The sequence below is a fragment of the Schistocerca gregaria genome, chromosome 3, assembly GCF_023897955.1.
Source record: "Schistocerca gregaria isolate iqSchGreg1 chromosome 3, iqSchGreg1.2, whole genome shotgun sequence".
In the NCBI taxonomy this organism is placed as follows: Eukaryota; Metazoa; Arthropoda; class Insecta; order Orthoptera; family Acrididae; genus Schistocerca; species Schistocerca gregaria.
Window position 1 is genome coordinate 382,495,717 of NC_064922.1, and position 265,345 is coordinate 382,761,061.

The following is a 265,345-nucleotide window of genomic DNA, read 5'->3' on the forward strand; positions in this document are numbered from 1 at the left end:
TCAGTACTTCTACTCCCGAGGCCATGTTTTGACTTAGGTCTTTCAGTGCTCTGTCAAACTCTCCACACAGTATCATATCTCCCATTTCATCTTGATCTACATCCTCTTCCATTTCCGTAATATTGCCCTCAGGTACATCGCCATTGTATAGACCCTCTATATACCCCATCCACCTTTCTGCTTCCCTTCTTTGCTTGGCACTGGGTTTCCATCTGAGCTCTTCATATTCATGGATGTGGTTCTCTTTTCTCCAAAGGTCTCTTTAATTTTCCTGTAGGCAGTATCTATCTTACCCCTAGTGAGATAAGTCTCTGCATCGTTACTTTTGTCCTGTAGCCATCCCTGCTTAGCCATTTTGCACTTCCTGTCGATCTCATTTTTGAGACGTTTGTATTCGTTTTTTGCGGCTTCGTTTACTGCATTTTTATATTTTCTCCTTTCATCAATTAAATTCAGTATCTATTCTGTTACCCAAGGATTTCTACTAGCCCTCGTCTTTTTACCTACTTGATCCTCTGCAGTCTTCACTACTTCATCCCTCAAAGCTACTCCTTCTACTACTACTACTACTACTACTACTACTACTACTACATTTCTTTCCCCCATTCCTGTCAATTGTTCCCTTATGCTCTCCCTGAAACTCTGTACAACCTCTGGTTCTGTCAGTTTATCTAGGTCCTATCTCCTTAAATTCCTACCTTTTTACCGTTTCTTCAGTTTTAATCTACAGTTCATAACCAGTAGATTGTGGTCCGAGTCCATATCTGCCCCTGGAAATGTCATACAATTTAAAACCTGATTCCTAAATCTCTGTCTTACCATTATACAAACTATCTGAAACCTGTCAGTATCTCCACGCTTCTTCCGTGTAGACAACCTTCTTTTATGATTCTTGAACCAAGTGTTAGCTATGATTGTTATGCTCTGTGCAAAATTCTAGTAGGCGGCTTCCTCTTTCATTTCTTACCCCCAATCCATATTCACCCACTACGTTTCCTTCTCTTCCTTTTCCTACTATCGAACTCCAGTCTCCCATGAATATTAAATTTTCGTCTCCCTTCGCTATCTGAATAATTTCTTTTATCTCATCACACATTTCTGCAATTCCTGGAGGTTGCATGGGTGGAAGGGAGAGTGCACAGCAATGTGATAATTGATTATGGATTTGTTGGTTGTGCCAGCTTTCTAATTAAAAAATCACATTAACAGATGCATTGCAAAACAAACATTACATTTGACAAGCAGTTTAGTTTAATTCATTGCGCTTTAAAGGCAGTGCTGACTTCCCTTAAAGAAGAAGACACTGTTACACCGAATATCAGTGATATTACCAGCACATAAATCCCTCTAGCAGCAGTGAGAATTCTGCAATCATATATAATGGAGCTTGTTAAGTTAAAAGTTTGTGGATAGAGTATCATAATATTCCATTCTTTTAGCACAACATGTAATCAATGAAATATGTTAAATACTTTTAAGGAAGTGGTAATTGAAATGCAGATAACTTTTGCAAAATCATATGAAGTTAAAGGTAGGATGTGTGAAATATAACTGAAGATTTCATTTAGCTGTCAGCATTGTTGTATTTAGAATTCATACAGAAGTGATAATCTCATTCATCCGATTTAAAACTGACCGCAACATTGAATTCAGAATTCATAGAAAATTAATGTTATTCGCTGCATCGAAGTGCTAATCTGTACTACACTAAATTATCTTTCATTAAAATTCACACCATATAAACATCCTGTTATTACATTCGATTTATATTACACTACACAGAGATGCTAACGCACATAAAGAAAGAATTCCTGTTCGCCAACTCATTGCTCAATAGCCACATAAAAATATAATTGAAATGCATATCCATAGATCCATTTACTGCTGTTTACAGAGATTTGATAACTATGTTGAAAAGGAGTGTTATGTACCTGTGTCGCTGTAAGTGTAGTGCTGCATTCAATAAAAGCCACTTGACCTGCCATAATAATGTGTAACTTGCCTTCTCAGATCTCCTTGTAAAAGTAAAATGGCTATACTTCCTAGCTTTAAGAAGTAAAATTTCCTTCCTCAGGGACAGAGGGATGGAGTGGGAAGGTTGAAAGTAGGTTGTATGATTGTTACTTTATTATTATTGTTCGTTATTAAACTTATTTATACTCACTGAGCGATCCAGAGAAATGTGTACATAAAAGATGAACCATAACTCCCACAACAAAATTGTGGAGGTTGTTCAGGGGCATTTTCAGAGTATTTTGATGTAAGGGATGTATGGTCTCTAGTAGCTCATTACAGAGTAATTACATTGTCTTTGATTTCTTACACCCCCCCTCCCCTGGTATCCTTATCACATTGGAAATATCTGTACAACAGTGCAAATGTCAACAGTGTGTGCTGTGTGTCTCTTTGGAAACGAACTTTTTCCATTCTCTCCTGGTAGTTGCTATTGACAACAATAAGACCCACTTTACCCTTGGCCCTCACACTTGCATTCAATACTGCTTGGTCCTGCCCCAGATTTCTATTTTTGGCGGTATTGTATGTTATCAGAGAGACAAAGCTGTATGGATATGTTTACTGTTGAAGAATTGACCAATATGCATCTTCTCTATGGGCCCACTGAATGCAGTAGAAAAGCAGCACAATGACACTGGTCAACTGTTCCTGCTGCAATGGCAACCACACAACAGCAGTTTCACATCTGAACAGAAATCTCTAGAAACAAAGATAATGCCGGCAACCGAGCTGAATAAATCGTAATTAATTAGTACGCTGTAATAAACCACTGGAACCTTACATCAAAATACTCAAATTCCTTGAACAACCTTCAAAATTTTCTCAGAGTTCTGGTCCGCCCTATACACAATTTTTACTCCTGTCTGACAATAAAACTGCTCATGCTCGATAGATAATTCTAATGCATTCTATGAACTGTGCACTGTACTGAGCTACCAGTGCTTGCCACTGTTAAAGTATTTAGCCACGTGGATGGGAAGTGTCAAATCAAAATGACAAGAGTTCCTTAATAAAAAAAATTAAAAAATCAATTCAAGCATTTATTCTATAGATACACAAATACTAACAGCACAGTTAGAAGCTTCTATGCATGGAGGGGAAGGCAGTGGAACAACATACTTTCGCGGCGGCATCGGGGCAGGCGCGCAACTCTCCAGTGCGACCCGGCAACGTGCGAGTGCAGGCCGGCACACTCTGGAACGGCAGGTATGGTTCGGGGCCGACACTCCTAAATGTTAAAAGAAAAGAAAAAAATTCTTTAGGTCTATGTTTATGTGTCGCTCCATGACTCTGCTGTCAATATCTTTATTTTTTGCTTTTGTGTAACTTCCGTGTTTTTTCAGTAAATGTTTTTTCGTATCCAGGGTGTAATCATAGAGGTAATAAAATGTTTTCTTGCCTTTAAAATGATATTTTTCATCAGCTTATGGGTCCAGTACACGTGTAATGGCAAACAACATAGTTTAATTAAAACAATATTTGAAATGAGCCTAGCATTGATAAGCTTGAAGGACCTGAGGACTAGGCCAAATGGAAATGGCATTTCTATGGTGCTGCGTTCATATGGACAAGAAGATATTATTAACGGTACGCGTGAACGTGTAGAGTTGCCGCAAGATGCGACAAGTGCACAAATAGAAGCGTATGTGGAATGGCACAAGGACGATGCAAAGGCAGCAAGACTAATAGCAAGTGCGCCAAGTAAACCCGTTGCAGAACTCGTCTTAACGTGCAAGAATCCTAAAGAAATCTGGGACAAATTACGTGCCCGATTTGAACGTAGCAGTATTCAGCGTTTGAATATGTTGATTGAAACATTTTTCCGTGTTAAACGTGATGAAACGGAAGATATTAGTGCACATGTGGCCAAACTGCAAAAGTTATTTGTGGACCTGAACGATGAATTAGCAAAACATGAAGAAAGTACGCTATCTGAAAGAATTTTAAAATTGTCGTGGTCTTTTCCCAGTGTAGACAAAATTCGACCATTTAAGGATCTCGGGGATACAGCTGCTTGGTACGTTCATGCACGCCCATGCGTTGTCAGTATTGGAAGTAGTGGAACAGAAACAACAAAATATTCCGTATCCCACATCCTGTACCTCGCAGGAGCTGATCTAAGTAGCCCTCTACCTTGAGGTTATTAAAGCTTTCGTCGTTTCTAAAACAAGAAAACGACAAACAACTAATCAGCAAGCAAAGATGACGAAGTCACAATTAAAACAGAAGTTTCCGTGTAATATATGCAAACAGTTAGGTCACTGGGCAGCAGAGTGTCCACAGAACACTCGTGACAGCAATAAAAGAGAAGAAAGTGAACACGCTGCATTTTCTTCATACGCTGTGGGTGTGTGTACCAGTAATCACGGTGACACAAATGCTATTGTGACAGTGGCGCTGCAAATCATATCACTTCCAACGAACAGTATTTTGTTTCTTATAGTGAATTTGATGCTTCTCAAGTAATTTCATTGGGAAAAACAATAAGTCAAAATGTGTGCGTACGGTCAAGGAACTGTTTACATCCAAATTCGGCGAAACAATAAATGGTACAATGCTAGAATGGACAATGTTTTGTACGTCCCTTATGCAAGTGCTAATCTGTTCTCTGTGAGAGCCATTGCCGGCAGAGGCTACAGTATTAATTTCAGTTATAATGACGTCTGTGTTCGAAAACAAGTCGATGACAATATTGTTATGATAGGTTACGTGAAAAATGGACTTCATATGTTGAACACGTGTGTTGTTAGAAATGCAAAAATGAATCCTGTGAACTTGATGACTTCATCAGAAACAATGAAAGTGTACCATGAAAGGTTTGGTCGAATCAAAATAAGCAACATGTGGAGAATATTTTAAAAGGAATGAACATTAAAGTGGAAGATGCCAAGAGTGAATTTTGTGACGGCTGTGCGGTTGAAAGATGCATAGGCAGCAATTCAAAACATGAACAATACGCTCTACCAGTACTGGTGAATTAATCCACGCCGATGTCAATGCACCAATGAGCACGAAATCTTTTGGAGGTAAACATTATTATGTATGTTTCAAAGACGATTTTAGTAAATTTCGTCGAATTTTGTTTTTAAGTCACAGAAGTGAAGTGTGTACTGTGCTTAAGCAATTTTTAAATGAAGCACGAACTAATGGACAAGTTGTCAAACAATTTAGATGTGATGGTGGCAAAGAATTTAACAATAAGAATGTCAGTGAACTGCTTGCAGACGGGGGAATAGAGCTTCTGATTCCTCCTCCTCACACTCTGAACAAAATGGTGTGACTGAACGGGAAAATAGGACCATTGTTGAAGCGGCCCGCTCAATGCTAAATCCGAGTATATTACCTAAAGGGTTGTGGGCAGAGGCATGTAACACAGCAGTCTACCTAATAAATCGTACAGGAAAATCTTCAGGTTGAAAATAAAACCCCTTATGCACTATAGTTTAACCAACCAGTAGGACGACTTGACCATCTCAGAATTTTTGGCACAGGCTGCTTTGTTCACATTAACAAACAATTCCGTTCCAAGTTTGATGATAATGCAGTTTTTAGACGACGTGTTGGATAAGTTAATGACAAGGATGGGTTTAGAGTTTTGATTCCATCTAAAAGAAAAGTGGTCTTGAGTCACAATGTGAAATTTAAGCCAGAAATTGTTTGTGATTTACATAGTGATCATGTTGAATTTGAAGTCCATCAGGAAGAATTTAATGATCTGAATTCATCTAAAGATGACCAACGTAAATCTCCTAGGCTGTACACTTCTGGAGGAAGTCAAACTCAAGAAAAAATTGGCACAATCGATTCTAGAGAAAGTCAAGTGTCGAGTGAATCTGATGACAATAAAGAATTAACAATTTCTAAAAGTAGAAGCTGCTGAATCTTCTAATGAAGAGAAACAGAAGAATAAAAGACAACGAAGAAAACCAACCTGGATGGAAAGTGGTGAATTTTGTATGGCAACAAAAGTTGATGCACTTGCATACAAAGATCCAAACTGTTTTTCAGAAATATTGCAGTCAAACGACAAGGAAGAATGGATGCAAGCTATCAGTGAAGAACTTCAATCACTAAAGAAAAACAATACCTGGGTGCTGGTTGACCGTCTGAACAATGCCTAAGTATTGCAAAACCGCTGGGTTCTACGGAAAGGTAGCAGTCAATGGAGGTACTCGCTTTAAAGCCAGATTGGTTTCAAAAGGCTGTATTCAGAAAGCAGGAATTGATTATGACGACGCCTTCAGTCCTGCGGCACGTTAAGACACCATACGAACTCTGTTGGCTGTAGCTACTTCAAAGAAAATGCTGCTAGAACAATCGATGTAAAGACAGATTTTTTTGAATGGAATACTTGAAGATGAAGTATATGTGGAACAACCAGAAGGTTTCGAAGATGGTACAGGTCGAGTGTGTTTCTTAAAAAAAAGTCTTTAAGGGGTTGAAGCAAGCACCACGTTGCTGGAACAAACGTTTTGCTGAGTTCATGAAGAAAGCTGGTTTTTTTTAAACAGTGATGCAGATCCATGCCTATTTTATCGGAGACAAAATGGAAATAGCCTTTATGTGGCAATCTATGTTGATGATGGCCTGATTGTCGGCAGTAACAAGAAAGAAATCGCTGTTTTTATAGATGTTTTACAACATGAATTCGGAATAACAACTGGCAGTCTTGACAATTTTCTTGGCATAAAAATAAAGCAATATGAAGCTGGAGCAATAATGATTAGTCAAGAGAAATACACAGAAGAAATTCTGCAAAGATTTCGAATGGCAGAATGCAATAGTCTCAACTCCTATTGGACGTGAGGGCAATAATCAAAACGAAGTTTCGTCATCTGTACCCTACCGTGAAGCAGTTGGCTGTCTCATGTACCTTTCAACAGTAACTCGTCCAGACATCATTTTTGCAGTCAATAAAGCTGCTCGAGTTATAGAGAAACCAACCACTGAAGACTGGAATAGAGTCAAGCGCTTTTTCTGGTGTTTGAAAGGGACCTTAAATTTTGGAATTGTATATAATAAAAAAGAAAAGTTAAACATTTACGCTGATGCAGATTTCGCAGGTGATAACCGGACAAGGCGCTCAACAACTGGAATTCTTGCAAAGTACTCAGGTGGTGCAGTGTCATGGACAAGTCAGTTTCAGAAAGTAGTGGCCACATCCACAACCGAGGAAATAATTGCAGCTAGTGAAGGAGCGAAAGAGTTAGTTTGGTTACGTCGTCTGCAATCAGAATTAGTGGAAATGCCGGGCAGCCTCCAGTTCTCTACATTGACAATGCTAGTGCATTGAAGTTAACAGAAAATCCGGAATATCATAGACGTTTTAAACATAAGGAGGTCCTATATTTCTATGTTCGTGAAAGATATCTGGATGGTGAGATTTTCTTGGAACACATTGATGGACACAACCAGTTGGCAGATTTTTGACGAAACCCGTTGAACGAGTTCGATTTAATTTTCTATATTCAGAAATTGGCATGCAAGAGACAAAGCAATAATTTCATGATTTTTTTTCTTTTGGAGGAAGTGTTAAAAGAAAAGAAAAGAAAAAATATCCTTGAGGTCTATGTTTATGTGCTGCTCCATGACTCTGCTCTCAATACCTTTATTTTTTTGCTTTCGTGTAACTTGTGTTTTTTTCAGTAAACGTGTGTTTTTCGTATCCAGGGTGTAATTATAAAGTTGATAAAATGTTTTCTTGCCTTTAAAATAATATTTTCATCACTACGCTCACCTCAGCTACAGGCTGACGTCAACACCTTGTAAGATCTGTAGGATCATTTTCTATACTGACTTAATGATGGCACCTTAAATGCATTACTTCAAATAATCTTCGACTGTATTGTGGCCATGTTTTAAAGTCTGTTTGCTGTCTGACACCTATAGAGGTCACAGGCGTCATTCAAATGTTCGTGATTTGTTGACAATGTAACAAAAAATTCAATTCAGACAAACAAATCCACTGCATTCAGGAAAAATTTGGATTCCAAAACGCAAATTCTTAAGAAGGAAATAAAAAAAGGAAACTGGATTCATTTGAAATTATATTTACTTCAAATGCGCATTTTTAAGACCGACTCTGAATGAGGTCGTCAATTTAGTAGCATGTTTGCTCCTGGTGTGAGAGAATTAGCCGTCTACATTTATCGTAGACGCCCAGGGGACACCCGATGTGTAGAAATTAGTAAGCGCAACATACCCTACGTGGAGGCTTCTTTCGTATCCCCCATCACTTCAATTGCGATGCTATTAAAACAAATTTAGCACAACAAATTCTTTCGTAAAAAAACTGAAGTGGAACCCTTTACAACGCAATAAGAAACAAGTCGACTTACCACAAAAGAAAACCTCATTTTCTGAGTAGGGCCTACTCGCGAAAAAAAAAAAAAAAAAAAAAAAAATCTAACGATTCACGTCATAGAAAGAAACCATGCAACGTGAAAAATAAATAAGTTGTCTCTGACAATCGGAATTTCCCCGCTGTTATCGCGTTTTTGCTACTTGGGAAATTATAATCGATAAATCTCTTCCCGGGTAATACACTTGAGACGTTCTCGTGTTAAAATAATCCAATACATGTATCTTATAGAAACGGTCGTCTGGTTCCGGGTTTCCTGGAAGTGGATACTTTGCAAAATGAAGAGAGCGTGATATGATCAAATACAGGTCTCTGAGAATAGAATGGCGATGAGTATAAGCAAACAGCGGTTATTTCTTCCAGTAGTCTTGTAATCTCCGAAATTTAACGTTACCCATATGCAATGAAACACCCAGTAAGACTAGTAATTCGCCTATACTTAAAGGTTTCCATTTATAGATCCTAGATCCCTCTTTTCTATTTTCGTTCAGCAATATGTTGACTGCGTTATCGTTCGTTTCGTCAACTACAAGTTGTAACAATTCGTCTGTTACAAATAATATGAAGAAATCCACAGGAGAATTGCCAGCAGGATGAATTTGCAAAACTTCTTCCTTCGTAAATGGGTGATACTGCATATTATGTGGTTCTTTATGCCAGGAATAACTTGGGATTATCTTCGTGTGATAGGTCTGGATCTTTTTCGTCGTCGATTTCCACACAATCGTCATGATCCGTATCGTCAGATACGGAACTGTCACGAAACAGATTCGAAAGCTGTGCTTCCACGCCAAAATCACTCTGCAATTCTCCTGCAGCCTCTAAATGACAATCTCCGTGGTATGCCTCGTCCTCACTACACAGAAAATCGCTGTCCTCTAGTACACTAAGAAAACGTTCCTCTGTCAATTTAACAGTTTTCCTGCTCCTTTTCACACTGGAAGGTCCAGGTGTCGGTTCATTACCCGCCATTACGAACAATATACGTTCGATAACTGACCACACAAAACAAAAGTTTACACGCTTTGATGCTAGGTTTTTTTTAAAATTTATTTATGAACATAACATTGTTAAAACAATACATGAACAGAAAAATGTAGGCTTAGACGCTGCAACTAGACTGAGTAATCCGACACAGCGCGGGCGCATACAAGCGTCAGCCGCATTGGCTCGTCGCTTGTTTTGACGCTTATAAGCGTCAGGCGCAGAGAAAGTGTTAAGGAATAAATACACTCCTGGAAATGGAAAAAAGAACACATTGACACCGGTGTGTCACACCCACCATACTTGCTCCGGACACTGCGAGAGGGCTGTATAAGCAATGATCACACACACGGCACAGCGGACACACCAGGAACCGCGGTGTTGGCCGTCGAATGGCGCTAGCTGCGCAGCATTTGTGCACCGCCGCCGTCAGTGTCAGCCAGTTTGCCGTGGCATACGGAGCTCCATCGCAGTCTTCAATACTGGTAGCATGCCGCAACAGCGTGGACGTGAACCGTATGTGCAGTTGACGGACTTTGAGCGAGGGCGTATAGTGGGCATGCGGGAGGCCGGGTGGACGTAGCGCCGAATTGCTCAACACGTGGGACGTGTGGTCTCCACAGTACATCGATGTTGTCGCCAGTGGTCGGCGGAAGGTACACGTGCCCGTCGACCTGGGACCGGACCGCAGCGACGCACGGATGCACGCCAAGACCGTAGGATCCTACGCAGTGCCGTAGGGGACCGCACCGCCACTTCCCAGCAAATTAGGGACACTGTTGCTCCTGGGGTATCGGCGAGGACCATTCGCAACCGTTTCCATGAAGCTGGGCTATGGTCCCGCACACCGTTAGGCCGTCTTCCGCTCACGCCCCAACATCGTGCAGCCCGCCTCCAGTGGTGTCGCGACAGGCGTGAATGGAGGGACGAATGGAGACGTGTCGTCTTCAGCGATGAGAGTCGCTTCTGCCTTGGTGCCAATGATGGTCGTATGCGTGTTTGGCGCCGTGCAGGTGAGCGCCACAATCAGGACTGCATATGACCGAGGCACACAGGGCCAACACCCGGCATCATGGTGTGGGGAGCGATCTCCTACACTGGCCGTACACTTCTGGTGATCGTCGAGGGGACACTGAATAGTGCACGGTACATCCAAACCGTCATAGAACCCATCGTTCTACCATTCCTAGACCGGCATGGGAACTTGCTGTTCCAACAGGACAATGCACGTCCGCATGTATCCCGTGCCACCCAACGTGCTCTAGAAGGTGTAAGTCAACTACCCTGGCCAGCAAGATCTCCGGATCTGTCCCCCATTGAGCATGTTTGGGACTGGATGAAGTGTCGTCTCACGCGGTCTGCACGTCCAGCACGAACGCTGGTCCAACTGAGGCGCCAGGTGGAAATGGCATGGCAAGTCGTTCCACAGGACTTCCTCCAGCACCTCTACGATCGTCTCCATGGGAGAATAGCAGCCTGCATTGCTGCGAAAGGTGGATATACACTGTGCTAGTGCCGACATTGTGCATGCTCTGTTGCCTGTGTCTATGTGCCTGTGGTTCAGTCAGTGTGATCATGTGATGTATCTGACCCCAGGAATGTGTCAATAAAGTTTCCCCTTCCTGGGACAATGAATTCACGGTGTTCGTATTTCAATTTCCAGGAGTGTACATTGCCTGATAAAAAGAAGACTTATTTAGAAGACGTGGTTGGCTGCCAAGGTAACTTTGTACATTTATACCCAGTCGGTGGATATGTGAATGATTTAGAGTTGCAATTCTCAGTGACTAGTAGAAAGGCCACCATAGTTTATAAAGATTGTTCCAGACCAGTGGCGTATCTAAGGGGCACGAACAGGATCAGATGTTGAGTAATAACTGGGGGAGACTGTGTATTCATGAGACAGCAGTGTCAGAACCTGACAGTCTGAAACTGGCTCATTGTGGGTTTACATTTGGCCATATGGTAGAATTGTGCAGTATCCAGATTTGTGGAGCATTTGTGTGTCACAGCGTCCCGATGTTGGACCGCATGGAATATAAAGACAGGTATACTCATCGCCAAGTTTCTGGTTGACAACATCTGGTCGCTAGAAGGGAGGATCGCCAGACTGTGCGCCAGACACATTGTAATTCCTTCACATCTGCACTTGGCATCTGAGACCGAGTGAGAGATCCTTGCACCTCTGGTCAGAGACTAGCAGCAGCCAGACTAGGGAATTACTGTTCCATGCACAGGCTGCCATTAACAGCACAACACACATGGCTGTATGTGGAGTGGTGCCAAGACCCGGAAGAAAGCACTGCTAACGAATGGTGTCACATTGTCTTCTGCTCTACCCAAGATGACCATTGTTGTCAAGTTTGGCGGTGTCCTGGGCAGAGATCCTATTCTTCCAATGTTTTGGAGAGGCACAGCAGTGTTAAGCCGGGTTCACACACACAACGAAAGTATCGCCACAAGTCAAGTCATTCTGGAGTGGAGCTGTGAGCTACCGTTCACACAGGACGCCACAAATTCTTCGTCATGCGCAGTTTGCAAAATGGCGTCACCTGTCTCAGCTGATTAAACGGCTGTACATATTACTAAATAAGATGTTTTGGAAACATAATAAATGTCTTGCCTCGACTACATGTTTTAAGAACCGGTCTGCAGCTTCAAACCAAGCAAGGCTGGGTTTATAAATACCGTCTGCAGAGGCACCACCCTTAACTGAGTTCAGTACTTTTTTATGTTCATTCATGCAAGCATTTCAAATGCTTCGAATTTTTAATTTTGTTGTAGCTACATCAATTCCAGGTTTATATTCAAGCATACTGTTTACTATTTCAATTAATGCAGCGTCTCTCAAATTTCTGTCTTTGTATTGTTCGCTTTTGAGGTTCCAGAGGCATTTTCGTTCTTGATACACCTCCAAGAATCTCATAATTGTCGCTGTTGACCACTTTTTCGACATATTAATAGCAAAAGCACAAACAAAAGTACTATCTGCGAACGAATACGCACTAGAAAGGTTTGAATCCAGCCGCGAGGTAGCAGCAATCGAATGACGTTTTTCGATTGTGGAGAAGGCAAAATGGCGCAACAAAGTAGAACCAAGTTCAACTTTTTGTGCGTGACAAAAGTTGCGCTTCTTAAATGGCGCCACAGAAAACTAGAAGTTCGCACATGCAACCACAAAGCAACTGCAATACGCCATTAGCAGTGGCGATACTTTCGTTGCCTGTGTGAACCCGGCTTTACTCCTGGTGTCATGGAGTGTGGCGCCATTGGGTAGAACTTCAGGTCATGGCCGTAGTGACAGGAAACTCTTGATGGCATGATGGTACTTCAAGGATGTCCTGTGTCCATGTCTTTACCTCTTGTGCAGCAGTATTGTGGCAAAATTTTTCAACTGGCAATGTTCGTCCACATGTGGTTTGTGTGACTATGAACTTCTAACTGATGTTGACATACTTCTGTGATCATCAAGATCCCTGTTCCGTTCCTGACAGAACACATGAAGGACCAGTTGAGACGTCAATTCCATCCTAGTGTCAGTATCTAGACTAGGATATCGAGGCCCAATCTCGATAGTTGTGGGCCAGATTGCCTCAGGAGATGGGAGCATGGGTTTTTGACATAGTTCCCAAACGAATCAGTGTACAAGGTGTGATAAAAAAAGTTATGAGAATTTTTTTAAATTTTACTGGGTTATACATGCAATTAACATCAAAAAAGTTATCTTGTTGCTACATATGCTCCCTTTCAGCTGTTCTGAATATTTAGTTTATTGTTGGTAGTCAAAGAGGTTATACAAATTTTCGAGAGCTTGGTGAAACTTTACTTTTGAAAATGATGAATCAAAAAATTTTCATTAAATTTGGCTTGGAAAAACGGATAAAATTGCAGCACTACTTCCAAAGTTGACTGTGGCTTTTGACAAATCTATTATGAGTAAGACAAGAGTTTATGAAGAGGATCAAGAAGACAAGGATGACAACTGCCTTGGACGCCCTAGCAGGCCAATTACTCATGACAACACGGAAGTAGTAAATAAAATGGTTTGGGAAAATCACCTAATCACCGTCCGAGAGGTTGCTGATGATGTTGGCATATCCTCTGGCTCATGCCAAGCAATTTTTTCACACGTTTTGGGGATGTAATATGTAGCACCGAAGTTTGTTCTGAAATTGTACAACCAAAATGACATTGCGTAGACATCACACAGGAATTGTTGAATGGAGCTGACTGACATTTTTGGAAGGTTATAAGAAGTGATAAATCATGGGTATACAGGTGTTACTTTGAAACAAAGGCTCAATCATCCTGATGGAAACTGCCCCGAAGAGCCAAGACAAAAAAAAAAAAAATTCAATCTGTTCAATCACACGTGAAGGTTCTTCTCACAGTTTTCTTTGGTTAAATGGGATAGTGCATCATAAGTTTCTGCCTTATGGATGTATGCTCAATAATGGGTACTGCCGGAAGTTATGCACCATTTGCATGAAGCAATCTGAAGAAAACGACCAGAATTGTAGCAGAACCACTTGTCGAAATAGCATCGTAATAATGCTCCTGCTCATATTGCAAGCTAGATCGTGACTTTTGGCAAAAAAACAAAACCGTTACATTGTCTCAACCGCCGTACTTGCTTACAAGATAGAAGAAAGCACTGGCACATGTGTATTATATCTGAGGGGGATTACATTGAAGAGAACAAAGTTGATGTTGAGCAATAAGTTAAAATACTTTAATAAAAACAACAATTCTTGTAACTTTGTTGTCACACCTCTTGCACATCCAGGCTAGAGCAGGTACATTATTATACTGATAAATGGGTTTATGATGCAAAGTTCTTTGTAAATTTGACTCAGTTTTGTAATCAACGAAATAACAACATGTACTTTTTTATCAGGCAATGTATACTGAAAATCATTAGTTAATACAGCAGACTATTCTTTTGTGTGTGTGTGTGTGTGTGTGTGTGTGTGTGTGTGTGTGTGTGTGTGTGTGTGTGTGTGAGAGAGAGAGAGAGAGAGAGAGAGAGAGAGAGAGAGAGGATACAATCTGTGTTGATCAAAGCCAATACACTATAGGATGCTGCTCTTCCCTTTTCCCCTTCTTACTGTTCGCTTAACACACAACACTGTTCTCATAAAAAGGCCTCTGTCCAGAAAGCTTGATTGTGGGGATATTACTCTGCAAGTTGTTGCCTCAGGGCCTCCCATGCTTGTGAGAAACATTCAGTAGGACAAGAGATACCACTTGGGTCTTTTATGTGGTGGTTTCCCTTTGCCTAATGCACCCTATGGCATTGATCTAGTAGGTTCTCTCAGCACTGGGAATGGTTTTTATTCTTGGGGCATAACAGTGCCCCACCTTTCTCCCACTCAGCCATTCTTGAAATAGGCTGTTCAGCAGCCGGACAGAAGAGATTACCTTACCCTGGGAGACACTTAGTCCCAGTGTTGTCGGCTGTTTGTACATCTGTACAAATGTTGACTCCTCTCTACCACAGAGCTACGACAAAACCTTCCTTTTTTCAAGTCTGTGACCATACTGGCATTTGCTACTACTTACACAGAGCCATAGCTATAGCACCCAAGTATTGTCAAAATAAAACAGTTTATAGTATTTACTCACAAAGAAGAATTACAGTGTTGCAGAAGTCAGATATCAAAAATGGTTCAAATGGCTTTAAGCACTATGGAACTTAAAATCAGTCCCCTAGACTTAGAACTACTTAAACCTAACTAACCTAAGGACATTACACACATCCATGCCTGACGCAGGATTCGAACCTGCGACCATAGTAGCAGTGTGGTTCCGGACTGAAGCACCTAGAACCGCTCAGCCACAGCGGCCGGCACCCAGATATCACATAGAACAAATCGTACAAGATATTGTTAACAATATATAAAGCACTTTGTTCTGCTTAGAAATTCATGAGCGAACTATGAGCTGATGGCTCTTAAGCTGTACTTTATTAGTCATTAACCTTTTTAAGACTACTTGGAAATTATTGAAAATGTATGTTCCTGAAAAACTGTCACCACCTTAAACCAAAGAAAGGGAGTTTAAGTCTTTATGAAGACTGTTCTTATTCCTAGCATTGATAATATGAATAGTACTGTTGGCTTCAAAGGAGTCGTTGTGGTGGTGGTGGTCTTCAGTCCAAAGACTGGTTTGATAGAGCTCTCCATGCTATTCTATCCTGTGTGAGCCTCTTTGTGTCTGAATAACTACTGCAACCGACATCTGAATCAGCTTAATGTAGTCTCTTTGTCTCCCTCCATGTTAAGTGACCGTGTACTATTCCTTGGCACTGTAAAACTCATCAATCCTTTAAATGTTTATGGTTTATGGTTTAATATACCTACCTAGAATTTCCCGCAACTTTAGAAAACGAAACTCAGGGGGGAAGAAATCACGTTTTGAAACACCTTTGATGTGCAGCAATATGTACGCTGCCTATTTTCGTACTATGAAGGTATAAATTTGAATTCCACCACAAACCGCATGTTACTTTCCGAAGCATTGAAATTGAGATTGCGATGCGATTTGTAAGCCACTCATAACTCATATCACGTGATCTCGCCAGCTGATGACAGGATAGGACACGTGATGTAGTCAGCCAATAGCAAGATCACTCTTAAGTAGTGCGAAAACACAAATAAGGAAATTAATACACATAGCATTCACATATAATATTGGTCTCCAAGATTAATAAGCTGGAAGAGAAGCTAAGCTTCCACATCTAATGTCGATCTTTTCTGCGCGTGATACACTTTAAGATACCATCACACAAATGTGCCAGTAAAATTTTTAATAACGACGTAAATGTGTTATCTTCTGAGCTCGAAATTCTTCTAAATGGCCGTCCTCAAAGAGTTGATTTTTAAAAGGGTCAAACGCTTTGTTATTTAAGAAATTCATCGTACATTCTCGCACATAGTTCATCTTGTGTAAATGGAAATTTGCTTTTAATTCATGTAACGCTTTTCAAACCATAATTCATGTAACGCTTTTCAAACCACGGTTCACAATATTTTTCCACTACCTGTTAGAAATGGTTCGTTTCAGCAGCTGCAAGAGAGCGCCAGATAACAGTCGTCACCGTGTGATGACGCAGGAAGGCCATATGTTCGTACGTCTAAAACATTAAAAGATCTTACATTATGTCATAAAAGAAACAAGACATTAAAGGATACTTCAAGAGCATCGGAATTTCGTGAACCACACTGAAATGCATAATTCGGCTTAAAGTGCACATTCGTATGTCCAGATTCGGATGTAAATTTTCTTGGAGTACCAGTATCATAGAGGTAAGAATAATTCTTACCTCCATGACTAGTACTGTATTATCACATCTTTCGTTCTTTATTATGGCATAATGTCATACGTACGCTTGAAATCCGTGAACAGTTGAAACCAGCCAACCGTGTTAAATTAAACAGTTCGTTTCAAATAAATTGACTGCCTCAGCAGAAAAGATTAATAAAAGCCAAATCTCTTTAGCAAACCGACAAAGATAACTTCATTGTTTGGCAAGGCGATTAATGCCTGACTGTTATTAAAATGGAAATAAACTCTGAAACTAATGACATATTTTAGAGATCCGTATTTATGCGAATGTATTTTAATTCATTTGATATCTCCCGTTCACAAAAATCCGTTTTATCATTTAACGCGAGAGCAATAAACGAAGAGGAAACAACAAAATCAATGAACGTAAACTCAGGTCACGTGGAGACGACTCACCTCCCCACAACAACTCGGACTGCTCTGTGCATCAGGCCCGGATTTACTACATTTCCGAACTGGGCCAATATTAGGTAGTGGGACCAAGCCACACTTCAGTAACAAGAAGCGGGAGAAGGTACTACTCATATGCGACTCAACTATGCATGCAAAAGAGCCCGCCCGCAACTGCTCAAAGGATTCTAATTTAAACAGTTGTCACGTCACGCTCATCGGAGGCAGTTTGTTGTTATGAAGCATTGCATAGTCTTCGTAAAGCCTTTGACACATTTTGCTGTTGGCAGACGCTTGTATGAGCACTGTTTTGTTGTTGTATATGGCGCATTTCCTTTGCAACTTAAGTTTATTTTAGGTCCCACAGATTTTTTGTCTCCCCATTTCTATTAAGTACCTCCCCATTGATTACGTGATCTACGCACGTAATCTTCCACATTCTTCCGTAGCGCCGTATTTCAATAGCTTTTTGTCTGAACTGTTTAATATCCATGTTTCACTTCCATAAATGGCTACAGTTCAGACTCCCTAATACATAAATCTGTATTTGATGTCAACAAATTTCTCTTCTTCAGAAATTCTTTTCTTGCCATTGCTGGTCTACATGTTATATCCTCTCTACTCTGGCCATCATCAGTTTTTTTACACAAATAGCTAAATTAATCTACTAGCTTAGGTGTCTCATTTCCTAATCTGATTCCGTTAACATTATATGATTTGACTACATTCCATTATCCTTGTTTTGCTTTTTTTGATGTTTTTCTTGTATCTTATTTCAAGACAATGTCCATTCTGTTTAGCTGCTCTTCCAATTACTTTGCTATCTCTGACAGAAATACCATGTCACCGGCAAACGTCAAAGTGTTTATTTCTTTTCCCCAAACTTTAATTCCTATTCCAGGTTTTTATTTGGTTTCCTTTACTGCTTGTTCAATGTACGGACTGAACAATATCGGGGGTAGGCTACAACCCTGTCTCACTCCCTTCTCAACCACTACTTTCTTTTCATGCCCCTCCACTCTTAATACTGCCATCTGGATCTGTTGAAGTTGTAAACAGTCTTTCACTCCATGTATTTTACGCTTGCTACTTTCAGAAGTTCAAAAAGAGTACTCCAGTCAACATTGTCAAAAGCTTTCTCTCAGTCTACAAATGCCATAAATGTGGATTTGCCTTTCATTAACCTATTTTCTAATAGAAGTCGTAGGGTCAGTATTGCCTGTCATGTTCCTACATTTCTCCAGAATCCTCGAGGTCGACTTCTACATTTTTCCATTCTTCTGTACAGAATTCTTGTTAATACTTTGCAACCATGACTTATTAAACTGACAGTTCGATAATTTTTACACCTGTCAGCAGCTGCTTTCTTTGGAATAGGAATTATTACATTTTTCTTACAGTCTTAGAATCTTGCACTCCAGATGGGGACATTTTGCTATGGCTGGCTCTCTCAACGCTATCAGAATTCTGATGGAATATTGTCTACTCCTGGGACCTTGTTTCTACTTAGCTCTTTCAGAGCTCTGTCAAATTCTTCTCACAGTATCATATAGACTATGTGAGGAACAGATAGCCCCTAATCAGTTTGGATGTCTTAATTCCGTGGGTACATGAAAAGCCTTGTTTAGTGTACAAGTATTGTTTCAGAGGGGTAGAGACGTAAATAAAAATGTATGTTTTTGCCTAATAGATTACCAGAAGGCTTTTGATAGAGTAAAACACAACGAATTGATGGAGATTTTGAGAAATACTGGAATAGAGGAAAGAGATGTGGGATTCATCAAGAACCTGTACTGGAATCAAACAGTGGTGTTGCTTACTGGAGAACACAATGAAGCAATCAAATTCTCAGGGGATCTAACTAATTAATGGAAAATCTCATATAAAGATGTGAAACAATTACTAACAAAAACCTTCCCTGTTTTCCTTTCCCTGTTGCTTCATAACCTGGGTTGTGAGTAACTAAATCCACTTTCCCTTCTTCCCTTTCTTTCCCCTCTCTCCTCCCTGATGAAGGAACATTTATTCCGAAAGCTAGGAGCTTAAATTTTCGGTTGTTTTTTGTGTTTCTATCGGCTGTACTGAGCTGAGGTAAGTACTGGCCAGCCCCTCTTTGTTAGAAATTCTCAGGGGAGTAAGACAGGGATGTATCTTGTCATCCAGACTATTTAATATGTACTCAGAATTCATATTCCTGTGTATAGACCCTCTGTATGGTCCTTTCACCTTCAGCTTTCCTCTCTTTGCTTAGGACTGGTTTACCTTACCATATGAGCTACTGAAACTCATACAGCTGCTTCTATTTTCCCCAAACGCCTCTTTTAATTTTCCAGTAGGTGGTATCTATCTTTCCCGTGGTGAAATATGTTTCTAGATTCTTGCATCTATCCTCTAGAAATTACTGCTTCGCAGTTTTGCACTTCCTGTCAGCCTCATTTTTTAGATGTTTGCATTCCCTTTTGCCTGCTTCATCTGCTGCATTTTTAAATTTTCTCCTTCCATCAATTGAATTCATTATCTCTTGTGTTGTCCAAGGATTCCTACTAGGCCCTGTCTTTTTACCTATCTGATCCTCTGCTGCCTTAATGATTTCATCTCTTACAGCTACCCATTTCTTATCTATTGTCTTCCTTTTCTCTATCCTAGTTAACTGCCTATTGCGCACAATTTGTCATAACATGATGTCCTCTGGCTGCACAAAAAGCATTATTCAACATGGTGGTGTTTGCTGTTGGGGTCCCTCCAAGCCATAATCCGTAGGTAGCAGTCATCCACTGCAGTAGTAGCCCTTGGGCGGCCTGAGTGAGGCATGTCATTGACAGTTCCTGTCTCTCTGTATCTCCTCCATGTCCGAGCAACATTGCTTTGGTTCACTTCGAGACGCCTGAACACTTTCCTTATGGAGAACCCTTCCTGGCACAAAGTAACAATGCAGACGTGATCAAACCATAGTACTGGACGTCTAGGCATGGTTGAACTAAAGGCAACACGAGCCATGTACCTACTTCCTAGTGGAATGACTGGAACTGATCGGCTGTCAGACCTCTCTGTCTAAAAGGTGCTGCTCATGCATGGTTGTTTTCACCTTTGGACGGGTTTAGTGAAATCTCTAAACAGTCAAAGGGATTGTGTCTGTGATACAATATCCACAGTCAACATCTATCTTCAGGAGTTCTGGGAACTGGGGTGATGCTAAACTTTTTTTGATATGTGTATCTACAGTAATGCTGAGAGGAAAGATTTTCCACCATGTGGGGAATATGAACTAGTGTTGGACTAAGAAAATAGTAACTCAAGCCTGAAGAATATTCAGTAATAAAGAGAGTAAACCATACATACTTGTTTCATTTCTAGACAATTATAGAAAAGATGTGGACACTGCTGAAGAAAATAAAGGTTAGAATTGTCTCGCCAAGTACAAGGTTACTGAAGGTAACATGTTAGTTCAGTTGGGGAGGGGGGGGGGGGGGGGGGGGGGAGCAGCATCCATTTCCTGCACAAGAAAACATCCAAACATTCACCTAATATCATTTAGGAAGACCACAGAGAATGTAAAGTTTTGTAGCCAGATGGGAATGTGAATCCCAGTTTTCCAGACTACAGATTTAATGTCTTTGTAATACAACCATCTCATTTGGCTGGAAAACTGCAGGAGACTCCAAAGGGAAGCAGTTATTCCTGCTTTCTGTCTATAGATACACATTTCTGTGCTAAGCCTAAATTTTTGGGTTTTCACACAACTTTAAATGGTCTTGAGACAGTAATGAGAAATGTTCAACATCAGGAATCAGAGTAAAAACACTAATATTGTAGCACTCATTAAGGACTTGCATTTCCACATACCATTTAAAGAGAAATATTCACAGAAGGAAGCTTTTTAAAAACAAGTTCTCACATAACTGAAATACTTAATTCACCTACATAAATTAAAAAATAATAATTCTTAACATTCAAAATATTTCAACATGTATATCTTTTTATTGTTTAGATATAATAATTGTTCGTATACTGACATGATTAATATTGGTTCAGGTAAAACCTGTAACATAGTAAGCAAACTAAAAATGCGTAACAGGGAAGCACATATGATCACATTTATTATACAAAGCTTTAATTAATCTGCAGATAACACCTGTAACATAATATTAACTTCCACTTCTTCACTATTACGTGGGATAAGGCCTTTGCTTCTTTTGGCAAGTTTTGTGGTTGTTTAATATTCTAGATGCTGGAGAACCACATTTCATTCTGGATCAATGAATTTTGCTAATTTCCTAACTGTCTCTCTATTAGAGTGCATATAGGCCTTTGCTTCCCATAACATATTCATCAACTTCTCATTACTTTTTTCATCCATTGATATATCTTCAGATAGCTGTGGACTGAATCTGAAGTATGGTACATCAATGCTGGAACACCAAGCCCTGGCTCTGTCGACAACGCGACCATCACTGGCTGTGGCCTGTGCAAACAAAAAGGCAAATTGCTATTAATAGATACTTGTCAAATGTCAACTCATTTTACATGTATTAACAAATTTGGACACAAGAGCCATTAATCTGCAAATTCTACTAAATATTTTTAAATTATGCTGCAAAAAGATGTACTTAGTTAGAAAGACCATGGAAGAAAGCAATTTTGACTCGTATATCACTTTCCTGTACATGTTTGAAATCACATGATTAATATCTATTCAGCTATGATTAAAAATAAAAAAAACTAAGCCATAATATATAATACATATCTTTATTTAAAATTAGGATCCAAACACACAATGACTCAAGCTTATCAACATAATTAGAAGATGCCTCATCACACACAAAATGAAATGTGCTACAAATATCCTTATAAAAAATTGTAAAAATAAAAATGAGAAAAATAATCAATTCATGATTTATTTATTGAGTGATTGGTTTCAGTGTGTACAACATAGACGTTATTACTAATCTTTATAGGATAAGTGAGCTTAAAAAAAAAAAAAAAAATCATTTGAAGTGGTAAATAATGACAATAACCGTGAGACAAAATTCCCATCATCTAAACATTCAATACTAATAACAGAGTTTCAAAATGTACATCAAACATGCGGGGCTGGCTGATCCGCATTTCAAATACATTGCAAAGGGCAAGCCACTCATGCACATTAAAATCTCAGGTGCCCTCCCTTGGAGAGAGTGGTAGAAACCCCATTCATGAATTAATTGCAAAACCATAAAACCAGGTCAGCCATGTGGACAACTGTCAAATGGGCACCACAACAACAGTGGGGCAGATCCTTGTGACAGACGTCATGATCATCAGTCAGTATGGTCAATGTGCAGCCAGCAAAGAACAATGAGAGTCCTTCCGATAGGTCCCTGTAGAAAACCTTCACAAATTCATGGTCTCTTTTATTGACCGTAGTATGCCACTCTGTATTCCAAATCCTTAGAATTTGATGGGATAATACCAATCAAAGATCTGGAGCTAGCACACCAATATTAAGAGGGGGCCTTGCTGTTAACCAATTTGGCAGCCTGTCAGCAAGTTCATTCCTTGGGATCCCAAAATTACCCAGGGTCCAGACAAAGACCACTGAGCATCCACACTGTTTGAGGGCAAAGAGGGAATCCTGGATATTCAGGATCAAGAGCCAGTAAACAGCTCAAGGAGTTGTCACATTGAAGAAGGACTCACCAGTGCAGGAACAGATACGCTCAAGGACATGTGTGATAGTGAACAACACCGCAGTGAAAACACCACAATCGTCTGGCAAGAAGTGTTAACATAAGCAAAGCCAGTGTGACCCGTAACATACACGCCATCAGTATAAACTACTTCAGAGCACCGAAACACACTGAGAAGGGAGAAGAATTGGCTGCTGGGGGGCCTCAGGCAGATATCGTGATAGGTCAAGACAGAGCCGTGGATGGGAGATGCACCTTGGAGGTGTACGTGACTGGGCCCAGAGAAGAGGTGGGAGAGAGGAGAGCTGGAGACCTGAAAAAAAGAGACAGGATGCAGACAGCGATCTTATCCCAGACCTGGGCTGCCACTGCAGGAAGCAGATCTCCATATATGAAAAGGGGAGATGGCAGTTTGGGTAATCTGGGGAGCAGCAGATGTGTAATACATGAGCAATCAACTGTTGTTGGCCCAGAACCCACAGCGGTGGAACCTCTGCCTCCACTAGGAGTCTGATCACAGGGCTACCTCAAAAGAAGTAATACCCCTAGTGGACAAACAATAATAAATGCAAGTTGTTAGAATACAAATACAAGGACACAGTAGGTCTCACAGCTGCCACCAGGCCACTGATAGCCACTAAAAATAAAAGGACACTCAAAACATGATGCTGCTGAAGAACCCCATCCTCCTGCTGATGGGAGGTGGTATGGGAGGCCCCAAACTGTACCTGAAAAGTGTGACAGGAGAGAAGGTTCTACATAAAATTGGAAAAGGGGGGGGGGGGGGCAGCAGGCCATAGAGGTCCCATTCAAGAAAGGTGGCAAGGATTTGGTGGCACCGTGTGGTATCATAAGCTTTATCCCGATCAAATGGCCCCAGTGAAAACCATATTGGGTCAAAGCCAAAATGCCCAAAGATCCAATACAGCGTTTGAATCACCATACATTCAAGTAACTTGGAGAGGGCATCGGTTAAAGTGATCGGGCAACAGCTCTTTATCTAAAGAGACTGTTTACGCAGTTTCGAAACTGCAGTAATGACACTTTCTCGCTGGTGGGAAGAGTATGTCCCATGTCTGGCTCAAAGTAAAAGGTTTCTTGTCCTGGAGACCCTGAAGATGTTGGCTCCTAGAGGGAGCCCTGTCCTGGCAGGTGCCAGAAAAGATGGTTTCTTCTCCAGCCAAGAAGAAGGAACAGGTCCGTGAACAGAGGGATAGGGAACTGCACGGAAGAAGAAAAGGATGCAACATAAGCAAAGGTAGAAGTTAGAGATACCGGTGGAGATGGTCAAATTTCTGTCAGACCTGAAAGTAGGACAGATGATCAAGAATTTTCAGAATTCCTGAATCTTCCTTTCCTTTTTATAGCTGGGACAATCTGGCAACCAAGGAGAATGTGGGCTAGACCAGTTCATGCACTTGGGCATGAACGCAGTGTGATGCAAGGACTCCCCACACGGGGAGGGTGGGCACAGTCACCACAAATAGGAGTCACATCACATCATGAAGAAATGAGAGCAAAATGGAGACAACAGAAACTGTGCAAGTGTGGTTGGATATTGGTCTTCACACTGCAATAGTAACACATTACTTAACTTTTTCCGGAAGGGCATCCCCTTCAAAAGCTAGGATGAAAGTATTGGTATCAACACAACTGTCCTTAGGATTAAATAAATGCTACGCCATGCCAGATTAGCCCCAAGTTCATCAGATTGAAGGAGGAGGTCGCTGTGGAAAATAACTCCCTGAGCCATATTTAAGGACTGGTGAGGAGTAATCCTCACTGGGATGTCACCTAAGCACTCACAAGCACAAAGGGAAGCTGTCTGATTGCCAGAAGAGGTTTTAATCAGTAGGAAACCAGATCCCATCTTGCTAAGGGAGTCAACTTCACCAAACTTATCTTCAATGTGTTTTAAAAAGAAAGAAAGAAAGGAAGGAAGAGTAGTTTGGTAACAGTGAAAATTTCCCTATCTGTCCGGGAACAAACCAAGTAATAGTGGGGCCTGGCCCTCCTCCCAGGAAGTGGCCAGGAAGTAGAAGGTCGAGGAAGCAAAAGTAGGAGCACAGAGAGAACCATTTCTATCTAAAGAGACGGCCACAGATGAGGGGTCAAAAGTGTGGAACTTAGCATGCATGACTTGCAGGTATCAGAAGTAGAGATTAATGCCCACAGGCTGGATGATGATCTGAGTGTGAAGATCCTAGGCATCTAGATGGATCATAAATGGAGATGGCACCAGCACATGGATAATTTAACCAAGAAGTTTAGTTATGCCTGTCTGCACTTCAAGTGTCTCTCTGTGTTGATCTCGAGATGGGATTTCTAGTATACTTTGCACACTTTCATCTAACACTAATAATCTTCCGCTGCAATGCAAAAAGGATATTTTGTAAAAATGATAACCAAGCAGCTTGTAGAAGTCTCTTAATGGACCTAACATTCATTGAATGCCAATACATATTCTCCTAAATGGCATTTGTTGTTAAACATGAAATGAACTAGTGAACTTAGGTTGAACTGTTTGACTTTCAACCACATTAAAGAAGCACAAACAATTTCCATAAAACTATGCATCACTCTCTAGAGATTATAGATCTAGTGCAAAAATGTAGAACAGATTACTGGCAGAAGTCAGCAGGAAATTATGTGGGTGCTAATGACCTCAGTAGTTGAGCGCCCTTAAACAAAAACAAAACAAAAACAGGAAATTATGAATCCCAGGTACTCGCAAGTAAAGTAGTAGCATAGCTTATTTGCCACTCATACAACTTAACAGAATATCTGGACTTGGGGATATAAATTCCCCATGTCTCTGATGTTTAAAATAAATTGATATGGACTTTTTCAGTATACAGACACTTTATTGTGGTCTGTGTTAAGTCACATAAATGCTTTGTCTGAAGTATTTGATAAAAACATTTTTTTAGAAGTTGGTGCTTTCTCCTAATATGCATAAATATGCATGAACCATGGACATGGTACATTCACTTGGCTTGCATGCCTGAACAATGCAGACTGGAAGGATGTGGGTAAAGAGACCAAGCTAATTTCTTGTAAATACCTCTTTGCCATCACTCGTCTTAGAGTAGCATGGAAAGTGGTGAGGTTTTCTGCTATAAAATATTTGATCATCTGCCCAGTGATACAAAGTATTTAATGGAAAATGAAATTCACTTGAAATGCTAAACAAAATCATATCTGCTTGACTACTCTTCCTACTCCATAGAAGAATGGAGATAGAGGGAGGTGGGGGGGGGGGGGGGGAGAGAGAGAGAGAGAGAGAGAGAGAGAGAGAGAGAGAGAGAGAGAGAGAGAGAGAGAGAGCATATTCAGGTATATGTAAAAAAAAAAAAAAAAAAAAAAAAAAAAAAACCATGGAAAATTAAAGAAAAGTTTAAGTAATCCTGAAAATGGCCAACACATTTGGATTCTGACTGTCTGTATCTTGTAACTTTTACTGTGAAAATTGTCAGCATGTTTGGATTACTGGCTGACAGTGCCTTTAACATTAGGCAAAACAACTAGCTATATAGTTAATGCATACATCTTAAAGCAAGGAAAAATTACAGCCACTACATTTTCCAAGGACCCGTGTTGCTACTGTGTGGCTTAATGATTATGGAATCCTCTTGGGTAAAATATTCTTGAGGTGAAATAATGCTCCATGCTACTGTGTGGCTTAATGATTATGGAATCCTCTTGGGTAAAATATTCTTGAGGTGAAATAATGCTCCATGCTACTGTGTGGCTTAATGATTATGGAATCCTCTTGGGTAAAATATTCTTGAGGTGAAATAATGCTCCATTTGGCTCTCCACGTGGATGTTGTGAGGAAAACACACCCTCTCAAGGGCACACTGGGATGCTCTCTGTGTGAGGCACCTCTGGGCGACTCAGTGGCTATAAATAGCTTGGCTGCTCGCAAGATGCTGACTGGCGTCACTCCTCAGTGCGATGCCGGGATAAGCGCACTGCCGCTGCTCAAAATTTTTCTAAGTCCGTGACCTTGGGCGATGTGTCGTCTATAAATAGCGTGTTTATGGTAGCTGACGCATAGTCGGCAGCATGCCTCATCGCAGGGTACATCGTGTATTCTGATGGAGGCCTACGATTTACAAGTCTATTTTGGACGTGGAGACTGAGTATAACATGAATGTCAGTTCATCCGTTTTGGTTGATGTGTTGAAAGGACTGTTTTTCGAGGAGGTCGTTTTGATTTTACTTTCTCTGTTACCGATAATCAAGTCGGTCAATGTTGGTTAACTGTTGCAATAATTCGTATTGATACTACTACAAAGTCTACTGCAATGTCTTTGGAGTAGATACCTCCTCATGATGTTATCAGTTATCGGACGTTCATGGTCACTATGTCTCACGTTCGTGGCGTTGGAGAAACATCGACAAATTTCTTTATTGATAAACCTTTGTGTGTTAGGACCCGTAGGTCTTGTAAACTTTCTCATGTGATAATATTTATGTGTTTGTGCGTGTTAGAGGGGTTGATATTAAATGTAAAATAGTTGGCGATATGACTGTATACAGGGTGTTACAAAAGGGTATGGCCCAACTTTCAGGAAACATTCCTCACCCACAAATAAAGAAAATATGTTATGTGGACATGTATCCGGAAACACTTACTTTCCATATTAAGAGCTCATTTTATTACGTCTCTTCAAATGACATTAATCATGGAATGGAAACACACAGCAACAGAACGTACCAGTGTGACTTCAAACACTTTGTTACAGGAAATGTTCAAAATGACCTCCGTTAGCGAGGATACATGCATCCACCCACCGTCGCATGGAATCCCTGATGTGCTGATGCAGCCCTGGAGAATGGCATATTGTATCACAGCCGTCCAAAATACGAGCACGAAGAGTCACTACATTTGGTACCGGGGTTGCATAGACAAGAGCTTTCAAATGCCCCCGTAAATGAAAGTCAAGAGGGTTGAGGTCAGGAGAGCGTGGAAGCCATGGAATTGGTCCGCCTCTACCAATCCATCGGTCACAAATCTCTTGTTGAGAAGCGTACGAACACTTCAACTGAAATGTGCAGAAGCTCCATCGTGCATGAACCACATGTTGTGTCGTACTTGTAAACGCACATGTTCTAGCAGCACTGGTAGAGTATCCCGTATGAAATCAAGATAACATGCTCCATTGAGTGTAGGTGGAAGAACATGGGGCCCAATCAAGACATCACCAACAGTGCCTGCCCAAACGTTCACAGAAAATCTGTGTTGATGACGTGACTGCACAACTGCGTGCGGATTCTCGTCAGCCCACACATGTTGATTGTGAAAATTTACAATTTGATCACGTTGGAATGAAGCCTCATCCGTAAAGAGAACATTTGCACTGAAATGAGGATTGACACATTGTTGGATGAACCATTTGCAGAAGTATACCCATGGAGGCCAATCAGCTGCTGATAGTGTCTGCACACACTGTCCATGGTACGGAAACAACTGGTTCTCCCGTAGCACTTTCCATACAGTGACGTGGTCAATGTTACCTTGTACAGCAGCAACTTCTCTGACGCTGACTTTAGGGTTATCGTCAACTGCACGAAGCATTGCCTCGTCCATTGCACGTGTCCTCGTCATTCTAGGTCTTTCCCAGTCGCGAGTCATAGGCTGGAATGTTCCGTGACCTCTAAGACACTGATCAATTGCTTCGAACGTCGTCCTGTCGGGACACCTTCGTTCTGGAAATCTGTCTCGATACAAATGTACCGTGCCACGGCTATTGCCCCATGCTAATCCATACATCAAATGGGCATCTGCCAACTCCGCATTTGTAAACATTGCATTGACTGCAAAACCACATTCGTTATGAACACTAACCAGTTGGTGCTACGTACTGATGTACTTGATGCTAGTACTGTAGAGCAATGAGTCACGTGTCAATACAAGCACCAAAGTCAACATTACCTTCCTTAAATTGGGCCAACTGGAGGTGAATCGAGGAAGAACAGTACATACTGATGAAACTAAAATGAGCACTAACATGGAAATTAAGTGTTTCCGGACACATGTCCACATTACATCTTTTCTTTATTTGTGTGTGAGGAAAGTTTGGCTGTAATTTTTTGTAACACTCTGTATAATAGTATGTAATAAAGTGGTGGTACATCCTCTGAACTGTTGACATAGAGCTGTATCCTTTTTTAAAAAAATAAAAAATTATAATCATCTACACATTGATCTTGCCAAAAGCCGAGAAGCAATTCTTCATAGCAACCAAATTTGGATGCACATGCTGGAAAAGCATATCAGCTTCCTATTTAAGAAATGGCAGCAGCACAGGGCTAACAGCCTGTGTAATGTAGTGGGCACTGGTTACTTTACTCTCCACAAACACCAAATGTGACTGCAATTTGTATCTAGCTGAAATGTAAGTCTAGGATGGCTTCCAATGAAGGGCAACAAAATGCGGCATAGGATATGGTCGACATACCACTGTGCTGCAAGGGTGTCACGGATGACAACCAAAGAGGTTCTGCTATGAAAAGAAATGGCACCCCAGACACGTCTTTGCTGGTCATTGGGGCTCAGTTCAAAGTGGGACTGATTACTGAAGACAATTCTACTCCATTCAATCAGATTCCAGGTCGAATGTGCCTAACACCATTGCAAACGGGCTTGTTGGAGCACAGAGGTCAACAGTGGCCGGCACAAGGGGTGCCTTGGGCTCAGCCCCCTTCAGTCCCTTGAGTTCACTGAAACACCAGCTGCATGTCTGATCAATGATAATGATGAATCCAAGGCTCTGGGTGCCTCTCTGATAATTGCTCAATCCTCATGTTCTGTCATCTGCAGGTACACTGCTTTGTTCCTGACACATTGTTCAGGCACCTGTCTTTGAGGCATAGTTACTGTCCAACTGCGCACATGAAATGAAATTTGCAAGCCTTTATGCCCTGGTGCTGACATGTCCCGTTTACTATTCTTGCCATTTGTATGGTGAAATTGCACTGTAGCATCACATGTTCATCAACCGGCTGCCACAGTTTACACTTTTGCGTTTTCTATTGATACCTGTAAGAATATAAATTTGTGACCAATTTTCCTAAACCTTTTGTGGAGTGTCATTTTACCAGTGAGCACAGTCCATTCTAAGTGTTACTCCCCCCCCCCCCCTCTCCCCCCAACAGTATCATCAGATGTCTTTTCTAATGGCACTTATATGGAGTGTAGACTTGTTCAGAAGTGAAATGTGGGTGATAACAGTCCAGACAAGAAGAGAAAGAAGAGAACAGAAGTTTTTGAAATGTGGGACTAAAGGGGAATGATAAAGATTAGATGGGTAGTTGGAGAATTAATGAAGAGGTTCTGAATCGAATCAGAGAGAAAAAAATCATGGCACTCGACTAAAAGAAGAGACTGTTTGATAGGGCACACCCCGACACACAAGGAATAATAATGAAAGGAAATAATAATGGCAGGAAATGTGAGGGGAGGGGCTAAAAACTGGAGATGGAGAGCAAGGCCTGACTACAGTAATCAGGATCAGATGGATGTAGGGTTAGATTAGTTATGCACACATGAAGAGGCTTACACAGGATAGACCAGCACAGAGAGCTGCACCACCCCCGTCTTTGAGCTGAAGACAATAACAATAAGATGGTGATCATTCTAATCTATCTTCCCAAACATTAAGAAATTATAGCTGTAACTGAACTGGTCTGTTGGACTACACTCACCTTAACTTTGTGAAAGAATCCAGGGGGTATGGCTGAAAGTAACTTGTGTCTGCTTGTAGAGAAAACAAAACACAAAATCTAGGTACCTCTGCATCCCTGTTATGGCCCAGATGACACAACTCTTTCACCAGGTGTGAGACAGACATGTCTGAACATTATTTTGAATTTTTCATAAGCAGCCTTCCCAGTTTATGAGCCATTCCTGAATATATTTCCAAACAGGTATACTGTGGGACCTTTACTATACTGCTTTTGCCTGTCAAATTTTGTTCCATGTATTGTAAACAAATTAAAACATCCTGTCAAAACTGAGGTGTGGAAATCCAGGCAAGCTGCATAGGGAAACAGGACACTATATAAAATTTGTGACTGTATCAACATAAATATATTTTCCAGTCATAACCATCACCTTGTAACGATTGATATTATACTGCTTGTCCCATAATTTTGTCTGAAACATATTCAGTTCAAACTCAGAAATAATTTTATATTCTACTGTCTTTTTGATGTTTCTTGGTGGCTCAGTGTTAAAGTGCCAGACTACAACTACAAAGGTTCTTGTTTTGACTCCTAGTCCTTCCTAGGATTTTAATCTGTCACTTATAACTTCATTCACCTCTGGCAATGTTTGTGATGTGAAAAATGCCAATTTGCACAATGATTTGGAGTCGACTTTAAACTGTACATCCTCCAACAGCTCGCTGGATATGTGGGCTTAAAGGCCTGAGAAAGACAACAGCACACCAGATCTGACAGGATCATGCCTAGTAAGCCACTGTGGTGTTCAAACCAACTTGTGGGTTGATGGCAGCTTTACTACCCTCCTTTTACTAACTACACATGCTCTTAAATCATTTACAAGTTCTACTCCCTTTTACAGTGCCTCACATGTACAATGATGTTTGAGTACTGCATTGAGAGTCCATTATTCATTTTGGTTTTGATACCAAAAGGGCAGACAAAATCTTTCAAGATATATGTTAACACAAGCTATAAAAACACAGCTTTAAATATTGCACTTTGTTAGCATACATCAAAACTTTCATACTCCAAAAAAGGGATATATATAGAGCAGACATAATGCAGGCAAAGTTGAACATTTAATTTCTGCACATGCACAGAAGTTTATCTATTTTCTCTCCATCTTGCCTGGTTTCAATGTCATCAAACCATATGCATCGGAACAGGGACCAGTACAAGGGTGAAATATTTCAATTTCAAAACCACTCGTGTCCTACAGACCTTTTAGCTTTATACGTCCAGAACAGTAAAAAACTAGTCAAAATCAGTAAAATAACAAAAGTTTTAATTTCAGCCACATGTGTCTCTTTGGTGTTTCATTTCCAGACAAAATTGCCCAACACTTCTTATGCACACATTAGTACAATCACATATTCTTTTGAACATACTTTCATCAAAACACAAAAGGAAGCACTCTAATACCGATTTCACAATTCTGGCTGCACCTCTTGCATGTGGTAATAAATGATAGAATTTTGAGGTTGTGTTCTTACATTTCTTCATGGAGAGTTCTTTGTTCATCTGTCTTTCCTAAGTAGAAATTGTTATTTTCAAAACTTATTTCATTGTCATCAACATCCATCTTTGTATCAGTTTCATGTTCCCATTTCGCACTCATCAGACAATTCTGAATCAGATTTATCATACAATTCTTCTGTTTTGACTTCTTCGAGTGAGCTCTGTATTCTCTCTCATTTTCTTCACAAGCACAAATACTGTAAAATGAGCTTGCATCATACAGTGATGAAAAGCAAAGTGACAACAAGATATTTATTTCACTTGGAAAGCAGTTAAAATTGCAGTATTAGACAACAATGGTCTCAAGTAAAATGACAACACTGAAATTGCTGTACAATTTAAAAAACTGTCACTGGGTATTATTTTGGTTTTTGTTACACTAGAACTGTCTCGGGGTGTTCTAAACATTGCACTGTATGTTTTCGAAGAACTATGATAACTGAAACTTAGTGTATCTAATTTAATTTTTTACATAATTGTTAGATAGAGAGCTAACAAGAGTTTCAGACAATTACGAAAATTTAAACTAAAAATATAAGTAATTTCTAAAGTGTGGAGTGTTCACAGCAGACTGTGTCAGAACTACAGGGTTAAGTACTTATAATTTAATGAGTGTACCCAAACTCTGTCCCTAAACACAAGGAGTTTGTAATGAAATACACAAAGTATGGTGTTCATTCAACATATTTTCCGTGATCACTGGCTACAGAATTAAGTGGTATAATTTAAGAGTTTCATCAGTAATTCTGTTCTTTAATATTGGGAGGACTTGAACCATTACACCTAAACCTACATAGTTTTCTTATTTTTTCTTTTCTTATTAAGATCATGAAGCCAATTCTCTCTGCAGATTTGGACTGTTGAAGCACTTCAAACTGTTAACACTCAGACTTTCCCGAGAAGTTGCTGATGTGTGTCCACGACACTTTGTCATTGTAATACTACTTATGAGGGTACATTTTATTCTATTCATTAAAGGCATATTTCATATTCATTTAGGGAAATGATAAGCACACTGTTGTGTCTCCAAAAGCCACCACCATCATCGTCGTCGAAGGAAAAAGGTCATGAATATAATTTTAACCCTCCTCCCTCCCCCCATATATTCTGATAAAAATAGATGTATATTTCTCTTGTTTAGGAAACATCATATTCTCATTATATAACCTAAATGATGCAAGTTAGTATGAAACTGCCAAGACAGCACAACATGTAAGCCTGGTGGCGATATCCTTCAAATGTACATCTTGACAAATAACATTAGTAAAGTAACGAAAGTTCATTGGTACAGTTATAACCACAGCCACGTGCCTCAACACACCCAATTTCCCATTATGGTTGAAAGAAAGATGATACCATTTCTGAGTAAAAGTGTGATCTTGGTCTTCAACTGTACTGAATTTTGGAGGTTGCAGTGTAATATAAATATGGAGCTGGAACTTTTATTGAAAAATATACTTCAAAATATTGGTAAAGTATGTTAATATCCAGAAAATTATCTTGAGGCAATTTTGTTCCTTTATCATATACATCATAATTAGCATACACCATTTCCAGTGCATGACATCTGCAGACTAGAAGCACTCTGACCATCTCTTCACGAGAGTGATACAATAAACAAAATGCTCATATATTTGTCATTAAATTGATAGTCTACATTTAAAAAATACATCACCTGATCAACAAGTAGCATTCCTAAAGCAGAAATACCACAGGCCAACTTTGCAGCATCCCAAAGACTCTCTGGACGAAATACATCTACTTCCTTAAGCTGCAAATAAAAAGAAAACTGACTATACAAATTTACCTTAAATAAGTGCATACTTATCAGAAGATGATTTTTATTAGTCACAATAAAATATTATCTCTCAGATGAGACTAATTTGGAGAAACACCGCACTCACTACATAAAATTTTATTAGATATTTAACCGTCACAGACTTTTTTTTACTCAAACAGTATCATTCTTTGAAAAACAATAATAGAGAAATTTTCTGGGGCATCAAAGAATTACATTAGTCAAAACGCTTAGAAGGTTGGTCAAATTATCCTGTCATATTATTACTTTTTTCGGGAAAAAGGGGGGGGGAGGTAGGGGTGGAGGAGGAGGAAGTCACCGCCTGATCCTTATTACTACGAGAAGAAAAAAAAAGACCATAATGCTCACTTCAACTTGCTAATTAGATGTCTGATGGATGAGTAAGATACTTCTCAAATATTTTAGCTCTTTGAGTCATTTTGTAGTGCTAATGTCTTTTTCAATGCAAGTAAACATTGTGCAGTGTCTCAGCAATGCAGATTACTAGTACCTGTTGCAACCAAGATACAGAATTGTCATGGATCACAAATCTATGACTGTTAGCTCACTTTCAGACAAGGAGAAAAATGGGAAAAGTTTAACCATAAGCAACAAAATTTCCATCACAGTATGCAGTAGAATGCTATAACTATTGTGGCCATCACAAACAAGAAGAAGATGCAGAGTAGTTTGGTTACTGTTTGGATTAGAACAAAAAGCATGTAAATTACAAGACAAATGCTTGGAAAACAAAAGTAACAAAACAACCAACAAATAAAAATGTTAAAGAAGGTATTCTAAAAAAAACTATACAAAAATGTATGAAGAGCAGAAAATAAAAAATATTTGTGGTCAGTTTGATAGAATTAGCATCAGGGATAAGTTATATGCTCTCTCCTAATAGTTTGGGCACGAACAGCGAACATAGAAAAAAAAGGAGAAGTTCAAATCAAACAACTGACTGTCTTCTCATAAGCAAACTAGGTACAATCCTCCACTAAAATGTGGTGCACATGAAGCTGTCACACACAGGTGAGTCCTCTCACTTGACAAGGAATCCATACATTAAAGGGCAGCACACAGTCCAAAATCACAATAACAGCACTTAATTTTACTTTTGTGTCTGAAAGGAGTTATGTAAGGGTTGGGTTGTTCGTTTCACATACTGTACCCCCAATTTCAGCCATTCTTCCTCCTACTGATACTTCATTGTGTCCATGACATACACACTCACTTGCTGTACCAGATACCTCATTTCCCTGAATGTGCAAATTATCCAGCAGAATGACACTTCAGTCTTCCACACACTCTATATTTGCTTCTCTGTGAATAGATACACTACATAGCTTGAACGTTATTCAGAGAATGGGAACTAATGAGAAATTTTTAGCTCAGTGACATCATAAGCTCCACTATCATTAAAATGTTTGGCATTATACATATTTATTTTTGTTGTTGTTGAGAGTCTTGAAGCTATGTTCAGATAATATAGCTGAGCAGTCAAGTAATAGAATCATTTCAATCCATCAGTGCATACTATCATATGGTTAAGTCACTTAAATAAAATTTGTCAGAACATAATCCTCCAACTCATGGGTGTATCAGTTAGAGGACTATGGAGTTGTGGGAGGACGAATGGCTGGCGGTGACGACCAATAAACTGCGGTTGATAAAGTCATCCACTCGGCCGTGGCGTTCCTCTTGCCAGTTGCTCAGGCAGGAGGAAGTGGCCCTCACACGTCTTCGGATCGAGCACTGTCCTCTCACACATAGCTTTTTATTACGGCGGGAGGATCCTCCGTTTTGTGATGTTTGTGGTGTGCACATCTATGTCCGGCACATTTTAACAGACTGCATTTTACACCGTGATGCACGGGCAGAAGCACAAGTTGATGGGGATCTGCCTTCTGTTTTAGCTAATGATGAGACGTGTGTGTCTAGGGTTTTTAAGTTTTATGATGTGTATGGACTCGGGCCTAAACTTTTAGGCTGGAGGTTTCAGTGTATTGCAGAGTGGCTGACTCCTCCCCTTTTTTCCTTGCGGTCAGCCAGCCACTTCCATCTGCTACATTGTTTTAGCTCCCTCTATCATTTTCTTCCTGTGTTGTCCATGTTTTACTGCTGAATCTCTGCTTCATCCCATGCTTTGGTGTGGGTGAGCATATGTTTTTCAACGATTGTTATCCATGTTTTCTGTTTCGTTTTATATTCCCGTTCTGGGATTTTTCTTGACACCCGTCTCACTATGTTACTGAACGGGTGCTGAAGACCTTGCTGTCGTGCGCCCTAAACCCCTCTACTACTACTACTATGTTGTGTCAAATTGTATGAATGATTTGTCGTCTCACTAATGAAGTAGTCTTTTGATACATTATGAGAATAAAGTAGCTAATCTCAATTATAAAATGTGTAACTGCAAATCATTCCCACATACTACATGCACGCAAACACCACCTTCTTCAGTTCACTTTGAAAGAAGCAGCTAGTGGCAAACAGGGCACGGAGTCAAAGACAGCTTTCATGGTTTTACAATATCAATGCATGAAAAAGAAGTCCTAAAAATACATTCCACTGCACAGTTCCTCATATACACTTCCAAATTCAAAATCTATTGAGCTCCCTCAATAAGAAGGATGGTGAACAGTTTCTCTTTCTCAAAGAACTGCCATTTACCAAAAACTTGCAGTGATATGGCATTGTTTGTATGACTATCATTCAAAGACAACCTATCAAAATTCATTCCCTGGAGAGCAATGTGTGATAAAAGAAATCGTTCACTAAGAAACTGACAACAAGCTGTATACTTCAAACACAATGCAGATACACTGCACGGAAGCAAGAGTGGCTCACCAGCCTTACCACAGAGCATCCCATGGAAAGTGTTCTCCCTTCAGAGTGAATAAAATCGGGGAAAAAAAAAAATGATAGGACTGCCACATGAAGCACATACTGGGCACCTATAATCCTGATGGTATGTCTTGGGCGCAGTAACAATATGTTTCTTAGCAAATGTGAGATCCAAAAATCTGACAGACTTTTCAAAACAGAATTGTTTGACTTCCGTGGTTCATGGGGCTTAAAAAAAGGAACCTTACTGTGTGAGACGCAGGGTACTCTGTGTACCACTGTCACTTCCCTCTTCCCTGTTCCAGTCGCAAATGGTTCATGGGAAGAATGATTGTTTGTAAGTCTCCATACGAGCTCTAATCTCTCTTATTTTAACTTCATGACCTATTCATAGGATATATGTAGGAGAAACTCAGCTTGCCCTTTTCTCACATGGTATCTGGCACACTATGGATGAAGGATTCCATATTCCTGAATATCTGAAAAGCGTTTGACACACTGCCAAACAGCAGACTTAACAAAGATATGAGCACACATAATAGGTTCCCAAATATATGAGTGGCTCAAAGACTTCTTAAGTAACAGAACCCAGAATGTTGTCCTCAATAGCGAGTGTTCATCAGAGCCAAGGGTACAGCCACGAGTGCTTAAGCGAAGTGTGATAGGACTGCTCTTATTCCCTATAAATCTAAATGATCTGATAGGCAGTGTGAGCAGTAATTTACAGCTGTTTGCTGATGATGCTGTGATGTACAGGAAGGTGTTGTCGAATGACTGCAGGATGATACAATATGACTTGGACAAAAATTTATTAATTCCTGTATCTTCACCAGTTTGTTTCTATAAGTGGTAGTGGGCAGACGTATGATTAGATCCGTCATACCAGTATTGTTTCAAAACATGTATTTAAACCATACATTAAAAAGTTATTAGGAAAGCAAAGTTTATCCATACATTCATGACGACCACACCTGGTTGTTCATCATTTCACTCACGCCGAGATCCTGCATCAGGAGGTTTGGAGCAGACAAGAAGAATTTGTGCGAGCAGAAAATCCCCATCAGCTTTGTTATAATCAGGACTACGCAGAATGGAATTAATGTGAAGCCGTATGTAATGCAAATTATGAATATTGACCATAAATGTATCGATACTGAAGGTCTTTGATACTGGTACCAGTTAAAGTTCACCCAGGATATGCGTACAGATTTATAAATTACCTTCCAATTTCTTTCAAGTGTTCTTTCCAATAAATTTTTTTCAACTATTCAAGCAGCAATTATTAATCAGTTTTCATTATTTGCCCACCTACATGTGCCACTATTCAAAAGCATCCCTTACTGTTCAAATAGAGCATTAGTGGTGTGCTGCCTGACTCAGTCACTTTGATTAAATATGTAGGCATAATGTTGTAAAGCGATACAAAATGGAATTAGCATGTAAACATTATAGTAGGGAAGGCAAATTAATTTGGAGAATTTTATGAAAATGTAGTTGATCTGTAAATATGATTGCCTATATGACTAGTGTGACCCACTAGAGTACAGGTTGAGTGGTAGGGATGCCCATCAGGCCAGACCGTTGGAAGACATCAAAGCAGTTCAGAGGTGAGCTGCTAGATTTGTTACTGTTAGGTTCAAACAACAAGCAAATATTGTGGAGATGCTTCGGGAACTCAAATTGGAATCCCTGGAGGAAAGGTGACATTCTTTTTAAGGAACACTATTGAGAAAATTTAAAGAACAGGCATTTGAAGCTGACTGCAGAACGATTCTGCTGCCGCCAATATACGTTTTGTGTAAGGACCATGAAGATATGAGAAATTAGGGCTCATGTGGATGCATATGGACAGGTGCTTTTCCCTCACTCTATTTGCGTGTAGAACAAGAAAGGAAATGACTAGTAGTGGTACAAGATACCCTCCACCATGTATCATATGGGGAATTACAGAGGATGTACATAGACATAGAGGCAGAAAGCAATACTGGTTGATTCTTCTAGGAATATACACTCTTGGAATTTTAACATTAAATCACACCAGGACGCAGAACACCTTTATTGCAGTGTCTGTCACTGGTGTTGGTCGACCATCTTAAATGAACCTGTTACGAAACATGCTGCTCTTTTTTTAATCTTCTCTGTTTCCTCTAACAATCCTACCTGGCATGGATTCCAGACTGATATGCAATATTCAAGTATTGGTTGAGTACTTTATAAGCTACTTCCTTTGTTGATGGACTACATTTGCTGAGGATTCTTGCAATGAATCTCAGTTTGGCACCCGCCTCACCCGTGATTTGTTTTATGTGGTTGTTCCATTTATAATGACTATGTACCAGATATTTTATCAATGTAACTGCTTCATGTAATTGTTCTGCCATCTTCTAATAGTACAGTAATACACCTTTATACCTATTTATGTGCAATATGTTACATTTGTATAACAATGGAAACTCCTGGTTGGATAATACATAAAACAAAGGAAAGGCATGCATTCACCTATAGCTGACTGGTGTGTGGCACACAGAAATATGTAACAGAAACATTATTTTATTAACTTATGAGCTCTTGCTCTTTCTCAAGTAGAAGTACGCAAAAATTAAACAGACACCCAAATTCAAATGCCTGTGGCCACACCACATACGTATGGGTGTTTGTGTGAGCCAGTGTGTGTAATTCTACTAAACAAAGAGCAAGAGTTTGAATGCTAGTAAAATACTGTTTCTGCTGTATATTTCTATATGCCACACATCAGCCAGCTATAGGTGAGTGGTTGCCTTGTTTTATTTATTATGCACTACATTTCCTTAGTGGGGCTCAACTGCCAGTTCTGGCACCAAGCTTTGATCCTCTGCAGCCTTTCTACAATTCGCTACAGTTTTCTAGAACTGTGACTTTTCTGCACACAATATCATCATCCACAAAAAGTCTCATGGAACACAACATTATCAACTGGGTCGTTTATAGTTATTTCAAAAAATAATGGTCCTGTAACATTCCCTTGGCATATGCCCAAAATTACTTTTATGTCTGACAATTTCTCTGCTGAAAATGATACGCTGTGTTCAGTTTCCTATAATCTCTTCAGTGGAATCATACAGCTAGTATGATGTTTAACAGGATAATTCTTAGCCAGGGCACAGCATACACCAGGACTTTCCTACTGTAATGTACTGTTACAGGAACTGCCTGTAGTGAAATAGATAGTCCAGATTGTCCATATCTGTATTCTTGAACATCAGTGCACTAATTAATGAAGCTGAGACTGATTTTTTTCACAGATGTTTATTATACCACTTCAATGTTTAGATGATCTTTTTTGAAATACCCCCCCCCCTCCCCCCTGCCCTACTTGAACATACTTTTTATGTCACCTCTGTCTGTCTTCAAGCTCATGGTGCAAGGCATTAGGTCCTTGACAATAGTCTCACTTTCCTTGAGCACTGCTTCACAATTCACAAATAAAACACCCAAAAGCCTTGCCTTTAGTGATAGGAATAAAAAATCACAGTGCTGAAGATTGGGGCTATAAGGTAGATGTGGTACACAGGTAATGTCAAATTGAGCCAGAAACTGCATTACTTGATTTGCAATGTGAGGCCGCACATTGTCAGAATGTAGCTGCACCCTACTAATTATTCTTTTTCAGTGAATGTTGAGATGATGTGAAAAGAAACACTTAAGATATAATTTTTAAATTTTTTTTTTTCATATGAGTTAATCAATTGATTTTAAGCATACAGTGTCGGTATATATAGACACACACACACACACACACACACACACACACACACACACACACACACACACACACACACGAGAAATGCAATATGCTTCCTAAGTTTAGCCTACACTGATGTCTAATACGCTGCTGTATACTTTAACAGTAGTGCGAGGGGCAGCTGCATGCTGGTAGGCCATTCCATGTCAGTCAAAAATGAGGTCACCATCACTTTCCCTGCAGATGGAACAACTTCTGCCTTTTTTGGTGTTGTATAACGTGCCGATTTCCACACTCTGCTGGCTTCTTTTCCTTTATGGTCATTATGATGCAGCCCATGACTCAGCACTGGTGATAATCAACTCCAGAAATGCATCGTCTCCATCATCAAAGAGACGCAGCACATCACAGTTTGTCTCCTTTCACAGAGCCTTTTTCTCAGGAGTTAACATGTATGTTACCCAATGGGCACAAACACGTGTCATACGGAGATGATCATGCACAATTGTGAAGACACTGACGTTACGTAATGCTATCCACCGATCCTCATGGACAATCACTGCATCGAGCGAGGTGGCGCACACTGGACTCGCATTTGGGAGGCTGACGGTTCAACACCACGTCTGGCCATCCTGATTTAGGTTTTCCGTGATTTCCCTAAATCGATCCAGGCAAATGCCGGAATGGTTCCTTTAAAAGGGCACAGCCATCTCCCCTCCCGGTCATTCCCTAATCTGATGAGACCAATAACAATGCTCTTTGGTCTCTTCCCCCAAACAACCCAATCCAATCACAGCAGCTGTTTGATGTTGACTTCAGTCACAGCAGAAGCCAAAACACAAGGCCCACCTTGCTTAAAACAGACATGTCAGCTTTCTTTGAAGTCCTTGAACCACCAGAACACCTAAACAAAAGGTAGCGCATCTTCATCATACACTTGCTGCAGGTGTTCGTAAATTTCAGTGGCTGCATATTTAAATGAACACAGAAATTTATTGCACCATACTGCTCCTCTAGTGCCACCTTCGTTGTCTGTGCAAAATCCAAAGAGCATCTACCAAAGCATTACTACCAACCTACCAATATGAGAATGCTGCCACCTATGGAGGTTAACACATAAAAACCTTTTCTTTTCAGACAGACAGGAAACTGTCACTGCAGATACAAGGGAAAAAAACAGTCTCAGTCTTTGTTGATCACCCCTTCTTACTTTTATGTATCTATATCCACAGACTTAGGACACTAACAATACAATACGTCACAACACAACACACTAGTCAAGGCCATGGATGATAGTACACCAATAGTACCTCTACATCTACATCTACATCAACATCGTATTCTGCAAATCACATTTAAGTGCCTGGCAGAGGGTTCATCGAACCACCTTCACAATAATTATCTATTATTCCAATCTTGTAAAGTGCGCAGAAAAAATGAACACCTATATCTTTCCGTGTGAGGTTTGATTTCTCTTATTTTATTATTGTAATCGTTTCTCTCTATGTAGGTCAGTGTCAACAAAGCATTTTCACATTCAGAGGAGAAAGTTGGTGACTGAAATTTTGTGATAAGATTGGTATCACAAGGAGCCTTTAGCCAAAAGTTCATGGGTTTTTAACTACCTGTTGTGACTGGAAGCTGGAGAGATTTTTATCAGTATATTTCGCCATGAAAGCATGCATGCATACTCAATGCGTTTATAGCTAAGAGAAGAGACTGAAACATAAAATGACACTACATCTGAGTGTAACACATCCTAATATCACTGTCATGAACAGATTGACAGAACAAGAACAGTATTGTGTACAATATTTATATGGAAAGTGTCTTTTGGTTTCAAGAAACAACAATCACTATTTTCTCCTGTCTGGTTTTAGTCTAGTCTTCTCTACTTACACTTCAACCTCATCCTCCTCTTCTTCTTTCTTCTCCTACTCCTTCAACTACTATTACTGTCTTAATCTCAGTCCAATTTCATGCCCTGCATTTCTCTACCGCCATATTACGTGTCTGCCATGAGTGTATTGACATACTTAACTTATTAACCGTGATATTTTATGAATACAGGCAAAACATGCTATACTGTGCAACTGATAAAATTGTGCAAAAAATTGCTCAGAAATTTTGTCTAAAATTCATGGTTTGAAAGTCACCTGTGTAACTGGGACAACACCTGTGCCCACAGATACAACAACAGAGAGTGTTTTCACTTCTTTTTCACGCCCGACTGCTCTTAGTGCCAAATTGTATTCATGTATTTCAGTCATGGCATCCAGAGTAGGATTATTAGCTATTAACCCTCCATCCAAGAACCTTCCAAATGACCTGAAAACAAAAACAATGTGTGTAAAATATTCAGTAGTACTTATATAAGCACAGTATAACTGGTTTTTAAACTTATAAGGAATAAACAGTAAATCTCTCTGTAAACAAATCAGACAGAATAGAAAATTTAAACCCAAGTTTGTGTCAGAAATGCCATAGCCCATACTGATAAAACTGAAGATATGCTGGTCGCACCATTTCTAAATTACACTTAAGGCCAAACTTAGCTTTCGTATGACGTGTCACTGCCAAGTAACATAGCTCGATGAAACTTGGACCATACATAGGAAGAAATGCTACAATATAGCTCAGAAAGTAACTGAAAGAAGTACACAATGAGATGAACAGAAATGATACTTTTATTCAAAATACTAATTACGTTGCAGTCACCACAATTTATGATGATCCCCTAACATTACAAACAACAGAACACAGTCCTTAAATGGGTGTGTGATCCCCACAGACAGCAATGCATGCTTGCGATGTGCTTCCATGCTAGCCTCAAGATTGGTGAGGAGTCCTCGTAGTGAGTGTCCCATTCCTACATCAGCACTGTTGGCAACTGTTGGATGGTCATTGGTACATGTGGACATGCTGCAGCACATCTTGCCACCATATCCCACACAAGCTCGGTGGCTTTTAAGTCAGGGAATGGGCAGCCCAGTCCATTTGCCAAATATCCTCTCATTGCAAGAGCTCCTCTACCTGAGCTGTCTGATGCATTCACATATTGTCACCCATAAAAGTGAAGTCAACAATGTTTCCACTTCTCATTACAGAGAGTTCATCCAGCTTGGTTGATCGTAATCATTTTGGTGATGCAGGTGTTACGGTGTGGAGAGGTATAATGTTGCATGGGCAACTGACCTCCAAATTTTTGAACACGGTACACTCACCTACCAACATTACTGTGCCACTTTACTCATACCCTATATGCATCTTATTTGGGAGATGTTCGACCTCGTCATCACTTTTATGGAGGGTAGTGCACAATCACATCGAACAGCACAAGTGGACAAGCTCTAAGAACAAGAGGATATCCAGCGAATTGACTGGCCTGCCCTTTTGCTCGACTTAGATCACATCGAGCATGTGTGGGATGCAATGGGTAGGCACACTGGAGTACAACCACGTGCACCAATGACCATCCAGCAGTTGTAAATCATGCTGGTGGAGGCATGGCAAAATCCTACCACAAAAACTGCTTACCAACCTTGTGGCCAGCCTGGGAGCACATTGCACAGTATGTTTGCCACTTGTAGTGACCACACATATTCTTAAGAGCCATATTCCACATTTTTTAATGTCCAGAGGCCCATTGTGGAAAACAATTAGAGAAATATTGGAGTCAGGTGATAGAGAAAACGAGCAGAAAATCACCAGGATTTGGCTGTGATCATGAGAGAGGCCAAATCCCTACATGGGCTGTAGTGCCAAGGAGTGAGTAAGTAATTACGTAAGTAAGTAAGTCCCATTGTAAATCACAGTCACTTCAGTGTAATTACTATTTTTGAATGAAAGTGTCATTTCTGTTAGCTTCCTTGCCTATTTTTTTCAGTTACCTTCTGTACTCTACTGCAACAGTTCTTTCTATGTATGGCCCAAGTTTCATAGAGCAATTTTGATTGGAAGTGATACATCATGCAAAAACTAATTTTTTCCATAAGTTTTGCACACCAGTGTGGTATCATTTGACATCCTTCACTCACTCATAAACATTCCAACTGATGATATTAACAAATCTCTTGCATACATCTAATCTTGTAGAATTACATGCCAATCATCGCTGCTTAAATATGTGCTATACATAATTATTTCCAGTTCGAGGACACTTTTTACAGAGCAAGCTTTTCCAACACTCCCCCATACAGCATGTAGCACACATCGTTTTTCAGCCTACTTGGTTATAGATGAACCACAAAATAGGGTCACAAACATTTTTTAGAGACTAATAACATATCTTATTTCAAGGACAGGTGAATAAAACATATATTTCTGAAAATGAATTGTTCTCAAAATTTATACAATATTATTTACATAAACATGAACTTTTTGTACCACTGGCATGAAGAACGGCTTTTTGGTTGGTTTTAAAAGATTAATAACTGGCACTACAATATATGTTTATGTCAAAAAAATAAATAAATAAATAAATCATTAGATTTTTATTTAAATTTATTGGAGCTCTCTCTCTCTCTCTCTCTCTCTCTCTCTCTCTCTCTCTCTCTCTCTCTCTGCCCCCCCCCCCCCCACCACCACCACCACCACCACCACCACCACCACCACCACCACCACCACCACCATACTGGTGATCGATGATTCTCTTTTGGTAAATGCCAAGCTGATGTGAACAGAAATAATATAAGATACATTTTTTAAAAAATTGGTTCATGCATTAATCACTTGCGTTTTAAGCATACACAATCAGTTGCCAGAGGTATTTTTTTTTTTCAGGAATAATATTTTCTTTAATTAAAATACATTAAGAATATGAATCATCTTCACCGAAATTGTATATCACATTGAATTTATCTTGAAGATCATTTTTTATCCAGACATATGAGGAGGAATGCAGTTGGTATGCGAAGACAAAACCTGTGACTACACTCACAGCCCTTCTCCATACATACTAATTTTCCACTGATTGTATACATGCTGGGACTGGCAAACACGACATCATCAATCACAACTGGTGTTTTGTACTGGCGTAGCTTGGCAGAGGGGGTTTCGGACTGATGTCAGGCAGCAGAGTGCATTTTGTACCGACGTCTGAGGGTAGAGCATGTTTTGTACCAATATCAGAGGGCAGAATGTGTCTCGTGCCAATGTCAGAAGGCAGAGCGTGTTTCATACAGACGTCAGAGGACAGAGCTGGGTGCCACCGGGGACCCCATGCCGTAGGGGTGCCCTGTGCCAATTCTACGTGACGCCAGGGGGTCCCATGCTGACACTGTGCGCCAGAGGTGGCCCCGTCCCGATGCTGTGCACCAGAGGCAGCCCCATGGCAATGTTGTGTGGCAGATGGGGCTCTGAACTGACGGTGTGTGGCAGGTCGGGCTCTCAACTGACGGTGTGTGGCAGGTCGGGCTCTCAACTGACGGTGTGTGGCAGGTGGGGCTCTCAACTGACGGTGTGTGTCAGGTGGGGCTCTCAACTGACGGTGTGTGGCAGGTGGGGCTCTCAACTGACGGTGTGTGGCAGGTGGGGCTCTCAACTGACGGTGTGTGGCAGGTGGGGCTCTCAACTGACGGTGTGTGGCAGGTGGGGCTCTCAACTGACGGTGTGTGGCAGGTGGGGCTCTCAACTGACGGTGTGTGGCAGGTGGGGCTCTCAACCGACACAGTGTGGCAGGTGGGGCTCTCAACCGACACAGTGTGGCAGGTGGGGCTCTCAACCGACACAGTGTGGCAGGTGGGGCTCAGAACCGACACAGTGTGGCAGGTGGGGATCAGAACGGACGTTGTGTGGCAGGTGGGGATCAGAACCGACGTTTTGTGGCAGGTGGGGATCAGAACCGACGTTTTGTGGCAGGTGGGGCTCAGAACCGACGTTTTGTGGCAGGTGGGGCTCAGAACCGACGCTGTGTGGCAGGTGGGGCTCAGAACCGACGCTGTGTGGCAGGTGGGGCTCAGAACCGACGTTGTGTGGCAGGTGGGGCTCAGAACCGACGTTGTGTGGCAGGTGGGGCTCAGAACCGACACAGTGTGGCAGGTGGGGCTCAGAACCGACACAGTGTGGCAGGTGGGGCTCAGAACCGACGTTGTGTGGCAGGTGGGGCTCAGAACCGACATTGTGTGGCAGGTGGGGCTCAGAACCGACGTTGTGTGGCAGGTGGGGCTCAGAACCGACGTTGTGTGGCAGGTGGGGCTCAGAACCGACGTTGTGTGGCAGGTGGGGCTCAGAACCGACGTTGTGTGGCAGGTGGGGCTCAGAACCGACGTTGTGTGGCAGGTGGGGCTCAGAACCGACGTTGTGTGGCAGGTGGGGCTCAGAACCGACGTTGTGTGACAGGTGGCGCTCAGAACTGACGTTGTGTGACAGGTGGGGCTCATAACAGACATTATGTGGCAGATGGGGCTTTGTACCGATGTTGGTTGGCAGAGGATGATTCGTACAGACATTGGATGGCACAGCATGCTTTGTATCGATGTAGCATATCTAAGGATGCTTGGTACCGATGTCGCATATCGGAGGACGCCTCCTAGTGATGTCACGTAGAGATGGCTGTTTTGCAGCGATGTAGCATAGCAGAGGATGCCCTGTACTGATGTCGCGTAGCACAGGATGCTCCGTACTGATGTCACGTAGCAGAGGGTGCTCTGTACTGATGTCACGTAGCAGAGGATGCTCTGTACTGATGTCACGTAGGAGAGGATGCTCCCGTACTGATGTCATATAGCAGAGGATGCTCCCGTACTGATGTCACGTAGCAGAGGATGCTCCTGTACTGATGTCGTGTAGCACAGGATGTTTTGTACTGATGTCATGTACCACAGGATGCTTCGTACCAATGTTGCATAGCAGAGAGGACTTCATACTTACATTGTGAGGCATTTCTACTGTAAGGTGCACTTGGCATTGGCAATGGGTCAATCTTTGTAGTACACTTTAAACAAACCAAAAATGTTTTGATGAACTATGTAAAGATTTCTGATTGGCCCCAGTTATGCAATTTAAAGGTTAAGATAGGCTTGACAATGACTGACTGACTGACTTATGCTGTTACCAGGGGGAAATTACATGATACCTCTCCTGTTCTCTCTTCAACACATGCGTGCATTTTTGGAGGAGACTGCCGAGATGTGTACATAAACTTAGTCAGCAATCTCTCAGATGAATTTAGTCTTGGTCTAAATTTAAGAGGCATCGGAAATGATGTCATGATTAGACTTGCTGACGTCTGTGCATGCACTGACCCAATCTCCAAGAATGACATCTTTCGCCAAACGAACACAAAATACATATGTACTATTTCAGACAAATAGAGACTTGTTGATACTGTACATGCACATTCAAGGAATCAATGATGTGATCTCAAAACATCTAATATTTTACTCAGTTGATGTAATGTTATCAGTAGAAATGGCAAACGTTTTGCACTGCAAGATAAGGCAATACCCAATCTTGGCCACTATAATGTTTGGCTAACTTTGAAAAGAAGCTGAAAGTACTGCAAACTTCTTTTCTTATCTACATGTACATGTATTAAATTCAGAAACTGAAATTTCTGTTCAGTACCATGACAATGATGATGTTTATACTGTTCAACAGTGTAAGTCAGTCAGTCACTGCCATGTGTATCCTAACGTGTAAGCTGGATCAGTAGAACCAATACACAATTTTTTGTTCCTTTAAAGTACTGTTTTAACTTTAGTACAAAGATTAAACTATAATCGTCAAAAAGTACGCTTTAACCTGTACATTACATCAGTATTACCAAAAAGCGAGCCACTCCAGTTTTGTACTACTGCTGAAAGATAACTCACAGACAATATTTAGTTTCTTTAAAATGATATGTTAGTGGTGGAACAATGATTGAAATATTGTCACATCAAATGCATTTTAACCTCTGACTTAGATCAGTAGCACCAATAAGCTAGTCATGTTTGGTTTTGTAATGTTGTAGCACTGAATCTTAAGAGTCTATTGTACTCTGCAATGAGTGGGGTACGAAGATCAAGTTTTACTTTTGCCAGCAACAACACTGTTAAGCAACCCTCTCAGACACACAACACTGGTATGAAGCACGCACTTCATGCAACATCTGTATGAAGCACCTGCTGCCACATAACATTTGTGTATACTATATCTGCTACATTTCAAAGGCTGTAAAACATAAACACATCTGTGCGTTTGGATATGATTTGTACAGATGTAAGCGGTATCACAATTTTCAGCACAATATATTTATCTTCCACATAAATAAATGGCCGAATAAGTATTCTAGAGTTGGCTTCAAATTATATTAATTGATACACATCGTCACACCTTTTCATTAAAGCAGAAAGCTATCAGGCGCTACAATCTGATGATATTCCTTTTTTCTTCATGGACGCCTAAGGCAACTTTATGATCAAGTTTGTACCCACAATGACACACCAGCTTAGATACTTATGCATCAATTGGATCTGGAAGGGCTCAAATCACAGCAATACACTAATCAATTTTTAAATGGTGAAAAGAAGAATTAGTCCATTCAGTACATAATTAAATAAGAAGGAACACTTATTTTAACTCTGGAGTATGCACAATACATCTCCACATATCCAGAGGGGATAGGGCTTACCCTCTGGGGAAGTGTACCTCAGTTGTATACTACTGCTTTAGTTTAACTAATGAAAGTACTATAGATTGGTTTTACTCTGAGGAATGGGTGGTTAGATCAGTCAACTGAAAAACTAAAGGGTGGTTCCAGGTGAAGAATGAACACATGGTTCAACCAACAGTGAAACTGTGGACTGCTTTGACTTTGAAATAATGGATGAATAATTCTGTCAATATGAAAAACTAATACAGTCTGTGTTGAATGTTTCTATTTGGCTGCTCAGCAGACTTGTTTCACTCTAAAGAAGTGAATAAACAATAATTCACCAATACATACAACTACAACCTACTGAATCAATTTTTTTCACTTCTTCCCAGACTGGTTTCACTCAAAAGAATGAATCAATAATTCAACCAATACAAAGAACTACAAATGAATAAGTCAACAGTTTTCCAACAATAGACTGAATCGATTGTTTTCATTTGGTTATTCCCATCACTACAGGCTACCAGACAAGCACCCCTATTGTATGGCATCCATGCACAAGCTCTGCACATGCATGAGCCACGTGCCCACCCCTGCACATGGGAGCTCAGCTGAGGCATATGCGCATGTATGCTGCTGTCTCCCAGCTGCCTGAAAGCTGGCACTCGAGCTGAAAAGACTTGCAATAGACAGTCTGATGGCGTAGCTATGGGTTTCCCGTCTTGTTTAAATACTGCCTGAAATTTTTATGGAATACTTTACACATGTTTTCTTACAGAAAGAACCACTGAGTTGCAAAATGAACTACAGGATCATGAATGTAAATTATGTGTTATGTTTATAGACTGGTACAACTAGACAAAATTTATTCTTACAACATTTGAAGTCCCAACATAAAATAATTCAATTCACTATGGAGCTGGGACATCGTTCTATAAACGTCTTGAGCCGTAATACAGATATTAGCATAAAAAAACATTTATTTGAAATTTTCCGAAAAACAACAGCTACCCATACTGTAATATCTACACACTACTACCGGCATACAAAATACTTGTAAATATGTCACTTTCAATTCTACGGTACAGTTCTGTTATCTGAATCTGCCTTTCAAACTCAATTATAGATTATCAAACTTGTCACTTTCAGTAATGACTGTAGCTTTGGCTTGATTGATAATATTCTATGAACAAGGAAAATATATAAAATCACACCACTTCTGTGAATTGGCCAACAGGAACCAGTCAGTAGTTACAAAAACTGGTGCACTATTGAATTTGTTAGTAAAATATATGAGCCTTGCAAAAAGTTGAAGTCTCGCAACTAAAGACCTATGTTTTAAAGTACAGCTTAGCTAAATTATTACTCAATAGTTAAGACAAAATGGACCTCTAGCACACAGTGGCATTTATAAATGCGCAGTGGAAAAGTAAACATTTACCAGTAGTCATAGCTGTGGTAATTATTAGAATATGAGAGAAGCTGGAGACTAGAAGAGAAAGATTCTACCTTGCAGAAAATGTTTTAATAGAAAACCACTCATACAATGTGGATTGTGATATTTTATATACTGTTAAGAAAAAGTGATATTACTGGAAACACTTGAAATCAATGAACACATGACACACAATGCCAGCTTAGTTTTAATCACTAAACACAATTTCATTTTCCCATGTTAAATTAAGTTCAGGTATGCAACTGTTACATTACAATAATAATTCTGACTTTCTTTTTCAATTTGTGTTAAATCTGATTATTTCTACACAACATAAAAACTTAAGCTTTCACTTTTTTAAAAATATAATATTTCTGTGGAAAAGAGGAGGAGGCATCCTTTCCCTTGTAAACACATTGTAGCTCATCATTTTATGCTATATTTTGAAAGCTCCAGAGGAATACTTCTATGATTCTGAATTGGGGGGAGTAATACTGAGTGGGAACAGTTTGAAGAAGATTCATATTCAAGTAAGCTGCTGTCTGCTACAATTTCTCATCACCGATATTGCTGCTAGAAATACTGCTGCTGCAATTACAATTTAGTTCTGATTAATTGTCTTCATCTTGTTTTTTAACAGGTGAATCTCATGGCAAACCAGTACAAAGACAGGTTTCCAAGATTTGTTCAGAGAAGACAAAACAATCTACTGACAAAGCAAGCAGGAAAGAAACAAGCTGGTATTGTCCTGACTGCAACATATACCTCTCTGCATGCCACAGTACTTCAAACTTTTCTGTGCATAGGGCAGTTACATGTGAAGTTGCTCTAGAACTCGTCTTGTAATAAGTGTAATTATACCCCAGATCATGTGAGAAACAGATCAACTGAGTGTTTGCTCTGGCAGGCAACCCTCGACATGAAACAGCACCAACGACTAGATATTGTTTTATTCAGTGAAGTGAGTGACACCCTTCTGTGAAGACGAGGATCCCCAAGTGCTGCCCACAGACTAGTGGCTGCAAAGTACGGCTGTTTACCTCTTTTCTGAGAAAGCATCACTAGTGGATCAGGTCATCATGCTGAGTGCCTGTATGTATATTAACTGTGGAAGGAGCAGACATACAAGCCCTGAACTAAGTGTTCAGATTTCCCATAAAATACGAAAAAAGTTTATGAAAGTGGATTTTAAATTCAGGTGAATTATATATCACTTATGAGGAAAAAATAAAAACATATAGATAACAAAGATTATCACATAATGTGATAACATATAGGAGCAGTACCTGAATTGCCATCTTGCAATTGAAAATAGCTGTATTGACAAAATTGCTATAGTGCAATAAATGAATAATATAACTTACAGTCAAATGGCGGCAATGAGTTTCTTTACAAAGTATACAACAACTGTGGTTTTCAGCCACGGAAAAATTTGCATATGATATTTCCACGTTCTAAAGCCTCGTGCATACTGGAACAAATGGAAGACAACATGACTGAACTTGTGTAAAGCCTCATCCAGACACCAGTGAAGGGAAGTGAACACAAATGAATGAGCATTCACAGACAATTCTCTGGAGTTCACTAGCATTTGTTTGTACCTGTGGACAAGTGTCCACACTAGATGGATGGAAGGAGAACATGAGAGATTGAGCACAGGTGCCAAACCTACTGATGTTGCATATTTTTTCCTTCAGTAATAATCCTCACACAGGATTCACATGATAACAGCACTAGTTATAGTTACAATGTAAATCTTTGATGCTGAGATAGGATTATTCTGCCTGGCATTTTTGATGAAGAAATCTAAATGGAGTAGGACAATAGGTATGCAAGTGTCTTGATGTCTTTCATTGTCTCCTCATTATAGTTGAGGAGGAAATTTAAAAGCAGAGCATTAATTACCAACAATGAACTTCAAGTACTTAAGAACAGAAGACTACTTTTTGTGATGCTAGTGCTGGAGTGGAGAGAACACCAGATTTCTTCCACCAGAAACTAAGCACTGAAGGGAAAACAGCATTACAAACAGGATATGTTTCACTTATGAAGCAAGTAGTGTGACGCAGAAGGAGGTATGTGTTTCTGAACTTTTTGAAAAACGTCAGCTGCATGGTGGATAGTGGGTGAACTCCAAATCAAACTCGACAAAGTCATTTGCTCACACCCACGTATCTGTTACACACGACAGAATGGAGCCAGCACTGATTTTCATTCACTTAGTATTAACCAGGCTCAAAATATTCTTGCGGTAGAGACAACATTCCCAGAACTGAAAAACTGAAATGTAATCTAGAACAGTCTTTTGAAAGTGGTACTAACATATGTAAAGATCTGAAAATCAAAGTATTTAAATTAGTCCAACAAAGCTTGAAAATAAAAAACTCCATTAGCAAATGCCTGATAAAAAAAATCCTTTTTTGAAGCTAATGCTGCTTGAGCTACTATTGTTATTAATGAAATATAAACATGTATTTCACATTTTTCTGTTAGACAGTTATTGTTGCAGGCAATGTCAAATTGCTGGATACGGATCCAGGAAAGCTGCACAATAGACACCTATATTATGCTCATATTGAAGAGCAATCATTCATGAACAGCAGGAAAGAACAGCTTGCACACACAGCAGTTTCCCTAAAATTTACTTCTGATGCTGGTTCTTCAGCAGTGTGTGAGGGATCAAGTGATATGACTAATCTGCCATCACCTGAACTGAAAGTGAGTACACCAAGAGAAGTATAGAGTGCAGCTAGTTGCCTTTTGGCAGAAACGAATGTAACACCACAAAAGTGAAGCATTTCCAGACGTGAAAGAAATCACAGAAATGCCTGAGAGACAAGTAAAATAAAACTCTGTGTTGGGCATGATGATAATATTCCAAAGAAGCAAAAATTGAAACAGGAAAATTCATAACATGAACAGATCTTTATAAAACAAATCTTCCTACTTGTCAAAAATTAAGGGTAGATTACTGCATGGTAGCAGCTCACATAATAATGACCATGTGTTCAGCAGTTGCTGTTTCCCTTCTCTTTATTCCAGGGCACTGGCTGCAATGCAATGCACTTATATTTATGGTTAAAGGTATCTACAGTAACTGGAAACTGCCTATTTCACACTCTTTGTCTAATTCTGGCATGAAACAGGCAGACTTATTGGGTGTTACTGGAACTAATTATTTTATTACAAAATGCAAACTTTGAACAGAAATTAGTTGGTTGTGATCAGGGAGTAATCAAAGCGTTCTCAAACATTTACAGAAAGATCTTACTTCAGTGCAAAGGGACAGTAAATGTTTGCTATTTATGATGTTCCAGATTTATTTGAAAGCATAAAATGATCTTCTTAGTGGCAACTTCACTTTCAACAATTCTGTTGTTTCATTTGATGACAGAATGTCGCTAAAACTCACTGACAGTAAATTACAACCTGATACATTAAAGAAAATGAATGTGAAAATGGCAGTACTAGTTCTCAGCCACTCTGTTGCTGCTGATATGAGAACATGTATAGCAACTAAGGAATTGCACAACAATTCAAAACACAGCTTGCTTTATAGGCTTTATGAACAATCTGTTTGACATGTTTGCTAGCATTATGGAGTTTTCCCCAAATCCACATAGATGTGCAGTATCATAACAATGTTCAGTAGTAATACCAACTATAGAAAGGGCAAAAGAAGTTTTAAATACTGCGCACAAAATTGACAGACAGGCAAAATAACAATGCCGCCATGCATTATGGGCTTGATACAGATTGTTAATGCTGTTGTCAAGTTTTTTTTAAAGAGGAACAAACTGTTGTCATTAAATTTTTACTGACTGGGAGGTTGAATCAAGATGCTTTAGAGAATTTATTTTCAGTGTACCATCAGAAAGGTAGTTACAACCAGATCCCAACAGTGAGAACACTATGGTGCTCATTCTGAACCAGCATTATTAATTCACCAATGAAACCTCACACTTCAAACTGTGAGAGTAACGCTGACTAGATGCTGTTACTGAACAACGGTGATTTGGAAATGTGAAAATCCCTAACACTTCTGGTTCCTCTATGGATGGAGGAGACAAAAAAAAAAAAAAAAAAAAAAAAAAAAAAAAAAAAAAAAAAAAAAAAAAAAAAGATCATTTATAAATTCTGTAAAACAAGTTGCGTTTTGAGCTGAATTGTTCTGCAATTCTTTAGTTGCTATACATGTTCCCAGCGGCATGAACGGTGAAGAATATCTGTCTTCCTCTTAGAAAGATCTTTCTTCTGAACAGAGTTCAGTTGCATATTTTTCTGGCTACTTAGCACATAAATACATCCAAAAGTATGGTTGCTTGAGACAGAGAGAGACAATTATTGGTAGCAATGAGCTTTAAGAGGAGAGAACATTATGTATTCTAAATAAATGTTACATAACTGGCAATTATAAAAATGAAAAAATTTTTTGACAATATAATGTAATTATGCCTAATTATAACCCCCTTTTACATGTGTTTGCCATTGCTAGGTGAATAGAGCTGTTATCTATCCAATTACATTATAACTGGCAATTAGAGTGACTTGTCAGGTGGGCTCAGAACTCCAACTATTGAGTTCAGTTATGTTATTGAGATGTCTTCGCAGGCACAGGAGTCATATTTTGTACAGTTTAATTATAAGACAAATGTTAAGTTTAGGAAACTTAAGTGAAATCCGCACTTGAAAAATTTCACTGGTTGAATGACGAAGAATGTAAAGAGTGTAGACTTTTTATTTTATATCATCTTGCAAAATGCAAAATATATTGCAGTTGCAAAACTATGTTCAGAGATAAGTTTTGTAAAACTCTCTCAAAACTTAAGGTACTAAAAATATGTAGTTTATTTGCATTTTGTTAAAATGACAAATAAAAAATAGTGTTGCATTGCACTAATCGGTTTCATTGTATTTTCTTCATCACTCCCCTTCATTTAACAAAAAGAAGATGTGCTAAAAGTGTACTGAAGACATTTACAGTCTCATAATTTCCTTTTTTTGGCTAATACAATTCTTGAAGACATTGTTGTTCGGTGAATAGAGAAAATGACAGTCATTTACAAATAACTGTATTCAGATGCAAAATATGAATGTGGTTAACAACAACTATAGAAATATTTATAACGAAAGCCAAAACTGATTTTTAAGTTCGTTTACCATCTCAGTGTGAAAAGTATACTGTCATTATAATTCAGCTAATCACTCTGCATCCACTATGCAAAACAGAGGATTATGTCTGTAATATCAGGACATGATACTCAATGGTACATGAGTTGTATTTATGACAGGAATTGTGCTTGAATCATTTACTTGATTTATTTAAGGCCAAGAACACAAAACAGTTAGAACAAGGGTGGCCGCTTGGGGTGCCAAGCTACGAGAGGGGCCAGAAGTGCAAGATTTGTGTACGCTTAGTAGCAAAAAGTGACACAGGTGAAACATATGTGGGAAAGAGGAAAAGGGGGGGGCAGCAAATGTGGCCAGCCACTTGAGCAGATAAAAGGTCCTCAGATCAGTCCTGCTTCTACGCCTATTATTTATCAATTATTATTATTTGAATGCAATGAAATTTTTTTTTTTGTACATAATCATTTTCATGTCAGGCAGGAGCAGTTGGGTGAAAAAAAAAGAGGTACATAGAACAGTAGTGGGTGGCTGTATACTTGGTCCATCCACGATGGTGTAACACTGCAACTCAATGGCAAAAGCTTATATTCAGATAAATTTATGTATACTGTTGGTAGGCAGGAATGAGAGAGAATCACGATGATCATATTTGCAAGGGATTAACAACTGTTAAGAGCAAAGCAGGAAACAAATTAATTGGGACAACTGTTGCCGAATTTTCTATAGGACATCGAACTCAAAACCAATTGGCTTCTGCTTGATAACTATTGTTTATTTATAGTTACATTCATGCAAGATGTGTAACATTTGTCAGAAAATGACTGATTAAATTCAAAGAAGCTGAGAAGAATGTGATAGCTTCTTAGAGATATATCTGCATGTGGAGATTTTTTTTACTACCATAATCCATATCAAACACTCTGCAGAACAGAGAGCATGGAGGATGATGATCATGTAAGCTACATGGCTGCATAAATCTGATAGTTTATCAGGAAGCTTTTATGGCTAAACAACCTATGTCCATGCACTAAATCACAAGAAATGTTTATCACTGTCGGTTTTCTGTCATTTCATTTATTTATTCCGCTTATAAGACATATCCCGACAGTAGAAGTAAATTTCATTAGTAGAACAGCAGGAGCTAATCTGCGACCTTCGGCTGCAGTCAGCTGTGGACATGCGGCACTCTGGCCTTCTGCTAATCGGCAACAAACATAGCCTGTGATCCTGCCATCAGACACTACACCAAGGAAAAAGCATTGCCAATTTTGTGATATGTCAATGAGCTTTACAGCTTTGCCTGCAATATCTGTTGTCTGATGAAAAAACTATATCTGGTTGCCTGTTCTGCCATAACCTGTCAATCTATTTATTATGTGATCTGGCTTATACTTAATGTCACCATTTATCTAAAATTTGTAATATTTTACAGATTCATCTTTTTAGTGAGTATTACACTTTAAGGTATATCAACCACAACTGCTAAAGTAACATTTTAAGTAAATGACTGATTTTCTGGGCCAAAAATTTTCTGAGTGACTGGAGCTGAGTGTTAAATTACATACACTACATTCCAGTTCTATTTAGGATAAATATGTAAATTACAAACAAATGAAAAATGAAAACCAACTGTTGTTAATAAATCATATATAATGAGAAATTTCATGAATATAATAATTCATTAAAAGAACTACATTTCTTTTGAAGGAGAATTAGTTGTGGGTTAGCATGAAGTGAGTAAGGTGTATGAGGTACTGGGTTTGGAGTCTGAAAGATGATGGGAAAAATAGTTTTCAACAGTGGTAAGACCACAGCACGGGGGATGATGGTGTATAAGGAGGTGGCACAAACAGTGAAGGGTAAGTATCTAGGAGGTAAAGGGATGGGGATGGTGGAGAATCGCTGAAAGAAGTGGTTTGTATCTTTCACGTGGGAGGCTAGATTAAGGGCACTTGGTTGGAGATGTTGGTCAACAAAGAATGGAATTCTTTTAGTGGTTGCACAAAAACTAGCCACGATGGGGCATCCAGGATTGTTGGGTTTATGGCTTTTTGGAAGAAGTAGAAAGTGGGTGTGCGAGATGTCATAGGGGTGAGGAGGGAAATGGATTCAGGGGAGAGGTTCTGGGAAGGGCCTAAGGCTTTGAGCAGGGGTTGGAGGTTATGTTGGACTTCTGGGATGGGATCACTCTTGCAGCATTTGTAGGTGAAGAAAGCAGGTAATTAGCAGAGCCTTCTGCCAGTTAGTCACTGTGATTCAAAACAACAGTGGTGAAAATTTTTTCTGCTGGTAGTATGACTAGGTCAGGGATTGTTATGAGGTTGTGAATGGCTATTTTCTCTCCTTCTGAAAGGTTTGTGTTCTGAGGAAGGGACCCAGGGAAGGTGGTGAGGCCAGGTTGGAGGTAAGGAATTCCTGGAAGGTGGCCAGAGGGTGGTTAAGTTGGAGGGAGGAAGGATCACCGTTGGATGGTGGTATGGACTGAGTGAGTCAGGGTTCAATGTTAGAATTAGGTTGGTTTCGTTGAGGAGATTGGTGGGGAAGAAGTGTTTCCATAGCAAGGATTTGGAGAAGGAAAAGGGGGGGAGTCTTTGACAAATCCAGCATGGTTAAATTTGGGCATAGGGCTAAAGGTGAGGCCTTTGGGTAGGACTGAAACATCTGTGGAGCTGAGAATTTGATGAAAAGATTATCAACAGTGTTACTGAAATGTTTTGGCTCTAGATCTGGTGGGGTGTTGGTAGGGAGTTTTGGCAGCTGTGGCAAGTTCAAAAGGCCAGCTAGGCAGTATTTAGGTGCTATAAGGGATGGAGGAGGAGGAGGAGGAGGAGGAGGAGGAGGAGGAACACTTGGATACAGGTTGGACAGTGGTGCCACAAGGATATCAACAGGTTGGAAAACTTACGGAGGTGGCATCCATACAACTCCTTCAAGTGCTGGAGAGCAAGGGATTCGCTTTCAGAGCTGTGATGTATGATGCAAGGATTAGCAGTATCTTGTGGAGGGAAAAGAGGTGGTTCTGGGATGACTGTGCCATGAAGATGCATTTTTGTAGTTCCATTTTTATGAGGGCCAGGGACTGGCAGAAACTGAAAAGATGAAGGACATTGTGAAGGGAGGGGTGGGGTCCTGAGAAAGGAATTTTTATGGTTAGGTCATTGGGGTGGGGAGGCGGGGGTGGGGGGTGGGGTGTGGGGTGTGGGGGGTGTGGAAGGGGAGTTCCATGGTTTAGGCAACATTTAAGAAATAGGATGTGTGATGGCAATTAAGCCAGGGAAAGGGATACTTTCCTGAACTGGTGCAGAAAGATGGAGCAGGGGTCTACTGTGGTAGGGATGGTGTAAAAGGAACAGGGATGAGGAGGAAATGAGCTAAATAGGTGTTGATGGTTGAGAGAGGAACCGGATAAGAAAAAATACACATAAAACAAATGCAGAGAACTTGACAAATAAACAAAAATATGCAAAAATACTTAAAAATATGCACAAAGAATTCTCCGTTCCTATAATTATCCTGGTCTCAAAGTACAATAACGTACTGTCTCTACACCCAACAGTTTCCACCCAATTTGCCATACCTGCCCCCCCCCCCCCCCTCTTCTCTCCATTTGCTGCCATCCACCTATAAATATATCTGCCCATCTTTCTCTGCTCCTCTCCTTTCTCACTCCTCTTTTCCCCACCCGCCTGCCCCACAACCTACTGACACTGAATTTGTTGGCATTCTGGTCCTTGCACACACTGCCAGACAGTGTTTCTCTCTCCCCACCCATACACTACTATCCCTTCCCCCTTCCTCACCCTCTCCAGATTTCTGCTTGCACCCCACATGATGGTTGCATTCTGGCCCGAGATACTGATGTTGGTGATTGTCCATGCATGATATATGCTTGCTTGTGTGTATGAAAGGGGTGTGTTTCTCTTTTGCTGATGAAGGCCGTGGTCAAAAGCTTTATGTAATGGTCTTTTAATCATGCTTGTCTACTATGTAGTGTGTCTTCTTTGCGATAACTATCAATCCATCTTTTCCTACATTATTGATATGTTTCTATTGTTTTATTATATTTATTGCTATTGAATGCCACTTCATCCCTCATCATGGTGTAATTTAGATTGTTATCCTCCACACCTGCCTGTGCAACAAGAACTTTTGATCCCAGACCTAACCCATACCCTTCCCTCTCTTGTACCTTAGCGCACTGCACACGTACACCTCATCCCCCCCCCCCCCCCCCCAAATATATGTTCAAAACATATTTGTGTGTATTGTTACATATTTTCATGGGGCCTCACACATTTTTGAATACTTTTATGTATTTGTACATATTTTTATCTATCTGTGCATATTTTTGTGTATCTGTTCATGGTTTTGGTTGTCTTTACGTATATTTTACAAATATTTTTTCTCTTATCCAGCTCCCCTTACAACCATCTAACACATTCTTTTACACATTTCAGCATCATTCCTATTTCCCCCATTCCATCCCTGCCACAGTGGGCCCTTGACCCATACTGCTGCAACCAGTTCAAGCAAGTATCTCTTTCCCTAGCCAAATCTTCCCCCCCCCCCCCCTCCCTCCCCCCACCACTTTACAGCCAAACCCTAAACATTACTTTCTCTGGCTCCACACCTCCTTTCACAATTACCTTCACCTTTCCAGATTCTGTCAGTTCCTGGTCCTCACAAACCTAGTGCTGCAAAAACATACCTCTACGGCACAGGCATCCCAGATCCTACTGTCACCTTGGTGCACCACTATCCAACCCCATTTCTACTCACAGTGTTCCTCCTCGTCCATCCCTCACAGCACCTAACTCTGCCTAGCTGATCTTTTCAACTTGCTACAGCCCCCAAAACTCCATATCAACACCTCACCAAATCTAGGGCCGAAATATTCCTGTAATACTCTTGTTAACCTTTCCACCAAAACCTCAGTCCCACAGAAGTTTAGTACTATCCAAAGGCCTCAGCTTTAGCCTTACACCCAAATTTAACCATGCTGGACTCGTCAAAGACCCCCCACCTATCCTCCTTCCAATCCTTGCTATGGAATCACTTCTTTCCCAACAATCTCTCAATCAAACCACCTGAATTCCAACATCGAACTTTGCCTCACTCAGTCCATACCACCATCCAACGGTGATCCTTCCTCCCTCTAACTTAACCACTCTCTGGTCACCTTCCAGGAATTCCTTACCTCCAACCTGGCCTCACCATCCTTCCCCAGATCCCTTCCTCAGAACAACAACTTTTCAGAAGGAGAAAAAATAACCATACACAACCTCATAACAAACACTGACCTAGTCGTACTACCAGCAGAAAAAAGTTTCACCACTGTTGTTATGAATCACACTGACTAATTGGCATAAGGGTCTGCTAATTAACTGCTTTCTTCACCTATAAATACTGCAAGAGTGATCCCATCCCAGATGTCCAACACAACCTCCAACCCCTGCTCAAAGCCTTAGGCCCTTCCCAGAGCCTCTCCCCTGAGTCCATTTTCCTCCTCACTGCTATGACACCTCGCACACCCACTTTCTACTTGCTTCCAAAAAGCCATAAACGCAACAATCCTGGATGCCCCATCGTTGACCAACACCTCCAACCAAGTGCCCTTAATCTAGCCTCCTACATAACAGATACAACCACTTCTTTCAATGACTCTCCACCATCCCCATCCTTTTACCTCCTGGATACCAACCCTTCACTGTTTGTGCCACCTCTTTATACACCAACATCCCTCATGCTGTGGTCTTACCACTATTTTACACTACTTTTCCCATCGTCCTTCAGACTCCAAACCCGCTACCTCATATGCCTTATTCACTTCATGCTAAACCACAACTAGTTTCTCCTTCAAAAGGAAGACACACAAACAAACCTGTCGCACAGCCATGGATACCTGCATGGGATCCTCCTATGCCAACCTATTCATGGGCCACCTAGGAGAGACTTCCTAGCTCCCAAAACAATGAAACTCTTGTGGGATTCTGGTTCACTGATTATATCTTCATGGTCTGGACTCAGGGCAAAGGCACCCTGTCTTCATTCCTTTACAACCTCAACACTTTCCTTTCTGTCTGCTTTCACCTGCTCCTCCTCAAGCCAACATGCCACCTTCCTAGATGTTGACCACCACCTGTTTGTGGCTCCTTCTGCACCTCTGTCCACATTGAACTCACCAAGCATGAACACTACCTGTATTGTGATGGTAGTTATCCGTTTCACACCCAAAAATCCTTACCATACAGACTGGCCCCCTGTGGATGTTGTATCTGCAGTGACAAAAACTCTCCTGACCAGTATGCTGAGGGTCTCACCAAGGCCTTCAGGCACTATCCCCCAGACATTGTCAGCAAACAAATCACCTGTGCCATTTCCTGTCACACACCCAATCCTCAATCCCCCCCAAGAACCAGTCACAAAGTAGTGTCCCCTTTGTCACCCAATACAACTCCGGACTGGAATGACAGAACCACATCATTCATCTTCAGAGCTTTGATTAATCATCATGTACTGAAATGAGGGACACACCACACGACATCCTTCCCATCCCTCCTAAAGTGGTGGGCTGTCATCTACCCAACCTTCACAATATCCTAGTCCATCCCTATGCTACTTCCAATCCCAACCCTTTGCCACAGGAATCATTACTCAGTGGAAGATACAGGTGCAAGACATGTCCAATCTAACCACCCAGCACTTCCTATTCCAGTCCTGCCACAGGCTTATCCTAACCCATCAAGGGCTGGGCCAGCTGTGTATGCAGTCATGTCATATACCAGTTCTGTGGCAATAACTGTATAGCTTTTTATATTGGTATGACTATCTAGGAGCTGTCCAGCAGGGTGAATGTCCATTGTCAGATCATGAAGATATCATTAGTGAACCAGAACCACACTACGGTTTCAGTGTTTTTGGAAGATAAGAAGCCTCCTCTAAATGGCCCAAGAACAGGCTGGCATAGGAGGACCCCACAGCCAAGAGCAAAGTAGACCTACCTGTGGCACAACACACAGCTTGACATAAGATCGTTGATTTCAATGACTGTTTCACTATCCGAGCCATTTGCATCCTCCCCTTCACCACTAGCTTTACTGAACTTCGCACATGGAAATTATCCTTACAGCAAAGTCTCTGATCCCATATCTATCCCAGCCTGAACATACAGTAACATGCTGTCACCACTCCCTCCACCAACAGTTCCCATCCTCTCTGTTGTATCGCCTCCTACTCATTCTTGTCTCCCAAACTCTTTGTTTGCCACCCTCTACCAATGCACACTTCAATCTTTCCCAGCTACTCTCCTTTTTGGTACTTTTTCCCCCACATTCTTGCCCCATAACCTCCAGAGGCTGTGTCTGCTGGCACTATTTCCCTGCACATTCTGCCAAATTACGCTCTTCTCCCCTCCACCCGTACAATGCTATCCCTTCCCCATCCCTGCCCCCTCCAGACTGCTGCTTCCATTCCACATGATAGCTGCATTCTGGTCCAAGCTGCTGGAGTTGGAGGTCATGTGTGCATGAGGTGTGCTTGCTTGTGTGGCTTGTGTGAATGAATGGCGTGTGTTTCTCTTTCTCTTTCTCTTTCTGATGAAGGCTGTGGCTGAAATCTTGTGTGTTCTTATGTGTTAATGTATTTTATTTGTGCCTGTCTGCAACTAAAAGTCTCATCTTTACAGTAAGTAGCAATCTATTTTTTCCTACATTCATGATGTATGTCATAGAGGAATCAGTAAAAAAAGCAAAAGAAAAATTTGGAGAAGGAATTGAAGTTAAGGTAAAAAAAAAAAACTAAGGTTTGCCAATGACATCATAATTCTGTCACAGACATGTAATGGGACATCCTTCTCTAGTATTACTTTTCCTCAACAGTAGTTGTCGATATCAGTATTATTTTTCGGTTTTTGAGTAGGTTACCTCAGTTGCTTTCCTGAGAACTTGCATATAATTTTATATACAGTATGATTCAGGGAGAGCGTAAGGGAACAAATGGCAAGAACGGGGAAAGAAATACATTAGAAGAAAAATGGGTAGCTTCGAGGAATGAAGTAGTGAAGGCAGTAGAGAAACAAGTACGTAAAAAGACGATGGCTAGTAGAAATCCTTGGGTAACAGAAGAAATATTGAATTTAATTGATGAAAGGAGAAAATATAAATATGCAGTAAATGAAGCAGGCAAAAAGGAATACAAACGTCTCAAAAATGAGATCGACAGGAAGTGCAAAATGGCTAGGCAGGGATGGCTAGAGGACAAATGTAAGGATGTAGAGGCTTATCTCACTAGGGGTAAGATAGATACTGCCTACAGGAAAATTAAAGAGACCTTTGGAGAAAAGAGAACCACTTGTATGAATATCAAGAGCTCAGATGGAAACCCAGTTCTAACCAAAGAGGGGAAAGCAGAAAGGTGGAAGGAGTATATAAAGGGTCTATACAAGGGAGATGTACTTGAGGACAATGTTATGGAAATGGAAGAGGATGTAGATAAAGATGAAATGGGAAATATGATACTGCGTGAAGAGTTCGACAGAGCACTGAAAGACCAGAGTCGAAACAAGGCCCCAGAAGTAGACAACATTCCATTGGAACTACTGACAGCCTTGGGAGAGCCAGTCCTGACAAAACTCTACCATCTGGTGAGCAAGATGTACGAGACAGGCGAAATACCCTCAGACTTCGAGAAGAATATAATAATTCCAATCCCAAAGGAAGCAGGTGCTGACAGATGTGAAAATTACTGAACTATCAGCTTAATAAGTCACGACTGCAAAATACTAACACGAATTCTTTACAGACGAATGAAAAAACTAGTAGAAGCTGACCTTGGGGAAGATCAGTTCGGATTCCATAGAAATATTGGAACACGTGAGGCTACACTGACCCTACGACTTATCTTAGAAGCTAGATTAAGGAAAAGCAAACCTAAGTTTCTAGCATTTGTAGACTTAGAGAAAGCTTTTGACAATGTTGACTGGAATACTCTCTTTCAAATTCTGAAGGTGGCAGGGGTCAAATATAGGGAGCAAAAGGCTATTTACAATTTGTATATAAACCAAATGGCAGTTATAAGAGTTGAGGGGCATGAAAGGGAAGCAGTGGTTGGGAAGGGAGTGAGACAGGGTTGTAGCCTAACTCTGAGGTTAGTGTCTTGAAGGGAAGATATAAGATGAACATCAACAAAATCAAAACTAGGATAATGGAATGTAGCCGAATTAAGTCGGGTGATGTTGAGGGTATTAGATTAGGAAATTAGACACTTAAAGTAGTAAGGGAGTTTTGCTATTTGGGGAGCAAAATAACTGATGATGGTCGAAGTAGAGAGGATATAAAATGTAGACTGGCAAATGGCAAGGAAAGCGTTTCTGAAGAAGAGAAATTTGTTAATATCGAGTATAGATTTAAATGTCAGGAAGTCGTTTCTGGAAGTATTTGTATGGAGTGTAACCATGTATGGAAGTTAAACGTGGACGATAAATAGTTTAGACAAAAAGAGAATAGATGCTTTTGAAATGTGTTGCTACAGAAGAAAGCAGAGGATTAGATGGGTAGATCACATAACTAATGAGGAGGTGTTGAATAGGATTGGGGAGAAGAGAAGTTTGTGGCACAACTTGACTAGAAGAAGAGATCGGTTGGTAGGACATGTTCTGAGGCATCAAGGGATTACCAATTTAGTATTGGAGGGCAGGGTGGAGGGTAAAAATTGTAGAGAGAGACCAAGAGAGAAATATACCAAGCAGATTCTGAAGGATGTAGGTTGCAGTAAGAACTGGGAGATGAAGAAGCTTGCACAGGATACAGTAGCATGGAGAGCTGCATCAAACCAGTCTCAGGGCTGAAGACAACAACAACAACAACAACAACAACAGTATGTTATATTTCAAGCTAAAACTTATCAAAAGGAACTACTTTATAAAATATTTTGGTTTCAATGTTATAATTGATACATGCTAGTTCTGAAAGTATAGTTCATTTCCTTTTTTTTTTTTAACATTTGAAATTATTTATTATTTGCGCACTTCTTCCTTTTCCGTTTACTATGTTTATTTCTATATTCATTTATGAAATGATAATTAAAATTGATAATGTACTGAAAACTAGTAGGAATTCATTTGTTAAGGAAAGATGTAAACCATATGGAGTATTGTTTTTTCCACAGAGTGTGAGAGTTGTGAGCTTGCCTGTGATGTGATCAGATGTATTTTTGTATAATAGGTGCGAACAATGTAATTTTGTCTTTGTTAATGTGAAAAATCAAAATACTGTATGATATACTATAATTTAAGAAAGTCAGTGGAAAATATATTTACATACAAAATCCTGCAACAGCAATCTTCCAGTTTATCTAGTTCAACCAACAGTGAGGACCTGATGTTAAATTTTCAACTTCAAGAATCAGACCCCTACACAAAAAGAACCTGAGCCATCTCAACATGCCAAGCTAAGTAAACTTGGAAGTTTACTGTAATCTTTGCTCTTCTCAAATCTCCATAAAATACTGCTTATTAATTCCTTGGACTGGGCATTGTTTAATGTGGACATTAGATGGAAGAAGTAAGGAGAGGGGGAATTATAGGCAGGAAAGGACTTGGAAGTGCAGCTGAACAGAATGATCAATGAGGATAGAAGAATGACATTAACAAAACCAAAACAATGGTAATGGAACGTAGTCGAATGAAATCAGACGATCAGAGGGAATTAGATTACAAAATGAGATTCTAAAGGTAGTAGGTGAGTTTTGCTATATGGGCTGTAAAATAGCTCATGATGGGTGAAGTAGAGAGGATATAAAATCTAGATTGACAATGGCAAGGAAAGTGATTCTGAAATACAGAAATCTGTTAATCAACAATATAAATTTAAGTGTTAGGAAGCCTTCTCGGAAGGTATTTGCTTGGAATGTACCATGGTGTGGAAGTGAAACGTGGACACTAAACAATTCAGTCAAGAAGGTAACAAACTTTTAAAATGTGATACTGCAGAACAATGCTGAAGATTATATAGGTAGATCACATAAATAATAAGGAGGCACTGAATAGAATTTGGGAGAAAAGAAATATGTGACTTAACTTGACTAAAAGAAGGGATCAGTCAATAGGATACATTCCGAAACATCAAGGAATCATCAGCTTAATATTGGAAGGAAGTGTGAGAGGGGAGAGAGGGGTGGGTGGGTGGGGGTGGGATGTAATAATTACAGAAGGAGGCTAGGAGATAAGTACAGAAGCAGGTTCACATGGATGTGGGTTGCAGTAGTTATTCGGAGATAAAGTAGCTTGCACAGGACGGAGTGCTGCATAATCCAATCCTCCGACTGAAGACCACAACAATGAGACAGTAGAAAATGTAGTTGAGATGGAAGGCAAGAATTCAGTAGCAGGCAAACAAAAGGAAGGGAAAACAGGAGGTGAACATGTACTGGGGGGGGGGACAAAAAGGGTCAACCTGGTACAATTTTGCAGACAGCAGTATTTAAACATTGCTCACACTTCGTTTAAGAATTATGGAAGGAGGTTATGTTTGTGGAAAAGAGCTGGAGACACTGGAAGGTTTCTGATAGATTATATAATGTTGACGGAGAGATTTTGAACTGCAAAATTTTTCCAGAGGCACATGTGGACTCTGAAATTGCTGAGAGTTCGAAGGAATCACTGAGCAATGACTGGCTGAAAATAGGGGAGAAGAATGCAACAGAAGATGGATTAGTAGCTTCCAGAGATGAAATGACGAAATAAGGAAAAAGGCAAGGTCCAGCAACAATCCTTGGACAACACATGAGATGCTGAATATATAAAATTATGAAATACAATTGCTGGTCAGTACCTGCCTTTTAAAGAAATGTTGGTACTGACAATAGACATGTATAAAAGTATACACATTATCCAAATTTTTGAAACAAACAGTTCCTTCCTTTGGAAGGAGAAAGGTATGGATGGGGAAGGTTAATAAAGGCAACTCAGACCCAAAAATGAGGGGGTCCTACCTGTAGTGATCACGTGAGGAATACTTGTAAGTTGTGTCTGTGTCATTCAGACAGTACAACACATGAACCACTCTCACTGTTTCATTCAAGCCTCTCGCCCCTTTTTCACAAATTATGAGCGGTGACAATGCTGCTGGCCTGAGTGATGAGAGGCAAACATTCATATTTCAACATTTTAATATATTTCCGATACTTATGTAAAAGTGTTGTTTCTTCATTTCATGAGAAACTGCAGCAAACCTTCACAATGCCAGACAATGCAGTAGTTTAATTAAAGAGCAGCAATTACGATAAGCTGGCGCCATTTTATCAATATATTTTTATCAATATATTTTATTAGACCAATTAAATCATCATTTTTTGTAAACAATTTGTTAGTGCTGTACTTGTCTGTCTATCGAAAGATACAATTTGTGTTTTGTATTCCACTGATGCTAATCACTTGCTGACAACAATTTTTTGTTAAGAGAATCTGAATACACTGAAATGCAAGACACGCCTGTTGTAGGAAAAGGATTGTGTGTGGGGGTGGGGGGGTCACCATTCCTTATTTTCTGAAGAAATTTATTTATCTTATGAAACAGAGGACTACCTACTTTTATTAAGCTCCCAACTCGAGATCCATATACTTGAGTCTCAACAGGAGAAAGAGTTACAAAGAGACATAAAACAAGCAACAGTACTTACCCCGAGGAGATGAAATTACTGCCAATAGCCAGCTCTACTTCCTGCGACACTTTACCCTCATTTTCCCAACTCAAATCCAATGTCTTCCTTGATATTAAACTCCATCTCATTGAAACTCGTATCCAAAAGTCGATCCTTTTAAAACCAATCAAAACGCAATAACACCTCAACTTCAATAGCTGCCACATCAACTACTCCCTTCTCTACAGTAAAACTACAACAAATGTATCTGCTCCACACCAAATCTCTCAACGTCTATACCAACCTCCCTCAGGCTTTGTTCTTGCACACCTATCCTAAAACCAAAGGAAAAGAAAGGAAGAGTAGGGTTTAATGCCCTGTTGATGAAAAGGTGATTGGAAATTATTAGTTCTGACTGGGGATTGATAGAGAATAAAATTTGCCATGCTGTTTCAAAGAAACCAGTCCAGCATTCACCTTGAGTGATTTTGGGGAAATTGGGGATAACCAAAGTCAGAAGAGATGGAGAAGCTTTTTCCTCACCTCTGACTAACACAGTCTCTCTCTCTCTCTCTCTCTCTCTCTCTCTCTCTCTCTCTCTCTCTCTCTCTCTCTCTCTCTCTTTTTTAAAAAAAGGAGTTACACTGGCATCAAATGTTTCAATACATTACCTTAGAAAGGATATCACTCACTCAAATGAAGGCCTTTACCTGATACCCTTCCCTCACCACACATTGTCACCTTCTGCCACCCTCTAACCTCCTTAACATCTTTGTCAAGCCATATGATGTTCCCAGGCTAATATCCAACCAAGTTCATACCATATTTTTTATTGTAAAACTGTCCCATATATCCACCCTCCACCCCCTATCACTTACGCCAGAGATATCATTGGCAAATCCTACAACATCAAAGGCATAGCAACATACGAAACATCCTTGTAGTTTAACAGTTAATGTGTATTCACTGCATTGCTTTTTACCATACTAGCCCAAATATAAGCTGCACTTTTTCTTAAAAATTTGGTCACATAAATTAGGGCATGTCGTATCTGTATAACACTACAGATACAACATTTATTTTGCATCAAAGAAACTTCAACTGCAGTGACTGTCCCATACATTCAAATAGCCAAGTAACTAGCGTTTAGAAATTAATCAATGTATATGAGGCAAAAAATATATAACTGTATTTAATTATTGGCATTTCACTTAGGTGGTGATTATTTCTGTGTGCACGGTTCTGTTATTTTACATGACAGGGCAGGCACAATTTTTCCCTAATTAAAGAGTAAAATTTTATTTTCACCAATGAATAACATCAATAGAAAATCATCAACAAACTTCAGAACTCAGAACAGTTATGATGCAAACTTAAAATCCACAGGTTTTTGTAATTTGAAGAGCAAATCTATCTAATGGAGAAGCTGACAAAATGTGTGACATGGATGAATCTAACGCATGGCATCTGATTGCATTGGAGTATAAACTGCAAAACAGATGTTTCATCAAAGAACCATACAGGTGGCACAAAGCTGGAAAATATCTTGAGAGTTCTTTCCTTTACACAAGATCAGAGGAAATGTAAGGTACCTAACTCATGACAAAGAATTCAAGTAAAAGCTTTGGAAATTGCGAAGAACATACCACAGACAGTATTCTGTGGGGATATCAGATGGTGATGCAGATTTATGCACAGAAGTCGTCCCCCTATCTGAAGAAGTAGTTTATTAGCACAAAAACTGCTAAAATATTTTACCAAGACTCTCAACAACTTCCAGTGGCATGTAATGTTATACTTGTACCCTCTACACCAGATTGGCATCCCACCTTTTGGGACATGCCAAGCAACAACACAGTGGACTTCAAAGGGGCAAAAAGTGTCCCATTAAGAACAACTGGAAATGAAAAAAAATTACTTTGATATTAGCAGTTAATGCAGAGGAAGAAAAACTACTGCCTATTGCCACTCTGAAGCATATACATTTGCCTTAAGCAAATTTTTCTGAAGGTTTAGTGACCTATGCTCAAGAAAAAGCTGGATGACAACTGAATTAATGATGTACTAGCTAGCTGTTTACAATCATAGGTGTAGCACACTGCTCAGCAAGAAGTTACGCTAATGTTGTACACATTTCAGGTGACCTTATACCCGAAATGAAGAATGAATTACTTGCATCAGAGGCTGACCTACTCATTATACCTGGAGGCATGACTTCTAAACCGCAGGTGCTTGATGATATCATAACCATGCCACTGAAAGATCATTTCCAAAAACATTATTTGATTAGCTTTTACAAGGGGGTCATGCTCTCACACCATCTCATAAGATTGAAAAGCCATCAGTCAACCTTATATGTAAGTGCATTCTTCATGGCATAAAACATCACCAGAGTCTATAATCAAAATGTTGAAGAAGGGCTCTGTAGTGGCAGTGAGGGCAACATATTTTGGGGGCAGAGTGACGGAAATTCAGATAGAGATAAAACAAATATTGGTAGTGAAGTCAGTTGTGACATATGCCCAGGCAGTGACTAGCAGGATGGTATTGTGAGTAACTTATCTACAATATAACATAAAAACTGTAATTAAGAATCACCATATTGTGAACAGTTTTTGTAAATATGTACTGTGACAAATTTGCCCCCTGCCCTCTTTTTAAAATAATAATAATAATAATTTTTTGGTGCAGCTTATATTTGAGCTAATATAGTATATGGCAATGGCCATCACTAAATTAACTGAGTGCATAAACAGACACAATAGAACTGTCTGCCTTAGGTACAAATAACCTGTTACTGTGTATGCTCCCTCATGTGACTCAATGGACATGAGCAACTGCTACACCAGAAGGACCACTTCAGTCCTCCCATACATCCAACACTAGTATCCCTGAATTATGGAGATGGGAACTTGCTCTCCAACATACTGTTGCATCCTGCAACCCTCCTTGAAAACATCTACATTTTCTCCTTTCCATCTTTTTTTTTTTTTTTTAATATCCTTATCTACTGTACTATTTACATTTTTTCCTTTTTATCCTTCTCTCCCCCTCTCATATACAGGGTGTCCCAGCTATCTTGTCCATCCAAAATATCTCTGGTACAATAACAGCTATTGGAAAACGACTTTCACCGGTATCAATGTAGGGCTGAGGCCCATGAATGTACATACTTGGAAACATTCTCAAACGAAAGCATATGTGTTTTTTTAACACAAACTTATGTTTTTTTTAAAATAGACGACCTATTTTTTTTCTTCAGCAATCCATAGCATGACAAAGCACATACACAATGGCATTGATTGCATCGCAATATTCCCATTACATCCCGAGATATTAAGACGCGAAGTTGACACTTGAAACACCCGACATGCGCTGCTAGCGCACCCCCTGAGGCTCAGGCATGAACCCCATGCTGCCCGTAATCGCGATGTGATTGACACGCGTAGTCACACTTCCACAGTTATCACGAGTTCCAAAACGAATAATACGGTCTGCTGCCATCCTGCTGCGATTACGGGCAGCGTGGGGTTCACGCCTGAGACTCAGGACGTGCGCTAGCAGCGCATGTCGGGTGTTTCAAGCGTCAACTTCACGTCTCAATATCTCGGGATGTAATGGGAATATTGCAATGCAATCAACGCCATTGTGTATGTGCTTTGTCATGCTGTGGATTGCTGAAGAAAAAATATAGGAGATCCATTTAAAAAAAACAAGTTTGTGTTAAAAAACACATATGCTTTCGTTTTAGAATGTTTCCAAATATATACATTAATGGGCCCCAGCGCTGCATTGATACCGGTGAAGTCGTTTTCCAATAGCTGTTATTGTTCCAGAGATATTTTGGGTGGACAAGATACCTGGGACACCCTCTATATATCTTCTCCCCCTTCTTATCACCTGTCTCCTCCTTGGTATTAATTTCACTATCCATTCCATTTATCATTTCTCTTTCTCTCAGTCCATCTTCATTTCTCACTCTTTCTCCTACCAACTCAAGAATGAAGCTGGACCAGTGCTTACCAACATACTTTTTCACCTCCCATACTCTAAGATGGCTCCTCTTTCATGTATGTCTCATCTCATTCTCACAACTGGTGGCTCACTCTCAACTTAGGTGCTAAGTAACCTGCTGCTCCTCCTCAACCCTATACCTTTTCCCTCTCTGTGTGTTCCCTACCGCCGTTGGATAAGCAGCTGCAGCAGCAAGTTGTGTACCCCTAGCTTACTTATTTGTTACATAGTTTAATTCTTAATTTCTTTGCGTGTTTTTGGGTAATTGCATTGTTTAATTCATAAATTTCGGGCGTATTATAGTATTTGAGAGTTGTAGCATCACGCTTTAGTGTTTACTTCGTAGATTCTTACTTAAATTGCGTGCGAGTTTCGTATAGGAGGTGTAATTTCGAGTTTTAGTTACTGTAATCGTAAATTCAGGCAGATTGTAGTGCAGTCGTTAGGCATTTGTACAGGTTAGTTAATACATTCTTTGCATGTTTCGCTTGCGTTATCTAGGCACAGACTCATGTTTCAGTAACTGTTGTTCAACATCAATTAGAATGGACAGGGACTGCAATTGCTGTGTTCGGATGAGGGCTGAGTTGGCATCCCTCCGCTCACAGCTGCAAGCGGCGCTGACCTCGGTCGCGCAGCTGGAGGCTGTTGCCAATGGGCACCACTGTGGGGAGCTGGACTTGGGTATCACAAGGATGTCAACCTCATCCCGTCTGTCCCCAGACCGGTCTGCTGCTGTGGTTGCCCCGGTTGCTGCCTGCAGTGGGGCTGAGCCCTCGCCTGTGGTTGATTGGGAGGTCGTTCCAAGGCATGGCAGGCAGCGAAAGACGTCCCCAGAGGCTGATCAGAAAGCCTCCCCGGTGCGTCTGACAAACAGGTTTCAGGCACTGTCTCTGGCTGAGCCAGATGCAGCTGCCTGCCCTGTTTCAGAGGATCATTCTCAGTGTTCAAGGTCCAGGCAATCGCAGAGGGTGGGGTTATTGGTAGTTGGGAGCTCCAATGTAAGGCGCGTAATGGGGCCCCTTAGGGATATGGCAGCTAAGGAGGGGAAGAACTCCAGTGTGCACTCTGTGTGCATTCTGTGAGGAGTCATTCCTGATGTGGAAAGGGTCCTTCCGGATGCCATGAAGAGCACAAGGGGCAGCCAGCTGCAGGTGGTGGCACATGTCGGCACTAATGACGTGTGTCGCTTTGGATGTGAGGAAATTCTCTCTGTATTCCAGCGGCTATCTGCTCTGGTGAAGGCTACCGGTCTTGCTTACGAGATGAAGGCAGAGCTCACCATCTGCAGCATAGTCGGCAGAACCGACTGTGGACCTTTGGTGCAGAGCCAGGTGGAGGGTCTGAATCAGAGGCTCAGACGGTTTTGCGACCGTGTTGGCTGCAGATTCCTTGACTTGCGCCATACGGTGGTGGGGTTTCGGGTTCCATTGAATAGGTCAAGAGTTCACTACACTCAACTGGCGGCTACATGGGTAGCGGAGGCTGTGTGGCATGGACTGGGCAGTTTTTTAGGTTAGAAGGCCTCGGGAAAGTACGGGGTGGGCTGCAATCTCAAAGGGGGCATGGTAAATACAGGACGTGCTTGGATCAAGGAACAGTCGGAATTGTAGTTGTAAATTGTTGTAGTTATGCTGGGAAAGTCCCTGAGCTTCAAGCGCTAATAGAAAGCACAGAAGCTGTAATCGTTATAGGTACAGAAAGCTGGCTAAAGCCTGAAATAAGTACAGCAGAAATTTTTACGAAGTCTCAGATGGTGTTCAGGAAAGATAGATTAGGCACAATTGGTGGTGGAGTATTTGTGTCTGTCAGTAGCGGTTTATCTTGTAGTGAGGTAGAAGTAGATACTCTGTGCGAATTGGTATGGGTGGAGGTTATACTTAACAGCCGAACTAAGTTAATAATTGGCTCCTTCTACCGAACCCCAGACTCCGATGATACAGTTGCGGAACAGTTCAGAGAAAATTTGAGTCTCACAACAAATAAATACCCCACTCATACGGTTAAAGTTGGCAAAAATACTTGTTCATAACCAGTGGTAGGCAGAAAACATCTTCCGAGATTGTCCCAAATGCTTTCTCCGAAAATTATTTCGAGCAGTTAGTCCACGAACCCATGCGAATTGTAAATGGTTGTGAAAACATACTTGACCTCTTAGCCACAAACAATCCAGAGCTGATAGAGAGCATCATGACTGATACAGGGATTAGTGATCACAAGGTCGTTGTAGCTAGGCTCAATACAGTTTCTTCCAAATCCACCAAAAACAAACGCAAAATAATTTTATTTAAAAAAGTGGATAAAGTGTCACTAGAAGCCTTCCTAAGAGACAATATCCATTCCTTCCGAACTGACTATGCAAATGTAGACGAGATGTGGCTCAAATTCAAAGATATAGTAGCAACAGCAATTGAGAGATTCATACCTCATAAATTGGTAAGAGATGGAACGGATCCCCCGTGGTACACAAAACAGGTCCGAACGCTGTTGCAGAGACAACGGAAAAAGCATGCGAAGTTCAGAAGAACGCGAAATCCCGAAGATTGGCCAAAATTTACAGACGCGCAAAATTTGGCACGGACTTCAATGTGAGATGCCTTTAATAGGTTCCACAACGAAACATTGTCTCGAAATTTGGTAGAAAATCTGAAGAAATTCTGGTCGTATGTAAAGTAAACAAGCGGCAAGATGCAGTCAATACCTTCGCTGCGCAGTGCCGATGTTACTATTACTGACGACTGTGCCACTAAAGTGGAGTTATTGAACGCAGTTTTCCGAAATTCCTTCACCAAGGAAGACGAATGGAATATTCCAGAATTTGAAACACGAACAGCTGCTAGCATGAGTTTCTTAGAAGTAGATACCTTAGGGGTTGCGAAGCAACTCAAATCGCTTGATACGGGCAAGTCTTCAGGTCCAGATTGTATACCGATTAGGTTCCTTTCAGATTATGCTGATACAATAACACCCTACTTAGCACTCATATACAACCGCTCACTCATCGATAGATCTGTACCTACAGATTGGAAAATTGCGCAGGTCGCACCAGTGTTTAAGAAGGGTAGTAGGAGTAATCCATCTAACTACAGACCTATATCATTGACGTCGGTTTGCAGTAGGGTTTTATGAATCACCCCGAAGGAAACGATCTATTGATACGTAATCAGCACGGTTTCAGAAAACAGCGCTCTTATGCAACGCAGCTAGCTCTTTATTTGCATGAAGTAATGGCCGCTATCGACAGGGGATCTCAAGTTGATTCCGTATTTCTAGATTTCCGGAAAGCTTTTGACACAGTTCCTCACAAGCGACTTCTAAGCAAGCTGCGGGCCTATGGGGTATCATCTCAGTTGTACGACTGGATTCATGATTTCCTGTCAGGAAGGTGGCAGTTCATAGTAATAGACGGAAAATCATCGAGTAAAACTGAAGTGATATCAGGTGTTCGCCAGGGAAGCGTCCTGGGACCTCTACTGTTCCTGATCTATATAAATGACCTGGGTGACAATCTGAGCAGTTCTCTTAGGTTGTTCGCAGATGATGCTGTAATTTACCGTCTAGTAAGGTCATCCAAAGACCAGTATCAGTTGCAAAGCGATTTAAAAAAGATTGCTGTATGGTGTGGCAGTTGGCAGTTGACGCTAAATAACGAAGAGTGTGAGGTGATCCACATGAGTTCCAAAAGAAATCCATTGGAATTTGATTACTCGATAAATAGTACAATTCTCAAGGCTGTCAATTCAACTAAGTACCTGTGTGTTAAAATTACGAACCACATAGATAATATTGTGGGGAAGGCGAGCCAAAGGTTGCATTTCATTGGCAGGACACTTAGAAGATGCAACAAGTCCACTAAAGAGACAGCTTACACTACACTCGTTCGTCCACTGTTAGAATTTTGCTGCGCGGTGTGGGATCCTTACCAGGTGGGATTGACGGAGGACATCGAAAGGGTGCAAAAAATGGCAGCTTGTTTTGTATTATCACATAATAGGGGAGAGAGTGTGGCAGATATGATACGCGAATTGGGATGGAAGTCATTACAGCAAAGATGTTTTTCGTCGCGGCGAGATCTTTTTACGAAATTTCAGTCACCAACTTACTCTTCCGAATGCAAAAATATTTTGTTGAGCCCAATCTACATAGGTAGGAATGATCATCAAAATAAAATACGAGAAATCAGAGCTCAAACAGAAAGGTTTAGGTGTTCGTTTTTCCCGCGCGCTGTTAGGGAGTGGAATGGTAGAGAGATAGTATGATTGTGGTTCGATGAACCCTCTGCCAAGCACTTAAATGTGACTTGCAGAGTAGTCATGTAGATGTAGAAACTAACAGGTCTGAAAGCTTGGAATTGTTCTTTCACTTTCAAAAATGTCTAACAGCAATCCTGGAATTTCACTTCCTGAGAATAAATACTGGACAGCCAATCCGTTTCCTTAACATTTTACCATTAACTGAGAATCAAATTTATTGAAACACAAACAGTTCACAAGCAAAAAAATCAAAAAGTTACCCTCTGCTAAAATATAGCAACTGACACAACTAACCTGAAGTATGATGGTGCTGCTCCAGTTGCACGTGCTGCCATCCACACGAGTTGTTCTTCAGGTATTGGAGGAGCCAAGAAGAAGCCTGTATGTTGAACACCCAGAATACTGCTTGGAGACTCATAATTTCGGAAGATATGAAGATCGACTGGCTTTCTATCTGCCAAAACACCCGTAATGAAGAGTCTGTAACCATCCAGAGAAAGATTTTGTTTTCGGAATTTCTGTCTGAAAAACTGGGCTACATGGACAAAATAAGTAGAAAATACTTTTTATTTTTTATGTCATTGTCATATTATATTTAACCTCACAATGTTTACTTATTTCTAAAATTGAGTTTTATTATTCAATTGGCAGTAATGCACTCGTTATTTATTTCATTTATTAGGAAGTCAGAGATGTGCTCTCCTCTGAAATAAAATGACATACTACAGTCCCTGAAAATACTACTGTTACTTTTCTTTACTGGTACATAAAAAATTGAATCCAAAATATAGATATTAAGGAAAAAAGTGCTTGGATGTAGAAAAAGGAGAATGCAGAGATGTAATAGGAGTTTAAGAAAACCAACTGATTTAATACAATCCATAGTTTTTTCCCTAACAACATAGATACTTTATTTCCTTAATTTCATCTGTATGGTATAATTATTTCATAGGTATGTTGTACAAGCCACAAACACAAACACGACACAATATAAAAAGTATTGTATGTCTCAGCATAGTTAATATGGGTAGCAGCTGACAAGAAAGTAAACATGAATTATGTATCACTTCAAACAGATCTTATAAAAGACATATTATTATTATTATTATTATTATTATTATTATTATTATCGCGGATAATTCTTAAATCTCCTTTAATTTTTTCTCAGACAAAAGTTGGGAAGTGAGGACTTCTTCTTAATGTACTCACTTCAACTGTTGCTTGCAAAATAGTTGATTGTATGTATATTGTGCTCTACATACTTTCTCATTTACTGAATAATAATAATAATCTTTTTTGCTAAATACCCATGCAATCATTTTCAGAATTCCTTTGCGAAGAATAGATTAATTTTGTTGTTGGAGTTCTACGTAACAAATCAATATATCAGGACTGTGCACACACTGTTTGACAGCACAATGACCAATAACTTTTTGTTTTGTGTACATAAAAAATTGAACCTGTGCACTCTTTTTTATGAAGTCCCATTCAATACTCATTACCTCTTTTGTGTGGAAATCATAACAGCATTTTCACAATCAAGATGCTTTTAAACAATGATGTGCAACAGCTACCAGAGCATCATCCATCACAAAGCATAGATAAAGAGCGATGGTACAGAAAGTGCAATGAAGCTGATGAAATACAATATATGATCATAAATTCCAATTTGATACATGTTAATGTAGTAATTGCATCATGTCTTCGCAATTGTGATGTGCCTTTTCTGAAGCAACCCCCTCTTAATGCATTGCATTCTTTTTAGCAGCTTTAGTATTTCTTTCACTTTTTATTCTGCTAGTAAGGAAGGATATATTACACACTGAATAAGCACTGACAATGTCTATAAGGGACAGTCAAAGGAAATGAGACAGATGAAAAAGTAAGTAAGCTGCTTATTATCTCAAACGCAATCACTCTGACTGTTAACACATTTATCCCAAGTGAGACAACATGGCCAATGTCATGGAAAAATATTTTCCGTTGCCTACAGAACCAACTGTATACAGGTGCATACACCTTCATCCAAATCAAATCAACAGCCACAAATGTGTTTCTTCAGGACACAAAGAATATGGAAACTGCATGGAGAGATCAGGAATGTATGGAGGATGTGTACGGGCTTCCTAGCGAAATTTTTCCAGCATAGTCAAAACAATCTGGGCAACTTGTGCTCGCCTGTTCCATCGGCAATTGCAAACATGTTTCATTAAGGCACTGACCATCTTGTCTCACACTGGGATGAAAGTGTTAAGAGTTAGTTCACTGCTTTTCAAATAATAAACAGTTAACTAACTTTTTTCCGTGTATCATGTTTTCATTTCACTGCCCTTTTATAATGCATTCTTATCCTCTAAAAAATTTATAAATACGTGGTATGCTATTACTAAAAAAAATCTTTAGATTGGGAGTAGCGTTTAGCAATCTACATGCACAGTTAATGAGTGGGATGCACAGTTCATATGCATATAGTGCATAACAGGAAAGAAAAGAGGGGGAAAGCTGTACATGTTTTAATACTAATTTCCACAAAGCTATGTACTTTCCAAATTGAATTTGCAGTTTTCGGAATGCAACTGTGAGACAGACAAAATGTAATGTCAGCAGGTTTGGAGACTGAAAAATATCTTTGGTTTTGTTCTGTCACAGCACTCTTTGCTAGTATAAAATGGATTCCATTTAATGGCACTATTAGATGACAGTCAAAACATAAAAACCAAGTGAAAAACTTCCATTCTCAGGCTAGATATGACATTATCCATTGTTTGGCTATTCCATCAGTACCATAAAACTTCAATTTATCTAGCAGAATACTGTGAGTCACAATACCTTAGCAATTGCCTACAAATTCAACAGCAGAAAATCAACAAAGAGACAAGATCAAAGTGAAAAATTCAGTAGCATCTCGAGGATTTGCAATAAACTTACTTCACAATCTACTCTATGGTCAACAGCAAGGCTGGATTCGATGATGATTAAGATATCACAGGCCGATATAAGAACACACATAAATATCAACATAACAGCACACAACATTGTGCAATTAAACACGCATAACAGCAAGATCAGATGCGCACACTCCACTGCATGCAGTTAGTTAGTTTCATATTACACGGATCATCAACTCCTTAAACAGATGTCTATAAGATGATCGTAAGTGAGCAGCACAAATTATTCTTATTTTTATTCTTATACAGGGTCCGACAGTCAAATCTGTATTTTTTTTTGTGCGTGTAAAATAAACATGGATGTAGATTTCAAAATTTTATTCATACAATCATATCCTACGTTAAAGAGCATTTAAGAAACATAAACATATTTTTTTCATTATTTGAAAATAACATCAACAAGATGGCAGCCTTCTCAATCATGGCATTCTCGCAGGCAATTTCCGAAGCTGTCCATCACATGACGGAGCATACCCTGAAGAATTCTCTCGATTTCCAGCCGGATTCTTGCTTTGAGATCACCAATGTTATGAGATCTTTCTTCATACACTTTGGTCATAAGGTAACCCCATAAGAAAAAAATCACAAGCTGTAAGGTCAGGTGAACGGAGGGTGCAAGCAAACGCTCCATTCTTGGAAATCACCCGGATAGGAAAAACTTCGTTGAGAACATTAATGCTCACACGGTCTTGTCATATATAGGTAACAGAATTACAACAGTTTATGGAAGTTTCTATAATAAAATGGAACTATATTTACACATCAGTTATTCATTAATTGTACACCCACCAGCTTTCCCCTCATGTGAAAATCTGGTTGAAAGCTTCCAATTTTTTGTGTAGTCATAGCATTTTTTAAAATAATGCTTAAATTGCCATTTTCTGTGTTCTGAGTGAAATTTGCTTTTGTAAGTGTTGCCATCTTTCTCGGGTTTTGTTTATAGTTGCTTTTTGTTCCACTGTAAGTATGTCGACGTCAGGTGGGCGCATGAGAAAGCACGTTGGGGAAGGGGGGGGGAGGCAAGAGAGAGAGAGTTTTCTTTTTTTTTAATTTTGTCATCGTTGCTATATACTGGGATATTTGTATATTATATTACCAATTAGTGTAAATAATGAGTGGTTAGTCATATACACTTTGTCATTTAGTAGTAGCTTCTTTTCTGCCTTTCTTTTGCATATCTGATAATTTTCTTCTAAAGTCAGAAGGTGTCTGTCATCAACTATTCCAAAAATTTCCATGTCTTCCTCTATTGTAGAAGACCTATAATTAATCTCTCTCGAATTTCCTGCACAGGTTGAGTGGCACGTGCCACATTTCCACGATCTGATATAGTCTTTGTATCGGGTGTTCTAAATCTGCATCAAATACGTGGAAAAAATAATTCACATTGCAACATCATCCACTGGATGACTAATACCTGCAATCCAAAGATGAATAACCTCTCAGAACACTTTAATACGATGTTGACTCACACGCTGTAGATGTACATAGATGTTGAAGAGAGAGGTTGGGATACAATACAGTCCACTGTGACATTTGCATACAACACAGCAAAATAATACACCACAGGTTTCAAGTAATCCTTTCTACTCCATAGTCATAAGGCTGAAACAATAACAATTTCCCATTTCAACTGGACAATACTCAGGATGACTACACGAAACCTCATCACCAAGACTGAACAATCAAGGCAGCTGGCTCAGATACAGACCCTAGACACCCAGTAGAAAAACCAAGAGAACTATAATACGAAGCACTAGTGACGAGTTACATCCTGGCAGATATGGTATGGATTTTTGTGCCCATATGGAAAGTGCGACTATTGGGAAAGCTACTAAAGTGTTGCTTTTGACTATATCATATCCTTTGTTGCTTGTTGGACATCACATACAAAGTTGAAGATTATGAGTATTCATCAAGGAAACAAAAGCCAGCGACATCATCCATGGCCTGTATAAGAAGCCCTATTACACTCCAGAGGTGCCAATCAACAATGGGAGGTTGATGGAGACTGATGACTCACTTGCTGATAATGAAGCTTTGATGGAAGAGGCTACCTTCTATGTTCACCACAATCAAAACAATGCAACAACGTAACCAGAATGTGAGGACCCACCAGTGCCACAACACAGAAGACAAGTGACAAGATCTAAACTCAGATAGCTGTAGGAGGCTGCAATGAGGACTTCTGTAGCAGCAGGTAGGTGTTTCTCAAGGAGAAGGAGCAATGCCATGATCTCTGGTGCCATCCATGTGCTGCATTGATCAGCATCGCTGCTTGCCATGCTGCGGGTCACCGGTTCAAAGTCAATCACCAGCAGTTATTTTTTTATTTCATATTTATCATTCCTGGGAGGTTCTTAAATACCTTATGATACATTGCTTGTACATAATGGAAATTTCAATGGCGGTATTATGAAAATGATAGATTGTTACTCATCATATGCGGAGATGTCAAGTCACAAGCAGACACGGCAAAAATATTTCACTGTGTCTGTCTGACACTCAATGTTTGCTCTATTTGGTGAGTAGCAATCTATCCTTCTCTTAGTTCAATATAAATACATACAATATTAAACAATCATTGGATGCTAGTATTCTCAGACCTTTGCTATTTTGATGTAATTCAATAATGCATTAATATCAGACAAATAACTTAAACCATGCGTATTTGTTTAAGATGTGCGTAAGATATTCATTTGTTCAATCTTGCTGAGGTGGCATGATGTGATCAGATGAACAATGTCATCTCTACAAAAGTCCTCCTCACTACTTTCTGCAATACACCAGTATAACAGTTTAAGTACTACAAAGTATGTGTTTTATAGCATGTGGACTCTACACAGATATGGAAAAACGTTAGTAGAATATGTTTATCAGGTAGTACCATGTTCCTTTGATAATATTCATGTTAAATGTTGTCATCAGGAACACATCATGCAAAAGACTGAACAGAAATTTTTTGAAGTGTTGTACTGCTACATACCAGCAATTTCCATGTTTATAGCTGACTACTCATTTCTATTTAAGAATTCCTTATAGTATAAAAAGATTTATTAGAAAGAAACAACATTAATCTACATTTAAAAACACTTCTGATGTTGGTCAGATACTTTACATCCACAGGAAGACTGCTAAGAACAGTAATAACTGTCTACCTCACTCTTTCCTGCGTCACAGTTAGATTCACTGGAGGGAACTGAAAACTATTTTTTCTTCAAGTACTGTATATTTAAATACTGCTAATAGCCGCCCCCCCCCCCCCCCCCCCTCACCACCATGGACCTTGCCGTTGTTGGGGAGGCTTGCGTGCCTCAGCGATACAGATGACCGTAGAGTAGGTGCAACCACAACGGAGGGGTAACTGTTGAGAGTCCAGACAAACGTGTAGTTCCTGAAGAGGGGCAGCAACCTTTTCAGTAGTTGCAGGGGCAACAGTCTGGATGACTGACTGATCTGGCCCTGTAACAATAACCAAAACGTCCTTGCTGTGCTGGTACTGTGAACGGCTGAAAGCAAGGGGAAACTACAGCCGTAACTTTTCCCGAGGGCATGCAGCTTTACTGTATGGTTAACTGATGATGGCGTCCTCTTGGGTAAAATATTCCGGAGGTAAAATAGTCCCCCATTCGGATCTCCAGGTGGGGACTACTCAATAGGACGTCATTATCAGGAGAAAGAAAACTGGTGTTCTACGGATCGGAGTGTGGAATGTCAGATTCCTAAATCGGGCAGGTAGGTTAGAAAATTTAAAAAGGGAAATGGATAGGTTAAAGTTAGATTTAGTGGGAATTAGTGAAGTTAGGTGGCAGGAGGAACAAGACTTTTGGTCAGGTGAATACAGGGTTATAAATACAAAATCAAATAGGGGTAATGCAGGAGTAGGTTTAATAATGAATAAAAAATAGGAGTGCGGGTAAGCTACTACAAACAGCATAATGAACACATTATTGTGGCCAAGATAGACATGAAGCCCATGCCTACTACAGTAGTACAAGTTTATATGCCAATTAGCTCTGCAGATGATGAAGAAATTGATGAAATGTATGATGAGATAAAAGAAATTATTCAGGTAGTGAAGGGGAACGAAAATTTAATAGTCATGGGTGACTGGAATTCGAGGGTAGGAAAAGGGAGAGAAGGAAACATAGTAGGTGAATATGGATTGGGGGAAAGAAATGAAAGAGGAAGCCGTCTGGTAGAATTTTGTGCAGAGCATAACTTAATCATAGCTAACACTTGGTTCAAGAATCTTGGAGATACTGGAAGGTATCAGATAGATTATATAATGGTAAGACAGAGATTTAGGAACCAGGTTTTAAATTGTAAGACATTTCCAGGGGCAGATGTGGACTCTGACCACAATCTATTGGTTATGAACTGTAGATTAAAACTGAAGAAACTGCAAAAAAGTGGGAATTTAAGGAGATGGGACCTGGATAAACTGACTAAACCAGGGGTTGTACAGAGTTTCAGGGAGAGCATAAGGGAACAATTGACAGCAATGGGGGAAAGAAGTAAAGTAGAAGAAGGGTGGGTAGCTCTGAGGGTTGAAGTAGTGAAGGCAGCAGAGGAACAAGTAGGTAAAAAGATGAGGGCTAGTAGAACTACTTGGGTAACAGAAGAAATATTGAATTTAATTGATGAAAGGAGAAAATATAAAAATGCAGTAAATAAAGCAGGCAAAAACGAATACAAACGTCTCAAAGATGAGATCGACAGGAAGTGCAAAATGGCTAAGCAGGGATGGCTAGAGGACAAATGTAAGAATGTAGAGGCTTATCTCACTAGGGGTAAGATAGATACGGCCTACAGGAAAATTAAAGGGAAAATTAAAGAGATCTTTGGAGAGAAGAGAACCACTTGTATGAACATCAAGATCTTAAATGGAAACCCAGTTCTAAGCAAAGAAGAGAAAGCAGAAAGGTGGAAGGAGTGTATAGAGGGTCTATACAAGGGCGATGTGCTTGATGGCAATATTATGGAATTGGAAGAGGATGTAGATGAAGATGTAATAGGAGATAGGATACTGCGTGTAGAGTTTGACAGAGCACTGAAAGACCTGAGTTGAAACAAGGCCCCCGGAGTAGACAACATTCCATTGGAACTACTGACGGCCTCGGGAGAGCCAGTCCTTACAAAACTCTACCATCTGGTGAGCAAGATGTATGAGACAGGCGAAATACCCTCAGACTTCAAGAAGAATATAATAATTCCAATCCTAAAGAAAGCAGGTGTTGACAGATGTGAAAATTACCAAGCTATCAGTTTAATAAGTCACAGCTGCAAAATACTAACACGAATTCTTTACAGACGAATGGAAAAACTAGTAGAAGCCGACCTCGGGGAAGAGCAGTTTGGCTTCCGTAGAAATGTTGGAACACGTGAGGCAATACTGACTCTACGACTTATCTTAGAAGAAAGATTAAGGAAAGGCAAACCTACATTTCTAGCATTTGTAGACTTATAGAAAGCTTTTGACAATGTTGACTGGAATACTCTCTTTCAAATTCTGAAGGTGGCAGGGGTAAAATACTGGGAGCGAAAGGCTATTTACAATTTGTACAGAAACCAGATGGCAGTTATAAGAGTCGAGGGACATGAAAGGGAAGCAGCGATTGGGAAGGGAGTGAGACAGGGTTGTAGTCTCTCCCCGATGTTATTCAATCTGTATATTGAGCAAGCAGTAAAGGAAACAAAAGAAAAATTTGGAGTAGGTATTAAAATCCATGGAGAAGAAATAAAAACTTTGAGGTTCGCCGATGACATCGTAATTCTATCAGAGACAGCAAAGAGCAGTTGAACGGAATGGATAGTGTCTTGAAAGGAGGATATAAAATGAAGATCAACAAAAGCAAAACTAGGATAATGGAATGTAGTCAAATTAAGTCGGGTGATGCTGAAGGAATTAGATTAGGAAATGAGACACTTAAGGTGGTAAAGGAGTTTTGCTATTTGGGGAGCAAAATAACTGATGATGGTCAAAGTAGAGAAGACATAAAATGTAGACTGGCAACGGCAAGGAAAGCATTTCTGAAGAAGAGAAACTTGTTAACATCAAGTACAGATTATGCTTCATTAAGTCGTTTCTGAAAGTATTCGTATGGAGTGTAGCCATGTATGGACATGGACGATAAATATTTTGGACAGGAAGAGAATAGAAGCTGTTGAAATATGGTGCTACAGAAGAATGCTGTAGATTAGATGGGTAGATCACATAACTAATGAGGCGGTACTGAATAGAATTGGGGAGAAGAGGAGTTTGTGGATCAATTTGACAAGAAGAAGGGACCGGTTGGTAGGACATGTTCTGAGGCATCAAGGGAGCACAAATTTAGCATTGGAGGGCAGTGTGGAGGGTAAAAATCGTAGAGGGAGACCAAGAGATGAATACACTAAGCAGATTCAGAACGATGTAGGTTGCAGTAGGTACTGGGAGACGAGGAAACTTGCACAGGATAGAGTAGCATGGAGAGCTGCATCAAACCAGTCTCAGGACTGAAGACGACCACAACAACAACAACAACAACAACAGTATGTTATATTTCAAGCTAAAACAGTCTTGAAATGCAATGGAAAGTTGACAGAAATTCCATAAATGAACACATGTGCCATGAGGCTGTGGTTAATATTTCCAATTACTCAAACAGATGCCCGTAACATTTGTGTTTGACCCCAACCTTCCTTTTAAGGAATGAATACAGTTTGTACTATACAAGCACAGAATGAAATGTATCTGAGACTAACAAAATAACAAATGAAGAAGATAAGAATATGAAGTAAGTATCATTATCAGTCACACAGTACATGATTTAATACTATCTAAAATCAAAATCACACCTGATAAAGAGAACCCACAACTTCAACATGAAAGTATTAATCTCTATTTTCAAGACATAGTACTATTCCTGCTGCAATTTTTTTAATATCTGAAATTAATTCTAGGTTACTTACTGCAGATAATAGCATTTACATACTTTGGATGAGTGATATCTGCCATGACAGTATTTGTGCCTAGGCATTCCTTTAGGATGTTTTCAAGAGGTTCACTACTGTACGGTCGAATTCCCATAAAGGCAGTGTCCTTCATTCGCAGGTAAAGTGCTAAACATTCTTTTAAGCTTCTTCCTACAAACAAATGTGCAATATACACAGTTATAGGAAATGAAAAAAGTATTTAATCTGAATCAGAGAACATGGCATTAATTGTACATTAAATTATGGACACAAAACACAAAAAAGCTTGAGACAAAGCAATGACAACAGTAGAAAGGAAACAGTCAACTGAAAATAAGACTGTTAATGATAACTGATTTAAAAAACTTCTGGTGGTGTGAGGATTATTTATTTGTACACAACTATTTTCAGTCAGATGACTATCTTACTATCTTCATGTCAGGGGTAAGGGGCAGGTTGGGGCAGGGAGGGATAGCAGGATAGCAGTGGGGGACAGTAAAATACTACTTGCAGGAGCATACAGGGATGAGGTGGAGAGAGGGTAGGGCCCTAGGAGATTGGTTGGAGGGCGTGACGGGGGTGGGGGGTGGGGGGTGGGCGAGGTGCAGTGGAAAAGGAGGTAAGTAAAGATTGTAAGTGTGTTGATGGAAAAAGGGTTGTTTGGTGGTGGAATGAGAATAAGACAGGGGATAGGTGTGTAAAACATAATGACTAACAAAGGCTGAGGCCAGGAGAGTTAAGGGAACACAGGATACGTTGTAGGGAGATTTCCCATCTGCACAATTCAGAAAAGCTGGTATTGGTAGGAAGGATACAGATGGTACAGGCTGTGAAGCAATCACTGAAATGAAATATGTTGTGTTGTGCAGCGTGCTCAGTCATTGGGTGGCCCAGCTGTTTTTTGGCCAGTGGCCATTCATGTGGACAGACTGCTTGTCATTACTCATGCACACATAGAAAACAGCACAATGGTGGTAGCTAGTTTGTAGATCACGAGATTGGTTACATAGGTAGCCCTGCCTTTGACTGGATAGGTAATGTTGGTGGCTCAACTGGAGAAGGTGGTGGTGGGAGAACATATGAGACAGGTCTGTTACAGAGCTATGAGCCATGAGGCAATCGGTCAGAGTAGGGGTTGTGTGGGGATCAATGAGGATATTGTGTAGGTTTGGTGGGTGGCAGTATCCCACTGTGGGAGGGGTAGGAAGGATAGTGCGTGGAACATTTCTCATTTCAGGGCACGACAAGAGGTAGTCGAAACCTGATGGAGAATATGACTCATTATTCCATCATGGACTTTACACTGTTTGATAATTCTATTTTAGTTATTGTATATGTTACCTACAAGTTAGTTTACTATCTCATGCATTTTCCAGCAGATAATAGGTGTACCTGCATGTGATAGATGCTACAACTAAAATACAATTATGTCTCTTATACCCAGGAACCACAATTAAACTACACGTAACTTAAATCAGCGACTTCAAAATGACTCCTTGATCGAAACTAGTTTTCTGGAAATAAATATCAATTACTGCAGCTTTTGGTGGTTCCATATCATCATTCTTTTAACACAATTAAGCTGTGCAGGACTGTCTACAGCAGAAAACAGAAATTATGAAGCATCTAATATAATGTTTGTCATGGTACGGTCACCATTCTTTCTTTTTTTCTTTAATTTGTGTGTGTTTGTTTTGTTTTCTAGGTCTTATAGGTGCCCAACAGCGAGGTTATCAGCGCCATAACACTTACTAAAACAAATAAATGTGGAGAAGAACTAAAACTGTCATAAAAGCATGCACTCAAAATGACCACACAGCCACTCTGTCTCACATGCACTAAACCCAATGAGGAGAGAAGAAAGCTCATCAAGGAATTAAAACAGAGGGAAAACAAAACACAGAGAGCTAAAAGAAATGCACAAGGAAATGTGACTGGCTGAACACTTACAAAAAACTTGGGTGAGCTAGTCATCCTGTTGACACATTGAAAACACCTCCCCAAAATCTTGTTAGAAACATTGGACAATTCACAAAACTATAAAACACGAACCACATTTGTTTGATCAGTACATAAAACAGACTACAGATCTGTCGGCAAATCTGCCACATTCCACTGGTCAGTAGATAAAATGCAGTCCGATAGAATGTGGCGCACAGTGATCTGCACACCACAAGCACCACACACTGGAGTGTCCTCTCACCGGAGAAAAACTCTATGCATCATACGGCTGTGCCTGTGCAAAGATGAGTAAGAAGGACCTCATCCCATTGACGTGGCTGGAAGGAAGTACTCCACAGCCGAGTTGTTGGCTTGACGATAAGGAGCTGTCGTCGATCACTTCTAGCCACTAGTCTTCCCATCGACACAAGACTATACCTCAACTGCGAAGTGAGAGCATGCAGGGGGATAGCAAACTGGAAGACCTGATGATCACAACTCGCCTCCTTGGCACCTCGATCTGCCCTTTCATTCCCCACACTTCCCATGTCCCCTGGTACCCAGCAGAAAGACACCTCTTTCCCCAGTTGCTGTAGTTGGAGCAGGGCATCCTGGATAGGCTGGATCACTTTATCTGCTGGGTACAAACATTGGAGAGAGTGAAGGGCACTCAAACAATCTGAACAGACGAGAAATCTAACACTGAGAGAATGTCTCATCTGCTCCAGTGCCCACAAGATCTCATGTAATTCTGTGTCAAAGATGGTAAATTCGGGAGACAGTCTGACCTTGAGGGCAATATCCAGGAAAACGACAGAGCAGCCAATGGAGTCACCCTGCTTAGACCCATCCATAAAAACAGCTACATGGTTGTGGTGGTCATATAAAATGGCAGAAAATAAGGCATTAAAAATGGAAGCAGGAGTGCTATCTCTCCTGTAAGGCATCAAATCTAAAATCACTCTGGGCCTGGCTAAAACCATGGATTTGGGGTTGGACTGGAGCCACACTGAGTGACTCCAGCACATGCTGCACGCAGATCCCAAATGGCATCGTGGCTCATGGATGGCTGGAAAAAAGGATTTCCAGTATGGTGTTCGGGTGAAGTTGGAGCTGCGAGGAACTTACACGCTTGGCTCACCATGATCTGGCACCAGATGGTAAATGGCAGTTCCCCCGCCTCAGCACAGAGGATAGGTTTGGGACTGGTCCGATAAGCACCAATTGCCAGCCGAATCCCCTCATGGTAGACAGTATCAATGATCCGCAAATAAAAGGGCCTTGCTGAACCATACACCGTGCACCTGTAGTCCACCCACAAACACACAAAAGCCTGATAAAACTACAGGAGATGTGCCCTGTCCGCTGTTCAATACCTGTGGCTAAGGCACTTGAGGATGTTCAGTGCCTTCTGGGTTGTGGCTTTCAAGTCTTGCAGATGCAGCAACCATGACATCCTGGGGTCAAAAATGAGACACAGAAACTGCAATGTGTGTCTAAAATGTAGGATGTGTTCCCCATCTTTAAGGCACGCAAATTAAAAAGGTGACGAGAACGATTAAAACGAACACACACACTTATCAGCAGAAAACTGAAAATCCATCTTTGCAGTCCACTCCTCTAACTGCCAGACTGTAAGTTGTAACTGATGGCTATTGCAAACAGGGTAACACTTAAAACACTGCTCTGAGGGACACCATTCTCCTGCTCAAATCAATCAGACAGCGTGTCAGCAACTCAGATCCTAAAAAACCGCTGAGACAGGAACGATCGAATGAAAATAAGGAGGTGGCCATGAAAGCCCCATTGATGCAGTAGTGCAAGAATACAGTGTCTGCAATTAGTATCTTATACCTTACTCATATTGAAGTAAATGTCGATACAGTGATGCTCATGGAGGAAAACCTGCTGAATAGCTCCTGGATGGTCAGGTTGTCGACAGTGGATCAAAATCTTCGGAATCCACGCTGGGTCTCTAACAACCAGCTCGTTAAGGTGATGCTCTGTTAACTACTGGGACATGTGCGGTCCTTTCCTGGTTTGAGGAGACGGATCAGAATTGCCTCCCTCCATGAGCTTGGGTAATTGCCTGCCTGCAATGTTAGATTAAAACATTCTAGTAGACTTTCCTTGGATGTCACTGGCAAATGTTGAAGCGTGCAGTACTGCATGTGGTTGTGACAGGGTGCAGTGTCATAAGTCTAAGTCAGTGCCAATTCAAGCTCGCACATCGAGAATGGGGAATTGTAGGCCTCAGAATTGTTGGACCTGAAGTCCAACTTTGCCCTCTCTACAGTCGCAAGCGACGAAACACCAGGTCCTGGCTTGCATTGGCAGTAGTTTGTGCAAAATGCTCAGCCAGCGTCTGAACAATGTCTCTGGGTGTTGTTCAGAGGCACCCCTGTTTCAGCACTAATGCTATTGGTAAACAGCTGTGTGTACTGGAAATCTTCCGGATGGCATCCCATACTTTTGTGGAACAAGTGGAACGGTTGATGAAGTCCAGGAACACCTGCCATGGTTTTTTTTTCCCCCCCTTAGCGACACAGTGAGCCTTGGCACTTGTGATTTGAAAGGTGGTGAGATTGTCTGCTGTTGGGTGGCATTTAAATATTCTAACAGCTACAGGCCTATCCTGGATGGCTGAATAGTATTTGTCTCTCCACCAAGGTACAGGTCGCCTTTTAAGAGAACTGAAAGACTTTGGTATGGATGGGTCAGCAGCATCGTGGATCAAATGTGTGATGTGATCCACCCATTCCCGGATGCTGTATCACTGTTCAAACACAGCCATCTGGCTGAACAGCATCCATTTAGCCCTGCCTATCATCCATAATAGTGGCTTCTGTTCCAGCAACACATAATCCAGTAGATGAATTCAGATGAAGAAGTGGTCGCCGGAATGGAGATCATCAATGACCTACCAGTGAACAGAGGTGGCGAGGGCTGGAGAGCAAAGAGATAGGTCAATGGGTGAGAATGGCCCAGTAGCAGCACAGAAATGAGTCAGAACACCAGTGTTTATGATGCACAGCTCTCAAGATGTCAGATGGCTCTCCAAGACTTGACCCCAAGGGCAAGAAGAGGTTGAGCCCCACAGGACATGATTGGCATTGAAGTCTCTCAGGAGGAGAAATGGTCAGGGGAGTAGTTCCATTACATCTGTGAAAGCCTCAGAGTGTACTGCATCCAGTGGAGGTAAATAAAGAGAGCGAATTGTAAACCTCCAATGTGCATGAATTTCAAATGCAGCTGCCTGCAGGTCAGTATCCAGGGGGAGAGCAGAGGAGTGGTGCCTATTACTGACAAACACAGCAACCCCTCCTTTGGCCCTTTCCACAGTCAGGTTATCATTGCAATATACCAGGTGTACCGGTATGAAATGAGTGTTAAGATACAAATGTGTCGACAGAGAGCATTTGTTGTGAACGAGCCTTCATTTTTTTTTTTTTGTTTGGTTGGTATGACATCTGTCACAGATATTTAGTATGCATCAAGTCATGGAACAAACATCATCATATGTTTTCCTCAGGCTAACAATGTCAAATTTTGTACCAGAAAGTGATGATTTGCAGAAAGCATTAATTTTTTGTTTTCATTTGAATAAAAGTGCTGCAGAGTCACATGGAATGCTTGTCGAGGCATATGGTGATCATGATCTACCAGAAGCAACATGCAAAAGATGGTTTCAAAGGTTCAGAAATAATGATTTTGTGTAAGAAATGAAGAATGTGGAAGACCACCAAAAAAGTTCGAAAACGCCGAATTGCAAGCAGTATTGGATGAAGATGATACTTTGAGTCAGAAGCAAATGGCAGCAATGCTAATGTTGCACGACAAATTTCTGACCGTTTGAAAGCTATGGGAAAGATCCAAATGTGTGCAAAATGGGTGCCACATGAACTGAATGAAAGTCAGATGCAAAACCGAAAAACCATTTGTCAAATTTCACTTCAAAGACATGAAAGAAAATCAATTTTGCATCGAATTGTTACTGGCAATGAAAAATGGATTTATTTTAAGAATCCTAAATGGGAAAAATCATGGGTTAATCTGGGACAACTAACAACATCGACTGCAAAACCAGATCGATTCGGAAAGAAGACAATGCTCTGTGTTTAATGGAATCAGAAAGGTGTGATGTATCATGAGCTTCTAAAACCCGGTGAAACTGTGAATAATAATCACTACAGACAACAACTGATCAATTTGAACTATGCATTGATCAAAAAAAGACCAGAATGGGCCAGAAGACGTGGCAAAGTAATTTTTTTACACGACAATGCACCTGCACACAAAGCAAAACTGGTTCAGGATACCCCCCCCCGCCATAGTATCAGACTTGGCCCCTTCTTCCTACCATTTGTTTTCATCAATGGGACACGCACTGGCTGAGGAACACTCTGATTCCTACAAAGAAGTCGAAAATTCGGTGGCTGATTGGTTTGCTTCATATATGAGAAACACAACAATGCTCATTTCTGATTATTAATCTTGTTAGATGACGACGATGATGAGAATAAATATAACTTGATGCCTCTCTTCATTTAAAGTTTTGCCATTTAAAGCCTGATACCAGATTTGTATCCCAGTCCAGCGCACAGGTTTGATCCACCAGGTTTGCAATTAATTGTATAATGCTTGCATTCAACTTCCAAATTATTTACTAAGTAAAGTCGCTGAATAAGACAATAAAGGATTGAGATATTCTGAAGAGAATAGGATCATGTCTATGTCTGACCATCCAGATTTATTTTTTTCCATGGCTTCCATTGAAATGCTATATGCATTTGGTCTGATGGTGCCTTGTACAAGTCAAGGACACTTTCTCCCCTATCCTTATTTGATCTAAGTTAACAATCTTCCTCTAATAATCTTGATGATACAATGAATTCTGACCTCCTACCTGGAGAATTAACCACTATTTTCCATGCACCGGTTACAGGTGAGAAAATTTGCACTGGATTTTGTAATCTACAACCTAGTTTCGATATTCAATAACATTCCACTGAGTTAACATGCTTATTGGTGTGGCCATTTCTGCAGCAAACATATGTATATTAATTTTATACATTAAACACATTTCTTCAAGCAATAGAAAATCCAGGATGGAACAATGACAATATTATGAAAAGGACAAATTACTACTACTCACCATCTAGCAGAGATGCCGAGTTGCAAATAGGCACAACCAACAAACAGTCAAACACGTAGCTTTTGGCCGGAAGGGCCTCCGAGAGAGAGAGAGAGAGAGAGAGAGAGAGAGAGAGAGAGAGAGAGAGAGAGAGAGAGTGTGTGTGTGTGTGTGTGTGTGTGTGTGTGTGTGGTTTGATTCCGATGAAGGCCTTCTTGGCTGAAAGCTTACTTGTTTGACAGTCAGTCTGTTATGCCTATCGGTGACTCAATGTCTCTGCTTTATGGTGAGTACTTTCATAATATTTCCATGATAATTTTTTGTTACAACAGTAATATTTATTTCCACTCAATTTCATTTTTAATACAAAAGGTACCATCAGAAGATTTTTCTTGAACAATATGAAGTTTTGTTTTTATGCATGTTATGTACAAATTTGAAGCAGTTCACAGTATAATTTTGATGTGAACATATGTTGAAGCTCTATAAGTGAAGTGGAAGGGCATCTCTTACCCTTTGATCATGTGACAGGATATGCACAAATTGGAAAACCCAATGAAGGTGCCTTTAACATAAAAAGTGCAATACACCTGAAACGTAAATACTACTATTTCATACAGAAAAAGTGTTTAATCTATGAACAGAATATTCTGTTCTGTATCTGCACTGTGTGTTTTTTTTTTTTTTTTTTTTTTTTTTTTTTTTTTTTTTTTTTTAAAAAAGTAGGGCCCATTGTTAAAGAGAGACTTTTCTGCATAGCAGAAACATTTAAAATGTCTTCTTAATCAGTGGGCTTAATTCACCCTTGGAAAGATCAATAGTGGTTGGTTGGGTGTGGGATTGAAGGGACCAGACTGCTAAGGTCATCGGTCCCTTGTTCCACGATAAAATCACACGAAATAAAAACTGTCAGTCGTTAAAAACGGAGAACTGAGAGAAGGGACGACACAATACAAGAAAGGCAGACAAAGACCAGACAAACGGAACTAAAATCGCACCGAGTGTGAAGGTGGTTGGCCGACCATGAAAATAAGGAAAAGCCAACCACCAAATGACATTAAAACCCACAGTTTAAAACCACAGGCCAAAGGCCCAAGTCAATACAGGAAATAAAAGGACAAACACTCAAATCATACGATAAAAACCCCCTGCCCGAATAAAACTCAACACGAGGTCCGCCATAGCATCGTCATCACATAAAAGGGCAGGGAGGGTATCAGGCAGCGCAAACGTCTGCCTGAGTCCTGTTAAAAGCGGGCAGTCCACCAAAATGTGGACCACCGTCAGAGCTGCCCCGCAGCGACATAGCGGTGGGTCCTCCCGGCGCAACAAATGGCCGTGCGTCAGCCATGTGTGGCCAACGCGCAGCCGGCAGAGGACGACAGAGTCCTTCCGAGAGGCCCGCATGGAGGAGCGCCAGACACGGGTCGTCTCCTTCACTGCCCGAAGTTTGTTGGGCGTGGGCAGGGTGCGCCACTCGTCACCCCAGGCACCAAGCACTTTCTGGCGCAAAAGCGACAGGAGTTCACACTCCATAAGGCCGAGTTCCAGAGCCGGTGAACTCACTGCCTGTTTAGCCAGCGTGTCAACCCGCTCATTGCCCGGGATGCCGACATGACCTGGGGTCCAAACAAAGACCACGGAGCGGCCGCAACGGGCAAGAGCATGGAGCGACTCGTGGATGGCCATCACCAGACGGGAACGAGGAAAGCACTGGTCAAGAGCTCGTAAACCACTCAGGGAGTCACTACAGATGACAAAGGACTCACCTGAGCGGGAGCGGATATACTCTAGGGCGCGATAGATGGCAACCAACTCGGCAGTGTATACACTGTTCCCGGGTGCCAGCGACCGTTGCTCACAATGATCCTCTAGAGTAAGAGCGTAACCAGTGCGACCAGAGACCATCGAACCGTCGGTATAGGTCACGGCAGATCCGGGAAACTCGGCAAGGAGAGCAACAAAGCGGCGGCGGAGGGCCGGAGGAGGGACCGAGTCTTTCGGACCCTGTGCCAAATCCAGCCGAATGCATGGTCGGCGCACACACCAAGGGGGCAGACGGAGATTGGCCCGGAAAACAGGTGGGAGAGGAAAAAACTCAATACCACACAGTAGAGCCCGGATGCGAACCGCGATCGTACACCCTGACCGGGGCCGCCTGTCTGGAAGATGGACGATCGAGTGCGGGAACAGGAGACGGTAGTTGGGATGCCCTGGCAAGCTACAAACGTGGGCAGCATAAGCGGCCAGAAGTCGGTCGCGCCGGATCCGCAATGGAGGAACACCAGCCTCCACAAGTAAGCTGTCAACAGGGCTTGTCCGAAATGCTCCTGTGGCGAGTCGGATCCCGCAGTGATGGATGGGATCCAGCAATTGCAACGCTGATGGCGACGCCGAACCATAAGCCCCACACCCATAATCAAGGCGGGACTGGATCAGCTCTTGATACAGCCGGAGAAGGGTAGACCGATCGGCACCCCATCCGGTGTGGCTAAGGCAACGGAGAGCGTTTAAATGCCGCCAGCATGTTTGTTTAAGCTGCCTAATATGAGGCAGCCAAGTCAACCGGGCATCAAATACCAGTCCCAAGAACCGATGCGTCTCTACCACAGCAAGAGGTTCACCGTCAAGGTAAAAGCGTGGCTCAGGGTGAACCGTGCGACGCCGGCAGAAATGCACAACGCAGGTCTTAGCGGCCGAAAACTGGAAGCCGTGCGCTACAGCCCATGACTGCGCCTTGCGGATAGCGCCCTGCAGCTGGCGCTTAGCAACTGCAATGCCAGCGGAGCTGTAGTAGAGGCAGAAATCGTCTGCATACAACGAAGCTGCGACGGACGATCCCACCGCCTCAGCGAGCCCATTGATCACAATTAAAAACAGGGAGACACTGAGGACAGACCCCTATAGGACCCCGTTCTCCTGGACCCGGGAGGAACTATGGGACGCAGCAACTTGCACGCGGAAGGAACGAGACGACAGAAAATTCTGAATAAAAATCGGGAGCGGGCCCCTAAGACCCCACCCATGAAGTGTGGCCAGGACGTGATATCGCCAAGTCGTATCGTACGCCTTCCGCATGTCGAAGAAGACGGCAACCAGATGTTGGCGGCGTGCAAAGGCTGTACGGACGGCAGACTCTAGGGAGACCAGATTATCGACGGCAGAGCGGCCTTTGCGGAACCTACCCTGAGACGGAGCCAGAAGGCCTCGAGACTCGAGGAGCCAACTCAACCTCCGGCTCACCATACGTTCTAGCAACTTGCAAAGAACGTTGGTGAGGCTTATGGGGCGGTAGCTGTCCACCTCCAGCGGGTTCTTGCCAGGTTTCAACACGGGGAGGACGATGCTTTCTCGCCATTGAGACGGGAACACATCCTCAACCCAGATGCGGTTAAAAACATCTAGGAGGCGTCGCTTGCAATTCACAGAGAGGTGTTTCAGCATCTGGCTGTGGATGCGGTCTGGCCCAGGAGCCGTATCAGGGCAAGCAGATAGGGCACTCTGGAATTCCCAGTCGCTGAAAGGAGCATTGTACGACTCCGCGTGGCGCGTGTGAAAGGAAAGCCTCCAACTTTCCAACCGCTCTTTCCGGGAGCGGAAGGCCAGTGGGTAATTCGTAGATGCGGAACACTGAGCAAAATGCGCTGCTAACCGGTCCGCAATCGTGTCGGAGTCAGTACACACCACTCCATTCAGCGAAAGCCCAGGGACAGAGACAGGCGGCCGATAGCCATGGAGTCGCCTAATCTTAGCCCAAACCTGCGATGCAGAGGTACGGACGCCAATGGTGGAAACATACCGTTCCCAGCACTCCTGCTTCCGTTGGCGAATAAGGCGTCGGGCACGGGCACGGAGCTGTTTAAAAACGATGAGGTTCTTCAAGGACGGGTGCCGCTTATGGCGTTGAAGAGCCCGCCGACGATCTCTAATCGCCTCTGCGATCTCGGGCGCCCACCAAGGCACAGTCCTCCTCCGAGGGGACCCGGATGAACAGGGAATCGCAGATGCCGCCGCAGAAACGATGCCGGTGGTGACCGACTGAACCACCGCATCAATGGTGTCAGGGGAAGGAGGTGCGATAGTGGCGAGAGAGGAGAACAAGCCGCAATCAGCCTTATTCAGAGCCCATCTGGAGGGGCGTTCAGAAGAGTGACGCTGTGGTAGTGACAGAAAGATGGGGAAATGGTCACTACCACATAAGTCGTCATGGACACTCCAGTGGATGGATGGTGAAAGTCCGGGGCTGCAGATAGAAAGGTCGATGGCCGAAAATGTGCCATGGACGACGCTGAAATGTGTCGGCTCTCCCGTGTTTAAGAGGCAGAGGTCAAGCTGCGAGAGAAGAGTCTCGACATCTCTACCCCGGCCAGTAATCGCGGCGCTACCCCACAGGGGGTTATGGGCGTTAAAGTCGCCCAGTAACACAAAAGGAGGAGGCAGTTGTGCTATCAATGCAGCCAACACATGACGCGAGACATCACCATCTGGCGGAAGATACAAACTGCAGACAGTAATAGGCTGAGGCGTCCACATCCTTACAGCGACAGCCTCTAAAGGTGTGTGAAGAGGTACACATTCGCTGTAGACAGAGTTAAGGATGTAGACGCAGACTCCACCAGATACCCTCTCATAAGCTGCCCGGTTCTTGTAATAACCCCGATACCCACGTAGGGCAGGGGTCCGCATTGCCGGAAACCAAGTTTCCTGTAGGGCAATGCAGAGGGAAGGGTGACTGCTGATGAGTTGGCGAAGCTCAGCAAGGTGGTGGAAAAAAGCGCTGCAGTTCCACTGGAGTATTGCTTTGTCCATGTCCGAAAAAGGCGTGAAGGGGCCGAGGAGGCAGATCACGCCACTGGGTCACCTGCTGCCACCGATGGAGGACCAGTACAATCTGCTTCCATGGCTTCTGAGGGTCCGGCGAGATCCAGGTCCTCAGCGGACGCCCGGATCTCCACCTTATCCCCGAACGCAGAGCCTGTAGGGAGCAGTGGGGTGGATGCCACCGCGTGGTCCTTGGCCTTAGAGGTCTTCTTCTTCGTCTTGTCTCTCTGGTCCTTGGGTTTTATTGGCTGGGAGGGCTCCAGCGAGTCAGTCTCCGGGACGGAGGAGGAGCGGGAAGCCCTGCGATCAGCCGCTGGTCTGCTTTTCTTCCATTGGCTGACGTCACCCTTCCCAGAGGCGGAAACCTGGGAAGGAAGGGACCCAAGGGACCCTTTCCGTGCTATTCGAGCAGGGGAAGGTTGAGGCTTCCCCAGCTTAGAAGTGGGGACTGATGTCCCCGATGGTTGGGGGGTTGCTGCTCCTGAGGCAGGTAGTGCAGGAGCAGCAGGGAGTGAAGTGCCCCCCACCATCAAGGGGGCAGGTGTAGCATTCCGGCTCTGAGAGGTGGCAGTCTGAGGGAGAGCTAATGGGGCCATAACAGTAGTAGCCGCGGCGTAAGAGGCAGGCATTCGAACAGGATGGAGGCGTTCGAACTTCTGCCTGGCCTCAGTGTATGTCAGGCGGTCCAAGGTCTTATACTCCATGATTTTGCGCTCTTTCTGGTAGATCCTGCAGTCCGGCGAGCAAGGTGAGTGGTGCTCTCCGCAGTTTACACAGATGGGAGGCGGAGCACATGGAGTATCGGGATGTGATGGGCGTCCACAATCTCGACATGTGAGGCCGGAAGTACAGCGGGAAGACATATGCCCGAACTTCCAGCACTTAAAGCACCGCATCGGGGGAGGGATATATGGCTTGACGTCACAACGATAGACCATCACCTTGACCTCCTCAGGTAAAGTATCACCCTCGAAGGCCAAGATGAAGGCACCGGTGGCAACCTGCTTATCCCTTGGACCACGATGTACGCGCCGGACGAAGTGAACACCTCGCTGCTCTAAATTGGCGCGAAGCTCGTCATCGGACTGCAATAGAAGGTCCCGATGGAATATTATGCCCTGGACCATATTAAGACTCTTATGGGGCGTGATTGTAACCGGAACATCCCCCAGCTTGTTACAATCGAGTAACCGGCGGGACTGGGCGGAGGACGCCGATTTGATCAAAACCGAGCCCGAGCGCATTTTGGACAAGCCCTCCACCTCCCCGAACTTGTCCTCTAAGTGCTCGACGAAGAACTGAGGCTTCATGGATGTAAAGGATTCACCATCAGCTCTCGTACACACCAGGTAGCGGGGCGAGTATGGTTCGCTGGCATCCTTAGTCTTTCGTTCCTCCCATGGTGTAGCCAGGGAGGGGAACGATTTGGGGTCATATGTAGTTGCGTTGTATTGAGCCCTGGAACGCTTAGAGACTGCTGGCGGCTGGCCACCAGCAAGAGATGATGTACCACGCTTCATTGCGGGTCATCCGCCCTGATGCCACCTACTCCGACCAAGGGCCCTCCCCACGGGCGCCACCCAGCCTCAGCAACGACCACCTGGCAGGATGGCCATTGCCGGGAGTCCCAATGCCCCAGGGAGATAGGCATCTACTCCTTGGCATACGTGGGGAGTTAACGGCGCTGGCATCAGCAGAGCGATCCCTGTGTAGTCAGGGGGCTACAACCAACAGGGTACATGGCGGCCCCACCACAACGGACTGGCTACCGTGCTGGATTTCAGGTGATGTAGTCCAATATCGTCATTGGCGCATAAAGCGGCACAGCATAGCAGACTGCAAGGGACCGCACCCAAGAACAAATCCACGCCCAAGAGATGGTAGGTGAGCGGGACTGCTAAGCGATGACGACAAACCTGGCTAGAGATGGTAATGCTTGATGGACACATCGCTCCTTGTAAGGCGCCCTTCCCCAATCGGCTCGCTCTTCGGAAAATTTAGAAGGATGGAGGTCAAACCCCTTAGGGGACCATCTCACAAGGCCAAAACGTTTGAGACTCCTTTTAGTCGCCTCTTACGACAGGCAGGAATACCGTGGGCCTATTCTTACCCCCGAACCCACAGGGGGGGATCAATAGTGGGTATCATGTAAACTTCAGCTTGCATTGGAGGGTTACCTCCATGTTTAAACAGTGAGAAATGACAATCCATTGCTCATCATTAGTGTGGTCTGTCATACATGAAAACGATGTGGAATATGTCTCATCCGGCAATGTTAACATGATCCAGTCATCATTGGTCCATGATGAGTGACATAAATACCATTTCTGTTGCACTAACTAATTTTTAATTTGGGTGCAATTCTTTTCAAATCGTGTACTTTGTGCAAGACTCTAAAAATTGCTTCTTCAGAATGCTAGCTGCATTCCGGCATACTTGTGCTGTGTTAAGATTACTTGTGTTCAGTAGTTGGCAATTTGTATCACAAAGAATTAATTTTTATTTCCTGTTACTTTTTATCATGAATTCATTATAATAAGTCTAGTTGTCATATCATCTAGGGAACTGCTGGTTGTGACAAACCTTGTATGTGCCGTTCAGTACACTTATTCCCATTAATCTGCCCTCATTGGAACTCAGTATGGCCCCAAATTACATACGAACTGCACCTCACCAATTACATAACTATAGTATCTGGCATACAACAGATTAAACTTCCCTTAGTCCCATAGCCAACACTCATACGCCACAAGTAAGTTTTATTTTACAAAGGTGCTTTGTCCCATAACATATGCATTTCTGCCAATGTATTTGTGGATTTCACGCATTCTTCACGATATGATGCTGAATTTTTATGTTGTCATTGGTCCGAATATTGTTCATTTGCTTTATCTTCAAACTTTTAACGAACTACCAATCTTCTCAATTATCAAAGCACTGGGATCGCTTTTGGGTTGCGTGAGGTCCAAATCCTTGTGTGGCCATCCTGACTCAGGTCTACCACAATTCCTAAATTATTTAAAGCAAATCTGAAATGATTCCTTGAAGAAACACCTGGCTGTCATTGTTCCTCTTACTCAGTCCAGTCATTGACAGCATGCTGAACATTAACTTTTCCTCCTTTCTTTTGTTGTTTGAAAATACAATTTACTCACCACATCAAATAAAAGTTTATTACATCATGCAATTGTCAACTTTGAAGATCTATAAACCTTTTAATTGTTTGAAGTTTTGAGACAACAAGAATAATCAAAGACTCTACACTCACAAAAAATGTATCAGACAATTTACTCCTCCCAAAGTGTCACAGAACTTACAGATAATGGAAGTTCTATAACGCCTCTACTTACAAATGCAGGGATACAGAGACAAGTCAGGAATGCCATTTAGTGATTTGCCAAATTCTCCTGATTCAGATGTACTTCCATGGTATGATCAACTGGACAGGCTTGGTGAGGTGCCTTCCATCAGCAGCTGCCTTCTTTCAGGTTGCACAATCTTCCCTTCATCCACATGTACCCTGCAAGAACTTATTCTTTGAAACTGATGATGCCACCAACTTGAACCCTCTCCAATCTACCATTTGGGCATTTGACTTTGTGAAAATTGCACAAAAGCATGAACTATTCTTTGCTCCAGTGCTTCCAGAAATCATCTGCTGTTTTTTGATGGAGTCAGAATTCACTCATCAAGTCTGTTATGATGTTGGCTCGAGACCTATTGGCAATGCCACGAATCTCTTTCCCATGATGAAGGGTGTTGGTGAGAGCATTTCATTCTCATTTTGACAACTGGCCTTGAGTTTAGGGTGGCTTCAATATTTATAAGCACATTCTATAGCCCTTCCTCACTCAAACTGGAGTGTGAGTACTGTCCATAAACATCCTTTTGTTAAACCCACCATTCTATCCCACTGTCCTTCCCAACAAGCTGCATGCAAAACTATAAACTTCCATGTTATGCCTTGTTGTACGAGGTGCTGGTGGGTATTATCAGCAAAGCTGGCCATTCACAATTCTGTTATCTCTTTGTTGGCAGCTTTTTATGTCCGAACATTGTCACTGTAGATGGTGTGTGGAATGCCCCACCTGCCAATCCTTTGTTGCAATGTGGATTTGCTCCACATAAATGGGTCTAGTCACAACACAGGTGACCAGTACAACATAACATTTATTTCTGCTATTTCCTAATATGGGATACAACAGAATCAATGACAGTGACTTTGAAGGATTTGTATCATGTTACCTGATTGACTGGCAGAGGATCTTCAATTTCTTTACTGGTGACACAGCATGCTATTTCACATGGGTGGCAGTGATGAACAAGCTTCTTTATTATGAGACAGGTGAGTAGCATTCAGAAGCAGAACCAAAGCTCTGAAAGCATAATTATAACTCCAAGATGACATACATGGATGTGTGAAGGGTTAAAAGTCATGCAAGAAGATGGTTTCCATCCAGGATAAGTGGATGTCATTCTTCAGTGGGTAATTTGGCATAACACGAGTGACTACCTAGACACAACAGGTCCTAATTCAAAAAAGGAATGAGACACTTGATTTTTTGCCTGATAGGTAGTGACCGATTTTCCTTCAATGCTTGATTTCATGAAATAACACTGTTCTAGTATAGCACTGATCCAATAACATTGAGCTGCTGCCATTTCTTCTGCTGTAAATTCACCTTGTCAATAATTTTCCTTTTCAATTGGAGAATGTGTGCAATGACTCACAGCAGTTTCCTGTAGGAACTAAATCTTTCAGTATCTATCAATGCCTGGGGTGACCTGTAAGGGGGACCTGTGGACCCGGGTGCAAGTTTTTAGTTTCCAGCAAACAAACAGGGGTGATGTATTTATGATATTAATTTGATTAGTAACAGGACTGCTGTGAAAACGGTGGTAGCTCATCCAACCAACTGTCCATTGCACACAAGGTTTGAGACATTTTTCCTTTTGACAGAATTGCCTCTACCTGGACAGTGTCTCCACTAGGATGTGAGTTGTACTTATGAATCTCTAGTATCCTGTTACATACCAGAATTTTTAATGTATTAACCAAGCAAGTGCCACCATGGAGCCAATCCAAATAATGATTCTACTTATGTCTGTTGGCAGTCCTGAATAAGTAATGTAAAAGTCTGATCATCATTAATGCTGCCAGCAGTTTTACTCATGCCAACATAAACCTTCTCACAGTTGCTGATCGGAGGATAAACCTTCTCACAGTTGCTGATCGGCTTTTGCTACAAGTGCTCATAACATACATGACCATGATACATGATTGCCAAGTCCCTCAGTGCAGTTGCAAGTAGGAACAGACAAAGTTTTAACCCCAAAAGAAGTCAGTTGAATCAGTAAGTAGTTGTTCTCCACATGCTGACTGCTTCACTTGCTCCATGATGATAGTATCTGTACCAGAAAAACCTCATCACATCTGTTGTCTGGATGGAAAACTATCTGCAAAAAGGCCTGGGTAATATCTGCCATGACAGCAAAATGTACCATTCAAAAATGAGTAAATACTGCAATTACTTTGGGAAGAAAGTTGGGCTCTCTTTCCACAACATTGGCCCCCTTCCAGGATATTATAAAGCAAGGGGGAGTACACTTCATGTGAAGATGCATCAAATAAGACTCCCCAATTAGTGTCTCCATGAGTCTTTATCAGTGGCAAATTAAAGCTGTTGGCTGAATTTTTTTGTGGAGAAGGGGGTGGGTGGAAGGGGGCAATTCAATACGTCCATTTCTGATGTAATTTGATATCTGTGTCGCACAGGCGGCATTTAGAATGTCATTCTTCATCAGATGTACCTGCAAATGAAAAAGGCATTTTTCACCATTACAGCTGTTATTTGACAGAACAGCTGCCAATTTTTGTGGGAGGCAGACTACTCTTTGGTGATCCACAACAGGATATGGATCATGACATTCCTCAACAAGTGGTGAATGCTTTCACACTTGCTGATCAGTCTTTATTGTCACATATTCCTGATGATGATGATGATGATGAGTCCCATACTCCGTTTACCGAGCGTAGGGGAGCGACGCGGGAGACCCGCGCCGCCATACTAGGCAAGGTCCTAGTGGAGGTGGTTTGCCATTGCCTTCCTATTCTCTTTAAATTTGAGAATTTTCAAATGATTGAGTGGCAGGTCGATGAGTGATGAGGTTAACAATGGTGCGATTTACAGAAGATTTGGGGGGAGGGGGGGCAGGCAGCTACCACTAAGGATCAAGGCAGCTGGGCAGCTGGGCTTACTCTGTTACTCTCTCCTGGAAATCAAGATGTACAAGATGTAAAACACACGTTTGTGCCCAACTGGACCTCTGTTGCCACTTGCAATCATTTTTGTACCAATATAAGGCTATAGCTTTTTCTCCTTTCACATCCCCTCCAGACATGCCTTTTCCAGTTTTGCAGCTACACCAGCAGCTGGAAAGGCTTTCTGGTCTTGGGTCCAGAAACTGGGGCTCTTTGACACAGCCTCTGGATGATATCTCCAACAGCCCAGGCCACCTCCTTCATACATAATGATGTCACTGTCATTAATCTCTGGAGATGGGACAAGGTGTGCAGGGGAGGGGGGGGGGTTGAGTGACAGGAATGAGGCTGGTCCATCGCACTACATCCCCAGAGGGGTATGCTATATTGTGACTGCACACTTGCTGCTATAGCAACCCGGAACACAACTGAGACCGACAAGCAGCCATGCCCCAATACCACAAGCAACTCCCACCAGTGCTAGAACATGTGCTGACAATCCAATACAGGCCAAATTGGTTGTTGTCAAAGTAACTTCCTGCAGCTGCCACAGAAGTACATAGCACTAGACTGGCCATGAGAGGCACTAGCTCACCCACCAACACCACACACATCTACAAAAGTGGTGATGCAAATGCAAGCATTGCATTGCTTCCATAAATTATGTGCCCTCTGAGCAATGAGCAAATATCCTCCTGATCAGCAGGTATCTAGGGCACTGCCTGGCTGTTCAGTTCAGTTTTCTCTGAAGCATTTATCGATTAATATACTGTTCAGTTCCCAGTTCCCAGAGATAAAATTCCACTACAAACCTCTACTTTGAGACTTATCAGTGACTGTAATGCTTTATAAACAGTTTGATAATTTTCTAACTCATCTAAAGCATATTTTAGGTTTTTGCCAATTAAGTGTTTATTGCTAATTGCCTATCTAGGAGACTATTCTTGCTCGCTGATCCCTTATCTGGTCACTTCACACGTCACCTTAGTTTCTTTTCTATTTATGTACTTGCTATAGCCACTACAATGGCTAAATACCTACATTACAACGAAAATCAGCACCTAATGCTCTATGCATTTCCGGTCATGCAGATTATAGATATATGAGGCAGACACCAATGGCCAGTGCATCACTGCCCCTGCCATTACCTATCCCCCACCTACCCGCCTACCTACCCACCCACCTTCTTTTGTGCACATCACTCTACCCCTTTTCATGGCTGCTCAAGAGAGTAGAAGTGATCTTGACACCTGTCAGTCACTTCTGTAGTGGCAAAAGCCAGGTAAATGGGATGTTTAATGTTCTGTGTTCGAGAATAGTACTCTATACTTTTACATGTCAGATTTTGTCTGTATGCTAAAATTATGTATGGAATCTAAAGTCTATCACAACTTATTTCACTTCCTGATGCACTACAAATGGTAGTAAGATATTACACACTTTGACAAGTAGCACTGTGACAATGCTACAACAAAATGGTGAATGGAGTAGGTGTATGAAGATGTCCAATTAACAAATTATCCAATGTTGTGCAGGAATCAATCAAATGATGTATTTCTAAAAACATAGTGATGGTTATGCAGGAACAAAAGTATGCATATGTAAAAGTATGTAATATTGAAGGTGGTTTTTTTTTTTTAAAAAAAATCTTCCGAACACTATACTTCATCAACCCATGGTCTTCTATCTTCTGCTAATACACTGGAACCAGAAGTAAACCATCAAAACATTGTTGTCTGGAAGTAGCAGCAATGCACACATTACTCATTCAATAGTTGGGTAACATACTGTGATGGGAATTTGTCCTCATAGTGGTACAGTAACAGTGTCTATGTCTAAGTTAATAGTTTCCAATCATTAACAATTTCTACTGCACTGCGGATAAGAAGGAACTGCCTAGTTCTTCCAATGTCAATCAGATACATCAGTAAAAATTTGGGATACAAAAGCTATCCAAATCAGTAAAAATTATTATAACAACATTAATGGAACATTCCACTGGTGATAATAATATTATATAGGGAAACACTTCCTAATGTTCCATAAAATTTTACCTATTTGGCCACAAAACAGCTTTCAGCTCCTGAGCTCATCTTCAAGTGATAACTGAATGTTGCAAACACACTTAAAAAATTAAATGTGACTTACACAGATATTATCTGTACAGAAGATACAAAAATGACATACAATGCTTGCGTAGAAAAACATTATCGCTTTCTGTCACATAAAAATAATTACCTTAACTAAACATGGCAAAACGAAGTTTTTATGTGGAGATACATTAAATAACTGTTAAGAAATAGATGAATTTACAAACTGAATCAAGTATTTGTAACAAAAACTTAATTTAACAAAGGGGAAAAGGGAAATTGTGTCTGATCATTTAATACTAAGCTGGCATTCTATATCATATGGTTGTCAATTTCCAGTAATGTCATCTTCCTGCTTTTCTTAACAGATAGTAAAGTTCCAAATTTTACAACATATGAATGGTCTTTTTGTTGCAATTTCTTTCTACTACTAAATAAAAATTTTGATATGCTGCCAGTGTTATAAAATGCACATCTGTAGTTGAGATTTTAACTTTTTTGCAAATATAAAAATAAATATAAAGTTTCAGAACACTAGGAAGTGTTTTCATATTTAATATTATTTTCACTATCTGCCGAGCACTGACAAAAAATTCAATTGATGTTATAGAGTATGCTACAGAAGTGCAGTTAATCTTCCCATACACTAGATTATTGAAACAGAAATTAATGAACACACATCATATTTAGTTCCATAGGAAATGTTTATATTGCAAAATTACTTCAAGATATGTTAACATTGAATCAAATCATACTTCCTCAGCAGCAACAAAGACTGTCAAAATTGGTGAGAGAATGTGGATATGATAAGAAATGTGAAACTTCTACAGAATCTATGATAACATATAAGTTCACATATAAAAGTCTGTCACATGCTTACTATGATCATTACACATCCATGTGAGTTCGTCAGTTTTCATTGCAACATGTGTGAATATTTAAATATAATTATCCACAAAATGTATCTGTGTCAAAAAGAAAAACTGTTTTATTTAACAACAGATAAACTGTCAACAACACCTGTTCATAATCAACAGTTCGCTGATGGAATCATGAAATAAAACAATTACTAAGGATGAGCTCTAAAGTGTTAAGTAAAACTTATTAAATACACTCCACCTGCACAATCTCTGAGAATCAACTAGATGTGCTAAAAATAGATCTTCAGCACACATTAGGTGATGTTATTTGAACAAAAAAATTCATGGCTCCTGATTTGAAAACTACTGGGGTTGTTATTAATGAACTCTCATGCAATAAAATTAGTACGTTAAGCAAGTTTAAGAACAAAATAATCTCTAAAAATGTCATCGCTACTACAGCTGACAAATCAAACAACATAGTTCTTTTGAACAAAGGTGATTAAATTATCAAAGTGAAACAGATCCTTGACAGTTACAACTTTCAACATCTACAAAAAGTTCTGTTAACAGCTTTCAAGGTACAAATAAAAACCATCATCAAATTGTATAAAGCATTATATCTAAAAACAAAAGCCATATCTTTGTTAATATGAATGCTATGGCTAAGAGATCATACTGTTAGCCTAAATTATATAAGTTCGGCAGTCCTGTGTGCCCAGTAGTGCCATCCTTTTCTGCTCCTTATCTCCTATTAGTGAAAGAGCTAGCTTATATCATTCTAAAAATCATTTTTAAACCTAAGTTTGGGATCAAATATTCTGTGACTCTGTTCAATGAAATTAAAGACAGGCACATCCCAATCAGTTTAATTACAAATATTCCTATTTTAAAGCATAAACATATTAACAGCTCTTTTCCGCAAATCCAAAATAAAACCTATAGAGTTATATGACATAATTGCTGCTACTCATGTTTATAAAAGAGAATTACTTTTCAGTTTCAGACGAAGTACTATAGTCAGTCTGACAGTCTAGCTATCGACTCATCTCCTAGTCCTATACAATCCAAAATTTTCTTACATAAAGAACAACTGAATTGCAAAACTAAGTACTGATTCAGAAAGAAATCAAACAATGGAAAATCCAGGATGGAATGTATCATTATTATGAAAAGAAAGTTGCCACTCATCATATAGCAGAGATGTAGAGTCGCAGATAGACACAACAAAAAAGACTGTCACAAATAAAGCTTTCGGTCAGTACACACACACACACACACACACACACACACACACACACACACACACACGCACACACGCACACACACACACACACACACACACACACGCACGCACACACGCACGCACACACACACACACACACACACACACACACACACACGCCACTGCAGTCTCAGGCAACTGAAACCACAATGCAAGCAGCAGTGCCAGTTGATGATGGGAATGGCGAGTGGGTAGCAGTAAGGAGGAGTCTGGGGTGTGGAGGAAGAGAGGTAGTATGGTAGGGCTGGCAAACAGTGAAAAGCTGCAGGTTAGATGGAGGGCAGGGCTGTGGTGGGGAGAGGGGGGTGGGGGTGGTTGCAGAAAAGGAGAGAAGTAAAAAGACAGGGTGTAATGGTGGAATGACAACTGATGTAGTGCTGCAATGGGAACAGGAAAGGGGGTGAGTAGGTGAGGACAGTGACTAACGAATGTTTATGCCAGGAGGGTTATGGAAATGTAGGATGTATAGCAAGGAAAGTTGCCGCCTGCGCAATTCAGAAAAGCTGGTGTTGGTAAGAAGGATCAGTATGGCACAGGCTATGAAGCAATCACTGAAATGAAGGATGTCATGTTTGGCAGCATGCTCAGCAACAGGGTGATCCAATCGTGTCTTGGCCACAGTTTGTCAGTGGCCATTAAAGCAGACAGACAGCTTGTTGGTTGTTATGCCCACATAGGATGCAGCACAGTGGTTGCAGCTCTGCTTGTAGATCACATGATTGGTTTCACAGGTAGCCCTGCCTTTGATGGGATAGGTGATGTTTGTGACTGGACTGGAGTAGATGGTGGTGGGAGGATGTATAGAACAGGTCTTGAATCTAGGTCTATTACAGGGATATGAGCCATGAGGTAAGGTGTTGGGAGCAGGGATTGTTTCAGGATGGATGAGTATATTGTGCAGGTTCGATGGAAGTGAATGTGGAGCGTGTACGAGAGACATTCATAAAGAGTCCAAAGAAATCAGTGTGTCGTACGTCCCGTGAACACAAAATGGCTCCGATGACAGTGTGGGAAGTCCTGCGACAGAAGCTGTCTATGACGCCATTCAAATAGGTTCTAGTGCAGAAGCTCAATGACGAAGACAAAGACAAGCATTTTGAGTTTTGTTCGTAGTTGCAACTATTAAATCAGGATGGGGATGGCATTGTTGAGCACTTAATTTTTAGCAGCGAAGCCACTTTTCACACTAATGGGAAAGTGAACAGGCAGAATTGTTGAATCTGGGGTACAAAGCATCCACACGAATGCATTTAATTTGAGCATGATTCCCCAAAGGTAAATGTTTTTGTGTGCCTTGTCATGTCGAAAACTGTACGGGCCACTCTTCTTTGCCGAGAGCACTGTCACTGGATATTCCTACTTGGACACATTGCAGCAATGGTTGATGACTCAAATGCAGTTGGACTCTCCGTTCATCTTTCAGCAGGATGTGGCTCCACCCCATTTTCATCGTGAAGTTCGTGGGTACCTGAACACGAAGCTGTCACATTGATGGATTGGCAGTGCTACAGAAGGGGACAGCTGTTTCATGAAATGGCCTCCCCAATCACCTTACCTCACTCTGTGTTACTTTTTTCTGTGGGGACACATTAAAGATCTGGTGTATGTACCGCTTCTACCACATGATGTAGCAGAGCTTCAGGAGAGAATACAGGAAGCAACTGACACAGTCGACAATGCCATGCTGGGACGGGTATGGCAAGTCTGCCAGGTCACTCATGGTTCGCATATCAAACATTTGTAAAAAAAAAAAAAAAATGCAGATTTTCTCTTCAAAATGCAATATGTGTGACATCTGTACAATGTTTAGCTCTTGTGCAATAAATAATTCAAAGTGTTCCTGGATTTTATGTACACCCTGTATTTTCAGAGCGGAAGGAGCTGCTGAGCCATAAATCTGACTACCATAATCTGGTCTGGACAAGAGGAGAGCACGGTAAACATGGATAAGAGTAGCATGGTCTGCACCCTAAGATGTGTAGGCCAGGAGGTGGAGATCATAAGTTTCTACATGCATGTAGCCTTTAGGGGGCGAATATGGGGTATCCATGTGAGCTTAATCAAAAATAAGGCCCAAGAAATGGGACTGTACTACAACATCAAGGAGATGGTCACCTAAATGAAGTTCTGGATCGGGGGATATTGTCGCTCAATAATGATAATGAATAAGCCATGGTTTCGAGAGAGAAAACTGGAAGCCACGGAAGACGGCCCACGCAGGGGCCCATCAGATGGTGCCTTGGAGTTGGCGCTCAGCACATTCTACCAAGTCGGAGCTGCATCAGATGCAAAAATTGTCAACATACAATGCCGGGGTAACTACAGGCTCAACGGAAGCTCCAAGTCCATTGATGGCTATGAGGAAGAATGTGACACTTAACGAAGAATCCTTCGGGATACCGTTCTCCTGAATCGAGGGGTGCTGAGTGAAGAGCCAACTTGATCCTGGAAGAGCCGGTGGGATAAAAACTCGTCAATAAAAATCTGAAGGGGGCTGCGAAAGCCCCAGTCATGGAGGGTAACTAAAATGTGATGGCACCAAGCTGTGTTGCCTGCCTCATGTAGGTCAAAGAAAAAAAAAACACAACTAGGTGCGCGCAGTTAGTAAAAGCCTTTCAGATTGCTGTTTCCAATACGAGTGAATGGTCTGTTGAAGGTCGTACTTCCCGGAAGCCACACTGATACCGTGACAAAAGGCTCCGAGATTCGTGTACCCAACATAATCACAAGCTAACCATCCTCTCAAGCAGTTTTCAAAGTATCTTCATCAGGCTAATTGAGCAGGAACTGTCGAGAGATGTTGGGTTTTTCCCAGGCATAAGAATGGTGATAACTATATTGTCTTGCCACTGCGAGGGGAAGGCATCGATGAGCCAAATGAGACTGAAGACCCAGAGTAGATTTTGCCTTTGGGTAACGTCCAAATGTTGGAGCATCCAGTTGCGGATGGAATCTGGGTCTGGGGCCGTGTCATGGAAATAATTCCCATTCAGTGAAGGGTTCATTATAAGGCTGGAACAAAATGGGCTGTGTTCAACTTAATGTTTCTGCCAGAGAAAAGCAAGATATGAAAAGGATGCCGATGCTGTAGCAAAGTGTATCACAAGGTTTTCTGCATGAACCAATTGATAAGAACACAGAGCACCTTGGAGGAGAAGATTCTGGACACGTGACTGTCACTGGCAGCACAGAATGCTACGGAGCTCACACCAAACATGCCATGAAGAGGCATACGTCCCCAAGGAGGAAACATAGCAATACCAGCTTGTTGTTGTTGTTGTTGTTGTTGTGGTCTTCAGTCCTGAGACTGGTTTGATGCAGCTCTCCATGCTACTCTGTCCTGTGCAAGCTGCTTCATCTCCCAGTACCTACTGCAACCTACATCCTTCTGAACCTGCTAAGTGTATTCATTTCTTGGTCTCCCTCTACAATTTTTACCCTCCAAGCTGCCCTTCAATACTAAATTGGTGATCCCTTGATGCCTCAGAACATGTCCTACAACCCGGTCCCTTCTTCTAGTCAAGTTGAGCCACAAACTCCTCTTCTTCCCAATTCTATTCAATACCTCCTCATTAGTTATGTGATCTACCCATCTAATTTTCAGTATTCTTCTGTAGCACCACAATTCAAAAGCTTCTGTTCTCTTCTTGTCAAATCCATACATGGCTACACTCCATACAAATACTTTCAGAAATGAATTCGTGACACTTAAAACTATACTCGATGTTAACAAATTTCTCTTCTTCAGAAACACTTTCCTTGCCATTGCCAGTCTACATTTTATATCCTCTCTTCTTTGACCTCCATCAGTTATTTTGCTCCCCAAATAGAAAAACTCCTTTACTACTTTAAGTGTCTCATTTCCTAATCTAATTCCCTCAGCATCAACTGACTTAAATCGACTACATTCCATTATCCTTGTTTTGATTTTGTTGATGTTCATCTTATAGACTCCTTTCAGGACACTGTCCATTCCGTTCAACTGCTCTTCCAAGTCCTTTGCAGTCTCTGACAGAATTACAGTATCAACGGCGAACCTCAATGTTTTTATTTCTTTTCCGTGGATTTTAATACCTACTCCGAATTTTTCTTTTATTTCCTTTACTGCTTGTTCAATATACAAATTGAATAACACCGGGGATAGGCTACAACCCTGTCTCACTCCCTTCCCAACCACTGCTTCCCTTTCATACCCGTCGACTCTTAACTGCCATCTGGTTTCTGTACAAATTGCAAATAGCCTTTTGCTCCCTGTATTTTACCCCTGCACCTTAATAATTTGAAATAGAGTATTCCAGTCAACATTGTCAAAAGCTTTCTATAAGTCTACAAATGCTAGAAATGTAGGTTTGCGTTTCCTTAATCTAGCTTCTAAGAAAAGTCGTAGGATCAGTATAGCCTCACGTGTTCCAACATTTCTATGGAATCCGAACTGATCTTCCCCGAGGTCAGCTTCTACCAGTTTTTCCATTCATCTGTAAAGAATTTGCATTAGTACTTTGCAGCGATAACTTCTTAAATTATAGCTCAGTAATTTTCACATCTGTCAACACCTGCTTTCTTTGGGATTGGAATTATTATATTCTTCTTGAAGTCTTAAGGTATTTCACCTGCCTCATACACTTCCTCACCATATGGTAGAGTTTTGTCAGGACTGGCTCTCCCAAGGCTATCAGTAGTTCTAATAGAATGCGGTCTACTCCCTGGGCCTTGTTACGACTCAGGTCTTTCAGTGCTTTGTCAAACTTTTTATCCAGTATCATATCTCCCATTTCATCTTCATCTACATCCCCTTCCATTTCCAAAATATTGTTCTCAAGTACATCGCCCTTGAATAGACCCTTTATGTACTGATTCCACCTCTCTGCTTTCCCTTCTTTGTTTAGAACTGGGTTTCCATCTGAGCTCTTTATATTCATACAAGTGGTTCTCTTTTCTCCAAAGGTCTCTTTAATTTTCCTGTAGGCAGTATCTATCTTATCCCTAGTGACATAAGCCTCTACTTCCTTACATTTGTCCTCTAGCTATCCCTGCTTAACCATTTTACACTTCCTGTAGCTCTCATTTTTGAGACGTTTGTATTTCTTTTTGCCTGCTTCATTTACTGCGTTTTTATATTTTCTCCTTTCATCAATGAAATTCAATATTTCTTCTGTTACCCAAGGATTTCTAATAGTCCTCATCTTTTTACCTACTTGGTCCTCTGCTGCCTTCACTGTTTCATCCCTCAAAGCTACCCAATCTTCTTCTACTGTATTTCTTTCCTCCATTCCAGTCAATTGTTCCTATGCTCTCCCTGAAACTCTGTCAGATTATCCAGGTCCTATCTCCTTAAATTCTCACCTTTTTGCAGTTTCTGCAGATTTAATCTACAGTGCGTAAGCAATAGATTGTGGTCAGAGTCCACATCCGCCCCTAGAAATGTCTTACAATTTAAAACCTGGTTCCTAAATCTCAGTCTTACCTTTATATAAGTTATCTGATACCTTTGAGTATCTCCAGACTTTTTCCATGTATACAACCTCCTTTCATGATTCTTGAACCAAGTGTTAGCTATGATTAAGTCATGCTCTGTGCAAAATTCTACCAGGAGGCTTCCTCTTTCATTTCTTCCCCTCCCCCCTCCCCCCCCCCCCCCCCCCAGTCCATATTCACCTACTACGTTTCCTTCTCCCCCTTTTCCTACTATCGAATTCCAGTTCCCCATGACTATTGAATTTTCGTCACCCTTCACTATCTGAGTAATTTCTTTTATTTCATCACACATTTCATCAATTTCTTCATCATCTGCAGAGCTAGTTGGCATATAAACTTGTACTACTGTAGCAGGCGTGGGCTTCGTGTCTATCTTGGCCACAATAATGTGTTCACTATGTTGTTTATAATATCTTACCCGCACTCCTATTTTTTTATTCATAATTAAACCTACTCCTGCACTACCCCTATTTGATTTTGTGTTTATAACCCTGTAGTCTCCTGACCAGAAGTCTTGTTCCTCCTGCCACCGAACTTCACTAATTCCCATTATATCTAACTTTACCCTATCCATTTCCCTTTTTAAATTTTCTAACCTACCTGCCCGATTAAGGGATCTGACATTCCACACTCCGATCCGTAGAACGCCAGTTTTCTTTCTCCTGGTAACAACGTCCTCTTGAGTAGTCCCCGCCCGAAGATCCGAATGGGGGACTATTTTACCTCCGGAATACTTTACCCAAGAGGACGCCATCATCATTTAACCATACAGTAAAGCTGCATGCCCTCGGGAGAAGTTACGGCTGTAGTTTACCCTTGCTTTCAGCTGTTCTCAGTACCAGCACAGCAAGGCCGTTTTGGTTAGTGTTACATGGCCATATCAGTCAATCATCCAGACTGTTGGCCCTGCAACTACTGAAAAGGCTGCTGCCCCTCTTCAGGAACTACACGTTTGTCTGGCCTCTCAACAGATACCCCTCCGTTGTGGTTGCACCTACAGTATGGCTATACGTATCACTGAGGCAACCAAGCCTCCCCACCAACGGCAAGGTCCATAGTTCATGGTGAGATTACTCTACTTAATAAGGTAGCAAGCCTTAGCAGAGAAATGCTTAAAAGAGAAAAAAATTTCTCTGTTGTTTAAATTGTTGCAATGCCCATCAGCGGTCCTAGATAGCGACTGCTATGTCCTTGGTCCACCACGGTAGTGGTCAATGAGCAAGGGTCCTCTGGATAGGGTGATAGCAGTGCCAGCAGGATGAAGAAGAGTGCGGAGACATCTTGCACAACAGCATCAATGCAATCTGATAGAGAGGCATCAAATTGCACAGCAGATGTATATAAAGGCCAACTGGCTCCAAATGTGAGACTCGTTGGCCTGGCAGTGGCAGGTGAATGAGAGAATCACCAGAAAGTGCTCACTGTCACAAAGATCATCATGGGGTGACCAATGTAGGGAAGCTGCGGCATCAGGGGAGGAGATCGTGAGATCATTAGCACAAAACATGCCGTGAACTGCACTGAAGTGGCTAGTGGAACCATTATTAAGGAGACTCAAATCAAAGTCTGTAATAAGTTGGTTAATTAGAAGGCCCCTACCCGTCAAAGTGGCATTACTCCACATGGGATAGTGTGCACTTAAGTTCCTGAGTATGCTGGCAGGAGCTGATGTATTAAAGCAGCTAAGTCAACACAAAGAAGTGGCCTATGAAAGGGAGGTAGCTATTACAAATGGTGATTGCTGGAGCTGTTCGCACTCTTATTGCTATTGCTTCCAGTTTGGTGTGAAGGAGGATGCAGTCATTAATGACATCAGTGTGAACAAAGTGCAGGCCCCTCCAGACCCTGTCCCGGGACCAACACAGTTCTGACAGACTGCCCGATAACTATGAAAAGTTGGAGAGTGGCCACCATAGATTGCCTTTCCTGAAGTGCACAACAAAATGTAGAATGAGAGGAAATGAGTTGTTGAATTCCCAGTGGGCAACGGTAACATCTGTTGCAATTCTCTAGAATCCAGGATACACATATACACTCCTGGAAATGGAAAAAAGAACACATTGACACCGGTGTGTCAGACCCGCCATACTTGCTCCGGACACTGCGAGAGGGCTGTACAAGCAACGATCACACGCACGGCACAGCGGACACACCAGGAACCGCGGTGTTGGCCGTCGAATGGCGCTAGCTGCGCAGCATTTGTGCACCGTCGCCGTCAGTGTCAGCCAGTTTGCCGTGGCATACGGAGCTCCATCGCAGTCTTTAACACTGGTAGCATGCCGCGACAGCGTGGACGTGAACCGTATGTGCAGTTGACGGACTTTGAGCGAGGGCGTATAGTGGGCATGCGGGAGGCCGGGTGGACATACCGCCGAATTGCTCAACACGTGGGGCGTGAGGTCTCCACAGTACATCGATGTTGTCGCCAGTGGTCGGCGGAAGGTGCACGTGCCCGTCGACCTGGGACCGGACCGCAGCGACGCACGGATGCACGCCAAGACCGTAGGATCCTACGCAGTGCCGTAGGGGACCGCACCGCCACTTCCCAGCAAATTAGGGACACTGTTGCTCCTGGGGTATCGGCGAGGACCGTTCGCAACCGTCTCCATGAAGCTGGGCTACGGTCCCGCACACCGTTAGGCCGTCTTCCGCTCACGCCCCAACATCGTGCAGCCCGCCTCCAGTGGTGTCGCGACAGGCGTGAATGGAGGGACGAATGGAGACGTGTCGTCTTCAGCGATGACAGTCGCTTCTGCCTTGGTGCCAATGATGGTCGTATGCGTGTTTGGCGCCGTGCAGGTGAGCGCCACAATCAGGACTGCATACGACCGAGGCACACAGGGCCTACACCCGGCATCATGGTGTGGGGAGCGATCTCCTACACTGGCCGTACACCTCTGGTGATCGTCGAGGGGACACTGAATAGTGCACGTACATCCAAACTGTCATCGAACCCATCGTTCTACCATTCCTAGACCGGCAAGGGAACTTGCTGTTCCAACAGGACAATGCACGTCCGCATGTATCCCGTGCCATCCAACGTGCTCTAGAAGGTGTAAGTCAACTACCCTGGCCAGCAAGATCTCCGGATCTGTCCGCCATTGAGCATGTTTGGGACTGGATGAAGCGTCGTCTCACGCGGTCTGCACGTCCAGCACGAATGCTGGTCCAACTGAGGCGCCAGGTGGAAATGGCATGGCAAGCCGTTCCACAGGACTACATCCAGCATCTCTACGATCGTCTCCATGGGAGAATAGCAGCCTGCATTGCTGCGAAAGGTGGATATACACTGTACTAGTGCCGACATTGTGAATGCTCTGTTGGCTGTGTCTATGTGCCTGTGGTTCTGTCAGTGTGATCATGTGATGTATCTGACCCCAGGAATGTGTCAATAAAGTTTGCCCTTCCTGGGACAATGAATTCACGGTGTTCTTATTTCAATTTCCAGGAGTGTAGAAGCTGAGGGAGGGTCATGTCACCGAGTCAGTGGTTGTCGCCTATGAGGTTTGAGTGACATCCATAAAAACTGGGTCTGATTCAAATGAGGAGGAGGGTGTGAAGCCCCCTGGAAAGCCGGGGAGGCCTCGTCCATTAACTTGCACTGCTGCTTCTTCACCCTCAGTGGGAAGGAAGATATGTTATCAGTAAGACAGTAGGTGGCAGCGATGTCAGGATTACACAGAGAGCAAGCAGCTTTGGAGCCCTTGGAGCATGGGTCCCTTGTCTGAATCGAGGTTGCCAGCTCCCTATCCTAAGAACACCAGGGAGGGGTGTTCTAAGAGGGAGCCCAATCCCTAGAATGAGCCAGAGTAAAGGATGTCTTCCCTGCTCGAGGAGGAGGAGGAGGAGGAGGAGGAGGAGGAGAAGAAGTTCTTTGAAGGGAAGGGATGGGAACTGCCAATGGTGAGAAAAAACCCTTCCCTTTGTTATGCAAGATGTATGACAGGCGAAATACCCTCAGGCTTCATGTAGAATGTGATAATTCCAATTTCAAAGAAAGAAGTTGTTGACAGGTATGAAAATTACCAAACTATCAGTTTAATTAGTCATGGTTGCAAAATATTAACATGAATTCTGTACAGAAGAATTGAAAATCTGACAGAAGCAGACATCAGGGGAGATCAGTTAGGATTATGGAGAAATGTCCGAACATGCAAGGCAATATTGACCCTGTGACTTATCTCAGAAGATAGGCAAAGGAAAGGCACACCTACATTTATAGCATTTGTAGATTTAGAGAAAGTTTTTGACAATGTTGGCTGGAATGCTCTCTTTGAAATTATGATGGTAGCAAGGGTAAAATATAGGAAGCAAAAGAATATTACCAACCTGTACAGAAACCAGTTGGCAGTAATAAGAGTCGAGGGGCATGAAAGGGAAGCGGTGGCTGAGGAGGGAGGGGGAGAGGGTTGTAGCCTTTCCCCAATGTTATTCCGTCAGTACACAGAACAAGCAGTAAAGGAAACTGAAGAAAAATTTGGAGTAGGAATTAAAGTTTACAGAAAAGAAATAATAACTCTGAGGTTTGCCAATGATACTGTAATTCTGTCAGAGACAGCAAAGTACTTGGAAGAGCATTTGAGTGGAATGGACATGTTCTTGAAAGAAGGATGTACAACAAACATCAACAAAAGCAACAGAAGGATAATGGAATGTAGTCTAACTGAATCAGATGATGATGCGGGAATCAGATTAGGAAACAAGATTGTTCCATAAAAACACGGGAGAACTGCCGTAAGTCAGTAACATCTTGCCACGATATTTCGGCACGAAGTCTTTTGGCCATCTTCAGGTGAGTACAGCTGTAGAAGTACTGGCGAATATGCACTGAGCTCTGCTATTTAAAACCAAAGAGGGCTGCATTGCACATGCACTGTGCATGTACTGCTAAGTGTACGCGTTCACAACTCCGTGCACTGCGCCTGGCACCCTCCGTGGCGAAAACTTGGCATTTCGATATCAGATCAATCTTCATCTTTATACCGATAACTACGTTGACTACGAAGTTTCTCTACAACAGGATTCCAAGTGGAATTTAACTGGTAACACCGCTATCTCGATTGATAAGAGTCTCGCTGTCTGACAATTTTAGTTCTATGGATTCATTTATAATTGAACTCCAGAAATGTGATGTTTGAGCCACAATTTTTGTATCATTGTAATTCATAGAGTGGCCAGTAGAAATGCAATTGCAGACTTAGTGGGTTGGAGAAGGCGAGTTTGCTGCTGGTGTTCCACAATACGTTCCTGCACCGTTCTTGTTGCCTGCCCTATATATGACTTGCCGCAATCACACGGAATCTTGTAGACACCTGATTTACGTAGGCCTAGGTCATCCTTAACGGATCCCACCAGTGATGATATTTTAGGAGGGGGGCGAAAGATAACTCTAAACTGATGCTTCCTCAATATTCTACCTATCTGTGACGAGATGTTCCCAATAAAAGGTAGATAAGCCATTGATCTGAAGACCTCTTCTTCTTCCTTGTTGCGTCATTTGTAGGACTCCATAGCTGTGTTCACTTGCTTAGTTGAAAAGCCATTCATCAGGAATACTTTTTGCAGGTGTTTCAGTTCCACTTGAAGACTGTCGATGTCAGAAATAGTATGGGCACGGTGGATTAAAGTTTTAAGGATGATGGCGACTGGTGGTGGTGGTGGTGGTGGTGGTGGGGGAAGAGTCATAGAGGGAGACCAAAAGGTGAATACAGTAAGCAGATGCAGAAAGATGTAGGTTGTAGTTGTTATTCGGAGTTGAAGAGGCTTGCACAGGGTAGAGCAGGATGGGGAGCTGCATCAAACCAGTCTTCGGCCTGAAAATAACGACGACAACAAAAAACCACCATTAGTCAATTAAACACATTATTACAAAATTTAAACTTGAACATCCCCTTTACGATGAAACTGGGAGGCTCTTCTACAAATTTCTTGTGTCTTACTTTAGATATTTCCTCAAAAGCACACTTATTTAGCATTTACAGAAAAAAACATAGCTACAGATATGGCAATCTCTGTACAATTCTGGCATCTATACAGCCACAAACATGCAGCTTTCCTTTTAATGTTTTATTGTCCCTTATCTGTTCCACTACCTGAATCAGCCTTTCAAACAGAACAACAGAACTTCAAACAGATCGCTTTCTTCAATGGTTATAGCTCTGCCGTGATTGATGATAAAGGGTGGTGCAAAGAGAACACATCAATTTGACTTGAGTAGTATTAATGGCGGGACTGGAATGGCAGGGGTGGGGGGAGGGGGAGGTGTTGACCTGTTGTTTTGTAAGTTAGAGCATCCAGTTTCAGTGGCAGCTGTGCCTCATAGCATTTTCACTGTCAAACATTTCTTCAAAATTAATGACCCTGTGATCACAATTCAATGGCTTTTCCATACACACTTCAATGTGCTTTGATATGTGATCGCAATACAAAATTGCACAGCATTGCCTCTTTTTGCACAACTGGATCGATCATGAAGCAGACATCACCAACTTGTCCTCACACGGTGCAAACGCTGGAAAATGTTGTTAGAGTAAGAGCATCTGTTCTTTAAAGTCCTTGTCACTCTATTATGCAACATGATCCAACTCTGGGCTTGTCTCGTCACTTGCTGCAGCGGGCCCTGAAGGATGAGCTACATCATCATCCTTACAAAATTATGGTCGTGCAGAAGATTCACGACTGATTATGACGAACAGAGACAGTTTCATCAGAGAATGCTTTGGGTTCTTGCTGCTGCTGATGACGTGTTGTTGATGAAGGATAATAGGCTTTTTTTTTTTTTTTTTTTTTAAGACCATGTCAGTGTAACAGTGAATGCTGCACGTCATGTTGCAACACTACACAATTTTGTGCAGCTGCAACTGGACATTATAGGGATGAACATGGCAGACTTGTTGTTCTAACAAGATGGAGCCACAGCTTATTCCACGACAGTTGTTTGCCCAATGCGTGATCTCACAATTTGGTGATGTCCACTGGCCAGCATGCTAGCCAGATTTGTCAGTTTATGACTTCTTCTTATGGGGTTACCTAAAAAGTAAAGTGTACCGCTAAAAAAAAAAAAAAAAAAAAGCCTTGTACAATCAATGACCTGAAAGTTTCAATACGTCAAGAAATTGCTGCAGTTCCACATGACATGTTGATGAAAGTGATGGCGAACTTCAAAGAAAGAATTTAAATGTGTATTCATGAAGAAGGTTGCTACCTGCCTGATTTTATCTTTAAAATGTGAAACACATGAAAGTTCATAAATTGGACACATTACCAATTGTAGTGATGTGGGTGCATTTTGTAAGGGATCAAAGAGAGCCAATTATACTATTATACTAGTTTGAAATCCAATATTCTTTTTGTGCCAGCCAGTATGTTATGACAGAAGAAAATGTGAAAAATTACACCACTTCTGTATGTTGGTCAACAGGAACCCATCAGTAGTTACAAAATCCTGGTGCAAAATCCCATATATCAGTAACATACAGATACCTTGCAAAAAATTTAAAGTCTCACAACTAAAGACCTGCATCTTATTACATGAACAGCATATCCCCTTTGTTAAACCAAGTTTGCATTTCAAATACTTGGTTGAAACTGTAAATTCACCTTATTTCTCATCAACTGTTAAAAGCAAACAATGGAAAGTCCAGGATAGAATGTACGATTTCAGTTGCCTCAGACTGCAATAGTGTGTGTGAGTTCCATTTGCATGCATATACGTGTGTGTGTGTGTGTGTGTGTGTGTGTGTGTGTGTGTGTGTGTGTGTGTGTGAGGGGGGGGGGGGGGGGGGGGTAGATGAAGGCCTTAACGGCCGAAAGCTATAATTGTGAGAGTCTTTTTGTTGTGCCTATCTGCGACACAGCATCTCTGCCAATAGTTAGATATCTACCTGCATAATTACCCATTCAGGCTGAACAAATTATAATTTCTGAAATGTCATTACTGAATTTTATTCTGGTCATTTGCAGCTTTAGTAAAGATGGAGGGGGATGGGAGATTGAAGTACCATGTTCTGGTTCTCCTGCAAGATTGGAAACAATAGTTAAAGTATGAAACTTCCTGGCAGATTAAAACTGTGTGCCCGACCGAGACTCGAACTCGGGACCTTTGCCTTTCACGGGCAAGTTTGGAAGGTAGGAGACGAGATACTGGCAGAAGTAAAGCTGTGAGTACCGGGCGTGAGTCGTGCTTCGGTAGCTCAGTTGGTACAGCACTTGCTCGCGAAAGGCAAAGGTCCCGAGTTCGAGTATCGGTCGGGCACACAGTTTTAATCTGCCAGGAAGTTTCATAACAGCGCACACTCCGCTGCAGAGTGAAAATCTCATTCTGGAAACATCCCACAGGCTGTGGCTAAGCCATGTCTGCGCTATATCCTTTTTTTCAGGAGTGCTAGTTCTGCAAGTTTCGCAGAAGAGCTTCTGTAAAGTTTGGAAGGTAGGAGACGAGATACTGGCAGAAGTAAAGCTGTGAGTACCGTCCGTGAGTCGTGCTTCGGTAGCTCAGATGGTAGAGCACTTGCCCACGAAAGACAAAGGTCCCGAGTTCGAGTCTCGGTCGGGCACACAGTTTTAATCTGTCAGGAAGTTTCATATCAGCGCACACTCCGCTGCAGAGTGAAAATCTCATTCTGGAATAGTTAAAGTAGCTTGTGTATCAGGAAATGGGTGCAATACCAAACAGCTAATGGTAACCTGCTACTGGTGTCATCACTCCCTTGTTGGTCTAATGGTGTACAGCAGATGATGTAACATGAAAGATAAGAGCAGTGACACCTTACATATAACGGAGCCTTCCTGGAGTCAAGAAATTTATCAGATCAAATGTTTCATTGAGATCATATGAGACAATCAAGTGAATTTATATGGGTAATTCAGTGCCACATCTAGAATATGTGACTATTTGCAGAACATCCAATCATTTCTCAGCATTTTGCATAGTCTCAAAAGTACTAGCAGCAGTAAGAATGAATTTTCTTCACTCATCTGTTCTTCAGCTGGACCCAACCACTGAACTGCTAAGCACAGCACGTGCTGTCCAGCTTTCAATGATGAAGTGTGGCAGTACACCAAAGGTGTGCCTAAATACTAATAACTTACCCAACTAATTTTCATTCTCAACTGTGTAAGTAGTAGCAGTTGTTGTTGTTGTTGTTGTTGTTGGTGGTGGTGGTGGTCTTCAGTCCAGAGACTGGTTTGATGCAGCTCTCCAGGCTACTCTATCCTGTGCAAGCTTCATCATCTCCAAGTAACTACTGCAACCTACATCCTTCTGAATCTGTTTAGTGTATTCATGTCTTCTTCTCCCTCTATGATTTTTACCCTCCACGCTCCCTCCAATACTAAATTAATGATCCCTTCACGCCTCAGAACGTGTACTACCAACTGATCTCTTCTTCTAGTCAAAGTGTCTAATATAGTGTAAGTAGTGAAACAATTACTAACAAAGAGATAGAGGGGCTGGCCAGTACTTACCTCAGCTCAGTGCAGCCGATAGAGACACAAAAAACAACCGAAAATTTAAGCTCCTAGCTTTCGGAATAAATGTTCCTTCATCAGGGAGGAGAGAGGGGAAAGAAAGGGAAGAAGGGAAAGTGGATTTAGTTACTCACAACCCAGGTTGTGAGTAACTAAATCCACTTTCCCTTCTTCCCTTTCTTTCCCCTCTCTCCTCCCTGATGAAGGAACATTTATTCCGAAAGCTAGGAGCTTAAATTTTCGGTTGTTTTTTGTGTCTCTATCGGCTGTACTGAGCTGAGGTAAGTACTGGCCAGCCCCTCTATCTCTTTGTTAGTAATTGTTTCACATCTTTATATGAGATTTTCCATTAATTATATAGTGTAAGTAGTGTTAGAGGTTAACGTTAAGTTAAGAATAATGGTAAGATGCACTTTTTGAACAGAAGCTTTACCAAGCTGAGCTTGGAGTGAGGTTTCTACAATTGTTGGCACAATCTGCCTTCAATTTAGTTTTTTTAAGTTCATATCAATCATGCCTTTTAGCTTACCAGAAAGGATTGCTATGTCATCTGTGGCTGAATACAACTCAGAGGGAAATGCTAATTTTTATTCTTCCATTTGCTGATGATACCCTGAATGAATTGCAAACTGCTGTGTTTCTTGCAAGTCTCATACATTTCACAAAGTGTTGTGGCAATGAACAGCTGGAAATGGATACAGACAAATGCAAAGCTCATGGCGTGTGTAGAAAGCAGCTGCTTGTAGTACTGACATTTGGTTAGCAGTACACCATTTTGAAAGAATAAAAAAAAAATCACCTGGAAATATGCTGCAAAATCCAAGGTCACAAAGTAGTAGCGTTCTTACAGCACTGTCCTCTGTAATCAATGTAATTTTTGCAATAACTGCACCAGATCACACACACCAAGTTCAGGTTTGTATCCAGTGTCTCTGTTAATCAAATCAACATTTATTCAGGTGTGAACAGTCACTTCCACAATGAAATCCCAGATTAGAAAGCAGAATAAAAGATATTTGTCTTTATAGCACTTTTCTGCTTCCTATCTACTGCCACTGTTTGGCAATCACTGATTTTCCTTATGTTCTAACTGTGTATGTTGTTTTGGTTAATCCCACTATCATTGATAACACAGCAAGTTTCACCAGTATACAATTTTCTGCAATGGCATAGAATGTCAAAAAACTTTTCTGTCTGATACCCAGAGTGTGCTTCATAGAATTCAGGAGAGCATGCACACTTGTTGCCACAAAAAATGCATATTTATTCTTTGGAATTTTAAATATACTACCATCTCTTGGATGAAATTTGGCTACACATAGCAAGGTAACTATTATAGCAAGGTCAAACACAATTTATGGAACACAGTTCTTTATAAAGCAACATGTAAGGCACAGGCACTCATTTTTGATTGCTTAAATAATGCTGTTTCTTTGCCAGCTCACCAAAGTGCACCAAGGGGCTGACTCAGGTGGCCTCTATATGCGGGCTCATGAACTGTATGGACGCGCACACACACTGAAATTGTGTGCATCATGAGTGTAGATATGGACATCAATAACCAATCTTTTTTGGATCATGTTTCTCCTCTGGTTGCTTTTCTGTTATACAGTCTCAGGTCGAAATACATGCTGTACCTGTTGTTCAGAGTATTAATTTTAGCAAAAACGTTGCACTGGTGACTAAGCTTTTCTTATAAATGTTCCACACATGGAATTACTTCCGCTCCATTTACAGATGTTCTCAGTAATTCACTGAAGTCAGACAAATGATGAAAGTTTTTTTCCCTGAAGGTACAGACTGATTTCCAATATTTATTCTATACCAGGAAGCAAGGATTTACCATATTTTCTATGTACAGAGTGTCTCATGAAAAACGCCCGGGAGGGGCCCACGGGTCTTGCAGCATGGCCACCGGCTACTGCCATAGCCACTGCCACCACCACAGCATCCACAGGCAGTCGCCACCACACCTCACTCTTGGACACTAATCTGCCAGTAGTCAGCTGCACGTATGGTTCCCCCGAGTTACGCATAAACAGTTCTGCCATCTGATTAACTTAAGCTTACCTTTATTTACAGTAGGCGCTCAAAATGATGTCCCTCTGTGATAAGAGCAGCCTGGGAATGGGAATACCAAAGGCCCATGTGGGGGACAAAAAGGACAACACGGCTAAAGTGGACAGCCTAGTCTTTGCAGATGACATAGCAATAGTAAGTGAGACGGAAGAAGATGCAAAGACACATCTCGACAACATAAATAAGGTAGCCAGAAAGGTGTGACTGAGGATCGCCTATAACAAGACAAAAGACATTAAATACCACTGCAGACTGGGAAACACCAGAAGGCACTGTGCAAATGGTGGACAAATTTAAATACTTGGGAGAATTTATAACTGGAAGGAACAAGAGCAAGGAGAAATAACAGAGAGGATAAAGAAGATGAGGTCAGCCTTCTGCATGACGAGAGAGATATACAATAAAAAGAATATATCCACAGAGGTAAAGATAAGCCACTACAAGGCAACAGTGAGTAATGCAGCATTATAAGCTGCTCAGACGATGACACTAAGAAGAAATGGGGCAGAACAACTAGAGAAAGAAGAGAGAAAAATAGTAGGTCCCAAAAGAGGTGGATGCAAAGACATTGGGAAGAATTGTACGGGGACATGAGAACAATATCCGAGGAAATCAGACTCAATAGGTCAAGGTTTGCTGGACATGTAGTTAGGATAAGTATGGACAGAATGACGAAGAGAGTGTGGGAAACAACAGGGATGACAAGGGGAAAGACAGGAACCAAGTAGGTTGTTGAACTTCGGAAGGACTGGTTGGAATTGGGGATCAAGGTCGAAGGAACGGAAAATTGGAGAAACAAATATACACCGACCAATATGCCAAAGATAAATGACAGGAAAATACAGGAAAAGATTAGAGTGCTGACAGGAGAAACAGCAACTGAAGATATCAGAAGAGGAGCGGGAGAGAAGAAGAGAAACAATGAAGAGGTTCTGGGAGAAGAAGAGGAAAATGCAGTCCACGAAGGGGCTACCCCTGCTCCTACAGAGGCCATAACGCAAGAAGAAGAAGAAGAAGAAGAAGAAGAAGAAGATAAGAGCAGCCTGACATCACCTTAGCAAACACACGACAAATTTCGGCTGTCAAAATCTGGGAAATGACTAGCTGAATCCTGTCTTCCAACTCTTCAAGGGTGCAAGGATTGGTTGCATGCACCTTGACTTTTAACATTTGCCAACAGTAAAAATCACACAGATTTAGATCTGAAGAACGAGGAGGCCTGTAAACCATCCTCTCATCAAAAACACTTCACATTGCTGTCACAGAAGCATTGGCAATGTGTGGTCTTGCATTGTCCTGCATGAAATAACTGTGTATCTTCTTGTTAGGTGTTAGTTCTCAAGGAGGGGAGGCAGGGGGAAGGGGAATGCAGCATATTGTTCACACACTAGTCAGAACATACTGCTTCATGGAAAAAGATTGGTCCAATAATGTGTCTTGCACTAATGGCACACCACACTCCTGTTTTAACATCATGTACAGGTTGTTGAAGTAACTCATGAGGCTTTCGGGAGTTCAGCGTCAATTGTTCTGAGAATTTATGAACCCTGACAAATGCAGCCACGCTTCATTAGAAAAAAAAGCATCTCAGGATGAACTTCCCAATGTGCACAGACAGCTGGCTGCAATAACAACATCAAGCAACAGTATCTGAAGTCCTCAGCTAATAAAATACCATTATTTTGTATGGTTTCAATTTCAGTTTGTGCACAGTTTTGTGAGCAGATGCTTTTAACACACCAGTCTAAAGTGTCAAATGGTGCAGAGATTTTCTCAATCTAGCCTAATTTACTTTTGGTTCAAACGCTAAGTTCTCTATACCTTTGTTTGTGTAACATTGATCCAGTCTCTCAAAATTTCTTCACTAATCTGTGTACCATCAAATTATTGGGAACATTCACACTGGGAAATTTTCGTATGAATTCAACCGAACACAAGAAACACTTGTTGATCCTTTGTGTATACTATACTGAATGGAAACTGAAACACCCGAACACTCAGTCGCGCTGTATAGAAGACATGTGCATGGTGTTTCTGTCTGAGGACTGAGCCCAGCAACATAAGGGCAGGGATTGCTCCAGACTCGGCACAGTTCCAATAATGACATCTCGCAATAACATTTGGAGCAATTAAACTTGACAAAAAAATTCAAAAGAAAACACCGGTACACTCAGTGACAGTGTAGGGGGCAAACACAAAGTGTTGATATCCGAGAACTATGCATAGTGACAACATGCAGATGGAGCAGCAACAGCTGGCAAATGTGCCTCGCAACCTACGGACCCCTCCCAGACATCTTTTGTGAGACAGCCTGTACTTGTACATTAACAGCTTGATGTGATCAAGATAATAAAGGTATCATCTACATTTTACCAGCAATTCCCCCTTTCGGAGGAACCATCATCAGATTGTTCAAAGTATTAGTTATTAAACAACATACACATAAAGCCACACACGTCTTAGAAACAGAAAGCAGGGTCTTGGACAGTGCAAGAAATCCTATATTGATTAAATGTTTCAGTCTATTAAATAATGTAAACACTAACATCATACACATGTAGAGCAACTAGAAAAATCAGATGTTCACGTGTACGGGAAACAGGATATCAATATACTCACAAATGTGTCCTCTTTTTGAGGCACTGTTATCAAAAAGGCTTTCCACGTTCTCACAACAGATAATTTAATTAAGAGAGTCATTAGATATAAGGTAAACAAGGCAGAGGATCCAGTGTTGGTTGTACCAAAATCATGTTGATTATACAGGATGGCACTAAAAGAGAAGTAGGAAGTTGATTATATTGTGCTACTGACATTGGCAGATAATCCAAAAATCTGTTTTCATGGTTTTTAACACAGTGTGCTGTAATCCATGTGCCCATATAAACGTTATTTCGTGGTGTACAGTCTTCTTATTTGAGGATGATAATTAATGTCCTCACTGAATCTTTCACAAATAGTTAACATCGTTGCATCAGAGAAGTGTACATGGTCCAAATAATGTGAAGTTTGATCCACACTAGTAATCTGACACTTGACAACTTCACACACATTTGCTATATCAGGAAGCCTTAAAACACCTCAGATAAAAATTATGTCTACACTATGTTCTGTTACTGAATTTGACCACTCACTGTAAAGGTTTAAGTTAAGATGGATAATCTTATATCACAAATTCCAGGAAAAGACTTCCATTCAGCAGCTACTACATAAAACGATTCTTCTCCTCCTCCATCCTTTCATGGTAACCTTACCCTCAGTTGGGTACAAAATATTATTAACTAGTGGTCTGCCCTGGCTTCACATAGGTACCACCAAACATTTACAGCTCAACAAGTTTTCTGGTGCAGGGGTAATAAATTATATGCACAAACAGTCCTCCAGAAGTCAAATTGTCCTTATACATCAGTCTATTTCAGTGAGAACCACATCAAAATCCATGCAATAGCTCCTGAGGTTATCCTTCACACACAGGCATAAAAATGTGATGGGAATTTAATTCATCATAGTTCTGCCATCCAATACTGATATGGAGCACCGACCTCTGCCACACATCAGTACTGAGAACCCTCTGCCACGCAACATCAGTACAGAGCATATGAAGCACCCTTTGCCATATGTCATCAGCCTGGAGCACTCTCTGCCACGCAACATCAGTACAGAGTACCCTTTGCCACATAACATCAGTAAGATTCACCCTGCACCATGTAACAATGGAAAGAAACATCCTCCGCTACACAACACTGCTACGATGTACCCTCTGCCATTCAAAATTGGTAGAAGCACCATTTGCCATGCAACATTGGTACAAAGCATCCTTTGCCATGTAACACTGGTACAAAGCACCCTCTGCCACATAATTTTGGTATATGGAGCAACCTCTGCCAAACAATGTTGGTAAGAAGCAGCATCTTTTGGCACACATTGGTACAAAGCACCTTCTGCCATCCAACATTGGAACAACAGATGACTCTAAGGGCTTTTGCCTTTCACTATTAGATGGCAACTGCATAGTTTCTGTGTCAACCTAGGACTTTAATTCATCACAATTAAGCCAATTTACATGATATATTTATAAATTATATGCAGAAACCTTCCTCATGAATTAGTCTATCTATTACTGCATCAAATTCTCTGCAGTAGTTTCTGACATTAGTCCAAACATATAGACAGAATCTCAGCAGGAGATATCAATTTATACATATTTATATGTGCATATTTTAAGAGGCGATGTCCAATCACAAGACAGTGAAGCTGTGAAGTTGCTACCTACTTTGTGCATAACAAAAATTGTGAATTGTGCAATGCTAATCTTCCACAGCAACAAGTTTCTTACAGGGTGACAATTATTGAACTATGTAAAATTAAATCGTCATAACTTATAAATGGTTTTGTCCGAGGACACTCAAACTGCATGGTTGGCCACGGGGCCTGATGAGAATTAGTATTGTTTGGTTTAGCGACAAAGTCCACTTTCATTTGAATGGGTTCATCAATAAGCAAAACTGGCACTTTTCGAAGACCGAGAATCCACATTTAATGATCGTGAAGTCTCTCCACCCTCAATGGGTGGCTGTGTGGTGTGCAATGCCCAGTCACGGAAGAATCTGTGTCATATTCCTTGTCGGCACAGTGATTACCAAATGGTAGGTGAAGGTTTTGGAAGATGATTTCATCCCCATTATCAAAAGTTCCCTGATTTCGACATAATATGGTTAATGAAAGACAGAGTTCGATCTCATTGAAGCAGGAGAGTGTTTGATGTCCTGGAGGAGCACTTTTTGGTCTGCATTGTGGCTCTGGGGTACCCAGAAGCAACTGGGATGAGCATCGATTGGCCACCATATTCTCCGGATCTGAACATGTGCAACTCCTTTTTGTGGGACTACATTAAAGACAAGGTGTACATCAACAACTCCAAAACCACTACAGAGCTGAAAACAGCCATTCAGGAGGTCATCAACACCATTGATGTTCTGACACTTCAGTGGGTCATGTAGGATTTCGCTATTCGTCTGTGCCACATCATGGTCTTTGATGGCAGGCATATGTTATACGTAACACCTAAATCAGAGTATCTGTAATGACATTTACATGATGAATACAGTATGTTCACACCGTAGTTTGCAACTAATTTATGTTTCTTTTCATTGAGTTCAATAATTGTCACCCTGTATCTGAACAGGATTACACACAATAGGAAAAGAAAAACAGAAAAATGTATGTGAACATAGCACACACTGGTCAGACTCAAGACATTTACTTCACAACTAGGGGGTGCAAGGGGGGGATGGGGGAAGTGCAAGGGGGGGGGGGGATGAGGGGAGCACACAGGCGGGGGGGGGGGGGGATGGAAGGGGGAGGGGAAGGAAAATGACTCAGCCATCTTCAGTCAAATGAGAACTATGTAATTTGAGATTGGCACTTGGTCTACCAATAACAAAAAACCAATCCCCAATGTAAAGGCTTTAAAGCCAAGACTTGGGCAACTTAAAAATAAAAGAATAGTTTGTGTGAAATTGTTCCTAGTAGCTAGTTAAACTTACAAAGGAACTTTACTCAAAATGATTGATAACTTACCACAAGATAGTGCCAGTGCAAGAATTCCTCCTGTAGATGTGCCACCAATCCAGTCAAAACAGTAGAGTATTGGTTTTTTCAATTCTTTTTCAAGTTCTAAAAGTACAGCAGTAAGTATCATGCCACGAATACCACCACCATCCAAGCACAGCAGACGATAACCCTTCTTTGGAGTTCCTGACAGTGCAGCTGCATCCAGCAACCTGTCCAGTTCAACACGAGTCTGAGATGAACACGGAAGAGGAGGAGGAATACCATCAAAACGGTGATCAGTCGATGTTGCTGAGCATCCCCGATGGCAACCTTTCATATCACGTGAACATCGCTCTGCTCCTACGGCATGCAGCAACCACAGTATACGGTCACCAGTTGTTCCTCTGGCTACACAATGTCTTGGTGTTTCTTGATGATTATTCCTGTACAGAATTACATCACAATGAATCAAACTTTTAATAAAATCCTGATAGCCAATCTTAACAAAGTCACAAATATTGTCACTGCAAGTATGCATAATGTATCAATCACTTTGCTGGTTACACAATATGGTTATGTGCACAGCATCTCTCTCTCTCTCTCTCTCTCTCTCTCTCTCTCTCTCTCTCTCTGTCTCTCTCTCTCTCTCTCTCACACACACACACACACACACACACACACACACACACACACATTGATGATGTACCCTACAGTTATATCTTTACACAAGATGCTGTCTGCCACTGTGAATAATTCAAAAACACAGAGCTTTCATAATGTAAGATGCACTATGCCTCATATTTTTTATGACATTTCCTCCACTTGTTTTCAAGTTGCAAATCAATTTATTTAAAGAATTAAAGATTCAGTTATGATTCTCAGTTCATGTCTCAGAAGGGTGTTGAATCACACTTCCTGTTTGAATGATAATGCTAATGCAGTTAAGATACCTCACTCACAAGCCACCCAACATCACCTAAAAATCTTGACAGCCAGCCATAAGTTACACAAGTAAAAAATCAAATACTTTTATGGTCATCTCATGGAGAGATGTTAGTAACCCTTTTGAGCTAAATGGTACTTATTTTTTCATCATACCTCATGCCATACCATCCATGACAGTAAAGTACGAAAATTCTTTCACTTAACTACGTCAAATGGCATATACATGCAGTCAAACTTTCTGATTCCAAACACACACAAAAAACCTATTACATCTATGCTTCCTAGAGATACAAACCTAGAGCAGCTGTGTATTGCTTTGATTTCAGTCCTACTTTAGATGAATTTTGTGTATAACTGTTGCAGATTGTTTCATCTGTGGAAAACAAAAAATGAAGGGAGTGAAACAATACAATTCGTATTAAGACATTTTAGACTCTGAAGAATAAAGCACGCAGTTTGTTTGAATTTAATTATCCGGAATACTTCCACTATGGCGGCATTATACATCTGACAAGGGAAAAAAAAGCATGTGAGATTGGACATAAATATCGTATTCTCTGACATTGTCCCAGGCAGCTAGAATGATGTTCCTAAGATCATTGCAGGTTCTTGGTATGAGGGCACATCAGTTTACTCACACTGCTTTTTTAACTGGGTTGAGATTTGGTGCCGGAAGAGGCCAATCCAGAAATGGATTCCCTTTCTGTTCTCCAAACTATCCATGCACGATTACTGAGATCCAATCCCACACTGCCACAGACATGCATATATTGCAAGATGTCTAGCAGTTATAATTTGTGTTTAAATGGATTTTCTGTGGCTTGTATGTACTCTTACTGCACCACCGCTCATCAAGTAACGTTTGAGTCCTTCATATGTTTTCTTTTATTTATTTTGTTTTGCACCCCAGTCTTTTTAAATTGGTGATAAACTAACCCAGTGACTCAAAAAATGCTGCACTTGTATAAAACTGATCTTGCCGTGATGTGTTTACCACTTCATTAACTCGTGTGCCAGCATCCAATTTCTGAATGCCAATTGCTTACTCCATATTTCCCAGTAGGCATAGCCTTCTATCCATTATTGTACAATGTGCTTGGGTACATTAAACTACACCTAGGCCTCTAATGGTGGTAAACTCCCTCTTCTCCACAAAGGGAATGAGGCAATAATGGAAAGGTTGTTGATAATGTGGTAGGGTTATGATTCCAGTAACTGGAATCAAAGCAAGGAGGTATCTGAACTTGAAATTCTGTTGTCGTAAACTAAAACAGAGCAAATTAAGCACTTACAGATACATACCTAACAGTGGTTGACTGTATAAAGAAGGCCAACACATGCACGGCAAAGTTTGATGTGCCGCACTAGTTTACAGGAAAACTCCTCCAGTGGATGAGGTGATCCCAAAAGGAAGATAAGCATTTTTAATCTTTCTATATCCTATCATGTAGCCGTAGTATGCTGTCATGATCTGAATGTTAGCTTTACAGCAAGGAGCTCTGTAGCCAAGTGTGCAGGCAAGTGCATAGCATTTGATTTATTAACAGTACCTAGTTATAAAGTCCCGTGTAATACTTTATTTAGACTTACCATTCTGCAATGAAGGCATATTTTTATTGTCCCTACAATAAGCAATGCAAATATGTTACTTGAGAACAATTTAATACAACATAACATTCTGCTGCAATTTGTAGCCATTATTAAATCTGATCTGATCTTTCAGTAGCTGTTCCTTTCACAAACATCACAGCTGGAAGTATAATTTCTTGACATAAGAATATATTATGTCTCACTTTCCTACACATGGAGACAAGGCCTAAGAGAAGCATTTTTCTCTTACTAATGACAAAAGTTATTACCACTCTAACAATCTGCTATTTCTGCACTCCATATACTGCATTTATTCGATTATTAGATGAGGGCTTTTGCCCAATTCGTCATTCAAAAAATTATTTGCAGGTTAAACTATTGCTGTTGAGGTCAACATTTTTACATTATTTATTAGACCAATATAGTGGTCATCTTACATTTGCAGATGAATCTCTGGCTACTGAGGTTTTATACAAACTTATTTTGAAAAGCGCCATAAGGGTAGGGCTGAGCAAACAAGGCTTTCATGTGAATAGGCTCGAGGTTTCCTGATAAGCTGAAGTGCTCAGTGCAGTATCAACTTTCCTTGAACAATAACATGACATTTGGCTTATGGCACTAGTGCGAGGGATATGTGAGAAACTATGAGCTATCCACTGCAACAATCTAATGCTCTGCTTAAAAATTAACAAGTCTGTGAAACACAGGAGTAAATCACATTGCATTCTAAAAGCAAACGAATCTTTGTTGTTTTTTTAGCAATTTTCCAATAAAAGTTCTCCTACATGTACAGAGACCATATAGGCCCTACATAGATTTATATAGCTTTTTAAGTAAAGGCAACGTTCATCATCTTTCAAAAACCTTTATTTGATTCTGAATCACCGTCAATATTCTATTTGGTAATGTGAAACTGCAATGATTTATCAAGTGGGTTGCAAATGAGAAATTTGACCACTGTGCACAATTAGAATACTGGGGGAAAATGTCACTAGCTTCTAATCAGTTTTAGAACAAGATTTCACCTTGGATGAAATGAGCAAAAAAGTCAATCAAGAATGAAATGTCTAACAAATTAAATAAATCACATTAAACTGACTGCAGTTATTATTGCAGGAATAATTTAAAGCAGAAAGGTCCATTGTGGAGGCAGTAGCAATAGATGTCACTAAATCACAGGAAGACCAAAAGTTCGAGAAATGGACTGAATCATGCTATTGTTACATATGACCTATGTCCTGGAAGATATTGTCACCTGTGTTTCATTATTGCTCAAGCACAGCACTATGGAAGTGTTGGAGAGGACACTACAATGAGCAAGGAGAGTGGAGTGGTGAGCAGACAGCAAATTTTATCATGTTGCAAACCATGGAAATCTATACTGCTTAGTTTGGTTTTTTATGAAAATCTACCAAATTTAAACTGCAGTTTGCCTGAATCCATTTGCTCTCTAAATTGAACCAACACACACACACACACACACACACACACACACAATGGCCAACTCCAGCATCTAGGCTAGACTTAACCTATCACACGGGATGCAAGCAGCAGTCTGGATGGGGTGGGGAAGGGATAGTAGTGCACATGTGGGGAGAGAGATGAACACTGTCCAGTGGACTGTGCAGAGACTAGACTGTCAATATGTGCAGCATCAGGGGGTTGTTAGGCAGGGAGGTGGGGAAAAAAGGAGAGGAGTGGGGAAAGACAGGCAGATGCATTTACAGAGGGCTGCAAATAAACAGGGTGGGCAATAAGAATGGGGAGGAGATGACAGGACAGAGGGTGTGGAAACTGTTGGGTGAAGGGTGGAGACAGTATACTACTGTATGTTGAGGCTGAGATACTTACAGGAGCGGAGAATGTGTTGTAAGAATAACTCCCATCTCCACAGTAAAACGACCGGAATTCGAAGTGCTGGCTGTGTGGATTGGGAAGGTTTAGCACCTGGATATGATATCTGTGGGAAAGGATTGGGACAGAGTGTCATGGAGATGGACAAAGATATTGTGGAGGTTGGGTGGGTGGCAGTCCATCACTTCATCACTTTAGGAGGGATGGGAAGGATCTCACATTGGATGTCCCTCATTTCAGGGCATGATGATAGGCAATCAAAGCCCTGGCAAAGGATGTGGTCCAGTTGTTCGGGTCAGGGGTGGTACTATGTGATGAAGGGGACACTCCTTTGTAACTGGGTGTTGGGAGGATTGGGGGTATGAGAGGAAATGAAACAGGAGATCTGTTTGTGGACTAGGTTTGGGACATGGTGCCTGTCTCTGAAAGCACTGGTGAGACCCTCAGCATACCGAGCAAGGGAGTTTTTGTCACCGCAGATATGTCATCCCCGGGTGGCCAGGTTATATGGGATGAATTTTTTGGTGTGAAAGAGACGATAGCCGTCAAAATGCAGGTACTGTTGGTGGTTGGTGGATTTAATGTGGACAGAGGCGCAGATGAAGCCATCAGAGAGGAGGAGGTCAACATCAAGGTAGGTGGCACACGGAGTTGAGGAGGACCATGTGGCGCAGATGCAAGAGATGTTGAGGCTGTGATGAAATGAAGATTTGGAGTGTCGGTGGTGAGTCCAGAACGCCGATGTATCTACAACTAACCTGAACCAGACTACTGGTTTTGTGTTTGGGAGGCTAGGAATGTCTTCTCTAGATGGCCTATATAAGGTTGGCATAGGAGAGTGCCATCTGGCTGCCCATGACTGTGCTGTGTATGTGTTTGTTTATTTATCTTCCCTTCAAATGAGAAGTAGTTGTGGGTAAAAACTCTGAAAGAAGTGATCTCATCAAAGAAGTTTAACACAAACTCTAATCCCTGCTTAAAGCCTTAGGCCCTTCCCAGAACATCCCCCTGAATCCATTTCCCTCCTTATCCACATGACACACCACACACTCACCTTCTACATGCTCCCCAAGAGCCATAACCCAACCCATTTTGGCTGGCTATTGTGCCCCTACTGTAAGAATGTCAGCCCTCATTGATCGACACCTCCCACCAACTCCCCATAAACTCGAATCCCATGTCCAAGACTAACCACTTCCTTCACTGATTTTCCACCATCCCAACCCCATTACCTTCTGAATCACTATGCACCAACATCCCTCATGCTCATGGTCTTACCATTCTTTAACACTTCCTTTCCCAATTCCCTTCAGACTCTAAACCCACTACCTTATTCCTCATACACCTTACTAACTTCATGCTAACCCACAACTACTTCTCCTTTGAAGGGAAGGTATATAAACAAATCACAGCACAGCCATGGACACCTGCATGACACCATCCTATGCCAATCTTTTTATCATATCAGAAGCACAAATATACAAAAGTCATGTCTTCATAATATAAAAGCAGAATATCTTTTTTAATTTCTGAAAATTCAGTGTACCATGATTACAGGAAAAAGGGGAAAGGAAATGTCAGACACTAAATATTAAAATACGTAAGTCAATAGAATTGAAAGCATTTAACCAAACCAATGAAAAATGGGAAAGGGCAGAATGAAAACAGATAGCAGCAAACATGCTACTTTAAAGTCCTAGGTCAAATACAAACCATACCCGAGAAATAAAGATGCATTACTTCTAATTTCTGCAGTTTCATATTTCATTGCTTCATTTGTGCAAGGACGGTGGCAATCTATATCCAGCAATGTTGAAGAGGTTCATGCTTGTTTAATATCAAATCAGCAATGAGCTGGAGTTGGATGGCACACTTCTCCATAAATTTAGTAGTGCTCGAGTATAACAGATATGGTCTCAAGTTGAAACAGTGGGAACTGACTTTAGACTCCTCTACCTATACAGCAGAGAAATAAAGGGAGGAGTAAAGTTTTACAAATCTCTCAAGCCATAACTGCACATGTCCCTTATTTTCCAACTACCCCCACAAACCAGCCACAAAGGAGCATGATACATGAGTGGCCAACCTAAATAGCAATAAATGAGATAAAAAGTCTTGCTTCTAATACAAGAGATTCATTGGTGAGGATTTAAAAATGGTATCCCTTGGGCAGTGATACTCAAAGTATGCTCCATAGAGCTCTGAAGCTTATCACAGCCTCTGCGAGGGCTACGCAAAAATAGTTTCAATGTACACAACAAAGCACATCAAGTCTTGTCACACTCTGGGAAAAACAACTCTTATAAATATCATATCAATGAGCATGATGTAAAAGATATTTTCTCTCAGTGCAAAAATCCAAAAATGAGGTGACAAGCAACATAAAAAATTTACAATAATGCTATCATCAAAAACTACAAGCAAAAGAATTTAGCTTGTATGAGTATGTTATGTGGTAACTCATACAAGCCCCAACAACCATGCTGAACAAAATGGTTCAAAATGTCTCTGAGCACTATGGGACTTAACATCTGAGGTCATCAGTCCCCTAGAACTCAGAACTACTTAAACCTAACTAATCTAAGGACATCACACACATCCATGCCCGAGGCAGGATTCGAACCTGCGACCATAGCGGTCACGCGGTTCCAAACTGAAGTGCCTCTGCCACATCGGCTGGCTCGTGCTGAACACATTGAAGTACCTCAAAGAACTTCATTGCTTTGATGTCTATGTTTCATCACCCGGGGCTATATAAACTCATGCAGCACAAAGTAAAATTCCTGCTCACAGTTGCGACTGCAACGCACAGTCCAATTCAGTGAGGTGAATCTGTGCACCACTCTCAGACTGCAGTATATTCAATTCATGTTTATTACTGACTACAGTTGTAAAATTCAGTATCTTTTGGTGATACTATTCCAGGTTTCTCAAATAACAGATGTAAAAAAAAAATCTTTATACCCCCACTAAATGAAACAATTTTATTAATTTACTGTGGAATCAATGGAGTATTATTTTCTGTATTGTATTATTGTGTGAGGCTTTATATATTGTTGTAGAAGTCAGTAGTGTATTATGTACCATTTTGTGTACGGTTCGTTAAATGACTATAATCACAGAATGAACATAAAACCACATTCTGTTTATTTTATGTATTCACAAAATATTTATATTTCAAAAGGTTTCTGTTGCCAAGAAAACATTTGAGAGCTGCTGGGCTATGGTATTAAATGACATGTTCTGGTAGTTGAAATTAAATGGGAGAGGATGTAGCGTCAATATTTGCCTTCGGTATTTCGACTTCAACGCTGAAGTTTCCTTTGAAGAAAAAACAAGGCTTTTGTTCTGCACACAAAATAAAATAGATTTTGTATTATCACCAGATACATACATAACCTTAAGTAAAATATCATTCATCTCAATGACTTCATGAATCAAAAGAACGTTGATATATATTTCACACTGCTCGGAAAGAAATTACTTTCCAGATGTTATGAAATTGCTTTCAAGATGTTATGAAATACTCCCTACAAAATGCTATACATTCAGGACAATAACTGTTTAATAAATCACACTGCACATTAAGGGAAGTGAAACTGTGAAACTTAAAATGAAAGATAGTTTGCTTGTTAGAGGATAAATACGGAGAACGGAATAAAGACAGAAACACGGGTAATAAAGAGGAAATGCGCCAAATGTCGCAACATATGGACATAAATTTTATAAATTATCACTTTGGCGTAAAGCAAAAAAGGATAGATTGTGACTCACCATATAGTGAAGACAGTGAGTGGCAGAAAAGTGCAACAAAACAACTGTTTGACAAGTAAGTTTTCGGCCAAAAGGTCTCCTTGTGGAATAAAATACATACACACATACATACATACATACATATATTAAAAACAAAGATTCCAAGACTTACCAAGCGGGAAAGTGCCGGCAGACAGGCACATGAACAAAACACACAAACACACACACAGAATTGCTAGCTTTCGCAACCGATGGTTGCTTCTTCAGGAAGGAGAGGGAAAGACGAAAGGATGTAGGTTTTAAGGGAGAGGGTAAGGAGTCATTCCAATCCCGGGAGTGGAAAGACTTCCCTTAGGGGAAAAAAAGGACAGATGTACACTCGCGCGCGCGCACACACACACACACACACACATATCCATCCGCACATACACAGACACAAGCAGACATATTTAAAGGCAAAGAGTAAGGTCAGAGATGTCAGTTGAGGCGGAAGTACAGAGGCAAAGAAGTTGTTGAAAGACAGGTGAGGTATGAGCGGCGGCAACTTGAAATTAGCGGAGGTTGAGGCCTGGCGGATATCGAGAAGAGAGGATATACTGATGGGCGAGTTCCCATCTCCGGAGTTCGGATAGGTTGGTGTTGGTGGGAAGTATCCAGATAACTCGGACGGTGTAACACTGTGCCAAGATTTGCTGGCCGTGCATCAAGGCATGTTTAGCCACAGGGTGATCCTCATTACCAACAAACACTGTCTGCCTGTGTCCATTCATGCGAATGGACAGTTTGTTGCTGGTCATTCCCACATAGAAAGCGTCACAGTGCAGGCAGGTCAGTTGGTAAATCACGTGGGTGCTTTCACACGTGGCTCTCCCTTTGATCGTGTACACCTTCCAGGTTACAGGACTGGAGTAGGTGGTGGTGGTGGGAGGGTGCATAGGACAGGTTTTACACCGGGGGCGGTTGCAAGGGTAGGAGCCAGAGGGTAGGGAAGGTGGTTTGGGGATTTCATAGGGATGAACCAAGAGGTTACGAAGGTTAGGTGGACGACGGAAAGACACTCTTGGTGGAGTGGGGAGGATTTCATGAAGGATGGATCTCATTTCGGGGCAGGATTTTAGGAAGTCGTATCCCTGCTGGAGAGCCACATTCAAGGTCTTATCCAGTCCCGGGAAGTATTCTGTCACAAGTGGGGCACTTTTGGGGTTCTTCTGTGAGAGGTTCTGGGTTTGAGGGGATGAGGAAGTGGCTCTGGTTATCTGCTTCTGTACCAGGTTGGGAGGGTAGTTGCGGGATGCAAAAGCTGTTTTCAGGTTGTTGGTGTAATGGTCGAGGGATTCAGGACTGGAGCAGATTCGTTTGCCACGAAGGCCTAGGCTGTAGGGAAGGGACCGTTTGATATGGAATGGGTGGCAGCTGTCATAATGAAGGTACTGTTGCTTGTTGGTGGGTTTGATGTGGACGGATGTGTGCAGCTGGCCATTGGACAGATGGAGGTCAATGTCTAGGAAAGTGGTATGGGATTTGTAGTAGGACCAGGTGAATCTGATGGAACCAAAGGAGTTGAGGTTGGAGAGGAAATTCTGGAGTTGTTCTTCACTGTGAGTCCAGATCATGAAGATGTCATCAATAAATCTGTACCAAACTTTGGGTTGGCAGGCTTGGGTAACCAAGAAGGCTTCCTCTAAGCGACCCATAAATAGGTTGGCATACGAGGGGGCCATCCTGGTACCCATGGCTGTTCCCTTTAATTGTTGGTATGTCTGGTCTTCAAAAGTGAAGAAGTTGTGGGTCAGGATGAAGCTGGCTAAGGTGACGAGGAAAGAGGTTTTAGGTAGGGTGGCAGGTGATCGGCGTGAAAGGAAGTGCTCCATTGCAGCGAGGCCCTGGACGTGCGGGATATTCGTGTATAGGGAAGTGGCATCAATGGTTACAAGGATGGTTTCCGGGGGTAACAGACTGGGTACGGATTCCAGGCGTTCGAGAAAGTGGTTGGTGTCTTTGATGAAGGATGGGAGACTGCTTGTAATGGGTTGAAGGTGTTGATCTACGTAGGCAGAGATACGTTCTGTGGGGGCTTGGTAACCAGCTACAATGGGGCGGCCAGGATGTTTGGGTTTGTGAATTTTAGGAAGTAGGTAGAAGGTAGGAGTGCGAGGTGTCGGTGGGGTGAGGAGTTTGATGGAGTCAGGTGAAAGGTTTTGTAGGGGGCCTAAGGTTCTGAGGATTCCTTGAAGCTCCGCCTGGACATCAGGAATGGGATTACCTTGGCAAACTTTGTATGTAGAGTTGTCTGAAAGCTGACGCAGTCCCTCAGCCACATACTCCCGACGATCAAGTACCACGGTCGTGGAACCCTTGTCAGCCGGAAGAATGATGATGGATCGGTCAGCTTTCAGATCACGGATAGCCTGGGCTTCGGCTGTGGTGATGTTGGGAGTAGGATTAAGGTTTTTCAAGAATGATTGAGAGGCAAGGCTGGAAGTGAGAAATTCCTGGAAGGTTTGGAGAGGGTGATTTTGAGGAAGAGGAGGTGGGTCCCGCTGTGATGGAGGACGGAACTGTTGCAGGCAGGGTTCAATTTGGATAGTGTCTTGGGGAGTTGGATCATTAGGAGTGGGATCAGGATTGTTTTTCTTCGTGGCAAAGTGATATTTCCAGCAGAGACTACGAGTGTAGGACAGTAAATCTTTGACAAGGGCAGTTTGGTTGAACCTGGGAGTGGGGCTGAAGGTGAGGCCTTTGGATAGGACAGAGGTTTCGGATTGGGAGAGGGGTTTGGAGGAAAGGTTAACTACTGAATTGGGGTGTTGTGGTTCCAGATTGTGTTGACTAGAATTTTGAGGTGTTGGGGGGAGTGGAGCTGGAAGTGGGAGATTGAGTAGATGGGAGAGACTGGGTCTGTGTGCAATGAGAGGAGGTTGAGGTTTGTTGGAAAGGTTGTGGAGGGTGAGTGAGTTGCCTTTCCGGAGGTGGGAAACCAGGAGATTGGATAGTTTTTTGAGGTGGAGGGTGGCATGTTGTTCTAATTTGCGGTTGGCCTGTAGGAGGATGCTATGTACAGTCGGTGTGGATGTGGGAGAGGAAAGATTGAGGACTTTGATTTGGGATAGGAGTTGACGGGTGTGTTCATTGGCCGAGTCGATGTATAGGTGAAGGATTAGGCGGGTGAGGGCTATGGATTGTGCTGTTTGGAAGTGGTATAAGGACTGATGGAAAGAAGGATTGCAGCCAGAGATGGGAACTTTAAGTGTGAGGCCTTTGGGAGTAATGCCAAATGTCAGACAAGCCAGAGTAAATAAAATATGGGAGCGTAATCTGGCTAGGGTGAAGGCATGTTTGCGGAGGGAATGTAAATAAAATTTAATGGGGTCGTTGTAGGGATGTTGTGAGGTTGACATGGTATTAGTAGGTGGAAAGGGTAATGGGTTAAAGTGAAAGTAAATAGAGATTTATATAGGGAGAGATAAAGGTGTGAAAAAAGTCGAAAAAGTGTTGGTTTGAGATGAGCTATGTTGATCATGTGCAGAACTTAGGTTGGTGAACAACAATGGGTGCAAAGGTTGGGTAGTTATGTTGTCTCCAGATCACGTTAAAGGGTGGGGAAATTCAAGAAAATTTCGAAAAAAAATTTTTCGAAAAAAGTTTCGAAAAAATAATTTCCGAAAAAATAAAATTCGAAAAAAATTTTTGAATAAAATCTCGAAGAATATGTGTGTAAATGTATTCAAAGGACTGGTCATGTACTGGCAGGTTATGAGAATGAGGCTAACAATTGTTTGATGAAGAAATAATAACGTGTAAACCTGTGGGAAGCTGCTAAAAAATGATCGGTTGTGTGGGAAAAACGGGAATGGAAATAAAACGAAAGTTGTTAGAAAAAACTGAGATGGTTGTGTAATGGGTGAAAGGAACTGAAGCTGTGAAATAGTATTCACGAGTTTACACGAAATGTTTGTAAACTTGGAACAATGGATTTTATAGCAGCAGTTATGTTGAAAGCGTTGAAAATTTTAGGTTATGGTTTGGAAGTAAATTACGTATTATTGAGTATAATTAGGCAGGATAAAATGTATGGTAGATTACGGAAAAATGGAAGATGAATACAAAGTGAAACTTCTTGTACAAACGAAAAGAGAAAGTAAGACGATAGAGAAGATTTCGAAATGCAACAGAGACAATAACAAACGTAATTGTTGGGTTCAAATTAATGATGATGTAAATAAAATAGAAAGAAACTTCCACATGGGAAAAATATATTAAAAACAAAGATTCCAAGACATACCAAGCGGGAAAGCGACGGCAGACAGGCACATGAACAAAACACACACACAGAATTGCTAGCTTTCGCAACCGATGGTTGCTTCTTCAGGAAGGAGAGGGAAAGACGAAAGGATGTAGGTTTTAAGGGAGAGGGTAAGGAGTCATTCCAATCCCGGGAGCAGAAAGACTTCCCTTAGGGGAAAAAAAGGACAGGTGTACACTCGCGCGCACACACACACACACACACACACACACACACACACACATATCCATCCGCACATACACAGACACAAGCAGACATATTTAAAGGCAAAGAGTAAGGGCAGAGATGTCAGTCGAGGCGGAAGTACAGAGGCAAAGAAGTTGTTGAAAGACAGGTGAGGTATGAGCGGCGGCAACTTGAAATTAGCGGAGGTTCAGGCCTGGCGGATATCGAGAAGAGAGGATATACTGAAGGGCGAGTTCCCATCTCCGCCACCCTCCACCTCAAAAAACTATCCAATCTCCTGGTTTCCCACTTCCGGAAAGGCAACTCACTCACCCTCCACAACCTTTCCAACAAACCTCAACCTCCTCTCATTGCACACAGACCCAGTCTCTCCCATCTACTCAATCTCCCACTTCCAGCTCCACTCCCCCCAACACCTCAAAATTCTAGTCGACACAATCTGGAACCACAACACCCCAATTCAGTAGTTAACCTTTCCTCCAAACCCCTCTCCCAATCCGAAACCTCTGTCCTATCCAAAGGCCTCACCTTCAGCCCCACTCCCAGGTTCAACCAAACTGCCCTTGGCAAAGATTTACTGTCCTACACTCGTAGTCTCTGCTGGAAATATCACTTTGCCACGAAGAAAAACAATCCTGATCCCACTCCTAATGATCCAACTCCCCAAGACACTATCCAAATTGAACCCTGCCTGCAACAGTTCCGTCCTCCATCACAGCGGGACCCACCTCCTCTTCCTCAAAATCACGCTCTCCAAACCTTCCAGGAATTTCTCACTTCCAGCCTTGCCTCTCAATCATTCTTGAAAAACCTTAATCCTACTCCCAACATCACCACAGCCGAAGCCCAGGCTATCCGTGATCTGAAAGCTGACCGATCCATCATCATTCTTCCGGCTGACAAGGGTTCCACGACCGTGGTACTTGATCGTCGGGAGTATGTGGCTGAGGGACTGCGTCAGCTTTCAGACAACTCTACATACAAAGTTTGCCAAGGTAATCCCATTCCTGATGTCCAGGTGGAGCTTCAAGGAATCCTCAGAACCTTAGGCCCCCTACAAAACCTTTCACCTGACTCCATCAAACTCCTCACCCACCGACACCTCGCACTCCTACTTTCTACCTACTTCCTAAAATTCACAAACCCAAACATCCTGGCCGCCCCATTGTAGCTGGTTACCAAGCCCCCACAGAACGTATCATTGCCTACGAAGATCAACACCTTCAACCCATTACATGCAGTCTCCCATCCTTCATCAAAGACACCAACCACTTTCTCGAACGCCTGGAATCCGTACCCAGTCTGTTACCCCCGGAAACCATCCTTGTAACCATTGATGCCACTTCCCTATACACGAATATCCCGCACGTCCAGGGCCTCGCTGCAATGGAGCACTTCCTTTCACGCCGATCACCTGCCACCCTACCTAAAACCTCTTTCCTCGTCACCTTAGCCAGCTTCATCCTGACCCACAACTTCTTCACTTTTGAAGACCAGACATACCAACAATTAAAGGGAACAGCCATGGGTACCAGGATGGCCCCCTCGTATGCCAACCTATTTATGGGTCGCTTAGAGGAAGCCTTCTTGGTTACCCAAGCCTGCCAATCCAAAGTTTGGTACAGATTTATTGATGACATCTTCATGATCTGGACTCACAGTGAAGAACAACTCCAGAATTTCCTCTCCAACCTCAACTCCTTTGGTTCCATCAGATTCACCTGGTCCTACTCCAAATCCCATGCCACTTTCCTAGACGTTGACCTCCATCTGTCCAATGGCCAGCTGCACACATCCGTCCACATCAAACCCACCAACAAGCAACAGTACCTTCATTATGACAGCTGCCACCCATTCCATATCAAACGGTCCCTTCCCTACAGCCTAGGCCTCCGTGGCAAACGAATCTGCTCCAGTCCTGAATCCCTCGACCATTACACCAACAACCTGAAAACAGCTTTTGCATCCCGCAACTACCCTCCCAACCTGGTACAGAAGCAGATAACCAGAGCCACTTCCTCATCCCCTCAAACCCAGAACCTCTCACAGAAGAACCCCAAAAGTGCCCCACTTGTGACAGAATACTTCCCGGGACTGGATAAGACCTTGAATGTGGCTCTCCAGCAGGGATACGACTTCCTAAAATCCTGCCCCGAAATGAGATCCATCCTTCATGAAATCCTCCCCACTCCACCAAGAGTGTCTTTCCGCCGTCCACCTAACCTTCGTAACCTCTTGGTTCATCCCTATGAAATCCCCAAACCACCTTCCCTACCCTCTGGCTCCTACCCTTGCAACCGCCCCCGGTGTAAAACCTGTCCTATGCACCCTCCCACCACCACCTACTCCAGTCCTGTAACCCGGAAGGTGTACACGATCAAAGGGAGAGCCACGTGTGAAAGCACCCACGTGATTTACCAACTGACCTGCCTGCACTGTGACGCTTTCTATGTGGGAATGACCAGCAACAAACTGTCCATTCGCATGAATGGACACAGGCAGACAGTGTTTGTTGGTAATGAGGATCACCCTGTGGCTAAACATGCCTTGATGCACGGCCAGCAAATCTTGGCACAGTGTTACACCGTCCGAGTTATCTGGATACTTCCCACCAACACCAACCTATCCGAACTCCGGAGATGGGAACTCGCCCATCAGTATATCCTCTCTTCTCGATATCCGCCAGGCCTCAACCTCCGCTAATTTCAAGTTGCCGCCGCTCATACCTCACCTGTCTTTCAACAACTTCTTTGCCTCTGTACTTCCGCCTCAACTGACATCTCTGACCTTACTCTTTGCCTTTAAATATGTCTGCTTGTGTCTGTGTATGTGCGGATGGATATGTGTGTGTGTGTGTGTGTGTGTGTGCGCGCGCGCGCGCGCGAGTGTACATCTGTCCTTTTTTTCCCCTAAGGGAAGTCTTTCCACTCCCGGGATTGGAATGACTCCTTACCCTCTCCCTTAAAACCTACATCCTTTCGTCTTTCCCTCTCCTTCCTGAAGAAGCAACCATCGGTTGCGAAAGCTAGCAATTCTGTGTGTGTGTTTGTGTGTTTTGTTCATGTGCCTGTCTGCCGGCGCTTTCCCGCTTGGTAAGTCTTGGAATCTTTGTTTTTAATATATTTTTCCCATGTGGAAGTTTCTTTCTATTTTATTTACATACACACACACACACACACACACACACACACACACACACACACACACACACGACTTCTGTCTCTGGCTAGTGGTTTTGTATGTGAATAGCAATCTAATCTTTGCACAATATGGTCATTATTTCATCTTGGATTTTTCATTATTTGAAGCGATAGAATGAAGTATTCAATACTGATTCTCATAAAAAATGCCTCCAGTGAATTGACAGCTCTTGCACTGAAATGTGGACATAAACACCTGTTTTCTTACAACACTATGAAAAACCTATAGTATATGTTACATAAATTCACTAATAATTATACTGATACCTGTACAGTGCCACCTTCCCTTTAAAGTAATTAATTAATGGGTTTTAAGTGCCTCGACTGCAAAAAATTCATTAGAACTATTACATAGCACTGCAAGCAGAATAAATGCCTACTTCTACTTATACAGGCAATAAAAGTAATGTTAACTCTAATCATAACTTACTAATTTACAATACTGCTGAAATAAAATGATGTAAACCAACTGAGCCACTACAAAATTATGACCATTTTTGGAGCATAGATTACATTAAGCACACTGCCTATCTGTTTTATAGATGGGTATCACATCCATCCTTTTTAAAGTTGGCACATATTCCGGAAATAACTTACATAAATACTCTTAAGCAAATGTTTGACATACATACTTGGCATTAAGAGGTGCATCAAAAGCAAGAAGAGCCTGGACAATGGGCAGAGAGTCAGCACGCACAGCAAGGTGCAGAGCAGTATCACCATTATTGTCACGTATTGCAACATTAACACCTCTAGCAAGGAGAGCCACTACACATTCCAGACGCTGGCGCTTAACGGCCACCTGAAGTGCAGTTCGACCCTCAAAGTCTGGAGCATTGATGTGGCAGCCCATATCAACCAGAGCATCAATAACCTCACGAGAGTTTGACCAATGGAGAGGTGTCCCACCATATTTCATCTCCTGTTGAAAGTAATTATGAAAACATATACTCCGAGTAAAATGAGTGTGTCAGCTATATGTGAAAGATGCTATACACATGTATACCGATCACACAGCCACAACTCAACACCACCACAAATTTAATATAAATCTATTATTCCAGATCATGTCGCTCTCCTGCAAAAACTGCATTTTGTGGCCATCCTCCATACAGTCTGCCACTTTTTAAGCAACTGTACATAATTAACTTCTCTATATATTAAAAACAAAGATTCCAAGACTTACCAAGCGGGAAAGCGCCGGCAGACAGGCACATGAACAAAACACACACACAAACACACACACAGAATTACTAGCTTTCGCAACCGATGGTTGCTTCTTCAGGAAGGAGAGGGAAAGACGAAAGGATGTGGGTTTTAAGGGAGAGGGTAAGGAGTCATTCCAATCCCGGGAGCGGAAAGACTTCCCTTAGGGGAAAAAAAGGACAGGTGTACACTCGCGCGCACACACACACACACACACACACACACACACACACATATCCATCCGCACATACACTGTGTATGGGGAAAAAAAGGACAGGTGTACACTCGCGCGCGCGCACACACACACACACACACACACACACACACACACACACACACACACACACACACACACACAGCCATCCATCCGCACATACACTGTGTGTGTGTGTGTGTGTGTGTGTGTGTGTGTGTGTGTGTGTGTGTGTGTGTGTGTGTGTACCCCTGTCCTTTTTTTTCCCCTAAGGGAAGTCTTTGCGCTCCCGGGATTGGAATGACTCCTTACCCTCTCCCTTAAAACCCACATCCTTTCGTCTTTCCCTCTCCTTCCTGAAGAAGCAACCATCGGTTGCGAAAGCTAGTAATTCTGTGTGTGTGTTTGTGTGTTTTGTTCATGTGCCTGTCTGCCGGCGCTTTCCCGCTTGGTAAGTCTTGGAATCTTTGTTTTTAATATATTTTTCCCATGTGGAAGTTTCTTTCTATTTTATTTACATCATCATTAATTAACTTCTCTCCTAGATTTAATGTGTTTATTACAATCCAAGCATCTGAGCTATTTATCATTCTGTAACAAGCCCACCAAGCTATTGACAGGCACACAAAGAATGAAAACAGGATTAGTATAAAAGCTAGCCAAGTTTCCATTCTTTTTGCATATCTGTAAATAACTCAATGTTTCTCCTCATTTACTCCTACATTATTTACATTCTGCCAGAATTTTCCTACCATATTTATACCCAACTAGGTATTATGGTTTCTGTGTAATAACCAGCACATGATCAATGTTGTTCCACAGGTGAATCAGGAACTTTGTCAAAATTTTTTAATTTAAATACCAGTTCTGAAGACTGTAAAAAGAGGAAATGGAAAGCTGCAAAAAATATTAAACGTAATGTTGGCACCTATGAACCAGCAACAAATAAGACATCATGTATGACATAATCCTTGAATTTCAGCTCTCAATGACTTATTGAGGCACTGAACCTTTCATTTTCAAAATCTGAGAACAAATACTTTTGAGTGAAGACATTAGTAAAATGCTCACTCATTTTGTGAATAGGGATATTTTTTTACTTATTTTTTCTATGCTTTTCCTTCCCATACTAAATAAGCTTATGGAATGTATGCTATTTCTGTCTGTTTAATTGATCAATAAATGATACATATTATTGTTTCTGTGATTGCCTATTTCATGAGTTAATCAGATCCGAATAATCGTGCATCACTTCTTCTTATTCAACTTCTTTTCTTTTACACTGATTTCAGTGCTGCAGGCTGAAAGTAAGCTGGAATCCTCAAATCTACATACAGACCAAGAAAATGTGCTCCTTCAATACCAACCTATTACAGCTTTCTTGTATATTAACAGACAACTTCCATCAGACATGTATAATACAATCTTATTACTGCTTGAATTACAGATGTGTTGTCTCATTAGACTGCACAACATGAATACTTTTTCATAAAGCAAGACATTAGACAATGAATGACAGAATGACAGTTTTACGACTTCTTTTGTCTTTGCCTCTATGACATCACTATTGTTATTGTGAGCAACATTCTTCTATGGCCTGGCCGCAGCACACCTCCCAGCCACGACACCTAAGAACAAGCGAGCCAATCACGTGGAGATGCTAAACTCGTCACCCCACATTGCAGATATGCTGCATCAATGTACCCTTTATACCACTATATGCTGTCCAAAACTTAACTATTAATAAAGAGAAAATTATTAAATACATACTCATATTTCATCATTTAGAAGGACAGAGTGTGCAACCCATCAATTTCCATAAATGATGTGTTACACCTTGCACCCCCCCCCCCCTCCAATAAAAAAAAAAAGATGAGGTGAAAGTTACTTCCTTTAAATAACAACTTTTAATCCATTTCGTGTACTTAAAATAACAAATAAATGTTAGCACTTTGTCTTTTAGGCACCATTTCAACTTTGTTAGCTGTTACATCTGCATCATTGCAATACACTGGAGTACACAAATGTGAGAAATTAAATACTCTTTATTTTAATTTCACACTTTGTATTAAATTTTAAATGTTGCCTCTTTATGTTTAATGTGGTAATCACTGACTTGTAGCTGTGATTTATCCTAACTTATACATAGGCCATTTACATTTCTTTTATCACATCTGGATAAATGCTGTAACAATCACAACCCAGTATCATCAATCGCAAAGCTCTGACATCCAGTTTTAAGTTCTTGCATGTGTCTTTCATTAATCCACGCAATCACAGTACGGCTCCCTATACTTTATTAGTTGGGAGAACTCTTCATAAATGGGAAACAAAATTCACTACTTTCCTTACTTCTGTAAGACTTGTTTAACACCTCCTTCCGTAGGAAGATACTTCTCAATCGCTCACAATGCTTTCAATGTTAGTGTTCCTCTAAAAATCTATTATCCTAAAATAGGTCATCCCTTCTATGGGTACACCTAACCTCAGTACATGTCCTACCTTCACTGTGTCCACCTAAAATTTCCTTCAACATACCGTTTATATGCAGTACTCTACACCCTTCTCCTTCCCCATTTATTTATTTGCAGAAATATCTCCTTGTAAGTATGACTTCACCTGACCTATTAAACCAATTTACAAATGTCCTCTGTCCTCTTGTCTAGAAAAGTTTCACCTGTAGTCCTGTGTTAATAATCTGGTTGGATGAGTCTACAGTATGGAGAAAGGAAAATAAAGACTACCAAAGTTAGGACCAAAGAAAGAAAGAAGAGAGACCCCAAAATTATTGCCCGCCACCCTTAGACTCCCTCCATGCCAGATTTCACACCAAGGTGCCAGAGAGTGAAGATGTTCGGCACACCCTGCAGAACAGACTCTTCCCTGGCTTCACTTACAGTGCCCAAAAAGTGATCTTGACACCCCACATTTGTGAGCCAGTGAAGGGTGAGCAACAACACAAAAAATGTGTGTTTTGAAATAGAATATGGCAGATGTAATTGTATGCTTAGCAATGTAAATTTTTTGACAGGTAAGAGCATCTAAGCGATTTAAACTATCTGTTTACTTAGAGTATGTAACACCCCCCCACCGCTAACCCCCCAACAAAATTGTAGAATATTCTACAAAATTTCTATCTCTGTATGCAGATTACTATGTTTTCTTGAATTTATGCATGGTGATGCAAACATAGAAATTCAGTTAAAAAACATTAAGATTCAATTCAAGAACCTAGTCAAGACAGTATTTTTTTTCCTCGGAATATGTTTTACAAGATTCTATACTTACTGACTTACCACTCTGTATTCAACTATGTGAAAGCAGTTCAATTGCTCATTAGCATAATGACCTTTATGCTCAACATTATGACTCCACTGCAGAACAACTCATTACATTGCAAGCATCAATAAATAATTAGGTTCTTATAAAAATAGATTGTTAGTAACTGTAATTAAAATTTATTTACTAATTAACATATTTTTATGTCTGTGATAGTTCTTATAGAACCTTGGAGGAATAATCATTTTCGTGATTCTAATTTTCCACATATTATGTACAGTTTACTTTATTATGAAAGGATAATTGAAGGAAAATTTGTTCATGGATTATAGGAAGGTAAGAATACAAGGAACTGCTACTTAGAAAATAAAATAGGAAACACTGAGCCAGTTCACCCAGAACCTGGTGGTCAACATTCCAATGAATCTGGAAAGATTGCAAACTCTCCTGAGAATCTGTGGCACTTAAAAATTATTCCAATGTGCAGTGGCATTGAAAATGTACCCAAGGACACACTTCTGGATACACTAATTGACCCCTACATCTCAGTTTGCTTAACATACACACAGGGTCCACATTCCACTTCAAACATGCCTTTTCATCTTCTTTTAATTTTACTTAAATATCTGCAATTTCTGTTTAACATTTCTTGCATGCTTTGTGAACAATATTTCTTTTTAAATTTTTCCTGGAAACTGACCCACGATTTAAACTCTTCTGAATGAGCAATTCCCCATTCAGCTGTGTCACCTATCATGTAACAAAGTGCAAAATCTATCTCCTTAGAATCTTCCTATATCTTTGGTATAGATCTACAGAACACTCTCAAAAAATAGATCGCCATCTGTTTCAACTTTAGGAATATGTTTTGACAAATTTGTCCCATTTTCCCATTAAAGTTCCTCTGTTAAATCTCCTGACAATCCTTTACTATCTTTAACTTGCTTTTTGCTTGATTCTTCTTTTTGTTTTCTTTAGTCCTTTCCACTGTCTGAAATTCCCCTACATTTGTAACTAAATCACTGCTTAAATTGGTGTGCTTATAGTTAAATCAATTCTTTCTTGCACCTTCTGTTCATGAACACTGTCAAATTCCTGCTCTGCAAATTCTTTCATTTGTTTCAAGTCATTACTTAATACACCAAATTGCTCATTGAACTCATTTTGTGCTAAATCACACTGACTGTTCACCTCTGCATGTAAGTTCTCTTTTAAAGTATTTATAGCTGTTTGCAATTCTGAAATCTTAGTCCCTGTCTGGACTCCTTAATGTGAGTTTCCAAGGTCACCTTTTTGTATATATCTTAGTACTTAATTAACTTCTTCCATCACTTTGAATTTTTTAATTCACGTCAAAATTATTTCTTCAGTCTGTACTAGTCTGGCCAGTTTATTCTTCCAATTTTCGAAATATTTCTGGTAAATTGCCCTCCAAGCTACGGGTAACCATAGGCATGCAGCAAATATGGCAATATGCTTCTAGTAATAATCAGCCAAAATGCTCAAAATGATAGAAAAACAAATCATTCATCACAGATACATCTCATCCAAGTTGTCTAGGCACAAGTGTCATTGTGGTGAACTGCTGACATGAAGGTAATCTGTTACTGTTCACACTTCACCAGCAGAATCAAATGCACTGCGGAAGCTGGAATGGTAGCAGGTTATTGCGTGGCTGCACAGTAGGCCACTACCAATGCATTGTGGCAAAGCTGTCATAGCAGTCACAGCTCCTATTAACTTCTGTCGTTGCTCTTCCAACTCACGGACTGATGAAACTCCTTCCAATTTGCAACCCATAGTAGTTGTAAGTAAATATTAACTACAAATAATTTCTTCTGTTTGTTCATGGATAACGAATTTTAATAGTGTCTACACTGTGACCTGTTTGTGGTTGTCAATCCTCGTCATCAAGGACAGCAGCATATTGCTCCAGTTTCTTCTCAACAAATTTCCCAAAATATCTTATTGTTACTGTTTTCAGCACCAAAAACTTGTTGTTACATGTGTGGACAGTGCACATTTCTTGTGAAATCTTCTGTGGAAACCAGGTACAAATATTGGTTCCTTGTCACATACATGCACAACTGGATGATTCTTGTCATTCGCACTACAGGGCTTGGAGATGACTCTACTGAGGAGTCAAAACTGGTAGCCTACATAAAAAGCCATAAAAATAATGTCTGTTGGAATATTATTTTTACAGTTCAAATCTCCACATGTCCCAGTGCCCACTACCCATAATGCTCACATAATTACTTGATTCCTACACAGGGAGAGACTTATTTATTTTCTCACCAGATTGCCTCAGTTTGGCATGCAACACATTAGGGCAGTGTCTGTAAAGAAATCAGAAATGCCTACATAAGAGGCAAAAGTGGGAAATTCAGATTCGTGCCCTAGTCTGGCACAAATTTTCATTTGTTTCCAGTACATTGTGTAGTTCTGCTGGTACCATGTTCACAAACTGCAAATAAATTTCATGATTTAATATGACTATAGATCGTCACCAATGTCTGTTCCTTTGGACATTCATGCATGGGTGAAGAAAAATTGCATTGAACTTTACAGACATTGTCAAATACAGACACTGCACTATTGTTTTTCATGCCAGAGAGAAGTCTTTCCCTGTGCAGGAATCACATAATTGTGTAAGCAGTATGGGTAGCAGACACCAAGACGTTGAAGACACCTTTAGCTGTCCTATAATACATTTAGTTCAGAGGGTAGCCGACTGACTCACTGTTCTATTTGCAGTGTGGATTACTGATCAGTCCATCCACACATGCTTACCTTAAGGTAATCCATCCAGGTTTTTACTTTGTGTCTACTAACAGCTGCGCGTGTGAACATCTAGTTTGACAGATACCCTGATGCATTATCTTAAATCTCACTACAATGTAATTAAGGATTCTCCTCCCAGCTCTTGATAGGCACCTTTTGCTGCCATAATTATAAGAATGTAATGTGTGTGTTATTTTGTATGTTTCCATGTGCCTTGGAGACCGAGAGCCAAAGTTTTTATAACAGTTGTGAAGTATCGCGTCAGAGACAACCACTTGCACACTGCTGGTGACCAAAATGTCATCAACAGTGAAAAGTAATAGTTACTGAAACTCACCAAGAAGGTTGCAGAAGACGGTAATTATTTGGTTGTTATCATCTTCCATCAACGCTAAGTGATGATCAGGTAGGTCTTTATAGCCTTGTATCAAAAGTCTGTATCATAGGTCTGTGCCTCACCACTGTGGTGTGCTTTCATGTAAAACATACAGATGATGTCTGTAGGCTTATTTCTCCTCGCTGTAGCATCATCATCCTCAACTCTGTTTATGATGTTTGCCCTACAACGAAGAATTTGGTATGGGGCAAAGTAGCACATTAATAATTTTTCTGGTAACCTGATCTTTCACCCAGGAGTAAAAAATCACATTATGTCTCCTGAGTTGTAGCTTAAAAGTTGGTGTGTTATGTTATAATGTACACTGTTATTATTTTGGGTCTCCAAGATATATAAGTATACCACCTATCTTGCTTCTTCAGATTAGGTGATGAGCTGTTTGATGTAATCATCATCATCATCATCATCAGTTTGAAATGGAAACAAAGTTTTAATTTTTTTTAGCCACACAAATGTGGATCAGGAAAAACAAGCTGGAGTGCTTTGTTCTGCTGTATGTGAATGTCACAGCAGAGAGTGTAATGTACTTGTCTTTCTGTTTGATGTCAATGCAGATCAAGAGTATAACTGTCAACATCTTTTTAAAACATTCTGTGAGGCCATTCATTTGCAGGTGTAGACAGTTGACATCTTGTAGACAAAGTCGTATTGTAAAATTACTCTATCTTAAGTCCTGATTGAAACACTTCTTCAAAAGCAGAGATCATTACACAAGGCATTTCAGAATTATGTCTCCAGACAATTTATGAATTTTCAGCGCTTTGGCAGCTAGTACAGCCTTGCCAACAGCGAAGCATGTGAAGTTACCAGAACATATTATTATCCATTTATTCCCATTTATCAACTTCCCAAAGAGGTCAACTCCAATACAGTGAAATTGTGCAACTGCACGAGATATTGGTACCAGATATTCTGGGGCTCACTGAGGCACATACGTCCATCTTCTGAATTCCCAACAGTAGTGTACATACTGCCTGACAAGTTAGTAGAGACCTGGTCAATGATACTCATTTTAGGTTCGCAAATTCTCAATCATCAATCTCTTGATGAGAAACCATATCCATCCCAAGTCATAATTCATTTTATATAATGTTCCATCTGTATCTGAATTCTCCTTTGATGTCACCTTGCTTCTCTGTAGTCTCTATGGTCTTCATTAATACTGGGTCTTACCTCTGTTCAGTTGTAAATTTCAGTAGTGAAGCGATGACTGGGATACAACCAGCACTGTAATGTTCCTCCAAAAGATTCCATTAAAAAAAAAGTCAACATCATTATGTTTGCATCCATTTTTGTGAACTGTGATACTACACTGCTGAAACTTCAGTGTCCATCTACTCAATCATCATGATGGATCCTTTACACCCATCAGTCAGCATAAGAATGATTGGTCAGTCACATAAATGAAAAGTCTGCCTTGTAAGTAGGATCAAACTTACTGACTGCCCAAGTAACTCCAAGCACTCCTCAGACATAGAGCAATTCTTCCAAGACTTGAGAATACTATGAAGATATAAGAAATTACTCTTCCAGTTTCTTCCTGGATTTGCCCTTTTGCACCTATCCCACTACCACTAAAATCAGAACGTACTCCCATCTTGCAATTCTCATCAAAACATGCCTGCCAAGAAAAATTGGCATCCCCATGCAATACTTCTTTTTGTGGCTATATCTTGCAACTGAAATCCTTCACTGAACATCTGGAGTAGGAGCACATTCTGAGAAAGCCTCTCACACTGTGAATCTCTTCTGAACTTTAACTAATCCAAAAATTGATGCAGAATGGCTAACACTCATCAACAGCTGCACAGATGTGTACAGGCGAACAGACATGCAATTGCTGAGCAACTACACATCCAGAGGAGCCAAGGGGATACCAACTGCACAGCAAATGTTGCTGCATATGGGCTGCCAACGCCAGGTGTCTGAGTCATACACCTATGCTGACTGCTGTTCATTGGTGACTAAGGCTAGAATTTGCATGTCAGTACCACAACTGGACATCCTCTGAGAGCCGGCAGTAGGCCTACTCACATGAATCACATTTTATGCTCTGTCAAACGGACGACCGTTGATGAGCCTTTAGATGGGTATTTTTTCTTGCCCATCTTGTGTAACTGCTCTTTTGTCTATTCTTATTTCCAGTTGCTTGTGAACTTTACATTCATCTTTTAGCTCATCTCTAATTCATGTCCGCAGATCGTGGTTTGGTTGCTAGCTTTGCTGCCTCTGGATCAGGGGACCCAGGTTCAATTCCCGCCTGCGTTGGAGATTTTCTCTGCCCGGGGACTGGGTGTTTGTATAATCATCATCATCATCATCATCATCATCATCATCCTCCATGACAGTGACTAGATTGAACTGTGTACAAAAATTGGACTGTGAAAAAATTGGGACTTTGTATGGGCACTGATGACCACACTTTTGAGAGCCCCACAAACCAATCATCATCATCAAACATCTAATTCATGTTTACTTTTCTTACAGCATTCCTGTAGTATTGTCATGTCAACTATTCTGGGATCAGACATTAGTACTTATTCACCTCAAAAGAACCACAATACAAACATTGAAGATACATTCCTGACAAAATCCCTCTAAAAATTAATTTGTAATTAAAACATTCAGTAAAGTAGTTGTTCAAAAAATTATTTAATTTCACGTGAAAACACAACTCAGTTGGGATTTTAACAACATAAGAATTATTTCACTTTTTGTTATTACATAAGGTGAAAAGGTATTATAAAACTAACATTTTGAATTGTAATTAAATAAATGTAGTATTGATCATAATGGAGTTCAGTATATGTAAATGTTATTGCATTATTTAATGTAATATGGCAGTGACCAGGTGAGTTCAGTTGAGTTAAGTCTGTGCAAAGTTTGTTAGAGTTCAGATGTGTGCAATAAGGTAGGATTACATTAAAATTAGTATATTTTATTGTATTTGGTCAATATAGTGAAAATGAATTTCAAAGCCACTTCAATAGTTAGAGTGCTATCTTTTCTGGTCCTACACACAATAATTCCAAGCAGAAAAAAGCATTTGTAGTGAAGCCAGCTCATCAATAATCACCCCTACCACAACAGCGGAAATCTAAGACAAGTTGCATTCTACTAAATACAGATCTAACATTCTGCAATTATTGATTAAAATCAAAAGATAGAAACATTTGCTTCTTTTGTAAACCTTAAAAATTGTAGTAGGATGTTATATAGTGAAATATGATTCTCCATGGTACTGTGTAAATTTTCCTGAAATGGTTCAGGTGTCCCTAAACAAATACCATTTTGGATGAGATGCACGCATTCATAGCAGCTGGTGACTCACAGCTCTCTGTCCTCCTGTGATGGTTATGATCATAATTGGCATATAAATCTCTTTTGCAAGGCTGAATACCTTTTTGCACTGAACTAAACCCCCAGATTTTATCTGGAGCTCCATCTTTCACAGTCTCTGACTGATTATGATGTATTCAAGCCCCGTAAAGGATAACATTACGCCTGCATTGTGGTAAAATGACAAATTCAAAGGACCTCCTTCGGTCATTGATAGTTAGTAGAACAACACCTGTTCCTGTCAGCTGCACATATTTTCCATTTGCAATCTCCAGCCTTTGAGGTGGTGTTTGGTGGTTGTTGGGATGTTTAAGGGGGACTAAACAGCTAAGGTCATCAGTCCCCCATTCCAAAAACAGGCGAGACGAAAATTTACGGAGCAGGTAAAACCCCAAGGGGGGAGGAGACGCCCCTCCCCCCAGTCACTGAAAGAACACCAATGTGGCAGCGAACGCTAGAGACAAGAAGAGTACAGACGAACACCGGACAGAAAGAAACGGAAGAAAAGAAGAGGGCTGGAGACTGGTTGACTGACCATGAGAACAAAAAAAGGGAAAGAGGCAACCATCCGAATACACACTAAAATCTGCAACCAATGAGAGACTCGAGGACAAGAGACACAGAAAGGGAAAGGGGCAGGACTCCCGTAAATGGAACCATAAAAAGGACTACCACAGATAAAATTTAAAACGTCATCAGCCATGGAGGCATCGTCGCTTAAAACCAAAGGCAACATGCCCGGGAGATTAAAAGTCTGCCGGAGTGTGCGCAGGCGGGGACACTCCAACAAAATATGGGCGACCGTCAACCGGGACCCACACCGACACAGGGGGGGATCCTCCTGACGCAAAAGATGTCCGTGCGTCAGGTAGGTACGGCCGATGCGGAGCCGACAGAGGATGACAGAGTCCCTGCGAGAAGCCCGCAGGGAGGACCGCCACACATTGGTCGTCTCCTTAACAGCCCGCAGTTTATTCGGCGAAGTCAGGCTACGCCACTCGTCATGCCACATCCCAAGCACCTTACGGCGCAACGCCAGCTGCAGATCACGAGCCGGGAGGCCGATCTCCAAAGTGGGGGCGTCGATCGCCCCTTTGGCTGGCCTGTCGACACGTTCGTTCCCCGGGATGCCGACATGACCTGACGTCCAAACAAAGACCACCGAACGACCAGAGCGGGTAATGGCAAAAAAAGACTCCTGAATAAAGGATACCAGAGGAGAAGAGGTATAGCAGTGGTCGATAGCCTGGAGGCTGCTCAGGGAGTCACTGCAGATGACGATGGACGTACCTGAGCAGGAACGCATATGCTCAAGAGCGCGCAATATGGCCACCAGCTCTGCAGTAAAAATACTGCAGCCAGCCGGCAAGGAACGCTGTTCAACATGGGCAGCGTGAGCAAAAGCGTAGGCAGTACGACCATCCACCAGGGAACCATCAGTGTAGACAGGCTCACAGCCTGAAAATGAGGCGAGGAGCGCAAGAAAACGGCGACAAAGGGCCACAGACGGAACCGAGTCCTTGGGTTCCCGTGCCAAGTCCAGGCGGCCGGCCGGCCGGGGCATACACCAGGGAGGCGTGGGTGCACGGAGCCAGAAGGGTGGCAGAAGAGGGAACGACCCCAGTTCCGACAGGAGGGACTGGACGCGGACAGCAATGGAAAGCCCAGACCTAGGTCGCCAGTTGGGCAGTGGGAGGACCCTGGCAGGGAAAAGCAGGCGATGATTGGGATGGCCCGGTGAGCAATGCACGTGGACAGCATAGTCGGCGAGCAGTCGGTGGCAGCGAATCCGCAGCGGGGGAAACCCGGCCTCCACCAGTAGACTATCCACGGGGCTCGTACGGAAAGTGCCAGTTGCAAGCCGAACCCCACAGTGGTGTAAGGGGTCCAACACCGTCAACATTGAGGGTGATGCACACCCATAGGCCAGGCTCCCATAATCAAGCCTGGACTGCACAAGGGCTCTGTACAATCGCAACAGCGTGCAGCGATCTGCACCCCAAGACGCGTGGCTCAGGCAGTGGAGGGCGTTGAGGTGCCGCCAGCACTTTTGCTTCAGCTGAGTAATATGAGGAACCCATGTGAGCCGGGCATCAAAGACGAGTCCTAAGAAGGGGCTAGTGTCCACCACTTCAAGTAGGTGACAGTCGAGGTAAAGTTCCGGATGAGGGTGGACCGTCCAACACCTGCAGAAGTGCATAACTCGAGTCTTGGCTGCAGAGAACTGAAATCCATGAGTCAGAGCCCATGATGCCGTCTTGCGAACGGCTGCTTGCAGCCTGCGTTCGGCGACTCCCGTAGTCGTTGAGCTAAATTAGATGCAGAAGTCATCGGCATACAAAGAAGGAGACACCGACGACCCCACGGCTGCAGCCAGACCATTAATGGCCACTAGAAATAAGGAAACGCTCAACACCGAGCCCTGCGGGACCCCATTTTCCGGTATATAAGATAACTAGAGGCGGCACCAACTTGCACCCAGAAAGAGTGGCACAATATGGAGAAGGAAATCAGCACCAATGCATTTAAAGACATGATTTCCAAATTCACCTGAAGGGATTAAAGGCTCCTATCACAGCTCACCAATGGGTAGACTACCCACCAGGCGACCTTACTGCACACTTTCTGCACATACGCAAGACATGCGGCTACCGCTGCCAGTGTGAGCTCTGCCAGTGCAGCATAACTGTCTACACAACAGCCTGGCTGTCTAACTGCTCAAGTGTCTGCTGGTTGCCCACCACTGTCTGCTTGTGTCAATGGATGCTCAGCTGCAGCAGTGAGTACTGGGTGCCCAACTGCTTGTGGCAAGCAATCAAGCTGGAACACCCTGATTCAGAGGAATTATGGAAAACTCAAGACTGGATGGGGCTTTGGATCTTGAACCTGCTGAAAGCACGTGCAGTTTCTTGACCACTACATCATCTCACTCAGTAGAAAGAAATGGAGGAAGGAGGGGGGAGAAGGAGGGAGGGAGAAGAAGGGAGGGGGGGAGGTAGGGAGGGAGAGAGAGAGAGAGAGAGAGAGAGAGAGAGCACATACATTTGTGTGAAAATGCCATAGGTAATGAAAGTATACTTATATATTTATTTATTTAACTCCAAAGAGTAAAAGAGTATTGCTTATGATACATGGTAATCTCGGTTTCAGTCAAGGTGCACATTTTCAAAAAGTGAAAATGTTTATTCTTAGTATTTCAGTCGTTATGCAAATTACTAAGAGTGAAATCACAGCAGAAGAATTCTTTTCCAAGGATTTATATGGAAAAATGACACACCAGATAAAAATCCGTGGATTTTAAGCTCTACGCACTGTACAGATAGAACAAAATGCATGCCGCATAAAGATTGTAAGACTGCAACATTTGAATTTTGTCATGTACTTTTACGATATACCTATGAGTCGGCATGATAATAGCTGTTCAAACACAACAGGTTTTAAGTTTCAATCAGCAGTTACTGCTGCTGAAGTACATTAAAATTAGCTGCATACTCACTTTCACTTGCAACTTATTTGCATTGCCCTGCAGAAAATCAGCAACATTTCCAGGGGGTGTTGCTGTATCAGACCCTTTATTGGCAGCAATGTTCACATCGGCACCTGCCAGAAGTAGAGCTTTAACACAGTCTGGTTTGTCTGCCAGGCATGCCAAATGCAGAGGTGTGTAGCCATTTATATTACGTTGGTTTAGGCTCTTAGCGCAAACTGAACTCAGTGCCTACAAAACACCAAGAATGTATGAAAAGAATGATAATGTTAACGGTAATAAATTAAATCTAAGACTACATGACAACAGATGTGTATGTACTGTTTTTTTCTATGGTGAAGAAATAATAGTAGGTTTCAGGAAATTATTCTATCATTATCTTAGCCCCTTAAAAAGAAATTAGTCAATGTGAAAGTCAGATGACTATTTGCTCTTAAAATGTATCAAAGGCTATCATTTGTACTGGTTATTTTGAAAACAATAAAATCCAACTTGTTCACTACAGTATTTCATCGATGACTGATACAACTAAAACTTTTTTTTATGAAAGTCATGTTGAAAAAACACACATCTGCTAAGTGAATTGAAATTTCTTTAATGTGCTACCACAGTTTCTATCTAAAAGTTCATCATTGCACCACGCAACTTTGCCTTACCTGACAATAAGTACTGTGCTGGTGCAGGCACAAATGTTTTTGGGCATACCAATCAGCACAATCCTTAAACATGGGCCTCCACAGTAGAGGACCCCATTGTGTTTCCCCGTTAAACAACATTATCAACTACAATTGCAACTGGCATGGAATCATCAAAAAGAGGCCATAAATCAATGGAAATGAGTTCCCTGGTCAGATGATTTATGTTTCTTGTTACAAGTTGATTGTCAAGTGCGCATATGTCATCATCCAGCAAATGGCTGCTTGAAACCTGCATCATGCCACAGATGCAGGCTGATGGGCACAGTATTGTGCTATGGTGGAAATTGACCCGGGCTTTCACGGGACTTGTGGTAGTAATCAAAGGCACAGTGACAACAGTTACTTACATGAATTTTATTTCAAACTGACTGAAGCCCTTCATGCCTGATGTTTTCCCTGATGGCAATGACCTCTTCCAGCAGGTTAACTTCTGTGTCAGCCATGCCAGAATTATGCTACAGTGGGGGTTTGAGGAGCTTAATAATTAACTCATGATGATGTCTTGGCCATCAAATTCACTGTATGAGAACCAGTCATCACACATACTGGATGCTATTCAGCACTAATTCTGTGCCAACAAACCATTGTCTGTCACCGTGCCCATCATTACACATTCTCACTAACTGACAGTTTTAGCACAGCTCTGTACAATCAAGCTGTGATTACAATGTCAAGTGATGTAAGAATGTGTAATGGTGAGCTCTGAGATACACAATTATATTTGAATATAAGACATTGCAAATGACAAAGCAGGCAACATTTACACATTACTCTTCAACAGTTTCTGGCGTCTGATAAGGATACAGAAGTTTTTGACTAGGTGTTGGATTTTCAAATTTAATTGTTAAGTGACATTCATTGTGTACATTCAACCAGTAATTCAGTTCATATCTGACATTTCAAAGACAGAAATTTAGAAAAGGATTTGATCTTACACGTTCTCAACTTGAGACGTAGTGATCATTACTGAAAGCATGCCAGTTTTTACATACATAGGCTACAGTGATGTTTTGCAGCCTGATGCTGATCTTTTAGGTAGCAACAATACAGAAATTTTTGTGGGAGCTGTTGGTATGTTTCACAACCTGACTTTCATAAAATACTTTACTGCTGTGGAGCACTGCTGAACAAAAATATTTTGAAACTTTTTATTTTCATGTGATCTTTTAAATGATTACAGAATAACATTTTATATGTCATTACTGTTGTTCAAAGAAATCTGTAAATTAAAATGCAACTTCATGTAGTGATTGTACAACATGCTGTCTAGTCTGGTTGCTTCGTGGACACTTTCGATTTGAATTTTGTTTTGTGGACACTTTTGATTCTACTGGTTATGGCTAACATCCTTGGAAAGCTAGAGACAGTATGCAACAGACAGCAAGTTTAAACACATTCACTTCAAAAGCATTTATGACAATAACTTTTCTTTTACAAGGGATATTCATAAATAATGCACATGTTGGTACTACTGTGGATTGTTTGATGGACACAACAATGAAAATGACATCAGATGCAGTTGGGAGCTTGAGGAAGATGTCTTAGTTTTTTTTCCCATTGTGTACTATAACATAAAATTGGTGAGACGTAGAAATGCACCTTGCAGAGATCTCCAGTGTGACTGTTGAAGACCAGTGGTTGTACATCAAGATGAAGTTTTACATTGCAAAAACTCAACAAAAACCAGTGTGTTGAGTGATGTTTGTGGTGAGTCTATAGTGAACCATAGTATAGTTTCTCATTGGGTTAATTGTTTCATGGTGGTTGTATGAGTACAGACGATAATCAATGATCTGGAAGGCTAAAAACACCTACAGATGAACAAAGTGTGAAACTCGTGGCAGACGCTCTTGGAGAACATCACAGTGTTACTTGTGAGGAGCTCTCTGAAGACACAAGAACTCCCCCAACATTAGTATTCTATATTCTGACAAATGATTTGAAGAAGAGAAAAATTTCTGCAACATGGGTCCCACACTGTTTTACCGCTAGAGAAGCAGAAATGCCTGGCATTGCAACCTTGCTCAAACAATGATTCAACTGTGAAGGTCAAGGATTCTTGTCTTGAATATTTGTTACTGATGAAACATGGATTAGAGACTTTGAACCAGAGTTGAAATCACAGTCCAATGAGTGGAGAGCTTCGGATTCTCCTTGTCCAAAAAGTTGCAAGTGATCAAGCAAAGCTCAAGCTTTGTCACAGCAGTATACTATAACTTCATGCAAAAGCTGTCCAGAAAATTGCAGAAAACCGAACCTCAGCAGCTCAAGATTGGGCCACTCATTCTTCACAACAATGCTCACCAGCATATTGGCAATATTGTAGCATAAAAACTGCACGAATACAGATGGAAGGTGTTGCCACATCCTTCCTACAGCCCAAAATTTGTCCATCAGACTTTGTCATGCTTCCTTAGTTGAAAAAAAAACCTTTGTGTGGTCGTCGTCACCTTTCTCTGGAAGAACTTTCTACCACAATTACCCGGGCCATTCGACAGATAAACAGTAGTGGTGTCCTGGATGGAATAACAGAACTTCTGAGATGTTGGGATTCAGTCATAGAGATGCAGAGACACTACACTGAAGGACTGTAAAGAGATATTTAAAAATTAGTTCACATTAGTTATGAAATGTACCTCTTATTTCACACATTACGCCTACATAACTAAAACGACAGCATACAGGTAGATTCTACACGACATGAAATGAGATGACCAGAACAAATCAGAAGCAGGCAAATGATGAACAATCATATGTACCACTACTCAGAGAGCAACACACTCTTTTCAACCAAGCATTCATCATCTCTGGCAATTCAATTTTCAGTTTAGCAGAAGAAATCTTTTTGTGTTCACAAGTCTCACTAATTATCCAAATGATTCCTTGTGAAGAGCAGGCACTAACAAAAATTGTAACAACAACAACAAAAATGTGTTGAGGGGATATGAAAATGCCCTTATGTCTTTCTGATGCAAAGACCTCAGTCATAAAAAATTTTCCCAGTATAAAATAATCAATCATGCATCACTTCCAGTCATTATGGATAAAGTTTTGAGGGCTGTGACTGTCAATTAAATGATGATGATTTATTTGTAACTGGTGTAGAGTAAAATGTTCTTTCATTCATTCAATTGTGTGTTGCTGAAAAATGAATGAAGTGTTTTTCATGTCATGAAAGATTTGTTCTAAGTATTTCATTTTATTCACTTGGCTGCTTTATTTCTGGTCCAATTTTCACAAACACCGACTTATTTGTGACAACAAAGCAATTTTTACAATACTGAAAAAGATATTTACAAATTTAAATGAATTTTATCTGTAGTGGATGCTGTTCAACTCCGTGCCTGCTCCTTTACAGTGTGTGGAAAAATTAATTTTATTGTGACTGATAGCAGAAATTTTTCTGCACAATTTACAAATTTACATATTCTTGTTTGGTAGCACTTGTAGCAATTATGCAGGGCAACTCACTACACACTATAATTTGTACAAGTAGTGCTTTGTAAGAGGTAAATGTTGGCAGTACCCAAAGTCGAGGCTGTGACAGGCATCAAATACTCTGCATCAAAGCTGCATCTCCTTGCCATTGTCAGGACATACAGCCTTGCTTGTGTCTGTTTACATTGTGCCAGCAATTTTTGCACCCTTAAGTGCAGTAGTGACTGATACATTGCATTATCATTTTTTTGAAGTAATTGGCTATACATCGGAACCTCTACAGGAAAGGTGGCCGATGTATGAAAATACGATTTAGAGTGTGCAAACAGTCATTACAGCTAATGTGGGAAATATGGCTGCTACATTCCATTAGTTTACAATAAAGATTAAGAAAAAGTACTTTTTATCGAAGAAACGGGAAGACATTGCAAATGTTAACTGCCCAGGGAAGTCTATGGATCACACACACATGGTCTTAACACAAAATAAGTTATGAATATGTTCATTAAAGTTAAATGGAAGATTTCCTCCTTTTGTTACTTATAGATTTCTAGCAATTTCAGCTGTAGTACAAAATTAGCAAGTTCCATAATCAGGAACTGCTAATGAACTCGGATGACAGACTCCATTCCTGCACATTTATGTAAACCACAATGAGCCACCAGAAACACCACATATGTGGATTTTATAAAGCTTCTTACAAAATAAGTCAGAATTAGTGGATACGATTTTAGGGGCATGATATTCTGATTTCCTTGTCTCCTATTTTAAGTTAAAGATGATGCAGCAGGTACGGCATAAGTTCATGTGTAGGCCTTAGCAGCTGCACGAAAAATTTTACAAGTGCAATACTTCACACAAACACAAAAATAACATGCTTGGTTCTACATCTACATCAGTACTCTGCAAATCATTGTGCAATGCACAGCAAAAGGCACTTCAAATTGTACCAGTTAATAAGGCTTCTTCCCATTCCATCCTTGTATGGACAAGGGAAGAGTGGTCGATTATATGCCCTTGCCCATGCTGTAACTGCTCTAATTTTAACTTCATAATTCTTACAAAAGCAAAGTGGGTTGTTGTGTATTCCTAGACTTCTCACTTAAAGCTTGGTTTTGCCACACTAAGAAGTTCTACCTTAAACTGCGTGGCTTCCATAAACTGACGTAAAAGGAATGTAATGAAAATAAACAGTCAAATAAAGCAGGTTTAATATAATACATTACTAGAAACAACTCACTACTGAAATTCCATGTTCAAAATGCTTGATTCTGTAAAGAGACTTATCAGAAAACACAAAATTAACTACTCCAAAGTATGCAAGAAGCTGGCAGAGAAAGAAGTTATGTCAGTGGAGGTGCTCTCAGATATTGTTGACAAACCTGCTATCTATGCGGATTTCTTTGTAACCATGCTATGATTATATCATACAGAGGGATAACACTGGGGAAAGATTTGGTGGATTTTCAACTGTGATAGTTGAAACAGATCAGTGCTATAACAGAGTTAGATAGCATTATACAGTAACACAATTCATTAATCCATACAATTTTGAAAAAAAATAAACAGAATTATAGTTAAAGGACAATGTTTTAATGGTTTATCAGCACAGAGTGATGTTATAAATGAAGTGCACATTAAAGCAAATACCCAGACACATACTTCCTCCAAAATTCTGTTCACCAATTCCATTTAGTCATAGAAAGGACTACCACATAAAATGAGATGCCAAAATATTTTTTATAATAATTTACTCTTGTAGCATTCTTTTCATGTTCGCCTCACAGAACATCAGTTTTTATACTCCTATGCCTTTATACAGGTTCTCAGAGGTGCATCAACTAGATACAATTTCAAAACTAACACAAGGAGCATATGTTGAATGAAGGAAAGGCATTAAAATAATTGTTCACAGTAATATGCCAACATTTATAGTTTTATTATACATAAGTTATCACATTTGCAGTTTATCAAACAACTATTGTTTCAAGTCTGACTACCTGTCTAATCCTCATTAAAAACGTATGTATACATGTGATACGCGACAAACTGCAGAAAAGTATCCCTGGGAGAATAAGAAGCAAAAAATGTCATATGGACATATGGCCAGAAATACGTTTCAAGGGAAGCACACGCATTTAAGGGTAGAGATTTTTTTTTTTTTACAATGACCCCTGTATCAGCACCAGGCAGGTGGCCTGCCAGCAAGGGATAAGTCAGACAACTGTGTGGAACATTCTCCATGACAACTGTCACTGTCATTTTCATTGTTCTTGTTGTGGTCTTTAGTCCTGAGACTGGTTTGATGCAGCTCTCCATGCTACTCTATCCTGTGCAAGCTTCTTAATCTCACAGTACCTACTGCAACCTACATCCTTCTGAATCTGATTAGTGTAGTCATCTTTTGGTCTCCCTCTATGATTTTTACCCTCCACGCTGCCCTCCAATACTAAACTGGTGATCCCTTGATGCCTCAGAACATGTCCTACCAACCGATCCCTTCTTCTGGCCAAGTTGTGCCACAAACTTCTCTTCTCCCCAATCCTATTCAATACCTCCTCATTAGTTATGTGATCTACCCATCTAATCTTCAGCATTCTTCTGTAGCACCACATTTCGAAAGCTTCTATTCTCTTCTTGTCTAAACTATTTATCGTCCATGTTTCACTTCCATACATGGCTACACTCCATACAAATACTTTCAGAAACGATTTCCTGACACTTAAATCTATACTCGATGTTAACAAATTTCTCTTCTTCAGAAACACTTTCCTTGCCATTGCCAGTCTACATTTTATATCCTCTCTACTTCGATCATCATCAGTTATTTTGCTCCCCAAATAGCAAAACTCCTTTACTGCCTTAAGTGTCTCATTTCCTAATCTAATTCTCTCAGCATCACCTGACTTAATTCGACTACATTCCATTATCCTCATTTTGCTTTTGTTGATGTTCATCTTATACCTTCCTTTCAAGACACTGTCAATTCCGTTCAACTGCTCTTCCACGCCCTTTGCTGTCTCTGACACAATTAGAATGTCATCGGCGAACCTCAATTTTTTTTTTCTTCTCCATGGATTTTAATACCTACTCCGAACTTTTCATTTGTTTCCTTTACTGCTTGCTCAAAATACAGATTGAATAGCACTGGGGAGAGTCTACAACCCTGTCTCACTCCTTTCCCAACCACTGCTTCCCTTTCATGTCCCTCGAATCTTATAACTGCAATCTGCTTTCTGTAAAAATTGTAAATAGCCTTTCGCTCCCTGTATTTTACCCCTGCCACCTTCAGAATTTGAAAGAGAGTATTCCAGTCAACATTGTCAAAAGTTTTCTCTAAGTCTACAAATGCTAGAAATGTAGGTTTGCCTTGCCTTAATCTTTCTTCTAAGATAAGTCGTAGGGTCAGTATAGACTCACATGTTCCAACATATCTACGGAATCCAAACTGATTTTCCCCGAGGTTGGCTTCTACCAGTTTTTCCATTCACATGTAAAGAATACGCATTAGTATTTTGCACCTGTGGGTTATTAAACTGATAGTTCGGTAATTTTCGCATATGTCAACACCTACTTTCTTTGGGATTGGAATTATTATATTCATCTTGAAGTCTAATGGAATTTCGCCTGTTTCATACATCTTGCTCACCAGATGGTAGAGTTTTGTCAGGACTGGCTCTCCCAAGGCTGTCAATAGTTCTAATGGAATGCTGTCTACTCCCGGGGCCTTGTTACGACTCAGGTCAGTCAGTGCTCTGTCAAACTCTTCATGCAGTATCATATCTCCCATTTCATCTTCATCTACATCCCCTTCCATTTCCAAAATATTGTTCTCAAGTACATCGCCCTTGTATAGACCCTCTATACACTCCTTCCACCTTTCTGCTTTCCCTTCTTTGCTTAGAACTGGGTTTCCATCTGAGCTCTTGATATTCATGCAAGTGGTTCTCTCTTCTCCAAAGGTCTCTTTAATTTTCCTGTAGGCAATATCTATCTTACCCTTCGTGAGATAAGCCTCTACATCCTTACATTTGTCCTCTAGCCATCCCTGCTTACCCATTTTGCACTTCCTGTCGCTCTCATTTTTGAGACGTTTGTATTCCTTTTTCCTGCTTCACTTACTGCATTTTTATATTTTCTCCTTTCATCAATTAAAGTCAGTATCTCTTCTGTTACCCAATGATTTCTACTAGCCCTCGTCTTTTTACCTACTTGATCCTCTGTTGCCTTCACTATTTCATTTCTCAAAGCTACCCACTCTTATTCTACTGTATTTCTTACCCCCATTCCTGTCAATTGTTTCCTTATGCTATCCCTGTAACTCTGTACAACATCTGGTTCTTTCAGTTTATCCAATTTCCATCTCCTTAAATTCCCAACTTTTTGCAGTTTCTTCAGTTTGAATCTACAGTTCATAACCAATAGATTGTGGTCAGAATCCACATCTGCCCCTGGAAATGTCTTACAATTTAAAACCTGGTTCCTAAATCTCTGTCTTACCATTATATAATCTATTTGATACCTTTTAGTATCTCCAGGGTTCTTCCATGTATACAACCATCTTTCATGATTCTTGAACCAAGTGTTAGCTATGATTAAGTTATGCTCTGTGCAAAATTCTACCAGGCGGCTTCCTCTTTAATTTCTTAGCCCCAATTCATATTCACCTATGTTTCCTTCTTTTCCTTTTCCTAATCTCGAATTCCAGTCACCCATGACTATTAAATCTTCATTTCTCTTTACTACCTGAATAATTTCTTTTATCTCGTCCTACATTTCATCAATTTCATCATCATCTGCGGAGCTAGTTGGCATATAAACGTGTACTACTGTAGTAGGCATGAGCTTCATGTCTATCTTGGCCACAATAATGTATTCACTATGCTGCTTGTAGTAGCTTACCCGCACTCCTATTTTTTTATTCATTATTAAACCTACTCCTGCATTACCCTTATTTGATTTTGTATTTATAACCCTATATTCACCTGACCAAAAGTCTAGTTCCTCCTGCCACCAAACTTCACTAATTCTCATAATATCTAACTTTAACCTATCCATTTCCCCTCTTAAATTTTCTAACCTATCTGCCCGATTAAGGGATCTGACATTCCATGATCCGATCCGTAGAACACCAGTTTTCTTTCTCCTGATAACAACGTCCTCTTGAGTAGTCCCCGCACGGAGATCTGGATGGCGGATTATTTTACCTCTGGAATATTTTACCTAAGACAACGCCATCATCATTTAATCAGACAGTAAAGCTGCATGCCCTCGGGTTACGGCTGTAGTTTCCCCTTGCTTTCAGCCGTTCACAGTACCACAACAGCAAGGCCGTTTTGGTTATTGTTACAGGGCCAGACCAGTCAATCATCCAGACTGTTGCCCCTGCAACTACTGAAAAGGCAGCTGCCCCTCTTTAGGAACCACACGTTTGTCCGACCTCTCAACAGATACCCCTCCATTGTGGTTGCACCTACGGTACGGCTATCTGTGTCGTTGAGGCACGCAAGTCTTCCCACCAATGACAAGGTCCATGGATCATTGGGGGGGGGGGGGGGCTTATCATAGCAGGCCTTATTACATACAGATTTGCATCTGCAGGAACAGTTTTGTCACTGGTGTGTTGCACATGCCTCAATGGTACTGGCATTTTGTAATCCATACTATTTACACACGAGTCAACCTTTAAAAGGTGGTATAACGTCAATCTTCACAATACCCACCTTTGGGTTACGGAGAATCCCCATGATATGGTGGCAGTGAACCATCAGCCTCAATGTATGGGCAGGTGAGGCATATCTGCATTTCCTGAGGGTGACGCGGCCTCCCCTGCTGGATGACATGCCTTTGGTGGTGCGAAGGGTAATGTGGTTACTGGACAATGGCGCTCGAGCTCACTACTCTCTTGAGTGTGGATCTAAAACACTAGTATAGATAGAACATTTTCACTTGCGTGACTCATTCTCATATTTGCTTTCAATTACTGAAATCTACACTGTCAGAGGTCTTTGATCTCTACCTCCAAGTCGGTGTAATCCCCTTGCAACATATTTCTGACCAAATATCAATATGACCTTTTTTGCTCCTTATCCCTTCAGCGACTGTTTCCTGCAGTTTGCCCCATTATATATTATTCCTTGTTTTACAAAAGCAAATTTTACATAGTTGTGAACAATATACGTGAATGAATAAATCACTATAATGTACATTCTCAACAGTACCTGTATAATTTCCTTTGACGTATTTGCAGCATAATGATAGACAGAGTTTGCCTCATAGTCTAAATGCTCTAGGCTTACATCTCTGCATGTCAGAAGGGCCTGAACCGTTTTTAAATTTCCCGTCTTTACAGCCACTTGAAGTGGTGACATACCAGTACTCGTCTCGGGGACATTTATCTCGCTGCAGAGAAAGAACAGATAACACAGAAATTTTCTTACTTGCTAAACTCTACATGTTAAACAAGTATAATTGCAAAACACAGAATCAAATTTTATTGAGAGATATAATCAGTCAAAAGAAACTAAATGATTAGTTTCAAGAATAGGCCTAAGCAAACAGTATGCCTACCTCGAAACAGAAGGTTTCTCAAAACACTCATTCAGTGAAAAGTGTGCTGCAAGATGGGCTAGAGACCACGACGGATTCTCTCTCAAGGCATCACACAGTTTCTGGAGGCCTTGTAAGCTGCTCAACTTAAGGAGAACAACACAAAAATGTTAAAAATTAAGACTTTTTTACATTTTATATTTAAAAAACATATATTTAAAACTAATGTTAACAAAAATAAAAGTTTTTGACAGCACAGAAAAAAAAACTGATATCTGTAGTGTCAGCCCTTCCAAATACACCAACCACAGTAATGAAACTCAATATTACTCGTACATTTCCCTCCCAATGCCTCCAGCACTGGTCACACTTGTGTCAATAGTCTGTGATATGGCACATCATCCTAAGTACGAAAGTGAGGGTGTAACCATCTGAAAGCTTGGCCCTCAATGCTTTTATATCATCAACTTTCACCAGCGCAGCTTGAGCAAGGCCAGGAAAGTACTAGGGGACTATCCAGTCACCGTAGATAAGGAGGTAGCCATTTGGTGAGTACATGGTTTTCAGGCCCACTCACAGCTGTGAACGTAATAAGAATGTTCTAAATGGGACACTGTGAAAGGCAAAAAATCAGCAGTAACCAGGAAGTAGTGAATGCTCACTGTCAGTAAAAGCTGAGTTACAATGAAATCAAACATACAACTAGAAAGGAAATCCAAATGAGGTATTTTTGGTGTAAAGGACTAATTAGTCATACAAATGCTTTAGCAGACATACATGTTTACGATACAAAATTATACACTTTGCTCCAAAACTAATGTAAGTTAAACAAAACCTGATACGCCAAGTGAGCTATCAACTGATGGTACTTTTCAGGTGCTACAGGATAGTGATGAGATATCCATAGTATACTGGCTTAATTAGGCATCAGACATAGTAAACAACTAAATAAATTCAGTCATTAATTCACAGGTAATAAAAACAGCAAAATTACTCAGTAAGATTGATACACACTACTAATAGTAATACAACTCTACATTTGGAGATGTGTGTGTATCTGATAATTACTGACTTTGGGTACTTATTGTTCATAATTAGCTTACTTATAGGCAAATTGTGTTAGAGTAAATCATGGATGTACCATAAGAAAGATAAAAAGAAAACATTTCAGAATATACTGCATGACTGTCTATAATTGATTATCTACATGTTTCTTTTGTTTCACAAAGTCTTTAATACGTGTCTACTAGAATACCTTACATGACACGATTCATGTTTGTAAGGGCCTTTTGATCAACACAAGACCATATATATTTTGGCGTGTTTAAATTTAATGATGTAGATTGCACAGTTTAAATTTTGTAAAAATTCTGCTTAGTGGTAGAGAGAGAGAGAGAGAGAGAGAGAGAGAGAGAGAGAGAGAGAGAGAGAGAGAGAGTGTGAGTTAAGTACACAGGCACATGATGAGTGTAGTACCTATACGAAGAGATGTGCAGAAGCAGACAAAGAAGAGCAAAGTCCCAAGCATTATGAGAAGAAACCTAGGTTGCCCTTGGTACAGTACAGTCATATGGTCTAGCCATATTTAAAATAAATTCTTATTGTGGACTGTAAAGCCTTAAACATTTTTCAAAAGAATGTGGCTGGATAATACTTGGTTACTACAACAGCAAATAAGTGGTTTCACTCATACCTGAAAAAAAAGTTGAACACTTAGAGATCTCTCAAATAAGCTCCATTCATAACATAAAACTCCTTTCCAGAACACATTAATATTTATGTCGCACAAGGAACTGGGCTTGGTCCAATACTCTTCTTGGTGTATATCAATGATATGTATTGCTATCACTGAACTCAGTTGAGAAGTTGATCTGCCTGAGCTCCAACTTAGAATATGCATTATGAAGCTTTGTTCAGGAACATTACTGATGTGCTTCCACACAATCAAACTTGTGACTATCAATCATACTGCTCACAATTAAACAGTCAACAGTAACAGTTCATGCACTTGTTAACAGTTTGTGAATTGTTTTAATGGAATACACTGTGCCCCACCTATTAACAATTCAGCTATGAGCCTACATTTTTATCACTAATTACGTCTTAGCTGCAGATCAGTAAGATCTTGTGGCAGCACATAGTCATCCTTTGACAGTGAGCCACTGTAACCACACACTACTCCATCAAACTTTGGTGAGTCACAAGACAGTTAAAATCTGTTCAACACATTCAGAAGGTGTCCCACGAATAGCAAATCACATGCATTTAATATTTACTCAAAGATGGAGCCCAGTGTAACAGTACAAAAATCGTCTCTCAAACTTTTTGTAATTACATCTAAATCTACATCTACTTTCACATACATGATGGAGGATACTCTGTACCGCTACTAGCCATTTCCTTTCCTGTTCCTCTCGCAAATAGTGAGAGGGAAAAATGACTATCTATATGAGTCTGTACGAGCCCTAATTTTTCATACCTTCTTTTTGTGGTCCTTATGAGCAATGAATGTTGGCAGTAGTACAATCATTCGGCAGTCAGCTTCAAATGCTGATTCTCTAAATTTCCTCAATAGCATTCCTCGAAAAGAATATCACCTTCCCTCCAAGGATTCCCACTTGAATTCCTGAAGCATCTCCATAACACTTATGTATTGTTTGAACCTACCAGTAACAAATCTAGCAGCCCACCTCTGAATTTCTTCGATGTCGTCCTTCAATTTGACCTGGTACACATCCCAAACACTAGAGTGGTACTGAAGAATGAGTCACATCACTGTCCTATATGTGGTAGACTTTACATTTGAACCACTCTTTCCTAAAATTCTACCAATAAACCAAATTCAAACATTTTCCTTTCCTACCACAGTTCTCACATGCTTGTTCCATTTCATATCGCTTTGCAACGTTATGCTCAGATATTTAAGCGGCATGCTTCTGTCAAGCAGGACACTGTTAACTCTGTAACCAAACATTAAAGGTTTGTTTTTCCTACTCATCTGCACTAACCTGCATTTTCCCACATTTAGAGATAGCTGTCATTCATCACACCAACTAGAAATTTTGCCCAAGTCATCTTGTATCTTCCTACAGTCACCCAACGATGACGCCTTACCCTGCACCACAGCATCATCAGCAACAACTGCCAAATGTCGCCCGCCCCATCCGCAAAAACCATTTATGTATACAGAGAACAGCACCAGTCCTATCACATTTCCCTGGAACACTCCTGATGATACCTTTGTCTCTGATAAAAACTCACCATCAAGGACAACATACTGGGTTCAATAACTTAGGATGGCGTCCTCTTGAGTAAAATATTCCGGAGGTAAAATAGTCCCCCATTTCGATCTCCGGGCGGGGACTACTCAAGAGGATGTCGTTATCAGGAGAAAGAAAACTGGCGTTCTACGGATCGGAGCATGGATTGTCAGATCCCTTAATCGGGCAGGTAGGTTAGAAAATTTAAAGGGGGAAATGGATAGGTTAAAGTTAGACATAGTGGGAATTAGTGAAGTTCGGTGGCAGGAGGAACAAGACTTCTGGTCAGGCGACTACAGGGTTATTAACACAAAATCAAATAGGGGTGATGCAGGAGTAGGTTTAGTAATGAATAGGAAAATAGGAATGCGGGTAAGCTACTACAAACAGCATAGTGAACGCATTTTGTGGCCAAGATAGATACGAAGGCCAAACCTACTACAGTGGTACAAGTTTATATGCCAACTAGCTCTGCAGATGACGAAGAAATTGAAGAAAAGTATGATGAAATAAAAGAAATTAATCAGATAGTGAAGGGAGACGAAAATTTAATAGTCATGGGTGACTGGAATTCGAGTGTAGGAAAAGGGAGAGAAGGAAACATAGTAGGCGAATATGGATTGGGGGTACGAAATGAAAGAGGAAGCCGTCTGGTAGAATTTTGCACAGAGCACAACTTAATCATAGCTAACACTTGGTTTAAGAATCATGAAAGAAGGTTGTATACATGGAAGAACCCTGGAGATACTAAAAGGTATCAGATAGATTATATAATGGAACCAGGTTTTAAATTGTAAGACATTTCCAGGGGCTGATGTAGACTCTGACCACAATCTATTGGTTATGACCTGTAGATTAAAACTGAACAAAGTGCCAAAAGGTGGGAATTTAAGGAGATGGGGCCTGGATAAATTAAAAGAACCAGATGTTGTACAGAGTTTCAGGGAGAGCATAAGGGAACAATTGTCAAGAATGGGGGAAAGAAATACAGTAGAAGAAGAATGGGTAGCTTTGAGGGATGAAGTAGTGAAGGCAGCAGAGGATCAAGTAGGTAAAAAGACGAGGGCTAGTAGAAATCCTTGGTTAACAGAAATATTGAATTTAATTGATGAGAGGAGAAAATATAAAAATGCAGTAAGTGAAGCAGGCAAAAAGGAATACAAACGTCTCAAAAAAGAGATCGACAGGAAGTGCAAAATGGCTAAAACAGGGATGGATAGAGGACAAATGTAAGGATGTAGAGGCATATCTCAAGTTGGCTAAGATAGATACTGCCTACAGGAAAATTAAAGAGACCTTTAGAGATAAGGGAACCACTTGTATGAACATCTAGAGCTCAGATGGAAACCCAGTTCTAAGCAAAGAAGGGAAAGCAGAAGGTGGAAGGAGTATATAGAGGGTCTATACAAGGGCGATGTACTTGAGGACAATATTATGGAAATGGAAGAGGATGTAGATGAAGATGAAATGGGAGATATGATACTGCATGAAGTGTTTGACAGAGCACTGAAAGACCCGAGTTGAAATGAGGCCCCCGGAGTAGACAACAGTCCATTGGAACTACTGACAGCCTTGGGAGAGCCAGTCCTGACAAAACTCTACCATCTGGTGAGCAAGATGTATGAGACAGGCGAAATACCCTCAGACTTCAAGATGAATATAATAATTCCAATCCCAAAGAAAGCAGGTGTCGACAGTTGTGAAAATTACCGAACCATCAGTTTAATAAGTCACAGTTGCAAAATACTAATGCAATTTCTTTACAGACAAATGGAAGAACTGGTAGAAGCCGACCTCGGGGAAGATCAGTTTGGATTCCGTAGAAATGTTGGAACACGTGAGGCAATACTGACCCTACGACTTATCTTAGAAGTTAGATTAAGGAAGGGCAAACCTACATTTCTAGCATTTGTAGACTTAGAGAAAGCTTTTGACAGTGTTGACTGGAATACTCTCTTTCAAATTCTGAAGGTGGCAGGGGTAAAATACAGGGAGCGAAGGGCTATTTACAATTTGTATAGAAACCAGATGGCAGTTATTAGAGTCGAGGGACATGAAAGGGAGGCAGTGGTTGGGAAGGGAGTGAGACAGGGCTGTAGTCTCTCCCCGATGTTATTCAATCTGTATATTGAGGAAGCAGTGAAGGAAACAAAAGAAAAATTCGGAGTAGGTATTAAAATCCATGGAGAAGAAATAAAAACTTTGTGGTTCGCCGATGACATTGTAATTCTGTCAGAGACAGCAAAGGACTTGGAAGAGCAGTTGACCGGAATGGATAGTGTCTTGAAAGGAGGATATAAGATGAACATCAACAAAAGCAAAACGAGGATAATGGAATGTAGTCGAATTAAATCGGATGAGGCTGAGGGAATTAGATTAGGAAATGAGACACTTAAAGTAGTAAAGGAGTTTTGCTATTTGGGGAGCAAAATAACTGATGATGGTCGAAGTAGAGAGGATATAAAATGTAGACTGACAATGGCAAGGAAAGTGCTTCTGAAGAAGAGAAATTGGTTAACATCGAGCATAGGTTTAAGTGTCAGAAAGTCATTTCTGAAAGTATTTGTATGGAGTGTAGCCATGTATGGAAGCGAAACATGGACGATAAATAGTTTGGACAAGAAGAGAATAACAGCTTTCGAAATGTTGTGCTACAGAAGATGCAGAAGATTAGATAGGTAGATCACATAACTAATGAGGAAGTATTGAATAGGATTGGGGAGAAGAGAAGTTTGTGGCACAACTTGGCCAGAAGAAGGGATCAGTTGGTAGGACATGTTCTGAGGCATCAAGGGATCACCAATTTAGTATTGGAGGGTAGCGTGGAGGGTTAAAATCGTAGAGGGAGACCAAGAGATGAATACACTAAACAGATTCAGAAGGATGTAGGTTGCAGTAGGTACTGTGAGATTAAGAAGCTTGCACAGGATAGAGTAGCATGGAGAGCTGCATCAAACCAGTCTCAGGACTGAAGACCACAACAACAACATAACTTAGGAAGTTTTCGAGCACTCACATATTTGTGGACTTACTCCATATGCTCATACCTTTGTTAAGAGCCTTCAATGGGGCCCCCACGTCAAAAGCCTTCCGGAAATCTACAAATATGACATCTGCCTGTTGCCCTTCATCCATAGTTTTCAGTATATTATATGAGAATAGGGTAAGCTGAGTTTCGCACAAGTGATGCTTTCTAAAATCATGCTGATTCGTGGACATAAGCTTCTTTGACTCAAGAAAGTTTATTATATTTGAACTGAGAATACGTTCAAAGATTCTGCAGAAAACTGAAGTTAGGAATATTGGTCGGTAATTTTGCAGGTCTGTTATTCTACCCTTCTTATATGCAGGAGTCAGCTGCACTTCTTTCCCCTCAGTTTTCATCAATGATAAGAAACAAACTCTACAGCAGAAATACTAGTAATATTTAGTCAACTGCTACCTGAAAATCATATGAACCGATTTACCCAATTAATCCAAAGCATTTCTCTGAACAGTCTGTATGTAACTTATATCTCCCGCACATCCTGTAATACTGTATCTAACATGGTCTAAATTTCCTCCAAGATCTATTTTTGTCTGTTCTTATTGCCTTTCTCATCTCTAGTTTAATAAAGCTTTCTCGCAACATGTATAAAATGTTTATCTTAGTAATAAAAAGAACAGGGAATAGAAAGTACCTATCAGTTTTCCCTTCGGTGTTCATCTCTTCTCAGTTAGCGGTTTCCCATCCTTTGCCATTTAGTATGATTTCTATCTTCATTTTTATCACCAGTGTATTTTTTTATGTTTCTTAGTTATAAATCAACCCCCACTCATCCTCCCTCCATTTTTTACATTCCAAATAGCCATTTAGAACCTTTTCTTGTGAGTGATTGGATGTTTATCATCCTCTGTAAATTGGCGGTACCTGAAAAACCTCTAAAATACAGGTAATAATTTAATGGTATCTGAATAAAATTAGCCACATCATGTGTATAATCATCAAGATGACTCATTCTTTTAAGTACATAAATGGCACATTTTTTAATACTGTGTGTGTTGGTGCAGTTTCCCAGCCAAATGGAAAAAATTGGTCCTATCTTTCTCCATTTTGTTCTAATCAAAACTATTTTATAATCACTGACAGGAGTTGTTTAGACAAACGAAAATCAACAGAATTGTCTAATCAACTGGAAAAAAAAGTATATGGATATTGATGTGGATCTAGATTGATTACCTTACATGCCTTCGAGGGGTGTTGTTATCACATCCTACCCTCGATTCATTTCTTCTCCTTTTCTATCCTCCACTTCGTATCATCCAGCTTGTGCTCCTTCTCCAACATACAACTTAATGCTTCCTTTCTCATTACCTTGTTATTTTATCTATTTCCAATTATTTAAACACACCATCAATTCCATCTACTGGCACATAACCTTCTCTACTTCACACACAAAATTTGTGTTAAGAAGAAGTGAAAATTTTTGGGATTAGAGGGGAAGGGAACATTCTGTGGATACAATTCTGAAATTTTTTGAACAGACCTCGTAATGCATATGGTGGAGTAACGTGGTATTGAACATTACCATGCAGTAGATTTTGATTTCACAGATGTGCACTTTTGAGCAGACTGACTGTTTTTGGTTCATTTTTAATTTCACAACAGTTTTATTTATTTATTTATTTTTTTTTTTTTTGATTTGTAAGGCTTAGTCTTTCATTCCCTTCTCCCCTTGAGTCTTTCTCCACAAATATTTGCATATATGCAGCAAGCATAGAGACATTTCCAATGCTTCCTACCTGTCATGGCCATAAGACAGAAAAAAGAAAACACTGCTACTGTTTGTGAAATGCTTCCCATATATTTACCAGCCACAAATCTTAAGGCACAATGACAAAATAATATGAGCATGGTTATGAAAATAAGATTCAGTTATTATATTTATAACAGTTACTTTCTGACACGTTCTGGAAGTGGCACAGAGTTCCCAGCAATGAAATGTAGAGTTTTAAGTAACAGACACTGCACCAATAAGGCTTATTTATGAGATATGAAACTTACAGTAAAAGAATATTTCCTGCTGGTGAACAACATTTTTATTTGTATACAGAAAGACAAGGCTGCTTGTTTTTTATATATCACTGATATTTTGAATTCCAATCCATTAATAAAAATATGAGAATGTGCTAGAAAGTCTATAATATTAATACATCTTAAAGAGAATCTATGAAGACTCAAAAGTAAAATGTAAGATTACTGGTGGTGAGAGTGACCTCAATACTGGTCTGGTAAATTAAATAATTTAAAAAACAAGCAACCTTACATTTACATATAAGGATAAAAATGTTTTTCATCAACTATATAGAGGTGGCAAGACATCTTCAATCTAAAATATTATCTGTACTGAAATAAACAAAATGTTCAAATGATCGTGGGAAAGTTTTCGCAAAATTATACTCACATCCTTGGATATCTGAATAAGATGTGGCACCTTATCCTTCAATTCCAAAAATCTAATTTCTGCAGCATTAACATCATTTGATCTATAGAGACTGGAAAAGATAAAATTGTGAATTTTTACTGACTAAGAAATATGGAATGTAATATGAGAAAATACAAATATCTTTTCTGTACAAGGGAATACCATCAATATACAAGAGCAAAGTTTACAATAAGAGAACATGAAAAAAAGAATAAGAAAACAACACCTCAACTTTCTATATACAACCATCAGAAAGGGCAATCACATCCACACCTTTGACAATGCTCATTTGTGGAAATTTAAATGTCAACACTAAGAACACAGATGGGTCCTGCAACACATTCTTTAACATTATGTACAACTATAGAATATCACCACTGATTAACACTGCAACAACTACAGAATATCACCACTGATTAACACACTGCAACGTTGGTAACCAAGAATTCAACATCAATCACTGACCATGTACTAACTGACTCGAAGGATGAAAATTCTTATGTTGTTTCAGATCATTCCAGTTAGTTCTTAAAATTAAACATGGGCGTAGAAAGCAAACATAAAACACTCACATATAGATTGGTTTTATGTAAGCCAAAAATGGGCTGAATTTGCCACACAGATGAGCAATGAAGCATGGGAAGAAGTGTGCACAGAGACTAGGATGGTTGGGAAGCTTGCAAAGTTTGTAATGATATTTACATTCAAATTAAAAGAAGTGTTCCCAAAAGTACTAAGGGTCACTAAAGCACAAAAGAACAGTAACTGGATGACTAATGGAATAAGGAAACCATCAGCAGCATAAAAACAGGCAAAATGATCCTGCATTTCAAAAATACTACCAGTCAAACAAAAACATATATAGAAAATTCTTGAAAAATAAATCACAAACAGTTGTTGTATGATCCTTTAGTAGTAGTATCCGTCACACAATGTTTAAGTTGCATCTTCAGGTACATCTAAACAAATGAGAATAGTACAAGGGGGATTATAAAATATAAATATTTTTAGAAATGGCAAGAATCTAGAGAGCAGATAGTGTAACATCCATAAATTTATTATTCAGCTTATGGGGTTGCTCTTCTTCTGTGGCCATCTTTTTCATTCCACCCATTTGAATTTTGACTTTCATCATTAATTTGACTAATTTATTATAACCTGATTCGGAATGATGGGTGTCCAATGTGTTCAAATTTTTCCTGTAAATGACCTGAAAAATCACATTATGCTGTCTTCTCTATAGATTATTACCAACATTCCACGTGGGAAAAATATATCTAAGAACAAAGATGCTGTAACTTACCAAATGAAAGCGTTGGTATGTTAATAGAGACAATAACAAACACAAACACACACACAAATTTCAAGTTTTCGCAACCCACGATTGCTTCAACAGGAAAGAGGGAAGGAGAGGGAAAGACAGAAGGATATGGTTTTGAGGTACAGGGCAAGGAGTCATTCCAATCCCGGGAGCGGCAAGATTTACCTTAGGGAGAAAAAGGGACAGGTATACAGTCGCGCACGCACACACATATCCATCCGCACATATACAGACACTAGCAGACATATGTAAAGGCAAAAGAGTTTGGGCCTAAACTCTTTTGCCTTTACATATGTCTGCTTGTGTCTGTGTATGTGCGGATGGATATGTGTGTGTGTGTGTGTGTGTGCGGGCGCGAGTGTATACCTGTCCCTTTTTCCCCCCTAAGGTAAGTCTTTCCACTCCCAGGATTGGAATGACTCCTGACCCTCTCCCTTAAAACGCACATTCTTTCGTCTTTCCCTCTCCTTCCCTCTTTCCTGATGAAGCAACCGTGGGTTGCGAAAGTTTGAAATTTGTGTGTGTGTGTTTTTTTTTTATTGTGTCTATCTACCAGCGCTTTCTCGTTTGGTAAGTCACAGCATCTTTATGTAGGTTTACTTGAAGATTCAACTCTAACATTGTGAAAGCAGGCAGTACTATTAAAGGAACATACAACAGAGATTTGCAGTTTATTCCTCAAGAAGGCATACCTTTAGCCACTGATGCGCATATTATAAAGTTTCCAGATATACAGAAAAGTTTTACTAACAGCAAGGAAATCTCAATAAGATAAATTTATAGGAAAGGCAGAAAACATAATAAAATCAACCCACAATGTAACCAAACAAGAGACAAAAAGAAACAAAAGACAAAACAGGTAAACATACAATTTCAGCACAATGATACAATACAGTATCCCAAAAAAAAAAAAAAAAAAAAAAAAAAAAAAAAAACAGTAAACTTTGCAGATTAAAATTTCAGCAACATAGCTACAAAGCTGTAACACAAATCTGACAAAATACTGCCTGTACAAACACTGAACTTTGTTCCAAACACAATGATGTTGCAACGCACCACTGCAGAATAACTAAACAATGTAGATCGGAACCTAAAAAATAAAACCTTGGTAGATATACATGAAGTGCCTGTGTGCTTCTGAAGGACAATATAGACACTGTCAAAGATCCTTTAATGCTCATCATAAATGAATCATTCACCATAGGTGGCTTCTAAGAGGCACCAAAGCATCCAAAGGTCCTGCCTCTACATACGAAAAGCGACCCTGAAAATATGGAAAATTATATGCTCGTCTCTTTACTGTCTTTGTTTTCGAAATTAATAGAAACCATAAAAAAAGAATCATAGGGTACCCAACAAACTACAATCTTTTGTGGAAAGAACAGTTTGGTTTCAGGCCTGGCAAAAAGCACACAATAAGCTATAGCTTAATTTACAAATGTTGTTCTGGAAGCACGATCTTATAGCAGGTACCTTCCTTGGCTTTAGCAAAGCCTCTGATACAGAAGACCACACAGTTCTATTAAATAAAGTGGAAGCTCTAGGTATAAGAGGGTATCATGCAACTCGTTTTGTTCACACCAGAAAAACAGAGTGTAATAGGTATACAGCGCTTAAATAAACTCCAGTCACAGCACAAAACTTCTATCTATCCCAGAATACATTAATATTGAAGTCTCAAAAGGATGCGTGCCTGGCTCAATACTCTTCTCGATATATAGCAATGATTTTTTTCCAGACTGACAAACACTGTGAAACACTACTGTTTGTCGATGACAGTAACATTCTAATCAGTGATGTATCACCAAGTGTACTAAATGAAAAAGCTGAAGAACACTCATGGATTTATGCAGGTGGGTAGACAGCAACAAATTAACCTTAAATGCAAAGAAACAACATTATTAGTTTTCAAGTAAGCAGAAAACCCAAAAATAATTCTTTAAAAGTGAAAAATGAGCTCATTGAATTTTTACCAAAAACAAAATTTTAAGGGGTTCACACTGAAACACAACTAAAGTGGACTGAGCATAATACTGCACTCGGGATGAGAAAAGTTCGCATGCTCTGCTAATGAATTCGGTGTGTAGTGGTTCATGCATCAGAACAACATATTTTGAATATGTTCATTCTGTAATTAGAGCAGAATATACAAACAATCTTTAAGCTACAAAAAAAGAGCTGGATGAATTAGGACAAAAGGTATCAAGAAAACACACTGCACAGATTTGTTTATATCTACGGAAATCTTGACTGTTTCATGTAAATATATCTTGCACACATTGAGCCATAAAAAGAAAGATATCAATCAGTACCCAACAACCAGGTCTCCGCTTGAACATAGAACCAGTTCCAGCCACCATTTACATCTCAGTCGGAAAAAAAGAACAAAAACTGAAAATAGTGTGTTGTATGATGGAATAAGAGAGCAAGTCAAAAACAAGATATATGCCTTCAGGAATACCCTAAAAAAATATTTGTTAGAAAAATATTTTTATAATGTAAAGGATTACCTGAAACATATGTAAATTTTGTAGAGAATTGTGCTATTGGTTAATTAGTGCAATTGATAGGCATTTTACAGTAAGATCAATGGAAGAGTGAAATATTATGCATACACATGTAACCTAGTAAAGCAAATAATGTATGTATCTATGTGGTGTAAATCCATATCTTTATGTATTTTTGTCTCTGTATTGAATATAGCGGGGGTTATAATTAAACTGCAACTACTCACACACATTCATGTGGACTGTAATAATTATATGGAAGTGAAACTTGGTAGATATGCTTATAAGTTAATGTGGAAACAATTTACGCTGGAAAAAAATTAATTCCAATATTGGCCACCAGATGCAAATCTGGCATGATGAATGCAAGAAAGACGCATGGAAATGTTTCCATAAATAATGGATTTGGAACACGAAGTGGGCAGAAAAGTTGAACAAGTGAGAAACTCATAATGTTGATTTTACTATTAACCATTGCTTACACAATTTGTTTAATATGAGCTCTGGAAACATCGACGAGATGCTGCATCTGTAAAATGACATGACCAACAGTTGCTGACAGCAATTCCAATGGAATCTTGAGCAATGTGTTCCTGTATACTGGCCTTCAGATCATCTAGAAACCAAACATCTCCCTGATTAATACATTCTTTTAGATGTTCCCTGCACCAACAGTCACTTGCATTCAGATCAGGTGATCTTGCATCTGGAAAATCTCTGGAGAGAACACGTTTGTGGAAGGTTGCATTATGCAGATCTTTCACTTGGCAAGTGACATAAGATGTTGTGCCATCTTGCATGAAGACAGCTGTTTTCACAAAGCTGCACTCTTCCGAAACATATACCACAAGCTGTACAAGGAGGTCTCAATTATGTACTTATGTCACAGTACACCTGACAGGCACTCTGTGGGTATTCTCTTCAAAGAAGAACAGACCAAGAATAAACATGCTTGTGAAACCACATCACACAGCCACAAAAGGTGAGTGCAATTGCTCTTCATGCACAGCATTTGGTTTGACCCAAATTCAGCACGTCTGTGTATTCACTGCACCCAGTAGCATAAAATGTGCCTTGTAACTCCATATAATGTTGCCCAGCCACATGTCATTAACATGCCAAAAACAGTTCACACCATCCCACAAGCAGTGTACAGTGCCAGAGTTGCACCAGGTGGCCACAACTGGAGCTAAATTGTTTCCTAGTGTAAATCAGTTTCACATCAATGCATTAGCATGTCTATCAAGTTTCACTGCCATACATTAACTACAGCCCAAATGGATCTCTGTGGGTAGCTGCATTTTAATATAACCACTTGGTTTTGCGTGTTGACAATATCCATACAATTTATATTGTCTACAGATGAATGAATAAATAAATAAATAAATAAATGAGAATAAATAATGATGTAAATAAAATAGAAAGAAACTTCCACATGGGAAAAATATATTAAAAACAAAGATTCCAAGACTTACCAAGCGGGAAAGTGCTGGCAGACAGGCACATTAACAAAACACACAACACACACCACACAACACACAATGTGCCTGTCTGCCGGCACTTTCCCGCTTGGTAAGTCTTGGAATCTTTGTTTTTAATGAGAATAAATAAATATATCTAAAAAAAAAGATGATGTGACTTACCAAACAAAAGCGCTGGCAGGTCGATACACACACAAACAAACACAAACATACACAAAAAATTCAAGCTTTCGCAACCAACGGTTGCTTCTTCAGGAAAGAGGGAAGGAGAGGGAAAGACGAAAGGATGTGGGTTTTAAGGGAGAGGGTAAGGAGTCATTCCAATCCTGGGAGTGGAAAGACATACCTTAGGAGGGAAAAAGGACAGGTATACACTCGCGCGCGCACACACACACACACACACACATATCCCTCCGCACAAAGACACAAGCAGATATTTGTAAATAAAAAAATAAATAAATACAGAACATGAACAACAACAAACAGTAATAAATGCAACCTCAAACCACTCACAGAATCACAAACAAATTGCAATCAGATTCACGTTAGACTCAATAGGAGCTAAAGGTAACAGAAAAATACAGGCACAAAACATGAAACAAACTAACTAAATAACACCATGACATACACCCAGATACATCAACAAAGCAGATATAAATAATGATAAAAATAAAACATGTAGCACAATAATGAGAAAATAGCACACAATGACTTACACCACAATAAACTCACATACAAAATAGGGAATATATTCAAATAACAATGTATAAAAACTGTATACAAAATCAATATTTAAATTTAGAAATATGCTCCACAACTAAACCCAAAACCAGACAGAGACCAATAGTCTGGTATCTACCAACTCAGTTGCAAAGTCTGTGACAAAATCTGCACTGGGATGACTGGCAGTATTTTCTTATACAATGGGCGTCGTCAATAAGTTCAATTACAGTATAAAGATGGTTATATTCTCATAAAAATGTATTAAATCATATGGATGTTAGTGTAGTACAATAGCACACATTTGGAATTTTATATAGTTTTAATTTCACAATAAAAAAGAAAACATTACACAAATTTTTTATTAAGCGGAGAGTATTCATGTTGATGACACTATGTCATTATCATATACATGTTGATAACACCATGTCATTATCCTAAGATATTGATACGAATACAGAACACTCAAAATAGGCCTATGCCTATATGTTAGATATTGTTTTTCTAAATTTAGGTCCTACTAAAGGCAGAGGTACCTTTCTCTATGTTAAAACAGCAAATTTGCCATATTACAATCTTTATATTCATCAAATGAGTAAAATGGTTTACCTTTGAGCCATAGACCCAATGTTGTTTCAAATTCATTTTTAAATACTGTTTGTACAATTTTAGGGCGCATATTAAACAGTTCGAGGCATACATATTTATAACTATTATGTATCTTGGACAATGTAGAGTATGGCAGATCAATTGTGTGGTTTTGTCTTGTATTATGGGTGTGGACAGATGACCTAAGGGGATACTGAGCTGTTTGTACAGATGTACAAACAAGGAACTGTCATGATGTTAAGTTTTTTGAAATGTTCTCTGCATGTATCCCTAGGAGATAAACCCACTATACATCGAAGAGCTTTTATTTGCCATCTAAAAATTGATACTGTATTGGGAGAATTTCCCCAGATCAGAATACCAAATGAAAGATGGGGGTGGATATAAGCAAAATATGAATGCAGCAGTAAGTTTTGGCTGACATTATTCCTAAGCTTATAAAGTAGGAACATAGCACATGCAAGTTTGGAACAGATGTATGTGATATGTTTATCCCAGCTAAGTTTCTGGTCAATCATCATGCCTAACAGTTTAACAGACTTATTTTCTTTGTTTGATACCTTCAAATTAAAGAATATTCCCTCAGCATTTGTTTCATTTATGTATAGGGAGTTTGCACTACAACAATAAATCGATTTTTCAAATATTATATTATTTTTTTCTCATATAGATGCAAGTGTCTGTCCTGAATTGATAGAAGTTGTATCGTCCGCATAGAGGACTGTTTTACAGAGTTAATACAGTGGCATATCATTAACATACACTACAAACAGGAAGAGCCCAAGTATGGAGTTCTGTGGCACAACTCTTTTTATTGTTTATGGGTTTGACAGCTGCCTATTTACACTAACAAAGTGTACTCTGTTGCTTAAGTAGAATTCTAATAACTTCAGGATTTCCTCTTCCATGCCGTAGTGTCTTAATTTCATGATCAAAGTACTATGAGATACAGTTTCAAATGCTTTACTCAGGTCTAGGAGAGTGACACAAGAGATTAATTTGTTTTCAAAGCTATCATATATATCACTAACAATATTTTCAACCGCTTTAACTGTGGATATTTTAGACCTGAATCCATACTGTGAGTTACTTAACAAGTTATTCCTCTCAAAATAGTGATTCATTTGTTGGTGAACACAGTCTTCGATTATTTTAGATATTATTGGGATTAATGAGATAGGGCAATAGTTACTCGGGTTTGATTTATATCCTTTCTTAAATATGGGAATAGTTACTGCTATTTTCAAACAGTCGGGGAAAATCCCTTGCTGTAACATATAGTTAATGAGAGCGGTTAGAGGGGACAAAAGATCACTTGATATCTTCTTTATGACCAAGTTTGACAGACCGTAGAGGTCCTCTGCTCTGGAACTACTCAGTTTGTCTATTGCTTTGCTAACATCATTTTCAGTTACTATTGTACAGTTTATGTACTACATTCTTATTTAAACCTAAAAGTTTTAGCATCAAGCATGGCTGGGGGGGAATCTTATTAACAAAGTGAGAGTTTAAGATATCTGGGGCTATGGGTATAGCTAATTGAATTGTTGGTCTATTTATTTCACTTTTGATTACTTCCCAGGCAGCTTTACAGCTGTTTCTAGATTTAAGAATATAGTTATCATTTACCCTACATTTTGCCAAGCTTATTTCAGATCTATAAATTTTTCTTATTCTAATGTGCATCTCTTTGTACTTGCTGCTGTTATGAGATCTGTCCTTAAACATAAGAAGCATAATCCTGATGCTGTTGAGGTATGGTGTGAAACAATTATTTAGTCTCTGTGGTTTATGAGCTTGGTTATTTCTTTACAAAAAAAATCTGGGGCAACACTCATCAAATATTCTTGCAATTTCCTCTATAAATAATTTGCTTGTGTTATTCACACAAATATCTTTGTATAAGATGTCATTCCAGTTAACTGACCTTAATCTAGCTCTAAACACTCTTATGTTGCAGTCTGGAATGCTGACTGGGACTGTAATCCATAGACCATCATGGTGAGCTAGGCCTAACTTGACTACTCCAATTTCAACATTATTTTCATGGATATTACTTATTATATTGTCTAATCATGCATTATACCTGGTAGGCTTATCATTTAGACAACACAATCAAAAGCTCTTAAGCTATCCAAGAATTCCAATATGATATGACTCTGTACCCTGATATACATATTAATACCACAAAAAATTAAGATTCTTTGGTATTTATATTTAGGCTTAGTTAGTAAGACTAACAATTTTTTTTATTTACTATAAATTCATATTCACTAGAAGATGGTGTGCCATATACAGATGCAACAATAATATTATGTTTAGGTACATGTACAACTGCAGCCTCAAAGGTGGTGTCTATCCACAGGTCTGTGACATCAATACTAAAGTATTGTAGATTTAGTCCATTCTTAATATATATTGCAACACCCTAATGTCCAATTGTTGATCTGCAGTAACTACTAGCTAAGGAGTAACCAAATGGAATACTGAGGTCAATTTCTGATGAATATAGCCAGTGCTCATTTACACTAAGTATACCACAGTTGGAAGTTTCTAACCACCACTGCAATTCACCCAACTTCTTTCTTCTTGTTGTTGTGGTCTTCAGTCCTGTGCCTGGTTTGATGCAGCTCTCCATGCTACTCTATCCTGTGCAAGCTTCTTAATCTCACAGTACCTACTGCAACCTACATCCTTCTGAATCTGATTAGTGTAGTCATCTTTTGGTCTCCCTCTATGATTTTTACCCTCCACGCTGCCCTCCAATACTAAACTGGTGATCCCTTGATGCCTCAGAACATGTCCTACCAACCGATCCCTTCTTCTGGCCAAGTTGTGCCACAAACTTCTCTTCTCCCCAATCCTATTCAATACCTCCTCATTAGTTATGTGATCTACCCATCTAATCTTCAGCATTCTTCTGTAGCACCACATTTTGAAAGCTTCTATTCTCTTCTTGTCCAAACTATTTATCGTCCATGTTTCGCTTCCATACATGGCTACACTCCATACAAATACTTTCAGAAATGACTTTCTGACACTTAAACCTATGCTCGATGTTAACAAATTTCTCTTCTTCAGTAACGCTTTCCTTGCCATTGCCAGTCTACATTTTATATCCTCTCTACTTCGACCATCATCAGTTATTTTGCTCCCCAAATAGCAAAACTCCTTTACTACTTTAAGTGTCTCATTTCTTAATCTAATTCTCTCAGCATCACCTGACTTAATTCGACTACATTCCATTATACTCGTTTTGCTTTTGGTGATGTTCATCTTATATCCTCCTTTCAAGACACTATGCATTCCGGTCAACTGCTCTTCCAAGTCCTTTGCTGTCTCTGACAGAATTACAATGTCATCGGCGAACCACAAAGTTTTTATTTCTTCTCCATGGATTTTAATACCTACTCCGAATTTTTCTTTTGTTTCCTTCACTGCTTCCTCAATATACAGATTGAATAACATCGGGGAGAGACTACAGCCCTGTCTCACTCCCTTCCCAACCACTGCCTCCCTTTCATGTCCCTCGACTCTAATAACTGCCATCTGGTTTCTATACAAATTGTAAATAGCCCTTCGCTCCCTGTATTTTACCCCTGCCACCTTCAGAATTTGAAAGAGAGTATTCCAGTCAACACTGTCAAAAGCTTTCTCTAAGTCTACAAATGCTAGAAATGTAGGTTTGCCCTTCCTTAATCTAACTTCTAAGATAAGTCGTAGGGTCAGTATTGCCTCACGTGTTCCAACATTTCTACGGAATCCAAACTGATCTTCCCCGAGGTCGGCTTCTACCAGTTCTTCCATTTGTCTGTAAAGAAATTGCATTAGTATTTTGCAACTGTGACTTATTAAACTGATGGTTCGGTAATTTTCACATCTGTCGACACCTGCTTTCTTTGGGATTGGAATTATTATATTCATCTTGAAGTCTGAGGGTATTTCGCCTGTCTCATACATCTTGCTCACCAGATGGTAGAGTTTTGTCAGGACTGGCTCTCCCAAGGCTGTCAGTAGTTCCAATGGACTGTTGTCTACTCCGGGGGCCTCATTTCAACTCAGGTCTTTCAGTGCTCTGTCAAACACTTCATGCAGTATCATATCTCCCATTTCATCTTCATCTACATCCTCTTCCATTTCCATAATATTGTCCTCAAGTACATCGCCCTTGTATAGACCCTCTATATACTCCTTCCACCTTCTGCTTTCCCTTCTTTGCTTAGAACTGGGTTTCCATCTGAGCTCTTGATGTTCATACAAGTGGTTCCCTTATCTCTAAAGGTCTCTTTAATTTTCCTGTAGGCAGTATCTATCTTAGCCAACTTGAGATATGCCTCTACATCCTTACATTTGTCCTCTATCCATCCCTGTTTTAGCCATTTTGCACTTCCTGTCGATCTCTTTTTTGAGACGTTTGTATTCCTTTTTGCCTGCTTCACTTACTGCATTTTTATATTTTCTCCTCTCATCAATTAAATTCAATATTTCTGTTAACCAAGGATTTCTACTAGCCCTCGTCTTTTTACCTACTTGATCCTCTGCTGCCTTCACTACTTCATCCCTCAAAGCTACCCATTCTTCTTCTACTGTATTTCTTTCCCCCATTCTTGACAATTGTTCCCTTATGCTCTCCCTGAAACTCTGTACAACATCTGGTTCTTTTAATTTATCCAGGCCCCATCTCCTTAAATTCCCACCTTTTGGCACTTTGTTCAGTTTTAATCTACAGGTCATAACCAATAGATTGTGGTCAGAGTCTACATCAGCCCCTGGAAATGTCTTACAATTTAAAACCTGGTTCCATTATATAATCTATCTGATACCTTTTAGTATCTCCAGGGTTCTTCCATGTATACAACCTTCTTTCATGATTCTTAAACCAAGTGTTAGCTATGATTAAGTTGTGCTCTGTGCAAAATTCTACCAGACGGCTTCCTCTTTCATTTCGTACCCCCAATCCATATTCACCTACTATGTTTCCTTCTCTCCCTTTTCCTACACTCGAATTCCAGTCACCCATGACTATTAAATTTTCATCTCCCTTCACTATCTGATTAATTTCTTTTATTTCATCATACTTTTCTTCAATTTCTTCGTCATCTGCAGAGCTAGTTGGCATATAATCTTGTACCACTGTAGTAGGTGTGGCCTTTGTATCTATCTTGGCCACAAAATGCGTTCACTATGCTGTTTGTAGTAGCTTACCCGCATTCCTATTTTCCTATTCATTACTAAACCTACTCCTGCATTACCCCTATTTGATTTTGTGTTAATAACCCTGTAGTCGCCTGACCAGAATTCTTGTTCCTCCTGGCACCGAACTTCACTAATTCCCACTATGTCTAACTTTAACCTATCCATTTCCCCCTTTAAATTTTCTAACCTACCTGCCCGATTAAGGGATCTGACATTCCACACTCCGATCCGTAGAACGCCAGTTTTCTTTCTCCTGATAACGACATCCTCTTGAGTAGTCCCCGCCCGAAGATCCAAATGGGGGACTATTTTACCTCCGGACTATTTTACCCAAGAGGACGCCATCATCATGTAACCATACAGTAAAGCTGCATGCCCTCGGGAAAAATTACGGCTGTAGTTTCCCCTTTGATTTCAGCCGTTCACAGTACCAGCACAGCAAGGCTGTTTTGGTTATTGTTACAAGGCCAGATCAATCAATCATCCAGACTGTTGCCCCTGCAACTACTGAAAAGGCTGCTGGCCCTCTTCAGGAACCACACGTTTGTCTGGCCTCTCAACAGATACCCCTCCGTTGTGGTTGCACCTACGGTACGGCTATCTGTATCGCTGAGGCACGCAAGCCTCCCCACCAATGGCAAGGTCCATGGTTCATGGGGGGAGGACTTCTTTCTTAAAGACTGTATATTAATATGTAAGAACAGAAGACTATTTTTGCCAACCCTGGGCAGTGAAGAAAAAAGTTCAGATTGTCTTCTTAAGGGCTCTTCTATACAGCTGATATCTTGAGTTGCGGTTGAAATACGGGACCACATCAAAGGATGAAAATACAGTACCTACAACTCAAAATTTTTGGGCCACATTAAAAAGGGTTATCATGGACTAAAGTCAACAGAACAGGGACACAAGGATCACAAAAATAACAAATTAAAAAAAAATAAGGGGATTAAAAAAAATCAGTGAAAACGGACATCTCACTTTTCACAAAAACTACCATATATGCAAAAGACTAAGACACATTCACTGTTCACTATCTTGTACTCATCATAACCACCCTCCTCCTCCTCCTCCCCCCCACCTTCCTCCTCCTCCCTCCCATCCCAGTTACTCTCCATTTAGATCAACTCGCACACTTACATATTTAAATAAATACATATGAACATAAATCAAATGACATAAAAATTGAGGATACAACACTACAGACATGATATGTTTAGTCAGCACAGCTTAGATAAACACTAGTGGTGTAATATTACAACATATTTCATATCTGAATTGTGCAGTGCTGCATATCCAAATGAAATTATACCAAAAACATCAGTGTGAATAGCAAGGCTTGCTGGAACTTCTGGAAGCAGATGATACTTCTAGACATAAATGGAAACCACACAAAAATAGTATAAGTAATAGTCAAACTTCAATATCATACATGATAAACAGTTCTTTGATCTAAGAAGCAAACCAAAATTGTAAATGTGTTTCAGCCCAGACCATTGATGATGTTTTAAATCAATAAAATGAAATGCGTATGGTAACATAAATATGCATTTCTTCAGTAGCTGCAAAGACAAATTTTAAATGCATTTCATACTTGGAATTTACTTTCTCAAGAGAACTGGTCCATCCAAGCTCTCTTTGTTGGTTGAGTGGCAGAATTTCCATTCAATTAGTGGAAGTATAAACCACAAGATGCTAGAAACAGATGTTTGATCATGAAAGAATGCCATGCATTAGACAAGCTTGACATCTTGTCGATCCAGAGAAGACATGGCACACTAGAAAAGTCTGACATAACATTTGGTTGTTGCAAGTACCCCACAGGTTACTCACTGACAAATGTTATGCCTCATATTCCATCCACCCTATGGACATTTCAAGGAAGAGAGTTTTCTTTTTATAGCCTTGTAATCTGGGCACTTTAGCAAAGATTCCCATTCTATGAAACATACAATGTTCATATTGAGACACACTTAAAGTTTAAGGAAGGCTGTCCCACCTCACGTGTCCATCGGATGGCAGCCAAGTGCCCACGGGCATAGGTAAGCATGGAATGGCGAAAGACTGATGGATGGGCAATCACACAGCTAGGCTGGAGCCTACGTGACACTTCTGCATCGGCTGACCACATGTGAACAGGATTGGCCATGTGGTTATGATATGTTGCATGTTGTATAAAACAGGGTCTGCCACAGTGGGGAAAACTTCACATGTTCACAATGTGCTGCCCTCGATAGGTCCACAGCTTGACCTGTCTCAGCACTACTCGCTATGTCTCAGCTTTGCTCGGTCCTTCTTGGTATAGTGCAATTCTTCATTTAACAGTGCAATGTAATACTTCCTTCCAACACTTGGTTCGACACATTTTGGTTGGCCCAGCTTTCTTCAGTTCAGCAGATTCATAATGCAAGCGCTGTTTATCCTTCACTATTGTTCGCAAAAAGAGGAAGTAACCTATTGTTATAATCATTTAAAAATTAATGGGAATCACTCACTGGGAGAAGGATGAGAATTCTCAATATCTGTAATGCAGTTGAATAATCGATGTTTATCACAAATTTTCTATGAAACAGCAATACAACACCATGCAGAAAGAATTTAAAGATTTAGTAGATGATGAAAAAGCTAAAAATTATAACAATCAACAGCCAATTTTTAAGGGATTCATTGTTCTGTACATCAAGAACAACTTCATTTTAAACGCACAGGAATGGAACTAGTGTGGTGAATAGAAAATTTTCTGAAGTTGCACACATTATTAAATCATCAGTTGCAACAGCTTTGATGGAATTGCACAATGAGTATGGAGACATTATATACTACTGCAAAAGACACTGGTTAATCTCCAGGGGAAAGAGAGCTTTTGGGAGATTGTAAGGTTTGCTGACAGCTAAAAGCATCCCCATTACACTTCAGAAATGTGCTGTGTAGCGTGTGGCATCTTATGCTTCTGAAACATGGACAGTCAGACAGAAAGAACAAAAATATTCAGAAAGTTTTGAAACATGATTAATGAGAAGAATGGAAAAGGGGAAAGGAATCGACAGAATGACAAACAAGGAGATGCTTAGCAGAGTACAGATTTCTCAGTACCTGTCATGTAGTTGAATAATTGATGTCATCACAAATTTTCTATGAAAGAGCAATACAACACCATGCAGAAAGAATTTAAAGATTTAGTAGATGATGAAAAAGATAAAAATTATAACAATCAAGAGACAACAGACATGAAGATGATACAAAAGAGGAAAACATCTTTCATAGGAATTGTCCACAACAAAGAATCGCGGAAGGAGAACTAGAAGAAAGGAGGAAGAATGTCTGGACACACACACACACACACACACACACACACACACACAGAGAGAGAGAGAGAGAGAGAGAGAGAGAGAGAGAGAGAGAGAGAGAGAGAGAGAGAGAGAGAAGACACCTGTCTGATGACAGATATGCTGAAAGAAGAAGAAGAAGGTGAAGAAAACGGAAAGCAAGAACAAAAGTTAGAAGATCTGGAGTGGACTCAGACTACGCATTTCAAGTAGAGTTGACTATCAACTGCCCTGAATAAGGCATTGCAAAGTGTGAAGCAACTTATTTCTGACTCATGGCAAAACTGGATGCATTTAAAAAGAATATTGCATTGTGGAAGGGACAACTTCTGAAAAGAAGCATGACCCATTTCCGTATGATCACTGACATTAAAGAAAATGTGATGTAAATGATCCGCTGAGGCACTGAAAGAATACACTAATACCTTTCTAAACATTAGTTTACTCATCTTGACTGGTACAAAGAACCCTGTCATAATTACTTGAAAGAAGATGAACTACGTAGCCCAGACCACTTGTAAACAACCTTTATTGTGAATTACCAGTTTCGGTAAGCATGGTTACCATCTTCAAAATTTGATAAAAGTCTCCTATACCAGCTGTGCAAGCACTCTTTCTAAAATGCTTCCAGGTTGTGAGGGACGGGACGAGACGAGTGATGCACTGGTAAACCAAGATTAAAATCACAATATACAGAGCAATTCGCCAAATGCTACTGTCCCATACCACACACTACTGTATACTTCAGTGCAGTCAGCATTGGTCGGAAGAGAGAATTACACGCAAGCAGGAGCACCGCACATGAGCAGAATTCTTGTTCATCCCTGGTGTAAATGGACCAGCTGGTGTGTAGTCTATGTTATCTGCAGCTGCCTGCGAATGAACTGAGGGTTGCTTGGCAGTATCTGCCCCCGATGGGACAGCATTGGAACAGCCTAGTTTAAGGCAGCAGTACCTGAAAACTGGTGGCCCTGACCTGCCCCCATCTTGCAAATACCATTCTCATACCCAAGCCTTGATGGCTGATTTGGGAGTGAAAATCTTTGTATCCCCCTTCCCTATGGCAGGGACATATTTCATCTGCCTCCTCTGCTGAGTGCACTCTGCTATTACTAACATGGCCCTCAGCTTCACTGAAGTATAAAATCTCTCCCAACTGGCACTGAAGATGCTGATGATAATTTGGTGTCCTCCATGAGGATGTCATACATAAGATCTCACACCGTCATCATCATCATCATCATCATCATCATTTGAGACTGATTATGCCTTTCAGCGTTCAGTCTGGAGCATAACCCCCTTATAAAATTCCTCCACGATCCCCTATTCAGTGCTAACATTGGTGCCTCTTCTGATGTTAAACCTATTACTTCAAAATCATTCTTAATCGAATCCAGGTACCTTCTCCTTGGTCTTCCCCAACTCCTCCTACCGTCTACTGCTGAACCCACAAGTCTCTTGGGTAACCTTGCTTCTCCCATGCATGTAACATGACCCCACCATCTAAGCCTGTTCACCCTGACTGCTACATCTATAGAGGTGATTCCCAGTTTTTCTTTGATTTCCTCTTTGTGGACACACTCCTGCCCTTGTTCCCATCTACTAGTACCTGCAATCATCCTAGCTACTTTCATATCCGTAACCTAAACCTTGTTGATAAGGTAACCTGAATCCACCCAGCCTTTGCTCCCATACAACAAAGTTGGTGGAAAGATTGAATGGTGCACAGATAACTTAGTCTTGGTACTGACTTCCTTCTTGCAGAAGAGAGTAGATCGTAGCTGAGCGCTCACTGCATTAGATTTGCTACACCTCGCTTCCAGTTCTTTCACTATGTTGCCATCCTGTGAGAATATGCATCCTAAGTACTTGAAACCGTCCACCTGTTCTAACTTTGTTCCTCCTATTTGGCACTCAATCCGTTTATATTTCAACAATACCTGAGAAGATTTTACCCACAACGCTGATTAAAGAGATACCTCTGTAGTTGTTACAATCTTTTCTGTTTCCATGTTTAAAGATTGGTGTGATTACTACTTTTGTCCAGTCTGATGGAACCTGTCCCGACTCCCAGGCCATTTCAATTATCCTGTGTACCCATTTAAGACCTGACATTCCACTGTATTTAATGAGTTCCGACTTAATTTCATCCACCCCAGCTGCTTTATTGCACTGCACTCTATTGACCATTTTCTCCACTTCCTCAAATGTGATCCTATTTCCGTCATCGTTCCTATCCCATTCTACCTCGAAATCTGAAACATTACTGATCGTATTTTCACCTACATTGAGCAACTCTTCAAAATATTCTCTCCATCTGCCCAAGGCATCCACAGGATTCACCAGCAGTTTTCCTGACCTGTCCAAAATGCTTGTCATTTCCTTCTTACCTCCCTTTCGAAGACTGCTAATTACACTCCAGAATGGTTTTCCAGCAGCTTGACCCATAGTCTCTAACCTGTTTCCAAAGCCTTCCCAAAATTTCTTCTTGGATGCTGCAATTATCTGTTTGGCTTTGTTTCTTTCTTCGACATAACTTTCTCTGTCTACCTGAGTTCTAGTATGTAGCCATTTTCGATACGCCTTCTTTTTCCTTTTAAAGGCTGCCTTGTCTGTGTCATTCCACCAAGCTGTTTGCTTCTTCCTGCTTTTACACACTACTGTTCCAAGACATTCTTTAGCCACTTCTAGTACTGTGTCCCTGTACCTTGTCCATTCCTTTTCCAATGACTGTAATTGACTACATTCAACTAACTGGTACCTTTCTGAGATCGCTGTTATGTACTTGTGCCTGATTTCCTTATCCTGAAGTTTGTCCACTCTTATCCTCCTACATATGGACCTGACCACCTGCACTTTCGGCCTCACAATCCCAACTTCACTGCACATTAAATAATTATCAGTGTCATCAAAGAATCCCCTGAATACACGTGTGTCCCTCACAGACATTTCCATAGAGGTGACCCAGCCATGCCAAAATCTCACATGGACTTGACGACATCTCCAAAAAAGTGCAAGCTATTTCCCAACAGATAACTAGGATTCTCAGTCACATATGGAATAGCTCAATGAAACAAGGTATTTTTTCCTTCCAGATTAAAATATGCTATTATTAACCCATTGCATAAAACAGGGATAGGTCTGATTCCAACAACTACTGCCCAATCTCAATGATGACAGCTTTGTCCCAAATTCTTGAAAAGTAATTTATTCAAGAATAGCTTCAATTATCTTCAAAAATTAAGTACTAACAGAATTCCAGTGTGGTTTTCAGAAAGGCTTTTCAACAGAAAATGCTATATACCGGGTGATCAAGAAGTCAGTATAAATTTGAAAACTGAATAAATCATGGAATAATGTAGATAGAGAGGTACAAATTGACACACATGCTTGGAATGAGATGGAGTCTTATTAGAACCAAAAAATACAAAAGTTCAAAGAATGTCCGACAGATGGTGCTTCATCTGATCAGAATAGCAATAATTAGTATAACAAAGTAAGACAAAGCAAAGATGATGTTCTTTACAGGAAATGCTCAACATGTCCACCATCATTCCTCAACAATACCTGTAGTCGAGGAATAATGTTGTGAACAGCACTGTAAAGCATGTCCGGAGTTATGGTGAGGCATTGGCGTCGGATGTCGTCTTTCAGCATAACTAGAAATGTCGGTCGATCACGATACACTTGCGACTTTAAGTAACCCCAAAGCCAATAATCGCACGGACTGAGGTCTGGGGACCTGGGAGGCCAAGCAAGACGAAAGTAGCGGCTGAGCACACGATCACCACCAAACAACACGCGCAAGAGATCTTGCGCACATCTAGCAATATGGGGTGCAGCACCATGCCGCATTTTGGTTCTAATAAAACCCCATGTCATTCCAAGCATGTGTGTCAATTTTTACCCTCTTATCTACATTATTCTGTGGTTTATTAAGTTTTCAAATTTATACTGACTTTTTGCTCACCCGGTATATGCTTTCACTGATCAAATATTAAATGCTCTGAATAAACAAACATCATCAATCAGGATTTTCTCTGATCTCCAAGAGGCTTTTGAGAGTGTAAATCGTGGAATTCTTCTAGCTAAGCTTCAGTATTGTGGTATGAGTGGGCCAGTGCACAAATGGTTTAATTCATATTTAAATAGGAAAGTACAGAAGATTGAAATAAACAGTTCACATAATGCACAGAAATCAGTAGCTTCCTCAAACTGTGGAAATATCAAGAATGGGGTCCCACAACATTCAATCTTGGGTTGCTCATTGTTCTTAATATATATTAATGACCTGCCACTCTATATTCATGAAGATGCAGCTAGTTCTCTTTGCTGGCGATACAAGTAAAGTAATCACACTCAACAAACAAGAATTAGCTGAGGAAATTGTAAATAATGTCTTGTAGAAAATTATTACATGATTGTCTTCAAATGGATTTCCATTAAATTTTGATAAAACACAGTATATACAGCTCTGTACAGCACATGGCATAACACCATTAATAAATAGAGTGAACAGAAGTCTAAGGCAGAATATTCCGAATTTTTGGTTGTTTGCATAGATTAGATATTGAACTGGAAGAAACACATCGATGGTCTGCTGTTTTGCTGTTTACATAGATTAGAGATTGAACTGGAAGAAACACATCGATGGTCTGCTGCTTGAGTTTTGCTACTTATGCTACTACGGTTATTGCAAATTTTGGCGATAAACATATAAGTAAATTAGCTTACTATTGCCTATCTTCATTCACTGCTTTCATGCGGCACCACATTTTGAGGTAATTCACCATTAAGGAACAAAGCATTCACTGCACAATAGTGTGAATCAGAATAATAGCTGGGGCCCAGCCAAGATCATCTTGCAAACATTTATTTCAGAAAGCTAGGGATTTTCACAGTAGCTTCACAGTATAAATTTACTTATAAAATTTATTATTAACAACCCATGTTCATAGCTACAGCACTAGGAGAAAGACTGACCTTTGTTACTATGAGTTAAATTGAACTTTGGCACAGAAAGGGCTGAATTATGCTGCCAGAAAAATCTTTGGTCATGTACCCAACAGCATCAAATGTCTGACAGATAGCCAACCAAAATTTAAAAACAAATTAAAAGAAAATCTCTGAATTATGGGATGTAAAGAAACTTTTTGTTAAACTGACACAATCCATTTCATTAGGATGTGTTGTATTCATAATCTATGGAACAAGTATTAACCTAATCTAAAGTGAATACCCTCAAAATATTTAATAAGTTTTCTCTCTCTATTCAATCTGTGCCGTTTAAAAAAATTTAAAATAAATATATATGACTGGCTACAACAATTCCATGTTACAACATAACAGAGTTCAATGATATGGAAATTTCATTATAATATTTAAGATTTTAGTTGTACACAAGATATTTTGCACGTGTAATGTGAACATTAATTTTAATACTTTGATTGCAATTATACTGTACGCTGTCAGAGGCTAATAAATGAATGTGTGCAAAGAACAGCAACCTGTCTTATTGCTGCACAGCATTCACTACAGTGTCGAGTGACAGGCTGTCTTCTAAGCAGGCCAGATGGTTTTACGTACTTGATGACTCTCTCTGCTAATGTGTACCCCAAATGCACTGTCACAATGCTCGGAGGTGGTCAACTGGCTGTAAAACTTCCGGTTTGCCCTGCCAAGCATTCATCGAGTTGACCTTTCAGGCTCTATTCTTTCAGGAAGGTGAAGCCAAATCAGGGAAACAGTCAGTTATGTGCACATTACTATCAACTTATCACTAAGCAGTGTCCACAAGAACAGGCAATCAGAACTGCTGATTCAGAAATTCTACTTACTGAAAGATGTCAGCAGTGATGAAGTGTGTTCTCTGTACAAAGATATTTAATGTGAGAATGAGGCTACCCGTAAATCAAACAACAGCAGAGCTGGTGTGGGGGAGTTAGTATTGTCAAAGCCCACACAGTGGTGCGTGCACTGAAATATATGATGATGATTATGATGATGATGACAAATGGAAGTGGAGTTGCCTGGGAAGGTATTAGGGTCCTCCATGTCCTTAGACTAATGCAAGGGCAGAAATAAAGAAAACATTTATTTTCAGTTGTACATGCCAGCTACTTGCAAGTCAGTAAGAGGTAAAATGGGTTTAGAGAGGAGTAAGTTGAGGAGAGAGAGGAGTAAATTGAGGAGACAACACACAGCTGTAATTTGATGAAGGCTCTAGGCCAGCTGCTTTCTTATTTGACATTGCATTTTGTTTCACTGACAAAGGTGTCCAAAATTCTTCATTGGAAATGGTGGACATTGCTTTGTGACTATATTTGCAGATTCAGGTAGCAATTATGGCAATATCATTTTGATTATGCCACCACTGTAATGGTTTTCTTCAGGGTTTGGGGAAACGACGCAGAAAATGTCAGGCTCTGTGCTGCTCTAAGTGCCTCATCTGCTTCAGCATAAGACATCCACTTTGCGAAGAGCCCTACATACCTGATTTATTCATTCATCTTTATCCATAACTCATCATGTAACTGACTTACAAGGACTTTTTTTTACATAACTTTTAAAAAGTAGCTGCACCTGAATATACAGAAAATTTTTAAAAAATACTATAGGATTTTAAAAAAAGGGGCCACTCACCAAAAAGCATAAGCACTGAGTTGATAAGCGCACGCACGCACGCGCGTGCACACACACACACACACACACACACACACACACACACACACACACACACACACACACACACACACCTACCTTGATGATGAGGTGGCAGTATGGACCAAAACATGTCCAGTACACATGGGCTCTAAAATGCATGCCTTACAAGCCACTACCACTTGCTCGGTAGAAGTGAGGTATTTCGCAGTAGTGAAAATGAACAAGTGCTCATTGCTTGTAAGGTATGCACTTTAGAGCATATGTTTACTGTTTATTTTTAGCCCGTCTGGGACCATACGACCACCCTCTCAAAGAATGGAATACTTTTTATTGAACACCCCTACATACCTTTTTGTTATTAATTCTGAAAGTAGTCATTATATTGCTATGAACTCATTCTCTAACAGTAGATGAACATTATGCCACTGCACGTCTACCTGAACTTTATTCTGTCAGGAAACATTTGCCTCATAATTGCTGATTACTAATTTATCTCTTAACACTACCAATCACCTAATATTACAAAATAAAAAAATTATAATAATAATAATAGATTTAATGTTAATGTTCAGTACACATAGGCTCTAAAATGCATGTCTTCGAGGTAAACAAAGTAAAGTAGACATGTAACAAGCAAAGTAAACAAAGGAAATAAGATAATGAATACCTGAATGTACTTTTGATTGCTGATGACAACATTATTTTTCAAAAGAATGAAGATGACCTCCAAAGATCAGTATACCAACTAAATGAAATTTGCAAGAACTATAACTTTAAAATTTCTGGTAACAAAACAAGAATAACAGCATTCAGAGGAAAATATCCAGTCAAATCAAAAATTATTTTGGGTAATTCAGTTTTAGAACAAGTGTCTCAAATCTCTTATTTAGGCTGTGCTTGAAGTTTTGATTTTGGCCCTGGCAATGAGAATAAAATACACAAATTCCCAGATGACTGTGATAGCATTAGCAGAACATTGGGCCATAAAGTACAAAAAGAAACAATCACAAAATTCTATAAAGTAATGGTAATTCCAGTGTTATCCTATGAAAGCAAAATCTGGGTTTGTTTTACTTTTCTTTTTTTTTTTTAACAAGACAAAGAAGAAGATAAAATTCAAACAGTAGAAATGAGGTTCCTAAGAAAGACAAAGGGATGCAGAAGAAGAGATATGATTAGAATGAAGATAACAGAACAGAATTAAATATTTTTAACATAAATGGAAAAATTCAAAAACATCGTCTAGATTAGAAGCAACACCTCATGAGAATGCCAGGTCACAATTCCTCAGAACATTCTGAACTACAAACCGTATTGGAAAAAGAGATATTGGAAGACTTAGAAAAAGATGGGAATGATTCCGTTCATGAATCCAGAACAGACAACAGCCTAATCCTTGAAAGGAAGGTGGTGGTGGTGATGATGATAATGAAGAGTGCGGCAGAGAAAATAACACTGAAATGTTATAAAATAACAGAGAGAGATTTCTTGCCATTACTGAAATAGGTGAAGGAGGTGACAACTTACATCTGTCCTAATGTACAGGGTGATAAAAAAGTCACTATAAATTTGAAAACTTAATAAACCACGAAATAACGTAGATAGAGAGGTAAAAATTGACACATATGTTTGGAATGACATGGGGTTTTATTAGAACCACCTCATATTACTAGACGCCTGAAAGATCTCTTGCGTGCGTCGTTTGATGATGACAGTGTGCTCAGCCGCCACTTTCGCCATGCTTGGCCTCCCAGGTCCCCAGACCTCAGTCCATGCGATTATTGGCTTTGGGGTTACCTGAAGCCACAAGTGTATCGTGATCGACCGTCATCTCTAGGGATGCTGAATGACAACGTCCGACGCCAATGCCTCACCATAACTCCGGACATGCTTTACAGTGCTGTTCACAACATTATTCCTCGACTACAGCTATTGTTGAGGAATGATGGTGGGCATGTCGAGCATTTCCTGTAAAGAACATCATCTTTGCTTTGTCTTACCTTGTTATGCTAATTATTGCTATTCTGTTCAGATGAAGCGCCATCTGTCGGACATTTTTTGAAGTTTTGTATGTTTTTGGTTCTAATAAGACCCCATGTCATTCCAAGCACGTGTGTCAATTTGTACCTCTCTATCTACATTATTCCATGGTATATCAGTCTTAAACTAATCTACAGTGATACTGAGTGTGACAATACTCTACATTCAATTTCAAGAACCTCACAAGTCTAGCACCAACTCAACAGCATAAATAGCATAAATGGAGGATTTCCATTTCACCACATGCATTATTAAATAGTTACTGAAGACCTGCTCTCGCTTTTACACTCAGATTTGGATTTGGGGACAGTGTGGAAATTTCTGGACCTACAAAGATATTCCGGGTAGGGACTGTGCCCTTTTAAACAGTCAACAAGAACAGCTGTTGGCTGAATGAAGGATTTGTAGTCTCTAGTAGTCTGAAATGAAACAATATATTCACCTCCCAGTGACAGAGGTGTCCCATATTTCTTTTCATGAATCCATAATAGGGCTTCATGATGGACACGTGCATGTCTACTTGAGTACTTAGCATTTCATTCATTTTATGTGGCCTGCCTTTCTTCACCCAGCACATAGCTGTTCTCACTCATACATACAGATCAACACCAAGGACTCTGAATACAACTTACAGCGCATAATTTACTGTACCTAATGCATCTGGTAAGGTAGTTCCTCTTTCAGCAGCCTTACTCTATGCATCCTTAAGTTAAAGACCATAGTCCACTATGATTGCTAGTCCTGCCTCAGTTTAAGAGATGAATAATTAACTATGTATTACTAGCAATTTTGTCAACAATACTCCAGATTTTAAGCATGGTACAATTGTGTGTGTAATTAAAGCTTGATTTCTCATCTATATGCAACACAAGTAACAACTGAGGCTACTGCATATAGGCACATCATTAACTCTGGTTACAGGACAACATAACATATGTATACTTGTGAGAAATGTAACAAGATTATTTACTCTGCACCATCCCTTATCTGTGTCAAGTGGCACTGTCACATTCATTTCTAGTTACAATTTACTGTTCCCTTTGGCTAATAACAGCACAGAGCAACCACTCTATGCACACACCAGTTAATACAATCTTTAAAGTTGACCTGGACATTTAAGATGCTTTGCCTGCACAAAATATTCACTGATGAGCCAAAACATTATGACCACCTGCTTAACAGCTTGTTTGTCTGTCTTTGGAATGAAATACATCACTGATTCTGTGTATCATGGGTCCGACAATTTATTGGTAGGTTTGTGGAGGAATGTAGCATTAGAAGTCTATGGACGTCGTGCAACTCGCATAAACAACAGGCCACTGATTTGCATACATGGTGATGGCATCGGATAGCAATGCAGGTAGGTTCCATAAAATGTACAGGAGGTGAATTTTCTCACTGAGACATCAACTTCAGTTGACTACAATGCTCTTCAAACCACTGTAGTATGGGCTCTGGCTCCATCACAAGGAAGATTACACTGCTGAAAGATGATACTGCAGTCGGGGAAGACATCAAGCATAAAAATATACAAGTGGTTTGCAGCTGTCAGCGTATCTTCAATTACTACCAAAGGTCCCACAGAACCACAGGAATGTGTCTCCCATAGCTTGATACTACTCCCACCAGCCTCCAATCCATGACGCACTGCACATTTCGAGCCTCCGTTCGCCTCGATAACAGCATCTGTGGAGATGACTAGTGATTTAGTGTAGCAAAAATGTGATTAACTTGAAGAACTGACACATTTCCATTGATTGACGGTCAAATCAGGATGGTCTCTTGCCCTCTGCAATCGTAGCTGACAATATTGATGGGTCAACATGTGAACAGGTAGGAGTGGCCTGCTGTGGGCTCCATGTTCAACAATGTATGATGAACACTTGTGCTTGCACCAGCATTGTGCTTTCTCGGCAAAGATGCCACAGATCATCATTTATCCTACTTTACAGAGCAGACAGGCCTCCGTACTCCACATTCTATGTAGAGTCATGGATGTCTAGATATTTAGCGCCTAGTGGTAGTCTCACTGTCCTCCTCTCTCTTTCTGTAGATGCTCACAACAGAAGCATGTGAACATTCGACCAGTTTCGCTGTTTTTGACATACTTGTTCACAGGCTCTACATAACCACGATCTGCCCTTCGCCAGAGTTGCTTATCTCAATGGATGTCCTCATTTGCAGCCCATATCTTCACTATGGGTTCCCCCATACACACCTGCTCTGCTTACATACTTCCGTTACAGTTATCATGTATCCGCAATGCCACGAGGTGGCATCCAGTGTCATTTGGTCATAATGTTTTGGCCTATCAGTGTATCGGTCCTGGATACTGCAAGTCTAGTTATTTATTTAGGCCTATTTACATGTCAAGTTCCATAGGACCAAATTGAGGAGCAAATCTCGAAGGTCATGGAACACATCAGTACATGAAATTACAACATAAAAGTAATGACAAATAATAATAAAATGTTTATGAACATGAAAAAAGTAAATCCATAAGTTTAAGTACACACAATCAACAACACAACAAGAATCAGCTTAATTTTTCAAGGAATTCCTCAACAGAACAGAATGAGTGACCCACGTGGAAATTCTTCAGGCGAGATTGGTAAGCACGTGGATTACTGCTTAGATTTTATTTTTGAAATCGGGTGGTAGCTTATTGAAAATGGCTGCAGTAGTATACTCCATACCTTTCTGCACAAGTGTTAAGGAAGTCCGATCCAAATACAGGTTTGATATCTGCCTAGTATTAACTGAGTGGAAGCCGCTTATTCTTGGGAATAAACTAATATTGTTAACAAGGAATGACAGTAAGGAATATATATACTGAGAGGCCAATGTCAAAATCCCTAGACTAATGGCATTACTGTTGTAGACCTACATAAAAATGACCACAAATGGTCAATGTTTTTATGTGAGATTCACAAATCCAGTAGCAATATTATCATGTACCTCATCACCCTGTAATACAGCTGCCTTTATCTCTGCAGACATGCAGTATTCCCATGGTGACAGAATGCCCTTTGATAAACTGTAGATAGAAATAAAGGGTATTGCACAGAAAAGAAGTTGTTTGAAAAGAAATTAAAAACGCTTTGTTACCAGCTATCAACCCCCAACCTTTTAACCAAATACACAGCATTGAAAATTCGTCAAGTCTACCAATGGAGCACTGGCATTTATAACATCAATATTACTGACACTGAAAGAACCATCATGGATATTTTAATTATCCAAGTCAGCAAAATGACAAAAAATGTTAATTATAATGAACATCTGGGTTTCTGAATCCACCTTTTCACAGCTGTCTGCTCACTGCTTTACCAATATTCTTATTTGGTGAGCGACAGAAGTTTATTTCATTAATCTGTGTGCAAAATGCAGTACAGAACAGAGAGGCCCTAATTTAGCTCCCAGAAAAAGTTCAGTATTTCATCAAATTAGCGTTTGCTTTTCAGAGGAACAGGTGAACTGTATTCATACACGTCGACTCCTGGTTCTTCCAATTCAGGAAAAGCCAATTCTGTTCAGTATTGCTCTACAAGTACAAAGGTATGTGCTGTGCAGAAACCGAAACCAACATATCAATTTATGGAAAAAGAGTGCAGTTGCCGAAAGTATCACCCTACCCAGATGAAAAAAAAAAAAAAAAACAAAACCTTGAATGATAGTGTCCATGCCACTGATCAGAGCTGTAACCTAAAACAAATGCGGAAAGTACTCAAACCCAAGGGCTTTCTTTAGAGACCGATGATACGTCATAAGCCAGCCAGAATAATTACAAAAATTCTGTGATGAAACACGTCAGATAGACTTCTCTCTCATTACTTTACATCTCAGTGATGTGTCAAACAATAATCTCACCTATACGCCTCGTTCAATGTTTCGCTGCAAGGACGGTGCAAAACAATTTCATACTGCCCATCAGTTGGTCCATAGAGAACAATGGAATCTTCTCGGCAACGAATTATGCAATTTCCATATTTCTCTGGTTTGACACTCAGAACCTTATCTGGGCCAGCTTCTCGTGTTAACCCTCTAAGAACGAGACCTGATGTATAAGTTAATGCATCGAACCACGACATATTTAAGATGACAGCTTACAAGAAACATCAAATTAAGACAGCAACGTCACACTGAACCCTTGACATATTATGATGCAAGACATGTCAGCATCATAACTTTTTTCGGTTTAAAGACCACACATCAAACACAATAAAAACAACAAATCAAGGATAGCCAAGACGACAGTACTACACACTAGATTATCAGCGATCAACAATGTTACGGATTGCTGTGAAAAATATCGATGGCTGCTCGATAGCTCACAAATGAGCAAACTGCTTACCCATTAATTCCTATTTGTTGAGGAGAAATATTAGATTCTCGTGATATACTTTAATAAGTGAAAAAGACATAACTAAAGTTATTCTTAAAAGTTGCAAATAAAGGCGGATTCGGACTTGACGGAACGGAACGGAATGTCATGTCAACATATTCCAATCAATTCCTTTTATTTGTCTGAAGACAACATTGCTGTTGCATTAAACATCGTAAAGTACAAGTTATTTCTTTGTAGACAATAGAATATAATGTTACATATAATTTACATAAATTTTAATTTATACTTGTATAAGTTATTTCTTTGTGGGCCACAGAATACAATGTTACATATTAAACTTACATACATTTCCATTTATACTTTTATATTGCCCAATTTATAATATATATAATTTAGTTCACATTACAGTTAAATCATTTACAGTTGTTGTTGTTGTGGTCTTCAGTCTTGAGACTGGTTTGATGCAGCTGTCCATGTTACTCTATCCTGTGCAAGCTTCTTCATCTCCCTTACCTACTGCAACCTACATCCTTCTGAATCTGCTGGGTGTATTCATCTCTTGGTTTCCCTCTACAATTTTTACCCTCCACGCTGCCCTCCAATGCTAAATTTGTGATCCCTTGATGCCTCAGAACATGTCCTACCAACCGACCCCTTCTTCTAGTCAAGTTGTGCCACAAACTTCTCTTCTCCCCAATCCTATTCAATACCTCCTCATTAGTTATGTGATCTACCCATCTAATCTTCAGCATTCTTCTATAGCACCACATTTCGAAAGCTTCTATTCTCTTCTTGTCCTAACTATTTATCGTCCATGTTTCACTTCCATACCTGGCTACACTCCATTCAAATACTTTCAGAAATGACTTCCTGACACTTAAATCTATACTCGATTTTAACAAATTTCTCTTCTTCAGAAACGCTTTCCTTGGCATTGCCAGTCTACATTTTATATCCTCTCTACTTCGACCATCATCAGTTATTTTGCTCCCCAAATAGCAAAACTCCTTTACTACTTTAAGTGTCTCATTTCCTAATCTAATACCCTCAGCATCTCCCGACTTAATTCGACTACATTCCATTATCCTCGTTTTGCTTTTGTTGATGTTCATCTTATATCCTTCTTTCAAGACGCTATCCATTCCGTTGAACTGCTCTTCCAAGTCCTTTGCTGTCTCTGACAGAATTACAATGTCATCGGCGAACCTCAAAGTTTTTATTTCTTCTCCATGGATTTTAATACCTACTCCGAATTTTTCTTTTGTTTCCTTCACTGCTTGCTCAATATATATACTGAATAACATCGGGGATAGGCTACAACCCTTTCTCACTCCCTTCCCAACCACTGCTTTGGTGGAGGATTCCAGTCAACATTGCCAAAAGCTTTCTCTAAGTCTACAAATGCTAGAAACGTAGGTTTGCCTGTTCTTAGTCTAGCTTCCAAGATAAGTCGTAGGGTCTGTATTGCCTCACGTGTTCCAATATTTCTACGGAATCCAAACTGATCTTCCCCGAGGTCGGCTTCTACTAGTTTTTCCATTCGTCTGTAGAGAATTCGCGTTAGCATTTTGCAGCCGTGACTTATTAAACTGATAGTTTGGTAATTTTCACATATGTCAACACCTGCTTTCTTTGGGATTGGAATTATTATATTATATATATATATATATATATATATATATATATATATATATATATATATATATATATATATAGTATTACATAAAAATTCCTGAACATTATAGAAAGCCTTTCATTTTAACCATGATTTCATCACCATTTTAAATTTATTGTGTGGCAATTTCTTAGTACTTTGTGGTATTTTGTTCAGAAACACCTTGACAATGTGTGTAAAATTCTTTTTGGTTTTGGATAGTCTAGTCCAGGGGATATTTATCCAGGTTTTGTTCCTGGTTTCGTAAGTGTGAACATTAGCCTTAGTTTCATATATAAAACCATTCTCTCTGACGTAAACAAGAACTCGCAGTATGTACAAGCTGGGAACATTAAGTATTTTGTATTTGGTGAAGTATTCTTTGCAGGAAGTTGTGTTTTGTAAACCAAAACTGCACCTTCTTCTATAGGATTACAGTCTTAGCCCCAGCAGATTAATCCCAGAGTATTATTACGTAGTTCAAAAGTGTGTGAAAAAGTGCATGATAGGCCATAAGGAGGAGTTCTTTATTGACACAAGCTTTTTAATTTGTTTATCAGGTACACAACTCTTGATAATTTATTACAAACTTTCTGTCTGGGTATTCCAACATAACTTACTGTCAAGATAGATGCCTATCAATTTCACTGACTTTTCCTTGAATTTGTGCAACTCAGTATCAAGGTTTGTGAGGGAGAAAAGTATGTGTTCTGTTTTATCTTTATTTAGCCTTAGCCGGCGAGGGTGGTTCAGTCTGGAGCCAAGCAACCGCTACGGTCGCAGGTTCGACTCCTGCCTCGGTCATGGATATGTGTGACGTCCTTAGGTTGGTTAGGTTTAATTAGTTCTAAGTTCTAGGCCACATAACTTACTGTCAAGATAGATGCCTATCAATTTCACTGACTTTTCCTTGAATTTGTGCAACTCAGTATCAAGGTTTGTGAGGGAGAAAAGTATGTGTTCTGTTTTATCTTTATTTAGCCTTAGCCGGCGAGGGTGGTTCAGTCTGGAGCCAAGCAACCGCTACGGTCGCAGGTTCGAATCCTGCCTCGGTCATGGATATGTGTGACGTCCTTAGGTTGGTTAGGTTTAATTAGTTCTAAGTTCTAGGCCACTGATGATCTCAGAAGTTAAGTTGCCATTTGAACCATTTTTGTGAAAGCTAGGTTTAAGATTTCCAGATTGTCCTGGGATTGGCCTAGTCTTACAGGTTTCCAATTCCTTAGATATTGTAATCTTTTCCCATTTCCTCATTATCTTATCCAAGACTACGTTGAACAATGTGAGGATAATTCATCACCTTGGAATACTCCAGTTTTGATTATGAAGGAGTCAAACATTCCACCCACGAACTTCGATGTTCTGCCAGCCAGTGTCTGTCTGATGACTGTTTGTAGTGTTTTTGTGTCGAGTCCTGGTTCTTCTACATACTAAGATATTGAACAAGGATTGTCAGTCAATAGAATCGTATGTTTGGCTGAAATCTGTGAAACTACAAATGACTGTAGTATTACTGATAACTTTATATTTTAGAGATGTTCTCAGATAGGAGATTTGTTCTGTGTGTAACTACTGGGACAGAAGTCTGCCTAATATTCACCAGTTTTGTATTCTAACTATTCTTGTGTTATCTGTTGTAGGCCACTGAGAAACGTTTCTAGGTGACTTGCAGCAGGGAGATTGGTCTGTAGTTGTTGACTTTCGTTCTGAATCCGATTTTGTGCACCGAATGGATAAGTGCACATTTCCCATTTCCAGCCCTCAGGAAGCTTTTCTCTTTTTACAGGATGGATGTTCTGCTGTTTTTTAATCTAAACTACTATATAAAGACAAGTCGATCTTTAACGTTGTTATCAAAAATCACGAAATGTTCTTGACTGATTTACATCAGGTTTTTACTTGAAATTCTAATAAACGTTTGGACAGACATATGATACATATTTTTAATGTATATGGTACATATACATATACACACACACCCCGACAAAAGTTTGGAATATCATAGAGTTTACTACAATGACTTCTTATGGTACAATAATTATCTTACAACCGGTACCTTGTTAACAAAATGGATATAATTCCTTCTGAAAACAAGAACGGTTTTGGTTAGCTACAATAAACCATACAAAACAAAGCAGGTTCTCTCCTAAGTGTATATCTTGTAAAAAAACAGTGAAAATCTTTATTTCATGATGATGATTATCAGTCTGTAGTAGTGAGTATGTCCTCCTAACACATGGGTGAATTCTTCCACTCTGCAAGGTATGCTCTGGAAGACACCATGAAGTTTATAATGGGGTATAAGGTACCATTCCTCATTGGCAGCTTCAGTGAGGCCCTGAAGATCGTCAGGTGGGTTTGGATACTGTGCAATGGCCACCTTCAACACCACCCATGCACGCTGAATTGCATTCATGTCTGATGAATGTGCTGGCCAATGCATTCAGTTGATGTTGCATCTTTGAAGATACTGAGACAATGTTAGAGTATGGTGCGGTCTTGAATGGTCATCGACTAGGATGAAGTTGTTACTGATTTCATATCTGTAGGGCCTTACAATCGTTTGTAGAACTTCTCAGAGATATCAGGGACTATCCAAATTGCTGTAGATGCGTATTAAAGGGGACCACAGTCCCATCATTATTGCCACCCAGAATATTACACTTCTGCCTACAAACAGGTAGACTTCCTGAAGGTATCAGCCTTCCTGTGGTCATCTAGAGCATCTCCAAACTCTAATACGTCTAGTGTCTGGTAGCAAACCAACATTATTCCATTCTGCCATGGTACAATGCTGATGTGCAAGAGCCCAGGTCATTCGACTGTGTCAGTTCCACTGATTCAGTCCAAAATTTCTCATCGGTCTTCTGGAATGAAGACCACCATGATAAAATATTCTCCACACTGTCTGGTCTGAGATACGACTCACTATCACCTGGGATAAGTCATTTCCAATATTTCTGGCAGTTGATGTTGAGGGCCTGCGAGCCAACAGTTGGAGCAAATGATCATGCATTGCTGTTGTCATACACGAACGACCACTGCAAGATCTACCATTCACATTTCCTGTCTCTCTGTACTTTCTAGACACACAACTTCGAGTGACATGTTTGCTATTGGCAACATCTTGCTGTGTATGACCTGTTGACATTAAAGCCACTATCCTGGCTCTATGAAAGTACTGCATGCATCTATGTGGCGTGTTTCTGCAGTGCTGAACACACAGTGAATGAAGCTGTTGTTGATATTGCACTGCTTGCGGTGTGTCACTGTAGCAACAGTATGTTTACATGACTGGGAAACGACCACAAAACATACCAGTAGCAAATACTGTGCAGCATATGGGCTATAACTGGAGAAGACATGAAGTGCCCAGGTCAGTGAAACTTCTAGTATCATAGACTACTTTTTACAATAGTATTCCAAACTTTCGTTGAGAAGTGTGTATACCATATAAAGGTTGGAAACCAGATGCATGTTTGCTACTGTAGGACCCTTAACTGTTACACAAGATAGGGGTCAGAATCACAATGTCATGCAAATCATACTCAAGTGGGTTTACACAGAATCTGCACAAGCTGAGTAATGCAATCTTATAATGACTCTGAAATAAATCCTACAAGAGGCACCTAGTCTTTTAATTTATTCTTCAAGTTAATTGATCGAAGTTCCCATTCTATTGAGTGTAACTGTTTAATAGGAAATGCCAGCCTAAAAATTTACGATTGCAATTATTTTATTTTAATGGAACCTAAAATTGATCATGAATTTGGACAAGGAAGAATCATGTATATTAACATAAACCAAACATGTAAATTGTCCTCACTTGATAGAGGTGTTGGCAAGAACCTAGTACAAACGACACTGCTTAGAATCTAGTGTGCATCTTGCTTCTCTGCTACTAGAAGGGGGAGCAAGGAGAGCATATGAAATGTATGATATCTATAAACAAGTAGGTAATCAGATGCAGTACCATGATATCACCTAAAGAGGCAAAGTAGTTCTACAGCTGTCACCACTGAGAAACCTCAGTTCGAATTTTGGTTGGCTGCAAATTAACTTGAAACCCTACAGGTCGTAGCTGGGTATGTTACTGATACTACAGCACAAGGCAATGTGTTTATGATGGGTGCTACTCATGGCCAGCTCTACTGCATGAAGATGCTCTTCCTTGGAGACCGATAGAAGTATGAATGCGGAAACAAAACTAAGTGTTTGTCGTAGTGGCCAGAGAAGGGAAACAGGGAATGATATTACCCTGCAGCAAGGGTGGCAGAGTATGTAACCGACTCCTGCGGCGACCAGGAATCAACAACCTCAAAATCTCGCCTATAAAAAAGCTTTCACCGATTATGGCCTCAAAACAAATTCGTCTAGACTCCTACCAAACTCCATCAACCTAGGTGTCAAAACCATTCCTTTGTGCCAATTCCCAATGGTGACTGCAAATGTGTGCTGACATAACAATCGAGCAGTCTATCACAACCTCCACCAAAGATTGCGTGTGAAGCTTCCTGGGCACCAATGGAATATGATAGCTGGAGTGCTGTGTGGGGCGCTGTTCTGTCAGCTACCATCTGGAGCTCGGTGACCATTTCTCAGAAATGTACCAAACAACATCACAGCTGTGACACTGAGCTGGAATGTTCCTGCCCAAAACATGAGGCTTTCGCAACGAAACTGTCCCAGCCATTTTAAAAGTAACAAGTGTCCAATGGTCTGGCCCCTGAGACCCAGCATCATAAAAGGAAGCCATGAGCCATGGGAGGGTCAGGACTTCATCCACAGTGACTGGATATTGTGAACAGTTCGCGTCCTCACAGTCCAAAAGTTCCTGCTAGTCTCCAACGTGAAATGAACAGAATTTTGATATGCATGCATCCTACTACCAGTCATGTATATACCGGTACATATTATAGAGTCATCTACTTTGCAAGAGCATTATAAAACTTCAGCAAAATTACATTAATCTACATGTATGTAAATTCAGATTTCATAAGTGCAAGATAGGCTTGTTTGATGATCCTTAATTAGCATATGACGAGGCCGGAGGGCCTGCTGTCTTGCATTACCCATGCTCACGCCAGACTTCTATGCAGTATGTGTGCTTCACTTCAGAAATGTGGATAGTATGGCACAAGACTAAGAAAAAATCGTACCTAAGTCAAATATTCCACTACATGGCTGAGAGGACTAAAGGGTTAGATAAAGGAACAGAGATTAAGAACTGCCACCATTCTGTCCATTCATCACAACTAAGACAGTAAGACAGAGATATCCACTGGAATACTACACTTCTTCACTCAGTTTATCACACACATTTAGAGAACTGGACACCAGGCTGAAGCCTATGATATGTGAAGTGAGTGTGATCGATTTGACTGAGGTTCTTACAATTAATGTGCACAAATAACAAATTAGAATAATCAAAACATCTATCTGTGGCAGTAAGAAAACACCACAGGTGGCCACAAAGAAAAAAATGAAGACCAACAAATAGTCCAGTTGTATTTCTGACTAATGAAAGTACCACAGACAAATATACTTCCCAGAACAACAAATGTTTAATATACAATCAATTAAAGTTTATCTATTGTCGAAAATTATTCATTCATTCCAAAAATATGTGTAGAGCAAGAGTTAAACCCCAGACATGCACAGTATACAAGTAGAACAATGTAACATAATAATGGTGGAAAGCAGCCTAGCTCAAAGTGAACAGAGGATGATGTACATAGACATGTAGATTATCACAAAAATGAGTGTCTAGTATGATAGAGTTGACATTTATAAGAGCATATAATAGTAAGAGTGAAGGTGGTCATATTGATAAAATATTTACTATCAGTCTACTGGGTGATCAAAAAATCAGCATACATTTGAAAACTTAATATACCACGGAATAATGTAGATAGAGAGGTAAAAATTGACACACATGCTTGGAATGACATGGGGTTTTATCAGAATAAAAAATAAACAAAGTTCACAAAATGTCCGACACATGGCGCTGGACAGCAAAACGTCAGTGACTGTGTATGACAATTGTGTATAAAATGAGCTGTAATGAGAGAGAGAATCAGATGCACCAGCAGTCGCAGCATGTTGACGTTACCTGAAAAGGCGCTTTTAGTGAAGCTGTATTATCACAATGGGGAATGTGCTAGTTCAGCGTTACGAACCTATCGCCATAGGAAGGGGATTTGAACAGATAAAGGTCCGTTGACAAATGCAGCTGTGGCGAGAATGATTTCGAAGTTCAAAGCCACGGATTGTTCAGACGATAGACCCATAGTGGCAGACCGAGCGTAATGCTACTGAAACATTTCAGGAAGGAATGGAGACTGTAGCGGGTTCGTCTATGCATGGGGAAGTCACCGCTCGTGCAGTCACACATTGCACCGGCATTCCATACACTACTGTTTGGTTGGCACTTATACGTACCCTCCGATGGTATCCGTACAAAATCCATCAGCATCATGAACTGTTACCTGGCGATTTAGTGAAGTGGAGGGCATTTGTGGTGTGGGCGTTTCAAAAGATGTCGGAAGATGACGATTGGTTGAGTGACGTGTTGTGGACCGACGAAGCTCATTTCACGCTCCGAGGGTCTTTCAACGCCTACGACTGCAGAATTTGAGCTGCCGAAAGTCCTAGAACTGTCGTGGAAACTCCATTGCACGACGGTAAAGTCATGGTATGGGTTGGTTTTACCACATCTACCGTAATCGGGCCTTTTTTCTTCGAGGAAATGTTGATTCTGGTTATGTAACTGCTATTGTGATGGGTGAGAGGTACGCCGATATGTTACAGAATCGCATCATCCCCAGCCTGCCTCATAAACACCTGCTGGAATGTACGATGTTTATGAAGGATGGCGCTCCACCCTATATTGCTAGACGTGTGAAAGATCTCTTGCGCGTGTCTTTTGGTGATACTCGTGTGCTCAGCAGCTACTTTCGTCATGCTTGGCCTCCCAGGTCCCCAGACCTTAGTCCATGCTGTTATTGGCTTTGGGGTTACCTGAAGTCACAAGTGTATCGTGATTGACCGACATCTCTGGCGATGCTGAAAGACATCTGACGCCAATGCCTCTCCATAATTCCAGACATGCTTTACAGCGCTGTTCACAACATTATTCCTCGACTACAGCTATTGTTGAGGAATGATGGTGGACATATTGAGCATTTCCTGTAAAGAACATCATCTATGCTTTGTCTTACTTTGTTATGCTAGTTATTGCTATTCTGATCAGATGAAGCGCCATCTGTCGGACATTTTTTGAACTTTTGTATTTTTTTGGTTCTAACAAAACCCCATGTCATTCCAAGCATGTGTGTCAATTTGTACCTCTCTATCTACATTATTCCATGATTTATTCAGTTTTCAAATTTATACTGACTTTTTGATCGCCCAGTATTTCATCAAGAACTCAAAAGAAACGAGATTTAAAAATTATGAAGAGAAATATATGTAGAGTTTAGAAGTCAAAAAAGACCAAAATTCTATGTTCATTAAATAATGTGTAAACTGTAATTGAGAACAAATTACTAGTATGAATGAGCTATAGATATCCAACGCAGATCTGCATTTATCCTATCAAAATCATCAAAGCGTTTATCAGTAAAAATAAGTGAATTGATTATATCCTTACTATTTATGCCTTTAAAACGTATTAATTACATAAAAGACGTAAGGAGATAAAATCCATATGAGAAGTGTCTTGTTGCATTGAGAAAAATGCCGAATTGATTAGTGAAGGACATATTAGAGCACATAATACAATGAAAATGTGTCATTAGAGTTTACACAGATGTGTGTAAATACATGTGAGTTGAAACTGAGTTGTGTTTAGTCATCAAATCAATCAAATGCCTACCATAATGACGGTAATGTAAAGAAAGCTCCACACACACATACCTCAACACGAAACGTTTGCCCTACACAGTGCCTTGAGTGGAGTGTGGTTTGTCCATGTGAAAGGTAGGTGGGGTTATACTGAGGGTGTGACAAGAGAGGGAGAGGATATTGGAGACGGCCCACAGTCACACGCACCACGCCTATTGGGGAGCAGTAGGAACGATGCAGCTATCAAACACTCAGACTCTTCTCAGGTGGCCATTGGGTTGGTCTCTGAAGACGATTCATTGTGGAACAGGAGGCTCACCACTACGTTGATTACTGACGTCTAGACCACATAATGTATGCATTCCCAGTGTGGTGCATTATTAGCCATGTACACATATTGAATAATGATGTTACCTTGGTGGACTCCGCTGAATAGACGTTTATTCCGTCCATTTAGTCCTCATCCAAGAGTCAGACACCAGTAGGTTCATGGCTTGTGCCTTGTACCATGCCAGACCAGTGTTTCAACAGGTGGGCGAGGCATGTTGACTGCTACAACCAATGACACCCAGGCACGTTGCGTCGATCCTTGTCGTCTGCCTCCCCTGGGGACTCCTGTAGTGCTAGCACATGCCAGCCCTCTACGGTGGGCAATGATATCGTCATGTCTACTATGACCCACATTTGTGAACAGGCCTCACGCATGTATCTGCTGCGCCTTGTCACCGACTGTGAAATTTGTTTGGGCCAGGGATTATTTCACATTGGCTGCTTAGGGAATGTCTCTGGCCTCACATTGCACATCAGCCATTAACTCAGCTTTTCTCTCCCTCCAGCTTACCCTTCTGCTGACCGCTAGGTACGAGATTGCGTGATGTCCCTTCTCAAGCTCCATTGTGCATCACTGTACAACACTGATGCATTCTGATTTTGGAACACTGTCCACAAACCTTACAAGTTTCTTAAAACATTGATAAACATAGGTACATATTATGAATTTATAAATGCATCAAAGCAATGAACTGCACATACTAAGGACCTCACTATTTCTCATTCTTGTGAGATGCAAAAAGGAACCAACTGATTAACATGAGACAAGAATAACCTAACTTCTATACTCTTAGACATCTAACTATGAACATGATACGCAAGTTAATCCTTGTGTATGCCACAATTAGTGTATCAACATCTAATTTGCACAGGTTAAGCACTTACAAGTAAATGGTTGAGGGAACCACTTGTTGCACTAACTTAAAATAGTGCTTATCATTAACATCAGAAATCCAATGCTACCTGTCACCATCTACTTCTAAAACTGCCCTTATGAATTACCAAGCAAATGGACATACAAGTAACTAAATTAAACATGCTTTTGTAATTATCCTAGTGTAGCTAATAAGTAAGTAATGTGACATAAATTCTCTACATATATTTTTCGTTTGCATATAATTCTATTTTTTGAGTAGATTATGAATAATTACCCCTCTGTCTTTTTTGTGTGTCATGCCTAGACCTCCTGCTCCTTTTTCTTCGTTTCCCTTCCATAAGGGCAGCACCTATGGGCATAGTTGCAATATACCTCGAAAACGCATTAGGTAAAAAAAAAGTCAAATTGGACATCGGCCGCACTTTCGTCGACATGAACGAAGTTATAAATGAGTATGCATATTCGACTGATGTACACGAGCTGAAAACAAAGACAGAGGAGGAATATACTTGTCATTCCATATTATTTAGCATCTGGATGTCCCCATTGTATTGATGCAATGGTGGAGGACTCCCTCGTGACATGGAGTACCTCCCATTTGGTTTCTGCGAGTTGTGGATCTACCTGCGGTCTGTATGCTTCCGATAGGGATGATTTGATTTCTCTGAAACTCATGAGACGTCGTTAGACGTGAAGACTTGCTAGTTAATACTATTAAACAAATTTTGCGAAAGCTACAAGTTAGTAAAGAAGGTTTGACCTGATTGAGTAACAATTCTGGTAGGTACTAGCACAATGAGAACATCATTATCGATCACTATAAATTGTGCACACACCATAGGGTGTTGTGATATCGTGACAAACGCAAAACGATGGGTGGCCCTTCGCAGTCCCTTTAACACTTTCAGCATACGACTATGGAACTTGGCGCTCACAAAACTTGTGAGGACTCTCGCTCCTATTTAAACCAACTCCCAATGACCCTACACTCTCGTTGCGAGGACGAGATCTCTGGCCACATCAGCATCCTAAACACATAACAAATATTCCAGGGATGGAGTTATGCACTCATGCTCAGCTGTATTTATCTGGAACAAAACTGGAAGAGCGACACAGTACCTCCGCCTGCCCCAGTTTTTTGTACATTTACAACTTCACGTAGAACACACCCCAGTTCTGAGCAAACCAAAGACAATTCGACTACAAACACGACAGCCCATAGGAAATGTAATGGTGTTGGTCCCTTGGTCCCTAAGGAGCAGACAGGAAGTGTTGACTCTGATCACAGATCCTGATATATGCACAACTATTTTCAGAGATGGTCCTTCACACAAAACAAATAAGATCACATCTAGAGAAACAAGCGAAACAACAACAAAAACTGGGATTTTCTATAGACTAACATGGACCATATTCTACACACAGTAACATATGAAGAAAATTCCAAAAAAAAGAACATAATACTAACAACAAAAACAATGAAAACAACAAATGACAAATATCCTATTCTAGTCATGGTTGCTTGAAATTAGAGCCAGTGATTAATGGTCCTGGGACTTCCATTCCCAATTGCACTCTCTGGGTGGACAGACACTGACCAGGAAGCCGCCCTCTCTAGATACCATCGTACTTGAATTTGCTTTGCTATTTTGCCCAGCTCCGAGTGTTTTGTTTCCTCAGTACTCGACATACCTGGTGAGCATCCCCCTATCCGCCACCTGGGGAGGCAACTTGTATGGGAATATCTATATAACACAAACCCACTATAGCTATTACTGTTTCTTCTTTGCAGAGGTAGTCATATACATTCATAGTGATCAATCACCAGATAGCCTTGCCACCTACATTCACTGCAAACTGCCTCCTGACATACATTGATGGCAATCCAGGGTCCGGTGACCTATCAGATTTCATAGCGTGCATCTTCTGGGATACAGGCCACAATCTTCCTCCCTCATATTGCCTCTAAATTCAGTAGATTGTTGTGACCCTACCAGCACCATATCGAGGTCTGTAACAATAACAACATAACCTAAGTACAAAAACGTAGAGCATATGTGGAACGCCATAACTTCATTAATTTATCACAATAGATCAGTGAGTCTGTAAGATACATCTGCAATAGTTCTCCAAGTCTAGCATGAAAATAGTGCAACATAAGCTGCTACCCTCCTGGTATGTTGGACTTCTGTGATGTGTGTATGTAAATTGATAAGTTTGCTAATAATAACCATATTATTATTTTTAAAAAAAGAATTGACAAATTCTTACTGTTAGTCTTCTTTTGCTGATGGACCATCTCCTGGAATAGAATAAATAAAATAACTCCATACATATACTGAATGTACAGTGCTGTGAGGTCAAAGATCAATCAATAACAGTGGATGATATAGACATTATCAAACAATGAATGACTTTGCCTTTTTTGTATGTGATTATCATGACATTGATCTTTTTAATTGGACAGAATACACGCAATGTCTGATTGCTATCAGCTGCCTCTTAATGTCTGTAATACAGTACAGTAGTGATACGTTAGTTTGGAAATATGTTAAATATAGTTAATTATAAAAGCCTTTCAGTTATACATAAATAGTTTCCTAAACCCAATATCAGGGTAATAAGGGTGTTCAAATAAATTTCATTGTTGTCTGCCATTTTTTGAGTTATCAGTCTTCTAACTGGCTTGATGTAGCACACTACGAATTCCTCTCCAGTGCCAACTTTTTCACCTCAAAGGAAGAAACGATTTGTAAAGGGGGAAGAGGAAACATCGTTTATGAATGTAAATTGTATCACAACTACAATATGCAAAGTTTTTCACTTGTCAACATTTTGATCAAATTCATAATGAACATTCAAACATTCATCAAGTCGTGGAACCAGCTTTTGCATCCCAGCATCAAAGAACTCTCCCACCTCACCATCAAACTTTAGTAACAGTTTCTTTCAACATGTCATCATTTTCCAAGCACTTTCCACCAAGAAATTCCTTCAGTTTTGGACACCGATGGAAGTCTGAGGGTAATGAATCAGGGCTGTATGGTCGATGAATCAGTAATTCCCAATGAAATGTGTCCAGTTACATCTTCATTCTTGCCGCGGCATGAGGCTGAGTATTAGTGTGGAGCAGAACTACGCCACTAGAGAGCAGTCCCCACAGGCAACTTTGCAAAGCGTGCCTAACCTTTTATGTTTCACAGTATCTCTCATAATTTATTGTCTTTCCTCATCGCATTCTAACACAAGAATGCCTTCCCGGCCCCAAAATGACGTGGCCATCATTTTCTGTGTTGAATGTTCTTGTCTGAATTTTCGTCGGGGAATTTGAATGATGCCACTTGCTGGATTGACGTTTATTCTCTGGAGTGTAGTGCACAATCCATGTTTCATCATCGGTCCCAATGTGACTAAAGAACTTGTCACCATCCTTGGGACACCACTCTATTTACTTTGTTTTGTAATCTTCTGTGAAAATTTTTCGGCATCCATCTCACACACATTTTTTGTAGTGAATTTTGTTGATCACAATGAGATAAACTACTGATCTTGTGGAAATTTCCAATGCAGCTCGTCAATAGTGAAGTACCTATTTTGGCGAACTGCCTCATCAACTTTTGTGTCAAGTCATCATTCATGACAATAGGCCGCCACATCTTTCTATAACAGGAACATTTCCTTCCTTCGATAAACAGCCTACGTCATACGCACGTTTCCACGATTCTTTACGCCTGCACCATACACTTCAACAAGCTGCCAGTGAGTTTCAGCAGGACGATCTTGTTTTACATTTACGAGCCCAATAACCGAGCGCACTCCACAATCGCTGGTTTATCGATTTGCATGGTGACAAACTGAGCAGTATAACTGTACAACCAAGGCTGGCAGAGACGTGAGACGTATTGTCGATGTAGAGAGATACTGGCCAAGAGTGACCGACCATAAAAGGACAACATATGACAGGATTCGCGGACTTAATACGTTATCGGTTCTTAATTTAAAAATGAGCCTCGTATTTGCTGGATGTGTTCAAATCTCTGTCTGCCCCTACAACATTTACCCTCTACAGCTCCTTCTAGTACCACTGAAGACATTCCCTGATGTCTTAACAGATGTCCTACCGCCCTGTCCATTCGGCTTCTCAGTGTTTTCCATGGGCTCCTTTCGTCTCCAACTCTGCAGAGAACCTCTTCATTCCTTACCTCCTAATTTTCAACATTCTTCTGTAGCACCACACATAAAATGCTTCGATTTTCTTCTTTGACAGTTTTCCCACAGTACATATTTCTTTATAATACAATGCTGTGCTCCAAACGTACATTGTTAGAAATTTCTTCCTCAAATTGAGGTTTATATCTGGTACTACAAGACTTCTCCTTGCTATGTCCGTCATGGCTTATTTTGCTGCCTAGGTAGCATCTTAACTTCATCTACTTCGTGATCACCAATTCAGGTGTTAAATTTCTCACTGTTCTGATTTCTGCTAATCCTCATTGCTTTCATCTTTCTTCGATTTACTCTCAGTCCCTATTGTTTACTCATTGGACTCTTTATTCCATTAAGCAAATCCCATAACTCTTCTTCACTTTCACTAAGGATAGCAATGCCATCAGTGGATTTTGTCATTGATATTATTTCACCTTGAATTTTAATTCCACTCTTGAGCGTTCCTTTTAGTTGCATTATTGCTTCTTCGATCTCTAGATTGAACAGCAGGGACGAAAGAGAACGTCTCTCTCTTACTTCCTTTTTAATCCAACCACTGTGTTCTTGGTCTTCCACTCTTACTGTTCCCTCTTGGTTCTTGTACATATATGCATCTTTCCCCATAGCTTACCTCTATTTTTCAGAATTTAAAACATCTTGCGCCATTTAACATTGTTGAAAGCATTTTCCAGGTTGACAAATCCTTTGAACAACTCTTGATTTTTCTTCAGTCTTACTTCACTATCAACCACAATGTCAGAAATGCCTTTCTGGTTCTGTTACCTTTTCTAAACCCAAACTGTTCATCATCTAAAACATACTCAATTCTCTTTTCCATTCTCCTGTATATTATTCTTGTCAACCATTTGGACACATGAGATGTTGAGTTAATTGTGTGATAATTCTTGTACATATCTGCTCTTGCAATGTTCAGAATTGTGTGGATGATGTTTTCCTGAAAGCCAGATGGCATATCGAGATACTCATGTATTCTACACTCTGATGTGAATAGTAGTTTTGTTGCCACTTCCCCAAATCATTTTAGAAATTCTGATGGAATGTTATCTACATCTTCTGCCCTATTTGATCTTAAGCCTTCCAAAGCTCTTTTAAAATCTGATTCTAATACTGGATCCTGTATCTCTCCTGTATCGACTCCTCTTTCTTTATGTGTCACATCACCAGACAAGTCTTTCCCCTCTTGGAGGCCTTTTATGTACTCTCTACTCTGCATTTAACAGATTTTTATTAAATATGGCTAAGGGATCGATTAATAATGGATTTTCTAAATATACTAAAACTCTCGAATATATTGCAAAGATTTTAACCAATTTCATTCAATATGTCCATACTGTTGTATATATGCTGAGTACAAAGTTATTAGCAAGCTGATAACAAATAACCTCTATTTTATTATTCCAGGAAGATTTCATGAGTTATAATTGCAATAGTTTTCTCTTTTCTGTCCATATACTTTAACGGACCTTGACTGGTGAACATTTATGAAATCAACCTCTAGATTTGTGACCCCCATGTAAAAATTGTTTCACACCCTACACCAGATTACATATAATTTAGAAAAGTAAATCAAAGACAACATTAACTAATCTTTGCTCTCAATAACATACAATAAATTTATTAAATATTTATTTATATACATTCAACAAATTTGAAACTGTTACAACCCAGAAATAAGAATAATTTATCAATATTTAATCACATATCAAGCACATCATACTGGCACCCCAACAAGGGACTAAATAAAAATAATGTATCTGAAATTAATGTATGCAGATCAAAATAATTTCTATTATTTTTAATATAATCATCTTTCACTTTTTAAAATGTAACTTGATAAAACAAAATGTCAAGTGTTTATCAAGTGAACAGATAAACTATTTATAAACAATGACTCATCCAGGGAGGATTATCGTAACATGGAGGTTCAGCAAAGGGGAACAATCACATGTCATTAAAATAATAATCGAGGTGAGGGCAAGTGAGTCTGACTATATGGGCCAGTGACAGTGGCAAGTACTATCACAATTATTAAATAGTTAGTCTGAAGTATTTTTTGGAGAAACATGGTGCAATCCAAGGATATACATACCATATGCAACTGTACACACACCAGACGTATTGTCATGCTGCTTGCAGTGTGCCATGGATGCAGAAGGAGGCTGTAATGAAAGAGATTAGGAAGATGCTGGACTGGGGTATCATTGACCCATCATTCTCGTCATACAATAGTCCATTTTTGGTCATCACTAAAGCCAATAGTAGGATTCGCCTGTCTTTTGATGCTTGTGATATAAATAAAATCATTATACCACAGAATCATGAAGAAGAAATACAAAAATTCTATGACACACAGTATTTAACCAGTACTGAACTGGCTTCTTCCTACTGGCAGATAATATTATAAGAGGCTTTAAGGCAGTGCACAGCTTTCATATATGAGGGTAGAAATTACCAATTTAGAGTACTACACTTTCACTTGCATGTGAGTGTAGGAGTTTTCATTGCAGAACTAGATACTATGGTGGGACTGGAACTACTGGACAGAATGGCGATGTATGTTGACTATTTGTTCATTACCATAACTAAATAGTAAGAGCACCTGGAACAATTAAAAAATTGTAAATGCAGGGCTGATGGCCAGTCTTAGAAAGTCTGAGTTTGGACATAGGGAGACCAAGTTTCTGAGATATATTTTTCACCCAGTGGAACTGTACCAGACCTACATACAATGGACATGATTAAGAACTTTCCATATCCACGTAAAAAAGACATTTGAAGGCCTTAATAGGTTAACCTCTTTCTTTGGACGTTTTGTGCTACCACAGTTATAAAATAATAACACTTCATTATTTAACACACACATGTACTGGTCGTATGCACACTTGTATTTGTCAGATGCATGTAAAGCAGCACTCAACAAAATTAAACCCCAAAATATTCCAACATCCTGACATGACAAAAGACTTTTGACTTGCCGTATATGTCTTAGCCTGTGTGCTTGTGGGCTCGTGGATTGTTTGTTGCATATTGATAATTCTTCTGTTAAAATGGAAATAAAGATAATTGGCTTAGCAAGCAGGGTTTTCATGGAGTGTGAGAAAGCATTTTCTGTGGAAGAGTTTGAAGCCCTTACAATAGTATAGGCTTTCAAAAAGTACCATTATTATGTGTATGGCAAGCATATGAAGATTTTTATGAGCAGAGTAATTACGTTTCGTGTTATTTCAAATGAATGGTTGAATCGTCCCCTTCATATATCTAGAAATGAGTTACCACAAGAATAAAAAGTACAACAACCTCTGTTTGCACTACTGGAACAAGGAAAAATAAATATGAGAGAAAAGCGATTAAAACATATACATATCAGACTGGAAACCTTGTTCTTCTTAAAGTAGATCGTAAAGTGTCTCTCATAAAACAACAAAATAAAAACTGGTATTTATTATACTCTAGGCTACATAAAATGCTATGTGTAGCATTTGAAGGATGTTACATCCTGGAACATCAAGATAAAATTGAAGGGCTGTACTCCACATGGATTTAAAAAGATTTATTTGTAAAGGAAGAATACTAACCTGAAGAACAGAATGCTAATTTCTTATGTAAATATTATAGTTATAAGCAATTTCCTTTCTTTGGTTACCTGGTACTTATTTAATATGTATGATAGTCTTAAGTGTGAAAAATAATGGAACAGAATGTAAATATTTAGTATGAATGTAATTATTGTGATTGATAATATAAACCTGAGAACATCTGGGTGAAAGAAAAATAATTCATTTGAAGAAATACTACTCATCCACTTAGGATAACCATGTATCACGAAGTAGTTAGTGTCATTTCATGCTTAACTAGTAAGTTTGTATACATTTTCTTATGCATATAAGCCACAGGTAGATTCATTATAAATCTAGGTCACAAAATCCAATTGTGGACTGTAACATAGTGTACCAGCTATACTCAAATGCATACAACGCAATCTCACCCTCCCCCCCCCCCCCAGTCACTGGTCAATGTCTAACTGTGTCTAGCTTGTGAAATATGGGACATATTGGTCCATTTGCTTCCGTTTGTTTCTACACTGCATTCTAAATTCGTGGATAACCTTTTTGTTTGCGACATTATTTTCCCAGTCATTAACAAGCACAACTTCATGGATCCTCTCTCTAAATAGATAAGTGTAGAGAACTTAAAGCAAAGCCACAGGTAGATGACAAATGCTATCGTACATATAAAAAAGACTGAACTCTGTGTAGTTTAGTATGGTCTGTTGATCTAATATTCAGCAAAGGATGCTATTTAATAAGAGAAGTAATTTCTAAAATACATAAATGTATGAATGTATCAAAATGATAAAATGTTATGAGATGTATTCACAAATTACTTATGCTTTACAAAACTAATTGATTATCAGTACTTGCATGTGAAGAAATAATAAAAAGTACAGGAGAAAAGTCATTTACAGAATTTATGCAAACCATGTACTGTGTATAAACAATGTGTGTGAGCAGGAACCATGTAAGTGAACATTTAAGACACTCTAAAAGTGTTATCAGTGTAATATGTGGATGCTCTCTGAGTGATATGTAACCTTCAATCGAATAGAAGAGCGCTCTGTTATTAGTGTCACAATTAAATAATGCAATAGTTAAAAACACACCTGCGATGTGGGCAATGTTAAGATAAATAAGTGATGAGGCAATAGTGTGTGAAAAAAACTCTATGCTGTGTCATAGTTGCAGGACAGACTGTATCTGTGCAGTGTTCAGTAATTAAAATTCCAACAACTCCTCAGAGGCAGCGAGCACTGACAAATATACCAACATAAATTTCATTTCATTTATTATCATCCTTTTCATCATTTGCATGATATAGGAATTGTCGTAATACTGTCCAGAATATGCACAGCAGAATATTACAAATTTCTATGAAATACACAAATTTAACATTATGTTGAAAATTAAAACATTGAATTAAAACACATAAAATTAACATTATATAATATGTTGAAAATTGAAATGTTGAATTAATCTGTTATTCTTTTACCTGCTCCTTTAACATGTACTGTATGTGATGGCTTCATGTATATTTAGTACATTTTCGAAAACACATATTACACATAATTTTAGAGTTAAAAAGAATATAAATGAGACATAGAACTGACAATGAGAGTATGATTTAAGGATTCAAAATATCCCTCTATGCTATAAAAACATTTATTTATCATAAACTTTTTTAATTCTGACTTAAATTTTCCTTCATCTTCTGTTCCCTGATGCAGAGTAGCAGAGCATTATAAATCTTTACTCCACAGTGGTTCACATGTTTTCGAGTTTTTCTTTTTCTTGTTCTTTCTACATGCAGATTCATACAGATATATGTATTGTAGTCACGAAGATCTGAATTTACACATAAACTACTCAAGTGTGTTCTTATATGCAGTATACTTTTTAATACTTAACAGTATGGTACTGTAAGTATGTATAGCTCCATGAACAAGGGCTTGCAGTGTGTTTCTGGAGAGCTGTGTGTAATAATTCTAATGGCCCTTTTCTGTAATTTAAAAACCTACCTCAAGCGACATTTAGTTGCACCCCAGGATGTTATTCCATAGGATACAATAGAAGCGAAAAAAACCATATACACTAATCTTTTACGCTCTGCACTAAAAACTCTAGAAATTGTTCTTAGTGCAAAACATGCTGAATTGCGTTTTTTGGATATGTATGTCACATGGTCTTTCCAGCTCAAGTGCTGATCAATGTACATGATCAAAAATTTTGTAGACCAGACTTTCTCTTCATGGTCATTCAAAGATAAATGGTGATCATCCTTCTCATTTACTTTACCATACTGTATGTAGGTTGCTTTATTTAAATTGAGTGTTAACTTAATAACATAAAACCACTGTTGCACACTCTTCAGAACCTTTTCAACTGTCGTGAATAAGGATTTGCTGTCATCACTTATAGTTATGCATGTATCATCTGCAAATAGCATAATTTTTGATGGGCCTTTCAGAGTCATTTATATAGATTAGGAATTATAGGGGGCAAGGAACACTACCCTCAAGGACATCTACTGCCATTTTCTTAGCACCAGAAACCCACTTTATTTTTTGCTTATTCTGAGATGAGGTGAGTTCCACAACCTGATTTCTATCTCGGAGATAGGATTCAAACAATTTCCTCCCAAGTCCTCTGATGCGCATTGATTCCAGTTTGTCAAGGAGAATTTGATGATCTACTGTATCGAAGGCTTTGGAGAGATCTAGGTTGATTCCTACAGATATTTCCATCGGAAGAGGAGACGACTTTGCATGCAAATTGTGTTGAAATGTATAATAACTTTAGTCAAGCTACAAAGGAAAAGTAAATCTAAAGAAACCACAGCATGTACAAAAACAGAAACACCACAAAAATATGTGCAAAAGGAATGTGACCGTCAACTAATGACCATTTCTTTACAGCTGTTATCAAAGTTTATTCTATGAAAACTGCAGCCACTGTTAACATTTTCATGGTCACATGGCGGGGTGAAGTATGTTGGAAGCTTGAGGTTTTGACCCAAGTGATAGGAGATCGATGCAAGCTCCTACCCCTTTCCTCCATCTCGCGGCTAGTTGACTGACTTAACTGGTGGAGAACATGTTCCAGTCAGGAGAATGTCACTGGGTGCTAACCACTGACGACAATCACAAATATCAAGAATAATGAAATATGGAACCTTGTATACCAATGAAAACTATGTAACTTAAAATGTGAAAACCACCCTACAAAATCGTGAGCGTTTTTTCATTGAATAATAATGATGTTTAATACGTGCAAAACTTTTTACATGTGCATTTAGAGACCATACACATACACATTCTGAGCACAATACTTAATTATTGAAATCTTCTCTGGTAATGACTGTTTTTGAAGGTAATATCTATGAAACTGTATGTGACTGTGTCAAAGCATATGTTATCAAACCGTCTCAAACCCTAAATGATTGTAATTTACAACATCTTACACAAATCAGATGGTTATAGTCTGAAGACTCCAGAGTGGTTTTTATCTTGGGCTTTTGATGCGCTTTAAACAAATGTGGGAGCAATAATTCAGCTTGTGCCTCAAGAAATCTACATAGTTATTTCAGTACTATATTCATTCCTGAAACACCAAAGCAGTAAATTACACCATAGTTTTCCAGGCAACAAAATAATCTCTTCACAGTAACACATACTGTAACTGACATCGCTAACTGATGTTATTTGTGTATTCATATAAAAGAGTTGTTTATCCTGACAATCTGTAAAATGTAGTTTTTGGAGAAACCAACAGTCATGTAATATTATGTAACTAAATGTCAATGATGCTGGGTCGTGCTTAATGCAAGAAACCATGTTTATTTGCATTAAACATTCTAGGGGGCTTTGTACCATCTCTTGGAATATAATAAATAAAATAGCACCATGAATATATTGAATGTACAGCACTGTGACATTAAAGGCGTGTCAATAGGAAGCAGACAAATAGTGTCTCACAGATGATAAAGACCTTATCAAAAATAAATGGTATTGTCTGTTGTTATGTATGAACATTACCATGATTCTGATCTTTTTTTATTAGACTGAATACACGAAATATATGATTGCTCTCAACTGCTTCTTAATGTCTGTAATGTACAGAATCCGCTGGAAAAATTGTTGCTTATGTGTTTCTTTTATATTTAATAATTGACCACACATCTTGTACAACCTTCAGTTTAGTACATGGTTACTTTAAATGTTCAAAATGATCACCGTTGTTGGGTATACACATAACAGAACGACGAGCGGTTTCTCCAACTACGTCAGTCAATGTCACAGTGGCGATTGCTGCACATGTTGCTGTATTCTCCAGAAGAAGTTCCTCCAGCGTGCGTGCTTACGTCGATAGACGCTATCTTTTACAGTTCCCTATAAGTAAATGTCCATAGGTGTTAGATCTTGTGACTGCGGAGGGAAGTCAATTGGTCCTCTTTGCCCCATCCAACGCCCCAGAAAATTGTGATCCAGGAAAGCTATTACACCTAGATGGTAGTGTGGTGAGGCCCCATCCTGTTGGTAGAAGACCTCTTCATCAGCTCCACAAGAGCACGTATACCTGGCAAAATTGATGTGTGGAACATTTCCAGTTACACTTCCCCAGTGACAGTAGCATCAAAGGAAAAGGATCCTACTAAACCCCTAGATGATAGTTCACACCACATATGAACCCCTGGTAGACTGACCGCTTTATCCACATAAGCATGCGGATTTTCTGTTGCCTAGTATACACTGTTATGCTGAATAACAGTTCCATTGATTTTAAATTGTGCCCCGTCACTCCACACTATCTTTGTCACAAATTGTTCGTCTTCAGCTAATATCTGCTGATACCATTCGCAAAATTACATTTGGCTATCAGGATCAACATAATCAATCGTGTGCAGTAATTGTGGAATGTAAACTTTCAGATTGCGTTGTATGCTTGTACTGCTAAACCCCACTTCACGTGCACATTGCACAGCAGACTTCGGTTTCCAACATGAGAGCCAACGAAGCAGGACTTGTAGTCAAAAGCGGTCTTCCTGATCTGTCTTTGTGAATATCACAAATTGTTCCATGCAATTCAAACTTTTCAATTATGCATTTAATTGTTAGGCAGATTGACGTTTTTGTTTCAAACTCCCGCCTCCACTGACATTGCACTTCAAAGGCATTATCAAACTTGAAAAACACTTCACAATACATTTTCGTTGGTCGAATGTCAAGCGTGCTCCATCCATCTTGTCTTATCTATACCGAGATGAAAGTTCTAACATCTGTTGAGCCAAAGACCATTCTACAACACACTCGTAACTCAAATCGAAAGATAATATCGATATCTCGATAGAGCCGGGTAGCATTCATCTCACGCTAGGTGAGGAGAGCTCTACGTGATAATGACGTACCCGCTATATCATCATGGCGTAAATAAACGTAAATCGACTTTATGCGTACGTATATCGATCTTTGCAGTTGTACCACAGAGGTTGCACAGGAACGTGGAAGCTAAATGTAAATACACACGTACAAACGAAATGACAGCAGTCGTGTGGTATGCTCATCCCAGTTGAATTACTTATTAAGCTGTAATCTCAACAGTTTTCAATGTTATTGTGTGTTTCTTGATGTAATGAATGTCTGAACGAAGGAACCAAAACAATAACAAAAGTAAAAAATTGCGTCTAGTCATTAAAAAAAATCCGATTAATTGTGGATAAATCATGCGGATAGAAACGTGAAATAAAGAGAAATTTTTATAAAAGCCAATAAATTGTACATAATTCTTCTGGCCAGATACGTTAAACTGAGAAATTAATGTAGTTCCAAATATAATTCAGAATATTGCTAGCATTTTAATTTTTCCTTCATGCTGTAGATCAGCACAGACACTTTTGCTCTTCAGAAATAAGTTATTGCTGATGAATATAATATACTGACCTGTTATAACACATGTCATTATTTTTCTTCTTATGTTGTATACTGTGAAAAAACAATGACATGCAAGTTACATTTACCAGAATTTTAAACAACTGAAAGCAGTGAGTTCTGTTGCCATTTTCAGCTATGTTTTGTATGACTCTTAGGAAATATGGAAATAGCTATAGAAATCATGGCAAACACCCCCAAAATTAATACCATGTCTATTGAGAGAATAAACAAACACAGTATTCCACCATCGCATATGAAACATCGCTTAGTGCTGCTAAAACTGTGGGCTTTTGTTGCTATTTTGTCAAGCAGTTCACCCATTGTAACAGCCAGTGTTCCAACATCATTTGGCAATTACTAGGAGACTTACTCTTTTATAGTTGATACTGCTGACATATTAAAATGTGAGTAACAATTATAGACGAAATATCATTGTTTTTTCACAGTATACAGCGTATAAAGAATGAAGGCAAAATTAAAACTCCAGGAACATTCCGAATTATCCTTGGAACCACATTAATTTCTCGGTTAAACGTTTCTGCCCAGAAGAGTTATGTACAATCCATTGGCTTATATAAAAATACGAAACACTTTAATTTCTCCCTATTTCACTTGTCTGTCCACATGATGTATGCAGAATTAATCGGATTTTTTAATGACTACTCGCTTTTTTTACTTTCGTTGTGGTTATGGCTCCTTCGTTCAGATATTCGCTATATTCATGTAACACACAATAACATCCTACATTCTTGGGATTAGAGCTTAATAATTAATTATTTCACGTTTCTGTCGACACAATCATGCACAATTCATGGGATTTTTCAAAAATGATTACAAACTTTTTTTACTTTTGTTATACTCATGAAATAGTCAATAACATACAAAATTCTTTGGATTACATCTTAATAATTATTTATTCCACGTTTTTTCTACATGACTTCTGGACGATTCACGGATTTAAAAAAAAAACTGCAAGCGTTTATTTTTTTCTTTCGTTATGGTTCTTTCTTTCAGACATTCATTATGTTCAAGAAACACACAATAACATCCAAAACTGTTGGGACTCCAGCTTCATGAGTAATTCAACTGGGCTGAACATATCACATTTAGCTTTCACGTTTCCATGCAACATCTAACTGCAAAGATGTAGGTTTAATTACGTCACGATGACATAGCGTTAAGTCTCTATGACGTAGGGCTCTCCTCAGCTAGCGTGAGATGAATGCTACCCGGATAGAGCCTGACAAAGAGTGTATACATTTTTCTGGAGGACTCTTTGTTATAGTGATAATCGAGTTTCGAAATAAATTAAGTCTTGTTAAGTAGAAAAGACTTTCCCTTATGTAGATATAATACCCTAAACTCATTATCAGGGTAATAAGAGTTTTTAAATTAATTTCATTGTTATCCACCATTATGGCACATAATAAAATTTTTATTAAATGCAGCCAAGGAAGCTGAATTCATCTAAATATTAATAGTGAATTTTCTAAATATGATAAAACTCTAAATATATATATCGCAAAATTTTAATAATTTTCGCTCAATGTGTCCTAATTGGGGTACATAAGCCAAGTACATTATTACATAGTAACCTGATGACAAATCACTTCTATTTCATTATTTCAGATGTTTCAAGAGTAATAACTGCAATACTGTTCTCTTTTGTGTCTACATTTTTAATGATCCGTCACTAATGCACATTTATGAGATCATACTCTAGATTTATGGCCTTGGATTTAAAAATAGTTTCGTGACCTACATCAGATTAGGTATAATTTAGAAAAGACAGTCAAAAGCAACATTAATGAATCTATGCTCTCAATAACTTGCTGTGAATTGATTAAAGATTTATTTATACGGATTTAACAGATTTGCACCCACTAGAAACCAAGAACAAGAATAAGTTATTATTACTTAAATGCATAAGCATATAAAACTTACTGATGCTGGTGGTATCTCATGCAGGAAAAAGCACACACAGCGGAGAAATGACAGCACTCAAGCAATCGAACTATAATAACAGAAATTCCTCAGTGGGTTGGTGGCGCTGAAACGTCAGTGCTCCAAGACCCTGACACTATCAGATACGTATCAAAATAGTGTAAAAAGAACCTAAAGCTAAACTAGTTTCTTAAAATCAGCTACTGGAGGTACTGAAACATGAAGGTTAATCAAGTGAGGTCTGTGAACGCAGATAGCGTGGAACAGACAAATTACCTTTATGTTCTAGTAGCTGTTGACGTGAAAGGTCAAATAATGTAACAGGGTTAATATACATGTGTGAAAGGATGTACAACATCGCTTTCATCGCCCTTATTATCTACTGGCCAAAGTGATTAGTGCTATCAACTGTTACCAGAATGGTATGCAAAGTTATGTGTATATGTATGAAGAGACGTACAACGTCCCTTTAACGTTGTTTTTTTAAAAAAATTAAGGATTATTTCCTAATTTTAAGCCAGAGCTCAGACATGGTGTAACAGTTCTGGTACCAAATGTAGCACTTCTGCTACTAAATGTAACTGTGTTCTCTCTTTTGATGCAAGTCAGTTGTCAGGATGAGCATTCTAAAGCATTATGTCAGGGTGAAAATACTAGATAAATTAATTTTTGTCTCTTAACAACATGTGGGCAGGGTGGGTTCTTCATGGCTCGGGTATGAGGTAGAATGAAACAGCATTTTTACATAAGATAACTTTTATTGCAAGTTTCGTACCACTGTTTTCTTACTCGATGTTCTGGCTCGGAGAACGGCAGCTGTGTCATTTGCGAAGTCTTCTGCTGCGGCAGCGGCGGCGTCTGATTACGCGTGGCAGTGTGTATCTCGTGTCGCCGTCTCGCCCAGCTGACTGGAGACGCGCAGAGCGAGGTGACCCGTTTAATTATTGCGAGCGAAGTCGTGCATCGGGTGGTGATACCTTGGATGTGGCGTCCCAGTGTTTCTCTTCTCTAAGCGGCCGCATGTGACAATGTGTGTAAGCGTCAGCCAGCGGAGCGGCGCGGCGGGGGAAGACCAGTGTCCCGGACTCGAACGATGGACTTCCGCTTGCCAGTCTTCATCCCAGCTCACAGGTGACTGCTGATGTGAGGCCGTCTCCATCCCGTCCTGACGAGTCACCCGGGTTCGTAAAAATCAGACTTCAAATACCTTTTAACTTCTGGCGCCGATGCTGCTGCTTGCTATTCAATTACAGCGGCGAACTTAGTGCGTCTGTGTATGATGTAGTCTCTTCTTGCATGACGGTCTTCAGCATCGAAACTGACTGAAAACTACTGCTACTCTTCTCTTCTTCCTTCGTCTCCCGTCTCTTCGTCTGTCGGGCCCACTGTGTCTCGCATATTTATTCACTTCAGTTTACTGAACGACTTCACGGTCATTGCCTCTTCTGTCACATTGAAAAGCCTCTCGAAGAATCTTCTTAACGTCGGTCATTGGCTCTTGGAATGTAGGCGAGGGCCTTTGCTCACATGCGACAACTGAGAAACACGTGAGCCGGTCGGCGATGCCCTGACGGCTGAATCGACAGAGCCCGCTTATGTGGAACTTGCTGACTTCACGATCATTGTCTCTTCTGCTCTGCTGTTCTTCCCGCTGTTTGCCAGTATGTAACGCTCTAAATTAAACCAAGTTTTTCATTTATATTCTAATTTCTACTTCACTTTGATTTCACTAATTTATTTACCTAAGTACCATTCAACATTTGAATTACTATGACTAAAAACATCTTTGCATCACCATATTCAACTTGGCTAATTATAACTAAGTGGGAATGGCTATTTGGACCATATCAGTAATATTGGAGCTTGTAAGGAGTGAAAATGATCTGAACATGTACAAGAATCACTCATTACAAGACGTTAAAAAAGAAAAAAAGCATGTGTATTGTATTAGTGTGCCCACGTTTGTAAGGGCAGCTGTAATAACTAAAATTAAGGGACCCTAGAGTGTGACTGAATGATTTAACCATCCATGACACCAAGCGACAGCATGAATGCATTGGATATCTTCTGTGTCATATGGTGGAATGTAAAGCACTGAGCAATGGGATAAAAAAAACTGAGAATTTTTTTTTGTTTTTTAACTGGTGCTGGTCGTTAAGGATGCAGTCTTTGTCATACCATAGATATTTAAAAATCACCATTTCTTCTATGTTGTTGTTGTTGTGGTCTTCAGTCCTGAGATTGGTTTGATACAGCTCTCCATGCTACCCTATCTTGTGCAAGCTTCTTCATCTCCCAGTACTTACTGCAAACTACATCCTTCTGAATCTGCTAGGTGTATTCATCTCTTGGTCTCCCTCTACAATTTTTACCCTCCACGCTGCCCTCCAATACTAAATTGGTGATCCCTTGATGCCTCAGAACATGTCCTACCAACTGGCCCCTTCTTCTAGTCAAGTTCTGCCACAAAATCCTCTCTCCCCAATCCTATTCAATACCTCCTCATTAGTTATGTGATCTACCCATCTAATCTTCAGCATTCTTCTGTAGCACCACATTTCGAAAGCTTCTATTCTCTTCTTGTCTAAACTATTTATCGTCCATGTTTCACTTCCATACATGGCTACACTCCATACAAATACTTTCAGAAACGATTTCCTGACACTTAAATCTATACTCGATGTTAACAAATTTCTCTTCTTCAGAAACACTTTCCTTGCCATTGCCAGTCTACATTTTATATCCTCTCTACTTCGATCATCATCAGTTATTTTGCTCCCCAAATAGCAAAACTCCTTTACTGCCTTAAGTGTCTCATTTCCTAATCTAATTCCCTCAGCATCACCAGACTTAATTCGACTACATTCCATTATCCTCATTTTGCTTTTGTTGATGTTCATCTTATACCTTCCTTTCAAGACACTGTCCATTCCGTTCAACTGCTCTTCCACGCCCTTTGCTGTCTCTGACACAATTACAATGTCATCGGCGAACCTCAATTTTTTTTTCTTCTCCATGGATTTTAATACCTACTCCGAACTTTTCATTTGTTTCCTTTACTGCTTGCTCAAAATACAGATTGAATAGCACTGGGGAGAGTCTACAACCCTGTCTCACTCCTTTCCCAACCACTGCTTCCCTTTCATGTCCCTCGACTCTTATAACTGCCATCTGGTTTCTGTACAAATTGTAAGTAGCCTTTCGCTCCCTGTATTTTACGCCTGCTACCTTTAGAATTAGAAAGAGAGTATTCCAATCAACATTGTCAAAAGCTTTCTCTAAGTCTACAATTGCTAGAAACGTAGGCTTGCCTTTCCTTAATCTTTCTTCTAAGATAAGTCATAAGGTTCGTATTGCCTCACATGTTCCAGTATTTCTACCAAATCCAAACTGATCTCCCCCAAGGTCGGCTTCTACTAGATTTTCCATTCATCTGTAAGGAATTCGTGTTAGTATTTTGCAGCTGTGGCTTATTAAACTGATGGTTCGGTAATTTTCCCATCTGTCAACGCCTGCTTTCTGTGGGATTGGAATTATTATATTCTTCTTGAAGTCTGAGGGTATTTCGCCTGTATCATACATCTTGCTCACCAGATGGTAGAGTTTTGTCAGGACTGGCTCTCCCAAGGCCGTCAGTAGTTCCAATGGAATGTTGTCTACTCTGGGGTCTTTCAGTGCTCTATCGAACTCTTCACGCAGTATCGTATCTCCCATTTCATCTTCATCCTGTCGATCTCATTTTTGAGACTTTTGTATTCCTTTTTTTATGCTTCATTTATTGCATTTTCATATTTTCTCCTTTCATCAATACATTCAATATTTCTTCTGTTACCCAAGTAGTTCTACTAGTCCTAGTCTTTTTACTTACTTGATTCTCTGCTGCCTTCACTCTTTCATCCCTCAAAGCTACCCATTCTTCTTCTACTGTATTTCTTTCCCCCATTCCTGTCAATTGTTCCCTTATGCTCTCCTTGAATCTCTGTACAACCTCTGGTTCTTTCAGTTTATCCAGGTCCCATCTCCTTAATTTCCCACCTTTTTGCAGTTTCTTCAGTTTTAATCTACAGGACATAACCAATAGATTGTGGTCAGAGTCCACATCTGCCCCTGGAAATGTCTTACAATTTAAAACCTGATTCCTAAATCTCTGTCTTACCGTTATATAATCTATCTGATACCTTTTAGTATCTCCAGGTTTCTTCCATGTATACAACCATCTTTCATGATTCTGGAACCAAGTTATGCTCTGTGCAAAATTCTACAAAGGGCTTCCTCTTTCATTTCTTAGCCCCAATCCATATCCACCTACTACGTTTCCTTCTCTTCCTTTTCCTACACTCGAATTCCAGTCACCCATGACTATTAAATTTTCATCTCCCTTCACTACCTGAATAATTGCTTTTATTTCATCATACATTTCTTTAATTTCTTCGTCATCTGCAGAGCTAGTTGGCATATAAACTTGTACTTCTGTAGTAGGCATGGGCTTCATGTCTATCTTGGCCACAATAATGCGTTCACTGTGCTGTTTGTAGTAGCTTACCCGCATTCCTATTTCCCTATTCATTATTAAACCTACTCCTGCATTACCCCTATTTGGTTTTGTATTTATAACCCTGTAGTCACTTGACCAAAAGTCTTGTTCCTCCTGCCACCAAACTTCACCCCCACTATATCTAACTTTAACCTATCCATTTCCCTTTTTAAATTTTCTAACCTACCTGCCCGATTAAGGGATCTGACATTCCATACTCCGATCCGTAGAACACCAGTTTTCTATCTCCTGATAACGACATTCTCTTGAGTAGTCCCCATCTGGAGATCCGAATGGGGGACTATTTTACCCCCAGAATATTTTACCCAAGAGGACACCATCATCATTTAATCATACAGTAAAGCTGCATGCCCTCGGGAAAAGTTATGGCCGTAGTTTCCCCTTGCTTTCAACCGTTCGCAAACCAGCACAGCAATGCTGTTTTCATCTAATAAGTCTAATTTCATACTCTTAACTTCAGAATGAGGCAACTCGGTACTGGCCAGGGGATTAGGCATGTGAGCCATTTTATGTTAATCACATGGAAGAAGACGATTTCTCAATTTGCAGATGCGCGTTCCTTTCCGACATTCTCACAGGCTAGTTGCAAGCGGCACTTCAGTTTACCTGAGAGCCTGTGGCACGCCAAACGTTGGCTGGGGTGAGGAAGCATGTTTCTGACGTTTGGGCTAAGTACAGCTATTGACATGGTACACACATATCGTTTATTTTACATTTTATGGCAGTCTTTTGCCATTTTGGGCATACTGTATTAATGCTGGACATGCCTCTTTAGGCAGTTTGTAGTTTTAGTCTGTTCCAAAGAAGGTGCGGTTATCCTCGCTGAAACCTAGGTCAAAATCCGGTTTCTATTTGCAATCGAGGCGGATTCTTGATAATCATTAAATTATTCACGATTGCTGACATGCTGCAATGTTAAAAGTTCTCAATGTCATTAAATATCAGGATGCTGATGTTGCTACCAGCAACTGGGGAAGTGTTGTTGTTGATATCAGTGAATTCCTTGCCAGAGCCCTCAGTGATCCCCTACTAAGAAGACCATTTTCTACACTGCAAGAAGTTTCTGCATCAACCATGTCACGTCCAGAAATTTATTGTGCTGCACCATGGAGCACTGTTCCCACATTGTTCATTTCACCATTTTTGAAGCCTTTTTGTATATAAAATAGACTTTACTGCAGTTTTCAAGAATCAGTGACTTGTGTCTCATCAACATGTGTCTTGTAAATAAAGTGTTGTTTGGAGTTCTATGAGTGCTAATAAATTTGTGTGCTATAATGGCTGATTACCTGAAAACACAAACGAAATTTGTTTGGATGCTTGACTATTGTTAGTGTAGAGTAAGTTAATTTTGTAGTGTAGCTTCTGCTCACCTGAAGCGCTATAGTCTTCTGATTTACTTGAATTCTGTGATCATTGCAAGTAGTAACAAGTCCATAGGGTTTCAGTTATAGTGCAGAGAAACCCTCACAGCAGCATGAGTAGTAATTAATTTGTATATATACACTCCTGGAAATGAAAAAAAGAACACATTGACACCGGTGTGTCAGACCCACCATACTTGCTCCGGACACTGCGAGAGGGCTGTACAAGCAATTATCACACGCACGGCACAGCGGACACACCAGGAACCGCGGTGTTGGCCGTCGAATGGCGCTAGCTGCGCAGCATTTGTGCACCGCCGCCGTCAGTGTCAGCCAGTTTGCCGTGGCATACGGAGCTCCATCGCAGTCTTTAACACTGGTAGCATGCCGCGACAGCGTGTACGTGAACCGTATGTGCAGTTGACGGACTTCGAGCGAGAGCGTATAGTGGGCATGCGGGAGGCCAGGTGGACGTACCGCCGAATTGCTCAACACGTGGGGCGTGAGGTCTCCACAGTACATCGATATTGTCGCCAGTGGTCGGCGTAAGGTGCACGTGCCCGTCGACCTGGGACCGGACCGCAGCGACGCACGAATGCACGCCAAGACCGTAGGATCCTACGCAGTGCCGTAGGGGACCGCACCGCCACTTCCCAGCAAATTAGGGACACTGTTGCTCCTGGGGTATCGGCGAGGACCATTCGCAACCGTCTCCATGAAGCTGGGCTACGGTCCCGCACACCGTTAGGCTGTCTTCCACTCACGCCCCAACATCGTGCAGCCCGCCTCCAGTGGTGTCGCGACAGGCGTGAATGGAGGGACGAATGGAGACGTGTCGTCTTCAGCGATGAGAGTCGCTTCTGCCTTGGTGCCAATGATGGTCGTATGCGTGTTTGGCGCCGAGCAGGTGAGCGCCACAATCAGGATTGCATACGACCGAGGCACACAGGGCCAACACCCGGCATCATAGTGTGGGGAGCGATCTCCTACACTGGCCGTACACCTCTGGTGATCGTCGAGGGGACACTGAATAGTGCACGGTACATCCAAACCGTCATCGAACCCATCATTCTACCATTCCTAGACCGGCAAGGGAACTTGCTGTTCCAACAGGACAATGCACGTCCGCATGTATCCCGTGCCACCCAACGTGCTCTAGAAGGTGTAAGTCAACTACCCTGGCCAGCAAGATCTCCGGATCTGTCCCCCATTGAGCATGTTTGGGACTGGATGAAGCGTCGTCTCACGCGGTCTGCACATCCAGCACTAACGCTGGTCCAACTGAGGCGCCAGGTGGAAATGGCATGGCAAGCCGTTCCACAGGACTACATCCAGCATCTCTACGATCGTCTCCATGGGAGAATAGCAGCCTGCATTGCTGCGAAAGGTGGATATACACTGTACTAGTGCCGACATTGTGCATGCTCTGTTGCCTGTGTCTATGTGCCTGTGGTTCTGTCAGTGTGATCATGTCATGTATCTGACCCCAGGAATGTGTCAATAAAGTTTCCCCTTCCTGGGACAATGAATTCACGGTGTTCCTATTTCAATTTCCAGGAGTGTAATTTAGTTTAGCAATTTTATTATGTGATTCTATATAGAAATGAAAATAATTATCTATATGTCTGCTTTCAAAAGATTTATTTATTTTATTGTAAGTGTTTGCATATTTTTGTGTAGTTAGTGCACAGTCAGAAAATTTTGTAGCACAGATTTTAGATTTTAAAAAAATCTTGTTTATATTTCTGTGCATTACAATTTGTTGTGCCACCGCCATGTAATTTTTATCTCTCAAGAAGAGATAAAAGTTCGTAAATTGTGAACCAGTCATCTTGTGAACTTACTTCTGGTGGCCTTGGTTATATTCATCTACTTCCACCATAAGTATTTATCTGTTGACCGTGTGTATAACAGTTCTTAATTGGGCTTCTTCTTCTGATGCAGACCTGACTTTGAGATGAAGCGCGGAAGAAAAGAAAACTTTCGTGGTTTTGCACAAAAAACAGATTTTAAGATTTCATATTTTCGTAGGATTATTGTTCAGACAACACCTTATTACAAGAAAAAAGTCTTCTCGCCACGAGAACTAAAGACAGAGTCTCACTATAAATTGACAAAAGAATGTGGTTTCCCTCATTTGTTATTGCCTTCCATCATAGTAAAACACACCTTTTGCTAACGCATACAGCGGTGGCGCTGGTAATTATTATCATTGCTTTTCTTATGTACCAATACATGATCTACTTGTTTTTCCTCAATTAGTCCTTATTGGTTTCGTTACTATTTTTTCGTTATTTTATATGGCACTGGTGGCCTAGTCTGGAAACCCAACTGTCAAATCGTCTTCTGATGGCCGTATTTTGTCCTTCCTCTAAGGTAAGTTACACACTGTGGTTTGACCATATCTCTCTGGACCTAAGGCAAGTATGGCAATGGTTATGCGCTGTGCATTTACACCTTAGTGGCAAGTATGAGGTGATGTCCAGCATCGATAATACATCTGAACCAGCACATGACACTTCTTCTATTGGGCTAGTGGAAAATTTTCCTACCAAGCCTTGAGCAACACTGTTGCATTTTTGCTACAGGCATGTGCATTTCTCGTTGTTGCTAACATTAAACGAAAGGAGTGTTGTGTCATAAGCAGACGTTAAACGAGAACATGTAAAAAAAATGTTGTAAAGTATTAAAGTGTTAATATGAACCTTATCCTTGAGAGTTCTGCCTTAAAAATGTTGCCTTCCTAGACAGCAAAAAAGTCACTCTCCCAGTTTCCACAACACATATCTTCATAAACCTCAGATAGATACTTGTGTATCGGCGAGGACCATTCGCAACCGTCTCCATGAAGCTGGGCTACGGTCCCGCACACCGTTAGGCTGTCTTCCGCTCACGCTCCAACATCGTGCAGCCCGCCTCCAGTGGTGTCGCGACAGGCGTGAATGGAGGGACGAATGGAAACGTGTCGTCTTCAGCGATGAGAGTCGCTTCTGCCTTGGTTCCAGTGATGGTCGTATGCGTGTTTGGCGCCGTGCAGGTGAGCGCCACAATCAGGACTGCATTCGACCGAGGCACACAGGGCCAACACCCGGCATCATGGTGTGGGGAGCGATCTCCTACACTGGCCGTACACCTCTGGTGATCGTCGAGGGGACACTGAATAGTGCTCGGTACATCCAAACCGTCATCGAACCCATCGTTCTACCATTCCTAGACCGGCAAGGGAACTTGCTGTTCCAACAGGACAATGCACGTCCGCATGTATCCCATGCCACCCAACGTGCTCTAGAAGGTGTAAGTCAACTACCCTGGCCAGCAAGATCTCCGGATCTGTCCCCCATTGAGCATGTTTGGGACTGGATGAAGCGTCGTCTCACGCGGTCTGCACGTCCAGCACTAACGCTGGTCCAACTGAGGCGCCAGGTGGAAATGGCATGGCAAGCCGTTCCACAGGACTACATCCAGCATCTCTACGATCGTCTCCATGGGAGAATAGCAGCCTGCTTTGCTGCGAAAGGTGGATATACACTGTACTAGTGCCGACATTGTGCATGCTCTGTTGCCTGTGTCTATGTGCCTGTGGTTCTGTCAGTGTGATCATGTGATGTATCTGACCCCAGGAATGTGTCAATAAAGTTTCCCCTTCCTGGGACAATGAATTCACGGTGTTCTTATTTCAACTTCCAGGAGTGTATATTATCAGATAAAAGATATTTGGACAGCTACTAGCAGACATTAATATGGTGTTTATGCACCTTTATGACTGCTGAAACTCTGCTGGGGACACTTCCAATGAGGTGTCTCAACATCTGTGAAAGAACAGCAGCCCATTTTGCCTCAAGAATCGAAACCAGAGAAGGTAGTGACTTGGGACACTGACTTCTGGAGCGAAGTTAACTTTCTAAGTCATTCCAGTGGTGACCCTTAGGGTTCATGTCAACCCTCTGGACAGGCTGGTCCATTTGAGGAATGTTATTCTCCCTAAGAACCATTGCCTCACATATACAGTTTTATGACAGGAGTATTATCATGCTGATACAAACAATCACAATCTCAGAACTGTTTCTCTACTGTAAGTAGTACATAATGCTGTAAAATGTTTTTATGTAGCTCTGTGTTGAGAGTTTTCTTAAGTGCAATAATAGGATAACACTCTAACCATGAAAAAAAACCTCATACTGTATGTGAGACCACCTGTTCTGTACTCCACTGTTGGCATTACACATGATGTTAGGTAAAGTTCCCCAGGCATTCGTCAAACCCAAACCTTTTGGTCAGATTGGCACAGGGTATAGTGTGATTCATCATTTGAAATCACTTGTTTCCAGTCATCCACTGCCCAGTTGTGCCTGTCTTTACCCCAACTCAAGTGTGATTCACATTGATTACAGAAACATGTAGCTCATGAAGAGGTAGGTGCCCGATCATTGTACCCCGTTTTTTTAAATCACTACTCGTAATCATTGTGTAATAGGATGACTGGAGTGGGTGACATGATTGGGGTTGTAGGGCGTGGCTGGGTAGAAGAAGGTGGCTGTTTTCAGCAATCTTCCTCTTTATTGTTGGTTCTTTCAATACATTTTCCACTAGCTCAGCCCCACCGCTCGTGTCGTGGTGGAGACGTGCTGATGCGCGCAGCCCGGGGAACGCGACGCCGTGCTCGGCCAGCGGCTGCGAAGGCAGTAGGAGGTTAGCAGCACGAGGCCGGGCCTAGCTCGCCTCCTGCAGACGCTGTGGCTCGTGACGATGCCGGCAGTCGCCGGTACAGTAGAGGGCAATGGCCTCCGCTGGCCGGTCCTCAGGGACAGCGTCACTGATGACGACAACGTAACAGCGACCGAACGCCCAGTCGGTCGAACTCGTGCCAATGCCCACCTCTGATGCCCTTAAATAGTACAGACCGTTGCTGAGTCGTCAGTTATGCGGCGCCGTGTTTATTAGAATGTTCTCGATGAGCTGACTAACGTAACCGCGCTACACACGGCCCCTGCCTGCCTTATTCTGCTAATGCTGCATTCTGGCTGTTGATGGCTGCCACGCACGTACACATATACCGACGCTCGTTGCGAAACTGTGTCACCTGCATAATGCGCTGGCCAGCCTTTGTCCGCCGTCTGCCGTGAGGCTGGCGCATCGCGCACTGAAACGCACTAAATCACAATTTCGCACCATATTTCCTAAAAATAACCCCTTGTCCTCTACAATTCAACCCTCTGTTGTAACCGCAGAAAAGCCAAGTCTAAATGCAGTTGTTCTCAGACGATACACCAGAAATCATACGGGGAGATAGAGTTAACAGGGGACGCCAGGCGTGTCAGAGGGGTCACAAAAGATAACGACGCAGCCAAATAGCCGAGGCGGCGGTCCAAGCGGCCAGGCAGCTGCGCGTGATAAGCAAGGAAGCAGACTCAGCTATTAAGATAAACAGGGCGCTCTGGGCAGGTCCCTTAATAAACAATTACTTGCAGTATCAACACTCTTGGCTAGAGGGAGAAGTCTGGGAGCGGAGAGAGAAAGAAAGAGGGCCCTAGGTGGGGACCGCACTACGTCATGAGGAGCCAATGAAGGGCTCAGGACGCAGTGCGTGACCATATAGGGAGAGGCCGCTCTACCCCTCCACCCAGCTTCTGAAGAAAAGTACTGAAGTTAATACTAAAACAATCCCTAATAAGGAAAAGTTGCACTCGACGCTACGTCATGCCAAGCGCTGGCGGGGTCGAAGGGGAAGAGCTAACAAAACTCGGAGGCACGCCGCTCCGGGGAGATCTCTCTCTCTCTCGGGTTTAGGCAGCGACGGTAGTCAGCGTGAGTAGCAGCCGACTTGGGCTGAGGGCGGGCTGCAGGCAGACAGTTGGAGATAGTCGCCGATGAGCGTTTAGGCAGCGACCGCGGGACTCTGACGTAGGGTGCTAGTGTGGGCAGCAAAGTGCTGGAAAGTTCTATCAGGCAGCCAGAACGGTGGAAGTCAGTCACCGTCTCTGTAATGGGCTTGGCTATTCTGTAGGTACAATCACTACGCAGTTAGGGTGATCTGTATTCTTTATGAATAAATTAGAACTTTTATAACGTCCATACGAGTTTACTTCTACCAACATCCTAGCCTTGTACCTTCACACCAGGGAATTTAACATCTTAGCCAGATCAAAAGTCTCCCTCTCAATTAGGTCAACCGGCTAATTCCCGTTTACGAACCGTGTCGCTCAATCCCTCGCAAAACCCACGCTTGGGACGCGACATAAATAAAAGTTTTGGTGTCAGATTTGGGGTACCACAAAGGCATATAGGCAAAAAGGAGATAGGAGCCAGTAGATTTTGCTACAGCAACTGTGGCAATTAGCAGGAAGTTGTGGCGACTCGCAACTTTCAGCATTAGTAGCCCCACTACGACAGAGTCCAGAGAAGTAGTCCTCGCGGGTGCAGGGCAACGCAGGATAGCGGCAGCACGACGCGGAGCGACGAGGCACAGAGGTGCCTAAGCAGCCAGCGTTCGAGACCGGGGGTCCTGGCCGAGCAGCGGCAGCAGCCGTAGCAGCGGCAGCCGAGGCGAGCGACGGGGTCGGCACAGCGCAGCAGAGCGGCAGCCGACGCATCGCGGCAGCGCGGAACAGCGCGGGCATAGAGAGCACAGAGACAGCGCGGAGCAGCGCGGCACAACGCGGGACAACGCGGATCAGCGGAACAGACGGCGCACCACAAGAGAAGCGGTACATATAAAATTATATTAAGAATTTTGTATCTTGTATTGTAAAGTGCTAACATAGTTAAGTTGGTAAGATGGCCCAAACTAACGAAGTTCCGTCATCCTCCAGTAGCGGTAAGATATCAGTGAAAGAAGCCTTGTGTATAGTTCCAAAAGTGTTCGAAGGAAATAAGAGAGATCTTAGGCAGTTTATTGAAAATGTAGACGCTGCATTTGAACTTGTGAAACCGGAGGAACACGAAACGTTACTGAAGTTTGTTAAAGCCAAAATAACCGGAGAGGCCAGATCGAGGCTGCAAGTAAGGGAACGCACGGGGACATGGCAGGAAGTAAAACATGTTCTAGAGGAAAATTATGCGAGTAAGCGTACCATTGACTACTACGCGTGCAAGATATTTCAATCGAGACAGGGACAAGGAGAGCCAATTGCGACATGGGCAAGCCGAATAGATGAAATGCAAAGGGATTTCAGGGAAGCAGTAAGCAGAGTTACGGCTAGGGAGAACTTAAAGGGCGCAATAGAACTGGTTGATTCACTAGGAAGAGCATGCTTTATACAAGGGTTAAGCAATGATAGAATACAGACGATAGTAAGAAGTAGAGGCGATGAAATCACGCTAGCAGCGGCCGTGGAACTAGCATTGCAAGAAGAAAGTGCAATACTGTCAATGAAAGAGCGGGGACTAGCCCCAAGAGTAACTTTCAACCGGGGAAAGGAAACGGTGAAGAATACCAGAGATATTAGAGATTTGAAATGTTTCAATTGTGGATTGAGAGGGCACATGGCAAGCAAGTGTAGAAAGAATAGGCCAGAGGGAAGAGTACGGATAATGACGGGCAAAGAGTTTACGAATTTTTGTTACGGGTGCGACAAGCCAGGACATACAGACGCGGAATGCCGGGTAAGATTAAGAAAAATTCAGCCGATAGATACAAGAGACTTTAGAGGAAATCATAGGGAAGCTGATGGAGGGTTACGAGAGTGGAGGTGCCCACAATGTAATCTACCAGGAAACTGTGGAGTTCCGTGTACGAGGGTAAAAGACGTTGCTTGTTTCAAGTGTAAGCGGCCGGGACATTACGCGAAAGATTGTCACGCAGGGCCCTGGCACGCATGGAGAAAAGGCAGGGTGCCAGTATCGAGCAAAACCGGTAAAGTGGTGCAGGGAAACTAAGAGGCGGCAAGGCCGCACAGTCGGGCCTTGTTGCGATAGGTAAACCCTCAGTTAGGGTAATCGACTGTGCAACAGAAAATGACGTTTTGGTTTTATACTGCATAGAATTAAAAAGATATTTGAAGTTGCTAATAGACACTGGAGCACAGTTGTGTCTGCTCAAGAGAACGAGTATTCCGATAAATAGTACACTTGCAATTAATGAAGCGGAAAGGCTTCGGCTAAAAGGTGTAACCAGTCAGGCCGTCAGCACAATAGGTACGGTACAGGTACACTTAAGTGTGGACGGTTCTGAGCAAGTAGGGCAAAAATTTCACGTGTACGGGAGAGGATTAGATATTCCGTACGACGGACTGATAGGCAGAAATTTCTTGACAGAGCATGGAGTTAAGTTAGACTATGCAGGTAAAATAGTGAGACTAAAAGGGCGAGATATACCCTTAGTAGTAGAGGAAGAGCCAAAGGGACATGAGAACGAACAAGATTCAGAAGTAGGCGGGGAAATAGGGCCCCGAGAGGAAAAAATAATGTTATTAAAGGTGGAAGGAAATGTAAAAAGGGGAATCGAAAAGGAAATGATTATTCCTAGGCAGGAGATTGCACAAGGGGTACATGTACCTGAAGCGTTAGTAAAAGTGCGAAATGGGAAATGCATAGTAAGTGCATTAAACTTGTCAGAAGACAGAGTGCAGTTAGGAAACGTCAGGTTAATGACGGAAGAATTAGAAAAAGTAGGGAAAATACGCGAAGTAAAATGTTGTACTAATGTCATAGGAAAGACAGAAAGTCGTACTAGTGTGTTGCGAAGGCAATTAAGAATGGATCATTTGAACGCTGAAGAGAAAAGCGCTCTAGCAGAGGTTTGCGCGGAATACGGAGATGTATTTCATCTACCAGGGGACAACCTGTCCTATACTTCCGCAGTGAAGCACAGAATACCGATTGCACCGGAACACGCGGGAAAGGTAGTAAACGCTAGACCGTACAGGATCCCGGAAGCGCAAAAGGAAGTGCTAAGGGAGCAAATAGAGCAGATGCTAAGAGATGACATAATTGTCGAGAGTAAGAGCGCTTGGAACGCACCGTTACTGTTAGTTCCAAAGAAGCTAGACGCTAGTGGCAAACAGAAATGGAGAATCGTAGTGGACTACAGACGATTAAATGATATCACTGTAGGCGATGCATTTCCACTACCGAATATCTGCGAGATACTGGATCAGTTAGGGCAAGCTAAGTACTTCTCGACGCTTGACCTCGCAAGCGGGTACCATCAAATATTGACGGTCGAGAAGGACAGAGAGAAAACGGCATTTACCTCAAACTATCAGCATTACGAATACAAACGAATGCCGATGGGACTGAAGGGAGCCCCAGGATGTTTTCAGAGACTGATGAATACAGTCTTGGCAGGTTTACAAGGAGTGAAATGCTTTGTATATCTAGACGACATAGTATGCTATGGGAAAAACCTGCAGGAGCATAAAGAAAAGCTCCGGGAAATATTTGACAGGTTGCGAGAGCACAATTTGAAGCTGCAACCAGACAAGTGTGAATTCCTGAGGAAGGAAGTAATCTTCCTAGGTCATTGCATCACTGACAAAGGAATATCACCAGATATGGCGAAGGTGGAGAAGGTGAAGTTCTTCCCACAGCCAAAGACAACCAAGGAACTAAAAGGGTTTCTCGGATTGATAGGTTACTACCGCCGTTTCATTGCTAACTTCAGCAAGATTGCGAAACCTCTCCATGAGCTCTTAAAAAAGGGAGTGGAGTACCGATGGAGCGAACGTCAGAACAATGCGTTCGAAGAACTAAAAGAGAAATTAATAAACCCTCCGTTACTTCAGTACCCTGACTTTACGAAACCGTTCATCATTACAACGGATGCGAGTAACGCAGCCTTGGGTTCAGTGTTATCGCAAGGTAAGAAGATTGGCGAAGACTTGCCCATCGCATATGCATCCAGAGCATTGAACAAAGCCGAACTAAATTATAGCACAACGGAAAAAGAGTTGTTGGCTATAGTTTACGCAGTAAAACAGTTCAGACCATATGTATATGGCAGAAAGTTCACTATAGTGACAGACCATAAGCCACTAACGTGGATATTTAGTGTCAAAGATCCGAGTTCGAGACTCCTGAAGTGGAGACTGAAACTCGAGGAGTATGATTATGAAGTAATATACAAGCCAGGAAAGTTAAATAGTAATGCGGATGCGCTGAGTAGAATAAGGCATGAAGGGAAGGAAGAGATAGATGCGAAGCAGAAGGTGGAGACAGAGATCTCGGCAGCAAAAGCAAATGGGGAAGAAAGTTCCGTAAACGTGCGGCAAGCACAAGTGTCGAGTGAAATAGAACAGGAAACGGATAGTGGTGAGGAAATTAGTCCCGAAGAAAAAGAAAATATACTAAAGGAAATGCATGACAATCCCTTGGGAGGTCACCAAGGAATGCACAGGACACTCGAAAGAATTAAAGCATACAAGCAGTGGCGCGGAATGAAGCGTGACATTGAAAATTACATTAGGAAATGCCCATCGTGTCAAAAGAATAAAAACACGCAAATGAAAACTAGGATGCCCTTAGAAATTACAGACACAGCAGAAACAGTATTCGGAAAGTGTGCGATGGATATAGTGGGTCCACTAGATGTATCTAATACAGGAAAAAGGTACATGTTAACATTCCAAGACGATCTGAGTAAATTTACCTTAGCAATCCCAATTGACAAACAAGATGCCGAAACAGTAGCTGAGGCATTTGTGGAAAACGTAGTATTAAGGTATGGGATTCCATCAGTATTATTAACAGATCAAGGGTCTAACTTTCTGAGTGATGTATTTAAAAGTGTATGTAAATTGTTGAAGGTAAAGCGTATAAATACTACAGCGTACCACCCTGAATCAAATGGTGAACTAGAAAGAAGTCATAGAACTATTGTAGAGTATCTCAGACACTTTGTAACAGGAGATCAAAGTTCTTGGGACAAATGGGTACCGTATGCAATTTTTGTGTTCAACACTACACCACACAGCAGCACAGGATACACACCATTTGAATTACTATACGGAAGAAAGGTTAACATAGCAGGAGTACTGCAGCAAGAAACACAGCAGGTAAGTTACAATTATGAAATGTATGTAAATAAACTAAGAGCGAGAATGCAGGAAGCCCACAGAGTGGCCAGAGACTCGATTATAAGAAATAAGAAAATCAGTAAGGAACAGTATGACATGAAACAAAATCCAAAAAACTTCAAGGTAGGAGATAAAGTATTACTGCACGATGAGTCGGTGAGACGGGGTAGATCTCGGAAATTAGATTCACAATGGAGAGGTCCATTTGAAGTAGTAAAAGTGGAAGGTCCTAACGTAGTAATAAAAGTTAAAAGAAATAAGGAAACAAAAGTACATGCCAACAGGCTGAAACAATTCTTTTAAAATTCAGGTATGGCACTCAAGTGGCAGGTCGTGAAATTCGTCATAGTGATAACAGCATACTACATCACTGCATCAGAGCACACAACAAATGAGTACCAAGTGACGCTATTTCCGAGTTCATCAGGACTATATTACGATAATAGAGGACAGGTAGAAACATACAGTACCACATGGAGAATAGTCACATACGTAAATCTAGATATAATAACAGAAAGGTTTCAGAATGCAGAGAGGTATGGTAGGGCAGCGGTACAAAGGTGCCGAGAAACACTAACACAATTAAATGTAGGATTAATAGATTGCAGGGTACTAGACCAACAAGTAACCCATCATGTGGAAAAAATCACAGGATTGCAACTTTTAGTACAGCAGCTAACGAAACACGAGACCAGAAGGAAGAGAGGAGTATTCAACTTCGTCGGGCAGGTAAGTAAAATACTGTTCGGGACGTTGGACGAAGCAGATGCAGCATACTATAAGGAAAGAATAGACGCTATGGAGAAAAACTCAGAAGGGTTGTTGAGGCTAACAAAGGAACAGGTGGCAGTGGTAAGAGCCACATTGGCGGGAGTAAACAGGACGGTATATACACTAGAGTCAAATGAGCACGTTCTGAAGACAGGTATGCAAAGACTAGAACGATTCATGAAGGAATACGTGAAGGAAACCGATATAGGGTTTAAACGTGTAGCGTCCTTCGCCACAGTAACAGAGCAAGTATTAAAACTATCGGCAGTGTTTGGTCAGATCGAAGAGGAATACGAACAAATGATAAATGCCATTGTAAATGCTCAGAAGGGAATACTACAGCCTCATATAATTAATCCAGTCCAAATTGTAAAATACCTAAGTTTAATACGGGAAGAACTAAAAGATGTAAAGTTTCCTGTTCCTCTTACGGAGTCCTCAGGTTATCTATTGTTAAGAATAATTGATTTAGATGTTTTCATCTCGGGTAGCATACTAGGATATGTAATTAATATTCCATTAATAAATAATAACAATTTCAATTTGTATAGAGTACTCCCACTACCAAAAGAAATTCCAAACATGAAAGGTAAATATGTGTACATACAGCCAGAGAAAGAATTCTTACTAATAGATGAATCCAAAAGGCAGTACGCGAAACTTTCTGCGGAGGAACTAAAATGCAAGGAGCTAAGTAAAAATAGGAGACTGTGCAAACAAGCATTCGCCTTGCTGTCAACATTCGACCACGAAGAGTGCGAAGCCAAATTGTTGCAACCGGTAAGAGAAATTCCGGAAGATTGTGTGCGAAAAATAGTCGCACTGAATCAGAGCCTTTGGACTCATCTAAACAGTAACGAATGGCTATATGTAGCACCGAAGGAAGAAGGCTTAACAGTATTGTGTGGAAGGGAACCACCAAAGGACCTAGTAATAAAAGGGGTAGGAAAAATTAGTTTTTACAGTAAATGTAAGGGGTATGGCACTAGAGTGTTCATACAAACAGATAGAGTGATCCAGAGTAATGTGACGAAGAAAGACATAGTTCCGCAGATCAATCTAGAATTCGATTGTTGCGTGGTAAACAAGGAAAAAAGGAATGTCTCAACGTTAGCATTAGATTTGCCATTGGACCAGGTAATAACACAGTTAGACGACTTGAAAGTCGCAGGAAAAAGACTGGATGATGTCCAGAAGATGGTAGAGAGACAAGAGGAGGAAATGAAGTACTCCAGGTACTTCACACATTACTCCATAACTACGTATGTAGCCATATCAATAGTTATTCTAATCATAATAACATGCTGTTGTAAAAAACTGTAAATGTTGTAAAGACTGTTTTAAAAGTATATGGAAATATTTTGAAGACAGTGATTGTTGTGGAAAAGTATGTATAAGAAATACCATAGTGAACCAATACCCAGAGACTAGTTCAGCTAGAAGACACAGTAATAAAGAAACTGAAGAGATAGTAATTTATGAAAGATGTGGAAAAGACCAAGGTGATACGGTCGCTTTCAGAAACAGACGTTAAATAACTGTATTTGAAATGTGTAATTGAAAAATAACTGTATTTGAAATGTGTAATTGAAATGTAACTGTATTTGAAATGTGTAATTGAAATGTAACTGTATTTGAAATGTAATTCTAATTGAAATGTGAATGTATGTATCAATGAAAGTGTCTTTTGATTTTAATGCAAATGCTTTTGACATAACTGAATGTTAGGCATGTATAATGTAATTGTATTATTGTGTGTTTAATGAATTTGACTTTACTAAATGAAAATGAAAAATATAACATATCAGATGCTAATGTAATAAACAAATCTGTAAAGCATGTAATGGAAAAAAAATAAGAGTCACAATTGACGCTACTCTGAGGAGTAACGCCAATTTCCCTGGCGGGGGAGGTGTTGTAACCGCAGAAAAGCCAAGTCTAAATGCAGTTGTTCTCAGACGATACACCAGAAATCATACGAGGAGATAGAGTTAACAGGGGACGCCAGGCGTGTCAGAGGGGTCACAAAAGATAACGACGCAGCCAAATAGCCGAGGCGGCGGTCCAAGCGGCCAGGCAGCTGCGCGTGATAAGCAAGGAAGCAGACTCAGCTATTAAGATAAACAGGGCGCTCTGGGCAGGTCCCTTAATAAACAATTACTTGCAGTATCAACACTCTTGGCTAGAGGGAGAAGTCTGGGAGCGGAGAGAGAAAGAAAGAGGGCCCTAGGTGGGGACCGCACTACGTCATGAGGAGCCAATGAAGGGCTCAGGACGCAGTGCGTGACCACATAGGGAGAGGCCGCTCTACCCCTCCACCCAGCTTCTGAAGAAAAGTACTGAAGTTAATACTAAAACAATCCCTAATAAGGAAAAGTTGCACTCGACGCTACGTCATGCCAAGCGCTGGCGGGGTCGAAGGGGAAGAGCTAACAAAACTCGGAGGCACGCCGCTCCGGGGAGATCTCTCTCTCTCTCGGGTTTAGGCAGCGACGGTAGTCAGCGTGAGTAGCAGCCGACTTGGGCTGAGGGCGGGCTGCAGGCAGACAGTTGGAGATAGTCGCCGATGAGCGTTTAGGCGGCGACCGCGGGACTCTGACGTAGGGTGCTAGTGTGGGCAGCAAAGTGCTGGAAAGTTCTATCAGGCAGCCAGAACGGTGGAAGTCAGTCACCGTCTCTGTAATGGGCTTGGCTATTCTGTAGGTACAATCACTACGCAGTTAGGGTGATCTGTATTCTTTATGAATAAATTAGAACTTTTATAACGTCCATACGAGTTTACTTCTACCAACATCCTAGCCTTGTACCTTCACACCAGGGAATTTAACATCTTAGCCAGATCAAAAGTCTCCCTCTCAATTAGGTCAACCGGCTAATTCCCGTTTACGAACCGTGTCGCTCAATCCCTCGCAAAACCCACGCTTGGGACGCGACACCTCATACGAAACGAATTCGTCCCCGAATTCAACCAAAAAGTGAAAACAAGTATAGTTCACTTCACAAACACCACAAAATGCGATTGATTCACTATTTACACTGTGTTCATTCACTTCTATCCTCAGTCTAATCTTTGTTCATAAACATTATTCAGTGTTCTGCTGCAGTGCCTCACAACTGTTCAGTGATTTTGTCTGGACCCTTACGTTAAAGGTTGGAAGGGGCGGGATTTGGGCTACCTTCCTCTTGAGCCGATAGTACACTAATCCTACGACAAAGATAAGAATACAGGTGGCGGTGATTGATGATCCAATAACTAGTAAGCGTTGCTTATGCTCATTATGATACTCATGCACTCGTTGAAAAAAGATGTTCCATAGTTATACGTCCATCCTGAGCTGCTTGCATCCAGTCCAAAGAGCGAGCGAATTTGGGTCTAATGTGCTATTCAAAACAGTGAGATTTTCTTTCATGACGAATTGCACCGGTTGGTCGGGTACATACATCAATGTGCATGTTATGTTCATGGTTGCAGCTCCAGTACCCACCACTGGTAAACGGAAATTTGGGGCTGAAGTGTCACTCTGTGTGCCGTTAATTAACAGTCCCTTCCTCTGCAATTATATTCTTTGCGTACTCCCTTGCTTACCCTGCTAGTAACAAACGCAAATAACGACTGTGTTTTCCATTACTGAAAATAACCAACGTCCACCCACTTGCTGATAGAACTGCACCGTGCCTGCTATAATTTCCTTAGGGCACGCCGCGACTGGTTCATGAGAGTAGAATAGAGAATACTAACAAGATTTGGGAACAGTGTGTAACAATTTCGCGGGGCAGATGGTAACTGGACCTGTTCGACAACGCAGCAAGTCTTGAATCGTTGTTATCCAAAAGGTACTTGATTATACCCAAGTCGTGATTGGTTGTGTCGGCTGTAACCTTAATGTGGGACATCAAGATCGCGGCCAAAGCTCGCAACTAGCGCGTATTATTAACTACATCTTTTTCCAAACTTTCTAATTGGGCTGAGTGAAGATCTAGCATTCCCTGGTTGTTATTCACATTATCCTGTACCTGCCGTAGCGTTTCATTAATACTTTTAATATCTCCCGCGTCAGCAGTCCCAAAAACAGTTTTTAGGATACGGCCACCTGTGTCTAAGCATCCTCTTTTCCTACGGACGTGCTGGATTAACCCTGCAGTTTGCCGCAACTGAGCTTGTAAGCGTGCAAAAGCTGATTGTAGTAGCTGATATTCGCCCTGTGTGTCATTAAACCTTGACTGATTAGCCACCATGAAATGAAGTTCATTAAATGTATCCTCTAATTCACAACTGCCCAAATATTACAGTCCACCCTTAAGGTCCATTGATGTCCCGACATAATTACGTCCGCTTCTCGCGAGAACAAAATACCACTTGATATAGGACATATCTTCAAGGCTTCAGCTAAGTTGCAACAGCAAAACAGATTAACTATGCTGAGTGATAGTGCGCTCCTTCCCTCTTCCCTCTTCAGTGCAACCCATGACGCTAGAACTGCTGGTCTTACCAGAACGTCATGCCTCTTGTGAAACAAAAGAAAAACAACTCACATTAGCTCTTCCCTTTTACGCGTGGCCTAAGAGCATAATAGCATGTCTGATCGCTTCCACAATTAACTTGGTTCTCTTGTTTATCCACTCCTTTCTTAGATTCATCTTTCTCTCCACTAGAAGTTACTGCAGTCAATGAAGGAAGTTCTTCAAAATTCCCCTTGAAAGGCCTAATTTGGCTCACATGCACAATAGTAGGGCGAGTTGGAAGCTGTAATTTTACATTCACCGGCGATGTCATCTCGATCACCTGGAAAGGACCTTGATAACGGCATACAAACTTTTTCGTTTTGCCGTTTGGCACATACGGATTAGTCATCATACCCATTGTCCGACATGATATTTGGGTAAAATCGCCTTTCTATTATGAACTTTGTTCTGTCTCTCTAACGCTTTAGTGTTCATTTTTTTCACCTGCCGCCAGATTGTTTTCAACTTTGTGGATAAATCCGTAACAGCCGAAATATAGGTTCCTGGTGGGGTCTTGAGGAATTCAAACTGAGCTGGCATCTTCCGACTGAACAGTACTTCATACGGAGACAATCCTGTACTTTCATGCACTTTTGTGTTATACGCCGCAGTTACAAACGCCAATGGGGTATCCCAATTGTTGTGTTGCGAATTTACATAATAACTCATCTTAGCTATTGTACGATGAACTCTCTCGGTACGACCATTAGCCTGCGGGTGTAACGCGCTCGTTCTCAGTTTCTTTACATGCAACAACTTGCATAACTGTTTCATCAAATCGGACATAAAGTTTGTCCCTTGATCTGTAATTATAGTTTCAGGTGTTCCGGTAGTTGTTGCAACACAATTTTCTGATGACTCAGTTCTGCCTGTTGAGCACACAGAATGCAATTCTTTACATACTGATCGACATCTTGCCTACGCGTTGACCATCAGTAACTCTGTGCTACCATCCTTTCCGTTGCTCTTCGACCCGAATGACCAGAAAATATTGAATCATGTGCTTGCCTTAAAATTTTGCTTCCCAATTTTTCTGGTACGACTATGCGTGGACCGTTCCTAGTTTTACGGTACAATATTCCGTATGCCACGACTAACTGTCACTGCGAGGTAAATCGTTGACAATCTGTGTCGGCGGTTTGTGCCTCCTCCCATTCGTTCTCATTTATTCCCGTGCATTCCATGACGCATACTTTACGACTCAGACCATCCGCGTTTCCGTGCGATTTATCTGGTCGATGAATCACTTCAAAATCGTACTCACTAAGACGCAAAGTCCACTTAGTTAATCTACTCGTTGGGTCTTTAAGCCCTAACAACCACTTTAGTGCTGCATGGTCACCTTGAAACGTCGTCTATGCAAATAACACCGGAAATAGGTTATGCCGAAAATTAATGCCAATAACTCCTTCTCGGCTGTTGAGTAAATTTTTCTACATTGTTTAGGTGTCTGGAAGCATATGCTATCGGGTGTTCCTGCCCATCTGTTCCTGAGATAATACAATACCCAAAGTAAATTTGCTAGATTACTTTTGAATACATTAACGGGATGGCAGTGATCAATGTGTTACAAATATTTACTATTAAAAACAGTCTTGATCACGATTAATTTATTAAGGTGACCGGTTACTACCACTACTGTGGTCATCTTCAGACCATTGAGTAGGAACCTCGTCCTGTTGGAGAATCACTAGTTATTCTCCAACAGAAAGAGGTTCCTACTCAATGGTCTGAAGATGACCACAGTAGTGGTCGAAACCGGTCACCTTGATAAATAAATCGTGATCAAGGCTGTTTTAATAGTAAATAAAATTGCTAGAGTCGCAGGACAATATAAAATTTTGCTAAAATCTGGAGAAGCCAAAATCGGACTAGATGTTAAATTTTTTTTTTACTTTTGAAAAGCCTCTTCGCATTCTGCTGACCAGTGAAATATTTCTCCCTTCTTCAACAACTGCGTGAGGGGCCTTGCAATTTCCGCAAATTTTGGAATACACCTTCTGTAAAAATTGGCGAGACTTAAATAAGACTGCAACTCTTACTTTTGTAGGTGTCGGAAAATTCATTAACGCCTCTACAAGTTTTGGATCCATGCGGACACCCTCCTGTCCTATAATATGACCTAAATAAAAGACTTCTTGCAAGAAAAATGACATTTTTCCATATGAAGAGTTAACCGCGCTGCCTTCAGACGATCGAAAACTTCGCGCAAACGGGGCACATGTTCTTGCACGTCCTTTGAGAAAACAAATATGTCGTTCAAATATACCATACACTGATTAGGTTTCAGCCCTCGTAACACGCTATCTAGTAAACGTTGGAAGGTTGCCGGAGCATTTTTGAGTCCAAAAGGCATTCGCCGATACTGAAAATGACCTGTAGGTGTTGATAAAGCTGTCTTTGGTCGGTCTTCTGGGGCGACCTCCAACTGGTGGTACCCGCTTCGATGATCCAAGGTCGTGAGGTACCGACACTGACCCAAATTATCCAGAGTTTCAGTGATATTAGGCATTGGGTATGCATTCGATACAGTTTTTTGATTCAGGAATCGACAATCACAACAAAACCGATATGCCTTGCCCCATCAGATGATTTTTTACCCACTATTACGACAGGAGCGTACCAGGGACCACTACTGGTAGCTGTTGATTAATAAATTCTTCCATGACAGCCTATAAACTTCTTGGAACACGATATGGACGTTTATACACCAGTGCTTCATTCCCAGTGGAGATGTAATGCTGAACTAACGGTGTGGCGGGCACTGGACCATGAGAATTAAATAACTCTTTATATTCCGTCAAAAGGTTCTACATGACTTCCCTTTCTTGCCCTTCTAAATGTGCTACTTTACCCCTCAGTGCGAACCAGCTGACAGATTCTCCCAGCATTGTGTAATCTGAAGCAAAATCTTTATCCAGTTCATCTTCCCCTATTATCTCCAGATTCGCTATTACGGTACCTTGTCCTAGCTGCACCTCTTCAAGGCCAAAATTATCAATACTGACAGGCACAACCTTTTTTCCTTGTATCTCCCGCACGTAGGACACGCTACAGTGCCTAAAACACTTCATTTTATCCAGTGGCTCATTCACAGACAAAGATTCAACGACATACAACGAATTTACCGGCACGCTAGCTCCAACATCTGCCCAGATTATTTTCTCTGTACCCTTCGGTAGAGTATCGAGCGAGTTAACCCTAAGGGACCTTACACGCAGTTTAGGTGGCCCACGCGACGTCTGGGCGGTTCCTTGCGACAGTAATGGTGTTTCGGCTGCAGAACCTAGGCGAAATTGTATTCCGTCCATATCTACTGTACGCCGTTCCAGGTTAACTTTTGTGTGATGCGCAACCAGGAAATCCATTCCGAGTATGACACCATAGCTGTTGCCAACAACTGTAAGAACTTCTACCTTCACCTGGAAGTTGTTCATTTCCACTCGGAAGTTTAGCACCGCTGATACGAGTGACTTCACCTGTCCCCCACCCACGCCACTTAACACCCAGCATGGTGGTTTTAATTATGCTTTACCAAGTACATTTCTACTCACCACGGATACCTGAGACCCGGTATCCAATAAAAATTTGCACAGTATGCCCCTCACAAAGCCGGTCAGAAAAAAGTCTGCCACTGCTTCTACACTAGCGTTAATGTTTACTGGGGGTGTTGCACAGTGGACACACCTCCCCCTGCCCCATTTAACTGAGGGGGGTGAGGCCCACCTTGCGGTTTCCTATCATGTTTCTGCCAGAACCATTTGCAATTACGCTCCTGGTGACCCCAACGTCTGCATTTCCTACACTGCACTTCCTTGCAATCGCATCTAATGTGTCCCATCCGACCACATCTGAAACATTTTATTTCTGCATTAAACACTGCTTTCCTGTCGCGCATCTTTGTTACTGGTTCAACTTCCTCTAACGCCACAGTTGGGGTTGTAGGACGTGGCTGGGTAGAAGAAGGTGGATGTTTTTAGCAATCTTCCTCTTTATTGTTGGTTCTTCCAATACATTTTCCAGTAGCTCAGCCCCACCACTCGTGTCGTGGTGGAGACGTGGTGATGCGCGCAGCCCAGGGAACGCGACACTGTGCTCACTCAGCGGCTGTGCAGGCCCGAGCACGAGGCCCGGCCTAGCTCGCCTCCTGCAGACGCTGCGGCTTGTGACGACTCCGGGAGTCGCCAGTGCAGCAGCCGGCAACGCCCTCCGCTCGCCGGTCCTCGATGACAGCGTCACTGATGACGACGATGTAACAGCGACCGAACGCCCAATCGGTTGAACCCATGCCGACGCCCACCTCTGATGCCCTTAAATAGTGCAGACCGTTGCTGAGCCGCCAGTTATGCAGCGCCGTGTTTATTAGAATGTTCCCGATGAGTTGGCTAACGCAATCGCGCCACACGTGGCCCGCGCCTGCATAATTCTGTTAATGCTGCGTTCTTACTGTTGATGTCCACCGCGCACGTATACACATACCGAGGCTCGTTGCAAAACTGTGTCACCTGCATATCGCGCCGGCCAGCTATCGTCCGCCGTCTGCCGTGAGGCTGGCGCATTGTGCACTGAAACACACTAAACCACAATTTTGCACCATATTTCCTAAAAATAACCCCTTGTCCTCTACAACTGTATTAGCTGATCTGCCGATAGCACTTCGAAACTCATTTCATGTGAAGTTGTACAGCCACCCTCCATAATGCTCGACAGCCCATCTCCTTCAGTATGTGAGGTTCATTTGGTCTTGGTTGAACTGTGGTTGCTCTTCCGCATTTCACATTCACATTACTAATAGTCGACTTGCGTAGCTTTAGAATGGTTGAAATGCCACTGACAGATTTGTTACTCAGTTGACATCCAATGGCTAGTTCATGTTCGTAGTTGCTGAGTTCTCCTTACTATCCATCCTGCTGTTACTGCTTTTCACTGGCCACACAATACTCCCAACATCATATCCACACTACATCGTGGCATCCAGATGATTTTGGTCAAATAGCATACAATCAGAATTCAGATAGTGACTAATAACTGTCAAGTGCTAATATAAAGTATTATACAGTGTTATATCTTAAAATTTGTTGAATGGGCTTTCATTTGTACTGTGTGGCCACATACGACTACTTGTCAGTAGAAGCAGCAAGTTGTCGTCATTGGAACTACTGCCAACCTATGCCACTTATGGGTGATACTCATTGAGTAACTGTTGTACCACAGCCTTCACTTAAGTAACTTCATAATCACTGCTGAAAATAAGCATCACATTTTAGCATGAACATTTCTATGATGTACTGTCACGTAATTCAGTGATCAGTATGAGGCGAAAGTGTTGTTGACAGTGACTGAAGTGATCTCTCAATTTTTGCACAGTCAACTAGAATTGTATGCAAGCAGTGATATTAAATGTTTGTATGGCATTGATGCCTGGGTGAACCTACCTTAGGAAGTTCAGCCACAGATTTTGTGCTTTTTCGGGTACAAGAGCATAGTGAACAAAGTGAAAAAGTGACCGATATTAGTAACTTTTTGTACCTCAAAATGGATAAAACCGAAAATAAAAGTGATTGAATATTGCGAGAAAAGGCTGAATCAATCTAAAGTACTTGGATTAAAAATTGCAGTAAATTGTACTCATGGAGAAAATATACACCTAACCAGCGTCTCTGCTGGCTTCGTGTTCTTTGATGAAAAGGACAATGGACTCCTGGTCAGCACTTACGATTTATGAAATCACATCAGAAACCAGGAGATTGCCGATTCCCTAAAGTGCAAGATATTATTGAATCCATGGCAACTCGGCATGAAATTATAGACAGATGGCATAAAGAGAACATTTCAGCTGGACTGGCTGTCATTATATCTATGGTTGATTTATTCTATAGCAGTTACAGGAGCACTTTATAAGTTGGGTGTTCTCTTTCAGCCAGGTATAACACATGGAAGTCATAAACCGTCCATTTACCAGCTTCATTTACCAGATTTGTGAAACTTCACAAATCTGCAAAAATGCAAATGTTTTGCAAATAAGAAAAAGATACATTTTAAAAGTCAAGTGATTTGGTTAATGTTATGAGAAACGAAACTAAGAGGCTAGAAGTACTCATGAGTGAGAATCTTCCAAAATTAGTACAAAGAAATCCCGCTAAGTTGCAATAAATTGACTCTTGCATATTGCTTTATGCAGTTCCTGACTCGCCTTTAAGAGGAGAATCAAATTCAAATGCTATTTTTCATTATTTATTCCAGTTTAGAGTGTAGTCAGATGACGAATTTTTGCAGGAACATTTTAAAAGTGTCCCGCTCAAAATATCACATATATTTCTCATATAATACAAAATGATTAAGATTCTGGAACAAACTACAGTTTTACGTTCTGCATTATCCCACAAGTTGTCTGTGAGTGTGAACACAAAGTACATCACCATAAATCAACATGAAAATCGGTGTTGAATCTTGTGGTAGTGGTTCAAGAGCACAGTGTGGGAAATGTCGTTTATACAAAATTTTTAATTGCTGGAAAACAAACAATTGAAAGGAATAAGCCATGCATTGGGACCAATGGAAAATTATGTACATCTACATCTACATCTATATCACTACTCTGCAATTCACATTTAAGTGCTTGGCAGAGGGTTCATCGAACCACAATCATACTATCTCTCTACCATTCCACTCCCTAACAGCGCGCGGGAAAAACGAACACCTAAACCTTTCTGTTCGAGCTCTGATTTCTCGTATTTTATTTTGATGATCATTCCTACCTATGTAGGTTGGGCTCAACAAAATATTTTGGCATTCGGAAGAGAAAGTTGGTGACTGAAATTTCGTAAAAAGATCTCGCCGCGACGAAAAACGTCTTTGCTGTAATGACTTCCATCCCAATTCGCGTATCATATCTGCCACACTCTCTCCCCTATTACGTAATAATACAAAACGAGCTGCCTTTTTTTGCACCCTTTCGATGTCCTCTGTCAGTCCCACCTGGTAAGGATCCCACACCGTACAGCAATATTCTAACAGAGGACGAACGAGTGTAGTGTAAGCTGTCTCTTTAGTGGACTTGTTGCATCTTCTAAGTGTCCTGCTAATGAAACGCAACCTTTGGCTCGCCTTCCCCACAATATTATCTATGTGGTCTTTCCAACTGAAGTCGTTGTAATTTTAACACCCAGGTACTAAGTTGAACTGACAGCCTTGAGAATTACACTATTTATCGAGTAATCGAATTCCAACGGATTTCTTTTGGAACTTATGTGGATCACCTCACACTTTTCCTTATTTAGCGTCAACTGGCACCTGCCACACCATACAGCAATCTTTTCTAAATAGCTTTGCAACTGATACTGGTCT

General features: G+C 40.7%; 1 protein-coding gene across 1 annotated transcript; it reads right to left on the reverse strand.

Annotated features, from left to right (window-relative positions):
- Positions 1 to 21,052: 21,052 nt before the first annotated feature.
- Positions 21,053 to 209,381, reverse strand: LOC126355021 (85/88 kDa calcium-independent phospholipase A2-like). The gene is made up of 12 exons (XM_050005165.1): positions 208,958 to 209,381; positions 181,207 to 181,297; positions 172,524 to 172,648; positions 172,175 to 172,355; positions 161,827 to 162,048; positions 147,765 to 148,054; positions 131,329 to 131,744; positions 86,354 to 86,504; positions 76,723 to 76,908; positions 42,539 to 42,710; positions 33,692 to 33,787; positions 21,053 to 21,560 (listed from the first exon to the last, which is right to left on the reverse strand). The coding sequence occupies exons 1-12, from the start codon at positions 209,176 to 209,178 to the stop codon at positions 21,342 to 21,344; spliced, it is 2,370 nt and encodes a 789-aa protein (XP_049861122.1). The 5' UTR covers positions 209,179 to 209,381; the 3' UTR covers positions 21,053 to 21,341.
- Positions 209,382 to 265,345: the final 55,964 nt, after the last annotated feature.

Coding starts and splice junctions, on each gene's coding strand:
- LOC126355021 (XM_050005165.1), bottom strand. CDS start 209,178: ATGTCGTGGTTCGATGCATTAACTTATACATCAGGTCTCGTTCTTAGA. Junction 162,049..172,174: donor CGTCAAAGGAAATTATACAG/GTACTGTTGAGA, acceptor GGTGTTTTGTAG/GCACTGAGTTCAGTTTGCGC. Junction 21,561..33,691: donor GAATGCTACTTGTTGATCAG/GTGATGTATTTT, acceptor TTGTTTGCACAG/GCCACAGCCAGTGATGGTCG.